Below are 288,358 nucleotides of genomic sequence, written 5' to 3'. Positions count from 1 at the left end.
ACCCTAAAGGTGTTCAAAAAATTATTTATTATAATTTATTACAGAATATTTATATTTGGGGTATTTATTTATTTGTTTATTTGTTGTTTATTAATTCGTTTGGTTCCTTGGTTTTTGGGAAGTACGTACAAGGGTTTTGTGAAAATGTTTTAAAAGGGGAACATTTCAAACAGAGTGCATAGTGAGGGTTTTGAGAGCAATTATTACTTAAAATATTTATTTATTTATTTATTTAATTGTTCGGTATTGCTTAATTAAATTCCCTTATTTTTATATTATTATTATTAAAGGTGTATAGTAGTTAGGGTCACTCACTGAGATGATTAGCATCTCACACTCTTAAATTCCGTTCCCCTAGGTCCAGGTTGGAGACGTTGATTGTCCGGGGTGAGCCCAACGTCTCAGTTCGTTGCCGAAGGTTCAAGAAGTTTTCTTCCCTTTTTCCTCTCTGTCTTGTATTGTTTCTTTATCCGTCATTTTATAAATTCCACATTTGTCGTATAATGCTCTGTATACTGTATTGGACGTGTAGTTGTTTTTATGCACTGGGTTGCTGCTGTTGTTTCTTTTGAAGTGCTGAAATTTGTGGAACCAATTTGTAGTTGTGGGAGGAATAAGGGGATGTTTATAGAAGTGTGTTTTCAGTGCAGGTAGTTTGTGGTAACAAATCCCTTAGGGGAGGCTCTGCCGGATTTTCCGTTGGAGGGTTCGGTAGGGTTTCCCTGGGATCAGGGCTGTCTAGGGTTCCGGGGAAGGAATTCTGGACGGGTCCTGACACCTAGTGTTCGGTCTGGTCTTCATCCATATCGGGTTAGCACCTTAGCGGGTTGTCCGTTATGCGAGCACGGGCGGATTCACATCATTCCCTTCCTCTTGAAAAGGATTTTCCCTCAAGTCAAAGTCATCACCTGTAGAAAAAGGAGATAAATCAGCAACATTAAATGTGGCACTAACATTATTCTCACCTGTTAAATCAAGTTTGTAGGCATTCTCATTAATCCGCTTCAAAACTTGAAAAGGTCCATCCACACGTGGCATGAGCTTTGCCTTTCTTTGTTGTGGAAACCTCTCCTTTCATAAGTGCAATCAAACCAAATCTCATGGGTCAAATACTATCACAACAAAATCTAGAAATACATGCTCATTATGGTAAAAATTACACTTTTTAAAGTTATCTCTTCCTAATTTTCAAATTTCCACAAAGTAAAGCTCTTAACAAGGCAGATAAAGTTCTATACAACAAAAACATTTTTAAATAAGCATCTTTATAATTCATGATTAGCAATGGTTTCTTACTCAAGATGGCTTTATTAACATCCCCAAAACTCAAATAATTTTTTTTTATTTTTCCTTTCTTTTCTTTCTTTTCCTTTCTCACTCACGGTTTCATTGAATTTTACATCACTCTCGGCTTTTTCTCCAAATTTCTCACTCTTGGGTTTGTTAAAATTTTTCTACTCACCCTGAGTTTTAGAGGACTTACCTTGGATAGCAAGCTTACCTTTCCCCTCTTGAATGGATGGTGGAACCGTTGGTGCCATACTAGCCTTCTCTTTGAGCCTCTCGACTTCCCTCCTTTTTTGTATTTGTAGTTGGTCTCTAAAAATCTCCTTCGGGGTCAATAGCTCCAGCTTGATCTTCTTACCTTTAAATCTAAAAATAATACAATTCTCTCGACCATAATGAGTAGCATCTTTATCAAATTGTCATGGTCTACATAGGCACAACATCACATAAAACAACATCTACATATTTATCTATGCTAAATTTTACCTTGACTTGTTTATTCACTTTTATCTTACCACTATCGTTAAGCCATTGTAATCTATAAGGTTCCTGGATGTTTAATGGTTGCTAACCCCAATTTATCAACTACCAAATTACTAATTACATTTGCACAACTCCCACTATCAACTATCATACTACAAATGTTATCTTGAATTTCACATCAGGTGTGGAAGATATTCTCTCTTTGAAATTGGTCTTCATCTTTGTATACGATTAGAATCCTCCTTGCTACTAAACTCAAATCAACCTTAGATGCCTTGAGAGTTTGGATTCATCATGCCCATCATCTCTAACTTCTCCATCTTCAATTTCAGTTTCAGCATCACTTTCTTCACTTTCGGATTCTAGTTTACCATTACCTTTCAGCACATTAATCCTCCTATTCGAGCATTGGCTAGCGATGTGTCCTCATCCCTGGCATTTAAAAAACACAATCTCATGAGTTTTAGAAGGTTGAGGATCAGATTTACCTTCACTTTTGTGTGCTTGGATAGATTCGGTTCTAGTCTCTCTCCTTGGCTGATTTGAACTTTCTTCTCCAACTTTTGGCTTTGGGTTGTTTTCAAAGGTAGGATTATTTCTCCAGCCACTTGGATTTGATCTCCCACTATTTGTAACTACTCCAAACCATGAGTTTTCCCTCCTCTTGAATTGGTTTTCAATTTTGATGGCCACATGAAGCATCTCCTCCAATTCTACATATTGTTGAAGCTCCACTTGGTTAGTTATATCACAATTCAAACCACCCAAAAACCTTGCCATGGTTGTTTCTCTATCTTCATTCATACTGAACCTCATCATAAGCATCTCCATCTCCTTGTAATAATCCTCCACAGATCTAGTTCCTTGAGATAAAGATTGAAGTCTTTGATGCAGCAACCTATGATAGTGTGATGGTACAAATCGCTTCCTCATGGCTCCTTTCATTTGTCGCCATGTAGTGATCAAGTCATCACCAACTCTCCTTCGGGTGTTTTGCTCATTAGTCCACCATTAGAATGCATAATGACCACATTCCATTGCTGCCAATTTCACCTTCTTAGCCTCCGAATAGTTGTGGCAATCGAAGACCATCTCCATACGCTCCTCCCATTCCAAGTAAGCCTCCAGATCACTTTTCCCCATGAAAGGTGGTATGTTTACCTTGATGTTGCCAAGATCATCATCTACCTCCTCTCTACTATTCTTCACATGGCCTAGCCTCTCTTGGACAGCAAGTATTTCATCCATTCCTTCCTCGAAATCATCTCCAAAATTTTCCTTTTCAAACTCCTCTCTAGGCCGTCCACGACCTCGACCTCCATGGAACTTTTGCCTCAAATTTGGCCCACCATGTGATGTTTCTATTCTGTCCATCCTTTGATTTATGTGGTCAAATTGAGCATTCATCTGCTGTAATTGTTCCAAGATAGCCCTCATGTCTGTTTGCTCACCATTCCCTGTAGCATGAGAATCACCATAGAATCCTACGAATCTTCTTCATTAATTCTTAGTGGTGGATCTACTCTTCTCAACCTTGAATCTGCCATGTTAGTATAAATAATGCAAAATAAAATAAATTCTCACCAAAAATCACTCCCTCACGTGTTTCACTCAATCAAGGTCTCAACATTCATGTTTTCACACTAGTTTCGACTTTTTTCCACTCAATGAATTATCTTAAAGTTTTAATTAAAACACCCACAAAATAGCAATTAGATCACAAATATGTTTTAATTTAACTTATCAACAAAACAGTAGCAAAAGCAAGCAATACCAAATGAATTGGCGAAATCTAGTTTTATGCTTTTCTAGGCAAAATAAGGCAAATTAACAAGGAAAATTTTGGAATCAATAAGAACTGGACCATATGGTAAGAAAGTAAAGACCCAAGAATAAAAATTTAGAAAAAGAATTCCAAACACGAACAAGAATCAATTCGAACAAAAATAAGGAATAATGTTGGTTGTTGTTCTTGTAATTCAAGTTTTTGTATCAAATCCTTTAACTAATTTTGATCCAAATAATTTAAGTACCCAAAATTCAAATATCCAGCAACAAAAATAATTCTCCAACAACTCCAAATATTGAATAAATAATCAACAAATAAGCAGCTCCAAGAAATTTCCAGCAACAAATTTTAGCACCAAATTCAAAAAAACCGAATTTTTTTTTATTATTCAGCTTTTCTTTTTCTTTTTTTTTTTTCACTGAATATCAAACAAAACTCTAGTAACAAAAATTAGCAACCAAATTGCAATTCCAACAGAAAAAAACTCACCAAACCTGTGGCCTCCAACAACAAGAATAAAAATGTTCAGTTTTTTTTTTAATATTTGTTCTTTTTTTTTTTTAACTCACAGATCATAAAACAACTGTAGTAGCAAGAATAAACACCAAAAATTGCAATTCTAAAGCCACAAATTCATGAAACCCGAGACCACTTTTTAAACAAAAAAACAAATTGCACAATTTTAGGTTTTTTATGCAATATGCTTTCAAAACTCTCTCTCTTTTTTTGAATATATGAATGCAAATAATTTAAGACTAAAACAGCAAATAAAAATCAACAATAAACTAAATTAACAAGAACAATGATGAAAGACAACCAGCAAACTATGAAATCAAAAATACGGTAAAACTAGGAAACCCTAATTTAACTAGGAATGAAATTTTTATTTTTTTTTAAAAGATGCAGAACGTGTATGATGAGAGAAGCAACCTTAACCTAATGCTAAAATTGCATATTAACACAAAAACAAATAAAGCAAATAAAGATAGATAAAACCTGAACAAAATTTGGCTCTAATACCAAATGATACGAATCTAGGACGACCTACTCCTAAACCTGTATTATATTAGTCCAGATCTAATTATGTTCAAATTCTAATGGTCACTTTGACCCCTAACCAACCTATGATTAGAAAACTTGGTATATAATGAAGACACCACAATAGGTGATGGATGTAACAGCCCAGTCCACCCGCATGAGGTATTGTCCGCTTTGGGCCCAGCCCACACGGTTTTAAAATGCCTCTTAAGGGAAAGGTATCCACACTCTCTTATAAGGAATGCTTCATTCCCCTTTCCAACCGATGTGGGATCTCACAATCCACCCCTCTTGGGGCCCAGAGTCCTTGCTGGCACACCGATCCGGGTCCGGCTCTGATACCAATTGTCAGGACCCGTCCAAAATTCCTCACCGGAACCCTAGACAAGCTCTGATCCCAGGGAAACCCTACCGGACTCTCCAATGGAAAATCCGGCAGAACCTCCCCTAAGGATTTGACTTACCACAAATTTCCTGCACTGAAAACACATTTCTATACACATCCCCTTATTCCTCCCACATTACTACAATTTGATTCCACAAATTTACAGCACTTCAAATGAATAACAATAATTCAGTGCATAATAACTAAATGTCCAATAGAGTATACAGAACATTATACAAATAAATGTGGAATTAATACAATGTCAGATGAAACAATACAAGATGGAGAGGAAAAAGGGAAGAAAATGCTCCTTGGACTTTCGGGAATGAACTGAGATGTCGGGCTCACCCCGGACAATCAACGTCTCCCAACCTGAACCTAGGGGAACGGAATTTAAAAAGATGAGATGCTAATCATCTCAGTGAGTGACCCTATCTACTGCACAAATATAATAGTAACGATAATCACAGTACGTTTGATTAATTAAGAATAAATAAATAAATAATAATCATTCATTGGAAGTAATACTTTCTCTCAAAACCCTCACTATTCACTCCGTTGGAAAGGTTCCCCTTTTAAAACATTTTCGCAAAACCCGTTATTCGTATTCTCTGAAAACCAAGGAATCAATTAATTTAATAAAAAATAATTAAATGATCCGAATATAAATAAAATGTAATAAATATAATAAATAATTTTAGAACAGTTTAGGGTTTGAAATTTCTATCTGAAAATTTATATTTGACGCACCACACCATATACCAGTGATGCCCTTCGATACCCAGCATCCTGAGCACCGACTGGCAGGGAGGTTAAAGAGAGAAACTTGCATACGGCGCTTCGGCGTCCCGACAGTGCCGTTGCTGAAACCGTCATCCCGGCCATGGAGGGGGGCGGCTATGGCCAATATCAAACTTGCCTAGCCTCGGTCCAATGGCAACTTACGGGAGACATAATAACTTGCGCGCTAATCCACATATACAGCCAGAACACCAATACTGTATGAGTGCGTCTAAAATAAGTAACCAAATTTTCCAAAAATTTACCGTGGGAATCATACCATTTTTCAAACTCAACCTCCCACGTTTTCTTTAACATTTTCGGTACAAAACCACCGATAACAATATACAAATATTTTTTTCTCGTGTCACAAAGTCCAACAAATAATGTTCCACGAGCATAATTGTGAAATTTGAAATCACCAATTTAAACCAATAATTTCCTTGAAATATTTAAACCAATCGTGCCAAAAAATAACATTAAAATCCAGATACAATTAATTAATGAAAATATCTTGCTCATGCGTAATAAATACAATTAAATCACAATAATAATAATAATCGAAAATTTCTTAATAACCCAAAATTTCCGTTTAGCATCAATGGGTATATATATATATATAAAATAATATTTTTTCACATTTATATTTAAATTCCACCACATGAGCATAATTCCAGATATCAAATTAACACAACATAAATATAATTAATCACCCCAAAATAGTTTTAAAGGTGGGTCACTCATCTCGAGCACGCAATTAATCCAAGATCCTCCATGGGATCAATTCCACGATGCACACGTGCTCCTAGAACACAATTCACACACAATCAAATAAATTAATATTTTATTCGGGTAAATAATACCCGGTACCCAGGGGGTTAAACACAAACGTTAACCAAAATTGACGAGTAATATACCGAGTCGAAACTTGAGTGACGAGGATTACGAATCCGGTTTTACTTCCCGGAGATCGGACCGGTGGTGGCCGGAATCTTGCTGGAAAGCTTTCGGGATTCAACTCTTCGATTCTCTCAAACCGTCGTGAATTGGAGGAAAAGGACATCGGATTTGGATTCAGGGGGTCGGAATTAGTGGGGAGGGATCGGCGGTGCAACTAGGTACTCCCCGGAACTGGATTTTCTAGCGAGCAGCCGAATCCCACCGGAAACCGTCGCCGCCGGTGGCACGTCCGGTGGCTGGTGGCCGAGATTTTTGAGGGTTTTGTAGATCGAGGGGAGAGGGTTCCAACGGGACCAGCGGTGAGGCAAACGGAGGTCGGACGGTGAAGAGATCTGGGTTTGAAGATTTTCGGCCCCTCGCCGGAAAAGACTCTGATCCCGGCACGTCAGAGGTCCGGTAGCCGTGAAATTTGGTGGGCTGGCCGGAAATGAGGAGGTGGTGAGGGGTGGCTGGCACGTGTGGCCTGAAAATGGTTGGAAATGGGTCAAACGGCGGTGGCCGGTGGTGGAGGGGAAAAATCGCCGCCACCGAAAAATGCTTCAACCCCGGCGCGTTACCGGTCGGTTGGCCGTGAGATTTGGGTGGCCGGTCGGAATTGAGGAGGCGGAGGCAGTGGGGTGGCGCATGTGGGGAAAGAGTGGCAGAAAACGGCTAAGTGGCGGTGGCCGGTCGTTTCTCTCTCTAGCTCTCTCTCTCTCTCTCTCTCTCTCCTTTCCCCGCCGGCCCGCCCATTTTACCAAAATTAAAGCCACCGTGGGTGACACTGTTCACCCACGTGGACCTCTCATATGTCAACACATGGCATCACTGTTTACTTAAGCAGATATATTAAAATATTACGGTATATTGAAAACTTTGCATGTCCATAACTTTTTAACCGTATGTCCAAATTAGGCGTGCCACTAGTCTGTGGACTCGTATCGATGAGTACTTTACAACCATATAGAGTCAAAGCTCATTTCCCCATAAATAAAAAGTCAACTCCGGCACCCTTGGACAGTTTGGACCCCAATCTTGTTTTGCTCATAACTTTCAAACCGTAGCTCCGTTTTCAACGTGCTACTAGTCTACGAACTCATGCCAACGTGTACTTTGTAATGGTACCTCAATCAGCCTAGAATTCCATCCGAGTCAAAAAATCAACTTTTGACACCTTGGTCAACGGTCAACAGTCAACCTCGGTCAAAGTTGGAAAATTTCCGCTATACTTTGGTGGGGTGTTACAATGGAAGGCCTGTTGATAAGTCAAACTAAAACACTCATTCATTAATAGTGTTTTAGGTGTTCAAAAGAACAAAGAGCATTCAATCTCACAAATAATTTTTTGTATAAAATTCAAGCTTGATTTCTCATTGAAAATAAGCCTTTAAATAGAATTTGAGTGAACAAAATAAAACCCTAAAAGGATTAGGAAATTTTGGCCAACATAGAATCCAATTAGGAAATTGCCTAATTTCACACTCTTTCCTAATCTAATTTGGATTAATAAATTCCCTTATTTTGAATTAGGAATTAATTAATTTACAATAAAAATAATAAAATAATAACTTTTCTAAACTTATTTTTTCAGCAAATAAATAAATAAAAACTAAAAGTAAAGGTAATTTCCTAAAACAAAAAGTAGAAATCAAATTAGGAAACTAGAATACTAGCTTTTTGACTAAGTTGACTTTGACCACTCTTTAGCCAATTTAAGCTCCAAATCAGCTTCTATATGCTTTTTAGGATGCCAAATAAGATTATTATGGAGTCCCACACGTTGCCCTTGCTTGGAGGACAGAGAAAGAGCCAAGCAGCAAACTAAAGTAAAGCCAGCGGAAAATACAGCAAAACCCGGCCAAGTTCTCTCTCGTGCGAACACCACTTAAATGACTAGCTTAGCTTCGACCTTGACTAGTTCCCATGATGTCTTAGTGATATCAAGTGAATTCAAGAAGATTTGACCCCATTTCCAACTTCTCGGAATCCATAAATGCACTAAAACTACTATCCGGGTCCGTATCAGCTTCCACCACTTGTATGCTCAAAACAGGCCTTGTATCTTTGGGTATAGACAAGCCCTCTTGAGAATGAGTTACTCGCTAGATAAAGGCAGCAAGGTTGTCCTTAAATCTCTTAGTTTGAGCCCTAGTAATCGGCTCGACCTTCATTCGTATCAGGTCAGCACCCTAGCAGGTTGTCGGTTTTGCGAGCACGGGCGGATTTGCATCACTTGTGATGAGGTGGCCTACTGGAAAGCCAACCAATCTCCACAGTATTACTCCAGTTCAAGTTAATGCCATATTGGACACCGTTTTAGGTTCTTAGCAAGAAAAATCAGCATTTCAGGACACAAAGATTTCACAGTAATATTTCACACAAAGAAGAAAGTTTTAACAATGAACAAGTTTGGAAAAGTATTTAAAGGCTAAGATTAAGACTAACAAGCGCTAACAAGTTCAAAAATGAGCAAAATATCCAAGGAGGTTGGGTTTTAGCTAATGAGTCGAAGCTACGACTACATTTTAAAAAGACAAAACCCCAATAAAAAGCATGGAAATGAGTAGAGAAAAAACACCTATAGTAGCATAGAGATGAACAGTAAACATAAAAATTCAAATTACATGGAGATGAATAAACACCTCTAAAACCAAAAGTGATATATGGAGATCAATAAAGAACTCAAAAACCCAAGGTAATATGGGCCTAAAACCATAAATGGAAAACTTAATGAGGCTACCAGTATGGCATTGGACAAAATGGCTCAAATGGTCTAGTTAGTATTTTTGGAAAAGATTTAGCAAAAGTTTTGGTAGGTTTTAGTGCATACCTATTGGAGCTCTCTAGGTCAATATTTATAAACCTAAAGCTCCCAAGAGTTGGGGAAGGAACTCTTCCATGTGCCTGCCCTTGATGGGGTTTGCATTTTACAGCTATCTCTAACTGAGGTTCCACCATGGCCTAACCTCTTCAGTGCATGAAATTTCATGTAGCTTGTGAGGTAAGGCAATGGTTTTGACCATATGTTGACTTTGATAGTGTATCAGAGATATATTGTGTCAGGATCCTTTCAAGATTCCTTACTAAAACCCTAGGCTAGCTTTGGCTAAGGGAAATCCCATCGGAAATTCCACAGAATATCTAATAACATCTCCTTTAGGATTGGACGTTTCCAAATTTTTCCTACATAGAAAACAAACTCTAAAATATGCATCTGCCTTATTGCTCTCTCTTGCTACAGGATTTCCACAAGATTGCAGCACTCCATGAATAAACGAACATAGGAAAAAAATAATTAATGAACACGAATAGTATTGTACAGGCCACTAAATCCAATATTCAGTACCAGTGCATGATAAGATTACTTAAAAAAACATATACATTAAAAAAAAGGAGAAATAATAATGATAGTAACACAAAGAGAGAGAGAAAGAATAGTTTCTACTTGAGTACAACAACGAAAGGATGCAGTCGAAAGGGTGGGCAACTTGGTGATTGGTCGGCTAACTACCTAAACTTGGGGGAATGTGTTTCAAAAATAAAGAAAACTAACAAGATGCTAATCATCCAAATAAGTGGTACCTATCTAATATTAACAGTAATATTACTAATGAATATAAAAAATATAATAATAATAATAATAATAGTAGTAGTAAAGATAAGTTAAGAAATTTAAGTAAATATTTAGGAAAATGATTTTTTTTCTCCCAAAACCTTTACTAATTCAATTAATTTGAAAACTTCCCCTATTTAAAAATATTTTTGACAAAACCCATAGTTTTATATCCACAAATATTTAAATATCATTTTGGAAAATTATATTAAATTAAATTAAATTAAAGTAAAACCAAATATTATTTGAATAAATATCCCATAGACAATATTCCTGTAAAATAAATAAATAAAATTTTAAAAAATGAAAGATAATATCACACATAATTAATATATTTAAAACAATTAATAAATTATTAAAAAATAAAAACCATAGATAATTTAAATCCATTAAAATATTTAAAAATTACACATGAATTATCATGTGAACATCTTATGCACCACACTATATATTAAGTGATACTAGATGGCACTTAGTGTCTCGACCACCACCTGACAAAAAAAGATGGAAAGAAATACCTGCAATCGGACACCTTAGCATTTCAAAGAGTTGATGATAATAGCATGTCATCCTACGACTAAGAGGAGGTCAGCTATTATTCATAGTGCAAGATACTTGCCACTATTCACAATGCATGATACTTATCGATCCTTTGTTACTTGGCTCCTATAGGATGGTTGAACAATACCTACGCACTAATCAACCATAGTAGCAGTACAAAATGTATTACATAGTTGCATCTAAAAACAAAACTAATGTACGGATTTACCACAATTATATTTTTATAAACTTTACTATGATGTCACAATATGTTAAATGCATATATAAATTACATAGTTGCATTTAAAAACAAAACCAATGTACGGATTTACCACAATTATATTTTTATAAACTTTACTATGATATCACAATATATTAAATGCACATAAATTATTTAATTTATTAAATTGCATTTATAAAAATCATCGAATAGAGTTGGCCATTTAATGCACTCGAATCTCGTTATCTAACTAGAAATAAACCAAAAGCACCTTGGATTTAGGTTTACAAGGGTAAAAAATGGTAGAGAAATGACAAGACCTATCCCGAAAACCCTCCCACTACTCCCATGTAGTTTCGCCTAGGAAAGTCCAACTAGGCAAGGAATTGACCCAACCATAGGCAAAAAACACATGCAAATATCAAATAATACCTCAGTATATGAAGTTAGAGTGACAATAGCATATAAATCCACCACTATAGTCAGTATCTAAAGTCTATCATACTTTAGGCCATTACTATACATATATAATAGGCTAACTACCATGCCCATAATTTAGGTCAAAGCATTCCAAGAGTATTTGAAAGATTAAGTAATATAACTAATGCAAATTAGTTTAGGGAAATAAAGATAAATAGGGAAAGATAAATACTGCTGCTGCTGTAGAAAACAAAAAACAAAATGACAATTTTTGGATTTGTTCACTATTCGACACGCTTGGACACTGATATAAGCATAAGAAAATTGGAGTCTAGTTTGGACACTGATATAATACTGATGTTTAAATGTTAGAAAGAGTCAACCACTTAATGCACTCTGATCTCACAATCTAACTAGAATTGAGCCAAAAGGATTTTGGATTTGCATTTAGAAAGGTCAAGAATAGTAGAAAAGTGACAAGACCCACCCTGGAAACCCTCCCACTACTCCCAAATAGTCTTGCCTAAAGAAGTTCCACCAGGCAAACCTTAGAGAAAACCCAATAGAACTTCACTGTAACACCCCGTCCCGAACCATGTCAGAATTTTTGCACGTTGACCGAGGTTGACTGTTGACTGTGACCGTTGACCGTTGACCGAAGGGGTCAAAAGTTGACTTTTTGACTCGGTTGGAATTCTAGATTGACTGAGGTACCGTTACAAAGTACACGTTGGCACGAATTCGTAGACTAGTAGCACGTTGAAAACGGAGCTACGGTTTAAAAGTTATGAGCAAAACAAGTTGAGGTCCAAATTGTTCAAGGAATGCCGGAGTTAGACTTTTTATTCATGCAAGGTTGAGCTTTGACTCATGCATGGTTGTAAAGTGTTCGTCGATACGAGTCCGTAGACTAGCGGCACGTCCAATTTGGACAGTTTGGAAGTTATGGACTTGTAGAGTTTTTCAAACACCGTATTATTTTAATATTATTTTTAAACGCGTAACGATGTGCCACGTGTGACTTAATGAAGGTGACCATGTGTTACCATGTTGAGAAGCCACATGTCAACCATGTGAAAAATCATATTATTTTATTATTATTATAAATAATAATATTATTATTAATATTATTTATTAATTTGAATTTAATTATTTTTATTTTCCTTTTTCCTTTTCTTTTTCTTTTCCTTTTTCTTTTCTTTTTCTTTTTCTTTTTCTTTTTCTTTTCCTTTTCTTCCCTTCTTCTTCCCCGAGCCAGTCAAAAAAAAAAAAAAAACCAGAGGAATTTTCTCCCTCTCTCTCTCTCCTTTGACTCTCTCACCCTCTCTCTTTGACCGACCGGTTGGCCAGATTTTAGTCGTCGGAATGCCACACCCGCCGGCCACCGGTGTAGCCCACCTCCTCACGACCTCAGCCACCAAATTTCCCGGCCAGTCTCCGCCGGACGCGCCCAGATCGGGCCGGTGAAGTCGGCAGCGGCCGGTTATGTTTTTCCGGCTATTCTCGCAGTTTCCGACCAACCCAGCCCGACCCATACCTCTATCCCACCATTTTCGACCCCTCTGAGTCCATTTCCGGGGTTAGATTGCCCAAAATCCCCATCGTTTGAAAGATCCCTCAAGTTTAAATCCGACCGAAGCTTTCCGGTCAAATTCCGGCCACCTCCGGCGGAATTGGGGTCGATGGAGACCGGTAATGCGATCCTCGTTCCACGACCTTCAATTCAGTATATTATTCGACCATTTTGGATAACGTTTGTGTTTGACCCCCCGGGTACTGGGTAATATTTACCCGATTAAAATATTAATTTATTTGTCTGTGTGTGAATTGTGTTCTAGGAGCACCGGTGAGTCGTGGAATTGATCCCATGGTGGATCATGGTTTAATTGCGTGCTCCAGGTGAGTGACCCACCTTTGAAAATGTTTTGGGGGTAATTAATTGTATTTATGTGGTATTAATTTGATATATGTAATTGGTGCTCATGTGGCGTATTTTAAATATAGTCGGAAAAAATATTATTTTATATATAAATTTACCCATTGGTGGTAAATGAAATTTTGGGGTCATTAGAAATTCCCGATTATTATTTTATTGTGATTAAATGGTATTTATTACACATGAGCAAGTATTTTCAGTAATTTCTTGTGTCTGGACTTTATATCATTTTTGGGCAATTAATTATGTTTAATTGGTATTTAAATTATGCTCATGTGGTACAATTTAGTTATGGTTTTATTGTGGTTTAATTTATTTATTATACATGAGCAAAGTATATTTCAGTAATAATCGTACGTGGTTCTACGTATTATTTTCGGGCATAATTGGGTTAAATAGTTTATGAAAATATTTGTTTAAATTTTATAAATTATGCCCGCGGTATTTTTATTGTTGAACCTCGTACTTCGAAAAAATTGTGGTTTATTTGTTATCGATGTTTCGTACCGGTTTGTTAAATAAAAATATGTGGGATGGTAAGTGTGAAATTTTAATATATTTCCCACGGTAATTTTGGAAAATGATACGATTGGTTTAATAATAATTATTTTAGACGCACTCACACAGTATTGGTGTTCTGGTGTATGGACACGTGGTAGCGCGCAAGTATTATGTGGTTTAGCGTGCAAGTATTATTTCTCCCGTGGTTGCCATTGGACTGGGCAGGCAAGTTTGATATTGGCCACAGCCGCCCCTCCCTTGGCCAGGATGATGGTTTCAGCAGCGGTACTGTCGGGACGCCGAAGTGCCGTTTGCAAGTTTCTCTCTTTAACCTCCCCGCCAGTCGGTTCTCGGGACGCTGGGTATCGGAGGGCATCACTGGTATATGGTGTGATGCGTCAAGTGTAATTTTTCGGATAGAAATTTCAAACCCCAAAGAATACAAAAATTATTTATTATAATTTATTACATTTTATTTATATTTGGGGTATTTATTTATTTATTTGTTGTTTATTAAATTATTTGGTCCCTTGGTTTTCGGGAAGTACGAATATCGGGTTTTGTGCAATTGTTTTAAAAGGGGAACATTTCCAACGGAGTGAATAGTGAGGGTTTTGAGAGAAAGTATTACTTCAAATGTTTATTTATTTATTTATTTAATTGTTGGTATTAATTAAATCCCTTTATTTGGTATATTATTAATATTAAAGGTGTTCAGTAGATAGGGTCACTCACTGAGATAATTAGCATCTCACACTCTTAAATTCCGTTCCCCTAGGTCGAGGTTGGAGACGTTGATTGTCCGGGGCGAGCCCAACGTCTCAGTCCGTTGCCGAAGGTTCAAGAAGTTTTTCTTCCCTTTTTCCTCTCGATCTTGTATTGCTTCTTTATTTGTCATTTTATAAATTCCCCATTTATCTGTATAATGCTCTGTATACTGTATTGGACGTGTAGTTATTATTTATGCACTGGGTTGCTACTGTTGTTCTTTGAAGTGCTGTAAATTTTGTGGAATCATTTTGTAGTATTGTGGGAGGAATAAGGGGAAGTTTATAGAAGTGTGTTTTCAGTGCAGGTAATTTTTGGTTAGTCCTACCCTTAGGGGAGGTGCTGCCGGATTTTTCGTTGGAAGGTTCGGTGGTATTTCCCTGGGATCAGGGCTTGTCTAGGGTTCCGGGGAGGAATTCTGGACGGGTCCTGACATTCACACTATACCATGGACAAACAACACATGTAAATATCAAATAACACCTTAATATATAAAGTTAAAATGACAACAGAGTACAAGTCCACAACTATAGTAAATATCTACAGCTCATCATACTATGGGCCATTAATACACATACATAATTGGCTAACTACCATGTCTATAATTTAGGTTAAAGCATTCTAAAAATATCTGCAAAATTAAATAATATAACAAATGCAAATAAGTCTAGAAAAATAAAGATGAAATAAAAAGGATAAATACTGCTACTATTGTAAAAAACACAAAACAAAATGGAAATTTTGGAATTTTTTTCAGTATTTGGCATGCTTTCTAACACTTATACATTGCCTTAGGTCATAAGTAGAAGAAAATCTAAAACTGGTTTGCATACTGATATAATATTGATTTTTAAAACTTTCCAAAATTATAACTTTTTATTCTTAACTTGAAATTTAGCATGATGTTAGTCTATAAACTCATATCGACAGCTCTATACAGTTATGCATTATTCAAAAAAAAACCTTAACCAAAGAAAAAGTCAACCTAGGACCAACATATGGTTCACTTGGTCAAAACCTGATCAAAAGTGTACAGAGGATATTTTGGTACGAGTTATTACAAAAAGGGTGATGGATCGCTTGATACTCGCTAAAAATGGAGATCAATGAGCCATTGTTATCGCTGGAAAAGACTTCAATCCCAGTACATTGATGGTCCACTAGCCATGAAAATTGGAGGGCTGGTTGGTTTTTAAGTGGGTAAGACAGTGGTAAGGGCGGTCAGAAAGAATGGCGGTTGAAAGCAGGTTGATTTGGTCGAAAAAGTAACTACCACTGCCACCAAAAAATTGCTCCAATTTTGTTACGTCGCCAACCTGCTCATAGTGAAATTTTGCAAGCCTATGCATCGTCAAATGGGCTTTCCAACAAGGTGGCACATGAGGTAGAAAGGCGACCAGAGTTGGGTGATTTGGCTAGAAAAATGTGGCTGCTCCCTGTAACACCCCGTCCCGAACCATGTCGGAAATTTTGCACGTTGACCGAGATGACCGTTGACTTTGACTTTGACCGTTGACCAAAGGGGTCAAAAGTTGACTTTTTGACCCGGTCAGAATTCTAGGTTGACTGAGGCAGCGTTACGAAGTACACATTGGCACGAGTTCGTAGACTGGTAGCACGTTGAAAACGGAGCTACGGTTTGAAAGTTATGGACGAAACAAGTTGCAGTCCAAACTGTCCAGGGGGTGCAGGAGTTGACTTTTTATTTTTGAGGAAATGAGCTTTGACTCGTACATGGTTGTGAAGTGCTCGTCGATACGAGTTCACAGACTAGCGGCACGCTCAAAACGGACATTCGGTTAAAAAGTTATGGACGTTTGAAGTTTACCGGATACCGTAATATTTTAATGTTTTTGGGTCGGTGAACAGTGAACACCACGTGTCAGCTTCTGATTGGTCCACGTGGTATGAACAGTGTCACACAGGGGTTTTTATTTGATAAAATTCCCGGGGAAGAGAGAGAAAGAGAGAGAGGAGAGAGAAAGAGAGAGAGGATCCGCCGGCCACCGGAATTTTTCCACTGTTCCGGCCGATCTACAGTACACGCGCCGGTCAGAAAGTTTCCTCTCCCCATTTCCGGCAAAACCTCCAAATTTCACGGCGAACGGCCGCCGGACGCGCCCGGATCGGACCTCCGAAGATCGGCGGTGACTTTTTTCCCTCCACCGCCGGTCACCGCAAATCGACCCACTTCCGGCCATTTTCCGGCCACACGCGCCGTACACCCTTGATCCTCTCCTCAAGTCCGGCCGACCTACCAAAAATCACGGCCATCGGACCACCGACGCGCCGGGATCGGAGCATTTTCCGGCAAGGGGTCGGAAATCTTCAAACGGTGATTTCTCCGCCGTCCGGCCTCCGTTTTGCTCACCGCCGGTCCCGTTGGGTTGCTCTCCTCACGATCTACAAATCTGCAAAATTTCACGACCAACGGCCACCGCACGCGCCGCCGCCGGCGACGGTTGCCCCCCGGGTACCGGGTATTATTTATCCGAATAAAATATTAATTTATTTGACTGTCTGTGAATTTTCTTCTAGGAGCACCGGTGAGTCGTAGAATTGATCCCGTAGTGGATCGTGGTTTAATTGCGTGCTGCAGGTGAGTGACCCACCTTCAAATTAATTTTGGGAAATTAATTGGTGAATATATTATGTGTGATTTAAATATTTGGAATTTAATTCCTATGTGCCAAATATTTATTGGATTTATTGTGGAATTATTTATGAATTTATTGGATTTAAGAAAATGTGCATTATATAAATTTATGCCATGTGAAATTATTTTATGGTTTTGAGGATTTTGAAATTGGTGTGGTTTTAATGGTAAATTGGGCACGATTTGATTTTCAAATATTTCAAGGAAAATATTTGGTTATGTTGGTGATTTCAATTTTTATAAAATATGCCCATGGAATATTATGAGATTTGATTATGATATTTCGAGAAATTATTTATGTTTGGAAAAAATGTGGATATTTGAATTGGTGGATTTGAAAATCATGGAATTTATGGTGTTGATTATAAAGAAATTACGGAGGATTTCCGGGTTCAAGCGGATGGATTATGCCCGCTATGCTTATGAAAAATGTGAAATTTGTTTTATAATTTAAATTTGTGGATTTTATGATTTTTAGATGCACCGTGCACGTACTGGTGTTCTGTTTATATGTGATATGGTTAGTGTGCACACGGTTGTGATTAGCGCGCAGGTGGGTGTGAGTAGCGTGCGGTTGTGATTAGCGTGCAGGTGGGTGTGAGTAGCACGCGGTTGATATTATGAGGGTGTCCTGTGGATGCCATCGGAGAGGGTGGCCACCCCCCATGGCCGGGACACCAGGTTAGCAGCGGCGCAGTGGGACGCCACGCGACCGTATGCCGGTTTCTCTCTATAACCTCCTGTCTGGCGGTACCTTGGGACGCTGGGTACTGTTGGCGCCACTGGTATATAGTGGGTGCATCAAATGATTTTCAGAACTGTGTTTTAAAAATAAAATGTTTAGAAACTGTATTGGAATTAAAATTTTAATTGTTACTGTTCTGGTATTTATTTGATGTCTTGGTTTTCGGGGAATACGAACAAAGGGTTTTGTGAAAAGATTTTAAAAGGGGAACTTTTCCAACTGAGAGAATTGTAAGGGATTTGAGAGAAATTATTATTTCCAATTAATTATTATTTATATACTTATTACTGTGATATTATATTGTATAGTAGATAGGGTCACTCACTGAGATGATTAGCATCTCACACTCTTAAATTCCGTTCCTCTAGGTACCAGGTTGTCGGTGTTCATCCGGAGCGGACTTGATCTTCATCGCTGTTTTACTGCGTGAAGTACCCTGTTCTTCTTTTATTGCAGTCGTACTATTTCTTTCACTCTTGTTGTATTTATTTTGCACTGGATTACTGTATTTTTTTTTATTTTTTTTATTGAAGTGCTGAAATTTGTGGAACCAACTTGTAGTACCGTGGGAGGAATAAGGGGATGTTTTTAGAAGTGTGTTTTCAGTGCAGGTAATTTGTGGTAAGTAAATCCCTTAGGGGAGGCTCTGTCGGATTTTCCGTTGGAGGGTTCGGTAGGGTTTCCCTGGGATCAGGGCTTGTCTAGGGTTCCGGGGAAGGAATTCTGGACGGGTCCTGACATCCCTCTCTATCTTTTCTTTCTCTTAAGTCTAAGTTGCCCACTAAAGTCTCTCCATGGTGCCACTAGGCACTAACAGGAGTCATTCCCATGCTAACACATGACACGTTTTAGTTGGTGTTTTTAATCCCACATTTTACATGTTTTTCAAAAGAAAATATCTGGTAAATTCAATCATAGAAAAATAATTACAACTTCCAAATCCAAAGCTTTTCAACCGTAGATCAAAATTAAGTACACTGTTCGTCTACAGGTTATATCGTCAGGCTCTATACAATTACGTAAGTCAAAACCATAATTTATACAAATAAAAAGTCAACCTCAACCTTGCTCAATCAAACCCGATCAAACTTAATCAAAATGCTAAAATTCCGATACACTTTCATACGAGATGTTACAATCTACCCCTTTATAAAAATTTCATCCATGAAATTTTGTACTTCACTGAAACAAGTAATGGTACTAGGTTTTTATATGCTCATCGAGTTCCCACATCACCTCCTCCACTAAAATGGTTCCTCCAGATGACCTTAACTATAGGTATCATTTTGTTATGAAGCACTCCCTACTCACGATCTAGAGTCTACACTTGTTATTCTATATAGGACAAGTCCTCCCTCAGCTTGATATTTGGTGCCTCCGACACATGCACTAAGTCAACTATATATTTACCTAGCATGGAACACAATGTGCACTTACGACAAGGCCAATTTGTCACCACTAGGCCTACCCTTTCAATTATCACATATGAACCTATGCAGCTAAAGCTTAGTTTCCATCATTTGCTAAACCATACAACTTCTTTTCATGGAGATAATTTTAGAAATACCTAATTGTCAACTTTTAAATTCGAGATTCTACCTTCATACATCCGCATGACTTTTCTTCTGATCCTATGCTACTTTTAATCTATCTTAAATGATTTTCACCTTGTCTACGATTATTAGCAAGTAATCAAACCTAATCAAATCTCCATATTTAATAAGCTTTTCTTCGCCCACCTCACTACAACATAGTGGGGTCCTACACTGCTTCCCATACAATGCCTTGTATGGAGACATTGTGATGCTTGATTGGTAAATGTTAATGTAGTCAAATTTTACCAATGGTAAGTGTTCATCCTATCTTCCTTTCAATTGCATGATGTAAGATCTTAGCATGTCTTCATTGTGAAGTACTCTCTTTTCACAATCTAGAATCTGCACTTGTTGTTCTATGTAGGACAAGTCCTCCCTCAACTCGATGTCTAGAGCCTTTAACACATGTGATGGGTCAGCTATATATTTACCGAACATTTATACATGGAATATGTTGTGCACTCATGATAACTCGTTCAACAATGCCCATTTGTACACCACCGGTCCCACCCTTTCAATATCGTGTATGAATGTATGTAGCAAGGGCTTAGTTACTCTCATTTGCTGAACCACATAACTCCTTTCCGTGGGGATAATTTGAGAAATACCAACTTTAAATTCAAGATCCTTCCTTCATACATTCACTTAACTTTTCTACCGACCTGTGCTGCTTTTAATCTGTCTTAAATGATTTTCACCTTGTCCATGGTTATTTGTAGGCTATCAAACCTACCAAATATCCATATTTAATAAGCTTTTCTTCACCCACCTCACTACAGCATAGTGGGGTCCTACGCTGCTTCCAATACAATGCCTCGTATGGACACATTCTGATGCTTGATTGGTAAATGTTGTTCTAGATAAATTTTACCAATGGTAAGGGCTCATCCCATCTTCCTTTGAACTGCATGATGTAGAATCTAGCACACCTTCCAAGATTTGAATTGTCTTTTAAGATTGTCCATCTGTCTGCCGATGGAAGGTAGTGCTAAAATTTTGTTTTTGCTCAAATGCATTCACCAAATTTTTCCATAACTTTAAGGTGAAATCAGGATCTTTGTCAAATGTGAACTCATTGGTAGCCCATATAGACTTACTATATGATTCACGAATAACTCGACCAAATGTTCTGGAGAAAACTGCTCTCGTACCCATAGGAAATGTGCTGACTTAGTGAGTTCGTAGATGATCACCCATATACCATCATATCTCTTTGTTGTGGGAGGGAGTTTATATACAGAATTCATAATGATGTGCTCTCATTTCGATACATGGATAGGTAAAGGTTGGAGTTGTCTTGAAGACTTTTGTCTTTATGCCTTTTTCTTGTTGACAAACTGGGCATTTCAATATAAATTCCATAACTTCTCTCTTCACGCCAATGTACCAATAACACTTTATCAACATCCAATACATTTTAGTACTTCATGGATGCATCGCGTATATTGAACTATGCATTTCCTCAAAAATTTCCTTTTTTACTTCCTTTGAGTACACAAAGTTAGCCCCTATATACTAGGGATCTCTCTTAACAGAAAAGTCTTGGATAAGCCCTTCTTCTACTTTGCTTTTGATTATCCTCAAGTTGGAATCTTCCATTTGGATTTCTAAAATGCAATCGATTAACACTAACCACATCTGGAAAATTGCTAGGAGTACCCCAGAAGGATGCATACACATTTCCACTCCTATCTTTTTTAATTCAACCATTAAAGGAAGTTGCACAAACTGCATATAGATTAAGGATCCAATAGCCTTCCTACTCAAAGCATCAGCTACTACATTAGCCTTACCTAGCTGATAGTCGATTGCACAGTCATAACCTTTTAATTAACTCTTTCCACCTCATTTACCTCACATTTAAATCATTCTATGTTAAAATATACTTAAGGCTTTTATGATCAGTGTAGATTTGGCATGTGGCTCCATACATGTAACTTCTTCAAGTCTTTAAAGTGAAGGCTATAGTAGCAAGCTCCAAATCATGAGTAAGGTAACTCAATTGAATTGCCTTAAAGTATTAGTAACTACCTTTTTGTTCTGCATCAAAACATAGCCTAAACCTTGATAGGATGCATCGTAGTAGACTTTGAAACCCTCATTTCATTTTGGTAAGGCTAGAATAGGAGCTGATGTCAACCTCTTCTTTAATTTAACTTCTTTAAAGGTTAGATAGTGGAGTGGTCCTGATATCTTTAAGAACCTTCCAACGAAATGGTGATAGTATCTTGTCAACCTAAGGAAACGTCATAGTTAGATAACCATAGTAGATTATTCCCAATGCAACACGGCCCTTATTTTCTCGAAGTCTACGTAAATACCATTTTTCCGACGCTATATACCAGAGGAATCCTACTCTGTCCTACCAAAACTCACATTTATTAAACTTGGCATATATATGATGTTGCCTTAGGGTTTGCAACATCCTTTTTAAATGCATTGCATGCTCTTCCCTACTTTTTGAGTAAACCAAGATGTCATGTATAAACACACGACAAAAATGATCTAAGTACAGGAAAAATACATGATTCATCAAATCCATGATAACCACTGAAGCATTTACAAGTTCAAACGACATCACTAGAAACTCATACTACTGCTATCAAGTTTTGAAGGCAATTTAGGGAAAATCTGAGTCTCTGATTCTCAACTGATGATATCCAGACCTCTAATCAATCTTTTAGAATGCTTTTGCACATTGAAGTTTGTCAAACAAGTCATCCACCTACGACAATAGATATCTATTCGGGATAGTAACTTTGTTAAGCGCCTATAGTTAATGCATAACCATAAGGTACCATCTTTCCTCTTTATAAATAGAATTAATGCCCCCCAAATACACTAGGCTATACAGATCCTTATCCACCAATGGTTGCAGCTGAACTTTTAATTCCTTTAATTCTGTTAGAGACATTCGATACAGTAGTAAAGAATTAGGAACAGTGTCCGAGACCAAACCAATTGCAAAATCAATTTTCCTTTCTAGAGGTAACCCTAGTAATTCTTTGGGTAATACATCTGAAAGCCCCTTACTATGGGCACATCCTCCGATCTTACCTCATCAACCTAAGTATCAACCACATGTGTAAGATACCCTTCATAACAATTTCTAAGCAAACGTGTAATGGCTAATACCATAAAAGAATTAAAGCTAACCAAACTTAGGGAATAAACTTTTAAAAGACAAAGGAATGTACGGCCCCTATGTCAATAAGAATAAACGTATCATTACCAAAAATATTCAAGTTACCTGTTATCACATCGAGTATAGGTAAGGCTTATTGTTGCATCATAAAGAACGCCAGGCCTGAATCTATTGGCTATGATCTCCGTCCTCTACCTCTACTAAGCTTGGCTTGCTTGTGAACTCTGACCTCTATAACTATTAGCCTATTGAGTTTTTGAGCCCGATCCCAATACTCTAGTATCGCCATGTAGATAAAGGCAATCCTTTTTCACGGCACATAATTTCCTGCACTAGAAGGATATGCCATCTTACTCACATGACCCATCATATGGCTTGCCACAATTTTACAAACTGGTCTAGAACTTCCTTCAAGGTTAGACATCTGGTAAGAATTGGTATCGCTGCTTACCAAATGTCATCTACCTGTGGAAAACGATGACCTCTTCGCATCAAACTACCTCAAGAACTTAGTCTACCATTCCCCATGCTCTCAATGTAAAGGATCTCGAGTTGTGGCTCCTCTTAAGTGATCTCTAGCTGGGGGCTTGTAATTAGGTACATTTGAAAAACCTCCATCTTGATCTGCACATTATAATCTACCTTTCAACTTCAAGTACGGCATCCCTCATAGTCTGATAGGTTGGATGCACCGCACCAGAAATATTCAATGCTTTACGCTCATTCAGCCATCTACAAAGCTCGTTTTCTTGCTCTCTTCATTCAGAATCAAGTGAATGCAAAACTCAAACAACTCCTAGAACTTCCTTTCATATTGGTAGACTATCATATTTCCTTGGTGCAACCTTTTGAATTCTGTCCTACTCAACTAAAAAAAAAGTTGGAGGGCAATATTCCATGGTGAACACATTCTTAAACTGCTCCTAAGTATGACATCTCCTTGTTTTCTCAGTCCTCCACCACTTTATGGCATCTCCCTCAAGCATAAAACCTATTATCCTGATTTGGTCCTCATCAAGATATTGTATCCTTTCTTTCAAGATTTTACTACAGCCGCTACTAGGTCTTCAGTTCCACCAAGGTTTGCGGCTCCAAAGCATTTGTATCACCCAATGCCTGAGTCAACTGTGCAACAAGAATTTTTGAAGGTTAACCCACTTCCAAAACTCTTAGCCGAATCCTCTCGATAATCGTATCTACTTAGCCTGGGCATCACAGTAAATTCTAAAGGAGCAAAATAGAGATTCAAAAAAAGAATTTTTAGCAATGTTTGGTAAATGAAACAATTGAAAGATGGGATGCACAACAATGTACAATGCCCTAAGAACACGAAAACATAGAGCTCTAATATCAAAATTGTTAGGACCCTCCTAGGATTCCTTACTAGAACCCTTACCTAGCTTTAACTACAGGAAACCCCATCGAAAATTTCACAGAAAATCTAACAGCATCTCATAAATTTTTTCTACATATACATCCACTTTATTCATCTCCCTTACTACAGTGTTTCCACAAGATTACAGCATTCCGTAAATAAAGGAACATAGCACAAAAATAGTTAATAAACATGAATAGTATTATACAGGCCACAAAATGCACAATTTAGTACCAGAACATTCTAAGATTCTAACATTATTTAAATAAACATTGATATTATAGAAACAGGAGAAATAATAATAATAATAATAATAATAATACAAAAACAAAGAAAGAAGAGCTTCTACTTTAATATAGCAATAGAAAGATGCAGCCGAAATCGTGCACAGCCTAGCGATAAGTCTGCTAATTACCTGGACCTAAAGGAATAGGTGTAAAACATAAAGAAAAATAATGAGATGATAATCATTCCAATATGTGATACTTATCTAATATTAACAATAATATTAATAATGAACATAATAAATATGACAATAATAATAGAAGGGAGGATAATTTATGAAATTTGGGCAAATATTTAGGAAAATATTTTTTTCTCTTGAAACCCTCACTAATTCATTCAATTTAAAAGCTTTCCCTATTTAAAAATCTTTTTTACAGAATCCATAATTTTGTATCCCTAAATATTTAAATATCATTGTGGGAAATAAAATAAAATTACATGAAAAAAATATTATTTAAATAAATATACCCACAAAAAATATTCCTATGAAATAAATAAGTATAATTAAAAGAAATGAAAGATAATATTGTACAGAATTACTATATTTAAAGCAATTAAATAAATTTCTTAATAATTTATTAAATAATAAAAACCATAAATAATTTAAATCCATTAAAATATTTAAAGGTCACACATGAAATATCAGGTGAAAACCTAAACCTATATACTAAGTGATGTTAGGTGGCAATTGACGTCCCAAACACCACCTGACAAAAAGAGATGTAAAGAGATACCTACAATCAAATACCTTGGCATCCTGAGATTCCGATGTTAACAATTTGCCATCCCACGGCTAAGAGAAGGGCGTCTACTGCTCATAGTGCAAGATACCTGCCAACACTCTCTCACTTAGCTCCTATAGGATGGTTAAAAATACTTACACACTAATCAAACATAGTAACAGTATAGAATACTAGTACTGCATGATGCATCTAAAAACAACACCAATGTATGGATTTACCACAATTACATTTTAATAAATTTTACTAGGATGTCGCAATATATTAAATACATATAAATTATTTAATTGATTAAGTTGTATGCATAAAAAATTACAACTTTTACAAAAATATGACCTCCCATAGAAATTTATTTTATAATACCCAACTAACAATTTTTTACAAAAACATGTATGGAAGTACATTCATAAAAAACACATATAATTAACAATATCCTTTTTATTTAAATGACACAATATTAACCAAAAATTCATAATGGCATTTTATGTAACTAAACCTAAAAATAAATCTAGAAAATGTACCATCAAATGGACTCTATTCCATATCCTCCATAAGATCCCTTCTTTGGTTCACACGGTGGTCTAAAATATCAACAAAAATGTAACACCTATTAAAATATTATTTTATCTAGTATTTTACACACAATTAATCTGGAGGTTTAAACATAAGTCTCAACCAAAACTAGCAATCTATATAATAAAATCAAGCTTAGAGTATGAGAGTCATGATTTCGGTCTTACCTGTCGAAGACTCAACCAATGGTGGTCAGAATGTCATCGGAAAGACTTGGTAACTTAATGCTCTCGGATCTCACATTCTAGCTTGAATTAGGCTAAAATGACCTCAAATTTGGGTTTAGAAGGGTCAAAAAATAGTTGAAAAGGGTGGTGGATTGGTCTGAAACTCGCCAAAAATGGGGGATCCACGAGCCGCTGCTATCGTTAGAAAAAGACTCCAATTCCAATGCATTGGTCCACCAGCCATGAAAATTTTGGGCCTAGTTGGTTTTTGAGTGGGTAAGACGATGGTAAGGGCAATGAAAAAGAATGGCAATCAAAGATAGGTTGATTTTACCTAAGAAGGAGTTGTCACCACCGTCAAAGAAATTACCCCAATCACAGTGCATTGCAAGCCTAGGATGTGGCTTATGAGGCAAAAAGGCAGCCAGAGGTAGGTGGTTTGGTTGAAAAAGACAGCTGCTCTCTCTTCTCTCTCACTCTCTCTCTCTCTTTCCCCCCTCCCCCCTCTCTCTCTCCTATCTCTCAAGTCCTAGTGGCCCAATAAGGGCTCTCCACGGTACCACTAAGCATTCATAAGAGTTATTCCCATGCTAACTTATTGCACATGAAAGTTTGTGCTTTCAATCCTACATTCTATATGTTTTACAAAAGAAAATCCCATTAAAGTCAATCCTAAAAAACTAATTGCAATTTTGTAGATCCGTAACTTTTCAACCATAGATCCAAATTACGTGTGCCACTAGTCTACATACTTATATCAACAAGCTCTATACAATGATACATATGTCAAACCCATAATTTACAAAATATAAAGTCAACATCGACCTTACTCAATCAATCCAAATCTCATCTTGATCAGAGCATAACTTTCCAATCTCAACTCTCAACTCTGATTTTGTTGTGGTGCTAATCTATGAACTCATGATGACGCATACTTCATAATGGTGCCTTGGTCATAACGAAATTCCATCTGTATCAAAAAGTCAACTATGGAACCTGCTCTATCAATCCTAGTGAACTCCAGGTCAAACTTTGTCAAAATGTGAAAATTCCTGTATACTTTTATACGGTGTGTTACACATTGTGTTAGTTGTATGCCTAGCTTACTCATAATGTGAATTGATACGAACCTATGACGACCTGCGCCTAAACCCGTATTATATTAGTACGGATATTAAGTTCAAATTCTAATGGTCACCTTCACCCCTAACCAATCTGTGATTAGAAACATTGGTATATAATGAAGACATCACAATAGGTGATGGATATCCTATTGATAAGTCAAAACTAAAACACTCATTCACTAATGGTGTTTTAGGTGTTCAAATAGAACAAAGGGAATTCAATCTCATAAATAATTTTCTGTATAAAATTCAAACTTGATTTCTCATTGAAAATAAGCCTTTAAATAGGCTTTGAATGAACGAAATAAAACCCTAAAAGGATTAGGAAATTTCAGCCAACATAGAATCCAATTAGGAAATTGCCTAATTTCACACTCTTTCCTAATCTAATTTGGATTAATTAATTTCCTTATTTTGACTAGGAATTAATTAATTTACAATGAAAATAATAAAATAATATCTTTCCTAAACTTATTTTTCCACCAAATAAAAAAATAAAAACCAAAAGTAAAGGTAATTTCCTAAAACAAAAAGTAGAAATCAAATTAGGAAACTAAAATACTAGCTTTTTTACTAAGTTGACTTTGACCAATTTGAGCTCCAAATCAGCTTCTATATGCTTTTTAGGATGCCAAATAAGATTATTATGGAGTCCCACACGCTGCCCTTGCTTGGAGGAAAAAGAAAAAGCCAACTCAGTAAAATACAGTAAAACCAGCAAGCAATACAACAATTTTTGGGCCAAATTTTGAAGCTGTCCGTACAAGTCCGTAAAAGTTGGTTTTACTTCTGGCTTGACTTATTTTCATGACCTCTTAGTGATATTTATTGAATCCATAAACAGTTGGAACCATTTCTTGCCGCCTGGCCTCCATAAATGCACCAAAATGGCTATCCGAGTCCATATCGGCTTCCACCACTTGCATGTCCAAAACAGGTCCTGGATCTTTGGGTATGGAAACATTCTCTTGAAAATGAATTACCTCCTGGATAAAGGCAGCAAAGTTATCCCTAAACCTCTTAGCTTGAGCCCTAGTGATTGGTCCATTCTTCAACCGTATCGGGTCAACAACCCAACGGGTTGTCGATTGTGCGGGCACGAACGGATTCGCATCATGAATGGTGCCTAAGCAAGCCTTAATTACTAAGCCCTAAGATGAGGTAGGATTTAATTCAGCCTTAAAATAGTTGTCATAAAATATTTTGACCTAATTATAATTGATCTAGTTATAAAATGGTTGGCCTAGTATAGGCTACGCTAGTAAAAATGGCTAGTCTAGACTAAAGGAGATGCTCTAGCCTAAAAGGGCTGGCCTAGCCTATAGTAACCAAATGATCCAAATGCATTCATAATTCACTCTAGCAAATTAGCAACAATACCTAAATTTTCCTAATACCATATTTCAAAGAGTCATTACATGTAAAGCTAAACACTTAAAAAGGGATATGCTGCAATACATGGTATGATTACATCTTTAAATAAAAGGCAAAATTCATTTAAAACCCTTTTAGTTTTGTCATAAATATACTTAGATGTTTTTGAAAAGTTATAATTAATTTCTCTTTTGGTTTTCTTTATATATATCAAAATAGTCATATTTATCAGTTTTCTCCAGTTATTGTTTTACAATTAAAGGCTAAAAAAAGGTTAAAAATCCATATTTTATGATTGAATAATATTGTAAAAATACAATTATGGCATTTAAATGTTAAAATTAACTACTAGTAACTGACGAATAGGGACTAAGTGATGATTTTCTTAAAATATGGTGTGTAACTTTAATTAAAACAAAACTAGGAAGGTCTAAACGAAATTTTCCCTCAAATAAACCTTGTCAAGATAATTTGTTACTTTCAAGTTCCCCTTTTGTAGTTTATTTTTTTATTTTCAATTTTCAATTTTAATTAAAATATATTTTAATTATATAGGATAGACCATTTTGTTTAAATTATAATTAGATATTATTCACCTAGCTAGCTAGTTAATAGGGTTTAAGGAAAAAAAAATAATGAAGATAAATTTCATTTAGACCTATTCAATTTTACTATAATTACACTTAGATATCATGCTTTCAGAAAATCATAATTAACATTCCCTTTTTTTTATATTTATCACAAAAAAACTAATTATATTAAATTAGTATTTTATGATTGAATAATATTATAAAAATACAATTATGATCTTTAACGGTTAAAATTAGCCATTAAAAACTAGAAGATGATATCTAAATGATAATTCAATAATATAGGGTTTAGCTATAATTAAGATAAAATGAAAAGGTCTAAATGAAGTTTTACCCAAATAATAATTAAACAATTGTGTATAACTTTAAATATTAAAAATAATTAAATAAGTCCCTCGTACCAATCCAACAACAGTGCTATAGAGCTACAAGCCTACCAATAATAATTTATTTCCAAGGCTATCTATTAGTAATCTTTTTTTCTTAAAAATGTTTATCACAGGGCACATCGAAAAAGAATAATAATAATAAAACACTAAATTTTGTGTCCAATTGGTCTGATAAATATTGCTGAGATACTTTTTGAATATGACGCCTTATCTATATTATAAATTTAATCTTGTTTTCTAGCATATGATTCCTCAACTTTTCATTAAAAATAAATAAATAAATGAAAATGAAATGTACTGGATGAATGTTTTATTCTGCAAGTTTTGACAAATAATTAGAAACGATATTTGAAAGTAATTTCAATCTGGCAACAAAAATGAGTGCTTTGGGAAACCTTGTAACAATTTTTCCAACCTTTCTGGGTCTCTGTTAACTCTCATCGAGATACTGCACAAACTATGGTGGACTCCTACACGCAAGTAGTACTTGATGTGTTCAAGATGAATCAAAGGTCCTTCTTACAGATTCATCCATGGAAATGCCAAAGAATTGTTGATCATAAAAGGCGAAGCCATGGAAAAACCAACATATTTCCTAAAGTTCATCCTCATATTGAATCCTGGGTTAAAACATATGGTAAGAAAGATCCAGAACTTGTTTTTTTCTATTTTTTTTCTTTTACCGTATATTTAGAAAAAAATTTAAGCTTAATAATTATCTAACAGTGATTTTTTGATAAGAAAGAATTATCTGTAATGATGTGGAGCTGAAGCTCAACTGGTTGTCACAAAACCGGATTTAATCAAAGAGATACTCAATAATAAAGACAGCTTTTCCAAAATTTGAGACCCAAGCCTTGGTCGATAAGCTATTAGGAGATGGACATGTGAATGGTGAAGGTGAAACATGGGCAAAATTGAGAAAACCTGCCAATCATGCCTTTCATAGAGAGCTTGGAAGTAACTCGTACACAGTGAAAATTAAAATAGGGTATGTAAGTAATTATATAGTAAAAATTATGATCTATATTTATAAAGAAAGGAGAAAATTAGTGTAAGTGAATATTTTACAAAAAACTTAGAAAAGAGTTTATCAAATGGGATAAGCCGATACAATAATTATTTAAGGGAAATTCAATTGTCAATTCATATAATTTCCATTTACATACAACATTAAATCATAGCTATATAATTGTTGGTATCCACTTAGAATACTGCAAGCTTTCTATAGGAAAAGAAAAACAAGGCTTTAATTGGACTATGGCTAAATGTATTGGGTGAAAGTCCTTAAAATTTACCTTGGTTTAGTGAAAAAGTCATTATGTTAAATTGTGAAAGGGAATTGTTATGCAGGGTATGACTCCAGAATGATATCTGGTGTTGAGACTATGTTGGTCAGGTGGAAATTATATGAAGGTCAAAAGATTGAGGTATTTGAAAAATTCAGATTGTTGACTCCCGAAATGATTTCCAGAGCAGCATTTAGGAATAATTACCTACAAGGGAATAACATTTTCGATATGCTTATGAGGTTGGCGTTGATAAAATTCAATAATGCTTTCAAACTTAAGTTTCCAATCTTTCTTCCTTATATATATATATATATATATATAGAGAGAGAGAGAGAGGTTCCTTATATATATATATATAGAGTCAGAATGATCACTTCTTTGTCATGCCAACTTATCTTTTATCACTTTTTTAAAAGGAACGATGAGATTGAATTAGACATGCTTGAGATAGAAATACACAAACACATTATAGAGATAATCAAGGAAAGAAAAGAGAAGGTGATAAATGGAAAAGAAGACAATTTTGGAAGCAATTTTCTTGGATCACTTTTAAAGGCTCATCATGATTCCAATGTCAACTAGAGAATTTCAGTGGATAATATGATTGACAAGCACCATACATTTTATTTTGCTGGACTAATTTTGACTGGCAATCCACACAGATTGACAAGAGAAAGTTAAAAAGGAGGTGCTCAATTTGTTTGATCACCAAAATCCAAATCTAGATGGCATTGCAAAACTAAAAGTAATAAGTCAAAATCTTAAATTAAATAACTTACGTATGGGTATGACAAGGTTTGAGGTCAAGAAATTCTACGGCAAGGGAGATTTCAATTTATGGGATCAGAATATGAGAGTTATTCTTAACTAGCAAAAGGCATGTAATACAACCCTACAAATGGACTTGTCACTTTATATTGATATTGTCCCTAATTTAGCCACTGCACTAGGTCTTGTAACTTTCTGCCGATATTATTCACAATTTAGCCTCCGCACTCCGTATGAAATTTTTTGTTATTTGCTAATATTGTTCACAATTTAGCCACCGTATTCGGTATGGACTTTTTGTTCAAAGTTTTCCAAGAAGTCACTCATCCTTGGACTACTATGCTTAACTTAGGAGTTCTTTTCAACTGCAAAGTCAATAGTTCTAAAAACGCATTGATGTTATAATAGTAACGATTATTATATTTAAATAATCTCCTATTCCACACTCAGACAATATGGGATTGGACACCACGTAGCCTACTGATGTCTCTTGCACCTGTCTACGCTAGTCATCATAATCCTTTCCCTTGGGGTCAAGCGTCCTCGATGGCACAATTCTGGCCAAGTATAGACCCTAATACTATTTGTAACACCTAGCCTCCCCTAGCAGACCTATGACTCTCTACCGATATTATCCCCAATTCAGCTACCACACTCCATATAGTTTTTTTTTTTTAATTCAAAACATCCTAGGAGGTTATCCATCTTTAGACTACTCTTGCTTGAGCACGTTTAACTTCGAAGTTCTTTTGAAACTTAAAGTCAACTGCCATAAAAAGGCATCGGCATTATGAGATATGACTATTATTACATTTGAATTATCCCCAATTTCACATATAAACGATATAGGATTGGACATTAGATAGCCTACCAATGTCTCTTGTTCCCGTGCACATACACTAATCACCACAAGGTAGTAAAAGACCTAAATAGTTTTGATGATCTACCTTCATTTATGATAGAGGAAGCAAACACCAAGATGTATGAGACTGCTTATTGCACCATTGCTCTGAATTTGGCAAATAACACTCTTCGGCAACTGAATGAAAAACAATTAGCTACAAGTGTATGGAGTAAGTTGGAAGTTCTTTATCTCAATAAAACTGTTTCTAACAAGATTCATCTTAAGAAAGGTTATTTAGGTTCAAGATGGATTCTTCAAAGAATCTTAAAGAGAACTTAGATTACTTTAAGAAAATTAGTATTAATTTGCCTAATATCAGAGAGGAAATTGGATATGAGAATGAGGTTACAATTCTCCTAAATTCACTTCCAGAATCCTATAGAAAGGTAAAGGCTACTATTTAATATGAAAGAACAAGTATTACTCTAGAGGATTGTTTGAGTGCTCTTCAATCAAAAAATTTAGAGATAAAAATAGAAAAAGAAAAATGGGAACAGTAGTGAGAATCAATATGTTCGAGGTAGAAATGACAAGAGAGATAGCAGGATCAAATCAAAAAAAATCAAGGTCTAGGTCACATGGTCCTCTGAGAAAATATAATTTCTATGGCAAAGAAAGACATTAAAGGATAAATTACTTTCAAAGACTCAAAAAATCAAAGGAAAATGTTTAGAAGAAGGTAATGCAGCCATAGCCAACAATAAATATAAAGTTTCAAATGTGTTTTCAATTCTGTAAGGGAAACAATGAAGAATGGATACTAGACTCAGTGTTCTTATCACATAAGCCCAAACAGGGAATGGTTTATGCCTTATCAAGATTTTGAAGGAGGCAATGTTCTCATGGGTAATAGTCAGTCTTCTAAGGTTGTGGAATTGGTTCGGTGGCTAGTCGAATGTTTGATGGAGTTCTTCGAACTCTCAAGGATGAATGATATGTTTCTGGTCTTAAAAGAAACTTGATATCCTTGGGTACACTTTGTGATTATGGTTACATTTACAAAGCAGAAAATGACCAAGTGAGCAAGTTGGAATTTTATGAGCATTGTATCATAGGCAAGCAGCATTGACAAGAACATATCTCTCCAAGAGTGCATTAGACTATGTACATTCCTATCTATGAGGACCAGCCAAGGTAACAACACATGGAGGCAATCTGTATTTTATTTCCATTGTTGATAAGTACTCACGCAAGGTATGGGTTTGCATATTTAAGTCCAAAATTGATGCTTTTATTAAGTTTAAATATTGGAAATCTCTTGTTGAAAATCTGTGTGGTAGAAACCTAAAGTTATTAGAACCAAAATGGCATAGAGTTTTGCAATGATGCTTTTAATGCTTATTGCAATGAGAATGGGATTCTTAGGCACAAAACTCTTCAGATGACACCTTAGCAAAACGGTGTTGCTGAGAGATTGAACAAGACCTTGTTGAATAAAGTCAAATGCATGTTAGTCTCTTCAGGTTTTTCTTAATAGTTTTGGGGTGAAGCAATGTCTACTGCTTGTCATTTAGCTAATAAAAGTCCTCTAGTGCTATTGACTTATAAACCCTAAAGAAATATGGAGTGGAAAGCTCCTGACCTTAGGAACTTAGAGTTGTGGTTGTGCTATCTATGTACACCAAAATGAAGGAAAGTTATAACCTAGATCTGCAAAAGGATCTACTTAGGTTATCCTGAAGGGGTTAAAGGCTTTAGAACACAGTTAAGAGATTCCAAAGGTTTCAAAGTGATAATAAGTAGATATTATTTTTAATGAAACTGACATGCCATATTTGAGAAGGAAAAAGCATGTGCAGGTGAAAAAGTTCATGGACAGAAAGCCATCGAAGGGAATGATAAAATGGGAGTTGAGTTTGAGGTGGAGCCACCTAAAAACACTTAACGATCACCTCAGCAAGCTAACATGACTGATTACGATGAGCCAAAAAGTGATGAAATTGCCATACTACCTAATGAACCAGAGCAGCAAAATGCACTATAAAACTATCAGCTACCGTGTGATAAAGCTATAAGGCAAGTAAACACAATCCAAAATTTTCCCGTGCTAACTTGGTTCCTTTTGCTTTGAATTCGCACAAGAAATTATAGAACCTGAACTGGAACCTATGAATTACAAAGAAGCAATGTGATGCAAGATCCAAGCCAATGGAGAAAAGAAAAAGAAGGAAATATCTTCACTTCGCAAGAACGGAATATGAGTGTTAATGCCAAAATAGGACCAAAGGCTAGTGGACTGCAAATGGATATTCAAAATGGATGAAGGAGGCACTTTAGAGGATAAGTGAGATTCAAGGCTTGGTTGATAGCAAAGAGGTTCACACAAAGAAAAGGTGTCGACTTCACTGAGATATTTTCACCGATTGTGAAATACACAACCATGAAAGACATGTTTCCATTGTTGGCACACTATGATTGGGAGCTTGAACAATTAAATTCAAGATGGGCCTTCTTCATGGAGAGCTTGAGGAGACTATTTATATAAAGCTTTGCCTATTAACATGTTCTGAAATTGTGTGAACTTACTGCATGTTGGAGCATGTTCAAGCTGGAGTTGGAGTTGAGAGTCAGAAGCTCTTTCACACTGTCCTTGAAAGCCAAAAGTTATGTTGCTCGTATCCTTGAAAGCCATTCATTACTTGGAAATTTTCTTCTATTCTTGATGTTATTTTGACCAATGCTAAATTTTTTTCATAGTATTTTATTTAGATTGGTGCCAAACCTGCTAATCTTATGGGTTTGTTCAAAAACAATGATGTCAATTATTTTGATATGGCTAGTTAATGAGTGGTTTCTCAGATGTACTTTATAGGTCTTTATTAGTTTTTATGTTTACAAAAAAATAAATAAATAAATAAATGTGTCATATGAAGAATGATTATGATGGCTACCAAATTAGCAACATGGTAGTGGCCCAATTCCTTAGCCCAAAAAAAATTTGATACGGAGAATGAGTATGATGGCAATCAAATCAAGGGTTATTTCGAAAAATAGCCACCCAGTAACATGATTGTTGAAGAATAGCAAAAAAAAATTTTTTTTTAAAAAGTAACTACCTTGGGACAAAAATACCCTTGATAAAATTGAAAATTACGCAAAAGGCTTTTTTTACCCTTTCCTTCTTCCTCTACACAGCCGTTCATGTAAGGGTTTCTCTAATAGGCCACTCTTTGCATCTCATCTCCTCTCACTCTCATTTTTTTATATTTTATCATATCTGAAACTAAACTTAGATAAAAAATTTATCTTTTTTCTTATTAGATGAAAGTAAGGAAATATGGGTTTTTTTTCTTTTTTCTCTTTCTCTTTTTTCTTGTTTTTTTTGTTAGTTTTGGAATTTTTAAGCTTTTTATTTAATATGGGTATGCAAGAAATTAATTTATGAGCTGTTATATGTGATTTTAAAGATACTTAGGTGGCATATGGTTTGAAAATGAGGGAAATTTTGTGTAAAACTGAAAAATTACGAAAAACAGTAAAAACGGAGGAAATTTGGCGAAAAAGATGAACTTCCGCCATTTTCCTCCAGTTTGTCAGTTTTTGCAAGTTTTCTGCTAATTTTTCGCCAATTTTCCGCCAATTTTCCTCCAAGTTTCTGCTAGTTTTCTACCAATTTTCCGCTAATTTTCCGCCAGTAGGAAAAAGCTATATTTGGCCCAAAAAAAAAAAAACAGAATCAACTTTTTTAATACAGTTAATATGTTTGTTTAGTATTATTTAAAATTTTATATATTGATTGATTTAGTTTAACGTTATTCATTTAATTTTGTAGTAAATGGAAGATGATGATATTATAATTGCGGTTTTATACAATGAAACATTTATACAAAATGATGGTGATAATTGGGAATATCAAAATGGTAAAAATTATAATGGTTTCCGTAGGTAAGAGATGCACAAAATCAGAGTTAGAGGATGAGATTTTCAATTCTATTGAGATAGATCGAAATGAATATTTGCTAAAGCTAAAAGGGATATATGGACGATGTGCAGAAAAGTTGGATCCTACAGAAATACGATGTGATAGGGATGTGAAATGCTTTCTTCAAGAAGTGCGGAATGGAAGGATGACAATTATGCGGCCTCCATTGTATGTTGAGGTGATTTCAAAAGTTGAACATGTATGTAGAAATGTTCATCAAACAGCATTTGCTTCGGATAGTGGAAGTAATCTTCATTCTTTTTCTTGTCCTCCAATTGGCGTTCGTCTACCACAAGTTTCCGGTACTGAACCTATTCAGGCTACATCTCAGGAAATTATGGTTCGCGAAACTCAGTTTAGAGATCAAGTTGATGTTCGTGGGGCCTGGACATCATTTAACATCCACGAAGGAGTTGATGTTGGAGGTGACTATGCTGAACGATTTCCTAAAGATAAGGAGTATGAGCAGTTGCATAATATTGATCATGATGAGAATTACAATGCAGCAGGGGATGATGTTGATCATAATGATGTAGATTTTGATCATGAGTTCCCCGACAATGATAATGATATGCATCCTGAAATGAACAATGAAAGAGTTGATGATGTTAAGGTTCATCGTGCTACAAGTGACCACGTATCATCGAGCAACAGAAGTGGTTCTATGGCCATATTTTCATCAAAATTCACTGGCTGTGAGAGCATAGTAGTTGGACAATTATTTCGCAACAAACGTGACTTACAGAATAAACTGAGTATCTATTGCATGCAAGAAAATAAGGAGTTCAAGGTGACACGGTCAACTACACAACGGTATGAGGTTGTATGCTTGGAAAATACTTGTAAATGGCGACTACGTGCAACCACATTTAAAAATGGAGAAATATTTGTTGGGAGTATTTTTGATAATGTACACAGTTGCTTGTTAGATATCGTGCATCGAGAATATAAGTAGGCCAGTAGCCGGGTTATCGGGCAATGTATCAAATCTAAAGATGAAGGTATTGCACGTGTTTACAAACCCAAAGAAATTCGACATGATTTTTTACAGAAATATGGGGTGAATATAAGCTACAACTAAGCATGGAGAGGTAAACAGTATGCACTTAACAGTGTTAGGGGATCTCCAGAGGAGAATTTTGCTAAGTTACCTACCTACTGTTATGAGTTAGTGTCGAAGAACCCTGGGACTATTACACGTATCAAAACAGATGACAATAACAATTTTGTATATTTCTTTATGGCGATTGGAGCAAGCATTAGGGGATTTAAATCCCACATAAGACCCATGTTGGCTGTTGATGCAACTACATTGAAAGGGAAATACAAAGGGTACATGTATATTGCATCGGGCATAGATGGCAATAAGCAAATATATCCTTTGGCTTTCGGCATTGGAGATGGAGAGAACGAGCAAGCATATACATGGTTTTCCCAAAACCTCAAGGATGCCATCGGAGATTTTCCGGATTTGGTGTTTGTGAGTGATAGACACCCCGCTATTGAAAGGGCATTACGCAAAGTTTTTTCCAATGCATACCATGCGTTGTGCACGTACCATATAAGCAGAAATATTAAAGCAAATGGACACGTGAAAGATGAATCAATAATACAATGTTTCATGCTCGCAGCTAGTGCATCTTTGGTTGAAGATTTTGAGTTTTATATGGGGCAAATTGAGGCAAAAAACAGTAGGGCTGCCCAGTACATTCGATCATGTGACCCTACAAGGTGGGCATGTTCTCTTTGTCTATGTAGAAGGTACACTATCATGACCACCAATATTGCAGAAAGCTTGAATGGCATTTTGCTAGATGCTAGAGAGATGCCAATAGTAGTGTTAATAGAGCACATACGGGATTTACTGCAAAGGTGGTTTTATGAGCAACGTACTGTAGGTGCAAAATTGACGAAGCCTGTGATTGACCATATGGAAGAGAAACTCAAACTACGAAATTTGGAGTCCATCGGAATACGTGTGAAAGCCATTGATATGCATGAATTTCTTGTGGAAGTGGGAGTTTGAGGGGTACAGTTAATCTCCAATAAAAAACATGCTCATGCAAAGTCTTTGATCTTGATTAATATCCTTGTGATCATTGTATTGTTGTCGCTTGCAGAGACCGCAAAATTGCTCCTTATGGCATGTGTTCTCATTACTACACTGCGGATGCATATCGTGAAGCTTATGCTGAGTCCATTTACCTTTTGTTAGATGAAAAACAGTGGCATACCCCGGATGACATGGCAAGTCGTATTGTTCTCCCACCAAGATGGACACGTAGGCGAGCCGGTAGGCAGAGGATGCAACGCATACCATCCGAAGGTGAAGATCTTATTAGACGTAGATGTAGCCGATGCGGTGGTGTTGGACATTATAGGCAGAGATGTATGAATCCATTATCTTATGCTTCGAATTAGAAAGTTTTAATTTAGTGTTATGGTTTAATATGTTTTGATAATTATTTCATATATTGGATATAATATTTTCTACTCCACGGTGGAAGATTTATTAGCAATTTTTTTTTTTTAATTTAATCCCAAATGAAAAGAGGCTTTCTGGAGTTGATTTTAAATCTTTAGTTTACATATCATTTTATGAAATGTTCAAATGATTTTGAAAAGAAAAACAAACATATATCATTTTTTCTTTTATTTAAAATGGTTATTGATTTTAAATATCAATACATTTTTTGTTAATTCCATCTTCATCTTATATAATATTGTCTCCACTCTCAATTTTTTTACCACACTATTAACTTAAATAATCTATTAGAAATTGATTTTCCAAGTGGAGGAAATTAGTTTCTGATAGGAGTAAAAATTATTCAACGATTTTCGCTTGGAGGAAATTTTTTCCAACAGGAGGAAAACTATTTCCGCTTAGAGGAAAAATTTTCCGCTTGGCAAAAATTTATCCAAAGGCTTCAATTGATCTCCATATGAGATTTCCGACTAGAGGAAATTTTTCCGCTTAGAGGAAATATTTTTCGACAAGCGGAAATTTTTTTAAAATTTTCAATTAAGCTCGTAAGACATTTGTGCATAACGGAATTCTAATAAATAAACATGGCACATTTCCTATAAGGTCAATTACTTATCCTTACATCAATACCACATCGTTATCTTTGTTAAATGAACATTATAAGCCACCATTATCTTTACAATTAAAAGTCTAATATAATAAAGAATATGCATCTATAAACATGACCAAAGGAAAGAAAAATGCATCACCACCCAGCTGATATGCTTAGTTCTTTGTTGTAAGCCTCATGAGCATACTTCCTCCTGAAGAACTCTATGTCATCTTGTGTGAAAATCAATAGTAATCTAGCATGTAAAAACTCCATGGACTTGAGCGTAAAAATGCCACAGTCACCACTGCAACAAAACAACTCATACAGAAATATATTAAGGATTACATTATGCTTTACAATGCAATTTTTTTAAAAACTCCATTTTTTAATGTCGGTCATTTATTTTCGAATGCTTAGATCACTTGCATTGCAGATCACTTATTCCCATAATGGCTTCATTCTGGGAGTGACTCTGTACCTTCAAATCATACCGTATTCAATATTAATGCATTAATGTAGCATCAACATGCATAACATTTTCTATTTTGTTCAAAATAGCAACTTACATTAATGGAAAACAAACCACCACCAATGCTTCTCTATCTCTTTATCTCTCCCTCTCTCTCTTTCTTTATCTTTGTGAGTATGTATGTGTGTGTGTGTGTGTGTGTGTTTGTGAGAGCTTCAAATCCTTATTTTTTTAATTTTCTCAGCAGTCATTTGCAACTATAAAATCTAAAATTTTGTGCTTCAATTTTCTGCTTGCTCCATCACTTGCTCCTTTAGTGCTAAAAAATTAAAAAATCAATATTAGTAAAAAACTTAAATATTTATGTATTTCTTAATTAAACTAAAATGAGTTAATTTTATTCTTGTATAATGGGTAGGTCTTGTAATGTAACTCGCCTATTCTCTCAATATATCTAACTTATCAATAATTCCTCTTTCAGTTTTGATATAAAAAAAAAAAAAAATTGCGAGCCCAAGTCATAGTAGGTCTAGCATAGGATTATCATTAATAGAGGATCACATGATTCATTAAAGGGGAAGCACTTATTTATCTCTAATCTTTAAACTCTAAGAATAATTTGCATGCTAACTTTGTTGAGATTGGTTTGCAAAGCCAACTAAGCATAAAATTGTTTGGAAAAGGATCATAACAAATATAAGACACTAGCATATGCATAAGACGACTAACAAATAACATTAGCCTAAATGCAGAAATATGTGCCACTAAATGCATCAATGGATTTCATTTTCTTTGCAATAAACATAAATACATAAATAATAGAAATATAAAACCATCCCCACCTCCAAACTATGGATCACAAATAAGCAATCATCATGATAAGTCACAAAATATTGTACATGTTAGAATTGTGTTTAAGCAAATATCATTTTCAAATTAAGTTTCCGAATTACCATATTATAAACGTGGTTAGAGAGGGAGAAGAAGAAGCATAAATAAAAGCGATAAATATAATTTGACATTTACCTGATTCTTTTGGGAACTAATGCTGGACTTTCTATCCTACAACTCTTTTTGAAACCAAGGCTGAGGGAAAAAAAGAAGCAATTCAATCTGATTCAATTGGTAAATGAGCTTTAATATTGTTTATGAAAAATATAAATCAAAAGATTTATATAAATCTAGAAAAAAAAAAAGTTCACTTCTTGCAATATAGCACCTAGTTGCTTACATAAAAATTAAAAAAAATAAATTGCAATGAAGTCAAGCCAATAATCTAAGCTTATATCAGTACTCAATAATTTAAGTATTTATGTAAATCATCCATCTTGTATTGAAATCCCATCTAGACTCTACAGCCAAAACCACCTCATAAAAGAAATGATGCTTCTTTTCATCATTTGGGATCTTGGAAGTAACTTCCGTGACCTGATGCAATCAATGCACCAACCAAAGTCCACTCCTTGTATAATTTGCTGCTCAAAGAACAATCCCTCTGTAAATCAATGCTTATGGGAGCTCGAGTTGCACCATTTTCACCAGTTGGCTGAAAGTAAATGAGAAATAAAACTTCAGAATAAAGAAGAAACTTCTACGCAGTCCTATCAGATAGAAAAAATAATCAAAAAGGATCCCACTCTTAAAATACAAATTCAACATACCAAAACAGGATGTCCAATTAGACTGTTCAAAACTACTAATTTACCGGCATCCTGAACATTATGAGCACCAAAAAATGTTCAAAGAAGATACATAAGGATTTCCAAACAGTTAAGAGAACAAAAAGTGTAATAAAATTGTCAAGATTTAACACTTTGCAATATAGACTAATCATCAAATAGCTCCTCACAATTCATAAGGAAAAATATATAAAAAACTTCAATGTTTCAGAGAACCACCAATGCGAGCATTGGTACTTATAAAAAGAGGGAAAAGATCACGATATAATGGTTGGACCCTTTTAATATCATTTTCCATGCAAAGACCAAGTCTACAATTCAATAGACAAAACAAGTTGCACTATCTGACTATCTCAGAAGGCAACAACATTTAATTCCTGAAAAATTGAAAATTAAAAAGAAAAAACAAAACAAAACATAAAAAAACAATACTAAAAAAGAACTCTGAAATCAAATGAGTAAGAGAAAATATAAGATGTCCTCAAGTTCGAAGCTATCTTCCGTTGCAATGACCCATTTCCTTTCTCAAGTCCTCAATTCCTCGCCAACAAGATAAATTTTGTATGAGGAACTGACCTCAAATCGAAGCAGTTATCAATCCTAACCACATGAACCAACATCGCCAAAGATCCAAACACAAACCAAATTTAAAGATCTATACATTAAAAAGAGAAAAGCAAATCCAACCAAATTCTAATGAATCAATCTGTGCTCTCTGAAAGTATAAAGACCCAACCACCCAAACTACTATACTAACACGAAAATGAATCAAAGCTAAGAGAGAAAAATAAAAATAAAAAATAGCATTGATAATTTATGGTATAGAAACCAGAAAAGCGGTGATAAGATAGAAAAGAAAAGCAGTGATAACGTAGAAAAGGATGAGGTTCACTCATAACATTGTCGAGAACGACAACATGTAGGAAAGTAGAGACACATCGAGAGGAACCGCTCAAACTGGAATTCTCATCAACTGTGGCGACAACGGTGGTGCGACGATGGTGGCAGCGACAAATGACAGATCGGAGTAAAGCCGACAATGGTGTGTTTCTCCTCTGTCTCTGGGTGGCAACAATGATTGAGTTTCCGAAAGGGAAAGAAAGGGAAAGTAGAAAGAAACCCTAGATGAGTCGATGGATTCGAAGGTAGAGGAAAGAAAAAAAAAAAAAAAAAAAAAAAACAAGATAAGAAAAAAAGAAGTGTTTTGATAAAGAGAGAAAAAAAAAAAAAAAAGAACAAAAACCATTATGAAAGGATACTTTTGTCCAGGCGAGTAAAAAGTGGGCTACTTTTTAAAAAAAAAAAAATTTGCCATTTTTCAAAAATGGGTTAGTGGGGTGGTTATTTTCAAAAAAACCCTCAAATCAATGGCGACATGGTAACGGGCCACATTATCCCTCAGCCCATAAAAACATACCCTCAATATATTAATATATTATTAGAGTCTTATTTTATGTTTCAATTTGTATATACACATATTTATTAGGGATAATTATACTTTACCCTCCAAAATCATATTATTTCGTTTAGGAACCTGTATAATTTTTTTAACACTCCAATACCCCTTATTTCAAAATTATTATAGATTGGCCCAAATTTATTAAAACTAACATAAACAATCCAAAAATTTCCCCTTAGTACCCTTCAAAAAAAAATTTATTTTTTTATTTTTTTCCAATTAAATTCAGTAAAATAGAATAATAAACTGAAAAAACTTAAAACCAAAATAAAATATAAAAACTCACCATTTAATCCAACTAAACAACACAGACATATTTTTTATAAAAAGAAAAATTACACTGTACATAAAAATTACATGATCACATTTTCTTGTTTTATTTTATTTTGAAATTCTATAATATGATCATATTTTTATTTTTATTTTTTGAAAAAATATATTTGTATTTTTTTAATATTTTACTAGTTTATTAAAAGAATAATAGTTCACTCTTAAATATATTTATAAAACCTTAGGTCTTTTTCAAAATTTTTAGTATGAGAAACATTTCATTTCCACCCTTTAAAGTTTGCGATAAACACAAAAACATCGGCTAGACTTTTAATAAATCATTCACAACATTGTTGGCAAACTAAATAAACCATGTACCCTTAGTAAAATTAAATTACCTCTAAATGCCTTGTTTTTCTTTTTCTTTATGCAAAAATTATTTTTCCTCAAAAAATTTGCAAATATTAATTTAAAAACTTGAAAGTTTTGTTAATCTATATTTTTAACTAATTTTATTTAAGCTATCTGATAGTTTTTAAAGTTAAATATATATATATATATATATATATATGTGTGTGTGTGTGTGATGATTTTACTGAGCGAAGCTTTTGTTTAACTTAGTGATAATTTTTCAAATATATTTAATTGAATGTATTAAAATGTATTATAATTTATCAAATATATTTAACTAAATATACTATAATTTTTCAAATATATTTAAATAAATATATTATATGTTTTGAAATGTAATTGTCAAATATATAGCTTACTTAAAAAAAAAAGGCCTTATGTCATTAAAATTATCATTTAATTTAGAAAAAGAAAAAGAAAATTATCAAATAATTCACAAAAAGTTTAAACTAGAAATAAATAAATAAAACTTTGAAATTTATAAGTTAATTATTGGAAAAGAGAGAGAGAGAGAGAGAGAGAGAGAGTTGAAAAGTATTTAACTTTAATAAAGGTATAAAGATAAATTTAAACTACTTTAGAGGGTATAAATGATTTATTTAAAACATAACGGATGTTTTTATATTTACCTTAAAACCTCAAGGGATGTAAATGAAATATTCTCTTTAAGTATAAAAAAATGTTATAAACTTTGGAAAAAAACTTAAAATTTTATGTATATTTTAAGAGGTTACTATTATTCTTTGAATAAATTAGTAAGGCATTAAAAAATAAAAATATACTTTTTTAAAAAATTCATATTATAGAGATTCAAAATTAAATAAAATAAAATAAATAAAAAACCAAAAAGAAAAAAAAAGTGATCAACTAATTTTTATGATATAATCTAATTTTCTTTTAGGAAAAGTAAAAATTTTATATTAACAAAATACATAGACGTTGTTTATTTGGATTAAATGGTGAGTTTTTCAATTTTATTTTGGTTTTAAATTTTTTTAGTTTACTAATCTATTTTACTGAATTTAATTGGAAAAAAATGAAAAATAACAAATTTGTAGAGTACTGAAGTAAATTCCTGACAATTTCTATTAATTTTAAGAGATTTGGACCAGTTTGTAATAATTTTGAAAACAGAAGGTACTGAAGAGTCAAAAAATATTGTAAAGCGCCTTAAACAAAATGATGTGATTTTAAAGGTACTAAAATGCAATTATCATTATTTATTAAACAGGTCGGGGGATTTACCAACAGAAAAATTAAATGGGTCGGGAATGGGTCAAGCATTCAACCTTATCAAACGTGCAAATGCTCAATTTTAATACTACTTTATTCCTATTCTTGATGGACTTGAATATATATAGGTTATTCTATGGTATGGACATCTACATCTTTTTTTTGTGAGGATGTCTAAAAGGGCAACAATTTTTTAAAAAACCAACATTAATATTATTGCACAAAGACTATAATTTTTTTTAGAAACTATCCTTTTTTCAAGACGTCCATACAATAAAAAAATATAGACTGCACCATAGAATTTCTATATATATTTATATATATTATTGGTGGGGTAAGTATTGAAACTCGAAATTTTTGCCACAAAAAGTAGTGGTTTTGTTTTTGGATTATTCACAAACGATATCTTAGTAAAAGATCGAAGAGTGCAACAATTCAAAATTAATAATCATATATGATTTCCCTAAATTAATTAACTCCCTTTCTGCCATATATATATATATATATATAACAGCTTTGATGATGTAGCTTTTAGGCCAAAACATAGAGGAGGATATAATAGAGGGACATTTAAATGTTTGTTAATTTTGTACCAGGACAGTGATTTGTTTCTTCTATCGTTTACTCAAACAGTAGCCAATAATTTTACAGCTTTCTTTCTTATCTTAGTTTCTACAGTTCCTTTAGGTTTTTAGGGTATTAATAACTACCACACCAAATCCAAATGGAAGCAAAATACTTATGAGATTTTTCTTTCTTTTTTTTTTTTTTTTGTTTTTTGGACAAATGCTTATGCTTTGATATGCCATAACCATCAATTCATAAAAATTTTGTTGGAGACCTACCCTTTCCTTTTTTTCTTTTGTTTGCTTTAAAACCTACCTATTTTCTAATGATCATGAGATGGGTTCTTCCCATAAATTCTTTATTGCACGATACCTTTAGTGTGATAAAGGCTGTGAGTTGGGATTTTCCCATATGTTCATATTTGTCCCGATGCCTTTATTATACTAAGGGTCATGAGTTGTGTTATTCCCATAAATTCTGTACTATTTAATGATGTTTTGTGACACCATGCAAAATTTGGAAGCTAGATATATCACACAGTATATTATTGGTTTTTTATACACTTATGATTTTGTGGCATTGTCCATTATTATTTTTAAGAATTTATGTTGATATTGCTTAATGCCCAATATTTAAATTATGTTGATTTGATTTATAATATTTAAACAGTTTATTGATTTATAATACTTAAGTACATGCTTTATAATATTGAATAGGTTACAGTTTGAGTTTTGTAAAATGGTTTTAAAAAAGAAAACTTTTCAAAATAGTGGAATGCGAGGTCTTGAGAAAAAGGCTTTTAAAAATAAATTTTATTTCCATATTGTACTATATCATTCACTGAGATATCTTTATCTCATATTTAATTTATTTTCAAAGACCAAGAAGTTATTGAATGGTTTAGTTGATGCATCACTTATCATCTCTTTGTTTTCCATAATAGTAGTGGTATTTATCCTCCCTTTTGAATTTCATTTTTTTATATAGACTCATTTGCATCAATTATCTAACATAAATCTACAAATACTTTTCAAGTGCCGTGAGCTTATGGATGTGTGGTAATAGTCTATTGTGTGATGGACTATAATGGTTGACAATGGTCAAGACCTTGCATGTTGTTATGTTTTTATCTATATCTATATATATATATATATATATATATATATATATATATATATATATATATATATATATACGGAAATTCTATGGTGAGGACGGTCTGCATGAGAACCGCAGTATTAGTGATGGTTTTTCATAGTATTAACGACGGTTTTTTAGAAAATCGTCACCAATACTATGAAAAACCGTCACCAATACTGTGGTTCGCATGAGGACCGTCCGCACCATAGACAGACTGTATATATATATATATATATACGTATATATATATAGATAGATATTGAGGTATTATTTTACATTGTGTGTATTCGAATGTCCATGGTTTGGCTGACTATCTATTGGGCTTTCTTTTAGGATTGCTCAATAGAACTTCATTAGGTGGAATCACCTGAGGTCCCTAGAAAGAATCCCAAAGTAGATCTTGTCATTGAAAAAAAAAAAAAAAAAAGACCATAGCATTTGGAAGTAGAAATTAATATTATTTAAACAGTCAATCTATCATCTAGATGTCCAGATAAATTTTCCATGAGAACCTTACTTATCAACTCTTGGATTGCTTCAAGAGCTGAGATTTAAAAATATATTTGTGATTTTAAATAAATTTAGTAAAATATTAAAAACCAAATAAGGCAAAGTGAACTCTATCAGAACTCAAATTAACCTCAAATACATATATGAATCTTAACCTTTAAAAATATTCGAACTAATAAGTGAAATCCTGGTGGAAATCCATCAAAATATCCTAATGAAAGACTCATCAATTATTTGAATATGTTTGTTTAAAATTAATATATGTACATGGTCAACACATTATGAAAAAGCAAAAGTTATTTTATAAAAAAAAATTATAATAATAAAAAAAAAAAAGCAATCCATTTAGGAAAAAAAAAAATTTGTCTCATTTAGTACTATCCCCAAGCCTAACCCTACCCCCCATGTAACAGGACTCATCCCAAGATCCTTTCCAATACTCTTAGCTGGTCTTGTCTAAAGAAAGTCCACTAGGCAATATTTAGAGAAAAATCATGAAACTTCACCTAAACCATGGACAAACATACAAAAGCAATATAAACTAATACCTTAATATTTAAAGAAAAAGTCACAACAGCATGCAAGTCCACAACTATAGTAAACATGTACAGCTTGTTATATTACAAGTCATTACTACGCATACATATCAAGATCATTAATGTGTTCATAATTTAAATTAGAGTATGCTAAGAGTATTTATAAAATTAAGTAATAAGCGAATAAGTCTAAGAATATAAACAGGAAAAGATAAATACCACTTTGTTGTGGAAAACACAGAATAACAAGTGATGCACAAGATAGATTGTCCGGTAACTGCCTAGACCTAACGAAACAAATTAAAAACAAATAAAATATGAGATAAAAATATGTCAATGAGTGACATATCACAATAGAAAAATAATATTTTATTTTTGTAAACATTTCTCTCAAGACCTTTCCTTCCACTTCTTCAAAATGGTCCCCGTTTAAAATCCATTTCACAAAACTCAACTTTTACCCTAAATCAATATATCATAAAATAGATAATGAATAATGAATTCATTTAAATATTACAATTTAAACCAACATGATATAAATGCTGAACATAAAATAATATCCATATAAATTTATAACATAATCATAAAAATTCACAAATATATTAGAAAATCAACAATATACCATATGATATACTTATTGTTGTCAAATGGTGTATGGCATCACATAACACCACTGAGTGTAATGAAAGAGAAATTGAAACCATAGGATAAATCCATCTCATGACCCTTAACATTCCAAAAGCATCTTGACTGGAAATAAACCATGGAAAAGCTCATTTCACGATCTTTAATTTCCTAAAGGCATTGTGGCAATAGAAAAATAATGAGAATAACTTATCTCATGACTCTTAAAGTACTAAAGGTAGTGTGACAATTCAGCGCACTAATAACATAATAACATAACCAAGATACTAGTACTATATAGTACATCAGTTAAAAACAATAGTACAATATTCATAAAAGATCATACTAATACTATATAGTACATCAGTTAAAAACAATAGTACAATATTCATAAAAGATCATACCTTTCTTTTTTTTCTAAAAAATATAGTACCATAAATCAAAATTTTATATTCAAACCCAACCATTTATTTAACCATTTCAAATATTCCAAATCATCATTTCATACCAAAATATAAATACCAAGTATGAAATATATATCACCATAAATCATTTTTAAGCACTTTGAAATATAAAATGCTTAAACATGCTTGAAAATGAACCATTTCCAATCCATTTTCTCAAAATCAAATATTTTTTACAAAAATTAAAACATCAATTCAAATACCAAGATTGATAAGTTCAATATAAACTCATTAGAATTGAAATCATTTAAAATCTTGTTAAAAATCATATAAAATGATCACACACACACTCACATAAAAATAACCATATATACATAAATAAACATTTTAATTATCAAATCATATAAAATGTTTGAACCACATAATTATTATTCTAGTATGCCCAACACCATATCAAATATAAAATACTCACAAATACCGCAAATAATCACTCCTACTCCTCCACGGGTGCAACATATATGCTTATAATATAATAAACTATTCCTTAGCCTCTAAAAATCAAACCAAAACCATTGGTGTATTTCAAATGTCTTAGATAATGTATACAACCATAAAATTTCATAAATTGAATACGAAGTGGTTTAATTATATCACAAACCTTAGGATCGGTACCCAAAATTATAGTTTTTCATCTAAAATCTAATTTTATAAAATTGAACCGTCCAATGGATCTTATTAACATCTAATACTAGAGGTGGTAATTTAGGTCATGATACGGTAACACGACTCGAAAACAACACGAAATTAATGGGTTTGGGTCAAATTCAGATTAACCCATTTAACACAATTAATAAACGTATCAATTTCAAATTGACCTACTTAACCCAAAACTGACCCATTTAACCCATTTAATTAAATATATCAATTTCGAGTTGACCACTTTTTTAACCCAAACCTAACACAATTATAACCCGTTTAAATCATAACTTTAATATATTAAATTTATTATTAATAAAACTTTAACTAATACTTTTTTATAACTAAATATCAAACTTATTTAAGATTATATTATTGATTCTCTTTTATTAATTAAAAATAAAAATAAAAATTATTGAAATAATATTTGGTTACTTAAATATAACATGTTTAATACATGTATGGATTTGTGGACATCAAAAAAATAAAATTAATATGTCTAAGAGTATTGGAGATGTAGAAAATTAAAAACATAATTACTAATAAAGTTTTTTATACTATTTTTAAATAAGTAGTATTAGGTTTATTTTATGTATATATATATATATGTAGCTATATTTAATTATTAAATGAGATTGTTATATTATCATATCATGTACTATATTATTGTAAATTTGTAACTATAATTATATGGTTTTACATATATTTTAATTTTGAATTAATTAATGAATAAATTATTTTGTATTTTATATAAAATAATAATTTTAAATAAGGTAATTTATTTAATAAGATAAATTTCGTGTAAACGGGTTAATTTCGTATAAATAGGTCAATTTCTTGTAAATAGTCAATTTAGTATAAACGGATCAATTTTGTGGAAATGGATCATGTTGATCCAAATTGACCCATTTAATAAATGGGTTAAATGGGTCGTGTTAGGTTACCTGTTTATTAAATGGATCGTGTTTCGGGCTAAAAATTTTTGATACATTAATAAACGGGTAGGTCTAAGTTGAGCAATTTCAACACGATAATAAATGGGTTGACACGAACACGACACGACAACACGAATTGCCACCTGTATCTAATACATCAAAACCAACTTCAATTTTCTCCCAGGTTGTCTAAACGTAGTCCAATTTTATCTGATATCAACTAATTGATCCAAAGATAGAAAAATTATCAAAAAGATGATTGAAATTCTTAAATTATATGTGAATGGAAAATTTGTGAAATGGGAAGTAAGATGGTAAGCTCACTTTGATCCAAAAATGTCGGTGGTGGCAAAAAAAATGCAAGGAAAGTTTAAGAAAAAATTAATATTAATAAATCTCTCAAACAGTAAAGAATATTGACAAATGGAGACCAGATTCAAGCTTAAAGGGTTCAAAATAAAGGGATAAGTGTGTGGGTTTTCCTAGAATGGGCAAAAAATGCTTGCTTTTTTAGTGAACCATTCAAACCACCACTATTAGCTTTGCCAATATAATTCAAACTCATTTAGCGGTTGATCAGCCTAAGATTTGGAGATTTTGGTCGTAGGACATGTGGCTACAAGGCTGGCCATCACTAATTGCTTTATGGTGATCGGATGGTGAAATATGGTTGACTTGGTTATGTGGGTCAACCTAGTTCAGGTTCTATCGGGTCTAAAGGTGTTTTTGGAACATTTTAGGTATTTTTCAAAATTTTTAATAAAGCACAGCAAACAAAAAGCTAGGATTAGTTTGAACACCAATATAATATTGATTTTCAAAATTTCCTAGGACCATAACTTTTTAATTGTAACTCAAAATTAGACATAACACTAATCAATGAACTCGTGTCAATGAGTTCTGAGCAATGGTATACCGGTCAAACTTAAAACTTATACATATAAAAATTAAACTTGGAGATCCATAAAAAAGTCTATTTTGGTCAAACCTAATCAAAATTTTAAAATTCAAGCATTTACTATGATTGGCTGTCAAACTCTACCCCCTTATGAAAATTTCATCCTCGAAATTTTGTACTTTAGGAACACAAAACATATCAATGATAAACTTGCCCTTACTACTCGAGCTCTCACGTAACTGCCATCTTTTGATTGTCATTGATGATTTCATACCACCTTTATAATTGAATCAACAACAACGGTTAAAATTCCTCTACTATATCATTCCACTGAGTTACATGATATAAAAGAATTTATTGTCTCAAAATGAATGCACTTGCAAATTCGCCTCAAGAATAAGAGTCATACTTATATGCTCATCTAAAATCACATAAGCATCCTGTCATGCCATAGCAAGTACTCTACCTTGACCTATTAGATGTCCTCTTTGACCTTTATCTCTAGTTGCAATTGCAGACTATTGCCTACTGCTAGTGGAACCATCTGCCATCTAGCCTAACTGTTTACTTTGTCTTCTGTAACCATCAGTTTGTTGAAAACCAATATACTATAACTAAACACCAAATTCAAAGGCTCTAGCCTCATTATGTACTCGATAGGAGCACTCTTTCCTAAAGTGTCATGACTGCCTATAATGAAAGAATATCTTATCCCACTAACATGATCCATCATTAAACTTGTCATAGAAGTTACATGTAGAATAGAAACTACCTCGACCTATGAATCTCTAGTAATGACTATTGTCATTGCTCACTATTTACTGTCTAGAGCGTTGAATCTGACCACCATTATAAGACATATTATCTCTAGTGCCATGGCTGCCCTCCTCTAATCCCTTTACTGCTTAATGTCAAACTACCCCTCTTAGAAGATCCTTGACTAGGAGTCCTTGAAGACATATCATCGAACGGTTAGTGCTTAAACCGACATATCATAGTTTGCCTCTCAACCTCTAAAGTAGCATCTTTCATAGACTAATATAAGGATGAATTGCACTTAAGATCCTTAAAGCTATAGGCTTGCTAAGACCATCAAAAAACCTCCTCATATTGCTGAACTCATCAAAGACCAAGTTGGGACAGAACTTTAATTACTCCCTAAATCTCCACTCATACTTGAAAATCATCATGCTACCTTGAGTGAGTGTCTCCAACTCTAGACTTTTTGTCATGACCCATCTAAGACCCTCACTAGAATCCTAGATAAGCCTTGATCTCAAGGAAACATTATCGAACCTTCCAATGAAAAACTTGACAGTATCTCCCCTAAAAGTTGGACTTACCACAAAATTTTCCGTACAGAAAATACATTTCTATATGCACCACCTTATTCCTCCCACCTTACAACAATTTAGATCCACAGTTTCCAGGACTTCCATGAAAATATAGGGATTTATAGCAATACAATATTTAATAATGTTCAATACAGTATACAAAGCATTTAAAGTTACAACACTAATATAAAAGTTATTATAACAGGGAATGAAAAGAAATATTACAGGATAGAAAATAAAGGACAGAAAGAGCTCCTCAAATTATCAATAATGGAAAAGATGCCAAACTCGCCCCGAACAATCAATGTCTACTAACCTGGGCCTACGGAAACGAATTTAAAAATATGAGATGCTAATCATTTCAATGAGTGACCCAATCTACTATACAATAGTAATAATAATAGTAATAATAAATAATAAATATTTAAAAATAACATTTGCTCTCAAAATTCTCACAACTCACTCAATTGGAAAGGTTCCTCTTTAAAACATTTTCACAAAACCCAACATTTATATACCCCGACAATTAAGGAAATCCATAAATGAATTAATGCAAATAGAATACAAATATTAAAAATTAAAAATTTATCTTGAGAATAATTTAATGACAATTAATTTAATTTATAATAGAATACCATAAGATAAATAAAGTCACAAATAGAAAAATAAATAATAGAATTCATATTAGAAGAATTTAGCACAAATCAAATTAACTCAATATATAACCTATAAAACTTATTAATTAAATCAATTAATTAATAAAAGAAATATTTAAATCAATTTAAAACAGCTATTTGGAATAAATGGTAAGAATATAATAAAGTCAACTTTAAGTCATCAAATCAATTTAAATAATAAAATGATAGTAAAATGCATTTTTAAAACATTAATTGAAATAAATGATAAAAACATCATTAAATACATTTTAATTTAAATACCCTTTTAAAACATTTTTATTTTGAAAATTCATGTCAATCCTAACGCACTATACTATATATCAGTAATGCCCGACGGTACCTAGCATCCCAAGTACCACCTGAGAGGGGAGTTAAGAAGAGAACATGCATCTGGTCACTGTGGCGTCCCAACAGCATCGATGCTATAATCTTCAATCCCGACCATAGAGAGGGGCGGCTATGGCCAATATCAATCTTGCATGCCCTCGTTTCATTGGCCACCACGGGAGAGTATAGAACCTGCACGCTCATCATATCCATATACACAGTACAGAACACCGGTACTATATGAGTGCGTTTAAAAACTAGTAAAATCATATATTTTCCAAATCTCATAATTTACCACTGGATTTAACTCATCTTTTCAATCCATAAATCCACATTTCCTTTAAACCATCATCATAATTCAATCACTTCAAATCCATCAATTCCAACACAGTTAAATCAATTCCATAAATAATCGAATACATAATTACTTTCTTCGGGCATCAAAATTTTAAAACAATATTTCCTCAAATCCTCAAAATTTAATATAAATAAAATAGCATAAAAACCCCCGAATACATAAATTCATATAAATGCATTTTTATTGATCATGAAAATCTGCAATTAAATTCAGCAATAATTTAATAAAATTAAATTCACAATTCCTTAAAAATCAAAATATGGGTTTCATGCACATATATTTATTTCAACAAAATTAAACATCAAATTTTTCAAATAAAAATTTGAGAATTAACCAACACATAAAATACCACAATTAAATATTTAACTAACATAAAACATATATAATTTAACATCCAAAAATAAATTTGAAGGTGGATCACTCACCTCGAGCACGCGTATAAATTAAGATTCTCCACAGGATCAGTCCCACAACTCATATGTGCTCCTCTTGGAGATTAGACCAGTGGTGGCCGGAATCTTGCTGGAAAGATTTCTGATTTAATGTCTTCGAATCTCACAAACCATCATAACTTTAATGAAACCGACCTTGTATTTGGATTCAAGGAGGTCGAATTAGTAGGAAATGGTAGGTGGGATCACTGGGAACTCGCTGGAATGAGATTTCATAGTGAGCCATCATGCCCATCGGAGAAACTCACTACCGGTGGCGCGTCCGATGGCCAATGGCCATGAAATTTGGTGGGGAGGTAGATTATAGGATGGGTGTCTCAATGGAATTGGCAGTGTCAAAATTGGGTGGCTAGTTTGGGAGTAATCAGCTTAAAAAAAGAATCGATACCGTCGACAAAAAATGGCCAATCTAGGCGCGTCGACGGTCGATTGGCCGTGGGTTTTGGCTGGTTGGCCAGAAATGGAAGGCCGATGATGGTGGTCAGGTGCATGTGGAAGAAAAATGGCCGGAGGTGGGTCAAACGGCGGTGGCTGGTGGTGGCTCTCTCTCCTCTCTCTCTCTCTCTCTCTCTCTCTCCCCTCTTTCTCTCTCTTCCTCTCCCCCACACTCGAATTTTGGCCAATTAAAAAAAACCCTATAGGTGCCACTGTACACTTAAGGGATTGGCTGGGGAGTCGAAATGTGGCACACACTGTGCACACATTTTACACATGCATAAAATAATATAAAATAATACAATATTATAAAAACTTTGTAGGTCCATAACTTTTCAACCAAATGTCCAAATTAGATGTGCCACTAGTCTATGGACTCGTATCGATGAGTGTTTTACAACCATAATAGAGTCAAAGCAAAATTCTACTAAAATGAAAAGTCAAACTTGGCACCCTCGGACACTTTGGACTGCAACTTGTCTTGCTCATAACTTCCAAATGGTAGCTCCGTTTTCAAATTGTTACTAGTCTACGAACTCTGGACGAAACATATTTCGTAACGGTGCCTTGGTCAACACAAAATTCCTTCCGAAACAAAAAGTCAAAATGGACCCCGCTTGGTCAACAGCGGTCAAACTTGGCCAATCTCGGTCAACGTGAAGAAAATTCCGATGTACTTTGGGATGGGGTCTTACACTTTTAGTCTCATTAAAAGTCTAGAAAGCATAACTCAGTGTAAAAAGCCATCTTAATTTGTGCCTAAATGTGATATCTCTTAGTCTTCTCATACGTCCACCACTTTCTCATATTTCCCTCTAGCATGACGCTAACTATCCTAACCTTATCCTCATCCAAGCATTGCATATCCTCATGTAAGATCTTTTCCGTGTCAGTTAGCCAAGATAAATCCATAATAAGATCCGTGGAGCCATCAAAACTCTAAATCTACGAGCCTAATCAACAAAATGTTTAATAAACTAGCTCCTTTCAAGTGATCAGGCCAGTGCTCAACAAGATGCTCCTAATAAGTGGACACATTTGTAACACCCCGTCCCAAATCGCACCGGAATCCGTGCATGTTGACCGAGGTTGACCATTGACCGAGCGGGTCAAAAGTTGACTTTTTGTCCCAGTTGGAATCTCCAGTTGACCAGGGTACCATGGCGAAGTGCATGATGCCCCGAGTTCGTAGACTAGTAGCACGTCGAAAACGGAACTACGGTTTGAAAGTTATGGGCAAAACAAGTTGAAGTGCAAACTGTCCAAGGGGTGCCGAAGTTGACTTTTTATTTATGGGGAAATGAGCTTTGACTCATGCATGGTTGTGAAGTGCTCGTCGATACGAGTTCATAGACTAACGGCACGCTTAAATCGGACGTTTGGTTAAAAAGTTATGGACGTTTGAAGTTCGCCGGATACCGCAATATTTTATTATATCTGGCTTAAGTGCACGGTGATGCCACGTGTCAGCTTCTGATTGGTCCACGTGGCATGAACAGTGTCACACAGTGGCATTTATTTGATAAAAATCTCGGGGAAGAGAGAGAGGAGAGAGAAAAAGAGAGAAAGTCCGACCGGCCACCGGAGATTTTCAAATTTTCCAGCCGATCTATTGTACACGCGCCGGCCAGAAAGTTTCCCCTCCCCATTTCCGGCAAAACCTCAAAGTTTCACGGTGATTGGCCGCCAGACGCGCCCGGATCGGACGTTCGAAGATCGGCGGCGACTTTTTCCCTCCACCGCCGGCCACCGTCGATTGGCCCATTTCCGGCCATTTTCCAGCCACACGCGCCAAACACCTTTGATCCCCTCCTCAAGTCCGGCTGACCCACCAAGTTTCACAGCCACCGGACCACCGACACGCCGGGATCGGAGCTTTTTCTGACGAGGGGCCGGAATTCTTCAAACCGTGATTTCTCCGCCGTCTGGCCTCCGTTTGCCTCACCGCCGGTCCCATTGGTGATGTGATTCCGCCCGAGCCCGCTCAACCGATAACCCGCTGGGGTGCTGACTCGACACGGATGAAGACTAGGCCAATCACAAGAGCTCAAATTAAGAGATTTAAGGACAACCTGGAAGTATTTATACAAGGGGTAATCAATCTCAACAGAGCTTGTCCATACTTGAAGATACAAAGCCTATTCTAAGCATCCAAGTGGTGGAAGCCGATACAAACCAGGGTGACGATTTTGGTACATTTTTGGAGTCCGAGAAGCATGAAATGGTTCCAATGCTTTATGGGTTCAATACATCTGCCTAAGAGGTCATGGAATCAAGTTAAAGCAGCCTCAAATGCAATCAAAAAGGGCTTGTACAGACAGCTTCAACAATTTGGCCGAATTTGCTGTATTGCTTGCTAGCTTTACTGTATTTTACTGTATTAGCCTTTTCTTATTTTTCCAAGCATGGGCAATGTGTGGGCCTTCATATTCAGTTTATTTGGCATCCTACAAAGCATCTAGAAGCTGATTTGGAGCTCAATTTGGTCAAAAATTGGTCAAAGTCAACTTAGTCAAAAAGCTAGTATTATAGTTTCCTAATTTGATTCTACTTTTTGTTTTAGGAAATTACCATTACTTTTTAGTTTTTATTTATTTATTTTCTGGAAAAATAAGTTTAGGAAAGTTATTATTTTATTATTTTCAGTGTAAATTAATTAATTCCTAATTCAAAATAAATGAATTAATTAATCCAAATTAAATTAGGAAAGGAGTGAGAATTTCGGCCACCATAGAACTCTTTATTGTGTGGCCTGTTTTACCTAGGGTTTTTAGGGTTTACTTTGTTTCTTTCAAAGCCTATTTAAAGGCTTATTTTTCAATATGAATACAACTTTGATTTGATTAAGAAAATACTTGTGAGATTAATTATCTCTTTGTTCTTTGAGAACACCTAAAACACCATTAGAGAATTGGTTGTTTTAGCTTGACTTATCAATAGGTTTTCCATCCCCTATTGTGGCGTCTACATTATACCAAGGTTTCTAACCACAGGTTGATTAGGGGTTGAAGTCCATTCCATTAGAACTTGAACTTAATTAAAGATCCGGGCTAATATAATACGGGTTTAGGAGCAGGTCGTCCTAGGTTCGTATCAATTGGATTGCTCTCCCCTCGATCTACAAATCTGCAAAAAATCTCAGCCAACGGCCACCGCACGCGCCGCCGCCGGCGACGGTTGCCGGTGACCGCGGCGGCTCGCAGGAAGTTATTGTTCCGGCGAGTACCCAGTTTCCCTTTCCACCAATTCACGATGGTTTGGGAGAATTGTGGAGCCGAAACCCAAAAGGCTTTCCGACGAGATTCTGACCCCGTCGGATCCGATCACCGGAAAGTAAGACCGAATCAGTGATCCTCATCACTCGAGCTTCGATTCGGTATATAATTCGTAACTTTTAGATATCGTTTGGTGTTCGCTCCCCGGGTACCCATTTGGGAATGACCCGAATAAAATATTAATATTTTTGGTTGGTACACTGTGGTTGTTTAGGTGCGCGTACGAGTGGTGGAGTTGATCCCGAGGAGGATCTTAGTTGATGTACGCGCTCAAGGTGAGTGACCCACCTTCAAAAATTATTTTTGGCAATTAATTATGTTTATTTGGTATTTAAATTGGCATTTAAATTATGCTCATGTGGTTTGATTTAATTATGAATTATATTGTGGTTTAATTTATTATGCATGAGCAAAGTGTATTTTGGTAGTATTTGTACGTGGTTTTAAATTTGATTTTCCAGGCATAATTGGGTTAAATATTTTACGAAAATATTTGTTTAAATTTTATAAACTATGCCCGCGGTATTTTTATGGTTGCATCTCGTATTTCGAGAAAATTGTGGTTTGTTGTTATCAATGGTTCGTACCGATGTGTTAAATAAAAATATGTGGGATGGTAAGTATGAGAATTTAATGTATTTCCCACGGTAATTTTTGGAAAACGGTACGGTTGGTTAATAATGTTATTTTTAGACGCACTCATACAGTATTGGTGTTCTAGTGTATGGACACGTGGTAGCGCGCAAGTATTATGTGGTTTAGCACGCAGGTATTATTTCTCCCGTTGTTGCCATTGGACCGTGGGCAGGCAAGTTTGTTATTGGCCACAGCCACCCCCCTCCTTGGCCGGGAGATGGTTTCAGCAGCGGTACTGTCGGGACGCCGAAGTGACATTTGCAGGTTTCTCTCTTTAACCGCCCCGCCAGTCGGTGCTCGGGACGCTGGGTATCGGAGGGCATCATCGGTATATGGTGTGGTGCGTCAGGTGTAATTTGCAAATAATGTTTTAATCCCCAAAAGGTGTTCAAAAAAAATTATTTACTATAAATTATTACATTTTAATTATATATTGGGGTATGTATTTATTTATTTATTGTTTATCAAATGGTTTAATCCCTTGGTTTTCGGAGAGTATGTACATCGGGTTTTGTGAAATTGTTTTAAAAAGGGAACATTTCAAACGGAGCGATTGGTGAGAGTTTTGAGGGAAATTATTATTTCCAACAGTTGTCATTATTTATTTATTTATTAATTGTTGGTATTTATTCAATTCCCTTAATTATTATTATTATTATTTTATTATCATTAAAAGTGTTCAGTAGTTAGGGTCACTCATTGAGATGATTAGCATCTCACGTTTTTAAGTTTCGTTCCCTTAGGTGCAAGTGGTGGTAGACGTTCTTCCGGAGCGAACCAATTTTCCGCTGCTGTTGTGTTTCGAGAAGTACTTCTGTACTCTTTCATTTCAGTGTATTATTCATTTCATCCTTGTTGTATTTCTGTTGATTAGCACTTCTTAAAGATCTGTATACTATTGGGACACTTATGTTTTATTTATGCACTGGACTGTTGTTATTGTTGAGAAGTGCTGAAATTTGTGGATCAATTTGTAGTTTGCGGGAGGAATAAGGGGATGAGTATAGAAGTGTGTTTTCAGTGCAGGTAATTTGTGGTAAGTCCATCCCTTAGGGGAGGCTCTGCCGGATTTTCCATTGGAGGGTCCGGTAGGGTTTCCCTGGGATCAGGGCTTGTCTAGGGTTTCGGAGAGGAATTCTGGACGGGTCCTGACACATTTGTACATCAAATGAAGTTCACTGGGAACCACATCTACCTCCCCACGGCATCAAGAAACAATTTAATACAAAAATAAACCAAAACATAATAAACACCAAGAAAAGGGTAGGCATTGAAGGCAAAATATAGGATGAGTTGTACAACATTGCACAACTCCCGAGAACTCAAAACGTAGAGCTCTAATGCCAAGCTAATAACACCCACCTCGAGATCCCTCCTAGGATTTCCAGATAGTCATGCCTAAGGAAGTCCCATTACACAAACCTTAGAGAAAATCCAATTGAACCTCACTTGAATTGTGGACAAACACACACAAGCAATATAAAGTAATTCCTCAATATATAAAAATAAAGCTACAATAGTATACAAGTCCATAACTACAGTCAACATCTATAACCCATTATACACAAGCCATTACTACACATTCATAGTAGGATCAGTAATGCGTCCATAATTCAAATTAGAGCATTATAAGAGTATTTATAAAATTAAATAATACAATTTATGCAAATAAGTTTAAAAAAATAAAGATAAATAAGAAAAATAAATATTATGCTACTATAAAAAATAAGTAATGCACGAGGTAGACTGTCCGCTAACGACCTGAACTGAGAGGAACAAATTAAAAAAATATATATAATATAATATAAAGATATCTCATTAATTGGGCATAGTACAATATAAAAATAATATTTATTTTGATAAACCTTTCTTTCAAGACCTCTCATTTCACTTTTTTGAAAAACTGCCCAATTAAATCTATTTTACAAGACCTAACTTTTACCTCAAATCAATATCATATAACAGGTAATGAATAATAATCCATTTAAATATTATAATTTAACCAACGTGCTATAAATACTGGGCATAAAATGATATCCATATGACTTTATAAAATAATCATTGAAATTCAATAACGATCCATAAATATATCAGAAAATCAACAATGTATCATACAATATATCAAGTACTGCTAAGTAGTGTACAGCATCTCAGAACACCATTGATAGTAATGAAAGAAAAGCTAAAACCATGGGTGAACTCATCTCAAGACCTTTAACATCCTAGGGGCATAATGGCAAGAAATAAACCATGGAAAAGCTCATTATAGATATCGTGGAAAGAAATAAACCATGGGAAAGTCTACTAGAGGTATCATAGCAATATAGAAACCATGGAAATAACCTATCTCATGAACCTTGGTGTACTAAGGGCATCGTGGTAACCAGTATGCTAATAATATAATAATAGAACTAAGACACTTGTACTATATAGTACATCAATTAAAAATAATAGTATAGTATTTATAAACAATATTTTGCAAGATCTTACCTTTCTATTTTTCCCAAATAAATGCAATAATATAAATCAGAATGCAAATTCAAACCCAACCAATTATTTAAAAATGTCAAATATTCCAAATCATCATTTCATACCAAAATTTAAATGCCAACATTGAAATACATGTTATCATAAACCATTTTTAAGCATTTTACAATATAAAACACTAAGATATGCTTAAAAATAAATAATTTTCAATCCGTTTTCTCAAAATTAAATATTTTCCAAAAGAATTAAAACATCAATTTAAATACCAAGATATTCAAACATCAAGATTCACAAGTTCACTATGAACCCACTAGAATTTAAAATCATTTAAAATCTTGTCAAAAATAACATAAAATGATAACACATATATAAATAATCATATATGCATAAATAAACATTTTAGTCCTCAAATAATATAAAATATTCAAACCATATTACTGTTATTATAGTATTGTATAAAACCATTTAAAAATATAACATAGATACTATTGATGATCACTTTTACTCCTTTGTAGGTTTGTCTCCAAGCACAATACAGGTGCCTATAAACATAGATATTATTGATGATCACTTTTACTCCTCTGTAGGGTCGCCTCCAGGCACAATATAGGTGCCTATAATATAATGAAATATTTTTTAAGCTCCAAACATTGGAATGTGCCAAATGTTTTAAATAATTTATACAATCATAAAATTTCATAAATTGAACACAGAATGCAATTAGATTGTGACCTTTAGGAACCAGCATCCAAAACTCGAGTTTTCATTTGATGGCCAATTTTATGAAACTAAACCTTTCAATGGACCTATTAACATCTAATTATGCAAAACCAACTCCAATTCGATTCTAGGTTATCCAAGTGCAGTCCAATTTATTCAATATTAAACTAATAGATCCAAAAATAGAAAAATTATCAAACAACGTCTAAAATTCATAAATTATATGTCAATAAAAGCTTGTAGAATGGGTAACAAAATGATAAGCTCACCTTGATCCAAAACGTTACCGATGATTGAAAAATGTAAGGAAAGTTTTGGCCAAGTTTCATGTTGATAGATCTTTCAAATGGTGAGAAATCTTGACAAATAGAGGTCGAATTTGAGCTCAAAGGGCCCAAACAAACTTTGTTTTCTGCTGACCTATTTGGCCACTATTACCGGCTTCACTGTCCTAATCCAAGCATGTTTGGTAGAGGATCAACCTAAGACTTACAAGCCTTGGTCATCAGATGACAAGCTACAAGGCTAGTCAGTGCATGTCCTTTAACAGTGGTTGGAGATGATGAAATCCAATTGACCTAATTAATGAGTTTGTTAAATGCGAATAGACTTAGTTCGGATCTATTAGGTCTGAATATTTTTTTGTGACTTTTTAAGTATTTTTTAAATTTGTTAATGAATACACAATTTGCCATATATATGTAAAGCCTTAGGTAACTAAAAAATAAAAATCTTGAACTGATTTTGGACATTGATATAATACTAATCTTCAAAACTTTTCAAGACCATAAATTTTTACTATAACTTAAAATTAGGCATGCCACAAATCTATGAACTCATATTAATAACCATCTAAGCAATGATATACTAATCAAATCCAAAACTTGATCATAAAAAAATTCAAATATGCGATCTACAAATAGTCCAACTGGTCAAACCCAGTCAAAATTTTAAAATTCAAGCACTTACTGGGATGGGTTGTTACACCATAGGTCTAATTGGCCTATTGACACAGCGTTAAAAGATGGGCCCACACACTAATAAAGGTGCATTGGTAAATGTGTCTAGTAGGCCAAACACTGTCAGTATTGATATAGTGATATGCAATCATAATGTTTCGCACTAAATAGCCTCTTTAAATTCAAGATGCTATCCTTGAGGATGCTCATCGCCTTTAAACATGCCACTTTGCGAGTGGAAAAGGAGGTGCATCATTTACAAGAGCTACAGGACCATGTGAACCCCATATTCTTGTATATTTTGATATACCATCTAATAATTAAATAGGATGAAAGCCTAGAGCAGTTTAAGTTCAACTCTCTTTCTAGTGCCAGATTTTGACATTTGCTCTGCCTCAATAAATTGGTCAAGAATCAGTTTGGTCTCTTTAATGCGGTAGTGAACCTGAAGTAAACTTTAAATAACAAATGGAAAACTAACTAAGGGTACAAATATTGTACTGGCCAAAGAAGCTTTGATGGTCAAATCAATGTTTCTTAACAAAGTTTAGCAAAATTTTGATATGATTTAAGTGCATACCTATAGGAGATCTCTAGGTGAATATTTATAAGGTTGAAGCTCCCTAGCGTTAAAGAAGCCTTGCCACATGCTTGACCTTTTCAATACACTGCTGTCATATAGCCTATGAGGTCAAGAAACAATTGACTCATATGTCAACTTGTATACTAGGAGATACATTACCTCAGCCATATATTTGCCTTATCCATAATGTGAAAAATGCCTAAGCAAGCCATAATTATGCTAAGGTAGGATTTAATTCAACCTTAACATAGCTGGTATAGTCATAAGAAGCTTAGCTAGTCTAGTCATAAAAAGGTTGGCCTGGCCATAGCCTAGTTTACATAAGAGGGTTTGCTAAGCCAAAATATATGGTCCAAGCTAAAGAAGTTGCCTATCCTCAAGGAGCTAGTATGGCCCAAGGGGGCTAGTCTATCCTTAAGACCTAGCCTAGCCTAAAGTAGCTCACTTGTCCTCAAGGAATTGGCCTACCCTAAATGGGCTAGCTTGTTCTTAAAAAGTTGCTCTAGCCAAAAAGGTTGGCCTTTCTTCAAAGAGCTAACTTAGCTAAAATGGACAATGCATGGAAAAAAAGAATTAGCATTACTTGAAAAGGTTAGTTTGTCTTTAAGGAGTTAACCTAGTCTAAAGGAATTGGTTTATCCTGAAAAGTTGGCCCAAAAATCTAATCTTGCCAAAAAGGTTAACCTAGCCATAAACGGGTCTACCTAGCCATCATAAGGTTGGTCTTGCTAAAATAAGGTTGTTCCTATTTTGGCATTATTAGCCTAAGAAGGTTGGTAAAGCACTTTTTGTTAAGATGCTTAAGGAGAAGTCTAAAACTTAAATTTTGTTTCTTTGTGACACCCGGTCCAGAATTACATCAGAATTTTTCACATGTTGACAGAGTTTATTGACATTGATCGAGTGAGGTACGCATTGAATGTTTGCTTTGGATGGAGTTTAGAGTTGACCAAGGCACCACTATGAAGTACGCATCGACCTGATTTCATGGACTATAGCATGCTGAAAATGGAACTGTGGTTCGAAAGTTATAAACGAAAAAAGTTATGATCTAAACTGTTCGAGTGGTGTCGTATTTGACTTTTTATTCTTGTAAAATTTAGTTTTAACTTATACATGGTTATAAAGTACTCATCGATATAAATTCATAGACTAGTGGCATGCTTAATTTCAACATTTAATTAAAATTTTATGAACCTGCGAAGTTTTTTCGAAATTACATTTACTATGTACTAATCTCTGTGTATGTGAAAAACATGTGCACAATGCTCACCGACACAGTGCCACATGTCAATCTATTAACCAATCCCTTGAGTGCACAGTAGTGTCCACAAGTGGTCTTTTTATTGGTTGATTAGGCGTATGAGAAGGGAGAAAAGAAGAGAGAGAAGAGAGGAAAAGGAGCAAGAAACCAGTCAGCGTTGGTTCACCATACTCCAGCCACCATCGGTGTGCATGCGTTAGACCACTAGGTTGTTCATCTTGAAACCGATCGGCCGATCAAGTTCCACAGGCAACACGCCGACAATGCATTGGAATCAGTGCATTTTTCAGCAGCAACACCGCCCACTTCACCAATCAATTTCTCTCAATTCGGCCACCCAATTATAATACCGCCCATACTGTTGTGGAGCCCACCCTCCAATCTACCTCCCTCTCAAATTTCATGGCCAATGGCTTCCAGACATGCTAGAGCTAGTGAAGTTTACCTGCAACAGTGGCAACTCATCGGAATCCTTAGTTTCGATGAGTTTTCGGCGTGACCACCGACCCCTTTCCCCTATTTCGACCTCTTTAAACCTAAATCCAAGATCTGTTTTGTCCAAATCTCAATGGATTGGGAGATTCGAAGGTAGTTAATCCCTAAGCTTCCCAGTTAAATCCTGGCCACCATCAGTCTGATCTCCAAGAGATAAGATCCAATCTGTAATCCTCATGTTATAAGTTTCATTTTGGTATATAATTTGTATATTTCGAACAACGTTTGTGTCAACTCCCTAGATAAACCTTATATATTATACCCGATTAAAATATTATTTTAATTGGTGTGGTGTGTTGTTGATATTTTTAGGCACTCGTGTGAACCGTGACACCAATCTTGTAGAGGATCTTAAATGATTCACGCATTTGAGGTGAGTGATCATTTCCAAAAACTATTTTGTACTGTTAAAAATATATAATGTGTTATTTAAATTTCTGAAAAAATATTATATGTGTTTAAAATTTGAGAAAAATTGTTATTTAATTTTATTGCTCAGATTTATATGATTTATGTAAAATTTGATGCATAAATTTATTTTACAAATTTCAAGAAAATATCGTGTTTAATTTATTGTTAAACTTTATTGTTGAATTTATTTTGCATAATGAAATATATTTATATGAATTTAATTATATGTGAATTTTATGTGTTTGATGTAATATTTGCATAAATTAATTTTAAATATTTAAGGAAAATATTTGTATTAAATTATTATGCTCAAAAATATATTTATGCATTTAAATATTTATGGATTTCGAATTATTGTGGTAAAATTGAATTATTTGAATTATTGGATTTATGATTATAGTTTAAAATGAAATATGGAATTTTATGGGTTTAGAAAAATATACTAAACCCGATGGCATTTTATGAAATTTTTTATATTCATAATATTTATGATTTTATGGTTTAGATGCACCATATAGTACTAATGTGTTATACTGTATCTGTTGATTAGTGCGCAAATATGTATGCTAATCTTGTGGGAGCTATAGATCTTAGGGTTGGCAAGTATTTTACACAGTGATCATCAGTTTTCTCATCCATGGCCAAGATGACTGGTTATTAGCATTAGCACCTTAGGACACCAAGGTGACCATTTGCAGATTTACATGGCACCACTTGGTATATAATGTGGTACATCAAGTTGATTTCTTAACTCGTTTTTCAAAACAAAATGTTTTGAAACGTATTTTATTATATTTTTATTTATTATTTTAAATTGAGATTTTAAATTAATTAAAATATTACTTTTACTATTTAACTAATTTATTTAATCAAAATTTTTTATATTATGTTAATTTTGTTTTTATGCTAAAGTTTTCTAATACAAATTTTGTTTATCATTTGTTTTATCCTATGATATTTTATTTTAATTTAATAATTTGTTATCAAATTATTTTCAATGTAAATTTTAATTTTCAGTTTTTTATATTTTATTTATTTAATTATTTTCTTGATTTTTAGGGATATAAAAATGATGAGTTTTGTGAAAATTAAAATGGGAGAACTTTTCCAACTAAGTGAAATTGTGAGGGTTTTGAAAGAAAATTCTTAATTTTACTTTATTTATTATTTTAATTATTTATTTATTATTTATTATTAATCACATTGATTTTATATTATTATATTTTGTATAATAGTTGGGTCATTTACTGAGATAATTAGTATTTCATTATTTTTCTGCTTTTAAAATTATTCTCTAAGTCTAGGTTAGTAGACATTGACTGTCCAGGGTTGACCTTAACATCTTTATTTGTTACTAAATTCCAAGAAGCCCTCTTCCTTTTCCTTTCTTTCTTATAATATTTCTTCCTTACATCTCCGTGTTGTGTTAAATTTTGTACTTATTGTAAACTTTAGTATGCTGTCTGTACACTATATTGGATGATTGTTATTTATTTAATATTATGTCTTTGTCTATATTTTATTTTGAAGTGTTGTCTGTGTGGGAATCTTAGTAGTAAGCTAAGAAGAGTAAGGTGATGCTTTATAAAAGTATGTTATTTGTACAGAAAATTTTATAGCATGTCCAACCTTAAAGAATATGCTACCAGATTTTTCCATATGAAGGTCCAGTAGGATTTTTTCAGTAGAGACTTATCTAAGGTTTTGATAAATAATCTTGGATAGATCCTGACATTCTTCTTCTGTTTTATTTTAGTTTTCAGGGTGATCTAAATTTTGCTATAACAAAACATACATCCTAAATTAAAATCCAAAACATAAATGCATAAAAGAAATTCTAATTTACCTAGTCTCCATGGGATGGTCTATATAGAGGTAAAAACATTGTTTAATCTATCAAAAATTCACAGTTTCTAATTCCCTACCGTCAATATGTATTTATATATTGTTATTAACATTGCTAGTCTCCAAACTATATCAAGATTTATAAGTTGGTTCCTAAATTTTATTTTATTTTTGGGCAATTTAATCCCCAAACTCATCACACCATTAGTCATTTTCCATTATTCCGCCCAATTTCTCTCTTATCTCTCTTATCAATCATAAATCAAACAGTCTACTTTTTACCCCAGAAAAATAAAAACAGGCTATCAACTAAACTGTTTGAGAACCCAATCCATTGACAATCAAAATGAAATAAAAACTTTTTGTAATTCAATTACTAAAAATCAAATGTGAGGACGAAAGATTGCTCTGCTTTTGGACAAGCCATGGGCTAACAATTGAACAGCTTTCTTCAAGCACAAAAAAGCAATTTAGTTATTGTACATTACCAATTCCAAAATCACACAAGAATCCAAATCTAATTCCAGCATTAATTAAACTCATAGATTACCAACTCAAGAACCATCAATAAATCAATAACTGATATAAAGAAAAGAGGAGACTTGCCTACCTCCCATCATAACGCATCAAAAACTGAAAAAATAATACTGCCAGCAGCTTAAATAATCAACGGGATTACTGCTAAAAGCAAGTGAGAAAGACGGATCAAATACCGTTAAAAGAAGAATCCTCTGCGTAATACAAACCCATGGAATTGCCAAAAATCAAAATACAGACCCTTGGTGTTGACGACCAAAACCAATTAATATGTAAGAGTCAGATTGTAGAAAATTTGGCTCCATTCACGAGTTCATAACAATGGTGTTTAGTCTACTAATTGAAGCTATGGAGACAATTATACCGTCTGTTTAGTGGTCAATTTAAGATTAAAATGTAGAAAGCCCAAATAACTTGACTTTTGAAATTGTAAAGCCAGCAAATTTTTGAAGAAGAATAAGATATAAAAGTATCCAAAAAAAGAAAAAATTCAGATTGCACACAAAGACAGAGAGCGAGTGTGCAAACTTGGCGACTTGATCTATGAATTGGATCAGGAAGCTTTTTACGATTCCGAATTTAACAGAAGCCAAACCTAGAAGAATCAGAAATGTAAACCTTCCTTTTTTTGCTGAGTATTCCGTTGGAATCGATGGACTTACCGCTGCGTCAGAAAACAGACCCTCTATTTTTGCCTCGTGAAGCTCAAGAATCCTCTGTGCTATCATCCCAACAATGCACACTAGCGCCCTTGCCTTTGGTGAGCACAATGATGGTCTCAATATTTGGGAGCCTATGGAATGCACATAGTGATGGAGAGAAGCAAGAGCTGTTTATTCATTTTCTGCCACACCGTGAAATTCGCAGACGGATGAGAGAGAAGGGCAATATGGTTATGTGGAAAGACAAAAATCACTCTTCCATTTAAAGGTCACTTTCATTTCACTTGCCTTCTACTACCTTTTACGGTTGAAATTGAAAGGAATAATGGAGAAAGCTTAATGGTGTAATATTTTAAGGAATTTGTGAACTAAATTGCCTTAAAAAATAAAAAATTTAAAAAATTTAAAATTTAAAAATTTAAAAAAAAAAAAAAAAAAAAAAAAAAAAAAAAAAGAGGACTTGTAAATCCCAAATATAGTTTAGGGACGAACAATGTTAATATCCCTGTCTGTATATAAGCTCTAAATCATTTGTTGAAATTTTGTTATTGGATTATTTTTTAAGTACCAAAGAAATTCGAGCAAAGGGATTGCTATATTTTGCAAGAAATAAAAGATTTTCTTGTAATTAGTCCATTAACGGCTCAAATTCTGATGTTTAATCTGTCCCGGCCAACAAGTCATATTGTTCCTTGAACAAATCAATAACAATCATAATAAATCGTAAAGCATCTCCTAATTTCCCACTTATAATTTCAATACCGATAATAGTCTAACAATTGCATCACATTATTGTAAAACAATTCTCTATAGCAAATTATCAATTACTATTCCACAAGTTTCCTAGTAGCTAGTAGCAGATTTCAGTGAGTCATTACCTGTAAAGCCAGATACTAAAAACGGATGTGCTGCAGTACATGGTGTGCTCACACCTTCAAATAAACGTTGTCAAGCTAGTTTGTTACGTTGAACTTTCAAATGCTCCTTTCGTAAAGAGTTTGTTTTTGGTTTTCAATTTTTCAGTTTGATTCAAAATATATTTTAATTGTGTAGGATTAGAATTTTATGTTATGGCCATCTTTCAGTGAAAAACATATTTCATCTTCTTCTAAAATATATTTCTTCTTCTAAACTATTTCTGTTCGTTACCTATATGTTATGGCCATCTTTCAGTGAAAAACAAAAAAATAAAAAATAAAATTGAAAACCATTTCAAGCAAATAAACAATTGTGTACAAGTTATGACTTTAAAAATAATTAAATAAATCCCTAACACCAATACCAACAACACTGATGCAAAGCTACGAGCCTAGATACCAATATTTTTTTTTTCCAAAACAATCAATTAATAATTTTTTTCTTGAAAATTTGTTTCACCAGTCATATAGAAAAAACAAAAACCAAATAAAATAACACTATATTTTGTGTCCAACTTCTTCAATAAATATTGCTGATACACATTTTGCATATGACCGCTTATCTATATTATAATGTTAACAATGCTTTCCAGCACATAATTCGACCACTTTTCAATTTTATAAATAAATAAAAAGAAATGAAAAAGATTCCTCCACTTTCATTAAAAAAGCAAATGAAAATGGCATTTCCTGGACACATGCTTTATTCTGCAAGTTTTGAGTCTTTGGACAAATAATTAGAAACCATATTTGAAAGTGGTTTCAATCCGGCAACAAAAATGAGTGCTTTGGAAAACCTTGTGATAATTTTCCCAAGCTTTCTGGGTCTGTTTTCTCTGTTAACTCTCATCAAAATACTTCACAAACTATGGTGGACTCCTACACGAATGCAGTACTTGATGGGTTCGCGAGGAATCAATGGCCCTCCTTACAGATTCATGCATGGAAACACCAAAAAAATATTAAGCATGAAAAGGGAAGCCATGGAAAAACCTATAAGTGTATCCCACAACATATTCCCTAAAGTTCTGCCTCATATCGAATCCTGGGTCAGAACATATGGTCAGCAATCTCCAGAGCTTTTTTTTTTTTTTTTTTTTTTATTAGCATATATTTTAGATAAAACTTTGAGTGAGGATTTTCCTTTTTGGTTTATGTAATAGGAAGGAACTATGTGCAATGGTATGGAGCTGAAGCTCAACTGGTTGTCACGGAACCAGATTTGATCAAGGAAATACTCAATAATAAAGATAAAGCTTTTCCTAAATTTGATACCAATCCCTTGGTGAAGAAGCTATTAGGAGATGGACTTGTGACGAGCGAAGGTGAAAGATGGGCAAAAGTGAGGAAACTTGCCAATCATGCCTTTCATGGAGAGAGCTTGAAAGTAAGTAACTCTTATAGCATTCCAATGGACTCTTTAAAATAAAAAGCACATTTTTTATAATATAGAATATTTTTTTAAATGAGAATAAAATTTTAAAACATTTTCCAATAAACTTTTTTATTTATATTCTTTATTTTTCTTCTATCAATAAGCATTTATTACTCTCTTTATATTTCTTTTTCTTTTTAATTAAATTATCTTTTAAATATTATCATATAGTCGAATTCATAATGCATTAAATTAAAATAATATAATATTAAAATAAAGAATGAATTTGATTCTTCATATTTGGAGAGTCCAACTCATTTTTTATATTAAAAAATAAATATAAAAAGCCAATTGGAATCATTTTTTAAAGTTTAGTTTTTTAAAATAAAAAGTATTGGATAAATAAAGAATTCCTTAGACATGCTCTTGCATGATGCAAATTAAAACAGGACATATAATGTGGAGTTTTTTGTTTTTTTCTGAGTCAATAATGTGCAGTTTGTTAACATGCTTGATTTTTCATTTTTATTTTAATTTCTACTAATTCAGTATAATTTGCTTACCTCAAATATATGTTAGTGATAGTAATAATTTAATAGACATATTAAACAACTATAAGCTTAAAAAAAAAAAAACAAACAAACAAATAAACAAAAACAAAAAACAAAAGAAAACCAAAAACCCATAATTTAAAATTATGTTTTTTTTTTTTTTCCTCCCTTGATTTTATGGTAGAATGCCTAACAAACTTTTAATTAACATTTGAAATAAATAAATAAATTATTGCAAAAAAAATAAAAGTAAAAAACTAATCATGTTAACAAATGGCACCTAATTAAATAGTTATGATCTAGTGGACTAGTAGCCTACAATTTATAGTGTATGATATAATAAGAATTGACAAATTATGGAAGGCAACATTAATTTATGATATCTATTTTGAATTAAATGAATCATTTAATGATAAGTAAATAAATTGTTATATGGCATCTGGATCCCACTACATTTTTAAAAAAAAGTACAATTATTTACACTCATTCAGTTTCGTCATTATATTACTTAGACCCCACATTTTAAAAAATATTGTTTACCTCCCTTTAGTTTTCAAAATCTATCAAAAGAAACTCATATATTGGTTTTTATTAATTTTTACTAATTAATTTTAACAGTTAAAGCCAAAAATTATATTTTTATGATGTTCTTCAATCATAAAATACTAATTTTTAACTTTCTTTGGCCTTTAATTATTAGGATTAATTAACAAATCTGACAAAAATCGAAAAATGTATTTGTTTTGATATATATATATATATAGAGAGAGAGAGAGAGAGAGTATCCTACATCATAAAAGTTGGTTATATTGTCTGGTAGATAAAATAAGTGATTATATAGTAAAAATTACCTAATATTATTTATAAAGAATGAAGAATATGAGTGAAATTTTTATAAATAGCTTAAAACAGAGTATATCAAATGGGATGAGTTGATATAATAGATATCTAATGGAAATTCAAGTGTCAAATTCATAAGCTTACTTTAGTGGTTTTACCACTAGATTACACCTCTAGGTCAAAGTTCAAACTTTGACTTGAGTACAAAATCCCCCCACCCTTATGTTGTAATTAAAAAAAAAATGTCAAATTCATACATAACATCAAATCATAGCTAATATAAAATAGTTGTATCGGCTTAGAGAAGTACAAGCTTTCAAAGGGAAAAGAAAAACAAGGCCTTAAAAAAGAGCATTAAATTTGTGTTGGTTTAGTGGAAAGGTTTTAGATTGTAAAAAGAAAGGTTGAGATTATGTTAGCTTGTAAAAAGGAATTATTCTACAGGGTATGATTCCTGCAATGATAGCTGGTGTTGAGATTATGCTGCAAAGGTGGAAATTACACGAAGGTCAAGAGATTGACGTATATGAAGAATTCAGATTGTTGACTTCCGAAGTGATTTCAAGAACAGCATTTGGGAACACTTACCAAAAAGGGAAGAACATTTTCGATATGCTTATGAGGTTGACCTTGTTAACATCAAATAATTCTTACAAACTTAGATTTCCTGGAATCGGGTATTTAATATTATTTATTCCTTCTTTTTTTCTTTTTCTTGTTTCTTTTGGTAGGCAAATATAGTGTTATAGAAAATGAGTACTTTATTTCATGACAATTTTGTCATTCATCCTTTCTTGCAGCAAATTGTTTAAAACGAAAGACGAGATTGAATCAGACATGCTTGAGATAGAAATATACAACAACATTATAGAGATGATCGAGGAAAGAAAGGAGAAGGTAATGAATGGAGACGAAGACAATTTTGGAAGCGATTTTCTTGGATTACTTTTAAAGGCTCATCATGATGCCAATGTCAACCAAAGGATTTCAGTGGACAATATAATTGATGAGTGCAAAACATTTTATTTTGCTGGGCAAGAAACCACTAGCACTTTACTCAGCTGGACTATCTTTCTTCTAGCAATCCACACAGATTGGCAAGAGGAAGTTAGAAAGGAAGTGCTCAATTTGTTTGGTCACCAAAATCCAAATCCTGATAGCTTAGCAAAACTTAAAATAGTAAGTAATATTAGCTTCTATATTTGTGTTCATTTCTTTTTTCTTAAATCCTTTTTTTTTTTTTTTTCCCTATTTTATACAGATGAGCATGGTTTTCAATGAAACTCTGAGATTATATCCTCCCGCCATTACAATGACAAGGAAAGTTGAAAGGGAAGTTAGAGTGGGAAATCATATTCTTCCTGCTAACCTGAATTTGTATATTTCAATTTTACCACTCCACCATGACCCTGAAATTTGGGGAGAAGATGTGCATAGCTTCAAACCAGAGAGATTCTCAGAAGGGGTTGCTCAAGCTACTAAGAATAACACAGCTGCATTTTTTCCCTTTGGAATGGGACCTCGAAATTGTGTAGGCTCAAACTTTGCCATCACTGAATCAAAGATCGCTCTTTGCATGATTCTTCAGCGCTACAGCTTCACTCTTTCCCCAACCTATGTCCATATGCCCTATCAGCTCATTACTCTTCGTCCACAGCATGGAGTTCAAGTCTTACTACAGCCATTGTGAAAACTATACTTTGCCTTAAACTTATGCAGTTGTGCTCTGATGTTAATGAAAACTCAACCACTGTTTGGAGCATGCTACTTCCGGGATCCTGATATGGTACTTTGGAAAGACTGGACTTTAAGCACGTTACAAGAACAATCCTTAGTCTATAATATAAGCGAGAAATGGTACGGAGTTTTGCTCTTTTTCACTGTTCAAAATGGTTCAAAAATGGCTGTTTGCTGTGCGTTTTGGCTTTGAATTTATTTTTTTTTTTTAATTAAATCCATAAAACGATGTTGTTGTTGTTGTTGTAGTGTAAAAGCCCAAATCTGTCCTTTGCTCCGTTTTCCATATTATGGTATACATTAAGATAAAATAGTAAATTTATATTTCATCATGGAGATTTTGGGAATCCCACGGATGACGAATATGGCTTCTTCTGTAACATTTCTTTGACATGAGCAAGAGCTACTCTCAAAGGCAACCTACCTCTTTTCATCTTCTTCTTGTATTTTAGTTCTTTTTATCATATATTCTAAACAATACAACGCTCTCCCAAATATGCATAGCAATACTTTGAGAACCACACCAAAAATCTCCTCTCCAATTGGGAAACTGCGCCAGTTTTTTTTTTTTTTTTTATTTAATCTATTATATGTTTGATCATAAGCATTAAAGGTTTTTTTATTTATATTTTTTTTGCTTTCTTCTCTAGGTTCATCCTTTCTCCTCCGAATTTGTGTTCTAATTAGTGGTCATACTTTTTTTTTTTTGATTAATTAGTGTTCATACTTAATTGGAATTCATTCTCTCTGCCTTCAAAATTAGATTAGCATACCTACTCCTTTTTTTTTTTTCTATATATATTTTTTTGAGGTAGATAAATACTAGAGCTTAATTGTGAATACATCCTTCTGCTTTTAAAGTTAGATTAATCAAACAAAAGCATTCTTCTTTTTCTTTTCTTTTTGTTTTTTTTTTTTTTTTTTTGTGGATTTTTTATTTATATGCACATAGTTACTAAAGTTTTGTAAATCCAACTATGTTTTCAAAAGAGAAGCATTTCTTTTGGTTATTACTTTTTTATGTCTTTTTTTTTTTTTTTTTAATCATATTCAAAGCTTGAACAACAAATCTGCACAATATTATTGATTTTGATTTTTTGTTAATATAAATTTGTGTTATTGAAGGAAACTAATGGAAAGTAGACCTATTGAAGGAAGAAGTGAAAGAAAGGTTTTCAAGAGAAGAACAAGAATTTTGCATTTCTAGAAGGATGAAGTTAAATATATATATATATATATATATATATATATATATATTTACGAAATCGTATATTAAAAATACTGTAACTCATGGTAATTGACATTATTTAATTGTAATGATGAAAAATTTATAGATATTCAATTTTATAATAGCTATTCATTATCCAAATTTATTTGAAAATTACTTAAATATTTTTTGTGATGTCACCGGTGTATAATTATATATATTTGGTGAACGTGTCTATTGTTTGATAAATCATTTTATTATATTATCATGTTTTCACAACATTATTAAATTTGGGGCACTTGCAAAACAGACAGAGAGAAACATGTGCATAGAAAAGTATTAAAAATAATTAAATAAGTCCCTAATAGCAATCCGACAGCAGTGCCACAGAGCTACAGGCCTACCTATAATAATTGTTGGCACAAAAGAAAAGAGCCTACTTATGATAATTTATTTCCAAACCCACTTCTTTTTGAGTACGACAGCTTATAATGTTAATCATGTTTTTTTTCTTTTTTTGGTAAATATAATGTTAATCATGTTTTCCAGCATATGATTCCTTCCCTTCTCATTAATAAACAAATGAAAAATGAAGTCTCCTGGACGAACCTTTTTTACCTGCGAGCTTTGACAAACAATTAGTAACAATATTTGAAAGTGTTTTCCATCCGGTGAGAAAAATGAGTGCTTTGGGAAACCTTGTACCAATTTTCTCAAGCTTTCTAGGTCTGTTTGCTCTGTTAACTCTAATCAAGATGCTTCACAAACTGTGGTGGATTCCTACCCGCATGCAGTACTTGATGAGTTTGAGAGGAATCAAAGGTCCTTCTTACAGATTCATCCATGGAAACACCAAACAAATTTTGACCATGAAAAAGGAAGCCATGGAAAAACCTATGAGTTTATCCCACAACATATTTCCTAAAGTTCAGCCTCATATCGAATCGTGGGTCAGAACATATGGTAAGCAAGATCCAGAACTTGGGTTTTTTCTTTTCCTTTTTTTTTTTTTAAGCACATATTTAGACAAAAATTTTAAGCTGAATAATTATCTAACATTAATTTTTTTGACAGGAAAGAATTACATGCAATGGTATGGAGCTGAAGCTCAACTGGTTGTCACAGATCCGGATTTGATCAAAGAGATACTCAATAATAAAGACAGAGCTTTTCCAAAATTTGAGACCCAAGCCTTGGTCAAGAAGCTATTAGGAGATGGACTTGTGAATAGTGAAGGTGAAAAATGGGCAAAATTGAGGAAACTTGCCAATCATGCCTTTCATGGAGAGAGCTTGAAAGTAAGTAACTCATACACAATGGAAACTAAAACAAACTACATAAGTAATGATATAGTAAAAGTTTTGTATTATTACTTTTCCCTGACTATATAAGTAATGATATGGTAAAAGTTATGTAATATTATTTATAAAGAAAGAAGCAAATTAGTGTAAGTGAATATTTTACAAAGAACTTGGAAAAGAGTACATCAAATGGGATATGTGGATTTAGTAGTTACCTAAGAGAAATTCAAGTGTCAAAATTCATATCATTTCCTTTCACATAACAGTAAATTTATAGCTAATGTAATAGTTGTATTTACCTAAGAGTAGTAAGTGCAAGCTTTATCATGGAAAAGGAAAAAGATGGCTTTAATGGAATATGCCCAGAAAGTATTCGGCAAAAATCACAAAAGTTATCTTGGTATACTGGAAGGGTGATTATGTTAAATTGTGAAAGGAAATTGTTACTGCAGGATATGACTCCTGCAATGATATCTGGTGTTGAGATTATGTTGGAGAGGTGGAAATTATACGAAGGTCAAGAGATTGAGGTATTTGAAGAATTCAGATTGTTGACTTCCGAAGTGATTTCCAGAACAGCATTTGGTAACAGTTACCAAAAAGGGAAGAAAATTTTTGATATGCTGATGAGGTTGGCCTTGTTAACTTCCAATAATGCTTACAAACTTAGGCTTCCTGGTACCAGGTAATATTTATTCCTTTTTACATAAATATGGAGATAAAGAAAGCAATTATTTCTTTCTCTTGCCAATTTGTCATTCATCCATTTTTGCAGCAATTTTTTCAAAACGAACGACCAGATTGAATCAGACATGCTTGAGATAGAAATACGCAATAACATTATCGAGATAATCAAGGAAAGAAAAGAGAAGGTGATGAATGGAAAAGAAGACAATTTTGGAGGCGATTTTCTTGGATTACTTTTAAAGGCTCATCATGATGCCAATGTCAACCAGAGGATTTCAGTGGACAATATGATTGATGAGTGCAAAACATTTTATTTTGCTGGCCAAGAAACCACTAACACTTTACTCGGCTGGACTATCTTTCTTCTAGCAATTTACGCAGACTGGCAAGAAGAAGTTAGAAAGGAGGTGGTCAGTTTGTTTGGTCACCAAAATCCGAATCCGGATAGCTTTGCAAAACTAAAAATAGTAAGTCAAAAACTCAAATTAAGTAACTTCTGTATGCTGACTTTTTGTTAAATCTTTAATTTGTATTTTTATTTTATTCAGATGGGCATGGTCTTCAATGAAACACTGAGATTATATCCTCCTGTGATTACAATGACAAGGAAAGTTGAAAGGGAAGTCAGAGTGGGAAACCATATTCTTCCTGCTAATCTGAATTTGTATATTTCAACTTTACCACCTCACCATGACCCTGACATTTGGGGAGAAGATGTGCATAGCTTCAAACCAGAGAGATTTTCAGAAGGGGTTGCTCAAGCTACTAAGAGTAACCCTGCTGCATTTTTTCCCTTTGGAATGGGACCTCGAAATTGTGTAGGCTCAAACTTTGCCATCACTGAATCAAAGATCGCTCTTTGCATGATTCTTCAACGCTACAGCTTCACTCTTTCCCCAACCTATGTCCATATGCCTTATCAGCTCATTACTCTTCGTCCGCAGCATGGAATTCAAGTCTTACTACAGCCACTGTAAAACGGTAATTTGACATAAACTTATGCAGTTTGTGCTCCCAAATTAATGAAAACCCAATCACTCTTTAGAGCATGCTACTTCCTGGATCGTGATAGTTTGCAAAGACTGGACTTTAAGCAATTTGCAAGAATAATATAAAATAAACAGATAGATAGAAACATGTTTTTTTAGCATAGAAAGGTATGCCATATCCTCTAAAGCCAAAAAAAGGCTATCTGAGTGCTGCTCATATCCTCGAAAACCATTTAGTACTTGGAATTTTCTTCTATTCTTGATGGTATTTTGACCAATTCTAAATTTTTTTCATAGTATTTTGTTTGGTTTGGCGTTAACCTTGCTAATCTTCTAGTTTTATTTGGAGGCAATGTTGTCCATTATTTTAACATGGCTGGTTGATATGCGGTTTCCTGATGTACTTTACATGTCTTTATTTATTAGTGTTTCTGTTTCAGAAAAAAAAAAAAGATAAAAAAAATTTTTAAAAAAAAATGTCATACGAAGAATGATTATGGGGCTACCCAATTAACGGCATTATGGTATTCAGTGGCCCAATTAACCCTTAGCCCAAAATAGACGGTCATTGATCTCAACAGGCAACCACACTGGGTGGATGGCAGAGCCTTTTCTTTCAGATATTAAAGTCTTGTTTTGTGTTTCTATTTGCATTCACACATTTATTAAATGGATCGGGTATTCACCAAAAAAAAAAATTAATTGGGTCGGGAATTCACACCCATCAAACGTACAAGTGCTCAATTTTAATACCACCTTAATCCTAATTTTTATGGGAACCTTTTTTTTTCATATTATCAGTGAGCAGGATATTCAAACTCAGAATTTTTGTCATTACAAGTAATGATTTTGTCATTCAGTGGCCCCAAAAGGGACATCTCGATGAAAGATCCGAGTGTAACAATTTGAAATTAATTATCATTTATAATTTCCATAAATTAATTAACACCTTTTCTGCCATGTAATATATATATATATACAGCAGCTTTAATGGTGCAGCTTTTAGGCCAAAAGCACAGAGGAGGATATGATAGAAGGACAATTAAATGTTTGTTATTTTTGTATGTAGGACAGAGATTTGTTTCTTCTAAAGTGTACTCAAACAGTAGCCAATAATTTTGCAACTTTCTTTCTTATTTTGGTTTTTGGTTTTGCTTTTATGTTTTCAGGTATTAATAACTGCCACAGCAACTCCAAATAGAAGCAAAAATGCTTTTGCTTTGACATACCACAACCACCAATTCATAAAAATTTCGTTGGAGACCTAACCAATTTTTATTTTTTTTTAATAATTTTTTAAATTTATTTGCTTTAAACTCTACCCTTATATTCTGCTGCTCTTTTCTGACCTGGTAACAAATTTAAAAAGCAAATTTTTGAAAAACTATGCAATTTCAATAAAGATGGGCATTCAATATTAGAGTAATCGTCATTCTAAGCAAACAATATGTATGAACCGGACAATGTTTGACTTATTCTTTAAGCCTCAAATTGCTGATCCTAATTGCTAACAAAGAACTACAAGAAATAAGAAAATTTCCACTACTATCTTACTATCATCATCCTTTGATCATCATTATTTTTATTTATTATAAATATTAAGAAAAATCATTATATTTGTTCAATAGCAGAGAATTCAATTTTTGGGAGAGAAAAAATATATATAAATAAACAAAACTTTTCCAATTATACAACTTCAAGGTAAATTAAAAGAAAAGTTAAAAACAATGAAAAAATAACTTAGCCTTTTAATTCCCTTTTTCTCCCCCTATTGAATCCTGTATGTTCTTTTTGTAATCTAATGCTATACACTATAAAAATACGTATAATTATATATTTTTTAGCCATCATTATCTGATCCACTAGAACTGCTTCTAGATCTATCCGACATGAAATTTTCCGGCAACATTGGAAACTTCACTGATACCCTCGATGATCCTGATCCTGATGAACTTGTATTATTCACTCTTTTTTTCTGAGAATTCCTAGCAATTTCAATACATGCTTGATCAACCATAATCAGAAAATCTTTTACTATGGCAAAAAGTTGTAATGGGTGCGCTTCTTTATGCCTAGAAGCACCTGCTTGATAATACTCTGTTGTTTTCTTCACAAGCTCCATTACCTTTCCTTGTTGTTCTTTCACCATTTTTAGTTCTTTTTCTGCTGCATCAAGAAATCCTATCATCTCTTTAACAAATCCTCCTCCTCCTCCTCCATTTTCAATGATAACTTGGTTCACAAGTCGACGGATTTCTGCTATGCCTTTCGTGAGATTCGAGCAAGAACCGGCAAAGTGGTCGTAGTCCATGGCTGCTGCTTTTTTCACATTCGAAAATTCAGAGCTTAGACCTCCAATTACCGGCAATCCCAGCATTATATACTCCTTCTCTCTATCATCTTTCGCAGGAGAATTCTCGGAGATCAAGCTGCTGCTATTGTTGCTATACAGGCTGTTATTGCGATTCAAGCTTCTGTTCCTGCTGAGAACACACCTCTTTCCTTCCGATCGAACCACTTCTTCAACGACAAAATGAAGAAGAGTGGTTCTTCCATCGGAGCTTCGTACATCGGAGAGTTTTCGAAGAGCGGTGAGGTTGAAAGCTTGTGCATTTCCACGCGAAGTTCCAGCATTCATTCGATTCCCAGCTTTAAGAACAGCTTCGAGCAGTTTCATAAAAAGCCCTCTTGTTCTAAGCTCATTGGAGGCAAGTTCAAGTGTTTGTATACACTCTTTGATATGTACAATCTCCGAATCATAATTTGATCTAAAAGCCATGGCGTTTAAACGAGTAAAAGCTGAAGGAACAGCTTTAAGGATATGATAATGGAAGCATTCAGCATCTGCTAGCTTTGTTGGGTCTCCATTGTATTCGAGGATTTTGGATTGTTCTTCTTCTGTTGGAGCAATTCTACAAAGCTTTTCGAGACTATCAGCGTTTAATCCCTTTCCTTCCATTAAAGCATGGAGAATTTCTTTGCGAGTGAGTGACAATGATTTGAGAACAATAGCAATGTTCTGTGATTTCCGAGTATCCAGTATAAATGTCTGTGCTGATGAACGAGAGTTTGATCCAGAATCCATGGTGTTATTGAATTTTTTAGGTGACCGATTGGTTGCAACTCTTCCAAACAGAGCTTCCATTAGATCACCATCAAAGCTGAAATTAAATTTTAAAAAAAGAAAAAAAAATTAAAAAAAAATACTTTGATCAGAATCTTTGGAAGAATTAACAAAATTAAAGAGATGAAGATTAAGAATATGTGATTAATTACCTAAAGGAACCGCCATCGTTAATTTTGTTCCACACCATGGAATGGTCAGCATTATCCATGTTGACCTTGTCCCAATGCAAAGGCTTCAATTTTATTACCTGACCGGTTCCCGATGAGTTCTCTTCTTGTTTTCCTTTCTTCTCCGGTGAGACCGGTTTTGGTAACGAGTTCAAACTACGTGCCTTGGGTGGCGGTGGTGGCGGCGGCGATGGTGAAGGTCCTTTCTTAGCTCCTCCAACCATAGGAGGAGGTGGGGGTGGAGGAGGTGCAGGTCCAGGTGTTGAGCTTTTATTGTTTGAAACTGCCAGAATAGGCTGCGGCGGAGGGGGAGGCGGAGGCGGTGGCCGTGTTGGTTGAGGAGGAGGAGGAGGAACATTTGATAATTGCCTTATCGGATTATCCACTTCCGGCATAACTTTTAGATGGGAAGTGGAAGATTTTCCTCGGAGAAGAGGAATCTCTTGAATGGGTCCATTTTCCGGGCGATCATCAACATCGTGGCCGCCGCGGCGACCACCTTCTTCTTTAACTTTTAAGTTTTTGGCTTCAAGATTTCGCCAGTAAAGAACATCGAGACCATTCTCGTCGACGATGATGTCTTTGAGATCCCCATCATCCATCGGAAACTGATCGCTGTGCGTGGCCACGGCCGACAGAGGAGCTGAAGAACCACTACCGTTGCCATCTTTCTCTCTCATCCTTCTTGCATACACGAATCTTCGGACCAATATAAATGCTACCGCAGTTACCACCAAAGTGCTAGCCGCCGTCGCAACCACCGCCTTCACTACGTCGTCGTTCGAAGAATCCGGTGGTGGCTGTGCCGGTGAGTTTGGAACTGACGGCGGCGAAGGTGTCACCGGCACCGGCGGAGAAGTGGATGTTTTAGGAGATGAAAGAACTGGATAGGGAAAGAAAGTTTCAATGTTTTGATTGGAAATGGATTGAGAGTAACAGCTAGGAAGAAGAACAAGAACAAGAACAAGAACGTGAAAAATCCATGGCCGGAGAATTACAGCCATGGATACTCAGATTGAGAACCAGAGAAGAGGAAGAAGAAATAAACTGAATCTGTTTGAAGTGTTTGTATGTTTAGGACATTGGAGGTTTTTGGGGTTTGTCATGTGCATTTGGTATTTAGTTGCTGACAGTTTCAAACACCGCAGTTTGTTTGTTTCTGATTAATTGACGATCGTTTCCCGGGCTTCTATATATGAAAAGACCAAAATACTCTTCTGCTAGTAATATCTAAATATTTCTTGCATGGGCTCCATAGTAATTTAAACTGGCTTTCCCACCTTCTCCTTCTGTATACGTCATATAAAATACAACAAGTAGGGTGGTGGTGGTGGAGGATAGAGTGGTTAACTCGGTCCAAAGTAAAAACTTTGGATAAAGTGTTTAAAATTACCTCCATCAGAAAATATTTTAGTTTTTTTTCTTTTCTTTTTCTTTTTTTTTTATTTTTTTTTTTTTTGGGTACATTATTTTTTCTAAGGAATTGATAATCTTAAAAGCAAAATTAGGTAGAATTACATATTGAAACTTGCAAGGATAACTAATTCTCTTTGCGTAATGTACAAAAGTCAGAATCATTACCATTTCAATCATATGGATTTTGAAAACTTCCTCCTTATTTTAATCATAAATACTAAATTTTAAAACATACTTGAGGTTTTGACAGCTTCAATCCAAAGAAGAAAACAAAGTCAATAATCCCCGTTGGTTTTGCCTGATTTTTTTAATTGAAGATAAATAAATAAATGAAAAGGTGATGGACCTGTTTGTGCCCAAGAATTTAGTGCAGAGCACAGAAAGTGGCTGAACGACCTATCTTTTGGCTATAAATTTTGGCGCATTCGATGACCACGAAGTGTCGTGTAGTGGGTGAACAAAACTTCTACTTCGGTTCATTATCAAAAATAGAATCATATTATAAAAAAAAAAATAAAAATTTATAGACTTTAAAATTTGGTCAACCTGCTACTGAAATCTCTATCGTTTGATAGTTTCCAATGCCTATCTTTGTTTTTTGACTTTAATTTTTTGTCCTTGTTGGGTGGGTGAGTATTAGAAACTTTCTAGAAAAATGTTTTACATTTATGAATGTCAATAATCTTTTTTTAAATATTTGGTCCTCAACTTGTTGTATAGATAGCTTGGATGGTAATTCACCATATATATATATATTGTTTAGATGGTAAAATGTCATTTTAAAAAGAAAATAAACCAAAAATATATATATTTAAATTCCAAAAAAGCATATGATAAGTTTAGCGTAATTTGTCTATTACCCAAAATAAAAATAAAAAAAGTTTAGTGTATTTTGTCCTTTTGGGACAACCATGGTTTTGATAAAAGTTAATTGCTTTATTTTTTTAGAATAATAATTCCCATTTTAAATTTTCCTGATAATAATAAATAAATAACAATGATAACTAAATAAATAAATAAAATAAGTTAGTTAAAGTGCCAATAATTAATACTATATATATTAAAATATTCATTAAATTTATTTACCAAATGAAATATATTACTCATATTCAGATAATTTAAATGTAAATCAATTAATTAATTAAAAATATAAATCAATTAAATATTATAATAAATAAATTGAATAAATAATTTTTTTAATTCTAGCATTATAGTTGCCTACATATTCCTTGTCCATTACCCTTTTTTTATCTTTTTCTTCTTCTTATTCTTCTTTTTTCTTTTTTCTTTTTTCTTTTTTCTTTTTTTTTTTTTTTGTCTTTTTTTCCTTTTCTTTTTTAATCTTCCTTAAAGCAATCCGTGACATGATCTATTCATTTTGCATACCAATATTGGGCCAAACTCAAGATTGACCAACTTCAAGTCTTCAACCACAATGGAGGCCCAATTCATGGAAAGGGTTTTTTAGGTGACAAATTCCACCTATGAAATGACGATCAAGATTTTCTTTCCTTCCCTTCCCTTTTTCTTTTTTTTTTGGTACCTTTCTTTTTGTGCTAGTAAGAGTGATAATCTGGATAAGACAGTGAGCTAGTATGCTTTGCAACAAATAATCTTAGTTTTGACTTTTTTATCCAATGTTACCATTAATTACTAAATCAGTTATTAAAAAAAAATAAGTTTTTGAAAGTTATACAATCCATTTAGTATAATATTTTATTTAATTATTAGATGAACCCCATTTAATGGTTAGGATTATTAACTAGAAATATTTATTAAATCGATTTGATATATACATATATATATATATATATATATATATATATATATATGCTACAACATATTTTAACCACAAATCACATACCTATGCTAAATAAAAAGACAATTGTTACATTTGTCACTATTGGTATTAAGGTTTGAACTCAGGATTTAAAGGTATATTTATTATTGGATTAAGCTTATGAATATAGTGGCATTAAATTATTGATAGATAAAATATATCATAATTCAAGTAGTAGCTATTGAAAAAAAAAAATCCAAAAAAACAGTTAGAATGCAAAATACAATATATGTTCCATATCCCCACATTGCGAAATGACAAATATATGTTAAACCAAAGGTTTTTTTTTCCCTAAAAATAGAATGATACCAAAATTAAAAAGAATATTCCTATAACAAAGCTGAGAAGATATATGACAGCCGGCTTTGATCCATTGAAACTATCATTTATTTTTTATTTTGTTTCCCCTTATTTTTTAAATCCAAATTTAAATTGCGTATAAAAATTTAATCGGTTCTATTAATACTATAAAAATTATTAATTACATTACAATTTTAATGATATTTTTATATTTAAAAAATACATATTAAGAGAAAGTCAAAAATATTCATGAACACTTAAACAAAATCAAATGTTACATACAATTCAATCTCCATTTCATGCTTTAGAAAAAAAATAAACCCTAAGTATGAAGTTTAATAATAAATATGGAAAGGCAGAAGAGGATTATTGGTATATGATCACTTTCAATACTGAAATTTTAAAATAAAAGATATTAGAGAGTATAACTTTTTAACCATAAACTATACTCAAAAGCCACAAATTAAAAGCCGCAAATTTTTTAGGCTCAAATTAAAATTATATATATATATATATATATATTATGTATCACATATCTATCTTTTCCATTTAGAGGACACTATATGTTCTTTGAGTACGTTGAATCACGGAGTGTAAGAGTCCTGATTGGTTGCTCTCCTTACGTCAAGAGGACTTGTGTAACTTTGCTTCTTAATGAAGTTTGATTGTTTTATTTGAAAGAATAATAATAATAATAATAATAATAAAATAAATAGAAAGATCAAAAAGCTACAATAGGATATTAGAAGCAGAAGATGTAGAGCACCTCCTTTTTTTTGTTTCCATCTGAGCAAATGATGAAATATGTTTGTTTCTTGAAAAATTTTAGTGTGTGGGACATTAAGAAAATATGTGGAGTATTTAAGGATATTAAAGATATAGAGTATTTAACTTTATTTTATTTTATTAAGACTAAAATAGAAATATTTTATAAGTGCAAAGGCAAAAACAAAATTTAATGTGGATATAGTTAAAATGTGATGCGGTCAATAATTTTTGTAGTGTGAATAAAATGATTTTATATGTATGCGAGTTCCATAACTCTCCTGAAAAAGTTTCAAACTTTAAATTTATAGCTTATAGAACTACATGTCTTTAACCACAATGAAGGCTTAAAATATTGAGTGGATTTTTCGATATGATAAATTCTACCTATGAAATGATGATCTAGATGAGAAAGTGGGATGCTATGCTTTATATGCTACTACATATTTTGACCGCATATTAGATATCTATTCTAAACAGAGTATTGATATATTTGTGTGTAATGGTATTCAATTATTTACCAAAAAAAGAGTATTGGTATTCGATAAAACCAATAGGAATTAAGATTTGAGTTATAAATATAAATTTAGATGAGTATTTATCATTGGACCAAACTTACAAATATAATGGCATCATTATCATTAATGAACAAAAAATTCATTTCCAACCAATAGCTGTTTGATTATAATTAATTGATTTTGTTTAAAACTAAAAATTTATATGATGTGAAACCATAACATGGCCCGATTAAATCACCACACCATATCAACGGTCAAGTCCATCAATAATAATCATAACAGTAACGAATAACATTAAAATAAAAAATCCTAGAATGCAAAATATAATTTATGTTGCTTATCCCCACAAAATGGCAAAGTGCTAATAAATTATGATCTCCCAAACTTTTTTTTTTTTTTTCTTTCCCCTAAAAAGAGAATGATACCCCAAATTAAAAAGAATGCTTCAATAACAAAGCCGAGAAGATACATGGCAGCCGGCTTTCCATTAAAACTATCATGTATTTGTTTTGGGCCTATAAAAAATTTTGTGCAAGTCCCACGACTATTTAAAAAGAAAAAAGTTAAAATTAAAATTTAAAAAAAAAAAAAAAAAAAAGTCTTCAATTTGTAGCTTATGGCAAAAGAACTTTCTTCCCTAAGCTAGAAATGTAATTATTTTTTGGAAGCATCTATTAGTCATTTCAAATCAACGATTGACCCAACTCCAAACGTATCTTCTTTTATCTCCAAAAATCAAACCTAAATTAGATTTTCAAATTACAATTCCTCTCCCCACATCCACAAGCGTCAAGATCTACTTCTCTCTCTCTTTCTCTCTCATCGTCAATGACAAGTAGGGCCCAATAATATTTCTGCCAAGAGAAAAAGCCTTGCCCACAAATTCTACGTGGGATTTTCTCCAAAAATTATTTAAAAAAAAAAAAAAGAATAAAGAAAATTATAATGGACTTGAAGGGTCTCTCATGAGCCCATTGACAGATGGGCAGAGCGCATCATGCTTAGCATACCACTCTTAAAGAGACATCCAGACAAGCACTGTGGTTTTAGCCCATTGGCCCCACCTAAGCCAGCCCCTCTGAGAGGGAACATTTCAAACATGTCCAATTCATATCCAATTCCTAATATTCTCTCTACCAGACAAGATCTTGCATACCTTCAGTCCCAATCCTCACCAAATCGATTCCACCTCCATACTACATCATTTACTTTCACCTTCCATTCCCTTTTCTTTTTTCTTTTTTTTTTATCTAAATATATTTACTCCAAGTAGTAATTTCCCAATCCCAATGATGTTAATGTCCTTACAATAAAAATTAAAATAAAAAATCCGGACACCGATGATCTCTGATGTGTTAATAATCGAATTCTATCATGCCCATTTTCAATTTAACATATGTTCCAAAATATAAGAATTAAAAGGATGTAAAAATAATAGACCAAAAGCAATGGGTCAACAAAGAAATTCAAAAAATAATAAAAGTAAAGACCCTTTCTAGACTGAAATTATTTTTTGATAGAAGACCTATTTTAATATTTTAATTGAAAATAAGTAGACAGACAATTTTTCTTCTTCTTCTTCTTCTTCTTTTTTTTTTTTTTTTTTTCCTTTGATTCAGAGACAAATTTGTCAATTTGAGATTCATTAAAAATGTAAGCATAAATCACAAAATCGGTTAATTAGTATTGAGCAAAAATGTGAGAATAAATCACATAAATCGGTTAATTAGTAGATCTTAATAATATTTATGTGTAAAATCATCGTCATATAAACAAACAAAATTAATAAACAAACACCAAAACAAAAACAAAAAAAAAACGCAACAAAAGCCGTTAAGCCTAACGGGCAATTGCAGTTTTGACCCAAAACGAAAATTATAAAAAAAAAAAATAAAAAAAAAAAAAGGTAGATTGCAGAGATTGTAGTATCGGTACAGGAAGCGCTTGATCTAATCAGTGATGGTGGTTTTGAGCCGTCTGATTGGAGAATCTAAGGAAATGGGAGAAGATGGTGCAGATAATGATGATGAAGGTAAAGTCGATCCAGATGATGATGGTGTTGGTGATGAAGGCGATGATAACGATGACGATGGTGATGATGATAATGAAGATGATGATGGAGAAATTGACTGTGGTGGTGACGAAGAAGATGAAAGATCCAAAGAATCTTGTAGTTTCCTCTTATTCATCATCATCATCCCACCACTCTCTTCTTCTTCTTCGTTTCCGAACCTGTACACTCTTGTCGTCATGAAATCTTTGATCCTTTTCACATCTGCTAATTTCACCGGTTTCACTATGAAATCCTCTGCTCCTTCTTCCAAACACCTAAAAAAATTTCAAATTCACAAACAAAATCAATTTACATACATATTTCTCAATCGCTATAACATTCTTTGTTTTTTTTTTTTTTTTTTTTCTGATGAAACACCTTGGAAGAAATTGAAATTTTACCTATCTATGCGCGCCAAAACGTTCTCCGATGACATTATCACCACCGGTATCTCTTTGAAAGTTGAAGATTCCTGTTCCAACATTCAAAATCACGTTAACGAAATTGTTCATTTTCTTGGTTTTGAGGAATTTGCTACTGAGAAAATGACTTATTGAATTATATTATGACCTTGATCTTCTTGAGAAGTTCATATCCAGTCATTCCAGGCATGCAATAATCGGTGATGATTAAATCCACTTTCAAACTCTAAAATTCACATATTCAAACATAAAAAAAAAAAAAAATTAAAAAAAAAAATCAGTGAAACACAGAGAGAGCGGACTGAATTTTCGAAAATGAATTTCAAAAACGAATTTAATTGTTTTTTGTTTTTTTTTTTAACTTACATGAAAATCAACAGGGGAGCTTTTCTCATCGTCCAAACCGAGGAATTGCAGAGCTCTCCTTCCACTATCCACTGCCGTCACTGCACGTTTCGTACAAATTCCCATTCAGAATTTACAACAAAAAAAAATAAATAAATAAAGGAAAAAACAAGTTATCTGAGCAAAACACACCTTTACAAGACGAAATTCTGAGCAAGCGTTCAATGACCTTGCGATCAACGAAACTATCATCGACGGCAAGAACATGAACCTCATCGGAAACATGTGGTGGTGAAACATCGCACGCCACCGCGGCGTTTACTCTCTCCGACGACCTCCTCCACCGCGAAACGAAGCCGTTCCTTGCCATATCCACAACGTGAAAAAAATAAATTCTTCAAATTACAGATACTTTTCTTCTTTTTTTCTTTTGTCTTTTTTTTCCCCCCCTCTTTCGGCTCCTAAGCGTATTTTTCTTGAACAAGAGGCAAAAGAAAACAACAGTTTTTTTTTTTTGTTTTTTTTTCTCCCCTCTCTCTGCTTCTGTGGCTAAATCATTTTATACGCTGTAATATATTTTATTTTATTATTTTGGTCTCTCTGTCACTTTGTGTGAGAGACTCTCCGTTTCTCTCTCTCTCTCTCTCTCTCTATCTTACATATATAATAAGTCACTTTCGCAAATCAAATCTTTCTCTCTCTAAGAAATCTCAAAATCTACTTTTTTTAAATTTAAGCCATAACGCTGAGATTCTGAAATCCACTTTGGTGCGATCTTCCAAATCAGAGACCAAACAAACAAAAAACCACCCCGATATCTTGCGCGGTCCGCATCGAATCGCGAGCGATTGAAAAAAACAGATCGTTTTTATTATATTTTTTGTTTTTTTTTTTTTAATTGGGGGCGATATTTTGGTCAATCTCGGAATTTGTGCACAGTAAATAAGAGTGTGGGAAGGAGTTGAGTTGACCGATAGTCAATGGAAGACCACGCCGTCAAATCCCCAATTTTAGAAATTACCGACACGAGTCCCGAACCGACGGCATTAAAAAGAGGAAAAAAAAAAAAAAAATTAACGCTTTTTTGCCGGTGACATTTACTGTTTTTGTTCGCACGAGCGTGAACGGTGAGTTTCACAAGGAAGGACGTGTCCACCCACCATGGTAAATAAAAGTTAAAATTATCAAAAGAAAATTTTTTTAAGTACTATGCACCTCAATTCTTAACTTTTTACATTTTGGTTTTTGAATTTATTTTTTTAACACTTTGACTTTTAAATTTTTATTTTTAATGCATTTGTATCTTTAAATATATTTTTTATTATGCATTTGATTTGATCCGACATTACGGAATCATATATAATTATTTAATTTTGTAATTTTATTGTTTCACTATTGCAATAAGCCCATCATATGTTTCAAATCAGGAACCACATTGTAAAAGTCTAATAATTGAAGGTCATATGTGGCGAAAAGAAAAAAAACCACCCCACTATTAATTTGAAAGAAAAAATGTCTTTTCATCTTTTTGTAATTCATTGAAAACGAAAAATTAAGGTTAATTGCTTCTTTAATATTTTAGTTTTAGAAAATTTGAATTTTTAACCATTAAAATTAAAAATGTCTCAAATTTAATTTTTAAGTTTTTATCCGTTTCATTTTTGTTTGATGAAATTATATTTTCTAACCTCAGTTAATGGTTAAAGATATTAAAATGTAAAATTTTTTAAACCAAAAGATCTTAATTATAACAAATTGAATTCTATTGTATTTTGATATTGGTTGCATAAGTCCCATAGGATGAAGTGTTAACCGCCATTGGCCAAAAATATCCAATTGGATAAAAAAAAGTGTAACAGTAAAATTTGAGATATTAAATTGCAATTAAAACTTTTTCCATTAAAAAAAAAAAGGAATTGCAATTAAAACTTTAAATCAAAAATATAATTTTGCCGAGCTAGAATACAATAAAAGTGCACGTATCCTAAAATTAATGTTTTGGGGAATCCAATTGTTTTTATTACAAAATTTATTCTTCAAAGATATCAAAAACAATGTTTATTAGCAACTTCTAGAAAATAATTTTAAGAAATATTCAAGGTAAATTATCTTGTAGGGTCAAGTTTTAGTTCAAATTAAGAACTTTGAAAATCTCGTTATTTCCACATTAAGACAACTTCAAAATGCCTAATCAAATCAGTAGGCAGTCAGATTCCCTTTTTGCCTTTTTTTTTTCTTCCCTATATTTGACATATATTTTTTATTTATTGAATTCCCTTTTCCAAATTCTTTATAATAAAAAAGATATGGTGCAGTATCCTGTGAGGTGAGCCATTCTAAAGTCCCCACCGCCTCTTCTTCCACGTGCTGCCTCGTGTTCCGTACTTTTTGTTCCTTTTTTCCTTATTTATTTTTATAATTTTATAAATAATAGTTTATTACAAAATAGTTTAGAGCACCTTAGCAATTAGTTAATTAAAATATAAATAACAATTTTATAGAATTTCTTGATCTTGATCACGATACCAATTAATAATTAAAAAAAAAAAAAAAAAAAAAAGAAAAACTTGACCAACACATGGATGGCTTGGGATTATTTTTTCTTTTCATGGCTTGATTTAAAATCGGCCGTCAATAATAGATTTACTGTGGTTATATATTTTAATAATATAAATTGTAAAAAGAACTTTTTACTCTCTCTGTATATATTTTGAAAGTTTTTTTGCTTAAAGTAAATATTTTGAAAGTTACTCTATATAAATATATTAAAATAAATTGTAACAATTTTTTTTTTTAAATTGTAATTGCTGCTATTATGAACAAGGCACATTATGGTTCTATAGAGCTGTACATTCTCAATCAAAAAAGTAGAGTCAGATTTGGTTTATATATCTAGCAAATGATAATTGTCATTTAAATTCAAAAAATGTTTTTAAATAAAAATGTGAAGTATTTAAATGTGAGAATTATGTAAGTATTTGCATTAGAACAACTATAATGCTTTATTACTCTTTATTACAATTAAAAATCATAAAGAGACAGGAAGTTGTAACTCTCTCACATTTATTACGTTTTATCACACTCCAAAAATCATAAAGAGACAGGTAGATAATAATCCTCTCACACAATTTCATTGCACTCCTACCTTATGACGTGGACACCCCACCACAATTATCAAGTCAAAGAAAAATGTAGTGCATAGCATACGCTTTTTCTTTGGCCAGAAAATTTGAAAAATTTGACATAAAGTTTTAAAATTTTGATACATAATCAAGAAAAGTAAAAATATATATGTAATATTATAATTTATGAAAACAATAATGTTAAATCTTAAATATATGAATTTATTTATTAAATGATATAGCAATATATTATTGAAAGGAAATTTTTATATAAATTAAACGTAGATAAATAAATCCTTACATACATAGATTAACCAAACTCAATACAAATTAATTAAATAAAAAAATATTACTTTTCACAATTAGTAATCATTATCAATGAAACCCACATATCTGTATAATTAGATAATTAGCTATTATTGTGGGTCCAATTTACCACCATCAAGTTTTTAATTTTGAAAAATAAAAAAATAAATGTCACCAATTAACAAAATTTTATATCATCAACTGGATTCTATTGATAATCATCAAAGGCAATCACAAATAGTAAAATTAAATTAAATATTATAAGATTATTTGATAAATAATTTAGCATCTATAATATTATTTTTATTTTCACACTTAGTTTATATATGCATATTTTTCAAATTTTAAAGAATTTAAATTAAAACTGAATCGGAAAAAGCAATAGAATAAATCATAATTGATTATTTTAAGAAAAATTCATGGTCACACTAAAAAAGCAAATGTATTGGAATTTTGATAATACAATAGGGAATGGGAAAGAATGGGTTGGGAAAGAAAGCCAAGACAAGAGAGAGAGAGAGAGAGAGAGAGAGCTGAAGAATAAATGGAATTGAGACTTTTGTTTTTACTAAAAAATGTAATTGGGATTCCCGAAGAAATCTTGTAGGGTGGGACCGGGAATTCCCTTATTCATGGTTGGACGTATGCAACCAAAATTCAAAACTTTCAGACCCTGCGTATCGAATCTGGGGTAGTCCTACTACTATACGACAATTGAATTGTCTTTCCAAACAATACAGCTCGGCAAAGTTTTGCTATTCTCACAAGCTATTTGATTTTTGATAGATGGATCTGATCTGACGTGTACTCTCCACCTGTTCACACGACTTCAACTTTTACCCACCCCTCCCACCTGGGTAATTTTCCGTACACCCTCCAGTCTAAACTTGGATAAAATTCCTTCTCTCTTTTTAACTTCAATTTTTTTTCTGTAATATAGCAGATAATAAATTATAGAGAATTTTTAAAATATAATAATAAGATTCAGTTTTTCAATTTCAACAACCCTGCCGTGCCGTTTATTTAATGGCTTCTTTTAGAAAAGTGTTTTATTCGTCCTTTTCACATTTTTGTCGCTTCTGTATAGACATTTTTCTCTGTTACATTTTCATATAAACCCATACGTGAATTACATGCCATAACAAAAATAAAATAAAATAAAATAAAAATTCTTCCTGTTATATAAAATGATATGTTAGAGGGTTTTTGGTCTGATTCTCATATATATTATACGGTAAAAGGTAGTAAAAAAATAATTATGTATAGAATATTTATTTAAAAATGAATCTGTTTAACCAAAATTAAAATAAGGAATTTCAGATATGTGTTGTTGACGCAATTTGATTTGGTGTTTTTTCTTTCTGTCATTTTAAGCATCCAACGCGGTAAAATGTGGACAATTTACTTCTTTACGATTTGCCCAAAAATTCATTTCGGTTAAGATTTCTTTTTCATCTTACTGTAAAAAGTAATTGGCAGCTTATATAAGAATATTTAAAAGAATTCCCTTTACCCAACTTATTTAATTCAAAGTTTATTAATTAGATTCATATGAAAACACTCGCTCCTAAATGTTCCCAACTCTCAGAGGAGTTTTCTATGCATCTTCCAACTCTTGATGGCACACCGACTTGTCTCTGTCTTCTTGTGATAGTTCCCAAGGATAAAAAAAGGTTCCCTGAGCCAAAATAACATTCTTTGTAATCTTTCTTGCTTTTAAAAAATTAAAAATATAAAAATTGGTAATAAATAAATAAATAAATAAATAAAAACTTTTTTTTTTTTAATAAACGACAATATTTCACTTCCTTTGTTTTTCTTTTTCTTCTCCAAATGTTTAAGATTTTAGTTCACTAGGATTTCTTCCTTTAATCGTACCAAAAACCCATTGCATGATTTCATTCTTAATTTCAACACATCGATCTATAAACATTTTTTATTTAGATATAGCTTGTTATTAGTTTTCTGAGGGTGCCAAATAGTTGGGATGTCCTGTGCTTTAATTTTTAAATTTTGATTTAGGCCATTAATTTTTAGAAATAGCTGTTTAGATTTTTAAAATAGTAATTTATTGCAAAAGTGATCCAATTCTCAATTTGGTCACGAGAATTTCTACTTACAATATTAAAAAAAAAAAAAAAAATTGTACATCTTCACATTTTAAATTGCCAAAACTACCATTTTAAATTATTACCAATGCCAGTTGGTTTAGATGGTTCGGCATTTGCTCCCTTTAAATAAGATTTGGGATTCCAGTTTTGTAAATGGGAAAAATTAACGCTGGAAGAGCTTTACATCATTGTGGTTCGATTCGACTCAATCTGGATTAGTCAAGGCTTAACCATCGAAAATATGAAATCCTATAACTTAGTCAACTCAAAAAACATGAAATCTATCATCGGGATCTAAGAACCCAAAAAAACTACCATTTTAAATTATTATTATTATTTTATAATTTTAGTTAAGAAAACAACAGCAACGCTCTCCCTTGTCAAGAGCCCACTAGAAATGGCCTGTCTAGAGATTGCCTGTGGAAAATTCCTTTTATATCGTTCCTATAGAAACAAAAAAAAAAAAAAAAAAAAAAAAAAAAAAAAATTCATAGAATCGTCCCTAAGATGCCAACGTTCATCTCTTAGAAAATGTTGGTTGCCTGAAATCGATATTATAATTTTTTTCTTAGAAAGAAAAAATAAAATGTTATAAAACAATGCTTGGTTAGGTATTGAGCTTTCATAGAAGAGTAGAGAGATTAAAGCAATGAGCTTCATAGGTAAAATCCTAATTCCAGTTCAAAAAGAAAAAAAAAAAAAAAGAGGATGATGAAAATAAAAGGTTTCTAGATAGTTTTGTTATTTTATGGCTATTTTGAAAAATATTTATAGAACTGCACCGACTCCTCTTTTAGTCAAATAAATTGCTAATGGTTTCATGCACATGGTTTTTTTTTTTTTTGTCCTTTACTTAAAGGCTATATTGCTTTCAATTATACTGTAGAAATAAGTTGTTGGTTGAAACAATTACCAATTTGTTTGGTTAAATTGGAAATTAAATATATTTATAATAAATTAAATTGCAAAACTCTCAAAATTAATAGTATTAAAATGTAATTAATCCTAATTTAATATACAAGATCAATTATTTTTCTAAAACATGTATATATATATGTTATATCGTGGGCAATTCACCAAATGCGCAATTATTATTATTATTATTAGTATTATTATTATTATTGTTATTATTATTATTATTATTATATTAAAAAGAAGGAAATATAAAGGAAACTGCAAATAGATTTCACGGGAGGACAGTCTTCCCATACATTCTAAGGCTACAAAATTATTCCTTTAGCCGTATCATAGGAGGAGAAGTTCCTACCACGATAATAAATTTTTATGTTCCAATAAAACCCTCTTTCCAAGACTACAACCTTTTCATAAATCCGTAAAAATTAAGAGGTGAAGAGCTTTTCTACTTAACTTTAATTTTTTTGATAAATTCTCTTTAAATAACAATAAACAAATAATTTTTGCAGTTAGCTTAAAAAATTAAAAGGAAAAGTACTTGGTATTTCTTTGATACAATGAAAACTAAAAAGTACAGACCTCTTACCTAATCCTATCTTTCAAAAATCCTACATCTTCAATATTAAGTGTCTTTCAACCGATATTTGATACCATTCTCTCCCTTCTCTCACACCATCATCTCCTTCCTAATCTAGTTGATCAAAATTAGGTTATTAAAACAAGTTCGGTAAGCTATGTGCAATGGCTTTATATTTGATTATGGTTGTTGCCATTTTTTGATAGGCTTTCAAAAATACCAAGCTGAAGTGGAAAGGTTTCTAGTTACCTTGCCTTCTTCCTTCTTCCTTTTTTTCCTCCTTGAGCGTTGCTATTAGATAACATTTGTCAATAGGGCGCTGGCTTGGTGACCACGCAACCTCTTAGACAGTCAAGTCAAATTGGAAACCCTCCATAGCTCTCACAAGACTCCAACTAATTTCAAAGAAAGAGAAACTAAAACAAAATGAAGGCTAGCCATCACAATGAGAAAATGAGAGAGATTTTCCCTTTTGCAAAAGAATTGCCTTCTATTTCTAAGAAAGAAGCTAGGTTTAACCTTGTTTCGAGACATCACGAGTCGAAATAACTAACACATCATATTGGATTGGAATCCAAATTGGAAATTTTGCACCTATCATATTCTAAATGTCACTGCTGATGACAAAGTCATTTTCATTTTCCTCAAAACTTCCTCATTCACATGCATTCCCACCAAATTAGGGGGATTCTAGATACGGAGAAAATCTTGAGCTGGTACAACTCCAAGCCAATTAGTGCCATGTGTTTGAAAATTTACCAGGTTAGCTCCTCATCCCAATTATTATTTATTTTTAATTTTTAATTTTTGAAATGTAAAACTTTTGCACGCGCTAATTCTATGGCTTTTTGCCTCTGCATCCCTAAGAGCCATAAACTACAGAGTACCTTTTCCGAGCCATTTGAAGCTCTTTCTCAGTTTGCCTTTCCATGGGATAAACTCCCTTCTTCTGTTTGGAATAATTTCCAATTTGAATTTGGATTAGACACACTTTAATGAAGTGAGTACCATAATAACTCTCCTTTTACATTCTTCTATATTCATATAATTTGAATTTGAAATCTTCCATGGTCATTTAACAATAAAAATTTGAAAGTTCATAAAATAAAATAAGATAAAATTTATTTAGAATTATGTGAGTGAAAAAGCAATTTTTAAACAATTTGAATTATTATTGATCCAAAATCTTAAACAATTGGAAAATAAATTTTTATTTTATTTATATTCTTTTTTAATATTCTTCTTCATATGTAGATCTATTTTTTTTAATTTATTTTATTTATATTTTTTTTAACCGAATTCAAATAAATATCAATAAATAATAACAATCTCAAAGAATTAATGGCGGGCACGGGGGAAAATTCTTTGAGTGTTATTGTTATTAACAAAGTTTTAATAGAAAATTTTTGTTCATTTTAGGGTGTGCTTTGCAAAAATTTTCACCCCCTTAAGAAAGATTTTGTTTGAAGCTCCAAAAAAGGAGTGGCCAAAAAAAGCATGAATTGAGAACCAGGCACCAGTGGCACTGAGTTTATTCACTACTTGCTTTATTTCGCTACTTCATCGCCTAATCTGAGTACCCTTTGGTCTCCGGCATCAATTACAGTGACTTTTCACCTGACGATGATCATCGCTCTCCACTTTCAATGCTTCAATATTTACTCTTTTTTTATAATAAAAAATCAAATTGGGATGATGAGTTGGCTTATGATGTGATAATTTTTTAACACATGTCAGCGAATCATTTGGAAGGAATAGTACAGCTGAGCTGGTACTACGTTGCACCCAAAATTTTCTCCTAGACACATAAATTTTCCGTTGCAGAGTATGTTTCACGAAGCCGCTGTTGTCTGTGCAATTATTTGAATTCAAATGTCACTTTCTTTGATTTTTTTTTTTAAATTAAAAAAAAAAAAAACTCCACACTTTCTTGTAGTGGGACATATAACCAAGTGCAAATTATATGTACCAATATTTTATATTAACAATTTTTTTTTTTAAAGTATTCCGTCCACTTTTTACCAATTATGTATATATAAGGACGAGTAATGGTACATGGATTATTAACTTTTTTTATTTTCTCAGTATCATCTGAGTTATTTATATCCTTTTATTCTATCTCTATGTTAATTAAAAGTATCATTTTAAAATATTTGTTAATTTAATAACAATTTTCAAAATTTGTACCAAATATAATTTTCAATTTACATAACACTAATCAATATTATTTTAAATAATTAATTATATGGAAAATTTTCTTCTGAATCATGAAGAATCAAAAGCATTTTAATTCCTAAACTTAAATGCACAACTATTGTCTATGTCTTTTTTGTTTAATTTTAAATGTAGAAATATTCGTATTCTAAACCTTTTGACCATTAGATACTTTTTTCTAAAAACATGTTTGGTTTCTAAATTACATATTACTTTAAAGACGCTTTCTTCCTTAAACTATTATACTCTTTATATTTTACTATCTAAACTTTAAAAGATGACATTACCACTTCGATTCTTTTTTTTTTTTTTTTGTCATTTCAGTACAATACATCAATTTTTTTTTAAAAACAAAATTTGGCAAAATTAAAAATATAAATATTAGTTAAAAAAAATGAAATAAAACACAATAAAATTATTTTCTAATAGTGTTACATTATTTTTGTGTATGATTAATTTTATAAAATTCATCTATTAAAATGCATATTTAGACTAAAGTTATAAAAAAAAAATTTTAACATAACACTTTTTATAGTTTAAATAGTAAAATGCAAACAATATAATAGTTTTAGAAGGTAAAGTGTATTTAACTCTTATTTATTTTTATCTTCAAAAGGTTAGGGCTGAGAGTATAAACAGCAAATTGCCAAATTCAACTGCATTTATAATTAATGTAATATTATATATATATATATATATATGTGTGTGTGTGTGTGCAGGAGCTTAATTAACGGAATCCACTTTGTGGTGTTCCAAACGATGCAATCCAATCTCCAAACAATAAAATACTCCAATCAAATACCGCCTAATAACTTTATGCACCCGAATCAGTGAAACCATAAGAAAGAATATATAACTTTTCAATAACAAAAAAAAATAAAATATATATATATATATATATATATATTAAAAAAAGGATAGTATTAAAGTTTGGTGAGGTCTTAAAGTGCATGGATTTGGTCTCCAACCCCTTGGGATACCCTACGTAGACTTGCCAAGCAAAAGTACTAGGTGTGTAGCTCCATCTGATAGGGGGGGCGCCCCTTTACAACTGTTGCCCAAAATCCTGCATGTTGCTTTTGGTGTCCCATTGTCTGTGTTTTTCCTTCTTTCTTTTTCTCTTCTGGGGGCTCTCAGAGCATCGTATTACTAGTATACTCCAACTTTGAATTTCTAATTATTGGAAACATATAAAAAAAAAAAAGAGAATACAATATATATATATATATATATATATATATAATAATTCAAATTTATTGATTTGCGAACAAATGATTAAGAATTGAAAGGGAAAAGAGATAAGCTCTATAATTTTTATTAATAAAAACTGAGAAGCCTATACTTTTCGATGCAAAAATATCCACTACTAGTAACACATAAGACAATTTTTTTTTTAATTTTTTTTTGCACATATGTATATTTATTTTAGAAATTTCACTATAATCCCCCATATTTAATTATTGTTTTATTTTAAACTATATGGGTCTGGGTGTATATGATTTATTTAAAATCTGAGGGATGTTTTTTTATTTCTCATAAATTTAAAATGGTGTAAATGAAATATTTTTTAAAATTAATATTACTATTTATCATAGGTGGTAAACATTATCAATGAGATTCATAACTTAGTAAATATTAATTGGTTGCATTTAATATATATATATATATATATATTTATTTATTTAAAATTAACAATATAATTTGAAAGAATAAATGATAAATAATAGCCTGTTAAATTGTTATGTTAATATATAGGATCTACTGATGATGGATTACCAATATGATAAATAACAATTTTCTTTTGTTAAACATACATTTTGTTAAAATTAACATGTAGCCAATAACTTTAAAAATAAAAATAAAAAATTGGTTAGGCATCGTAGATGGTTTTTTTTTTTTTTTTATGTGAATAATAAAAAAAGGTTAAAATTGTCATTTGATTAAAATATATCACTTGATTAAAGTTTGACTAGCAAAAGGGGGACTATAGTGAAATTTTCCAATATAGGATTGCATGTGCAAAAGATCCAAAACAAAGAGGCTAAAGTATAATTACGTATATCGCGCCACTTGCACCAGGCTGGTTTTATGTATTAAAATATTTGTAAAAGTTTTTCACAAATATTATTTTGTTTATTGAGTAAACAAATTTGATAATGTACAAATTATAAAAACAAATATTTACAAATTCTATATGTTTATCCATTTTTAAATTTATCCAATTAAAAACTAAAATGATTTATCAAATAACATTCCCTTTTGCCAATTATATATTCTCTTTAACCACCAACCATCCATAGAAAATTACTATAATTTTATGATGGAAATCTATCATCCATCAAGCAATATTTTTTTTCTTTAATTATTATTATTTTTTTATGTCTATTCACGTGTGCTAGGGTGTTAACCCCAAAAAAAAAAATTTAAATTAAATTAAAAAAAAAATTTGCAGAATACATATGCTGTCACATGATGGCCATGCCTATATTTATGATAGAGAACTCACGCTGTAAAATTTGTATACATATATATATATATATATATATATTTTTTTTTTTTTCAATTTTTCTTTTTGGTAAGTATATACATATTTTCTATACTTCTAGTATGAAGTGATACATGCATTTGCACTAAATATTGTGTTTTAATTTATGGTTTGAAATGTGGGAAGCAAAAAATAAAAAATAAAAAATTATGGTTTGAAATATTGTACCCAAAAATTGTTGTTGGCATATTTAAATGTTCACACGTTTGAAAAGAACTATTAAGAATTGGTTGACTTTGTAATTATGTAAAGTAAAGCTGAACGAACGAAAAGCTTACCTTTCAATCGGGTTTCTATTGAACATCACATGCGCACACGCACACACACACACACACACACACACCAACTCCCTTTTGGTCAAATGGAAAATTCTCAATTGGTGGCTATCATTGGGACCCACAGATTTTTATTGTCCAGGTCTTTGCTTTAATTCTTTTTCTTGTTTTTTTGTTTTTTTCTAAATTCTTTTAACTTTGCATGATGATCAAAATGACCATTGAGGGTGTGGGCTCACATATCGTACCAGACCATACCACTCAATTGGGTCTGGGGTACACATACTTGATTGCTATGTATGTATTATGGGTATTAATTAATTGGAAGTAGAAAAAATGGGTGTGGCTTTATGGTCTTCTTGTTATAAGTCGTGGCCGACCAACTGAACTAAACTGTATGGATCAGATCCGATATTGCATCCAAGGTTCAAAGAGAATCATAGAAACATAGACTCCAAGTTCCCACAGTGCCCTTCCCTTTATCTCCCAAAAAAGGACCCAAATCATTATTATTTTTTTTAAGGCTTGAAGATTAGAAAAAATAAAAAATAAAAAATAAAAAAAGACCGTGGTGAATGATCTTCTTTTTCCTTGGAAGATTTGGCATCATCTTTTTGAAAATTGTGTGTGATCTGGGGCATCTTTTATTATTATTATTATTATTTTTTGGTTTGTTTTTTGGGGCTGATTCACTGGCAAATTTCTAATAGGAGCTTTGGATCTCTCTTTTTCAAACACTTTTAATGGCTCTTCCATCTTTTCAAACACAACTACCCAAGTTTTGGAAGATTTGGGTTAATGACAAATTAATAGTGATATTTATTGGTATTCCTTGATTAAGATGCGGACAAAGAATCGAATCTCTAATTTTGGCATCCGGGTAAGATTTGTTATAATCTCAAATATATATATTATATACAATTTTGCGATATATGGACTCCACAAAAGTAACAATCCAAAACAAAAAAGGTAAAAGTTTTATTTGATGCCACTATAATGTAAAAAGCCTATGGTTTATTTTGTTAAAAATATTGGTGCAAACATAAACTATGTTTTTTATTGAGGAAAAATAAGTTGAAATTTGCATGACAAAGCTAATAAAAACAACCAGTTAAGCTTATTTGTTGGCGGTCTGATTCTTGAGAAAGCGATATGAAAAAAAATGAACAAAAAGCAAAATAGAATCTTGTAGAGAAGAAGTGGGATTCGATATAGATATACATATATATATATATATATATATCTATATTATCAATATAATTTTAGTTATGGGTCATCCACTCTCTACCAAGGAAAGAAGTACGGATATATATTTTTTATTTGCTTATCCAGTCACAGTCCACATAAAGTTTGTGATCCAAAAGAATCTTAAAGGTGAATTATGAGCAATTCAATACCCTTTCGATTATAGTATAAAATTCAATTGGTGATCAAAATTGGAAGCCAAAAAAAAAAAAAAAAAAAAGTGTTTATCAAAATTGGGTTCGAACTAGCAGATTTGGACATAAAATAATGGGCCAGATTAAATTTAAGGGTGTTTAGAAGTTGTGTTTCGGTAGCTTTGGAAGGCCCAGAAATATAATGGTCCGTTTCTTCAAAGGCTCTGAGTGGCATGTATATATATATATATATATATATATATTTTTTTTTTTTTTCCTTTTCGGGGGAGTACCAAGCAAAGCAAAACTACTGGGTTGTGAGGGAAGTAAGCTCGGGAACCATGGAGTGCGCATGGAAGGGGCGTGGGACTCGGTGCACGGGACCAGCCAAAAGACGTTGTGGTCGCTGTGGCGCTGTTGCTTATTGCTCTCTTTCTCACCAGGTGCCTACTACTTTGTCGTTTTTATTGATTGGTTGTTTCTTGGCAGATTTTAGTTGGCAATTTTGTACAAACCCATTTGAGTTATTGTTTTATTGAGGAGAACCCTCTGATTGGTTTTTGGATAGCTGCGTGTTTCTTCTAATTTGGGCTTATAAATTTTGATTACAGTTCTATTTAAGTCGCCAAAAACTGATTTTTGTTGTAGTTTGTGCCTTGTGGAAAATGGGTTTAAGGATTGTATCTCTTGGATTAACATGTAAAAAAGAGATATTTCAGTAAGGTAATTTGACTAAAGTATAGAACAAACTAGAATGAGAGATAGAAGAACGTAAAGGATATAATAGTAAAATGCTTCTAGGAGACATTTTTGAGTCGATAATCCCCAGAGCATAATATTATCTTAAGCTGAAAAGAGTTGTTGTCAAATAACAATGAACTGCTATGCCAGGAGGCTGCAAGAGCTGTAAAAATGAACTTTTTTGATGATTAGGAAAAGAGTTGGGCAAAAACCTTACAATAGCCAATATGTTCCACTTAGCTACTGTTGAATGTTGTTTACAAGGGGTGGCATTTAGTAATCTCTATTTGCAAAGTTGCTATATGGAGATGCTTCTTAAGTATTCTTGTTTGTCCCTAGATTTCGCATAGGAATGAGCATAAAGAAGAGTGTAAAAGATTAGAACAACAGATGAAGCACATAGATATCGTGAATGAATTTCCCTTTACTTTTTCTGAAGAAGCTACCGTCAAGGTAATTAATTTCCTTAAGATTAAATGTTGGTCTTAATTTTCATTTTCCTGCTGTGTTTTTTATAAGAACAATTTGATTCATGCAAATTGTTTTTGAGTTTTATTGTTAGATATGTGAAAAGCAGGAGACAAGGTGCTCATTCTTTATCAAAAAGGGCATCCACCAGTTGGGAATGTGGTTATATGAGTGCCCTTGTGGGACATCAGTTATTTCCCTAGATTGCTCAAGGTTGTTTTTACTATTACTATTATTTATGTTATCGTTTAGTCTTTTTTATTTTTTATTTTTATTTATTTATCTGCCTGCTGAATATGGAAATTCTATAGGTAATGTGGTTAGCCATGTTTAATAATCTAATTCTGGTCAAATTTATTTTTTGATTGTCAGGTCGACTAATGGTTGGGATCTCCCTGATGAATTGTGTCCATGTAAAGGTATGATCTTTCTGCATCTGGCTCTTTATTTTGAAGTAGAAGTTGATGCTTCTGTATTCATGACACAAAATTGCAGAGCCTGTATATCCAATATCAAAGCATTTATGTAGTTGGAAGGAGTACTATGAGTGGAGGTGCATCCCACTACATTCTCCTGTTGCTTTGCTTCTTCACTGGGTATGATGTGCATGCCAGTGATTGGTCAGTAGTTGGAATATGTATAATGTTCAATCATGTTTCTTACATGTTACAGAATCAGTCTTGACTTTTCTTATATGTGGATGATTTTGTTTGCATCTGGGATTTGATCTTCGTAATCCTTTGTGGCCTAAATTTGAAGCAATACCTCACAGCTACTATATGTGTTTTCTTTTGTAACAATGCATCTGGAAATTCAGAATCTACTTCATTTTTAACCATTTGAAGACTCATAAATCCAAATGTACTCTTACATAACTGCTATCTTTTGTACTTTAAAAAAAAAAAAAAAAACTGAAAAGCTGCTATCTTTTGTGGTGTATCACAGCTATACACATCTATTTTTATTTCAGCCACTTACAATTTACCATGCCACTAAAGTTGTGGGTCTGGGAAGCTGGGCTTCTCAAATTAGCAAACAACTGCAGATACACTATCTTGGTATGCTTTCTTCAACTTTCTTTCTGCATGTTATAGTGAAATTTAACTTCTGTTGAACTGTTATACTGCTTTATGGTTTCTACTTATGTATGTGAATTGGATTGCCTTTAATCATTTTTTATATCAATTCTTCTCAGTAGGTTACCAAGGGAATATCTTGTTAAATGATATGCAATCTGAAATTTGCATGTCAAATGGGACTAAAAAGTTTGCTGTAACAAAACATGTTCTGGACTATCATATGCTGTCTTGTGTCGTAGACTGGTAAAGCCATCTGCCTATTCTTTCCTCTAGGAGTTGAACTTGAAACTTTGTCCTCCTCCTGCCCTGAAAATTTTCCTATTGATATTGGTTGAAAAGTTCTAGGTTTTGGCTTCAGAAACTTTTATTACTAAATCCAAAGCTTTATTTTATTTTTTACAACATACATAAAATGTGGATAACATGATAATTAATCGATGCCTTCGTTGTTCATGATAAATGGTATTGTCATTTAGGTACTGAAAATTAAGTTGTACTTTATGAACTGAATAGGCCCTGAGAAAGAGCTTCAGCAGCTTGCTGTCTTTGCAGAGTTGCATGCACTTTTTCCTGATGTTCATGTGCATATGGAGCTTATTGGACCTGCCATTCCACAAAGTAGGTTAGTTATGCTTTTTGTTGGGCTTTCTCTTTTTCATATTTTTATAGGAGTATCATTTTGATCGGATATTTTTGTTATTTGGACAACGAATAAGGAATTGGTTAATGCTTGCTACATTGCTACTAGAAGAACAAGGATGAAATTCCCTCTTTTTTTCTCTGTGTATAAATAGGGACGGTGAGAAGATTGATTTATGCAAATATGCTCATTGCCTTAGAACAGATTGCTTTTGCAAATCATCAAGCAATACCTGGGGCTCAAACAGCAGTGAAAATTTGGCAATAACATTGCAGCTTCGAAGAGGATTTTATCATGACCGTTACAAAGATATAGCGAAGGTTGGAAACTTTCTATTGATGGACTTATACTTTTAGCCATCACTAGGGCACTTTTGCTTCATGTCCTGTATATCTTAGTTTCACATAACTTCTATTACTTGGACAGGAGTCATCTCCTCATTTTATCATTGCTCCCAATGCTGGCATTGCTGCTTACTCAAGTTGGTTGCCAACTATGGTAATTTTCTGATAGCTATCTCTCCCTTGTAAGCATGTCCGCCTTTGACTTTGATGAAGCCTTTAACCTTTGCGCTTCCTCTAAGATCTGCATTATAAGATTTGAACTCTTTATAAATACTTGATTTCCAAGAGTTTTAACATTTTATTTCTCTATTGTTTCATGAAATGCCAATTCAGGAGCTAATAAAAGAGCTTGGTGTCCCAGCTGTATTTTCTGATTATTGTGAAGAAGCATGTCATCTTGGAGCTGGTTGCATAAGCAGTGTAACTGGCAGTACTCTAAATCTTCCTGTGAGTTGAGATTACTAGCCTCTTCCATTCAAAAAGCAAAAGCCCTAATGCTTGTTCTAATTAGACACCAAAATTTACTGCTCTGTCATGTAGATTCAACTAAATCCATTCAGGCAGCCTATGGTGGTGGAGGATAGCGCTCTTCTTCTCCCCTGTTATTCTAATTGCTTCCTTTATGGAATATGAAAATGCCTGCTTCCAAATCAAACAATCTTTAGTAGCTTTCTTCATTGGCTTTTCCACCCCCGCCCCCACTTCCTTTTAATGTGTAAAAAGCAACTTAAATTTTGCTGACTAAATCTTTTTTTATTTTAGCATGTAATAATGGGCTTTTCGTTCTATGTATGGTAAAACATTAGCCTTGTTATTAGTATGATGATTATTATTATTATTATTTTCTTAAGTAAATAAAAATCTCTTCCAGATTTTTTTTTATAATTTTTTTATAGAGTGCAAAGTATATTTTATGAAATTAAAATTTTTGAAAGTTGAGAGAAAAAAAAAAGGGCAGTTTGAAGCGAAATAATAACATAAATAAGTTTTCTTTTTCTTTTTTTTTTTAATTAAAATTTTAAAAATGAAAAAAAAAATTATTTACTTATAGTGAATGAGCACAAATCTTCTCAACATGTTTTTTTAACTTAAAAATTTTAGAAGTTCAGAGAAAAGACAGCAATTTGAAGTGAAATAATAATAATAATAATAAGGAGAAGTGGCTTTTGTTTTATTTATTTATTTATTTTTTGATGAAAAAGAAGTAGTAGTTTTAATAACGGATAAATATGTTTTTGAATATTCAATATTTGCGAGATATTTTTTGCTTGAAAAGTTTTTTGAAATTTATAGATACCTTTTAATATAAAATAAAAGGGGTTATTACATTTTACTTCATTAATTATACTACTTTTTGTTTAGTTAAAAAAAAAAAAAAAACAACTATATTATTTGTTGTATTTTACCCTTCGAACTACAGAATTTAACAACAGGGGGTTGTTCTATGGTCTTAACAACGAGGGTTGCCTAAATAAGCATGTACTTGTAATTTGTTCCCAAAAAAAAAAAAAAAAAAAAAACAACGTAAATGCTTTTAATCATTCTATGTTGATCAATATAATCTAATTTCTCCTTTTGCTGGCCCATGGATGTAGATTAACCATATGATAATCGAATCACATTATATCATGGTGTTTTCTTTCTTGTTCTTTATTTTCATTTATATTATCTGGCGTTATTTTTCTGGTTTATATTAAATATATGCTTGCTGATTTGAATCTTGATCATTTGCTATATATTTATTTGTTTGGGATCGGTTAGCCAATTTACTCTACAAACTGGTATCAAAGCCTAGGTTAGATTTGAGTCGAATTTGGGGGTTGAGTAAATTGTCAGATATTAAGCTTTAGTAAGTAGAATATTTTGTTCCATTGGTGAAATTGATACCACACAAACAGATAGATATGGCTATCAAATTTGAGGTCGAAAAAGTCACTGGTTCAAATGATTTTAGCCTTTGGAAAATGAAGATAAATTCTATACTAGTTAAAGAAGGCTTGGTAGCAATGTTGGATTGAGAAGATAGTCGTCTAGAGTTGATCAAGGATGAGGAAAATAAAGATTTACTTGACAAGGCATATAGCTCTTTTGATTCTTGGCCTTGGACACAAGGTGTTAAGAGAATTAGCAAACAAGCCAACAGCAGCAAGAATTTGGAAGAAGCTTGAAGAACTGTATATGTCTAAAGCGAGGGCTTGTCTATTCTCTGCTTCACCTCCCCTATAGGGTACATTGGTTTTATCGCTTTATTTTCCTGTTACAGACTCTATTAAAGCTTAATAACCTTAACTTCATGTATTGGTGTTCCTGTAGAGCTCCTATTCCCCTGCTTTCACTCTAAGTAGAATATAGAAGATATCATTCGGGTCCCATCCTCCCATGGGTCCCTTCACTAACTGAGGAGTTAACTCTTCTATCACCTACCCCATTAATAAGAAAGATAGTAGCTATAACTCATAGAACCGGTACGTTACCCCCCTAAGTCCCCCTCGGGGGGATAGTAATGACCTGTGAACCTTCTCCCCCTACTTGTTTGGTAATTTTACTGTCCTTGAATATTACCTTCAGCAAAATACAAGCAAGAAAGATAGAATAAGGAAACATCTTCTCCTTCACCCCCATGTTTCCAAATTGCATCTACTTGAAGCAACGTTGCTTTGGCTTCAGGATGACAGAAGGTAAGCCTTTGAGTGATAATCTTGATGAATTTAGAAAATCAATTCCAAATTTAAAGGATGATGAAGTTTCAATATCTGATGAAGAATAAGCTATGATAATGTTAAATTCTTTAACAAGAGGAATTGTACACTTTGTAAACACTCTAAAATATGGTAGGCAAATCTTAGATTGAAAGAGGTGTTAGCTGCAACTACTACTAAGGATGTAGAGAAGAGAATAAATGATGAGTCATAAACTGATGGTGAATGTTTGATTGTCAGAGATAGGTCAAAAGCAAGAAAAGTAAAGAATCATGGCTAACATTAAAGTAGATCAAAGTCAAGAGGAAGAATAGATCAAAGTCAAGAGGAAGAATTCAATTCTATCTCTATAAAATAGAATGACATATTAGAAGAGAATATGTTGATGGGATTGGAAAGAAAGAGAAAAAGAATCTGAAATTGGTGATGCAAGTGTTGTTTCTGATGGATATGAAAGTGTAAATGTTCTTCTGGTATCAACCAACACAACCAACCATGAATTGATTCTTGAATTTGATTGTTCTTTTCATATGTGTCCTGACAAACATCTGCTCGAATCTTTCAATGAGTCTGAAGTTGGAAAGGTGCTCATGGGAAATAATGTTGTTTTGCCTGTGGTTGGTACTGGATCTGTGAGATTGAAACTAAATGATGATTTTATCAGAACTCTAACTAATGTGAGATATAATCCTGATTCAAAAAGGAATTTAATCTCACTTGTATTATTAGATTATAATGGATATTCATACAAGAGTGATAAATGAGTTCTTAAAGTTCTAAAGGGCTTTTGGTGGTGATGAAAGCAAAAAAGACAAACGGGGTTATATGTGCTAAAGGTACTGCAATTTCAGATGAAGCTTTAAGCACTGCAATTTCAGATGAAGCTTCGGTGTCCATTGCTAGAGATTTGACTAAAATCACATTATGGCATAGGAGCTTAGGCCATATTAGTGACAAAGATCCAATAGAGCCTAACAAACAGGGGCTGCTATATGGTGATAAAATTGAAAGTTTGGATTTCTACATCTATGGGAAGCAATCAGGAGTGAAGTTTAATAAAGCTGTCCATAAACCAAAGTAAACATTGGACTATATCCATTCAGATTTGTTGGGGCCAGCCAAAACTTAGTCTTTGGGAGGTTGTAGATACTTCATGACGTTAATTGATAATTTTTCAAGAAAACTATGGGCTTATTTTCTAAAGTTAAAGATGAGAATTCCAAAAATTTAAAAATTAGAAGACTATGATTGAAGTTCAAACAGGAAAAATGATTAAAACGATTAGAACTGACAATGGTTTAAAGTACTGAAATAATTGTTTAATTCATATTGTACTAAACATGTTATTGTAAGACACAAGACAGTTAGAATGACACCTAAATAGAATGGTCTTGCAAAAAGGATGAACATAACCATTTTGGAGACGGTATGAAGCATCTTGTCAAACTCAAGACTTGTTGTGTCTTTAGAAGTATGTTTTGAACATGCTTCTGGTTTAAGTAATCTTAGAAGCTTTGGATGCTTGGCATTTATGCATGTTAGAGAAGGAAAACTACAATCAAGGTCAGTAAAATGCATTTTCTTAGGATATCCAAATGTACTAAACGCTAGAAGCTTTTGAATCAACAAGGAAGTGTTTGATAAGCCGAGATGTAGTGTTTAAGGAGTCTGAGTTTTTAGGACTAGTTGATGAGCAAAATACTTCAGTTGATGGTGATAGTAGTAGGATTTAGAACACACAATTGAAACTACTGAAATAGTCGATGGTGAAGATCTATCTGATTACAATCTTGTTAAAAATAGAGCTCGCAAGTAAACAGCACATGTTAGATATGGTCATGTTGATTATATTGCTTATGCATTGGAAGTTGCAAAGAAGGTCGATATTAAAGAGCCAAGGTCATATCAAGAACGGATTCAAAACATTGGAGGCTGTAATGAATGATGAAATTAGCTTTTTAAACAAAAATCAAAACAAAAATCAAACCTAGAAGCTAGCTGATAAACCAAAGAGAGCAAAAGTTGTTGTTGCAAATGGGTATTCAAGAAGAAAGAAGGAATGCCAGGTGTTGAATTACCAAGGTTTAAAGTAAGTTTGGTAGCAAAAAGTTTCACACAGAAAGAAGGAACTAATTTTCATGAAATTTTCTTATCGGTTATAAGGAATACCTCTGTTAGAATCTTGTGTCTATTGTAGCACAAAAGCAATTGGAATTGGAGCAACTTGACATCAAAACAGCCTTTTACATGAAGATTTTGAGGAAAAAATATTCTTAGCTCAGCCGGAAGGCTATGAAAGTGGAAATAAAGATTCTCAGGTTTGTTTGCTTCAAAAGGTAATTTATGGTTTAAGACAATCACTTAGACAATGGTATAAAAGGTTTGACAACTTCATACTTCAAAGTAGTTATACTGCAAGTAAATTTGATAGTTGCATTTACTACATGAAATTGTCTAGTTATGATTATATTTATTGCTTGTTATATATGAATGACATGTTGATAGCTTGTAAACACAAAGCTGAAATTGATAAATTGAAGAAGCAGATGAAAGTACACTTTGAAAAAGGATCTTGGAGAAGTAAAGAAGACTTTGGGGATAAGTATTTTTAGAAATACAAAAAAGACAAGAAATTTTTATTACTCAAAGAGATTATGCAACCATAGTCTTGGAGAAGTTTAATATGAAGAATGCTAATTCTGTTTCAGCACCTTTAGCAACTCATTTCAAACTTTCAGCAAAACAATGCCTAAGAAATCAATAAGAGGTAGATAAAATAGCAAAGGTTCCAAATTCAAATGTTGTTGGCTGCAATATGTACTTAATGGTATATATAAGACCTGATATAGCATGTGCAGTAAGTGTTGTTAGTCCTTAGATAAGCAATCTAGGAGAAGCTCCATGGAAAGTATTGAAATGGATTCTAAGGAACTTAAAGGGTATTGATGTAGGCCTTTTGTATAAAAGAGGCAAATGAAATTTTGAATGTGTAATGGAATACGTGGATGCTAACCTTGCTGGTGATGGAGATAAGAGAAAGTCTTTATCTAGATACATATTCACGGCTTAGGGAAATGCAATTAGTTATAGAGTTTCTTTGTAATCAGGTGTTGCACTTTCAAGCACCGAGGTTGAGTATGTTGCTGCAACTGAAGATATTAGAGAAGCATTATGGTCGAATGGAATTGTCAATGAACTTGGAGTACCTTAAAGCCAAGTTATTGTCAATTGTGATAACCAAAGTGCAATCTTCTTGGTAAAAAATCAAGCTTTCTCAGATAGACAAAGCATATTAAGAAGAAGTATCACTTTATCAGAGATATAATTGATAAAGGTGAAGTTGATTCGAAGAATATTGCAGGCATAAAAATCCAGCAAACATGTTAACTAAACCTATTCCAACAAATAAGCTTAAGCTATATATGAGCATAACTTGATTGCTGAAATATTGATGAGATGACTGTAAGCAAAGGAGAGGGAAAGATTGTTAATGGTTTTAGTGCCAAGATGAAAATTCGTTGCTGATGTGGCACTAAAACCTTATATATGAGATAAGTAGGCATCGGTTTCTTTCTTGACTTAATAGCTGACCTGATGTATTTTTAAACATAATAGAAATGTGCGTGGGAGTGGAGCATGTGTGAGAATGGCAAAATATCTTATAGGTTAAGGTATCACTGGGGGTTTTACATGTATTCCTTCATATAGGAAAACAGGGTTGTTCTATGATCTTAAGAGCTTGGGCTGTCTAAATAAGTGTGTGCTTGTAATATTCCTCTCTTGATCAATATAATTTAATCTCCTCCTTTACTGGCCAATGGATGTAGACTATCCATCTGATAATTGAACCGAGTTATATCTTAGTATTCTTTTTCTTCTTTATTTTCATCTATATTCTCTAGTATTATTTTTCTGGTTTATATTCAGTATATGCTTGCAGGTTTGAGTCTTGATCATCTACTATATATTTGTTTGTTTAGGATCAGTTAGCCAATTTATTCTATAAGTTATTACCAACTGAATTATTTTAAAGAAGAAAAATTTTTAGTTGCACTACCAAACAACCTTTATATAGTTCCATTATAACTTTATATTTTTATCTCCATTTAAAATTATTATTAGCAATATTTACTAATTAAACATATTTATGTTCAGAAATATATGATTGAACATTTCAAATGGTATTCATAAATATATTTAGAAGTATGTTATCGAATATTTTTAGATATAAATCTCTCAAATATGTTTAAAAGTATACGACTGAACATTTTAATTGCATTTAGAAGTATATAACTGAACAACTTTAGATATAAACATCTCAAATATGTTCAGAAATATATAATTGAATATTTTAAATATATTCAAAGTATAAAACTGAACATTTTTGAAGATGTTTATAATTTTAAAATTGAACACTTTAATAAATATATCTTTTTATTGTTCAAAAGTGTTTTAACTAGATAAAAAATTTTGTGAAATTTTTATAATTATCAGTTTTGTTCAAAAGTATCGTGAAGAATTTTTATGAAGTGGTGTTAGATTGGTAAGTGATTTGTGAAGAAAAAAAAAAAAAACTAATTTTTGCCTTAGTTAAGATTTGTGGATACTTTATATATTCGAATTATTTTATAAAATTATTTAGTTAAGATTCGTGGATGCGTTATATAGTAATATATAAAAAATAATATTATAAATTTTTTTTTTTAATTATAAAAAGAACTTGTATCTAAAAAAGTAAAAAAAATTAAAATGTAACTTTTTTTTGGGGATAAAAAAATGTAATTATTTCTAAATAAATAAGAAAATGATATGATGTTACTTTTAAATTAAAAAATAAGTTTAAAAAGAATAAAAACTTTGGGCACCACGTAGACATCGTTCGGCTCCGGACGTACGACGTTGGGAATAATATAAACAACGGAAGGTTTGCGGTAATAAAGCGAAGCAAAAAGCCGAGTTATGGAAGTCGATTAATCCAACAATCCTCCAATAATCCCTCAACAGTCCAAAAATAAGCAAATTTCCAACATATGCCCCCATGGAATTATCAGAATAACCCACAAGCCAACCAGTTTCATTGACCAAGACCACCATCTCCAATTTTCCCCCAAATCCTACACCTTCTTTCTCAGGATTAGGGCTTTATGTATATCTATATATCTATATATCTATATATTTCTCACTGCAACTCTTGATTTGGGTTCCTCTAATTTTCAAAAAGAGTTGCAATCAGAAATATTATATATATTCCCTTTAAATCTCATGTCTCTGTTCTCTCCTACTCCATGGCTCTTGTTATTGTTACTCTGCTTTATCGGATTGGAGCCTGGTGGTCAAGCTCTGAAGATGCCCTTTAGGGTCAACGATGTCCTTCCTGTTCTTCCTCGTCAGATTTCATGGCCGGTGCTCAACAATCTCCACAGTGCCGTGGATTTGTTGCCTTCTTTTGTTGGATCGGTGACTCCAAATAATGGGTCGATTGAGTGGAAAGGAGCTTGCTTTTTCGGTAACGAGGCGAGGCTCGAGTTTACTGAAGGTGATCGGAAGGAACCGGGTTTGGGTGGTGGTGTTCTCTATCTCAAGGTTCGCTCTTTGCCCTCTTCATCATCATCATCATCATGATTATTGCGAACTTGAATTGAATTTGGAATGGTTATGAAGGTCAATTGAATGCATAATGATGATAACCGTCATGATACTGTTGCATTAGGAAATTATTAATGCTTTTATCTCTGCTTCTATTATGCGTTTGTGTGGAAATTGAACGCTTTGTCTCTGCTTCTGATATGTCTTTGTGTGGAAATTGTAGTGTGGATGCTCAACTTTATATAACATTAGTCAACCCACTTGGAACAATCACAAAGTAGCTTTTCTTGAACTCTTTTACTTGTTAGTTTGGTGTTACTTATCTAGATTAATATTGGTACCTGAATTATGCGAAAAATTTTCAACTGTAGCCAATGTTTAAGGTAACATGAAACTATTAGGCACATTGTTAAAACTGTAACTTGTGGTTTTATTAATTTGGATTTGATGAACATATGAAGACATTTTCAAATTCTTCCAGAAAAGTAGTAGATTGGGTCGGCAAATGGTCATAAACTTTTAAGATATGTTATATATTTACATAATGTGTTTTGAGATTTTTTTCAGGCTCGTTTTCTGATTCTTGTCTTTTGCAGACATCTGAGGCACACAGCTGGACCTGTATGGATCTCTATGTTTTTGCAACACCCTATCGGGTTACATGGGATTATTACTTCTCTGGTCGAGAGCATACATTGAAGTTTGATTCCTGGGAAGAGCCTGCAGAGCTGGAATATGTATGCTCAAATTATTCATAATTTGTTTGAATTCCATGCTAGACAATCTTCTTGCATAAAGATAACTGTTTAACTGACTATTGAGCAGGTAAAGCAGCATGGGATTTCCGTATTCCTCATGCCATCTGGGATGATGGGAACCCTTCTATCTTTAATAGATGTCTTGCCTCTGTTTTCTAACACCGCTTGGGGTCAGAGTGCAAACTTAGCTTTTTTGAGTAAGCACATGGGTGCCACGTTCGAAAAACGGCCACAGCCTTGGCGTGTGACTATAAATCCTGAAGATGTTCATTCTGGTGACTTTCTGGCAGTTTCAAAGATCCGTGGACGGTGGGGTGGATTTGAGACATTAGAAAAATGGGTTACAGGTGCATTTGCAGGTCATACATCTGTGTGCTTGAAGGATGAAATGGGCAATCTTTGGGTCGGTGAATCAGGACACGAGAATGAAAAGGTATGAAACCAATCACGTATTGCACCTGTCTTTTAAGGTAATATCGTAATGAATGTAGAATGAAACAAACGGCACATTGCACTGTCTTTAAGGTAAAATCATAATGAATGTAAAATATAAGTTCATCCTATATATTGTAGCAGTAGCTTGTTTAGATGCATTTTGATGTTTGATTTATGATTAATGAGTGCAACATCTTGTTCTTCTTTTATCGATTTATTTTCTTACATTTTGGTCAAGAGGAATGTCTGCAAAATTCGATCCTTTGATTACATGAGCAATTACCTTTTGCCAACTCAAATGGAGGAAGTCACTCTTTTCTCATGGCTTTGGTCCTGTATTGTATTAGATAACAGAAAATAAAGTCTGCTGAATCTTTTTACTTCTTCTAAGTCTGCAAGTTAGTTGAATCATACATAAATTAATTATGAATTCAAACAAATGAACGGAAATGGAGAACTAACTGATAATTGATACGAAATTGTTGTTCTGTTACTTATTTGGAATATTTATGTGTGATTTGAAACATTTTACTGAGATTATTCTCTTCACAGTTACCAGATTGAGTATTCTAATGTTCGACATAACTAAAACTTGTATGATTTTTCAGGGTGAAGAAATTATTGTGGTAATTCCTTGGGAGGAATGGTGGGAATTGGCACTGAAGGATAGTTCTAACCCACAAATAGCATTGCTTCCCTTGCACCCTGAGATGCGTGCGAAATTCAACAATACAGCCGCATGGGAATATGCTCGAAGTATGTCAGGAAAGCCATATGGATATCACAATATGATCTTTAGCTGGATTGACACCGTGGGTGACAACTATCCTCCTCCTCTTGATGCTCACTTGGTAAACATTTAATGTTTAGCATTTTGTAATAGTAAAATTACTATATAGATTTTAGTATGTCTGTTTGCATGGATTAATTGTGTATTTTTACAATGCCATTGTATGGTTAACAATTTTTCACAGAACTGCAAAACAGTAGTTTTCTTTTTCTTTTTCTTTTTCTTTTTTTATATAGTTTGCATATGTGTTGTAACAAAGCCAATGACTTCTCTAAGCGGAAGCTGTTGTTTACAGGTGGTTTCTGTCATGTCTATGTGGACGAGATTGCAGCCAGCTTATGCTGCAAATATGTGGAATGAAGCTCTAAATAAGCGACTGGGAACTGAGGTAGTTTTGCCTTCCTTAAGTTATCATTGAGAACTGTTATGCTGTATCCTTTGACTGCTTAATTGTTAGCTGTTTTCCTAGTACTGTTAACATCTATAATGTTAATAAAATTTTACTCTCCAAATCAGTTTTTTATTGGATTTGTATCTTTTATTTATTTATTTTTTTTTTTTGTAATTCAAATTTTCTCACGAACCAGCCTGTTGTTAACTGTAAATATATATTTATAGATATAAAATTTTCTTTTTAGGAACTGGACTTGCAGGAGATTCTAGTTGAGACTGAAAAGCGGGGCATCACATTTGATCAATTACTTACCATTCCAGAAAAGGATGAATGGGTATACAGCGATGGGAAGTCTACAACATGCGTTGCCTTCATCCTTTCCATGTACAAAGAGGCTGGACTTTTTGGGCCGATTGCTAACTTTATTCAAGTTACTGAATTTACTGTAAGTAAACCTGGATAAAACTCCACTCTCGTTCCAACCAATATCTGAGTCTGACATAGCTTTATATAACATGCAATGCAGATTCGTGATGCATATATGCTTAAGCTTTTTGAGGACAACCATACGCGTTTGCCAAGTTGGTGCAACACCGAGGATGGACGTGTTCCATTCTGCCAGATTCTTGGTGAATATCGTATGGAGCTGCCTGAATATAATACTATTCAGCCATATGCTAACATGAATGAGAACTGCCCTTCACTACCCCCTAATTATGAAAGGCCTGCTCAATGTTAAATCTAGGTTCCATCTTTTTGTTTTTTGTTGCTGCACATGTTCCTCAAAGTGTTATGTGTTTGATGCTAAATTCAGCATGCATAAATTGATGAACTAGGCCGTTGATGTCTAGCAAAACATATGTATTCACTCAGTTCTGCTATAGATGTTCAATCTGTATATACTGTTGAATCTAGTAAGATTAAAGACTTCTAGAATAAAAAAATTGTTAATGGAAATAAATAATGAAACATTGGACAAAGAATTATCAAAAGCGAATTAACTGAGTGGAACCACGACGGCGGAAAAACAACTGTAACTGCTCGATGGGGATTCATCTTGCTTATTTTGAGTTATAGTAGTTTGGCCACTGGAGCTTAACGGTCAACTTCTTCACCATGAAATGAACACATATTTGGTTGGATATTTTTGTCATGGGAAGACATTCTACTGTGACGATTATTGTAAATTCGCAGAACAGGGGCTTTGGTCTAATGTCTGATAATCTCCAGGTAGCATGATTGTTTGCATTTCACAAGGAAGATTGTCATGATTGTTTGCAGCAGAAGCAACACAGAATATTTCGTTTCCAGATGTGATGCAACGATCCTTACCAATCTTTTAATCTATAGTTGATCTCCTTAATTTTGTCGTAACATATTTCTGATAGCAGTTTAATGTGTTTGATTTTGATATGTGTTGAAATTATGTTTTAAGCTGAAAGCTACTTTGATTTAATTCAAAATTATTCGTTTGATTCAGGATTTTCAATAATTAAATAAGAAGAAAAAAATCAAATCAGAGAACTGCTTGGCATCATGCTCAAGCTCAAATCAACATATCCTTATCTGAATGAAAAAGCTTAATAATTATTAAGACCAATATATATATATATATATATATATATTAGCTAAATATTTAAGACCAATATATTTATGTACATATTATTCCATTTGCAAACTCCTAGTTTGAAAAAACATAAAGAGAAAATTTCTTGACACAGAGAGAGAATCAAGAACCTCAAATTGAAAATCGACCAGAACATGCATTTATGCTTATATAAATCACTTTTCAGATATCAAATAACCAACCTGATCATATACAGATATATAAATACCAGAAGTCCCATATAATAAATAACAAAACCCAAATCAAACAGAATATTAAAAAAGATTTTAAAGAATTCTTGATTACATCAATATTGGCACATAGCTTCAGATTGAGCTTAGTTTTTTTGGGTGTTCCTGTGGCATTTGTCTTTGATCCAACGAACACTCAAAACAGCTCCTGTCTTAACTTTTCTCATACCATTTGTAGCTGCAGTTTTGGTTTTATCCAAACCCTCTTCCATTTTCCTTGAATATTTTCCTTTTCCATCATCACCAAGAGTTTTCTTCCCTTTTGGAGGAATTGGCGGATCATTGTCTTGATGGGTGTCCCATTGATCTGCCCAAGAATTTGAATCCATTTTCAATTAACTTAAAAATTTTCTTGGTAACCAAACGCAAGATAGTGAATAATTTTCTTTCTTCCAAAGACTTTTTTGAGAGAATGGGTTTGTTTGTTTTTATATATAAAGAAGGTTGGATCTTTGAAACTGTTGTTGTGTTTTTCTCGATACGAATCTGGGTGTATTGGGTTCTGACTAACACGAACCCAATACGGTTTGTAGCTTCTTTCAAAATTTGACAGTAAAAAAAAAAACAAATTTTCTGTCAAATGGAAACTAATTCCTTATATAATAATAATAATTAAAATTTTCTGGAACTTTCTTGGAAAAAAGGGGGGGAAAAAAAAAATTCGTTGAACGAAATCGTGGATTGGCTGTTGTTAGTTGTCAAACGTGGTAGGTTACACTTTATGGGTCAAAAGTATTTAAACCTAACCACTAATTTAACGTATATTTAGCAAAATAAAATAAAATAGAAAAAGTATAAAATTAACATAATACATTATGACCATCGAAAATAAAAAATAAAAAATATAACGTAATGAATGATGTATTTCTTTGAACATAAAAATTGTTGTTTACCATTTATTTTAAGAAGGAACTATTTTGTGGCTGAAGTTTATATAATGACATGGTGGGAAATAATTCAATTGGGGAAAAGACTTTTCGACCTTTTGTGAAGAGGGTAAAAACATCGGCAAAATGTTGTTATTCCCTATGTTGATTTGTTTTCATTTGTTTTTATTAATTCTTTATTTACTTTCCTCTACTTATAGTTGTTGATCCCTAAGTTACATATACGTTATTATATTGTTAGTCAACTATACTGAAAGAAACTTTTAATTTTTTTAATGATTAATGTCATGTATATCAATGGTTTAATGGGTGACGGAAAGATCTGCTGCTGGAAAATAGAAGCTACCCTGAAGGATGTTAAAAGTCTTCATAGAGAATTTAGTAGCGGTAGTTTTCCTCTTATTCCTGTTTATTGTAATACAGTAGATTGGATTGCTGAAAGGGCCCTTTCTGGTAGACCACCAGTTCATTGGGACCTTCTTAACCAATCTGATTTGCTACCTCTCTTGCTTTCTGATTTCTTTTCTGAATAAATTTTAAAAAATCTAAGATAGAAGCTAACTATAAATGGCTAAGGTTAAAAGTACCAATTAAATCTACTAAAATAATATATTAAAATATTATATTAGGTGTTATATATCAATATTTTATTAATTAACATATAACTTAGTTATGTTTTTTTTTTTTTTTTTTTTGCTGAAATATAACTTAGTTATGTTAAAACATATAACATAGGATACAATTGATTTGTGGAATAGATAATACGTTTAACCATTCAACAGTTGGTACATTTTTAGGATATTTTAATATACAAAATGATTATTCTGCATAAAATAGAACTACCTATTCATAAGAATTAAAAAAAAAATAATGAATAATTATTCCTATTGATATATTTGATTGTTATATTGAATTAAATTCAACGTTTGATATTTATAAATATTCTTTTCTTTCAAAAATATCATATTTGGAATAAATTAAAAATCAAATTTTGTAACTATTAATATATTTTAGTATAAAACAATTAATCTAGCTTTAAATGTATCATGAATTGGGTAAGTATGTTTATGCTTGAAGTGAAAGAAATGTTTATGCTTGAAGTGAAAGAATACCAATTTCAAGCCTTTTAAAAGGAATGAATGGTCTTTGAAATGCGGGAGTATATATTCTCATAAAATAAATATTATTGAAATTAAAAATATATAAAATAAAAAATGGTTAAACCTATAAAATAGTTATTCTGTTCATAGTCTATTTTGCATACTACTCTTAAATTTACGGATTACTATTCCATATGAATAGAAACCCCGATTTGAAAGACTTACTATTCTTTTAAGAAATTTTATAATTGCCTGTATTTTAATCATATTTTGATAAATTTGGATTAAAAATATATAAATAAATATATTTAATTTGTAAAATAAGATTGATTACGAACCAGTCAGAATGGAGACAGAAAGAAGAGGCCAAATAAAGATTTCGAGCCTGAAGTATATTAATTTTTCCAAAAGCAAAAAAAAAAAAAAAAAAAAAAGAAAAACTCTATTATAATTAGTTTTAGTAATATATTTAAGGAAGTTTAGTACCAATACTCATGTAGTTTCAACAATTTTACATTTAACCCTATCGAATTAGAATCAATTCCCTTTGAAGTTAATACATAGTACAACATTAGTTAAAAATCTTTTTACCAGGACATCAATTGCTAAATTATATTAATCAAAATAAAAATTTTATTCTAATTATATGCTATCCGGAAAAAGGTAAATCCCTTTACATGCAATTGCACATGTATTTTATAGTTAAAAATCACAAAATGAAAATTTAGGACAATACTGAATCGTTTACAAACTTAAAAAAATATTGAATTCAATCGGATACTGCAAAAGTTAAAAGTGTAAAACAGTTGAAACTACAAATCAGTGCCAAAAATCCTAATTTTAATTAATGTACCAGTATCACCATATTTATAAATAAATAGAAATTAAAATAACTATTGGAGATATGACTGATACAAGCATCACAAATACAAGAATCATGTATGTGAATGAATGAAACTTCTAAAATACAGATAACCTAACATTTTCTTATGTAACATATTTCAACTTGACGTGTTTTCACTCAATATTCATAATTCTTGTGGGCCATTTACGCTACCCAATCTTTTTTTTTTTTTTTCTCCTTTATTTTTGTCATAGCCCTGCTTTAGTCTATATCTAGGGATTTGTTTATATACATGACAACAACACTATTTAAATTATATTTTGTGATCCAAATTTTGTAAATAATTAACAACTCTGCAAAACTCTTTATATACTATAAATAGTTAAAATTAACTATTAAGTTTGCTTTTACGTGGTATATCAGACTATGTCATAGATTTTATAAAAATTTAAGAGCAAATTAATTATATCAATATCGACATATAATATCCATTTGAAAAGAAGGATTTTGAACAAAATCACCAGTTGGGTGACGTAGCCAATCCAAAAACCATATTTTTCGTTCGATTCTTATTTTTTTCTTTCTAGATGACGCCCTCCAATAGAATAGAAAAGATGACGACTTGTTAAAAATAGAGAAAAATTAATAATATTTTTGAAATCATAGAAATTAAATCGTATTTGACTAAAAATCATGAAAAATGAATCATATTATCCTTTTTTTTTTTTTTTAAGAAAAAGACAAATCTAATGGTGTAAAAAATAAGCTTAGATTTCTAGAAGTTGAGAACCTAAAAGAAGCAAGAAGTATATTAATTTTTTGGATTGATTATAAACACTTTTATAATCAGTTTCATAAATAATAATTTTGATTAAGTTACCACCATATTGGTAAATAAAAGTAATTATTGGAGATATGACTCATACTAGCAATACAATTAATCACGCATGTGAACAAATGAAACTTTTTAAAATACCTGATACCTATCAATTTTTCCATGTGATATAATTCAACTTGATGTGTTTTCACTAACATTCACAATTCTTGTGGAGTTACATCATTATCTACCCCAACTCTAGTTTTTTTCTTTATTTTTATCATGGCCTTGCTTTAGTCAACATTCTAGAAATTTGTTTTGAGTCTTCCAAAAAAATATAAATAAACATCTAGAGATTTGCTCATGTACACGTCACCACTCTTTTAAATTATATTTTTGTTTAATAAATTAATAACTAAAAATAACTTACCAAAACTCTCCTATATAATATTGGTTTTTTCCCAAAAAATTCTCTATACACTGTAAATTAATAAATATAATTAACTATATAATATCTATTTGATTAAACAAAAAGCATTTGTCAAAATCACCCATCGGATGAAGTAGCCAAAACAAAAACCATATTTTCTTTGGATTTTTTTTTTCCCTCTTTTTCTGCTGAGGCCCTTTAATATGGTTACACGTGTTAGCGAAATTCAACGCCCATAAATATATGTTCATCATTATTAGAAATGAAAACCTTCCAAAAGTCAAAATATTTTCGTTTTGATATTAGAAAATATAACATATGGAAACTTCTTATGGTAAAGGAAAAGCCCCTAACGACGCCGTTTGAAAGGTCCGCGTTATATCAGCCACAACCACCATTACCGAAAAGTTCAAAGATCCCGAGTTTTCAACGCGCTTGACGAAGACCTCAAAAGACACAGGTTTCATGGACTTATCAACGCCACCACGCCATTGTTTGCTTGCCGGCCCCAGCAGCAAGCAACGACAACTTCCATTATTATCAATTTCTTCCTTAGACTTGTACTTTTTATTTTTTTTTCTTTTACCAATTCACATTCGTTCATTTTCCTTTCAACCAAACAGAATATTTATACCCTTTTATCCACACTAATACCCAAATCTAATCAATCAAGAAAACAGAGGGAGAAAAAAAAAAAAAAAAAAAACCGAAACGAAAATGAGATTCAGTTTATACCTTTTAACCATCGCTCTGTGTCTCTCATCATTTTCGTACACTCCAATTTCAGCTCGATTCTTCCCCAATATTACATCGATCCCTCCATGGCTACAACCGAATAGTACGGCCGTTCAAGGTGCTTGGGACTCCTTCAAGAAATTCGGCGGTTGTCGTCCCGGTGAGAAATCCGATGGCTTGTCCAAGCTCAAGAACTACTTCCACTACTTCGGCTATATCCCTAACTCTCCGCCGTCGTCGAATTTCACCGACGATTTCGACGACGAGCTCGAATCCGCCATCAAAACTTACCAGAAGAACTTCAATCTCAACGTCACCGGCGAACTCGACGAACAGACTTTAAACCACATCACTCGGCCAAGATGCGGCAACGCCGACATCGTCAACGGCACGACTTCCATGAATTCCGGCAAATCAACGTCGTTAAACAGCAAGCACTTCCACTCCGTACAGCACTACTCCTATTTCCCCGGCCAGCCGGTCTGGCCGGAGAGCAGGCGCGATTTGACCTATGCGTTCGATCCGTCGAATGGCCTAACCGACACCGTCAAGAGCGTGTTCACGAGCGCGTTCGCGCGTTGGTCGGAGGTAACGCCTTTAACTTTCACGCAGACGGATTCGTACAACGGCGCCGATATAAGGATCGGATTCTACAACGGCGATCACGGCGACGGCGAGCCGTTCGACGAAATTTTGGGAACGTTGGCTCACGCGTTCTCGCCGCCGAGTGGGCGATTCCACTTGGACGATGCGGAGGAGTGGGTTGTTTCCGGTGACGTAACGACGTCGTCGCTGACGTCAGCAATTGATATGGAATCGGTGGCCGTTCACGAAATTGGGCATTTGCTAGGGTTAGGTCACTCATCGGTTGAGGAAGCGATTATGTATCCGACTATACCGTCGAGGACGAAGAAGGTGCAGTTGGCCAGCGACGACGTACAGGGCATTCAGAGCCTTTACGGAGCCAATCCCAATTACAATCCTTCTTCTACTTCTACAGAGTCCACGCAGCAGAATGACACATCTGATGCTCACCAAATTTTGGGTTTTTGGTGGGATTTCAAGTTGTTGTTGGCCGTTGGATTTGTTCTGATATTATTGTAGATATTTCTTTTATGTTTCTCATTTATTACCGTTGCGTCTTATTATTTTTTTGATATTGTTAGCTTCGGGCATATTTTGTTGTCTTCGTCATTTACATTTATTTTTCATTTTACTATGTACATTTTAGGTGATTGAAAGACCCAAGTATGCCTGCAGTACTGCTTTTTTGTATTTGTTGGAATTCTTATAGTTAATACAGTGATACGTATAGATTCCACAGTTAAAATTTTATTTTTTCTTTCCTAGTTTTGTTTACAATCTCTTGTAAAATTAGTTATCAATAAAAAATTGAATCCTAATATAAAATAACAAAATAACAAAAACTTTACCAAAAGAAAATTACTTTACTTTCCCAACAAAAATTAGATCCAAAGTAAAAAAAAAAAAATGATCAAAATTATAAATTACTAAGTAAGATAACAAATTCATAGTATAATACATTTACAGTAGTGATACGAACCATCAACACTTCCTATACATATTTTATTTACATATTCCTATACATATTTATGGACATGGACACACCTGTACTCTACGGGTATAATGCTTTACACTTAGAAAAGAGCTTTTTATTTTTTTTATAGGTTTTTAATATTAAGAAAAAAGAAAGAAAGAAGAAGAATCAATCAATATACATCAATAATGCGATAATTAGTTTCTTTCAAAACAAGTGAATTCACTACTTTATTTATTCAAAAAAATAAAAGAAAAAAAAAATTCACTACTTCCTCTAGCAAATGTAGAGAGATCGAAATCTCATCCTCTAAGAAATAATAATAATAATTATAGTTCCAATTTTGTTTTTGTTTTCTATTCGTTTATTTATTTACTTTTGCAATAAATTATTGTTCTAGCTTGGATCGTGCACGTAGGAACGTGTGAGGTTAGGAAACCACTGGACTGGATTTTATCTGCTCCACAGGTTTAGACTAGAGTAGCAGAAGACAGTGATAGAAGTAATATATGGGCCTTTGGGTCCAAGAGGCTTCTAAATTGGGCCTTCTACCTTGATAAGTAAGGAAATTTTGGTCCAACACCCACCAAAATAGATGGGTGATGAAATATGGTCTTCTCTTTCAATTTTTTTTTTTTTTTTTTATCTACCTTCTATTTTATCCTTAATGAAAATAAAAAATTAATTTTTTCATCCCTCCTTCCCGAGAAGCACGATCACTGCACTGCTTTCCTTCCTTTTTTCTTTCCAGACCCACACACAATCCCATTGAACTTTGAAAATAAAAAATTGATGAAAAATGTAATTAATTTCTCTTGAAACCTAAGAAATAGTCGCATGGAATTTACCAATTTTTGGAACTGAGCACCACTTTTTTAATATGCTATGTTCAGATTCAAATTTAGACTGTATGTGAACATATAAATACATAAAATACCTGCCAAGTTCATTCACTCTTATTGCTTGGTTTGTAGTCAATTAAAAGGTTGCAAGGAAGGCCAATGCTAACGTTGAGAGCTGCAGCAACCCTGTGTAGAATATCAGTCCCTTCAGATGCTCCGTTAATGGCACTACATAGATTGCTGACTTTACTATTTGGAGGAGGATTGTCATTTTGATCCGAATAGGTATACAAGAATTCTCAGAAGTTCTTCAGCTGTTTTGATGAATTAAAAGACCTAATAAATGGGAACGTTCAAGGGGAAAAAAGGCATGACAGAAGTGCGTTTTCATTTTTCAACCAAAATTACAACAATGCATATTTGAATTTGGAGAAGGTTGATATAAAAGATTTATGATCACCCGCAAGTACTACAAATTCTGGTAAGATTCTGAAGCCCATTTGGTTGAGCTACAACTTTGTCAATTTCAGACCAAGATTGTCTTATTGCAATGTAGCAACTCTTACTGGTATCCTGTTTTCATTAGGCAACAAAAGAAATGCCAATCAATAAGACAGCTCGATTTAGCAAAAGGCAAGAGAGTTGTCTAGTTTATTACTCTAAAATCCTTGGTGGCAATGACATGATACCTTTTTGTGGTGTAATGTCATCAAAAGAGAGTACTGGAGCGGAAGAAGCCAAAGCACTAATGGTAATATGTGGGTATTTTAGACGAAACCATGATGCAAGCACTGAATATTACCAACAGAAACAAAATCATCGGTTTAAGCAAACCTTCAAATAATGATCATTAATCAAATTTTGTAACTTACTTCCACAATAAGACCCCCAGTGGTGATAACGGGGAACTTTCAGCAGATGGGTTCTTCTTAAGATCTATAATCAGCTGTGCATAATCTGCCAAAGCTTTTGTTGAGCTGAAGAACCCTAGTGCACTGGTATTTTGAAAAGCTTATTCTTTGGATCCAAATGGCACTGAATCTCCATAGTAGCGATGCTGCAATGGAATAAACATCTAGTTTTTATCTTCATTTACTTAATTGCTAGCCAACAAGAATCAACGAAAATGCCAATTTAATTTACAGTTTTTAAATGCCACACCCTTTTTGCCATGGTCGTTAATTAATTTAGCATATGTCTATGATCATGAAAGAAAATGATGTGGATCACATATTGGAATGATGAGTAGCAGCAGAGGCAATAGTAGCACTTGCATTGAAAATTTTTGTAGCATTTTTGTTCCCTTTGATTGCATGAACAAAATGGGAATCTAGGCAAATACTAGAAATTGCTATGAGATTTATATTTAAATTAATCAGTTTAGTTATGAGGTTTTAATTTGTTTTGAAAATTTTATATTATGTGAGAAATTCACAACGTAATAACCAGCTAAAACAATGACACCACGTAGAAAGTAACTGTATTTGATAAATTCCATATATTATCCAACAATTTTCTGCCACATTAGGCTTTGGAATCATACTAAAATAGTTTAGAGAAATGGCAAAGATAATAAAACAATTTACACAAAGCAACTGATCTTTATGCGATAGTCAACAAGAAACACCACAGAAAAAATGAAATAAAATAAAAGAACTAAAGCATCTTTTGGGGGGTTTTCGTTGGTCCTAAACTACGGTTTGGGCTCCCCTTTCCATTCGAAGAGAGATATTACATGTATGTTAGTTTTGGCTTATTAAGCTTTTTTATAGTTCAGCCTCTATTTTGTTTTGATATGTTTCAAGTAAATTAATTGATTTTTTATACCTAATTAATAAACAATCAGTGCGTCCATTCATTCATGTCTCATATAATATAAGGTTCACGTCATGCCCCAATGTTGATATTGTTGATGACGTCAGTATTTTTAATTTCTATCTTTGTTGAAGCACTATGAGCTATAAAGAGACACAGTAAAATTCTTGTACAATACATTTTGTCATAAAGGAAAAAAGATTAGAAATAAATCTAGCTCGTATGATTTAAAGGGTTTATCTCTTGTAATTTTATATAATAAATTTGACAAAATAAAGCATACAATTCAATCAAAAATGAAATAAAACATAATAAAACAATTTATTAATATAGTTAATTACATCAGTTGTGTAAAGTTAATCTTACCAAATTTGTTATTACAATTATTTTTGTATTATGTATGACACCATAGAAATTGTGGTAATAGATTATTGAATGCTACTGAAGTAATGATAAAAAACATAAGATAAAAAGAAAACAAATTAACCCATTAACAAAAAAAAAGAAAAAAAAATTGCAACCAAAATTACCAACAGCTTGATGGTCCCTGTCGATAATATTTCTAGAGATTAACATATTTGCTGGAAAAATTACCGACAACACCTATCAATATTCTCAATAGTTCTTTTGGTAATTTTTTATATATAACACTATATGTTATTACAATTATTTTTATATTATGTATAACACTATAGAAATGGTGTTAATACATTGTTAAATGCCACTTAAGTAATGACAAAAAAAAAAACAAAAAAAAAAAACAAATTAATCCATTAACAAAAAAAAAAATATATATATATATATATATATATATATTTATATATATATATATATATATATATATATATATTTATATATATATATATATATATATATATATTTGTTTTATACATTTGTGAAATTACCAATGATTTATCAGCAATAACGATGGTCCTTCTTAGTAATTTTTGCTTTTTGATAACATATTATTGTATTTTCTTTGCTTTCTTTTGTTTTTTTATCATTAAAGAGAAATTGAACTTAACATGGTTTATGGTGCAATACATAAAATATTTTATTGAGGGGTAATCGATATTACCGATGATAGCGGTCGGTAATTTTTCCAAAGTTTGAAAGGCTTGCTGGAAAAATTAAAATTACACTCCCAATTACGTATTCAATCCCGATTACAATCCTTCTTCATCTACAGAGTCCACGCAGCAGAGTGACACATCTGATGCTTACCAAACTTTGGGTTCTTGGTGGGATCTCAAGGTGTTGTTGGCCGTTGGATTTGTTCTGATATTATTGTAGATATTTCTTTTTTGTCACTGATTTATTACTGTTCGTCTTATTATTTTTAGATATTTTTAGCTTCCGGCATATTTTGTTGTCTTAGTCATTTACATTTGTTTTTTATTTTACTATTTACATTTTAGGTGATTGAAAGACCCAAGTATGCCTGCAGTACTGATTTTTTGTATTTGTTGGAATTCTTAAAGTTAATACAGTGATGCGTGTAGATTTCACAGTTCAAATTTTGTTTTTTCTACCTAATTTTGTTTACTACTTTACTTTCCCGACAAAAATTAGATCCAAAGTAAAAAAAAAGATCAAAATTATAAATTATTAACTAAGATAACAAATTCATGGTAGAATACATTTACAGTAGTGATACGAACCATCAACACTTCCTACACATATTTTATGTACATATACCTATACATATTTATGGACATGGACACGCCTGAACTCTTCGGACATGATGCTGTACACTTATAAAAATAGAACTAAGTGTAGAAATAGAAAGAAGATAATGACTCAAACATTACCATTAACAATATTTGTGTGTGTGTGTGTGTTTTTTTTTTTTTTTTTTTTTTGGTTAAAACAAATCCTTTTAATTTGAAAAAAAATTAAAAAGATTAAATTTTATAATCAATCCAAATGTTGATCCGTGGTATGAAATTTTAGAGCCTTTTATTTTTTTATTTTTATCATAGGTTTTTAATGTTAAAAAAATAAAAAAAGAAATCAATGAATATGCACATAAAATTGGATTTATAATGACCAATAATGCGATAATTAGTTTCTTTTGAAAGAAGTGAATTCACTACTTTATTTATTCAAAAAAAAAATGAATAAAAATAAAAATTCACTACTTCCTCTAGCAAATGTAGAGAGATCGAAACCTCATCCTCTAAGAAATAATAATAATAATTACAGTTCCAGTTTTGTTTTTGTTTTCTATTAGTTTATTTATTTATCTTTGCAACAAATCACTGTTCTAGCTTGGATTGTTCACATAGGAACGTGTGAAGATAGGAAACCGCGGGACTGGATTTAATTTGCTCCGTTGGTTTAGACTTTAGAAGCATAAGACAGTGGTAGAAGGACTACACGGGTCTGTGGGTCCAAAAGATTATGATTAGATGAAGAAATGTGTCTAAATGAAGTGATTTAGGAAGAACAGAACGTGCCTAAGGCGCAACCACCACACACCACACGCTCAGACGACCGACTACCATGGTCCTTCCTTCCTCTGCTTCAATTCTGAACCCAAGAAACCCAGCCCCATTAAATTGTTCAAAATTAGCTTCATGCCGATCTAGGTTTTCCTTTTGTTATCAAACATGGTGCAAAGATTGTTTTTTTGCAGACGTTAATCCTTGACCAGACAGTTTAATCCTCATCTCCATGGCATCGGACTTTTTTTTTTTTTTTTTTTTAAAAACAAATTAAAATCTTCTGAAATATATACAAAATAAAAAAAATAAAGTATATCAAGTTCCATGAAAGATTTAACATATTTATCTTAATATTAATGTATTTTTTTTTAAAAAAAATATTTTATTTATTTCATAATTATAACTCCATGGACGTTTTTAAGACCAAATAGTAATCATATCTAACATTTCTAATTCAACAAAAAATATTTAAAATTTCTAAAAATCTAGATTTATTGAGCCAAAAAAAAATGTCTAGATATATAACAAAAAGTGAAATATATCTATATATATTTAAAAGATGTGATAAAAATTTTAATGACAAAGTTATAAAGTTTATTTTTTTATTTCTAGAATAAAACATTTAAATTAGTACATATATTAATGAATATAAAGCAACAGTCACATTTTAAAATATTTCAGGCTTTTTAAGAGTTTTTACATAAGCTATTAAAAATATTTATGACCTTTTAATTCGCCGGCTTGGAAAAAAAATATTAATTAACAAAAAATTGTTAATGATAAAAAGTATTTATGAAATGTTTCAAATCATAAGATATAATTTAAAATAAAAATAAATTAAAGAGGATATATACGATATTAATCTTTTTAAAAAATATATTTTTTTCTGCACAATTAAAATAGATATGCGTAATGGATTTTTATTTTTGTTTTTATCTTTTTCAAATTTGCATACGTACGCCTATTATTTGTGAATTACTAACTAGAATTCATATAGAGACAAATAAAGAAGATGAATGGTTTATGAAACGATTTTTTATTTTTTATTTTTGTGGCATGTTGCACATTTCGAATAATTTATTGCTCATCTAGAAGGCTCATTTTCCCCTCTTTATTTCTTTTTCATTTTTTAATCTTACTTTTAAACTTTTCTTTTCAAACCGGTTTAGATTATATTATGTGTTAAAAAACTGATAATAACATGGGAAAACAAAAACTTTTATTAGGTAAATGGCCTTTACTGATTTGATTAGAAAATAGAAACTACATAATTGCAAAGACAGATAAATGGGAAGGATCAATATTCCCATGACTACTAGCAAAATACAAGTACTTGTTGAATATTAAGTTACAAATTTACAATCATAAACATAAAATGGGCATCTACTTCTTTATTTGAATTTTCTTCTTATTTCGTTTACTTCTGCGACAAAGAATACATTATTTCTTCGTTAGGCTTCTTGCAATCGTGTTTTTTGGTTCAATTTTGACTACTACAACAAGTATATTCCTTTTGACTAGAGGAGTTACGCTTGCTTACAATTTGGCAGCCATTTTTTTTTTTTTTTCTTGAGAAAACCTAACGATTCCATTTACACCATATCTTACTAGGAACTATCGTCCAATACTGGACCACATTTTCCAACTTGCTGAAATCAGTTCAATGGAAAAACAAGGATTTGTTTAGTTTTATCAATATTAGAAATGGAAGTATTCGAATGAATCACGGTAAGAAAAAACAGTGAAATTCCTTGGACTGTCATTTCAGAGACAAGGATCTGATTAATTGGAATTAATCACTCAATCTTGAATTTGCTTTTGTGTATTTTCTAATCAACCTAAAGTAATGGATTAAACTAGAATCAAGAGTGGTGGTTGGCATTATATGGTTAATATGGGCTTTGATTAGTAAGGGATGTATGTTGAGATGCGTGGAAAAAGTCAAAAAAAAAAAAAAAATTTGGCTGGTGGACCATGTCGGTGTCATATTGTAGCTTTATTACTGAAGCCAACAAGCAAATGGATAAGAAAAGCTAGAAAGCCCAATTTGATACAAACAGCTGTTTACCAAAACCCAAAAAGCAAAACTAGACAAGGGAAGCTTCCAATGCTCCAACTTGCAATTCAATCTACCAAGCTTTTGCCATTGCAAAATTAAATGAATAAAATAAAAATCTATCAAGCTTTTTTGGAAGCATCCGGTTTTGTCTCAATACCGCTCGTCGCTATGTTGCTTAAAGTTTGGCCGCTCGACATGTACTATAAACGCAAACCCAATTTTCTACTTCTCTTATATTATTAGATTTGAAAAAAATACTTTGACAATTATCTCTTTATGTCTGAACATCTAATGTTTGAAGATTCCAACAAGACAAACGTGAAATAAAAGTAAACATATTTTTAGAGAATATTTAAAATTTTTCTTTCAAAAAAAAAAAAAAAACAGTTTAGGCAATTTAAATCTTGTTTAGGATAACTTGTTTAATTAAAAACTCTTCAAAAAACCTAAAGTGTTTTTAGATAACTGTTTAAATACTTTCAAAATAAGGTTTGGAATGTTAAAAATCAGAAACATCCTTTTAACTTGTCTGGAGTAAGGAAAGGTGGTTTTATTTTTTATTTTTATTTTTTTTGTTGTTTAAGCACTAAAATACCCAAAATTAAAAAAAAAAGAAAAAAAAAGAAAAAAGAAAGACTTCAAAAAGTGTCTTGTTTTCTTTTTTACTTTCCACTGTACGACAATAAGTCTACGGTTGTACCTTGATCACTCTCCCTATTATCCTTCTTTTTTTATTTTTTATTTTTTTATTTTTTTTCCAATTAAAACTCCCTATTTTCCCATTTGCGAACACTTTAACCCCCTAATTACTTTATGTCCAAATTCATCATCCTATTGCTTTTCTAGGAACATCCTCTTGCTTTTCTAGGAACATACATGTATATGTGTGTGTGTGTGTGTGTGTGTGTGTGATATGATCCTTTATATAACATATACCTAACACCTTATATTTGAGTTTTTCTGTATCTTCTCCTTCCAGTTTGTAAAACAATGGCAATTCTAATTCCTTGTCGCTTGCCTTGTCGTTCAGAAGAAGATCAATCTCAGTCTCACTCCGATTATCTTGTTAACTCAGAATCATCAGCCTCATCATCACTCTCTTCCCAACCAAGTTTACCTTCTGTACATTCGCTAACCCCGTCACCAGACCAACAACATGGACAACAATCATCCCCATCAACCCACCACCACTGCCTTGCCACCTTCAAAGCTCACTCCTCCTATGTCTCCTCCCTCGTTGTCGCCGGAAAGTTTATATATACTGGTTCGTCCAACAGCGAGATTCGGGCATGGAGCCGAGACCCATCTCAGCTCAAAAACAATTCGGCGGTGGATAACTTGGTCGCCGTCAGCGAAAGCGCTGTTAAAAGTCTAGTCGTTTTGGGGGACACGCTTTTCAGTGCCCATCAAGATCACAAAATCCGAGTGTGGAATAAGATCGAACACCATGTAAGCAACCCAACACAACCCCAGAAATTCAAATGCATAGCCACTCTCCCAACGGTCAACGACCGAATCTCGAGATTCTTCTGGGCGAAAAACTATGTAGAGGTTCGGCGGCACAAGAAGATCACGTGGGTCCATCACGTGGACGCCGTGTCCGCTTTAGCCGTATCCAAAGACGGTTCGCTTCTCTATTCGGCCTCGTGGGACCGAACTTTCAAAGTCTGGCGAACATCCGATTTCAAGTGCTTGGAGTCAGTGAGCAAAGCCCATGATGACGCCATCAACGCAATCGAGTTATCCGAAGATGGATATGTTTATACCGGTTCAGCCGATAAGAAAATCAAAGTTTGGAAGAAGAAGTTCGATGGGGACAAAAAGCATTGTTTGGTTTCCACTTTGGAGAAGCACAAATCGGCTGTCAATGCTTTGGCTCTTAGCTCAGATGGGTCGGCGCTTTATTCCGGCGCATGCGACCGGTCGATCTTGGTTTGGGAAAAAGATGGTGAAAATGATAGCATGATGGTGGTGGTGGGTGCCCTTAGGGGCCACACCAAGGCAATACTGTGCTTGGCGGTGGTGGAGGATTTGTTGTTGAGTGGTTCGGCCGATTGCAGTGTCAGGATTTGGAGGAGAGGGATCGATAGGAGGTTCTGTTGTTTGGGTGTTTTGGAAGGCTATAGACGGCCCGTGAAGTGCTTAACTGTCACGGTGGATTGCAGTTACAGGCAAAGAAATGATGATTCTGCTGGCAGTTGTTATTTGCTTTACAGCGGCAGTTTGGATGGTGAGGTTAAGGTCTGGAAGATTTGGATTGCCAATAATTTTCTTTCATGTTTTTCTTCTTAAACTGATGTAATTTTATTTTATTTTTTTTGGTTGCAAATTTTTGTGCATAGTGGTCAGAAACTCATTGCCTTTTTTTTTTTTTTTTTTGGATATGAATTTTCATAGGGTATACATATTTTAGATCTTGCTGAGCTATATATATATATATATATATATGTATCGAAATACAGCCACTGTAGTGAGTTAGGATTTTGGGAAGAGTACTATGAAGTTATTTGGGTTAATTTTCTTTCTATGAAATTTTGCATATTGGTATGGAAAATTCCATTATATAACATAGAAAGGCTGTGTAGGCACGAATATTCTTTCAAATTCTATGACTTTGATGATCAGTAGGAACACCATGTCACCATATAACAGACCCTACAAATGTCTGACGGCCACATGGTGTGATATTTACGGACATGGTCAACTATTTTGAACTTTTATAAGATAATATTTTTTTGTCTTTGAGCATTAATTTCTATATTTTATAACTTTATATAAAAGAAGACCTAAAACTATCGTTATCTTGTTTTTTTGTGGCACATAATTGATAGTTTCCTACTCTTCATTATTAATTGAGTGTATGCGTCAACCAGCCAAAAATTTAAAAAAAATAATAATAATAATTATGTGTACGCGTTATGCTTTACTGCAATAGGTATTTTAAAATATTATCCTTTCAAACAATTATTGGAGTAAGAGTACTAATTATAGGATTAAATAATTTTCGGCCAAATCTCAGGCCATCTATGTTTGTAGTTTAGAATGCACAAAAGGAAAACGCAATATATATATATATATATATATATATATATATATATATATATATATATATATATATCTATTAGTTTTCAATTAATGCTTGATTATAAGAAAATTATGAAAATAAAAATTTTAATATAATGGGATGGTGATATCACAAATGTCTTAGTTTAGAGGGATAAAGTAAAAATAGTCAATATATAGGCTATTTGAAAAGTGATAAAATTATGAAGCAATCAATTTTATATATTTTATTAGAAGATAATTTTTATTTTCAATTTTTAAATCATAAATAAATTAATTATATGTAGATCCTAAATATTGATACTAGTCAAATACTAAAAAATAATTTATAAAGAATTAGTTCCAAAATACTAATGTTTTGGGTATTAGATTTTCCTCAAAATTATAAACACTTGAACTTATATTTTGATATCCATAACATTATTAAAAAATATGTAATTATATAAATATTCGAAAAAATTATTTTCATCAAAATATGTAACTTTTTGTTGGATAAAATCAAAATATGTAAATAGAGAGTTTTTTTTTTTTAAATTAAAATTTTATGTATTTTTTTTTTCTCCCTCTTGAAGGCAATAAAAATATGCAACCTCGGCATGTTATATGTGTTCAGGCCTGTTACAGCTATCATAATTACTTTATCATCTCAGAAAAGAAAGAAACTGATATTGTTTTGTGTTGTTTGATAACAGAGTTTTTAGTTTTAGTTTTAGTGTTTTTTTTTTTTTTAAATTTTTTTCTTATGTCAAATGTTAGCTAATTGTAATTATACAGTAAAATATCTGTACATGAATATTTATGTGATTACGAAAAATTATTCATTTAACAAATTGATTTATTTATTGATAAATAAATAATTTATTAATTTATCAATAAATAAATATTTATTAATTTAAAAAGAATTTTATATTATTTTTGAGAAATAATTTTATTAACTATAATATATATATATATATATATATATATATATATATATATATATATATATATAATTAATAAAGGAAAAGATCAATCTGGCTTGATCAAATCTGCAATCATGGGATTGATCAGCACTCATTCAACAAATAAAGAAAAAAAATCAATTGAGAATTTCACCATACAAAGAAATTAATGGAATGAATCCCACTAGTAAATGCAAAGAATATTGTTGTTGATTTGGTTAATTATAGTTGACCTCCACTTATGGAGAACTATCTCCGATTGTGGATCAGTTGATCAATTTTTATTTCATATTTTTTCTTATATATCCGGTAAAAACAAAAAACTTTAGATTACATTGGAAAAAACCTAAATTGAAAAAAATAAAAAAGATATAAAGTAACATTTTATTATTATGTTTGGTAAATGTTTATATATATTATTTTTTTTTACAAGTTTAATCAAAATATTAGTTTATATATTCAGTTGGTCCTAAAGGATTTATAAAAAAATTATTATCTTATACATTTAACAAATTTATTCATTTAATACACCAGCTCAATTTGAGACCTAACAATTTTATTATTTTAGCTAAATTATTTATTTAGTGAATATTTATTTATCGAGATATTACTGTAGTTTGTTAAACATTTTAAATAACTATTAAAATAACTATTAATTTGAATCAGAAAAAAAAAAAAAAAACACATAATCCGAAGTGGTGTTTAATTTTGTGTTTTTTTTTTTTTTTCCTTTCTTTAACTTTATATTTAACTTAGATACTTAATAAACACTAAGTACTTTGCACTAACATTTGACATAAGCAAACGACACATAACTAGGTAAAAAAAATAAACAACAAAAGTTAAAAACCAACCATATTATCAAAAGACATCAAGTTTGTTGTTTATATTTAGTTAGATTGAAAGAAAGAAATCACTTGGACACCATGCCAATAAATATAAATTAATAGATATTAATAATGAAAATGATAACAGACCCTTTCCCAAACTTTAAAAAAAAAAAAAAAAAAACAAACAAACAAGAGGTGCTGATGGGCTATATAGGCCCATGTACTGGGGTTATATATGCGGTTGTAACAAGCAAATATGGAGGATCAAATTGCATACAATAATGAACCAAACGAGTAGCCTATATATTTAGCCTTTTTCTTATTCTAGATAAATTTTATTCATAATTTATTTTTATCATCGGTAGTAAAATATTTTTATAGTCATATTATTAATAATAGGATAAATTCTGAATAAATTTTGTTGAAAATTTACAAGGAGAAAAGTTACTTATAGATACATACTCAATCCTATAAAGATATTAACTAAAATTAGAATGACCAAGATGAACCTTTGGGTTAAAATCCAAAATAAAAAATAAATTAGGAAATTAAAAGGATATTTTTTACTTTTCGCAAAAACCATCTTGTACGTTTTCTTGACAAAACTGGTTATTGGTTTAGACACCATTAAATTAAGGCGAAATTATATCTGATGAGGCCATGTGTCTGACCATCCCCTTAACCTTCTTCTTTATTTTGGCCTTGATATGTTTCTCTAAAATGAAAGTTATAAACCCATAAAACATTCCTGCAAGCATCCGTGGTCATAGGTCGGACCCATGACCAGATTATCCAATTGCTATTAACTTTAGTCATTTCTAGAATCTTGTGGTCTTGAACCCAATTATCAAAAATCTTTGATCTTTTGCCAACTGCATGAGTAATTTCTTACCTAATAATCAGAATTCCAACAGGAAGCAATAGATCCGCTTGAGTTTATATTTTCTCGAATATCCGGTAAACGTTTACGCGGCCTGGTCACACAATTCATATATAAGCTAAAAGACTGATCTGACTCGAGAAAAACTTGTAATAAAAATCAAACTACAGGAAAAAAAAAAAAATACTTGTAATAAAAATATTTCACAATAAGGTCATTTTACAAATGACTGCTTGTCCAATTGAAGATAAATTTCTAGGGTTCAGTAAAATCTCAACACTTGGTACCTAATAATATTCTCTAGAAAGGAAGATCTATAATTAATATAAAGAGACACCCCAATGTATGCATAAAAAAGCAAGCCTCCACCAGAATGCTGCTTTGTACCACATGGATGGATGGAGATTTTGCGTCTCAGTTACTGTCAAATAAATCGTTTTTCTTTTGAGTTAATATTATTTTTTATTTATTATGATAAGGCATTATATCAATAACAGAAAGAGACGAAGATAAAAAAAAAAAAATTCAGATTCTATATCCATCATCTCCTTCGTAACTATGAAATCTTTGAAAATTACTCTTCTAAAAACAGCGGTTAGCCATTTCTTATTGTGATGAGAAGAACAAGAGACTTAGGCCATTATGTTGGACTATGACCAATATGGAAGCCATGAGCATTATAAGGGTTTATGGATTCATTCACCGAAAAGATCAATATAGACGCTAGAACCATATTTTTAAGGACATTCACCGAAAGGGGTGGACCGGGACCATTTTTTGACCTACCTTTAGCAAAACTAGTTTGGTCATGCCACCACTAAGCCAACTTGTATGTGTCATTGGTTAATTAGTTTCACACTTCTAACTTTATCACTCTTTTTCTGGAACATTTTTTTTTTTTTTCAGAGTGGAAATTGGCAAATAGTTAATAAGAATGCATTCTCTTTCTCCACATATACGTGTATATTTGATCATCTACCTTACTTTCAATTCTTGATGTTTCCATATCAACCACTAATGCTAATAATGAAATCTTTTTCCAACTCAATCACTAAAAAGATATTGACATCTATAAAGTCTGTACCCCCAAAAAGAAAATAACAAAAAACCCCTCAATTTTTACACATGTTTTAATTTGCTAGCTCCTGATTTTTTTAATATTATACAATAGTTTAGCTAAATTATTACTTGCTTAAAATCCAAATAGTTAAATATTGAACAATAACACGGAAAAAATATCTTGGTTTTATTATTATCAATTTTGTTCAAGAAAAAGTTATACTAAAACTAATATTATTTATATTAATTTGAATATTTTAAGGTCAGTTTTGTCAAATTCTAAGGGGAAAATTTTTTAAAGAGATGGCATTTTGACAGTATAATTGAGTTTAGGAGTGAAATTGCTTCCCAAAAAAAAAAAAAAAAAGTTCTGGGGTAAATTGAAACATATGTGAAATATGTAAGGGTATTGTTTAATTTTCCCCCAAAAAAGAAAAAAAAAAATCTGAAATTCCCAAACATCTTCCTCCACAATTTGGTGCTCCAAATTAACTAACATTTATATAAGGTGGATTTTATAAGACTTAATTTATTCATATTCTTTTGGTTTGCCTCCCTTTAAAATAAAGAATTTCAAATCGTGGTCAAAAAACTTGGTAAAGAACTTTGACTAGATTGGGAAGTTGCCGACAAATGTAGGACTTTGATTCTATATACGTTTGGCATGACCTAGAAGCTTAAGACAAATAATGTTCCTTGAGTTAATGAAAGGTCAGTATATATATGTACAGCTTTATCCATATTAATAAAGTCTTATATGACATAATTTTTGAAAAGTTAAAAGCAAATTTTAAATTTTGAAAATTACTTTTTAAAAATATTTGGATAATTTTAAAAAGTATTTTATATTTTTTGAAAACATTTCTAATCAAAATCAGTGATGAATGATTTTCTTAAAAATCACTTTTGAAAAAATAGAAGTAACAGTAGAAATTATGTTAAATAAAACTTTAGTATTTTTTTATTTTTAAATTTGAGAGTGTGTATATATATATATATATTTTACAGATTCATGTCGGATAAATAAAAAATACCTAATGTAAGAGCATTTCATAATCAACACTAAGGGATTATTTATAAGCATAGCGTGTAATATGGCATATATAGGTCGAATTAGGATTAATCATGAACTTTCTGTCTACTTCTTTTGAGACATACACACATATGCAGGCATTTAGTTTCAGCCTTCTTTATATTTTTCAATGATTCATATAAATATAAATATAAATATATATATATATATATATATATATAGTCAAGGATTATTAATTTAGATAAAAAAAAAAGACTATTAAATTTTCCTTTTAAAAGTTAGACTATAGTTTAAAAATATTTGAATGTAGGCCTTTTAAATTATAAATACTGGGGCGAGAGAGTTAGGTTAAAAGTCATGTTCCATATTCTACTTGATTAATTCTAACTATTTTGTTACTAAATTGTGAGGATGGTGGAGATGGGAATTTGGGAGTAGGAGTAGAGCTACTGCGTAATTCTATCCCCATCTGATAACTAATTATCTCCCTTTTAAGAATTTATTATGAAGAAACAGTTTAGAAGCATAATTTTTTTATTGATAAACCTACTTCCTCCTAACTTGCAGCTTCTTGCGCATCATATTTGGCCACCTACGTCCAAAAGCATTAGTAATAAATAACTTGGAAAAAATTGTTATTATAAAAAACTTCCGTTAAAACTAATATATATAACTTTAATACTATGTTGAACTATATATTATCTATCCTATAGAAAATGAGTTAACTTTATATTTATACATATTATCTTACCGGCTGATGTTAATTGTTGGTTTTTTTCTTTTTAATATGAAAGTTTGAATGCTGTTTCAGGGAAAAAAATAATAATAACAAATAAATAAAAATTTGTTGGTGATTTATTTTGATCGAAAATAATAACACGAACCTGCATGTCATTAACATAATGATCTGACATTTTAATTTACATATACGTACATAATTCATGAGTACAAGTTACGAAAATTGGAAGACAAAAACTTTCAGAAGATTAAAAATGGCTTGTTGCATAACATCCTACTGCATTATATACAATATCAGATGTTACAATTGGTAGCTTTTTTTTATTTTTTTTTTATTATTTTTTTGTCCTTTTTCAGTGAATATCAATTATCTAGGCCATCTGAGTAATTGGCGCATTACATAAAACATTAATCTGCAATATGAAAATTAGCCAGAGCCTATTTATCACCCCCAATTAAAAAAATAAAAATAAAAAAAATTTGCCAGAGCCTCCCAATGCTAGTAATAATCTTACCTCAGGAAATGCCTAAAAATTTTTCGTAGCGTGTCTGTATGAGCAAATGGGCCGAACCCAATAGGCCCATGATTTTGTAAAAAAATAAATTTCACATACAGACAAAAAAACAAAAGTAGTAGAAAAGTCAACTATGAGTTTGACTTAATTAATTTTCACGGTTGATAACTTGATACTTCCTACGTTATCCTCCAATCTTAAAAGAAACATCAATAATTTTTCTTCCTTTAACCGAACATTCTCATAGCACCGCAAATTCCTCGCTTTGCCATATGTTTGGGACCCATGCATGTTCCCAACCCTTCAAGAAAAAGCTGGTTTATATGATGTACATTTCAATCCTGTTAATATGTTTATTTTATATAGTCATAATTTCTTGATGCAACAATTATTTTATATATACATATTATATTATCATATACTCTTTTACTGTACGACATCATATTTGTTATGCTTATCCGACAATTGATTAATTATATAATTCATGACCTAAATTATAAATAGGTTATCATGCAACATAAGGTATTTAACATCACCTAATAAAATATAGCTCTCTTTCCATATATATATGTATATATATAATCATAATCAAATTAGATTTTTAATATCAAAATTTATGTTAAAATTTTCTATTTTAGTTGTTGAATTATATAAATAGTCAAAATTTAAAATTATATTATTAATTATCAGTTTTGACGGATTTATTTTTTTAAATAACATTTTGACATATTTTTTAATTTTATATTTTATATATTATAATTTTAAATTTTAATTTTTAATATAAATAAAATTATAATAAAAAATTTAATATTAAAACCATTATCTAGTCTTGATTTGATCATAATTCTATATATAACAAAGGACAGGACAGCCTGCCATTGTCACTGCGAGGTTAATTCCCCTTTTGTCATTACCTAATTGGCAACCTGTCACAGGGACAGAATGAAATCACTAAAAATATTTACATTGGGTTTTGAAAAAACAAAAAAATAAAACATAAAACAAAAAAACAAAATAAAAGAGTCGGAAGTAAATTTGATGTGGAGTCCAAGACGATGGTTGGTGGCTGTTGGGACTACCTACGGTTTTCACCTTCACATGCAAAAGCTTAAAGATGATACCAAGGATTGGGACTTTATGGTTTGCCCCAGAAAATGGAATCATAATCATTACCATCTCACTTTTTTTTTTTTTTTAAATGATGAATTGACATCAACTACATGCTATACCTATAATATGTATTAGATAGGTTTATTAGTCTCACATACTTAGCTGCTTTCGCCTGCAGGGATAACCATTAATTGAATCTTACATATTGACATTCTAAATTGCAACTTCAAAGCGAAAAAGAAAATTGAAAAAATTCTCAAATTAGGTTTTTTTCTTTTAATATTTTATTTTAGAGAGATTGTATGTATTAATCATTAATGATTAACTATGATAGACATTTGTAATAGAAAAAAAAAAAAAGGAACTCATTTTATAAACAGTTTTCAATTTAATATTTTTGTTAATTAGTCATTTTTTTTTTTCAACGGATTTGCAAATATTAGATAAGGTCTATGCTGCTGATTAGGTGGTGCAGTAAGCAAAGTGAATTTGGATCTGATCCGGGTATATAAGTGTCACGTCAAGAGGACATTTTTATCTTTCAGTACTGTCTTTTTACCCTCCTTTTTAATTTGGATTGGTACGAATCGTTTACCGTCGTGATCAACTCCCTATTTCGCTTCCAGCAGGACTTATTTACTGCCTTCCATAGTGAAATTAAAATGGAAATTAAATCAATCTTCTTCACCACATGTTTTTTGAATTATTAATGTTAAAAAAAATATAAATGTAACAAAAATATATCTTCTAATAATTTAGACTTTTGAAAACGATGAAATTATTTAATTTAATGTTAGAATCATAGATTTAAAATTTTGTGATCAAAATAATTTGGCCTACATATATATTTACATAAGTGCTTTTTAATAACTTAAGTTTTGGGATAAATTGGTAGTTCAACTATTAATCCTTGTCATTTCTTGATGAAAAAGTTACATTCATATTTGCAAATTGAAATTTGGATAGACAACCTAAGCCAAAAGCTTTGGGGGAGTCTTAAGAAGGTAGAAGTCCTATCTAGGCTAGATGCAATAAAGTTGGAACCTCACAAAAACAAAAAGATAAGACAAACAAACTTTTGACATCCTTTAATTTGAAAGTTGAGACATACGATATATACTTTTACAGCAGCTTCAACTTTGTGGCCATCAATTTGTGAATTATCCCACTCAACACAGTGAAGGAAAGGACATCTTGCAGGGGGGCAAATTGCCTCCACTCAGCTGAAAAGCATATAGAGCTTAATTGGTTTTCTCAAGTTCTTTTGTTGGATCGCTTTTTATTGATGAAATGACAGAACCAAGCATTCCTTCTCCGGTTAGTAAAAATTATGTGCCTTGTAATTCGACATGACTGGGCCAACCACCCCTCGCAGCTAGGTTTTATGAATACAGAAGTTGATCAATACTGAAAAAAAGTTGAAAAAGAAAGTCCACTAGAGGTACTAGTGTCTTTTATGAGGGTCAAACATATAGATAATATTTTATATATATATATATATATATAATTTTATCTCAGTCGGAGCTTATGCTAGGCATAGCCAATTTTCCCCCGAAAGGTTAATAATTTTCACATAGCATCACAGATGTCCAATATTGTCCAATAAAAAATTAAATATATAAATATATTTAATTTTTTCTATTGAATGTCCTAATAGTAACCTTTAAAATTTTTATTTTTAACTTTTATATTCTTTCAATGATTGAGAATTAACAATATATTTGACATTTATATAAATGTAGTAAAATACTAAAACTTAGTTAAAAAAGTAAGTGGAATATATTTTTAAATTTTAATTCTTTAAAATAATTCAAGAATTAATAAATAAGGTCATGATCAATGGAAACCATAAACTAAAACTACTCTATATATATATAACAATTATTACATCATAATATAGTTTAAATAAGATATGATATAATATTCTAACTAATTTGTATTATATTCTGACTTTATATATATACATTCAGTATTTTATTAGAACATTCTAATGGTTTTTTCAAGGTCAGAGATTTTAAAATGTTTTGATGGACTATATGAGCTAGATGAAATACTAAAATTTTAAGAGAGCAAAAACAACTCTCTATTTGGGATCATTTAAATCCTAACTATATCTTTATATTTCAAATTTTAAAGTAATGGAAAAAAAAAATATATATATATATATATATATATATGTGTGTGTGTGTGAGTGAGAGAGAGAGAGAAAGAGAGAGAGTAGAGTACGACTCTTATGTAGAATTTTGGATTAAAGTTAAAGTCTACACATCCTACTAGTGCTCATATGACAAACAAATCTTAATGCTCACATGAAAATCGTATTAGCACCAACAGGATGTTTTGGACTTTAATTTTAGTCCAATTCTACATAAGAGAATTTTCATATATTTATATATATAATAAAGGTTAAATAGATCCAAGTATAATATAAGGTCCTTATTTTTCAATTTTTAAATTGTATCAAAAGCTGAGATTTAAAATTATACTTATTATTTATTGGATTCCGATATATTTTACTTTTTTCAAATAGAATTTTAATATGTCATTATATATATATATATATATATATATATATTTAATTACTATTTAAATTTTAAATTTTAATTTTTTGTGTGATTCATTAGTTATTAAAAACAAATATTATTTTATTCAAATCAAATGGATGTTACTTGAGTTTAACTATTTATATATATATATATATATATATATTTTACCCTAATGCATTTATCATATTAGGATGTTAAGATATGTGGTTCCAACATAAAATGGGAAAATGTTGCCAGAAGCAAAAATCTTTATATATAAAAATTAGAAAGAGAGATATATAATTCGGTGTGACCCCATGATTAGTTTTCCTGCTAACATTGAAATAATACAACAAAAAGGCATTTGCAATTTGCGGAAGAATCTTGCATTTTATATACCCCATGAAAAACTAGTCTTGGGACGTTGTACCAATTAAGTGGGGTTGACAGGAAAAAAAAAAGTTTAGTTCTTTTTTTAACCAAAACAAAAAGTGAGCCGTATCACTCATAAATCCAAAGTTCTACTTTCCAACAAAACCAAAGAGAATGTCTCTCTGGAAATGTCTTAAATATTCTACTTTAACTACGATTTAATTGCTTGTTGATTAACATCATTTAAAATATTATATATTAATTGTTAGTTAACATTGACTAATTCATCAGATTAATTACTTTGTACAAATTAGAATCTCAACTCCTGTTTGATGGTTTCCATAATTCTCTAATCTCTGGAGTCTGATAAAACCTGTCGCTTTATTATGGAGCTAGCTTGCTGAAATTAAAATGTTTCAATGAGTCGATCAATTATATATGCTAACTTCATCCTTAACTAATTAATTAATTGGTTCTTTAACTACACGCCTTCAAATATATGACTGCATATATGAGGACAAATTTATTCGTGACAAATTCCAAAACGTACACAGTCATGAGAATCCAATGCCACCAAAAAATTAATTATATTATAGTTCATCAATTAATTTGTCTTACAGTTACAGGTAAAAATTAAATAAGCTTATGATCAGGCTGAATATATAATTAACAGATACTTCATTTCTTTCTTGAGGGATAAAATGGTTAAATTATTTAGCTAATTACCTTAAAATTAACTTAATTATGGTTTATCTGCATACATATGGATAAAGATTTAAAAAAGTTTAACGGCAAATTTTGAGTACCTGGTATGTTGATGAATATGAATAAGAATAATGTTAAAACATACTGATTAAAAATTACATACAGATCATAGTTTCAACGGAAATCATCATTATCTTTAGTTGAATCATTTTGGTAATCATGGTCTTAAGCTTGCTTTGTTCCCATATATACACAAACATATATTTATATATATATATATATATATATATATTCAGCTTCATCATCATTATCATTTTATAAATGTCACCAATATATATTCATCATCACTACCATCAACATGTCATGATGGGGAGCAAACATAAACGGAAAACAAATTTTTGGATTGAAATTTAGACCCTGATTTTGACATTTTGTTGAAAATTGGTTATACAAGCACAGCTGCAAAGTTTTATTGCTGTACATTATGGTATAAATTACTATTTGAATCTCCGTAAAATCTGTATTTTTTTTTTTTAGCCAAACATTAAAGGTCAAAATATTTTTATTCTGTTAATGATTATAAGGTTCTAGGAATCACTCCCAAATGTACCATGAGTCTATTTTTTAATGGTTATACAACAAATCCACTTTTTAAAACTCTCTAATATAATACTATTTAAGGAATATTTCATTTACACCTTTCTTCTAAAATTTAGGATAAATGCAAATGCATCCTTTATATTTTCAATAAATCATTTACTCCTTTTGGAGTAATGTAAATTTACCTTATGTCGTTATTATAGATAAAATGTTTTTAAATTCTTTAGTTTATTTTTTAGCAATAATTAATTTGAAAATTCTAAAGTTTTTTTCTTTATTTTCAATTAAAATTTCTTTAAAATATATGATAATTTTTTTATTTTTTATTTCTAGAAAAAACCATATGATAATTTTAATTACATAAGCTTTTTTAAATAAGTCATATTATGACAAAATACATTTAGTTAAATATATTTGATAAATTACAATGCATTTTAATATATTTGTTTAAATATATTTGACAAATTATCATTTAATTATAAAAACTTATCTAATTAATCATCACGTAACCTTTTTTAATTAATTGAAAAACTATCATATATCTTAAATAAAATTGATTAAAATGTAGATTAACAAATTTTTTCAAGTTTTCAAATTAATTTTTGGAAAATAATAAAAAAAATTAATTTTTCACCAAAAAAAAAAAAAAAAAAAGAAGAAGAATAAGACATCTAAAGGTGATGAGAAAAAAAGAAGAATAAGATATTGAAAGGTGATTTAATTTTATTAAAGGTATAATGGTAATTTAGATTATTACCAGGAACTGTGAATGATTTATTAAAAACCTGAGAAATGTTTTTATATATATTCCAAATCTTAAAAGATGTATATAAAATATTCCCTATTATTTAATTGTGCTTCATCAATTACACTATCAAATTTGCAAGTCATATGCTTTCACAAAATGCTTGCGTCTTTCGTCTTACATGTCCGTGGGTTTGGGAACAGTGAATATATGCTTTGTTTAACGAGTTCATCGCTAGATGCTTCCCAGCCGAAAAAATGAAAAAAAATAAATAAATAAACTGAGTGGTACTTTTCTTGTTGAACTATACATGCGAAAGCAAGAATAATACTTTTCTTGATGACATTTTGCAATTAGTAAGATTCAACATTGAAAATTGAAGCATATTTCGCGCAATCAATCATAATAAAACAATCAATATATATTACGCGCAATGACTAATAATAAAAAAATCAATATATATATATATATATATATGTCTGGTTAATTTTTATGACAGAAAAACTAATAAATTGGGATAAAAAGCTGTATATTTTTCAGCACTAGTTTAATATATCCAAAAAATTATGGTCATGATAAAAAAAAAAAAAAAACAAAAGAATTGGTAAATGACCAGCATAGTGATAATTAAAGAGAGAAAAAAAATCCAAAAGTAAAATAGGGGATTTTAGCATTTGTAGGCTTGAAATCCCCCTCCCTTTTAATGGGGTTTTAGGTTTTAACAACTTCATTAATAGGTTATATATAAAAGGTGGTTAAAAGATAATCTTTTACTGTTTTAATAATTATTTCTTTCTCGAGAAGTGGATTTGATTATTTTATCTTCTTTTTTTTTTGTTTTTTTTTTTTTTAATCCTTGTCCATTATCAATATATTGTGAATAAAAATAGAAAATGTCCATCAGCTTTATCACTGCGCCTGTGGAAGATTGAAAAAGGAAAAGTTTTAGGAGTAGCTTTTTTTCCTTTCTGGCTATGAGATATAGTCAAACACACACCTTCTTTTTTATGATTATCAGAACAAATGGCTTAGATTATTATTATTATCATTATTTGGCTTTAAAGGCCGGGGGGGGCGGGGGGAGGGTAGGGAAGGACACTCTCTATCATGGTTTGTGACCTTCATGATGATAATTATCTCCATGTGAAACGATCAAGTATTTATAGATCATCAAACCCTTTTCTCTCTCTTTCTCTCTAAGAATTACAACCCCCAACACTTCGGAAATTCTCTCTCTCTCTCTCTCTCTCTCTCTCAAACTCATCAGAAAACACACAGCGTCCCTCGCACAATCATGGTGTCCTCTTCCCTCTTCCTCTCATCATTATTAGTCTATCGCTTTCATCATCACCATCTCTTCTTTTACGATCCACCAACCGCACCCGAACCACCACCACCATCATCAAACTCCAAAACCAGAACTAAAAGAAAGAGGAAGAAGAGCAGCAACAAGGCTTTTAGAAGTTGAAGAAATATTATTATGGCTTCGCTCAAGAAGAAGAAACCCTACCTACTGTTTCCCTCCTAATAATATTACATATTATTTCTTATGAGTTAAAAAAAAGAAAAAAAGAAAAAAAAAAGGGGTAGTCTTCTTTTTGAACAGGCTATTTTTTCTAAATGTTTAGAAATTTCTTCACTTCTCTAGGGGAATTGAAGCTTCGTGGTCCGATTTGTTTGCTAGATCAAGCATTTTTTCTTCATGGTTACAAGGCTGTGTGAGCACTGTGTGACAGAGCTTTCTATCTATATATACATATATATGATGGGGTTTCTTTGTGTTTCCAAATTTCTTAATCCTAAGGATTTCAGGTATATATTAATATATATTTGTTGTTTGAGTTTTTCTTTCCTTTTTTTGGGAAGTTTTTCAAGATGTTATGAATTTGAGTATACCATGTTGTATGGGTATGTGTGCTAGCTTTCTGCTGTAAGAGAATCGATAATGAACAGGTCTCTCTTTCCTCTCTATGTTTGTTGTTCTGAATATATATACATGTGGTTGTTTGGAAAGTGAGAATATATGGTTGAGAAATTCACCAAAAAAAGAAAAAAAAAAAAAAAAAAAAGAGAGAGAGGGGGAGAGAATTTATGGTTGAGAAGTTTAAAGACGGCAGAAGGTAGATTAGATATATACAGAGATCTGGATTTCATATAAATGTAATCACATAAAGATGAGCAGGTGAAATTATATGCTAGTACTTTATTTCTATCTGGATGAAAATTTACTTTAATTTCATTAAATATATGCCAAATGCATCACAGTCTATATATCTTCTACATCCTTTGTGTTAGGGTTTATTCCTTTTCTGGTTTTGATCATGTGTATGTATATGCATGACAATTAACATTTATGAATAAATGTCCACTCATGCATATAATGTTATGTACATGTTCTGAATATACTAACACGATAATGGAAATATAAGACCTCAGAAGTTTGAATTGTTCATTCTTATTTCCACGTTAATATAAGGAATTATAAAAAAACAGATATATATATATATATATATATATATATATGTAGATATAAAATATTTATTTTTTGAAACTATTTATATCTTTTGGGGATGGCTTATTATGCTCTACATTTAATTTGAGGATGTTAATATGTAATTAATAATTTTCACTTCCTCTTTTGCTCATACCTGAAATTTTAATCCTAAATTTAGATATTGATCATAGGCATATAGTTAATTTATGTAATTTTATTAGATCCTAATACATACAGAACTTTTCTGTTAAGCAGCATGGCTAAACTTATGGGCTTTTTGCTCCTAATTACATGAAGTCATGAATATATTACCCCTAATTATGTCTAACATAAGCTGATGGGAAAGTACAATAAAATTTTAGATTTATGATAAAATATCATATTTTATATTTTATATCGTTAACCAAATATTAAATTTCACTTCCAAATTTGTAATTTTTAGATCTCTCTTCTCTCTACCAAGCTGCTTCTTCGAACTCATATGCTCTCTGCTCCAGACTTCTTCGATTCTTTTTTTATTTTTTAGTTTTATTATTACAATATTTTTTTCCTCTTTTGGTGTTTTGAACCAATAACTTTTTAAATATAAATAGTTTATCAACTAAATTAAATTTCAAAGATACAAATTACCACTAAATATACTATTTGTTGTTTATTAAATATAAATAATTAATGAGCAGTGTTTAATTTCATCAGTTGTAATTTGGTTCTAAATATATTCAAATATAGTTCACGATCACCAAGTTTGGGCAGGATTATTGCTTGCTTTTAGAATCAAATAATGTAGCTAATGGAGTCAATGCTTGGTACTTTCATATCCTTGACTCTGATAACCACCGCATCCTCGAAGAAAATGTCATGAGCTGTTATACACGCAATTAGCTGTTAGATTGTTAATTGGAACCATGTCAGATTTGTTTACCTTTAATTATGGTGGTTTAATTTCTTCTCATATACCTACTCTCATGGCTACATTTGAATTTAAAGATGCATGCATATATGTATAGAAAATGACATTCATTTCAGTACTTAATCTTTCTTTTTTTAAAATAGATTCAGTAAATCATATTAGTATTTTTTTTTTACTAATATATATATATATATATTTGTATTTATATATGATAGTATGTTAGTAGATGGCATTGGTCAAGATTGATAAAAACACATACCTATTAATATAGGAATGGACTTAAATAAGGTACATTTTAATTTTTAAAAGTAAAATCTATCCTTTTCTGATCGTATATATGTATAAGATGAATTTTTATTCAATAATTTATATATGTTGTCAAAACCATTAATTACTAATAGACGGCTTTTTATTTTTTTCTTCATAATATTTATTGGGTTGTCTCCATGGGACAAACAGTAGGTTCTATAAACCAAACTGTTTTTTTTTTTTTTTTTCAGTTTTTTATACATTAATATTATCATCCTATAATATAAAATGCTAAGAAGTATGAAAATGGAGAAATTACTACTTAATTGCCAATTTCTCATTTCTAAATGACCATAAAATCAATTTTTTGCTTTTTGTGGTGTACATATATGAAACTCCATATGCTATACGTTTTTCTGGTACGTATGTATGTATTTATAGCTGGAAAATTGCAAGAATACAATTTTCTATTCACACGTGGGATCTGGGAATGCTGGCTGTGCAATGCACAATAATCTGGTTAGAGATTAAAATTATTATAAAAACACATGCAAACTAGGCAGAGAATAAGCATGCAATAGTGATTGTCCCGTGACAATAAGAAGAATCAGTTATATATATATATATATATATATATATAAATATATAACATTCCCATCTTTGTATCACGAATCTTTTTCTTCTTTTTTTTTCTTTTTTTTCTTTTTTTTCAGCAAAAAGGAATCAAACATCCGATTCCATATACGTTTGTTATGGTTGCAGAAGTACAGGCCAGCCAACTCAGTTCTCTGGTTTTGTGTTGGCTATTTCTTTTTGATCCATTTTACAATCAATATTCATTACATGATGAATTTGTTGTTTCTTATAACATAAATTAAGCGTACATGATGAAATATACATAATATATATATATATATATATATATATATATATATATGTGTGTGTGTGTGTGTGTGGTTCTCCTATTTAAGAATTGAGACATTAAGTATTGTCATAATTGTCACATGGGACAACCTAGTGATAAATATATTATTAATTTTTTTTTTTTTATAATAAAGATTCAGAATTTGAATTACTTATGTGCCTCCAATGTTAAAAAACAAAATAAAGTATTGTCATAGCTAAATTGTTACAATTTAATAAATGAGAAAACGACATTTTAGCTTATGGTATAGGATAGATACGCACGTATGGAAAAATGATTATTTTTTTTTTAGATATTCGTGTACTGATTTGGAATTTTACCTGGTACACATGACTAGTTATAAAATGTATAACAATTTTTTAAGTTTTAATAAAGAAAGTTAATGAAAATAGTTTTTCTTCCCCCAAAATTTACATAAATGATGTATTTAATTTTTCATTGCTAATTTAAAACGGAACGAGAGCAGATAAAATGAAAAATGGAGAAATGTATAAATTTCATTCATCGGATCTTGCGTGGGCATTGGGCATTTCAAGCTAACCCAACATCGTCTATACTGTGCTGGGCCGAATCGATTTTATATTCCACTTTTCTGTTTTTTATTTTTTTTGGGCTTAAACGTTATATTGCAATTCATAAATAGAAAAATTGAGGATTAATTACCTTTTACATTCTCTAAATGTGATATTTTGCAATTTTCATTTTTGTCTTAGCATAAATTTTAAGGATAAGAATTTTTTTATATTAAAGTATGGGGAATTGAATTCATGGTTATGAATTGAGAAAACAATAACTTTTACCATGAATTAGCATAAAATAAAAAAACTATGGTCTAAGTATCCAATTGATTTTTGAGTGGAAAACTTTGTTATATCTTTCAGCATACAATTTGCCATTGCATTATAAGCTCCTTTTGGCGATGGATTTCGTTTTGCAAATAGAATATTCAAAATTGGATGTCGGATGTAAAGTAACAAAATCCATTTTCTTTTTTTTTTCTTTTTTTCTTTTTTTAGTTGTAATTAAATCCATTTGAAGCTTGAAAAAGTAAAAATAAAAATAACAATAATAATAAATTATGATGACTATCCCAATTTTATTTTATTTTAATAATTTTTCTTTTCTTTTTTCTTTTTAATATATATTGACAGTTAAATGATGTGACTTGTAATGTAAATATATATTCTTATTTAGCGATATTGACATTGATACACCTTAAATTATATGGCCAGTTGCGCTGTACATGTTAAACTAGTTTTCTGACATTTACACCCTAAACACTCTAAATTATGGAAGAACTTGAACGGTTAGACCTTCTAGCATTTTTAGCTAAAATAGAGCAATCACGTGCAATGCATATGAGAGGGCAATTTGTGTCTTTTTCTTTTTCTTTTTATTTATTTGTTTGTTTTATTAAATTAAAAAGGAAAATTTGACATTGTTGCGCCCTTACTTTTGTCATATACTTAATAGAAATGAAAGTGCAAAGTGTAATTTTATATAGTTTATAATATAAATAAAAAGTAAGTAAAAAATAAAAATATAATTGAAAAAGAATTATTATTTTCTTTAATAAGTTGGTAAAAAACTTTAAAAAATGACAAATGTAATTTTTCAAAAATAAAAATAAAAATATTTACATATAATAAATATTCTAGGTAAAAATAAATATTCTGTATAATATAAATATTCTTGGTAAAATAAATAGAATATACAATAAATATTCAATGTAAAAATAAAAATCTTTACATATAATAAATATTCTAGGTACCAAAAAAAAAATTATTGTTTTTATTTTTTTATTTTTAGAATATTTATTATATGCAAATATTTTTTTTATTTTTGAAAAATTATATTTGTAAGTTTTGAAAAGTTTTTTAACTAACTTATTAAAAAAATAATAATCCTTCCTTTAGTTATTTGTTTTATTTTTCATTATTTTTTATTTGAAATTTTTTGCAATTTACATTCTAAAGTACATAAAATTGCAATTTCAAAATTTGTTTTCGGTAATTATTTGACAAAAAAGGTTAACATTGTTAGAATTTTGTGATTTCAAAATGCAAATGCCAAAATTTTTTTTTAAGGTGTAAAGCGTACAAACTAATCAAGTTGAAGATGGAATAGTATTAATTTTCCATTTGAAAAAAAAAAAAGGAAAAAAAAAGCAGCAAATACCAAAAGCAAAATTATTTATTTATAATTTCATATGCAAAATAATTGGAGAAAGTTAGTCATATGATTAAACGATCCATATTGAAGGAGATAGTATGATCATTTTGTGAAAAGCCTGGACCATATTTGAATGTCCAAATTCTTCTTTTGACCTTTTGATAATCGCTACGCCCAAACAGCATTGCCTCCGACTTTTTGACTTGAACTTTTTTTTTTTTTCTTCATTTTCAAATTATAACTTTTTAAAAAAAATTTTGAATTGTCTCTTTCTCGATAAAATTTTCTTTCAGAATCAGGGAACCATAGACGTCTCGATTTTCCCAAGAAAATTAGCAAAGGAAATGAAAGCGAAGACTGTAGCTTTTTTACGTAGTAGTTGTCCTTCCGTCTCTATGCTTTTAATTTTTTTTTTCCTTTTTTCTTTTTGTGCTTTGGCCTTTCGCAATAAGATTAGGGTTCCTCTAATTGGGTCATAGATGATGATTCATTGTTATTTAGTTGGTTGCAATAGTTGGTGGAGCTAGATTTGGTGATTGATTTTAGTTAGGGTTTTTTGGATTTTGGACATGGTAGAGACTTCGAGAAACTAAGTCACAATTACTCTTGGGTGAAGTGGCCATGTATGTGATTCTTAACCGGGATTGCATTTTTTTAGTTGGAAGATTTTTCCTTTTGAACTGATATTTTTTGCATGCTTTATATCATTTGATTTTCCTATTTGGTTGCCGAGAAAATGAGGTAAAATGAACAAGGAATTTATATTTTGAACATTAATTTTTATGTTCGAATTTGCTTGTTGTTTAACTTTAATATGCATAAGTAACTACATGGCCTTATTCATTGCCTTAGTTATTTTTCCTACAAGGAAAAAGTAAAGAAGTTAGATTTTTTAATGGTTTGAGTTGTAGTTTGGATTGCTGTTGTTTAAGTACATTAATTTTTATTAGCAGCATCTTGATATCATCAGGAACGATAAAAATAGAAAATTTAAGGAATCAAAAAATTGAAAAATTGGATTTATAAGTAGTAGACCTATATCTGAACTGGATTTTTCTTTCAATGAAGCTATGCCTGCAGCAAGGAAGAAGCGGTTTGTAAGAGATATGTTAAAAGGCAATGCAAAGAATAATGGAAGTTTATTTAACGATAGCGGTAAAAGATTCCCTTCTATACTTTGAGTTTTATCCAGCTATAGTAGTTACTATAGTTAAATCCCAAGTTTGATTGAATGAGATTATGAGCATTATCTATTTCTCAGTGAAAAGGTTATTCTGGAATCGATGCATGCATTGCATCCCCAGGAAAATGGCAATTGGAATCCTCTTTTCATTTTTTTGGTTCATCTTTTGAAATTCTTCACCAGAGTTAGTTTATTATATTATTTTTTTTACTTTTCAAATGAAATACTATTTTACCTTCTACAGACATTAAGGAGATACCGATATTTTGAGGTTGGGTCCTAACAGTTTGGATGGTAATAAGCATACTTTGAAGTATTTTGATGCCAATGCATTACAATATTTCTTAGTTAATTTTCCAATTTCTAACCTTTCTTCCGTTAAATCACTACGATGTGCGAATTGGTAAAAATGACCTCCAACTTAAACTCATGCAAAAGAATGCATCAAGGAGAGCATATAGTAATGATTATCATAAGCTTGGTGATCTCAGTGAAAAACTCTCAAAGGCAGTAAAGCTTTTGGTACCTAGTATGATTCATGATAATGCTTGCCTTAACCAAAAGACACAGGTATGTCAGGTCAGATTCCTCTATCAAGAAGTGCAGATAATATGCCCCAAGTGGATTCGTTTAGAAGTTCATATTCTTCTTAGATATTGAACCATTTAAAGTGAAGATCCCTCGACAAAGTTAGAGGTAATTCTAGGGGTCTTTCCCCACAAAGAAGCACTAGGTTTCTTTCTCCCCATAAGAGCTCCAAGGTTTTTCTAGGAGTCTTATCCCATAACGGAATGTGAAAGAACTTCAGAAAAGGCCATTAAATAGGGCATTTAATAATGTCAGACCCATTTCTATATGATTATAAATCTCATTGATGCAACCCTCGTGAATAGAGTAAATTTTGGATCAAATGCTATGTTGCCTCTTGGATCTACAAAGCCTATGGTACCACCACCACCTCTGCACTAGCTTCCTCCACCAAATGGCATTGTGCCAAAAAGTTGATTCATGGTAGATACTACTTGCCTAGCTATTTGCAAATGTCTTTTGGTATATGATATTATAGCAGAATATTAACTTAAAGTGCTACCAAAGGATATTTGCTGCATGCATTTAATTGGATTTGTTTATTAATGGTCATAAATCCTTATTTGCTTTCTAGTAATAGCTATTCTATCTTTAAAAGAATCTCCTATCGTAATGCCAATGCCTGGTTTGGTCTTTAAACTCCAATGCAATACCATATTATAGCAATGCCAAATCAAGTATTGAAAATGGCATCGATATGATTTGGTACAACAGCCTACAGAGTTGCCAAATATTATCTTCCATTGAAATAGATGTGTCAAAATTGGCAATTCCATTTAAACATTTGCATTGGAAAACTTCTACCAATGCCAAAATTGAAATGGCATTGCCATTTTAGTATTTCCCATTGGAGATATTTTAATGGGATAGAATATGACTTTTGTCTAAATTTGTACGAAGAAATTATCTTCCCATAGCATAACCCCCCGAATAACAAATAAAAAACCAGCCCCTCCTTATTTTCTTCTTCTTTTAGATTAAACTATCTTGAAGCTAAAAATTCAAACGGGCCAGTTTTTAACTAATAAAAGGCAAGGGATTATGATTTAAGCTAGTAATATAAGGAGCTATTTTATGGCTTAAATTAGGTGATTTCTAATTTATTTATGGTATAGTTAACATGGTTTGAAATATGATAACCTCTAAAGTATAATCGATGATCCATTAATTAAATTGTCTAGTAATAAGGTGCACTAGACGACATGCAATGTTGTGCATACTTATTTCATACTCTGAATAGTTAGATATTTATCTCTTATATAAGTTAGTTCTATTTTTTATCAATTTTGGTAGCCTTGTAATCTTATAAGCTTCATATTTTAGTTTACAAAGTTACAAATACTTTAACTCTCCCAAAGAAAAAAAAAAAAAAAGATAACTTAATTGTTTTGTCCTTGTATACTGCCTATATATCAAGATTGAGTACCTATTTTTAAACTCTAAAAGACAAATTCAAAATTAAAGAATTTTGTATATTGACTTTTTTAATAGTGCTTTGAATGGGGATCCTCTTATAGAGAATATTATAACAAAAAAACAAATCAAGAAAATATTCCTATAATAGTTGGTTTATTACTAACTTTTCTACTTTACATTATCGATCAAATCATACTATTATACCTAATCAAATCTCCTAACATTCTGTGTATTATAACCAAATCCTTATTTTCTAGCATTCCCTTTCAAGTTGGTCTAAAGATATCTTCCATAGACAGCTTGCCAATTAAGTTGTCAAACTTCTTCTTCGATACTCCCTTAATAAGTACATCTACAGTTTGTTCTGCTATAAGAATGTATGGCATGCAAATCAGTGCAATTTATAGCTTTTCTTTAGTAAAGTGCTTATCCATTTCTAGATGTTTTATTCTATCATGGAGGACAAGATTATGGACAATGGAGATTGTTGCTTTGTTAGCATAAAAAATATTCATAGGCATAGGATTAGAGATTTTCAGATTTTTTAATAATATCTTAGTCCATAAAACTTCACAAATTCCATGTGCAACTGCTTTAAATTCTGCTTCAGCATTGCTCTGAACACCAACTTGTGGTTTCTTGCTTCACCTAGTAACGAAGTTGCTTTCAATAAAAGTACAATAGCTAGATGTTGATCATATGTCAATAACACTCCTTGTCCAATATGCATCAATGTATGCTTCATCTTGTAGATGGCCACATTTCTTAAATATCAAACCTTTTCTAGGAGTTCCTTTTAAGTATTCTAGAATCCAATAGATTGTAATGAAGTGTTATGGTCCTGGTGGATGAATAAACTAGCTAACCATACTAATAGCAAATGCTATATTAGAACGTGAATAAGATAGATAAATTAGTCTTTGAGCTAGCCTTTGATATTACTCTCTATTTTGCACTTCCTCGGCCTTAGCAATATGCAACTTTAAGTTAGGTTTAATAGAAGTTTCAGCTAGTTTGCATCCAAGTATGCCCGAATCATCAAGTAAATCAAACACATACTTTTGTTGGTTAACTTCCTTGGACCTAACAAATTCCATTCCAAGAAAGTATTTCAATGTTCCCAAGTCTTTGATCTCAAAAGCAGCTACCAACTTCTTTTTCAGTTTCTTTAGTTCTTCAATATCATCACCAGATAAAATTATATTATCCACATAAACAATTAAAATTGCAACATTACCTTCTTCATTGTGCTTATAGAGCATTGTATGATCGGCCTGACTTTGACAATAGCCTCAATTTTTCACAAGTTTCCTAAATTGCTTAAACTAGTCTCTTGAAGATTGTTTCAAGCTATATAGGGATTTTCTCAATTAAGAAACCTTATTATAACCAAATCTCTTCTCAAAACTAGGTGATAGGCTCATGAAGACTTCCTCTTCTAGATCTCCATTGAGGAAGGAATTCTTCATATCCAACTGGTGTAAAGGCCAGTTAAAGTTCACAGCTAAAAACAACAAAACTTGAATTGAATTTATCTTAGAAGCAGAAGCAAAAGTTTTTTCGTAATCAATCCTATTAGTATGGATAAAGCTCTTAGTAACTAATCTCGCTTTGTATCTTTCTATGCTACCATTAGCTTTGCATTTCATAGTGAAAACCCATTTACAACCTACTATCTTCTTCTCTTTAAGTAGGTCTACTATCTCCCAAGTACCACTTCTTCTCAGAGCATTCATCTTTTCCATAATTGTTAATTTCTAATTTGGGTTATTTAAGGCTTCCTGAATATTTATAAGGACAAAAAAGTATAAATTTTTTAAGAGAAAAGCCTTATAGTGGTGAGAAATCTTTTCATAAGATAAGTATTTGACAATGGGGTACTTTATGTAGGTTTGGGCTCCTTTTCTAAGGGCTATAGGAATATCCAGGTTTGATGGTATATTAGAAATAGGAATTGAATTTAAGTTAGGAGTAGGAATACATATAGTATTTTTAGTACTAATATCCAAAGTTAAATATTGATTCGATTCTAGAATCATAGGAGGACCTTGACTCTTTTGATGGGGTTTCCTCCGATATAAACTGAAGCTCACTATTTTGATTTTTTTAATCTATTTGTCGTGTTTTTCCCCTTATTGAAGGTACAAAATGCTTTGTAATTTTCGACTAGGATTTTCAATGTTTTATGAAAACTTTCCTACATTTAAAAAAAAAATAATAATAATCATAGGATTCGAAGAGGAATAAATAGGACTAGCATTCAAAATAATGTTTGATAATAAAACAGGAGATAAATCCTAAAAATTGTCTTCTACTCCCTCTTTCTCCCCCTGAAGATAATTTTTTTGAAAGTATGGTTTGTTTTCCAATAAATAAACATCCATACTCACATGAAATTTGGTTTTTGGATTAAAACACTTATAACCCTTTTTAGTCAAAGCATACACAATGAAAATACATTTCTTAGCCCGTGGATCAAGTTGGACCAGGAATGGCTCGAAATATGGTAAAAACAATGCAATCAAAAACTTTTTGTCGTAAATCCGTGACATAGGAAAATTTTTTTTGAAACAATCTAAAGTTGTACTATATTTCAAAACATATAGGCATCCTATTTGTCAAATATGAAGCTGTTAAAATAGCTTCTTCCTAAAGATAATTTTGAACATTCTTTGAAAACACTATAGCACGAGCCACTTCAAGCAAATGTTTATCTTTTCTTTAGCAATATAGTTTTGTTGATGGGTATCTACACACATAGATTGATGTTGAGTATTATTTTCGATTAAGAAAGCTCTAAACTATTCATTAAAATACTCAATTCCATTATCAATATGAAGAATACTGATTTTAGTATGAAACTGAGTATCGATCATTTTATAAAAATTATTAAATATTTTTCCCACTTCAGATTTCTCACCCATCAGATATGTCCAGCATGATCGTTAATAAAGATATTAAAAATTAGGATGTCCTAATATAAAATGCCAAAGCATTATTTGTTCATAAAATAGAGATAGAAATAATACTAGAAAAACCTTGAGCTTTTTTATTACTGGAGGAGTCACCATCAAAGTCATAAAGTCCATTTATCATTTTAGCATTGCCAATCTTCTTTCCCAAACTTTGGTCTCGGAGTTCACAATGGGAATCATGAAAAATAGCACAATAATTGGACTCTTTTTGAAAGTTTACTCATCAATAAAAGATTACAGGTTAGTTTAGAGATATGGAGAATATATTTAAAGTCAATATTATCAAAGATTTTTATTAAACCTTTCCCTACAATAGATGAGAAACTACCATTTGCAAATAATTTTTTCTATGCTAGAATAAGGTGAGTAGGTATTGAACAATTTAGAAAGACTGGTCGTATGATTAGAAACTCCAGAATCAATAATCTATGGAGTAAAGTTTGAATAAGAAAGTGCACTAGGTTCATTATCTATATGAGTAAGAGAAACACTATGACTAGATGATGAATTGGATTTCAACATTTTAAGAAGATGATCCATTTGCTCCTTGCTGAAGAGACTTGCTTTAGCTTCATTGGCAATGAGTGTTACATGGTTGGTTTTGTCACCAACCTTATTGCTCTTCCAATTTGCAGGCTTGCCAGATTTTCCAACAAGTCTCACCGGTATGGCAAAAAATCACACTACACTCGTGGCTTTTCTTCAGCTTTCGTTGGATAATTTGATGCTTTGTTAATAACAAATTCAAAGGCATTTAATAGTGATGTCTCTATAGACTTATTGGTGGTCTTCTTGCCTAACACTATGTTTCTACGACTTTCTTCTCTTCAGACTTCTACAAATACTTCACCAATTTTAGGAAGAGGTAATCTGCCAATGATTTTTCCACTTACTTCATCAAACTCCACATTGAGCACAACAATAAACTTGTATATTCGATGAGCATCCATGGTCCACTTGTTATGGATGACATCTTTAGTAGATTTCATTCCTAGTCATTGAACAAATCCAAATCTTGCCATAGCCATTTCAACAAATTAAAGTACTTGGTGAATGTGTCATCCCTTTGTCAAATTTCACTAAGTTTCAAAGTTAACTCATAATCTTGGGACTGGTATCCCAAATCAGCATACGTTTGGTTAACATTATCCCATAATTTCTTGGTCATGGAATAGCACATCTAGTTCGAACCAACATCTTCCTCCATGGAATTGATAAGCCACGTCATAACCATTGAATTTTCTACATCTAGGGTCATCTCATCTCCTGGTGTTGGTGCCTTCTTTTCTCCAATTAGGTAGCCAATTTTCCCACGACCTTAAATATACATTGAACGGATTGAGACCACCATAATAAATTATCACCTTTGAAGTGAATTGTGGTGATCTAAATAGAAAGATGAGTAGTGTTTGGGGCTTAAGAAGTATTGTTGTTGGAGAGATTAATGGAAGGAATGGATACATACGAAACTTCAGACATGGTTGGTAATGAGTTATGCAAAGGAATGGCTAGTTTTTTTCTAAGTAGAATCATGAAGTAAGTTTAGGCTCTGATACCATATAAACTCTGAAAAGAGAAACTTAGAATAAAAGGATTCTATATATTGACTCTTTTTATAGTGCTTGACATGGAGATCTTCTTATAGAGGAGATTATAACCAAAAAACAAATCAAGAAAATATTCTTTACACTGGCTGGCTAATTACTAACTTTCATATTTTATATTATTGACCAAATTATACTATTTATAACTAATCAAATCTCCTAATATTTTGTGTATTACAACCAAATCCCTATTTTCCAACACTATTACACCTGTTTTATAGGGGTAATGGCTGTTATGGCTCATATTGTAGATCTTACTTTGGATTACAAGGGAGATAATTCATTTAGAAGCTTAAGGTAGCCTTGGCAAGTCATGAAAATAATGATGGGTAGCATGTATCAGAAAAAGTATTTGGAGGGTGTCCTACCAAGTCAGGGAAGAGCAATATGATGCCTTATGCCATGCTTGGCACCATTTTACGCTTTTAGACTTTGAAAGATATGAGAAATTAGGTAGGTGCCACTAAAAAAATTACATGCATATTTTTATATCTACTCTCTTAAATTTATGACACTCTTTTGAGGAATCACACAATTTTTACCTTTTTCCCCTTCTTGTTTAGAACTACTACAACTATGATGATACTTAATAGCAAAGATTAAGTGTCCATGATTTGTTATTTGACTGTTTTGTTATCATCTTCTTTTTAATTATTATGTGACAAGTGGTGGAATTATGAATTGGCTTTTTTTTTTTTTTTGGAGATAAATTGTTAGTCAATGTTATTTTTTGAAATTATTTGCATCTTCGGACCTTTTATAAATTTATTTATTATTTATTTATGTATTTATTAATCTTTTTTTCTGGGGTATTGCTGGGTGTTGGCAGGTTGATGAACAGAAAACTGTTGATGGCTTGCTACATTCAGTGGGGCTCGGAAAATATTCCATTATTTTTAAGGCTGAGGAAGTATGTCTCTTACTTTCCAATATTCTTTATTTTACATGCTAAGTATGTGTTTGAACTTATGTTGACAATATCTCACTATACTCTAGGAAACGTGTTACACTGAATGTCGTTTTTTATTTTTATTTTTTTACTAATGCATGCCATTGGATCATGAAATGTGTAGTTATGAAATGTAAATTGTTAAAATCCTTATGTTGTACCTTCTATTTTGATTTGTTTGTATTTACTTTTCAATTCCATGCCACCATCTTTCCTTTGAGTCTTGTAAGTGATACAGTTGATGTGACTGCACTGAGGCAGATGGGAGAAAATGACCTGAAAGAGCTGGGAGTACCGACGGTATTTTTCTCCTTTCTTGCTTTTCTATTGTTCCATGTTCCTGTTAGTTTCCTTTGTCCATTGAGTGAATACAGAATTCCACATACAGTGTCTCCATTTCATCTCTATCTCTCTCTCTTTTTGACCCGTGTGTATGTGATTGCATGTGGTTAATTAATGTACTCTAGTTTACTCTTGCCCGAGCATATTGTCTTCTTAACCATCAGAATCACTGTGTTGTACGATTCTAATAAGATTTTTGTCTAATTGCAGGGTCCTAGAAAAAAGGATTCTTCTTGCTCTTGCGCCTCGAACAAGAAGGCAACCATGACATTTTATACTTAGGCTTGCCTCTGTCAACTATTACTTGGATCATGTATTTGGAAATCTTAACCTTTTATAGGAACATTGTTACTTTGTAATTCTCAAAATTGGGTTGTAAACCGGTTCTTCAACCAGCGGTCACACATTTTTCCATCAGAAAATAGCTTTATTCATCAATAGTTTTAACAGTTAGTAGCAAGAAAATTTTGAAATCTAGATTTGTTCATCATTCACTTGAATGAATTTTATTTTACTGCGTATCATTTATGACTTGAAGTGGATTCTGCATATAGTTTTGTGCGATAAACTCATAGTTCATTTGAACACCGTATGTGTAGAAGAGTCCTACATATTACTCCGGCGAGAGACTAAGCAGGCAGTGCCGAGGCCATAATGGTTTGTTGAGAGCGGTTTTTTAAAGACCTGCTTAAGAATGCCCTCTGTGTGTATGAAAAACAATGGACTCTCTTTTAGTTTTGTTGTGTGCTGCCAGCAAGCCGGTCCTCATCACAAGATTAGCAAATAAGCTGAGAACAAAGATTACAAAAACAAGTATTTCCTATTTTGTTTACCTTCTTATTGGCCTCTAAATTTGTTTATCAAAATAATGTGGTAGTACATATCCAAATTACATGTAATTGGGTACCCTCCTAATGCCCATCGATTAGATACAGATGTTCCAAAAAGTGTTGTTGTATATCCTTATTGTAGACTAATAAAATAAATAAGCATTTCCTATTTTGAATAAAATAAATAGGTCTCTGTAGCCACTAATAATAGAGCTGTTTGGTTTGAGGAAGCCTGTAAAGCAAAAGGTTTCAAAAGAAGAATGAGAAGTGAGGGCAATATTTGTATATTAGTTTGTTCGGTTCAGAACAATTATAGGTATGTGCTTCGGTCCACCGAACCAACATTTTGATGTGATTCTTTGTTTCCTTTACACATATCATGTATGAATCATGTGCATCTTTATTTATTCAATTTTTTTTTTCTCCAAAAAAATCATAGATGATAGCTTACGAAAGCTTTTATTTTATTTTATTTTTATTTTAAATACACAGTTGAAAGAAAGTTTTTAGTTAATGATGGCTATTAGGTGCTTGTTTAAATGTTCATGTGTAACATGAGGACTCAGTAAGTGCTTTTCTTTTTCCTTTTTTTTTTTTTTTTAGAAAATTAAATAATAGACAAACTGTATTGGTAAAAAGTCGATGTGAAAGAGAGGACTAAATAAATTTTACTGAGATTAGACTTAATTCAAGAATCGGATTCCAACTTGCTTACGTGACTTACCCCTTGGATTGAAGCTTGATTTCTGCCAAGAGGAAAAGTGAAAAGGGTCAAGAATTTCTTACGTAATTGACAATTCTATGGAAAAAGTTATATTTTATTGAAAAATTTAGAAAGAGATAATGAACTTTCACATTAGATATAAAGTTTTAGCATCAGATATTTTTTTTAATCTTTTTTAGATATCTTTAAATATTGAATATTTAAAAATTAATTAATAGTTTAATATAAATTTGGTGACATTTTAAAATTTTATTTGGAAAAAATAAATTTTATAAGAATTTAATAAATCATAAACATTATATGTAAAATATCATCTTAATATGATTTAAATTGTAAAGAAAATTTCACTTTTATCATAAATGAATTAAGGAATTCTTTTCCTTTTTCTTAACTTCAAACCTACCGTTAATGTTTATTCCGTAATTTTTTTTTTTTCAAACTGAAATGACAGACCGAACTGGATTGAAGTGGAGTCGTAAGCCTAGAATATGTCGTAAGCCTAGAATATGGCAGGAGGATATATGAATTGATATGCTTTATTTATCTCAATCCTGATTCTTTATACTGAGGCCCAACAAAAACATTCTTAGTTCCTTTTTCATTCAAAAACAGTATCATAAGCATAAGTCCACAGTTTTAGGAATCGGATTTTTACTGCCAACTATGCTAGGCTTACCGTTCAATTACCCACTTCTTTGTTTCAAAAATCACATGTTTGAGTTCTTCCTGTACTCGTGGTGATATTACACATCTGGTTCTCCAATTGTTCCTATTAATTATATTCTAAAGTTCTTAGAGTGAGTCTTCAAAAAAACAGCACTAATACAAAATATGTTTGCAAAAATAATGTGCTCCTAATAAAGGCCATATCTTCCTTCTTTCTGCGAAATGGTGCATATATCCTGTTCAATATCGTTTAGTCAACCCTGGACTGCTCCGTATAGACAGATTTGTCTTTGCCACATCAGTTGGTATACATGTTAAAGAAGTAAAGGCCACTTATTTTCAATAATTTATTTCGAAATTTTCTTGCACATTTCTTATCATTACAGTAGAGGTCTTTAATTTTCCTTGTCTTACTCTTTGATGCATAATAATCTTCCTAGGAGATTGGTGGAAAAATGATTGAGGTGTTTGCCCCCTTTCGTGTTTCTGTTGTTCCACTAGCAATTGGATGAGTTCCAAAGTGCCTTTTTTAGTCTTCTTTTACCAATCTGACATGACTAGTAGTGGGCATCATTAAGGACTAATTTCCCATGCTTCTCTCTTTTTTCTCTTCCCAAAACGATGTCTAGCTAACAGTTGAAGGAATAAATGTTCACCAGCTAATTTACTTTAATGATATCTAGAAAATCTTCCTAGATTCACCCAGATAGGTTCTATATGGTTTTTTTTTTTTTTTTGTTTTTTGTTTTTTAATGTTATAGTTTGGAAAACCATGCAGTTTTTATTTTTTTTTTTATGTTTTTTTGGGGCTATACAGAATGCCTTAGATGGAAAGGCTAGCTAGGAAGGAAATATCTGAGTACTGTTTCTGTTGTGTACATCAATCTCTGCGGCAGGTGCGCTATGATTGGTACGATTGATAAACATCAAAGAAAAAAATTCCATATCAACCTTTCTTTTATCTACATGAACTTTTGTTACTATGTACATTATTGCTAAATAAAATATTACTTGTGATTGATTTGCTGCTGGCCTGAGTCAATTTTGGCATTCTTCGTGGGTTTAGTAAAATAATTGAATTTCATTTTGGGATTAGTCCAGAAGGGAAGGAAGATTAGAGAGGGATGAGAACATGGTTTTGGGGTGGCTGATGGTAGGGACCGCCATTTGATCCCCCTCCATCAAACCCATGGATAAAATGAAATGAAAATCAGCTGAATTTATCAATCAATCAAACCAACCCACCACCAAGCCAACCATAGTCCAATTTGCCCTATTATGGTTTTTTTTTTTTTTTTTCATTTTATTCCACATGTTATGTATATATATATATATATGTATATTATATATATATATATTTTGAAATGCTTGGTGACAGCATGCCTACCTGGAATTATTTACCTTAAGCAAGAAAGCAATTTGAATAGAAAGGAAAAGAGGGGAATTAAAGGAGTGGGAATTGATGAGCATGAGAGATTATTGGTGGAAGAAGTCCACCCATGGAAGATCTAGGTCGAGACAATGGAATAACAACACAATCTAATAGTTTCTAAAATGTCCCAAAAGAAACAAAAAAGTGGGGTCCAAATAGAACAACTGTCCAAACCCATATGCTTTTGCTTATATATAATAATATCAGATGATGACTTGATTCAGCTGAAAATATATGCTTTTGGGTATAAAATATAGGCTTTTCATGCTCTAAGAAGATATGCCCAGATCTCATTGAAGACCCTTATTAGATATATATGCTTACATCATTGCCCACTTCTTATATTCCTTTGTTTAGCAACTACTCTCCCTTACTATTCTAAGTGCATTCACAAAAACATGGTCAACATTACACATATTTTAATGTGTGTGGGTTGAGGGATAATTACAAAGAAGCTTCATCCAAGTGCTGAGTAATCACATTTCTACAGATCTCCGATACACTTTTTTTTTTTTTTTTTAATATACATTTTCTTTAGGAGTACTGTAGTGGATGGGACCTTGCACCAGCACGTTATAAAATATAGTGTTATTCATTCATTTTGTATTATATTTACATGACAGACCTTGGTAGAGGACAATGCATGAATCCGCTCACTCATTGGCTTTGTCTTTTTAAAATATACTTAGATAAGCATTTAAGTACAGTGCAGATTTGTTGCAAAGTTAAGAGCTCCCCTTCCTACCAGGTGATTACATCCCCATCTTTCATTGACTTTTGCTATTATATTGTATAGTTTGTTATTATTTTAGTTTAACTTTTATGATCATCTCTTTAAGCATGGAATATCTTTTTTTGTTATTGCACAAGTGGTAGTATAATTGCATTTTTATATTCATGGTTTCTTTTTTTTTAATTTTTAAAGTGCTTATGGACCCTGATATTCCTCATTTAAAAAACACATTGAATCCTTTTTGATGGGGAAAGTTTCAAGTGTATCTACGACAATATATGGAAAAAATAAAAATTCTTTTTTTGAAAAAAAGAAAACCCAATATTTGCATGAGACGGCTTCTCTGATCTGACTTTTCTTTTCTGTCTTTTTTTATATTGACCCTTATGAGAGTAATCTTATGCCTTTGAAGAATATAAAATACATTTCCTGAATGAGATGCAATGCATCGTTGTAAACCACATAGCTTACTATAAAAAGGAAGAGAACCAACAACTAGTAGGTGCAATTTGTACTACCCATCATCTTGATTTTTCTTTCTCATTTCAGAAGGCTATGGAAAACGATGCCTTGAATCGTCTCTCTCCACCTTGTGATGGAGAAAACGGTCACTCTGCCGGATCCTCTGCTGAGAAGAAGCTGAAATTGTTTGGTTTTGAACTAAACCCATGTAACAGAATCGATGAAAGCTCTCTCAAAGGCTCAGCAGAAGGAGATGAAAGTGTGAATTCTTCGAATTCAGTTTCTTATGCAAAAGATATTCAGAAACTTTCTTCCAAGGAGAAAAGCTCTAATAACAATACTACTGAACCAGAGGACAAGAAGTTCGAGTGCCAATATTGTTTCAAAGAATTTGCAAACTCACAGGCATTGGGAGGCCATCAAAATGCTCACAAGAAGGAGAGAATGAAGAAGAAAAGGTTGCAGCTTCAAGCCAGGAAAGCCAGCATCAATTACTATCTTCAACCTTTCCAAAACAACCTCGGTTTTGCATATCATGCAGGTTCAGGTACTAATACTACTACTACTCCATGGTTTTATGATCCATCATCATATGGATCAGAGTTCAAATTCTATGAAGAATCCCAGCAGATTAGCTTTGATACATTTGATCATCCAGATGCCCATCTACAAGGATCAAAGTGGTATTCTTTACCACCAAACAACAATCCCGTCCAACATGATTCATGTAACAGGTTCACTCTAACCCATATTGAAAGGTCACAACATGAAAACAGACCTGTCCTGTTTAAGCCTTCACCTTTGTCTGTTTCAAAGCAGAGCTGTAAATCTTTGGATCTTCAATTAGGTCTTAGCTTTCAGTCGAATATAAGAAGCTCCTCTAGAAGTGAGGTATAAATATATATATATATATATATATATATATATTTATAGTGAGGTAATAGTTCCCAGGAGAACAGTTCTACATATATAAAAGGTCCATATAGAATGTCATTTTCTTTTACAGGCAATGATGATTATTTCAGTTTTTCCAGCTTCCAAAAACATGAAAAAAAAAAAAAAAAAAAAAGGTAAAAAAAGGAAAAAAAAGGATATGAAACTGAAGTATATAACTGATGGTTGGATCAAAAGCTCAAGCCGTGAATTCAATATTTCTATACAAAAACCAGTAGCAGATTCTGAAGCAGGAAATGGCAGATTGGGAAACTTGATGCCTGAATTTCAGGTTGAGGGAAAAACAAGGTTGGTGAGGCAGCCAGTGAAAACTACGTTGAATTTTTTAATTTTCTGATTGGTTTCAAACCAAAGATTTTCATGTCCTCTGCTGACAATTATTTATTTGTGTTGTATCGGCAAATTAAACACTGATTGATGAAAATATTATACATCTTTAACTGTTCCCTTTTGAGAAGAATCAATGCTCTTCATTATTATCTTTGTTGAATATGTATATAGATATATATATAGTTGCAAAATGGGATCTAGCCAGTCTACCAAAGTTGACATATATATGGGTGTGATATATTAGTACGAATTAAATGTAATTCATGCAATTTTATATTGACGTATATAAATAAATATATATACATGTAACTTATACAGCCTGAATATCTTCCTTCTTAATCTTTTGGAGAAAAACTTACATTCAGCAAGAAGATTCAAGGGGTTTTCTTGTCCTTGAAATAAAATATTTAATATGGATAGGAAAGATAAGTAAAACATGCTTTAGTTGCTTATCTATACTTGAATTATTCATGTCACAGGGTATATTCTAGAAGTTGAGACTTTTTTCATATCCATTAATTTTTTTGAAAATTATTGGGGAAAAAAAAAAGAATAGGAAATAAGAAATTGCTATGAATTCAGACCAATTGCGTATGAGGTTAAGCTATTGGTTTTCGTAGGTTTATTTTATATATGGGGTTGGTATTGACATTTTATAGAACGTCTATTAAAAAAATCAAATTTTCAAGTCTTAAATAAACGGGTTATATATATCCCTGGAAATGTGTATAGTTTAATTCTACATGTGAGTTAGTGTCTAACAGCCTGCATATATTTAAATCAAATATAATAAACAGCTTATATATATGCATATATAAATATATATATATTCGTGCCTAATTAGCCCATAAGTGTCGAGTACTAAACTATCGAATTAATTAATGTCGCACTATTTAAAAATATTAAATATCAACGATTATATTGTCCATGTATAAAATAATAACTTATAAAATTCAAATATTTTTCTATTCTTTATACAATCCATATTTGATTTTTCATTAATTAATAAAAGAAAACTGGCTTTTGATTTTTTCACCACGTGGTTATGTCTCCTAATCATCAAACTCCTCTCCTTTAAAAATATATATAAAAAAAAAAGAATTAAAAACAATAAGCTCGATTTAGACCCATTCATAACAATGTGCAAAGTTTTTAATAACCCTAGACCTAATCCTAGTTTTATATTATTTGATCACTAAATAAAATATATATATAATCAGGAAGATCGATGTCGTTATATTTGGGTCACGGTTCTCATTAATTATGTATTTATATACTTAGGATATTGCTTTTCCCTAACTCTATCTTCTACCATATATATAAAAATATGTAATTTCCAGAGAATTATCTACTTGTTTGAATAGGACTACTTCTTGGTATTTAAATATTAGTTTGAATTATTCTTCTTATAGCTAGCTAGAAAGCACTAATAAAAAAGATTATGACATTTCAAAATATGGGTTTCATTGGTTTTTTTTATTTTATTTTTTTGAATTTTTCCCATATTACATTTTTTTTATTGGACAAGGATATATTAATTAGGGTCCAGGCTTTTGCAGAGGCATTGACTAGCTAGCTATCTATATTGATCTTCCTATATATTAAATTAGCCTTAGGTAGATGCTACAAATTTAAATTTTGGCATTGGCATTTCTTAAATGACTTATGTATTGCCTTTGGCTTTACCTTTGAATTGTTACAAATATATATATATATATATATAGTCCAACTCAAATAAACTTTTGAAGAGGTTAGGACATCTAAGTTTTTTGATTACATAAAAGATTAACATTTAAAATTATAATTATCGGTTGTTAATCCCAACAGGTTCACTTTCTTTAAATAATATTGTAATATATTATTAAATCTATACTTGATATTTTTTTAAATTTTAAATATTAGTCTTTAATGTGACTAATTAATAAAGGAAGACCTGATGTTAAAATTATTAAATCATTTTTAGTATATCACTAGATTCATATTTGAGCATTTTTAAAATTTTAAATTTTAGCCTTTAATGTCATCCAAGACTAATTAGTAAAGGAAAAAACCCAATGTTAAAATTATCAAATTATCCTTATATGAATCTAACTTTATATATATATATATATATATATATATTTTAAATCTTAATCTTTAATATGATCCAAGACTAATTAATAAAGGAAAACTTAATGTTAAAACTATCAAATTATTTTTAGTATGTCATTAGATCTATATTTGACAACTTTTTAAATTTTAAATCTTAATATTTAATGTGAATCAAAACTAATTAATAAAAAAAAATCTAATAGTAAAAGTATCAGTTCATCCTTATATGATTATAACTATATATATATATATATATAATTATTACACAGGAAATGTAGTATAATAAGTAACTTACAATCAAATATCCAATAATTATTTTATAAAATTCGCATGCTTTATTTTAGTGATGCACAAATTTAAATGGTACACTTATGTAGTATTGACTATTATGTGAATGATAGAGTGTATCCGTTGTGTATAAATTGTATTCATTCCGAGTAGGCAACTCACCATGTAGCAATTGTCAATTTTAATATTTGAGAAAAGATTGGAAAGAGAATGTTTAGATTATAAGTTTCTTATATAATAATAAGTTATATTTTTGTCTAAAAAATAATAATTATCTTATCAATGTCGATCTGTCATGCATGTGTAACATTAATTGTTAATTAATATGCTTAATTTGTTGGCCCTTGACCCACTCACCTAATTCAGCTTAATCATAAAGCTATTTTAATAATGTTGTTTACAAACCAAGCCATATATATATTTTATTGCACATAAAAACCTTAAATGATGTCCAGAGTTACGTACCATAAAAGACTAAAGATTAATTAACCCTCCATACATGCGAATTCCATATATACATAAATTAATAACAACATCATTTTCCCTTCAACGCCCAATCTTGTGTATATAATTTTTTACTAAAAAATGAATTAAAATATGCTTGTGCATAGTTTAAAGTAACTAATTTGTTGGTCTTTTTATTAGGTAAATCTTTTGTCTTCTTATTTCCTCATTAGTTAATGCTTTTGACACCGCCAAAATAATAGTATATAATCAAATAATAATATTATTATGAATCTAGATATTAATGAAAAAATTAGTACCTGCCGGGTTAGTGTATATGCAGTGAATATTTAGTCTGGTAGGTAATACCTATTCCATATAAATGCTAGCTGTTTTAATTTATAATTGAATCTGATTTTTGGACATCTAATTATATTAGATGTTTAAACATTAATAATAATACTAATTATAATAATAGTGATTGAATTTTTATTTTGATTCCATACAGTGTATCTCATTTGGATATTCTTTTTTTTTTTTTTTCTTAAGAATCATTTGGATATTCCTTTTTTTTTTTAAAGGATATTTTTTGACTTTCTTAGCCAAAAAAAAAAAAAAAAAAGGGAATATTTTTGACTTTGATAGGTTTAGCGTCCTTAACAAGGGAATGGGCGAGGACGAAGGGAAATTAATAATAAACTGGGCCACCTACTTCCCACTTCCTCATGTCCATGATTTAGGTTTGGATTGATGGGACCCACCTTCAGGCCCATAACAAAATGTGGATTTGAAATCCACTGCAGCAATCGGTTAATGCCCGTTGTTGCCACAAAAACAGTAAACTCTTTGCTTTAACCGGTTAATTTTCAGTTTGATTTTTTTAATTCTTTTTAGTTAATTATGTGTAATTTATTGACCTCAAATATTGGTTAGCATCCTTTCAAAATATATATATATATATATATACATTGGTTAACATTAATCGTGATATATTAAAAAATTTTAATAATTATAAACTTGGAGAAAAAAATAAAAACAAAAATGAAAATAAAAAAGCAACATAATTTAAAATTATGTTTAATTTGGTGTTTATTTTTCTTTTCTTTTTAATTTATAATTAATTTAAATGACTAATAGACTCTAAATACTACTAATTAACATTTTAAATAAGCAAACTACACACAATATATAAACAATAAATGATTGACAAGTGACAACTAATTTTATTCTTTTTTACTTTTTTATTTTTTATTATTGTTATGTGGTGGAGGACTCCAAATCCATAACCATTCTTAAACTACAAGTGAAGTTGGCTCAATGTTGAAAAATTTACTCTCCTTCTTGGAGTACAATTTTTAAAAATATCATAAATATAGCATTTATATCTATACTTTTGAAGTTATGAATTTGAATCGATGCTCCCCTGGTCTACATTAGAATAAGACAGTAACAATAAATGAAAAAAAGTAGCATTTACTGTTTAATATAAAAAAAATTAATATTTATTATATTTGAGTCATTGGAAATAGCAAAGTAGAAATAAATCCTCATCAAAATAAGAAAAGTAAAAGAAAAAAGAGAAACCCTTCCTCGGTTAAGGATGGTACAAGGGGAGGTCTAGGTGTTTTCATAATCAATCTTTCATCCATTTTACTTTTGACATATGATGTTAAAGTTTTAGAACTGAATTTTTTTTAGTGCTTTAATTAGGTATAGGGTCTCCCTCTTGACGCTCATATCTTTAAATCATAAACATTTCTACATTAATTTCATTCCTCACCATCAACTCAAAACCTAAACCACAAATTTGACTGTCATCATATTATAAGATGGAATTTTCTTTCTTCACCTACCAAATGGAGAAAAAAGATTAAAAAAAAAAAAAAAAAAAAACAAATTAAACGAAAGGCTTTTCATAAGTTCATGCTATTTACCTTATGTTTTTGTTAGATTCCTCTTGTATCTCTTTTTAACTGTTTTTAGATCATGTGTTTGAGAAGTTTCCAAACACTTGAAATTAATTTGAACGCCATCAATGCTGCTACCAGCCCTCATCAGCCAATGGGAGATTCTTCCTCCTAGAGAGGGACATTTTACTTGGTTTGAAAGATAATTACCATCTAGAAAGTTACAAAAACCCTGAGGATAGTGATTAAATAAGATTTTGCAAATGTGTATATCAATATAATAATATTATACTAAATATCTATTAGATTAACTTTTTAAATTTAATTTTAAAAGATAAATTAAATTCAATTAAATAAATTATAGAAATTCAAGGACTTTAATAATAAACCTTAGTAGAATATTATCATATCAAATATCAATCTAATAAAAATTTAATTGTATCTATATAATTATAGATCCCACTAGTAATTAGGTTTTATATGGAAAATTTTCTTCATATGATCAAAAAAGATAAAAGTCCTCATAGAGTCTTTACCATGCATGCCTAATGACAGGCAGCGAGCCAAAGAATCACAACCCATAAACAAAGATCAGAGAGTTAGCTTGATACCCAGATATATGAATCATCATGTTAGATTAGGCCAATTTTGAAAAGTTATACAAATTGTTGATAACCTTCTTGCATGTCTTAGTCTTTGCAAGTTTTGTTGCTCAAAATGCTGTTAGATGGGCTTGCGTCGTCAATTTTTAGAACCTTTACGTGTTTCTTCTTTGCCGAATGGCGTTTTAAACAATGAAAATGAATGATTCCCAATCTCTAATATTTCTTGTTAGGAGAGACTGTCCTTTTTTCTTTTTTGGACATATGGTAGTAGGAGAGGCTGACCTTTTTTTTCTTTTTTTGTTAAAAGAAAATCTTATCAGCAAAAATTAAAATATTTATGCTAATAAAAATCTATATTATCATAGCTATTTTGTAACCCAATATTTTATTATTGACTTGTATTTTGGTAAACCACCCGAAAGTTAGGTAATCATATACATCATCTTAAAATACTGTTAAAAACTATACAAAGGGAAAGAGGTGCAGTTAAACCTGTGCTCTGTTTTCTATGTCTTGTTTAAGAAAACTTTCTGAAGTCAAATTATTATACTATTATTATTATTTTTATTATTCCTTTTTGTTTTTCTTTAGCTATGGAATTGAATTGGGATAATTATAATCAAATAAATTATTTTCACACATGGTCCAATTCAAATTCAAATTTGAAGATGATCATGCAGCATGCAGACCATGAATCACACCGACATGATGAGCTAAATTTTAATACGAAATTAGTGAAACTTAACCTTTTTCTCTGCTTGTTCCATTAAAATGCTTGTGCCCAGCCATATTTAATAAGCAAATTCAAAATTTGAAGAGACTGACCATGCATTTAGACGTCTGATTTTTTACTCTTCTGTCAAAAAATTTTGGTCCCCAACAAATACATTTGTAAAGCCAGTACCTATAAATATTATCCGAATACTGCGTTTGGCAAGAATGAATTTATTTCAAACGCCACATTCTTCCTCTTCCTCTTGGAGTTCCTCCTCCTTCCATCAATGTCAGCCAGCACACAGCCAAATCTCTATCCAATCCCAAGCTATCAATTATATCAATTATACATTCTTATCCTCTTCAAGTGATATTCAGTCATTTTATATTTACATATATATATATATATATATATATATGTTCATTGAACAATGTGAAATTTTTTGAATATATATATATATATATATATGTGTGTGTGTGTACATTGAACATATGAAAATTCAATTTCAAAATTATTATTGGAGAAAATATTGGACAAAAACACCATTAGATATATGTACAATAATCTTTTCAATCATATATCCTTGTGTGTAATTATTATAAATAAGGTTTTAATTATAGGCCAACCAAATCCAACAATATGGTGCGGATCTCTAATCAAAGATTGAACAACAAGGTAGATGGGCCATGCAAGTTGTTTCCTTCACTTGTATATTAAAACAAAATGATTGCTATTAGCCCATTTGCATGATCTATACTTTATTTATTTTATTTCCTACTTATCGAGCACGCCTATGGCATACCTGCTCCACATTGTCCAACTAAAAGTAAAACTAAATAAATTAAATTTTCTATTATCAAAAAAATTAATTAATTAAACCTTACTAAACCTTGATTACGTGATTCTCATCATTTTGCCACACCAAAAAGTTTTCTAGGGTGCACTAACATCTAAGACGTTGGGTTTTTTTTTTTTTTTTTTTTTCAAGCCACATAATTAGAATGTTCAATAGACCCTTTAGATCCAGTTGAAATTGTGTCAAAATTAGTAGAAATTTGAGATTTTACTGGAAAATAAACTTTTTTAGTGTTTGGGAAGCTTTTTAAAAATGGAAAATGTAGGTTCATAGAAATCAAATTTATAAGAAACATGGAAAATAGGACTGAAAGTGACTTGCAACAAAAATTTATCATCAATTTTAAAACATAAAATAAAATTACTTGTATGTCCTAGATTTTTCATTACCAACTAAATGCTAACAAAATAAATAAATTTCCAGAAAAATGATTTTCATGAATTAGCTTTTTAAAAAATTTTGACATTCCCGAAATAAAGGCTTATATGAAAGATTTTTATTCAAATTTGTAGCCCAACTCCTCAATTTAGGGTCATTTAGAAATTCCTTTTTTGGATACTTTATGATAATTATTATTGATGATGATTTCAAATTCTAAATTCGATCAATTTGATGTTAAAAATATTTCCAATGATAAATGTAGATTACCATTTATGTGATATGAAAATTGATATTATCTAAATTTTAAGTTACATATATGTACATTTAATTTAATTTTTCTTCAATGATAATGTATAGAAAAATTATTTATGACTATTAATTAATTAAATATTTTACTAGTTTTGTACTATTTATTTTGAAAATTTGATTTTTTTTAAGAAAAATTTTATTTTCAAAAAAAATTTGAGAATGTTTAACAAACCCTCTTAAAGTAAAGGGTAGCCTTGATATTATTTATTTTTCTTCTTATTGTATCGGCTTTATTAGAGTTTAAATAGGCCAAATAAAAATGCTTTCTTTGAATGGCTATTTATATTCTGGCATGGCGAAAAGAATTTAACAATAGACAAAGCTACTGAATATATCCTAAAATCCTACTCTCTAATTTATTAAAAAAAAACATAAAAATCAAAATAGAGCCATTTCTTTCCCTAAAAAAAAAAAAAGAAAAAAATCAACAAAAACAATTATTAACCTAAATCATTCTATATTTTAGGTGAAACATATATTAAAAGTGTTTTTATCTTATTAAAAGCCATTTTAGAGATTAGAAAACCGTTCTCTCTCTCTTTTTTTATTTTTTTAAACAAATTAGAAAATCATTCTAAAATGTATGATTTTTTTCATTTTATTTATTTTGTCAGAAACCCATAATGTCCATTAAGTCGTTATTAGATTATTATTATCTTAACATCTATCACAATTAAAACAAAATTTTTTTTTTTTAAATCCGTAAATATGATAGAGTGATATGTTTTAAGAAAGAAACCAATTAATTAATTATTTTTTTGCATAAAGCACGAAAAAAAATAGAAAGTAATTTTTTATTTAAAGGAAAATATATTAAAACAAAATTTTGTGAAAAAATGACAAAGTTTTTTATCTGTCTATCTAAATAAAATCCATAAGTGTATCTCATTGGTGCTTATAATGTCTCGCCCGCAATAATTTCAAGCTTTTATCTAATCCGGGTCCATAAAATCACAATCATTTTCCTAAAAGGAAAAGCAATAATTTTTGTTAAAAAAAAAAATTTGTAATATTTGTATATTAGTTATAAAAATTATTAATATAATATATATATATATATATATATGTATATAGATTTTGAGGTCAAGTTTCTCTCTCAGTCTCCAACCCACTGATTGCGATATTAATACATTAGCTTTTTGGCATTGATTATGGCTAAAGGATCCAACCCAACTCCGACTCATTTTAAACCAAAACCCCTCCTTTTTTTAAATCCCCCAATCGATGGAATCTAACATGTGCCCCTGTGCGCAGTACGCACCCAGTCGGTAACCGTGTCGGTACAAAAGCTTCCCTTTTACACAACACAGCCATTTATGTATTAATATTAGCCCAAAAAAACAAGAAAAAAAGAAGAAGGCATTTATCTATTAAACCCAACAATTTATCTTATTCAATTTATTTATAGTATGTTTGGATAAAATTAAAATTAGTAGAAATTTAATTTTTTTTATAAAAATGATAATTTTTTTTATTTAGATATTTACTGTGAAGTAGAAAAGTATAGATTTAGAAAATTAAATTTCTACAAATATAGAAAAATATGTGTAAAAGTTATTCACATCTATATATATTTCATTTTGAGAATTCAAAAAAAAAATAATTTTAATTTTTTTTAAATACATATTTATCCTTAATTTATTATACAATATTAAATTTAATTATTTATCAATCCCAACTTTCCCATTATACACCAAACAGATCAAAAGAAAAAATAATTCTCAAAAAATTAAATTTTAAAAATCGATTTACCTCTCAACTTTCATATTTCCCAAACATCCAATTAGGATAAATTTGTTTGGAATGTTTTTGTTTTAATTACATTTAAATTCTACAATTTCAAAAATTATTATTAACTTCCTTTTAATTTCATATATCTATCATAAAAATTATCCAACCATATTTTCACCAATTAATATTTTTATAGTTGAAAGGTCGAAATTATATTTTTTTTGAATTTTTTTCATGAATGTATTTTTACAGAAGTATTTAATCATAAAGCACATAAAATTGAAGTCAAATTAAATTTGTTTTATTTTTATTCAAAATTTTAAAAGCAACGCAACACCCATAAAATAATTGTTAAATATTCCTTTTTGTTGAACTTTGCACCAGCATCATCCGTACAACTTTACTCCAATGAAAGACCTTTGAATCCTATCTCATTCCCTCTCGGTAGCTTGCGAGTGCCACGTGTGCAAAATGCGACTTTTTGCGTGCGTAATACGCACCCCTGCGCATTTTATCGCCAATTTGATTCGTTTTCAAAAAAATATATAATATAAATATATATATATATTTTTTTTTTAAAGAAATAATATAATAAGAATATACAGCACCCAATTTCCCCAGCATCCAATTTCCCCTCCAATTTCTCGTCACTCTCTCTGTCTCATTCTCTCTCTCTCTCTCTCTCTCTCTCTCTCTCTCTCTCTCTCTCTTCTTTCTTTTGTTATTCTCTTCCTAAGCTCTCCAGCTCACAACGGCGAGAGGGCTGGGGTTCGCATGGAATTTCTCTCTTTCCGTCTGGTTTTCTAGGTTTTTTGCTTTTATTTTTTTTCTATTTTTGTCAAAATGCTCTTCAGGCGAACAAGTATTTCCGACGGACTTCGTCGAATATGGTAGAGAATTTTAGTTTGGAGTTTGTGAATTGTTACCCAAAGTTTTAGGGGGCTTCCGGAGGGATTTCTAGGGTTTTAGTTTAGACCCCAAAAAAAAAAAAAAAAAAAAAATCCATTCGAATTTTAAAAAAAAAAAGAAAAGAAAAATGCCGGCGCACCGTTCGAAATCGGAGAAGCAAGATTCTGCGAAGCCGCTTCGGCGAGACCCCTATGAGGTGCTCGGAGTTTCTAGGAACTCCAATGACCAGGAAATCAAAAGCGCTTACCGGAGAATGGCGCTCAAGTATGTCTGATTTTCTATTGCATTTGTTTTATTTGCGTTTAGTTTAGCATTTTCGATTGAGTTTGTTCTGATGAGGTTTAAATTTCGAGCTTTTCTCTTTTTGTTTTATTTTATTTTTGTCTGTCGAGTATGTAGCTGTTTTAATTTAATAGATCCGTGCTTGAAATTGAGAGCTTTGAAATTTCAATAAAGTTTAATACTTGGCCTTTCACTTGGAAATATAAGGATACTATAAAGTCTGAAATTGTTCTTTAATTTGCATTTCATACATAATTTTGTAAAATGTTAAGGTAGAGCGCATGAGTATAGTTTTCCGGATTTAGTGACTAGCTTGAATAAGGTGGTTTTCTTGCCGTGAGGGACAATTGCTGTAAAAGAGAAGAGATACCTGGTGAAGGTAACTGGAATATCAAAAAGGAAATGATTTCAAAATATAGCTAGGTAGGTAAAAGACATTAAGGGATGGCAGGTCTTGTCTTTTTTCTCATAGTTTGTAGACAGCTAGAGTGTCCTTTTGGCACTACTTACAAGTAACTGGAAAATTTACCTATTGAGAAAGGATAAAGCACAAGCATCTATGTATGGTGATATGGTCTTTCGTGTACTTGAGTATATGCACGTGTAAAACTCGCACAGATTGCCATATGCATTAATGGGATAAGTGCTGCTAAGCTTTTTAAGCTAATTGGTTGTCAGTGCCAGTTTTCTTTAGTAAGTTTGCCAAGTTGTACAGGACGGTTGGACATGTATCTTAAGTCTTTAAGGCAATTGGCGATTAAAATGTTATGTGTCAGACTGTGCGGCACTTGTTCTGAGTTTGAATTTTTAAGTAGAGCCTAAGCATTTTTGTTGGGCACCTTGTTTGTTCAAAGTCAATAAGCATTTGCATTACCCAAATAAAATAAATAAATAAATAAATAAATAAAATTCAATGACCATTTGAGCTGGAATGCCACTGTAATCTGAATCTGATGATGGAACAGGTTTGCGCATCAGATATTCATACAACCTTTCTGTAACCAAGGTTTCTTGATTTATTTCCCCTCTACAATCTTGAGGTTGTTAAATGGCCCATAGGTCTTAAATCCAGTTTGATAAAGTGGGTGGAGTGGGGTGGGTAGATTCAAGTCTATTAACCCTTGAAATGTAATAGAAATGTGTTTTGTATTATTAAAATTGTTAACAATTTACCATTGCAGGTACCATCCTGACAAGAATGCAAATGACCCTAAAGCAGCTGATATGTTTAAGGAGGTCACATTCTCCTATAATATCTTGTCTGATCCAGACAAACGACGGCAGTATGACACAGCTGGCTTCGAGGTGAGATATTATTTCTTCACTTTTGTTTTCAAAAGTACAGTCACCAATATTATAACGAAAATCATCATTTTCATTTTGCACTTTGGGTTCTGTTGACATTCTTGTTGTTGCATATGTTAATAATAATTGATTATGGATATAATTCATTAAGTGTGCAACAGTCCATTTTTGAGTTTGGCTTAATGTAGACATTTGGTGTCAAATCCCCTTTTTATGTCGCCTAGGCTGTTGAATCAGAAAGCCAAGATTTGGAGCTAGATCTTTCAAGTCTGGGAGCTGTCAACACCATGTTTGCTGCTCTGTTCAGGTATGATTTGTTCATATGATGTGCTTCTTCGTCAGATGTTCTGTCCTTTTAAAATAGCAGTGATTTTTATATGTGTTCTATGCACTTATGTGATGCATAATAGTAAGCTTGGAGTTCCAATTAAGACTACTGTATCAGCAACGGTCTTGGAGGAGGCACTTAACGGCATGGTCTCTGTTAGACCACTTCTACTGGGGCAGCCTTTATCTAAAAAGGTGAGGTTTCCTGTTTCTTATTCTGTAGACCACTATTTCAGCAACTGACTTTAAATTTTGTTTTATTTTTCAATTTTAACAGGTTGAGAAGCAATGTGCTCACTTCTATTCTGTTACAATAACTGAAGAGCAAGCACGAGCTGGATTTGTCTGTCGAGTACATTCATCTGACAAAAGCAAGTTTAAGGTTATAATAAATTATTATTTTCATTCCTTTTCCCCTTTTTTTGAAGCTTTGATTTTTTGAAGCACACATAAACGTTATGTTGGTTTCTAAACTATTATTTAATATGTTAAGTTTAACAGGTATTTGAATTTTTGGTCAAAAGTGTAGGCACAACAAGATATACAATTCTGCTCTATGTACTTTTGTGCTGTCTATTTGTGGCTGCAAGTTTATTTAAAGGCCTAATAGTGTAGGATACCTGATAACTAGACCTTTGGTGGTTCTGAATGACACTATGTTGGGAAATGATATGACCTCCGAGATTTACATGGGGAATTTTTGCCATGGTGATAAAGTTGTTATTATTGCATTATTGTTTGGAGTGATTTTGAAGTTTTAAATAAAAACTAGTAACCATTTTGAGCTCAATTTTATGTATGTTCCATATTCTTTTTTCTTTTTGACTAAATTTTACAAATAATTCCTGCATGGTTATAAAGCTGATGTATATTAACCATGGTAATTAATTGGATTTTTGCAGTTGTTGTATTTTGATCAGGAAGGGAGTGGTGGATTAAGCCTCGCCTTACAGGTATACAATTTTTTTAATAAAATTTTGTTTGGTCATGGATCATTGGTGTAGCTTAGAATTTCTCTTAGTTAGTATCAGGTAAGAAGAATTTATTATTACCAAAAAGAAAAAAAGGTAAGAAGTATTAATTGTTGAATGGAATTTCTCACGACTTGACATGACTTACATTTCCGTGCTTATAAGAGCAAGCTCATGTAGCTTTGTGTCTAATGTTAGCATTGTGTAACAATTCAAGACCTCTTACAATTACAGATGCTAATTTCCCTCCAAAATTTGTTTGGTGTGTAATTACATTTTATGAGCATTATATTGCCTTTCCCTTAATAGAAGAACTGGTCATACTGCAAGCTAGTAGCTTTTTTTGCACTTATTTCTCTTGGGAGAGATGTGTGGTTTCTGTATAAATGTTATGTGTATGAGAATCTGATTGCAACAATGACATAATTAAGGATCTTGGAAGTTGCTTCATTTAGAAAAGATCCCACACTATTCTTATTTTTCGTTCTGTACCTCAGTGTTCTAATTAGAACTTCTCCTCTTTTTGGATGTAGCATTTACTGATATATTTTGTTTGCTTAAGCCAACTCATTCATAATTTACTTTTTACCAGGAAGACAGTGCAAAGACAGGAAAGGTTACATCTGCTGGAATGTATTTTCTTTGTTTCCCTGTATACCGGTTGGATCAAACAATGAACTCAGTGAGTGTGGTGTCTGTTGACTTTTTAAATATACATATAGATATATATGTGTGTGTGTGTGTTCATCTGTCTCTGTGTGTGTGTGTGTGTGTTTATCTGTAGTTTTATATATATCTATATAACTGATTCCCTTTAGTTTGGTTTTTGTAAATTTTGTGGCACCAGGTTGCAGCTGTTAAGGATCCTGATGCTGCCTTCTTCAAAAAGCTAGATGGTTTTCAACCATGTGAAATAACTGAACTAAAGGCTGGCACCCATGTCTTTGCTGTTTATGGTTTGTACATAGTTTCCTGCGTTCCAGTTTAATTTATAATGCTTTTTGATGTTGCAGTGATTTAACAGGACAACAACTTGGGTGTTTGGAACAATTTATTGTAGGTGACAATTTTTTTAAAAGTGCAAGCTACACAATTGAAGCTCTTTGTGCTGGACCTTTTATGGATGAAAAGGAAAGCCTAAGGACTGTAGAAACACAGATACTTGCAAAAAGGGTGGAGTTGTCAAAATTTGAAACTGAATACAGAGAGGTCTGGACATGACGTGAACACTGTGTGCGCCTGTATAAATTGTAAATATATTTTCTTTCTACATTTTTTCATCTGGTGTATTGACAGGTTCTGGTGCAATTTACCGAGATGACTAGTAGATATGCACAAGAAATGCAAGAGGTGAATTTAGCTTCTGAAAACCTTTTCTTTGTTTCCCGTTTAAGAAATATGATTTACTCCGTTGGTGTTTTGGAACTGTAATCAAGTAGAGTTTGCTTTTTCTCTGTTTGACTTTAATGCAGATTGATGAGCTTCTCAAGCAGAGGAATGAAATACATGCCTCGTATACAACTGCTCCTCCAATGAAACGGAGTTCAAGCAGAAGCAGGAATAAGGGTCTGGCCAAGGAGGTTAAGGAAGATGGCCAAGTGAGAGACAAGAAATCCTCAGTAAGAGATCGGCTTAAGAAGAAAAAATGGTATAACATTCATTTAAAGGTTGACAAGAGCAAGCCTTGCTAAAGACGGTATAAATCATGACATAACATCTTATGATCGATGTTATGTCTCTTGTCATCTTTGTGATATATTTACATTAGGATTTTGCTTGGGTTGCTGCATGGAATCTGATCAACTAGTTTCCTATTAAGTTTTCCTTTGGGTTTTTGGGTTTCCATGCAATCGGAGTACAGGGCTAAGCCACATCTGCAAGTCCCAAGTTTGTTAGATCGGTTACATGGAGATTATGGTTCCGAAGAAATGGCCCCACTACCCATGGCATGTCAAGACGACAACTCATTGTTATTGTAAAATTCTTTCCCTTATTAATGTTACTCTTTTATGCCATCATCATTCTCATGTTCAAGCTCTTCGGCATTTTTCCATCCCATATGTAAAATTTGTAATTTATTCATGAAGGTCCTTGAATCGCCTCCTTGCATGGGTTATATTTTTGGGTTAAAGAAATGGAAAATTTGTTGAACTATGTGTTTCCGTACTATAGCTGCATCTGGTTCCTCTATTGTCGCATTTATCTTCTTCCATGAATGTATCCTGTTAATAGGCTGTAAGAATGATAGACCACCACCAGCATTCTTTTTGCTGTAAGAATGATAGACCACCACCAGCATTCTTTTTTTTTTTTTTTTTTTTTTTTTTTTTTTTTTTTTTTTTTTCCTTTCTATAGGCGCCATACTTGTCCGTGCAACATAAAGCTGCTATTTAAAAAATTTTGCAGTTTGAGCAGCCATAACTAAAGGCCCAAAATGCATTTACTTCTCCATGATAAAAAGTGCAAATAGCCCCTAACTTTGAAAAATTATCATTTAACTGTCAAGATTTGAAAAATCATCGAAGTTAATCATATAAAAAAAAAAAAAAAAATTTCTTCCCCTCCCCAATTTATAAAAATAAAATAAAATCATTTATAATTATGTTGACTTAGGGAAAAAATTATTTGCTAGTGTCTCCCGATGGACATTAAATGTATCTAACGTGTAACAAATAATGTTTTTTAAAAATATTATTATTGTTTTGGAGGGTAAAGAATAAAATCATGATTTGATATTTTGTTTGGTAATTAATTTAATATTTATTTTGATGAGAAGGGTATGGTTCTCGCGAAGTCAATTTTTTTTTTTTGGTTTTGTATTTTTGGAGAATGACAATATTTCATTAGCCAAAACAAGCAGGCAGATACACCATCTCTAAGCAAGTAACAAACTCATTTTATGAGCAATTTTATTCGGCAACAAGGAGAAAAAGACAGATAAGTAAAACCTAGGGATTTTTGAAGCTTTGCATGGTTAGAGCAACCAACCGAAGGTGTAGTTTGGCAACGATTTATTATTATTATTTTTTTAATAATTTTTTCTACTTGATTGTATGCAATTTCACTCACTTAGAATGTTTGATGGTGATTGTCAAACTTTATTAAGCATGTCAAATAACTTTTAAAAACCCCCAAAAAAAAAATCAAAAAAACAAAAACAAAACCAAAGGGAACACAATTTCAAATAAATTGAGAAACATTTTTAAGCCCCATAAGAGAAAAAAATAAAATAAAGCATGGAACGACTTAAATGGCGCATGCATGGTAGTAATTGGGAAGATATATGCATCTTTGTTAATTTTTTGCAATTCCCATCAACAAACATTTTACAAAAGCCATATCCACGCCCATACTGTATTATATGAAATCTGAAAATATAAAAAAAAGAATAATAATAATAACAATAATTCTCAAGTGTTGAGAGCATTGAAAGCATCGCATCTGCGTCTAACCTCACCTTTCCTACCAGTCTTAACATTATAAACGCTAAGCTTCTCAGCGGCATGAGCAAAATCTTGGAAAAACTTAGTCTGATTCGCCGCATACATATCCACGTACGGCCTTGTCCTCTTGTCTGTAGCCAATGCATTATCCGAAGCCAACAAACCCAGTCCTTTCTGCAAGTTCCTGTAATACATATTATCAAACTTGTTGGGCGTCAACACGTCGTTGTAAGCCGACATGGCGGGGTCTTTGGTGTAGTTCTCGCACAGCTTTCTCAATCCCTCCGCGTACTTGGGATAGTAAGCCGGATCGTACTCCGACTTCTTGCTGAAGTTGAATATCCTCTTGCTGAATTCTTTGCAATGCGAGAACCCTATTGTGTGAGCTCCCGCCAACGCCACCATTTCTTGCACCGTAAGCTTCTTCGAGGCGAAGATGGAGATTATTTGAGATATAGGCATTGTTGATCTGGCGATATTGCCTTCTACATTCTCGGCTTTGGAGACGAGTCCGTCTTTGCGGCCGAGACGTATAGGGTAATAAGGACCGCCGACCATGGTGACGAGGTCTCGAGCAGCGGTGGCAAGGATGTCGGAGCAGGAGACGACGCCGGGGCATTCGAGCTCCAGGGCGGTTTTCGCCCTCGTTACGAGGTCGAAACCGTCGCCGGGAAGGGAGAGATTGATGTCTGCTTCCCGTTCGGCGCGGTTGAAAGCGTTGGAGGAGATGAGGATGGAAGCATCGCATCCTCCTACCATGCAGTCGTGGAAGAAGAGACGAAGGGTTGCGGCAGCGGTGGAAGGAGTCGCGAGTTGTTTGGCGGTGATGACCTGTCGCATGATTTGTGGGAACTTAGGACATGTTTTTTGGTAGTAGTCGGCGTTGAGCTTGGAATGTGCAATGGATGGAAGGTGTATGAGGAAGAAGAGAGAGAGAAGAAGGTGAAGGAAATGGAATGCCATGGCTTTGTGGGGGAGGAGAGGAAGAAAGAGAGAAGTGAATGGAAAGTCTTCTTTTGTTGATGGTTTCTGGGGTGGAATGGTGGAGAGAAATTGTTGTGGGGAACAGTGGAAGAGAGGAATTAAAGGAGAGGGAAGTGGATAGTTTTGGAGGGAGAGAGAGAGAGGAAAAAGGAGTTTCATTGGTGGACTTCACATTGGACTTCATATATTCTTGAATCCTACCGGAATCAGTTTATGTTCTTACCTAATTTCATACTAATATATTCTGTCCAAAAAAACACATTTTTGTTTTAAATTTTAACAAACACGTTTTAATTGTTAAAAACAAAAACACACACACACAAACAAATTAACAAACACGTTAAAAAAAAAAAAAACTGTAAATTTTAGGCTAATGATGCTATGTTAATTATAGATAAGTAAAAAAACTAAAATCAAATTTTCAAAGCTTATGTTTTGTTGCTTCTCAAAAACAAGCCCAAGAGAATATTGATTCTTATAACATCAAAAATTTAAATTATAGAAACATTCAAAGTAACTTTAGATCTTTTGATAATAAGTTTTAGAGCTTCAAAATCAATTTTAAACGGAGCCTAAGAGGAGAAATTATTTGGTAGGATGGGTTTACTGCCTTAGGTATGGACCTGTTCAATAAAAAATTACCAACCCACTAACATTTAACACATCATCTCTGTACATCCACATAATCAATCTGAAATTAATAATTTTTTACGAACAAATCAATTTGCTTAATTCTAACATGCTTAACATATTCAATTTCCTTTTAAAAATACTCTTGTTTTAATTTAAATATTTTTGAAAAACAATTACCTTAACAGCATAAAGATGTCAAAAAACTTGTTAAACACAAAAATAAAAATAAAAAACAGATAAACATATATTTAGAAACTTTATTATATTTTCCATAACAGAAACTAGTATACATATGTATTTTGTATAATACCCGCTTATGCAAAATAAAATTAACTTGGGCACTATATATATATATATATATATATATATATATATATATATATATATCTATTACATGTAGGTATTGTATGATCATACACAAGTATTATAATTTTAAAAAAAAAGTATTTTACACATGCAAATTACAATTTGATTTTTATTTTTTTTTTCCTTTTGGACAGCAAAATATTTAGATCAAAATAAAAATATTCCTTATAAGAAAATATTTTTTTTGGGTGAAAATTCTTTACAAGGAAACTGAATATGTTAGACATGGTAGAATTAAGCAAATTGATTTGTTAGTAAACAAAATTATCAATTTTAAATTGATTAAGTGGATGTATATAGATGATGTGTTAAATTTTAATAAGTTGGCAATTTTTAATAGGACAGGTCTACCACCTCTACTATAGGCCTATCTTATTGAATAATTTTTCACCTAAGAGTTGCCATATCTTTTAGATTTGAATTCAAATATTAATTGTTCCTATATCCAATAATTAAACTTTACCACATAAGCATTCCAATTAAGACAAAAATTCCTTGATAAGAGACTTTTTGTTAAACAAGGATTTTTGCAGTTTGTTAATTATGTTATTTTCCAATAGAAACATTATTATTATTATTACTATTTTACATTAAAGGTGGAGGATTTGAATTCGAGTCATTGTTCAAGAAATAATGACTTTTATTATTGGATTGTCCACATTTAACTTTTAATACATAGCATATATTTTATAGATAGTCCTTTTGGAACAATCTAGTTAACAATAGAAATGGGTATTGATGCTGAACTCTCATCATCCTTCTTAACAACTTCCTTTTCTCCCATAAAATTTAATAATCGAATAAGAGAGAGGAATATTTCATCATTTGGACTAGTGAGGTTTGCACTTAGTTACAATTTAATATTTTAAATTTTAAAAATTATAACTAATTATGTAGGAGATGTGGATGATATTAATCTAAGAGACGTGGATTTTTTTAAACCTACAAGGGGATTATATGATATTTTAAAACTAAAAAGATTATTTATATCTAACCTGAAGACATGGATGAAATTAAGCCAGAAGGATAACACTATGATTGGATTGATGGGATGGAAAAAAAAAAAGAAAAAGAAAAAGAAAATATTAACTTAATGAGGAAAGAAAATGAAAAGAAAATATTAAAAAATAATTAGTGAATAGAAAGGAAATGAGATGATATAAAAGACAACAAATATTTTCATAGAGTAATAATAAAAATAGTTTTTGTATATTAAAATAATTCATTGAAACTTAGATATGTATTAGTTGCACTGCAAAAATAGCTTTATACAATTTTATAATTTTTAAATTCCTATAATATTTTTATTAAATATTTTTTACTTTGTATCATGACCTATTTAGGGTTACATATTGAAACCCTAATATAGTCCTAATTAGAGGAATACTATTGGAATTTTTATTAAAATCCGACAGCATCTTTTATATAAAATTGATTTTTTCAAATATTTTCTACACATAAAACTTAATCTGAAAATATACATCTATTTTATTTCTCCCCACTTCACTATAAGTTTTTTCAAATTTGCAAGACTTTGATAACAATAATTTAAGAATATAAATATAAGCAATAAATAAAAATTGTTAGTACATTTTTATGTGTCAAGACCCCTTTCAGAGTTTCCTACCTGAACTCCAAGGATGGCCCTGACCAACCAGAAAGATGATGATGATGATGATGATGATGATGATAATAATAATAATAGATAAAGACAATCTTGGTTCTAGACCCTAAATGATGCAGTCTACCTTTTAACATCGAGAAAATATATAGATACAATTTGTGCCACTAATAACCGATAAATTATAAGATAATTTTCAATAAAATAATTTACATTTAAAGTGCACATAAAAAAACAATATTTTAAATTGAACGGTTGAGCTTTTAATGATGAACTCGATAACATCACCATGATCCAGAACCAACATATATATATATATATATTCTACATAAATATAAATATGTATAAAGTCTCTTGAAGGATTTGGATAACCTGCCCGTAGCTTAATGCACTTGTCCAAAAGCTAACACTTCTATCCGAAAGTTGCAATATCTATCCAAAGACTGAAGTACCTGCTCAAAAGTTAGTACTACTATCTAAAGGCTGGGATACCTACCTTAGGGTTGAAATATCTACACGAAGGCTAGTAATCTTGCCCTAACTGTGCAATACCTATGCTAAGGCTAATACACTTGCTTGAAGGCTACAATACTTGTTCGAAGGCTAATACATCTATTTAAAAAGCTATGATACCTGTCCGAAGGCTAGTACTTCGGTCCAAAGACTATAATACTTGTCCGAAAACTAATACACTTGATGTACCATATGATATACCAAAACACAATCCCATAGCGTCGACCGATCATAAATATACTACTACTAGTATGGTCAGGGGTGATTGCCGATGATGGCTATCCACATTACTAGTTTCGTAGGCAATTGAAATACGATACTAAGCCGTTAATGAGTCGAACCGGGTAATTATCTTGGTATAATGTGGTACATCTGTGTCAGGACCCGTTCAAAATTCCTCACCGGAACCCTAGACAAGCCCTGATCCCAGGAAACCCTACCGGACTCTCCAATGGAAAATCCGGCAGAACCTCCCCTAAGGGATGGACTTACCACAAATTTCCTGCACTGAAAACACACTTCTATTAGCATCCCTTTATTCCTGCCACATTACTACAAGTTGATTCCATAAATTTACAGCACTTCAAATGAACAACAGTAATCCAGTGCATAATTAATACATAAGTGTCTAATACAGTATACAGAGCATTATACAAATAAATATAAAATTAATACAATGACCGACAAAGAAGTAATACAGGATGGAGAGGAAAAAGGAAAGGAGATGCTCCTTGGACTTTCGGCAATGAACTAAGACGTCGGGCTCGCCCCGGATGATTGACGTCACCCAACCTGGACCTAGGGGAACGGAATTTAAAAATATGAGATGTTAATCATCTCAGTAAGTGACCCTATCTACTGTACAATTATAATACCACGATAATTAAGTAGATAAATAAAAATTAATTGGAAATGATATTTTCTCTCAAAACCCTTACGATTCTCTCGGTTGGAAAAGTTTCCCTTTTAAAACATTTTCACAAAACCCTTTATTCATAATCCCCGAAAACCAAGAAATCAATTTATTCAACTAAATATCAAATAAAATATAATAAATCAAGCATTCCAAATTTATAATTAAAAAGAAATTAATTTATTAAATAATTAAGTAAAGGGAAAATTAAATCAATCTAAAATCCCCATTCAATTAAATAATAAAAACAGCATTAATCATATTCTTAATTCCAATGCAATTTCAAAATATTTATTTTAAAATCTTAATTCTGAAAATCACTTGATGCACCCACTATATACCAGTGAGACCAACAGTACTCAGCGTCCCAAAGTACCGCCAGACAGGAGGTTATAAAGAGAAACCGGCATACGGTCGCGTGGTGTCCCACCGCGCCGCTGCAAACATGCGTCCCGGCCATGGAGGGGCGGCCTACCCTCATCCGATAGCAAACACAGGATAACCCCATAAAATCACCTGCGCGCTACTCATACCCACCCACGCGCTAATCACATCCGTGTGCACACTAACCATATCACATATAAACAGAACACCAGTACGTGTACGGTGCATCTAAAAATCATAAATCAATACATCTCAAAATTCCAAATTTTTCATAAATATACCGGGTTTATCCCATCCAATTAAACCCGAAATTTTTCCACAATTCCTTTATAATAATCGTCATAAATTCATCGCATGAATTCCATAATTTTCAAATCCACCAGCTCTCAAATCCACCAATTTAAATATTTAATTTTTTCCAATGGCATAAATATTTCTGAAATATAATAAATTAATTCACATAACATTCCATGGGCATACTTATAAAAATTGAAGTCACCAACATAAACAAATATTTTCCTTGAAATATTTGAAAATCAAATCATGCCCAAAATAATGTTTAAACCACAAGAATTTCATATATAATTGAATTCCACAATCCTCAATACCATAAAATAATTTTCACATGGCATAAATTTATAGAATGCATATTTTCTTTAATCAAAATAAATCCACCCATAATTTCCACAATAAATCAATTAAATATTTGACACATAGAATATAAATTTCAAATATTCAATTCACACAAAATATTCACAAATTTAATTCTCGAAATTAATTTGAAGGTGGGTCACTCACCTGGAGTACGCAATTAATCCAAGATCCACCATGGGATCAATTCCACGACTCATCCGTGCTCCTAGAACACAATTCACACACAGTCAAATAAATTAATATTTTATTCGGGTAAATAATACCCGGTACCCGGGGGCCTAACACAAACGTTATCCAAAATACGCAAATTATATGTCTATGGAAAGCTTACGAGATGAGGAACGTGAAACCAACCTTCGTCGGACCCATTTTGATTGGCGGTGGCCGAAATTTGGCCGGAAAGATTCGGCCAAGATTCAATTCCTCGTATCTCGCAAACCGCTTTGAATTTTGGAAATTGGAGGCCATATTTGGGATCAGAAGACCTAAAATAGGGGGAGAGGGGTGGCAATTTGGACTGGGCTGGCTGAAAACGGTGAGAATTGCTGGAAAAATTCAACCCACCGCCGCCGACTTCACCGGTCCGATCTGGACACATCGCCGGCCGGGCAGCAGCCAAATTTGGCTGGTGAGCTCGCCAGGGTGTGGTCTTGGACGGTGGCCGGTGCGTGGATCCTTCCGGTGGCCGGTGAGAACAAAAACGGTGAGACCGAAAGGGAGGAAGGAAAGGAAAAGAAGAAGAAAGAAGAAGAAGGAAGAAGAAGAAGAAGAAGAAGAAGAAGGGCCCGTGCCCTTTTTTCCCACATGGGGAAAAGAAAAAAAAAAGAAAAAAAGAAAAGAAATAAAAATAAAATAAAATAATGAAATAATATTATTATATAAATAACAATAATAAAATAATATGGTATTAAGCATGGTTGACATGTGGCATCTCATCATGGTGACACATGGTCACATTTATTAAGTCACACGTGGCACATCATTATACTTTTTAAAAATAATATTAAAATAAAACAGTATTTGAAAAACTTTACAGGTCCATAACTTTCAACCCACATGTCCAAATCGACGTGCCGCTAGTCTACGGACTCATATCGACGAGCACTTCACAACCATGTATGAGTCAAAGCTCAACTTTGCATGAATAAAAAGTCAACTTTGGCACTCCTTGGACAGTTTGGACCTCAACTTGTTTTGCTCATAACTTTCAAACCGTAGCTCTGTTTTCAACGTGCTACTAGTCTACGAACTCGTGCCAATGTGTACTTCATAACGGTACCTCAGTCAACCTAGAATTCCAATCGTAACAAAAAGTCAACTTTTGACCGTTTCGATCAACGGTCAACGGTCACCCTTGGTCAAATTTGAAAAAATTCCGGTGTAGTTCGGGACGAGGTGTTACATCTGACACATAACATAACATTTATGAATATATATATATATATATATATATGTTGAAATGACATCTGATGCACCATATAATATATCAATACCGTCAAGTGATATTTGACATCCTAAATACCACTTGATATATTAAGGAGGGAGGCAGAAGAGAACCTACATGTGGCTCCATTAGTGTCCTAATGGTAATAGTGCTAAATAAACTGTCATCCTATAATTAAAAGAGGGTGGTTAATATTATCATAATAAAACTACTTGCTTATCGTCGATCATCTTAGCGCTTAGAGGAATGGTCAAAATTGCCATCCTTCGGCCATGAAGAGGGCAGTTAATACCGTTATTAAAATTTACCTGCCTATTCTTACTCACCACTGCTCACAAAGGACGACTAAATATAACCTGCATGCTAAAATTAATCACATGCATATCAAGAATATTGGTACTAAATGGTATATATATAGACTAACCAGTCACATAAGAATATATAATTACGAAAACGTTTACTTTTCATAATTATATTTTAAAACCGTAATTAAATGTTTTAAACAAATAAATAAATATTTTTGAAGCCCAAAAATATAATTTTAAGGAAACATACTACGGTAACATCATTTTAATATTAAGTATTTTTACAACTTTTAATTCTCTTAGATTAGCATAGATACATAAATAAAGAAATCGACAATTTATAATAAATAGCCTTACAAAAATCATATGAATGTATTCATTTATACACACATATATAAATATATAAATATATGTGAATATATTTTAATAACATATTCACTTTATCAAAGTTCTAATTTATGATAAACCATTTCGCAGTTTAAATATAGGTTGTAGTCAAAATTAAAGCACGGGAGCATTTAAAATGAACCATATAAACTAATATCTTTTTAATTTTACAACGAAGCCAATAATTTAAGGTTCATAAGAACCATAGATTGGCAATTAAAACAATAAAACAATTAATGAAGTTATTTTAAATTAAAGGTAAGTATCTAAACCTTTTTGAAATTTTATAAAATACTTAATTAATAATAATTTGTTAAATAATCCCTTTAAACCTATATTTTAATAATAACTAAATAAATGAATAAATACATATATATTTATATATATAATTATATGTATACACAAACAATTAATTTTCTACAAAATAAAACTTAGAAAAAAAAAATGTCAGTGTCCATCATTGCTCTACTGCAAGTTCACCATAACTTCCACCGGATGCCTAACATATACTAGAAATATTATTTAGATAATAGATACATTCTCCAATGATGCCAAAATATACTAAATATTTGAAAATTCACTTTCACTACTTTGGGTTCCCAAAGTTTAAGAGAATCCAACTATAAAGTAACCCCGATTAGCCTACTTCCCAAAATTTGGAGTTTCTCTTAATAAGGCTTAATTTTATGAAATTAAATATTTCATTAATCCCTATTTGCCACCATGAACCTATATACGATAATTTTCTCAAAAGGACTTCCAACACATTCTAATTTTTACAACAATTTCTAATTAGCTTAAAAATTGTAAAGTTTTAAATACTCAACCAAAATTTGCAAATTATATACCAAATAAAAGCTTATATGATAGGGATTAAGGATACTTAGTTTAAATAATCCATTCTTGTTGCCGGTGGTCAGAAAATGACCAGAAAATCTTAGCCAAATTTCAAACCATTATATCTCATAAACAACTTGAAATTTGAAAAAATTGAAGCTATCTTTGGAATTGTGGGGTTCAAAATAGGAAGAATAGGGATATAGATCGGGTTGGATTTGCCGAAAAATAGTTGATTTGTCGGAAAGAGAGATGGCCACCGACGATGCCTGATCTGGGCGCATCGCTAGTTGGTTGACCACGAAATTTAGTGGTCAAGCTTAGAGTTGACTGGACTTTGCTGGTGGCCGTCACGTGTCACCGTGAGTGGTCGAAAATTGATCAATTTTGGCTAACTTAAAGGGGAGAGAGGGAGGGGGAGAGAGAGAAAAAGGGGGGGGGGGGGGGGAGAGAGAGAGAGAGGAAAGAAAAAGAAAAAGAGAGAAATATGTCATGTGGCACCCATAGATTGGTGACACATCGCACTCTTTGGGATATTTTTCAAAATCCCATCACAGACTTTTAATAAAAACTACCCAATAGATTCAGTTTCTGAAGAATAAATGTAATTTTATAGATCCATAAATTTCAATTATAGGTCCAAATTAAGCGTGCTATTAGTTTACAAAATTATATCAATGAGCACTATCACATGATGCATAAATCAAAATCAAAATCCATACAAATAAAAAGTCAACCTTAGGCGTACTCGATCAGTATGGACCATACCTTGTTATGACCATAACTTTCTAATATTAACTTCGATTTTGGTTTACTACTAATCTATGAACTCGGGTTGATGCATATTTTGTCATGGTGCCTTGGTTATAGCAAAATTCTTCTTACAGCAAAAAGTCAATTGTAGAGTCCACTTGGTTAATCTTAGTCATCCCTGATTAAACTGGTTCAAAAGTTCAAATTCTGAATGTTTTCTTGGGTTAGGGTGTTACACTTTGAATTTCATGGCTCCCCAAGCCTTCTTGGACCATTGGAGCTTTACAACCCATGTCTCCAACCTCAAAATTCAGGGTTTGATGTTGTAGGAGAGATTACTACTTCATTTGTTACAGCTTCAATTGTGTTCAAAAGCTCTTATCCTTCTTATTCTTTAGAATTGCTTCATATGGCCATTAAAGTATAAACCCATAAAAGATTGTATTCATTGTCTACTGGTCCTACATTTTGACTGCTTCCATTTATAATATATCCCATTGTGATTATCATAAGTCATCCATTTCGCAGATAGGTGCACAAGTTCTTATAGTGATGCTTTTAGTTTAGTTGTCTATCCATTTTAAGGTTAATGTTCTTCCCAAAGCCATCTCTTGATAATCCATAAAATCTCAAAATCTAAGGTCTGGTGCATAATAAATTTAAACTGTTTGAGAAATTAAAAGACCAAGAGAGGTTGATGTTCACCTTCTACAGGTGGTTAGCATTCCTTCAATGCCAATGTGGTTTATTGGATTAAGAGGATTAGGAAGAAGAAGACATAAATTTCAAAAATAAAAAAGAAAATAATTTTGGTCATTATGGTTATTTTGGTCATTCAAGTGTTTATGAGATTGTACAAAGTTCTTTTTGCATTGTAAAAAGAACTACTCTAAAACTTATTTTCCCTTTCCATTTGTTTCATGTCAATTTTAGAAGGAAAAACAAAGTTGATTAAAATAAAAGAACCAATTAATTCTCTATCCTTTCGTTTCCACTTCATTTTAACCATACAAACAAGGGATTTAAATCATTTTGTTCCCATTCTCTTCTATTACATCATCCAAACATAGTGTAAGATATTTAACTACTTTAAAAATCATTTAACTGTACTTTCATATCATTGATTTGTAGAATTTTACAATTTAAATCCATAATTTTTAAATAGCGATTTAAGCTATACAATGTAAATCTAAAGGTTAATTACCCTTTGGTATCATTTATTTGTAAAATTTTGTAATTTAGACCTATAACTTTTAAAAGTAATAATTTAAACTTTTGGTTTTTTATTTATTATAGATTGATCCAATTCTTAATTTTGGCAAACAAGTTGATAATAATTTTGTCCAAACATTTGTTTTTATAATAAATTAAAAGTAACATATAGAAACAAATTAGGTTGTTAATCGTGATCAAATTTGTTATCAATTTGTTTAATCAAATTAGGGATTTGATCAATCTACAACAAACTTACAAATTAAGGATTTTAATCATTACTTTTAAAAATTGAGGGCTTAACCACAAAACTCTTAAAGTGGAAGATATCTAATTACAATTAATGCTAAATCTAATCATATATAGTTACTATTATAAATAATAATAATAATAATAATAATAATAATAATAATAAGATAATCCACAATTACAAATAAAACATGAAAATCTTACAGAATATTTATTGAATAGAGAGTGCAACTCCTATAATATATTTGCTAAATGTTCAATAGTACTCCAGTAGATAAAATATTTATTTAGTGTAATTGTATAGGAGTTTTTCTTATTTTCCTTACGTGGACGGCTTGTCTAGCAACAGTGATGAAAAGTGAAATTCACCATCAGACGGTTCATAACTAGTTGGATTTTCAAAGGATTATAGCTAGGTGTTCAACCATTAATCATGTGGTGTAATATCCAGAATACTCACCGACTGTGGATAGCGTGATTTTTAATCCACTTACTCAACACTAAAAAAGTATAAACGCAATGTGATAGGATGAACCACATTTCACAGGTTCCATGTGTGTTTGTGAGGTTGGCTTATGCTACTTCCGTGACAACCGGGAACATTCCCGTCATCCGGAGAGTCATGTAAAAATCCCCAAATCCCATATTGACATTTTCTCAAATCACGTGGTAGAAAAATGACCAAGTCAATATCGTGATTGAAACTCCAAAAGTACAGTGTCATGGCTGACAAATATGTTTTGCATTCCTTTTCCACTTGCCTAACCTAATTTCAGCACGTTTATGCGTACCACCATTTCAGTCCTCCGACCTCCTCATTCATCAAGTTGTTGTGACAAGTGAGTCTTTGCAGCTTTGCGGCTTTGCTGTTTCAATCTCCTCCACACATAATCGGTTTTGGCTCCTCCATACTTCAATTATTGGTCTTCCATCAATCGTACTATTTTATACACACCCCACATAACAATTAAATTAGTATCCCTACTCTCTACTCTAAATGGATATATGTAAAAAATATATATATAATAATAATAATAATAAATAAATATATATAAAAAATGGATATATGTGCTTAGTTAATTGTTTGACTAAAGCCATGATTTTTATCACATCATTTATTTATCACGCTTTGAAAAAAAAAAAAAAAAATCACATGTAAAATATGATTCTTTAGCTAAATCCGCATTTTTGACTTTTTTACTAAATTGATCAACACGATGAAGAATTTAACAAAAAAGTTAATAATTATCATATTATTATTATTATTTTATACAATTTCCCTATAAATAAACGAAGCCATGAACCTGCCCCCGCATCCTATTTTTTTGTGTCACATCCAAATTACCAGTTGGCCGCATGGAGTTTCGGCGACTAATATTCCTCTTGTTCTTCTTTTTGTTCTCTTTCACTTCCATAGTGCCCACACCCTTTTGCTTATCTCTGGGCCTGCAAATTCCTATCCATGAAAAATGCTTGAATTTCTCAACAGAACATGGAAAATTTTCAATGAGAGAACAGATTGTTGGGTTGGCTAATGACCCAGAAACAGTGAAATGGATGAAGAAAATAAGGAGAAAACTTCACGAATACCCAGAGCTTGCATATGAAGAATTCCAAACCAGTGAGCTTATCAGGCATGAGCTTGACCAACTTGGTGTTCCATATCGGTGGCCGGTGGCACATACCGGCGTTGTAGCTACTATTGGGTCCGGTTCTCCACCTTTTGTTGCTCTCAGAGCAGATATGGATGCTCTGCCTATTCAGGTAAAAACCCTTTTTTGTTTATTTTCAACGTTTTAATTAATTGTTTTAGTTTTTTTTGCTTTTCTTGAAAAAAAAAAAAAAATTCTGGGTTTTGTCCGAAAATGAGTCCCTTTGAATAGTTAATTCTTAATTGCCTCTTTGAATTTTATGCATGAGAGAATTATGAAGAAATGACTGAATGTAAATGGTCTTTGGGATACATAAATGTGGACCCACATGGCATAGTCATCGAATACTAGTGCTGAAGTTGGCGGTGATTAGACACAAACCATCTGATTTTGAAAATCTTGTAACAGTTCCACAAACATGCTCTTTAGCCGTTGCCAAAAATTGTAACTGTCGGAGATATACAAATCTGGGGAATCCAATGGTAGTTGAACACTTAAAGCAATATTTTTTATCTTATAATATTCGAAATATATTGTTTGCATGTTTCTGATAATCTTTTGGTCTGGTTTAAAATAATCAAAAGTAGTAAGGAGAATCTTGAGTATTGGATGGTACTATTGATTGAGGATCAGGAAAGGAATTTCTTATAAACAAGCAGACAAATGTCTTCAAAAGGATTATCTTTTCTCCCTCCATTTTGGTTTTGTCACTTAATATTCAGTACTTTTGCTAACTGAATAAAGATTTTATGCTTTTCTAAATATTTAATACTTTTGTTAACTGACTAAAGATTTTATGCTTTTCTAATCTTTCTTTTTGCTTCTGCATTTTTTTTTTCTGCTATGTATGGTAGATCCTCTTTACAGTACTAGAATATGCAAAACAACGGTTGGTCAATTTTTTTTCACAGTAATATATAAATAAAATTGAGAACAAATTCACTTGTTGGCCCAAGTCTCTGTTTTGTTTTTGACAGCATGTCAGATAACATAGAACCGGGCTAGTGACTTTTGGATTAATTCCTTGAAAAATATGTTTGAGTACTGCAAACTTTGTTCTCTTCAACTTCCTTCTCAGCGAATTCATGAAATTATAGGGCTGGAATCTTTCAAACTATAGTATGGCAACATTATAGGCTTATTGAACTCTGCTTCAATGCCTTCTTGAACTGTAGACATTTTTTATATCATTCACTACGGCAAATTGATCAAAATGGGTCTTTGTCTTTCTCTCCTCTGCCTAATCTAGCTTAGGTTTTAACTAAATTATACAAATGATTGAGAGTACTGTAAATTTGTTCTCTTTAATTTCCTGCTCTAAAAATTCATGAAATTATACACTGGCATCTTTCAAACTATCCTAGTATGGTAAAGTTTTTGGGCTTATTGAACTCTGCTTTAATGCCGTGTTGAGCTGTAGCCATTTTATATTATTCACTACTTCAATTCATCAAAAAGTGTCTTTTGTCTTTCTCTTCTCTGCTCAATCTAGCTGAGATATTAACTAAAATTAATACATATGATTTAGAGTACAACTACTATTGCATTTTTCTAGGAATTGGTGGAATGGGAGCACAAAAGCAAAGTGGACGGCAAAATGCATGCTTGCGGCCATGACGCGCACGTCACTATGCTACTTGGTGCTGCCAAGATACTTCAACAACTTCAGGACAAAATAGAGGTGAATTAGTGAAATTATATATGCTTTGAGATTGATCCGTTTAAATCTTCATATTAACATCGATTAAAACTTGTATTTTTGGATCAAAGCAGGGAACAGTTGTTCTTATATTCCAACCCGCTGAGGAGCGCGGTACAGGAGCAGAGAACATGATCAAAGAAGGTGTGCTTGATAATGTTGAGGCCATTTTGGGACTGCACGTAGTGAGTAGGTACCCTATAGGTGTTGTTGCATCAAGGCCAGGGGAGTTTCTAGCTGGTTGTGGGAGCTTCAAAGCAAAGATCAGTGGAAAAGGTGGTCATGCAGCTATTCCACAGCAATCCATTGATCCTATTTTGGCAGCTTCAACATCTGTAATTAGTTTGCAAAACATTGTTTCCAGGGAGATAGATCCTTTAGATTCCCAGGTACGTACCCCTTATGTTACCTTTCTTTGATAGCAATATAGAAATATGTCTGAATTTTTCATCTCTCAATAGTATTTTGACTATTGAGCATCATCCAATGCAGGTTGTTACTGTGGCTATGATTCAAGCAGGGACTACATTTAATGTCATCCCCGACTCGGCCACTATTGCCGGTACTTTCAGAGCATTCAGCAGGAAAAGCTTTGTCGCATTGAGGGAAAGAATAGAAGAGGTAACAAATTCATGAAGTATTAACAAAAAATGTGGGCCATGATCACTTCAAGATATCATTTGGGGAAAATGAGCATTACTCTTATTGAAAAACAGATCGTTAGCTTAGAAAAAGTTAAAGAGTTTCTTGGATGAAATTTAATTCTGTTTTCTTTTGTTTGTGCTAGGTTGTTAAAAGGCAAGCTGCTGTACACCGGTGCTCTGCCGAGATTGATTTCGTTGGAGGAGAACATCCCAATATTCCTCCAACCGTGAATGATGAGAAAATTTATGAACAAGTAAGACAGATCTCGAACGGAATAGTTGGAGAAGAAAATGCAGTGTTAGCCCCAAGCTTCATGGGGAGTGAGGATTTTGCTTTCTACTTGGATAAAGTACCGGGAACATTCCTGTTTTTAGGGGTACAAAATGACAAGATTGGAGCTATACATCAACATCATAGCCCTTACTACAGTATAGATGAGGATGTATTACCCACTGGAGCTGCAATACATGCAGCTTTTGCAATTTCTTACCTTTCTGATTCAAACTGCAGAAACTTAAATTCTCATAGCCATAGCTAGACTGATGTTTATATAAGTTTTCTCACTTCTTCTCCAAATTGCTCCATTGAATGCTAAAAAATTTCATCTTTTAGTACTCCATTTGTTTCTTGTTAATCTTTGAGGAGGATAAGCTTTTAGAGAACTACAGATTTTAGGTACAAAATTGTGTATGGTATATTAGCATTAATTTTGTGCATCAGGACAACATGTGAACTCAGTAAATCATACCCATTTTGGGAGGTTTTCAGTTCAATTACAAAATATTCTTTATCTTAATTAACCTACCATTAATAACCCATTTTGGGGGACGGACAAGAGTCACAGAATGTTTTTCTTGTCTCCAGACCCAGATGGCTAAAGAGGGGATTTGAACAGTTTTATTACTGTAGAAAAGTTCATTATATTAGAAACCAAAAGGTTTTTCATCAATCATGGATAGATAAACAAGAATCCCAAGATTTCTCAATAGCCGGATGCTATTATTATAAAGATGATTCAGAAACAATATCAACAAATCCGAATCATAATATTATTCCAAATGATCATCACCCATGGACAGCAAAATCCACACAACCAAATAAGAAAAAAAGAAAAAGAAAAAAAAAAAGGGACAACATATAATTTGTCAATATGCAAGAATGATAGGACGCTCAGAGCCTGTTCCTAAAAGCAAGAGAAGAAACAAGAAGACCAAGAAGTCCAAGCACCATGGAGGGATTGGTGAAGCTGCTTGACCCAACCGGTTCAGGTGCCATAACCATCCCTGGTGTGTGTTCATGCGCAGCAGCAACAGCTAAAAACAAAGCCAAACAAGCAGCAAACACCGCATATATAATATTGGAAGCCATTTTTTCTCTCAATATATGAGATTGACTCAATTTGCTTGGAATATATTTACTTTCTTTCTTAATTTCAATCAGTCGGTTCTGGTTTTTAACTGATTAAGCACACTTTATATAGAGTACAGAGGGGACGATAAGAAATTCTTTTTAAGACTAAGAGGCGTACAAATGTTTGAAGGTAGCTATCAGGAATATGTACTATCAATTGGCGTTGAAATCTATTATTCCATCTATGTTTAAAGTTTGTATAAGATTAAATTAATTAAAGAGAAAGTATAAATTATAGTTTTTAATGTCAGCGAGAAATGTCAAACTTGTACTAACATGTGTTTGTGCAATGGTGGTATTTGTACTACACTGCTGCCTTGACGGGTTTAACAATGAGAGGATCTATTGTTGCAGTCTATGCATTGCGAGTAAATTGAGGATTTTTGAAAGGGATTGCTTTGTCATGTAATAATCAGTTCTTATTGAGATTGATTAGTGTTTTTGTCTGCAAAATTTAAAAAAAAGAAAAAGAAAAAAAGTTTTCTAATGACATTTTACTTTCAACTAAAAAATTACTCCCTTTTTTTTTTTTCACCAATAAAACAAAATCCTTTTGGAAAATTGGTAATAGTTTTGAAAAGTAATAATTGTTTTTCCTTTTAATTAATTCCCGATTATTTATTTATTTTTTTTTTGAATCCAGTTGATTCATATAATTATGATAGTGGGTTCCATGCCACCATTATCAAGAACATGACATGTGAGGCACCAATGAAGTTTATTTATTCATTTTTAAATATATATGTTAATATGGAAATTTTGTCACTGAACCGGATATATTAGTTTTCTTTTGAATTGTCTTCTTCTTCTTCTTCTTCTTCTTTTTATATATATATTTTTATGTCTACTTAATAATAGCATTTCGTGTAAATTTGTCTCTCCTATGACTTAGTTTTTTTTTTTTTTTTTTTTCGTCAGAAAAAAATTAAAAAAAAAGAAGGTAAAAATAAACTAGTATGCATTGACTTTTTTTTTTTTTTCTTTTTTTGGTTTTCTGCATTGACTTTACATTGCCTTATAGTTAACAAAATTTGTTTTGCTATTTTTCCTTTTCCCCCAAATAGAAGGAAGGATATATAGCATATGAATTATTGTCATTTATTATGCATTTAGTCCTTATTTATTTATATATGATTTAACATATTTCTTATTATGGTTAATTAAAATAAAATTAGACATACATGTTAGCTCTATTCCTTTATTATTATTTTTTTTTCATTTATAAGAATCGATTTCGAAATTTTTTTGGTAATAGATATTTTTGTGTACAAATATCTTTAATTTGATTTGTTTTGTGTTTCTTATTATTAAAACATCATCTTCTTCAAAATGAAAAAATAAATTCAAATGATAAGATGTGAGTAACAAATAGTTTTTGTCATTTCTAATGTCTATAGGTAAATAGATTCACAAGCTCATTTTTCGTTTCTGTTTTATGTTTTTGGGAAAAAAATGAACCTTTTTTTTTTTTCCCTGTTTTATTATTTATATTCAATTAGGAGATAAATAAATTGAGTGGAGCCGAGTATTAGACTTGACTCATATGATTTTAATATTGTTTAAGTTCGATTTAAACTTTGCAAAATTTTGAAATATTTTGCTCAAGATTAGTTCAACTTATTTATGAAAATCTTGAGCCTATTTCAGCTCACTTCGTTATGATACATATGATGCAAAGACGTAAAAACTTGAAACATTTGATTTTTTTTTAATTTATTTTTAACAATAATTATTAATAAATTTCATTAATTTTATTATAAATTAGAGTTTTTGAAAAACAAGTTTATAAATTAAAATTTAAAATGTGAAAGTATTGTTTGTATGTTATAAATATTTAATGTATTTAAATGAATTTGTATAACTTTTATACAAATATGTAAATAACAAATCAAATTATTTATGAACTGCTCATAAAACTTCGATTAACTGGGGATCGTTTCTTGCTCAATATTAAACTCTTTTTTTTTTTTCTTTTTTTTTAAAATGAAGTTCGAACAAAGCTTATTTAGAGCTTTACTTCCCATAAATAACTAACTTTTTTAGATTTTGGCAAATTACAACGTATATAGGGCCCAAAAAAGAGTGGACTGAAAAATTGGCAGAAACGGACTCAAATTACTAATTTCAAAGAAAAGCCCAATTTGTTATATTTGGGATAAAAAATTATATATGAGCCCAAAAGAGGTTGGGCTGAAAAATTGATCCAAACGAATCCAAAAATGGGATTGATGACTTAAGTTGAGAAACTGTTAATAAATAAAACAGATTAAAAAAAGGAAAAAAAAACAGAAACGAAAACGAAAAGACGAGAAACGCAGAGTCTGGTTTTTGAGAAACAATCCTGAAAACCCGCCGCTCTATCCCCTGAAACGGCTAATACTCGTTCTCCGTCACTGCGCCTGGCCGGAGCAGAAAGCTTTTTGGGTGCGCAGGTTAAGACTCTATGCGCCTCTAACTCACACACCCACACACACACACACACCTATGGGCTCCACTTCCGCCATCTCCTTCTTCTCCAATCCCAAGGTATACACACAAAAAAACAGAAAAAAAAAAAAAACTCATACTGTGTCCTTCTCTTTCTCCCTGGTTTTCTATTCAATGGAGGTTTTGGTTCTCAGATTTTGCTGCGGTCCAATCAGCACAGCCAGAGAGTGCAACTTAAAGTGTTACGCGGTGCTTGCTTGGGCTATTCTGGACATGGTGCCGTATTGAATGCTAATTTCTTGCTGAGAAGAAAATGCCTGAGATTTAGAGCTTTCGAGGTGAAAGCAGCTGCTTCTTCTGGTGGTTCCAGGAGGTCTAGTACTGGTCGGAGAGTTTATAGGCAGTCTCAAAGCGAGAGCTCATTGTCTCTTGCTCCGGTGAAGCAGTTTGCTTCTTCTGTTTTGCCCGCCGGCTTGTTGTTGGTGGTCACTTTTGGTATAAATTTTTTTTGGGCTTAATTCCTTTTTGCTTTCTATTTTTACTATTTTGTTATGAAAATTAGTAATAAAAGTTAATATTTAGTTTGATTAAATTGAATTATTAAAAAATTTCCTGGTAATTGGGAATATAAACATTAGATACTTTTATATGCAAGCATTGCTTTGATTAAAATATAGTCATTCAAAAAGTCCAAAGAAACAATGATCTAATAATTCAAAAAGAAAAAAAAAAAAAAAAGAAGGGTGTAGTCAATACCCTTTGGTGTTGAGATGCTAAGGGTGCTTTCTAGTATTGCCATACCGTTAACCGTTGATTTTTGTTATAATATTTGGATGCAATTGCATTTTCTGGTAATGTTTCTCTATAAATGTACTTATTTATGTCTTCAGCTGACAGATTTGTGGAAATTGGTGGAGAAACTCCTGCTTTCTAGTATTGCCATATCGTTAAGCCGTTGATTTTTGTTATAATATTTGGATGTAATTGCATTTTCTTGTAATGTTTCTCTATAGATGTACTTATTTATGTCTTCAGCTGACAGTTTTGTGGAAATTGGTGGACAAACTCCTTGTTCCGAAGCCGCAGAGGTCTTCGACTGTAGAAAATAAAACTCCTGTGGAAGGAGCAAAATGGTCTTTCGCTGTGGGTACGAATTTGCTATCAGGTATTGGTGCAAAGGTTGAAAGAGAGTCCAAGCAGAAGCTCAACGAATTTGCCAAGGAATTAAGGTCATTCAGAAGTGTTGACATGTCAGGTATGCTGGCTTGATACATGTTGGTAATAGCCATGAAAATTTGTTGCTGTTGATGATTTTAATATGTACGAATGAGGTTGCTTCTCTGCATGTTTGAAGCTTCTGAGAAACGTTAGTGAAAACATGTAAGTTTAATAGCATAGCACTTGATAACCTTATTCATATGCATTACCCATGGACACCAAGTTAAACCTTACTAGGTCATTTGTCCTTTATGTTGATTCTGAAACTGCTGTTTGAAATTATCTGAACGAATTTTTATTTTCCATCTGACTGTAAATTTCTTTGTTTTTCCTCTTAAGTTAATTCATATATCTTTCAATATTGTCTATAACATACATCTAAAATAAAAAGTAAGTAAATTTTGGCAGGACGCAATTTTGGTGATGAGGGACTATTTTTTCTGGCTGAGAGTTTAGGATACAATCAGGTCAGTATTTTTATTCATTTTAATTTAAAATTCTCTTATTTTGTTATGTATGTTTCTATGCTTATTGTTATAACTTCTTAGTGCTACTTTGTTGTTAATCTATGAAGTCTTTTACCTCCAAATGTGCTTTTTACATGAAATATTGGAAGAGAAGGTATTATTCTGCTTTTCTTTTATGAACTTCATCATATAATTTATCCCGTGTCAGACCCTTGAAGAAGTAAGTTTTGCTTCAAACGGAATAACAGCAACTGGCCTGAAGGCATTTGATGGTATTCTTCAATCAAACTTCATGTTAAAGACTCTTGATCTTTCTGGAAACCCTATTGGAGATGAAGGAGTTAAGGTCAGCCTCTAGTCCCACTTTTATTAGATTAGTTTCTGAAAAAAAGTTGTTAAGAGCTGACATTAGTGATCTTTCTAGATGAATTTTTTTTGGGTTGTGAGAAATAAGGTTTTTCATTGCTTAAATCTGTATTTATTATTGCTGGTTACTATTGCACTCAGGTTTAATTTGTAATTGATGTGTTCTTGTTCACAGTGCCTATGTGATATATTGGTAAATAATACTGGTATTCAACAGCTTCGGCTGAACAGTACCGATTTGGGAGATGAGGTTGGTTTACTTCTAGCATCGAAGCTACTGTCCTTAGTTCAATCATGTTTCTTTAAAAGTTCACATTTGTGAAAAGCCTATCTAGCAAGTAGTAAAAATGTCTAAAGTGATGCTCATTTTTGTAATGCAGGGTGCAAAGGCTATTGCAGAAATGTTGAAGCAAAATTCAAGCTTACTTGGCCTTGAACTTAACAACAATAGCATTGACTATTCTGTATGGAATTCCCTCACATATTCTAAGGTTTTAGCCTTCCTTGAAATTAGCCAAAATTGATTCTGTTTGTGATTTTGTTTTCCACAATGGAGGTAGGGATTTACAAGTCTTGCTGGAGCCCTTCTCGAGAATAAAATATTACAAAGATTGTATCTCGTGTGAGTGATGTTTATTCTCCTTTCTTCTGTCGTTTCATATTATAAACTGTCTAGTTTTCATAAGCTGTTTCTTTGTGTTTGTTAAGGGGTATGCTTCTGTTCTTGAACAATTAATATAGTCTTTTTATACTGCATTTACCTTTGTATTTCTTTTTTAGATTCTGTTAACATTTTTAGATTCTGTTGTTGTTGTTGTTGTTTAAGTAACAATTATGGAGGTGCTCTGGGAGCTAATGCTTTGGCTAAGGGGCTTGAAGGGAACAAATCTTTAAGGGTACATGTCTCATTTCTTTTCTGGTCAAAATTGGGAGAAATCGTCAATTTCTTTTGATGGCTCGGATTATTTATTTACTTTGGAGATATATTTAGTATATATTTAATATTTTAGTGACTTTATCTATGGATGACAAACATGGAAATGCCATGCATTGACAACATATAATTAATTTCCATATGCATGAATAAGACATGATTCTCAATGAATGGAATGCTGTTACTTCAGGGCTTAATTTTATTTTATTCTATTTTTTCCTCATCCAGTCCTTGATTCCTTTGTTGGGAATGGAGCAAAGTTTCAGAATACACCACACAGGATTGAAATTTCATGATGAAATCAAAATCTATCTAAGGAGTTACCGGTTTTTCTGATTACAGTTTACTGTACAGTACGGAAGATCCTTGATGCTGTACATTTATTTTCACTTCACCTTTGCATTATCTTATATAAGCTTCAATTTAGATATTGCTGTTCTCTATCCAGAGAGCATTAATTTTCACAATTAACTTAAAAGAAGATAAAGCTAAGTTGAAAAAAAAAAAAAAAATACATATACATATATATATATATATATATAAATATATGTATAGAAAGAGGGAGAAGATAGTATGGTAAAATTTTCAAATCCCACAGAGGAATGGGAAATTTTTGGTTCTTTTGGGTTCACACACATGCATGAGATTCCTACCAAGAATTGCTGAACTTTTTTCTTCTTAAGAGTGTTTCTACATATAAGTAAGCTATCTATGGAAACACAGACTTTTCCCTTTCAGAGGCTCTAGGATTTATAGTTTTGTTTTGCTTCCAGGTACTTAATTTGCAAGGTAATTCTATTGGAGATGAAGGAGTTCGTGCATTGATTTCTGGTTTATCTCCACGTAAAGGTTTGCAAGCTATATCAGTCATTAATTATGAACTCTCTTTTTCGATCATCACAAATGTGTATTTGATTTATTGCTGCATGTCTGTATTGTAAATGACATGGCATGCATTTTTCCTTAGATAGCCTTACACAGCTAGATATTGGCAACAACTTGATTAGTGCAAAAGGTGCCTTTCATGTTGCTGAGTATATCAAGAAGGCTAAGAACATGTTATTATTCAACATCTCCATGAATGACATAGGTGATGAGGTAAAGATATTTTAAGTGAGCTAATTCTTTGTACAATTTAAATGTATTTCTTTCCATGAATGACATAGGTGATGAAGTAAAGATATTTTAAGTAAACTAATTCTATGTACAATTTAAATGTATTTCTTTTTGCCGATGTTATGTTCTAGGATTAATTTGAATGACACAATTATCACTTTTAAGTCCATTTTTAATAATTTTCCTGACAATAATAAAGGTCAGAAATTATTCAATCAACTTTTCAAATTTTTCTTGCTTTTATTATTATTATTATTATTATTATTATTATGTCATATGAGGTAGATAACAATCAAGCAATATTGTGATTTTTAGCTTGGTTAACCAAACAACAAACTCAATTTTGATCTGGTTGAAAAATGTAGGAAAACTCAGTAGCTTAGTTGCTTGTTTTAAATGCAACCTAAAGTATTAATTATGCTGCTATAGTGATGTTTGAATCCTGTAATTATTTATCAGGGAGCTGAAAAAATTGGAGATGCATTGAAGGAAAACCGGAGCATCACAAACATAGAACTGGTGAGACGATTTTGTTTTTAGCTGTGCTTCATCTCTCTATCTCTCTCTCTCTCTCATGTGCTCGCACGCACGCACTTACATGTGTGTGTCGATGAAAAGTTCATTAACTATTCATTTTGTAAATGTGGGACTTTTTCATATAGGTAGGAATTAACATCAAGGTTAAGGGAGTCACTGCTATAGCTGAAGCATTGAAAGATAACTCTGTCATTACATATGTATGTCTACAGTCCTTTTTTTTTTTTTTTTTTTTTTTTTTTTTTTTTAATAATATTTTCCAGTTTCTATTTTTATTTTGCAATGACATTCTTCTCTCTCTCTCTCTCTCTCTCAGTTGGATCTTAACTATAATGCTTTTGGACCAGATGGAGCAAAGGCTTTATCTGAAGTTCTTAAGTTCCATGGAAAGATAGAAACCCTTAAGCTTGGCTGGTGCCAGGTAATGAACAGATTTTTTGAACCATGTGTAATCCTTCTTCTAGATGATTTTTTAAAAATTGTATGGTTATTTCTTGCAGATAGGGCCAAAGGGTGCAGAGTTCTTTGCTGATATGCTGAAATATAATACCACCATATCCTTTCTGGATTTGAAGGGAAACGGACTAAGAGATGAAGTTGGTTCCTATCAATAGTAATATCTTTTATAATGCCAGTTGGGTCGGTCTGAAATCACTCTTATTTTACTCTTTATTGCATAACAGGGTGCAGTCTGCTTGGCTCGCAGCTTAAAAATAGTTAATGAAGCTTTAACTTCATTGGATCTGGGATACAATGAGATAAGGGTATGCATTGACTTTTTTACTTTTTGTATTTGGAATTAGTATAAGCAGTGCTGTTACATTCTGGCTTCCATTCAGGATGATGGGGCTTTTGCCATTGCTCAAGCACTAAAGGCTAACGAAGATGTAAAAATCACGGCTCTCAACCTTTCCAATAACTTCCTGACGAAATTTGGACAGGTAAAAGTCTCCACGTACCCCTCTTTTGATCTTTTACTTGTCATTTTGTCATACATTTTTTTTTTCTTTAATTGTTGTTACATTTATGAATTTTCATATCATGCAGAGTGCTTTGATAGATGCAAGAGATCATGTATATGAGATGAGTGAAAAGGAAGTCGAGATTTTTGTCTAAAAAGCTTCTCTTTGTGGAGAAGAGTTGTAGGTAATATGCTACAAAAATACCTTGTTAATCTCTAATTATTCTTTCCCGGCTAAGGTGTTGCTAAGAACTCCAAACTTCTGATTCTGAATTTTGAGTTTCTTATCAACATCAACTTTGTGAGAGTGGAAATATCTGAAAATTTTGATATGGAGGGATCATCGTTAGTCTCATGAGTGATAATCATTCATTTGTTATTAAGGTCTTTTTACAATCTTAATTGATTCTGCAAATCTGCTTATGATACTAGTTTTCAATTAAAAATTCCCTCGAAATTATCAGGGTGTTGCTGTAAACTTGAGTAGATAACTCTAGCAGGTGGAGAGATTAGCGTCTTTGGAAATAGCATTTGGTGTCGTTGCTGGTAGGTGAGATGGTATGGAGTTTAGGCAGCCAGCTAGCCTGTCTTGGTGCTGGTATGACAGTCTCTTGGAAATACAAAGTGTGGGGTATCAACTTCGATGCCTGTCCGTGGACATACATATATTAATTTCATTTTTCTCTTAATATTAAATAGAAAAGGACACAAATGGATTGGTAAGACATTTGGAGTAAAGGCAGATTTAAGTGCCACCATTATTTGGATCGGACATTTGGTCAATGTGAAATTAAAAACAAAATGCGTATAGATTGCTCGGTTTACTACTCGGTGTAAAGAACATTAGAGTAGGTGGGACGGAAACTGATATTGCAAGGAGGCGCGTTATGGGGTTGACATGTGGTCCGTACAGGTTTAGAGGAAGCATTACGTGGGTATGTGTCTCATGCGGGACCATTGGGGCTAAGTAATGTGACGTCTCAGTCTCTCACTTTCTTTTCTCTCTATGAATCAAATCCATGCTATGAGCTGTAGTGTTTCATGCCATGTCTTAAAGATAAACATGAAATGGAGAATCTTCACTCTTAATTTGCGTTTCCCTTTGTCCCATTTGCTGGTTTTGGCTTATTGCCATCCAGCTTTGGGGATGGACATGGGCAGCTGCCTTTTTTTTTTTTTCAGCCTCTATTCAATTCCCTGCCCATGCCCATTGTTCCTATTTATCCACTCTCTTATACTGGATGTATTCAATCCAATCTTTTCTTAATTTTTATATGGATTACATGTAACTGGGTATTGCTGTTGTCCGATATCATCCAGTTGAAAGTGTTTTCAAATCTTTAATCTTGAAGCCTTTTTAGAAACATAATCACCGTTGGGTCATGTAGTTAAAAAAGAACAAATCTTCTTCCTCTAGATAATATTAAAGGCACCAAATAATCTACTAAATTATTTAGCAAATTTATATGTCATTATATGCTTTGATTTATATTTAACAATATTTATTTTTTAAAAATTGATTTATTCAAATTTAAATTATATTAATATATTAACCAATTTGGTAAGATTAGTTGACTGTGTACAAAAGTGAAAATATACATATAGAACCTATTAATCTTGAAACTATGTATTTAGCTGACAACATGAAATCTTCAGAGTGCCTCATGTCATTGTATATGGAGGCAATATAAATAATTGAAGCAATTATTATTGCAAAATATAAATAAATAATTGAAGCAATTACTTGTGAGGCAAAAGCTCCCACCTAAAAAAACAAAAAAAGAAAAAGGCAAAAAAAACAGTGGAAATGTGTCACGTGATAAATTTTTGGCAAGTGCAGAATGTGTTTATATTATTACCTATTATACGACAATTACACTTGAAGAAGCGGAAACAAGACAGAGAAATATTCCTACAATCTACTAGTTAAATCTAGAACCATTTTTTTTTTTTTATATATATAATTTTTTGGGCTAAGAATTAATAAGAGTGTGAGAAAGCACATGACAGCTTTTTTTCTCGTAGATCTATATATATATATATAAATATATATGTCCAAACCGTGTACGTAATTTGTTTTGATCAGCAAAAAAACTCCAATCTGGGAAAGGACGCAAAGTTGCAGCAGAAATTCAGTGTCCATATTCGAAAGCCAAAAACAGAAGAGTGATGAGAGTGAGTGAATGAATGAGTGGTGGATAATATTGTAATTCCAAATAGGGACGAAAAAGCTCTATAAATAAAGGGGCCTCTGTACCCATTCTGCAGCCACCTGTAGAAGACGTCCTCTGTCCTAGCTCCTTCTGTTCCATCTCTCTCCGCTATTACCTTCCTTCTCTCATTCCTCTAATGGCTATACGCTTGCTTCTTCTAATGGCACTTCTTCTCATTTGCCTAGCCCAGGTAAAGATATTATTATTCATATATAATAATATATATATATATATATATATACACACACACACGTTACTCTTCCAAAATGAAAACCCTGTTCTTGAACTTAACCCCTGTTCTTCTTCTTCTTTTATTCATGTCTATGATCTGCAGGTTTCACCAGACTCCAAGATTGAAGACCAAGAAACCCATGTCAGTTTAATTACCCATCACCACCATATCTATATATATATATATATATATATGTTTCTTATAAGTTTTTCTAACCATTTATAACAAACAATGTAAAACACATTCTTTTTTTCAGGTGGTAGTCAGAGGAACAAACAGAAGGCTTTTTCCATTCTTGGGTATGGATTTATTTGCTTATTTATTTATTTTTTAAAATTTTTAGGAAAATCTTGGCGTAATAATTGTGATATTTGAATTGGCATGCAAATGATGATGCAGACTGTGGAGGATTATGCAAGAGGAGGTGTAGTTTGCATTCAAGGCCAAACGTGTGCATCAGAGCATGTGGAACTTGCTGTATTAGATGCAAGTGTGTTCCTCCAGGAACGGCTGGCAACAGAGAAATGTGTGGGAGGTGTTACACTGATATGACCACCCATGGCAACAGGACCAAATGCCCTTAAAGTTGAACCATATCCAACCAAACCCTCACATCACATGGCCTCCCACATCACTTGAAACTAGATTCTCTTTTTCTACATCTACATTAAGGAGAGAAACTATATATAAAATGTAAAAAACACCCAAGTGTGTCTAGGCTGTGATTATTTTGTTTTATTATATATGTATGTGCTTGTGTGTTTTGAACTTTTTGATGTTGAAGATGGTGTAACTTCGGAAAAGAGCATTCTGAGTTTCTATATATTTCAACTGTTTTGATGAACAAGATCATATCTATTTTCTTTTTTTCTTTTTTTCTTTTTTTCTTTTTTTTTTTTTTTTTTGGGGGGGGTAAGTTGATGAACAAAATAAATGCAAAATTGTCTTTTTCATGTCTTGGATCCATAAATTAATCATCTGCGATATATTATGCATAAAAGTTTGTCAATGCAATTTTCCTATCCATAAATGACGTTGAAGATTTTATCTGTGGGCTTCAAAAGATCAGCACAGCTGCACAAGCTCATGTGTCGCCCCAGTGTTGTTGTTAAGGGTTAATATAGTTTATCAAGTTATCTACAAATATAGAAATGTCATTGTTTAACTGGTTTATATTTAATTATATTTATATTTTTAAAAGTTGATTTATTTAAATTTAAATTATATTAATATATTAATTAATTAAATAATAACTTATATATACTTGACAGATAACTCAAATTAGATGGTATTTATAGCATTATTGAAACGTCAATATCAATGTCAATGTAAATCTTAATTTGTGTACTTTAATAACATGTGCTAAAAAATAGCATTGCCAAATTGAAAACTTATATTTGTCACTGATAAGATCTATACTTATAGATTAATTAGTTACATGTTAATGTTTTTCTTTTTTATTAAATATTGTTAAGATCCATTTTTCACCTTCAAAAAGTAAAATAATAATTTTTAATTCAATAAAAAGTTATAAGGTCTATATAATTTATTGATGCCGAATTCAATGCTAAAAAAATAAAAATGCAAAATTTGGTTTCAAATTTGTTGTCAACACTTGGCATCCTCCATTGGAGATACCAATTGGAAGAGCAATTTTGCTACATTATAGCAATGGCTTGCCAACCGCAGTCTTTAGAATATGTTAGGAGTCTATTGATGGGAAGGGATTGGGAAAAGCTTGAATCTAATTCTGCAATGATGAATATCAGGAGTCTATCGTGGAGTTATATATGTGTATTAATAAGATTATTAATTATTTCTTAAAGCTCGATCTTTTCCTTGGATGAACCATATAATCATGAACCATAATAGAAGAGCTTGCCCCATTTTTGAATAAACCTCATTAAATCATATAATTTAGGAGTATAAACTGAAACATTCTAGATCTATAAAGAGCTATAAAGATAGTTATTAAATCATAGAACTGCATAAAAACGTTCCTCCTGAAATAGCTGTTAATCAGAATAACAAAAAATTATTTTAGCCATTTTCGTATATTAGATGTACTTTACGAATTGAGTAATACAAAAGGTTAAATATAATAAAATAAAAAATTAAAAGATTTGATAAAAAATTTTCGTTTGAAAATTTCCCAAAAAGCTAATCATAAATTCTTCTCTCCATTATAACAATAAAGAGTGTTATGCTCGGAGATAAAATATAACTAAGGTGTATTTTTTTATGAAAGGTTGAATGGATCATCTGAAGAATAATTAGGCCAAAAGGCCCAAATACATCCCAAAAAAAAAAAAAAAAAAAAAAAAAAAAACTTACATCAAAGAAAAGCAAATGAAAAGTTTCATAAAAATTATGGTAGATCCTCGAAGAGGAATTTCTTAATAAATAGGGGCTTAAATTTCTTTTTTTTTTCTAATTTTTGTTACTTTTGACTTTTCATAAAAATGTCCCTGATAGGTAACAGAGAGGAAGTTTGGTTCATGAAATGTATCTCGGTTATTGGGTTTATAATGTTGAAGGCCTCACAGACACCATGTTCGGATTGGGCTTATTGTTTTTGGTCCTGTCCTTAAGTCTAAACAGTTTGGTCCTATTACAATAACCCACATTAGCAGTTCAGTTGGTCGTTTTTTTAGCCATAATTTAGTTTTTTAAATATATTTTCTCTCAACCTATATTTTAATTTTTTACCAAGACATTTAATGATTTTTATATTTATAATCCAGATTTTTCTTCCTTGTTGTATCTGTACTCTTTTTTTTTTTTTTTTCCACCTTCTTTTTTTTTTTTTTTTTTTTTTTGAAAGATAAATAAAGGAAGAAGCAAATCACATCACAATCACAAAAACTCATGAAATTTTTGTTTTTTACTCTGGAACATTGCCCTCCTATCGTCCTGATATTAAGATTTGGTATTTTACCGTTTGATTTTAAAAAATGTATTCTCAACACTCTAACTAGGAAGATAAAAGAAAAAATTGAAAATAAAATTTCAAAAAAAGATCAGAAGTCCAGAAAATAAGATCAGGTCCGAACACATCATGTTAACATAGCAATGAAAGCCTCCATCCTTTCCGTATGCTCTGGTTTGTACTTGTATTCATATCAGACATTAATTATGTGTTTTTTTTTTCTTTGTTTTTTTTTTTTTTCGGGATCTATTTTGATTCAAGTGAGTCATTAATCAGAACATACTTAATTGATTAAATCTTATTATTCTTTTATATAAGCATTAAGTTACTTCATTTTTTTCAAACACAAAAAGTCTAGAAATTAAATTGTACCTAATATAGATAATTATTTGACTTATAGGGGAAAAAAAATATTGGTACCAATCTGCTCTGAACTATATATAGTTTGACACTTCATATTTTGATTTTGATTTTTTTTGGGTATTATGCACCTTGAAATTTATTTATTTATTTTTGCACTTTGTATCCTTTTTTGAATTTTTTGAGTGACTCGTAAGATGGTTAACATATGGGTTAAAAATTGAAGGTGCAAGTGCAATTTTTTATAATTTAGGATACAAAATGCAAAAGTTTTCAAATAAAAAATTTAATAAAAAATTAATAAACTTTTTTGATTAATGCAAATTATTATTTTTTTAATAAATTAGTGCTGTTATAAAGGAATGCAAATGTAATTTTTGAAAATTTATAAAAAAATATAATATTTAAATATTATAGAGATTCCAAAAAAAAAAAAAAGAATTATAAAAAAGAAATAATCAAGTATATATATATATATATATATAAAGGTTAAAATAAAACTTTGGAAGATTATTTTTATAAAATATATTATTTTATTTATCAAATATATTTTTTATATTTATATTTATTATTTAAAAAAATAATTTTATGATTTTCTAATGTGTATTTTTATTTATAAAATTTTACTTTTCCCTTAAAAAATGATTTTTTAATGCTTGCTCAAATTTCTATTGATCTTTATGTTTTCTTGGATATTTACTTTGTTTTTATAAAATTTAAATATTAATTTGTACATATTATACATATTCTAACTAGTAATAAACAAAACCACATAAAGACGCTTAAAAAAAATGATGAGGTTTTTATAGAATCTACAAAAATGGAAAATTATTATAATGAAATATATTATTTTCATTTATTTTACAGTTATATTTATTATTTAGGAAAAAGATACTTATAAAATTTTATAATATGTAATTTTTTTAATAAAATTTTTTCTTTTCAAAAAAAAATAAAATAAAATAATGAATGTGCAAATTTTTTCATTTGTCTTTATTTATCTATTTTTTTAGGATATCTAATATATGTAAAGATTTTTATTTTTACTTTTGAAAAATTACATTTTTAATTTTGTTTTACTTCTTTTACAAACTTCTTTAAAAAAATAATAGTATTACTTAATAATTTTTTATATTTAAATTAATTTTTTATTCGAAAATTTTTGGAAGGTGTAAAACAGAAATAAAAGTGAAATTTAACATGCACAATGCTATAAAAAATGGTTTAGGATGCAAAATGTCAAATAAAGTACATTTGTGCTGCTATCCCAAAATAAGTTGCAATAAAACTCCATCAAATCTCATAAAAATCCCATTAGATTTTGATAATAATCAGATTTTTTGTAGTTACTTTTTTTTTTTTGGGGTTAAATTTAGCTTGGGTTTTAATATTAGGATTACTTTTGTTATCTTCCTTAATCATCATCAATACTTCGATGAGCCAAACAAAATAAAAATTTTAAAAATAATTAAATAAAATTGAGAAATCCTAAACCAAAAGCAAATATTTACGATCCCCTAAGGAAGAAAAAAGAAGCCAAAACTTTGTGCAACTCTGAGATCTTATTTAGCCAAATTAATTAAAAAAAAAAAATACAAGATCAATTTGAAACCCATCTACAAGTAAGGTTTAAAATTTCAATATTTATTGAAATATCAAATGTTCAAAATATAAAAATTTTCATATAAATATTAAAAAATATTAAATATCGATAAAAATTAACAAAAAATAATAAATATTTATTTTAAAAAATGTTCAAACTTTAGCATTACCTTATTAATCAATCAATTATCAAATTAATTATAAAAATCATAAAAATATTGAATAGATGTTATATTTTTCTTATATATTTAATTTATAGTAAGAGGTAATGATCATAAATAAATTATTATTAATAAAAATATGGCAAAAAAAGTATATATTTGATAAAAAAATTTTATTAATTAAGATAAAACAATTATTACAATTACATTATATTTCATAAATATTATCTTAATACTTACAAAATTCTTAGGTAGTTGAAAATTGTTGGTCTCTTCCTTGTTCTCATTTTAAGATATGAAATGTAAAAAATTATTATTAAAAGATATATCTTCTTGATAATTTGAAATTATTAATATGTCAACCATAAAATTTTTTTATTAAATTTAGTTGTTCTTGATGTTTAGTATAATATATATATTCTATTATCTTTTTTTATTTTTATTTGTTTAATGTTATTAATTTAAATACTATCAATATCAATTCTATATAATATTATATTTCCATGTTATTGTTTTATGCTATTATTTTTCATTCTTATAAAATTAACTATTAACTTGCAATTATAAAATTCTAATGAATTTATCTTATACAAAATGTATAGCAAGTATACATATACTTTATCAATAAATAGAACTTATTAATGTTATTCAATTTAATTCATTTTATTTTATGTATATCATTAAATATTTGAAGGTAATTAAAAGGTTAGAAAAAATCATTAAAGTTAATTTAGTAAAATAATCTACTAAATATCAATAATATTTGTGAATTTTTTTATAAATTTTTTTTATAATATTTGTGAATTTTTTATCCGTTTCCATTTGAGATTTAAATTTATTTTCGATCCCTTAAAAAAAGATAAATTTTGAAAAATTTTTGGAAGAAGTTTAAATATTTAAAACCTTAGACTGTAAGTATAAATTTGAAATTTTATATTATTTGGCTCAAGAGTGCTTTTTGAACTTTCTTCCATGTGGTAGCTTTTAGCTTTGGGCTTTTTCAATATGTGGCTCTCATATTTTGATTCCCCTCATCTATTGTCAGTTTTTATTTGCTATGCCCCCAGCCATCCCTTGCTTCCCGTAGACTCGAACCCCGATCAATAACCTTTGGATGGTGGTGTTTATACCAACTGAGTTACCACATTCGTTTTCATATATATTGTCAGTTTACGATTACCTTTTTGTAGAGTAAATATAGAAATGTAAATAAAATATTTATTTAATAGAATCAACAATTTATTTGTTTCAAATAGTTTCAATTTTAATAATATCTATTTTACAGGGATATAAATTCTTCCATTTCTAAAAATTATTATTCCTCTTAGAAAATATAGAATTGGTATTCATTTATTTCAAAGATAAATATACTTATTATATTTAAAATATATTTAAATCTAGATTGATTGTCTCATATTAAAAATTCATAAATAGCTATAAAATTTGATTTTTAATTAATGTTTAACAAATTTGATATTTTTGAAAAGGAAAAATCGATATAAAGATTAATATTAAATCTAGTTTAAAAAAATAATTATACATATCAGTAGTGATGACTATTTCTTTCCCTTTTTAGTTCTTATAAATAGGTATTTTTATTTAATAAAGAAAAATCATGCCTTAGGTTTTTAGCCATAGAGAGTGTGAATGTGAGAGTAAAAGTAAATGAAACATTGAACTTTGCGTTTGAATGAAGGTAATTTCGGAAAGAAATTTGCTCAGGCTGTTTTCTACCCATACATAAGCTACCAAAAATAGCTTTTCTATTAAGCAAAAACATCTTAGACTTAATTTCCATTGCCTATAATAAAAAAACTGATAATTTTAAACTACTAATACCTTTGATTGTAGATAGTGAGTTTGAGATATTAAAAAAGGAAAAAATTAGTATAAATGATAGAAAAAAGTGCAATTTCAAATAAAACTTTAGTATGGAATTTTTTAAGAGTATTAATGTCTTTAAAATAATTACTTTTTATGGGATCTTTGAGTAATGACAAAATTAGTGGAAATTTAAAATTTTCTAAAAAAATAAAATTTTTTTAATTTTTAAAAGGAGGAATTTATGGATCCCAATAGAAAATAAATCTGGAAAACTGAGATGGAAAATGAATTTTTAAGGTGTCATTTTAAAATTCTCTGATAAATTAGTTTTATATTTTTTTAATGCACAAATATATTTAATTACTTATAAGTTTTATTTTCTTCTATAATCAATCAAATAATATAAAAAGAATATAAAACAATTCATTCACGAAAAACTGACGCCTTAAAGATTCATTTTCTTCTATATTTTCCTTTTTATCAAACAAGGTCATTAATAATAAAGATATTTGTTAGACTTATCATTGCTATTTTATTTTTTTGAAGATTTATCAAAGTTTTGTCACACATGACAAATTTGATATTCATTATAAGATTTGTAAAAATTTCTCTCTCGTCTGCACTTGGGATGATTACTATATATACAGATATATAAGATTTTCAGCCATTAAAATTCTTATTTTTCTTATCTTTTCCACCAAGATATTTGATGATTTTTATGTTTGCATTATGTTTTTCCTTTGTTCTTATATCTTCACTCTCTGTTTTCGTCCTTCCGTCCATTTTCCTTTCCATATATAAATGAGTTGATCACAAGAACCAATAAACAAATTGGAGGAGGCTCTCTCTTTTTCTCTCTCTCATTTTCTTAATTTTTTTTTTTTTGGGGTTAATCTCTCTCTCTCTCTCTCTCTCTCTCTCACACACACACACATTTTTTTTTTTTTTGGTTAGCTTTGTCTTTTTCTTCAGGGGTGGGGTTATTGTTCTTCCATGGTTTGCCTTGCATTGCAGCCCTTCTAGCACCCTCCATGCAAAGGTATCCACCGAGTCAAAATAAAAATTTAGAAAAGCCTTTTTTGATATTTATAAATAAAACATTAATGCAAAACAATATGGATAAGTTAACAAGTAAAAAGGACACTTAAAGGACTGCATCCATAAATATGAATAAATCTACAATTTGAGAAAATAAAATAAAATAAAATTTAATAGCATTAATATATATATATATATATATATATATATATATATATAATATAATAATGAGTCATAATTTCGAGCTAATTATATATATTATTTATATTTATATGATGATTCTATCATTGTATTTATAACTTAAAATGTTGTTCATGTTATGCTATTCTTATTTATTTGAAGATATATTATGTCATGCTTTTTGCTTCTTTATAACTAAAAATGTTGTTCATGTTATGCTATTCTTATTTATTTGAAGATACATTATGTTATGCTTTTTGCTTCTTTTTTTTTTTTTCTTTTTTCTTTTTTTTTCACTGAAAGATTTTTTTTTTTTTTTTGGCCTTCAAATAATATGGCAATCTTTATCCCTTTGTGATTATAATTTATGGTAACTTATTTTTGTTTGTGTCTATGTTATGGATTGTTATTTGTTTGGATTTATATTAATGGTATAATTTTCCTTTTATTTTAGAGGTGCATTTTGTTGGTGTTTTATTTATTTATTTTCTTTTTATTTCTAATGATAATGATTTGATGACATTTTGGTGTTTACTGTATTTCCCCTTTTTAAACATATTCATGCTCATTGACCAAGGCAACCATATTTCTTTTTCCTTTTATTTATTTCACACGTACTCCCCAATTGCTTCAATTACATTTAAGTTTTTTTTTTTTTTTTTTTTTTGGCCCTTATTTTAGGTCTCAAACAGAAAATTAAATCAAACACAAAACAAGTAAAAGAAGAGAGCTATCTCACTTATCCAAAAATATAATAATAAATTTGAAGAGTTATCCCACTAATATAACAATATCTAAATTTTGTTAAACAAAAACTAAAACAAAATTTAGCGGGTTTTTTTGTTTTGGGCACCTTGGTAACAAATAAAAAACAAATAAAAAAGGGGGGAAAAAAAAAACTGTTCCATTTAATATATAAACAACTTTTCTTCTAATCATTCGGATTCCCTGAATCTTGGTCAGCAAAGGATATCCATATTGATTGCTCGCTTTGCTTCAAGAGGATTTGTGTAATTTTGTTTTCTTCTTAATAAAGTTCGGCTATTTTGTTTAAATAGTCATATATATCCACATTTATTAAGCCTTAAGTTGAAAAAAATTAATTCTATTAAGAATTCATATTAAGTCATATTAAAATTATTAAATTAAAAAAGAAAACAAGAGCAAGTCCTTCAAAAATATTTTTCAATATAATCTTGTACTATTTTAGTTCAATAATTATAAATATATGCTCCTTTAAAAAAATTATAAGTATATGTTTTGCATTTATCATATGTAATTCAATGGGAACTTAATGGGTCAATCTACCTGCACACTTTTATTGCTATTTATGAGAAGTTATTCCACTTATTGCTTGATGCAAAATAGATAATAAATTTATTTGTATCTTTTGTTGAATCTTTTTCATAGTTTGATAATTTGATAAATTAATGATTTTTTTTTTTTGAAGTGTTTCATGATACGGTTAATCAACATGTTAACTAATCGATTATGATAAATGTGGTTATATTTTATAGTTTTTTCTTCTACAGTAATTTAAAGTGAGGTTCAAAAACCAGGTTTTTTTTTTAATTTTTTTTTTAATTTTTTTATAAGGACTCAAATTATTTATTTTGGTTTTTTGACCCATATTGTAAAATGACTCATTAAAGATGTGAAAGATCTCCCTCCGAGCCGTATTATAACTAATATAACAAAACAACTACAAATTTATGTATATTTTTTTTTAAATATATAGATCAATTTGAAAACTCTATTGACTTAAATGCTTTTAATTTGATTTTATACAACATCATTATCACTCGATACCTTTTTAATATAATTCTAATAATCTAATGTAATATATATTTATGTATAAAATAATATATAATAAGAAGGCAATATCAAATATTTAACGATCCCCCAAGGACGAGGTTGAACCATTTTTATTTTTTTAAAAGAATAAATAAAATATTAATCAAGTTACCTGCCAGCTAGGACTCCATGGCCCAATGGATAAGGCGCTGGTCTACGGAACCAGAGATTCTGGGTTCGATCCCCAGTGGAGTCGTTTTCCCTTTTTTAATTACAATGGCACCACCCTATTTTTCCAGCTGGTTCAATTGGAAATACTAGCTTCCTTTTTTTAATAAATGGAAATACCAACTTGCTGATTGATGGGATAGTTTTCTCTTTTTTTTTTTGTTTTTTGCTTTTTATTTTTTATTTTTATCTTTTTAATGGCACCATCCCATTTTGCCCAGCTTGCTGATTGATGGGATAGTCTGCGCTGCGCATGACACTTTTGCTGCACAAAAGCCAATATCGTTGGCCAAAATAATATAGAATGAGACTTTATAAAATGCACTTTCCTTTGCCTTATGCCCTATGTTTCCCCAATTAATGACATGCATCAACCAAATGATTGCACGATTTCTCAACTTTCTGTGTTTTTTCCAAGTTTTGGATTTTGAATGATATCATAAACGCAAAAATACATAAATATATACCTATATATAAAAGTATATGTATATATAAAAGTATATGTATATATTTGTTTTCTAGTAGCTGATGATCCACTGTCCCCCGCCTCACCCTAAGGGCTCGTTTGGTACGCAGGATAGGTCCGGATCGGACATGATAGGTTCGGATCGGACAGGATCGAATAGTACAGTACTGTGTTTGGTATAGTTCTGGACTGAATGTTGGACTAGTTGACCTATGTTTGGTGCAGGATCGGACTGGATTGGATTATTTTATAATTATAGTATTTATTTTGTTATATATGAAAAGATTTAAAATTATATTTATATTTACAAAAAAATTAAATATTATATTTAATTAAAGTTTTATTATTACTTATATTTAATATGTTTTGTATAGATATTTATATGTTCAATTAATTAATAATAATAATAATTTAATGATATTTATAATACATTTGTAATTTTTTTTTAACACCCATAAACTACTTAAAATATTGTTTTCAAAACCGATTAAAATAAAATTACTAATCATGAATAACAATTAAATACAAATAAAAAAATTGACATAATATTTAATTAAGAACTTGTTAATGGCATAAATATATCCATCTTCAATTCATACATATAGATATATAGATATATAAATAAATGTCACATGTAGTTACACTTTTAACAAGTATGACATCCGTATATATATATTGGATTTTACAAGGATAATCTAATTATATAAGAAATAAGTAAATAAACCCATTGATAGTAAGCCAAATAAACAACCTAATACAAAACCATTACCCCACTCGTTGTGAAATTGAGCACGTGTATGTACGGTGGTGGTATTTTGTATTGGATTTGCTTCATTACGATTCCTCATTGTTTGTTCTACAAACTCAACATATGCAATTTCAGCTTCTTCAATTGTATTATAGGCTTGATATAAATTATTTGTAAATCCGTGCACTTGTTGATGACATTCAGACCAAGAATTATATATCCCTGGTTGTCTACCTTTAAACACAACATAAACCCTTCTCTTTGCCATTCAATATTCCTGCATATAATAATAAATGACAATATAATATAGTAAATTATTAAACAAAATAACAACTAACCAAATCAATAAATTGCATGTTAATATTCTAAAACATAACACATAATAATAAAATTATCCATACATGCATAATTAGAAACCAACATTCAATACGTTACAATATATGTCCATAAGTTTCAATTCCAACTGTTCATAGTTGTCATCTTCTCATACATATCTATAAATATATAATCCACAACAATACTAATTTAGTTATCCAAAAATCCACGAGCAAATTCAATCTTCTGCGCATCGATTTTAATAATCTTGAAAACCTCAACGTTCGATGGATCCGATCTCATTGCCTTAGAGATTTTGAGATTGTCAGTAATAGGGAATCCTAACCTGTTAAGGTCCATAGCTAAGTATTGTGGATAGTTGATATCAGACTTCTCCAACTTGTCTAACTGTGTAGCCAATTTATCTATAAACTTATCTGCTACATTATTTAACCCGCTAACGATGTCAACATCCTTCGATTGAGCTTTCCTCTTACCTCTTAATTGGGATTGTGTGGGCAGTTGACTATGTGTTTGATTCATAGACATTGGAGAACCCACATCATCAAATTGGTCATTGTCAGGCTCCATATTTATATCATTAACTAAATCAATTGGAGTTTGTGCTCCATGTCCTGTTGCCCGATCCTTCCCAAAAATATTAGCAAGCCTCTCATATATTGGAAAATGTTTATCTCTCCAACTTTTTGCACTTGGATTACTCTAAAATAAAAAAAAGCCATCATTTAGTAAAAACATTATATATTTTAGATAAAAAACACAAAATTCAATAAAGGTATTTTTCCTAACAAAGTCAAAACCTGCACATATACTTTCCAAGCATCGTCACTGTCAATCTCCACACATTTAAGAGTGTCATTCCATCCAAATCCACTTTTGTTCAGTATGTCGTATATGATGCCATATTGCTTCTTCCACTTTTTTAGCTTCGATTCAATATGTGGAGTTGCTCGCAATCCCGAGTTAGGACACATTTCAGCCAGTTGCCGCTCAATCATATTAAGTGTACCAGGTTTAAATGCTCCCGTGTCACAACGTTGCCCACTAGCTACAGCTTCATCTAAAAGAACCAGCAAAGCTTCTTCCTCACCTCTACTCCATGTACGCCTAGATTCACCCCACCTATTATCGTTACTGCTACCTCCAGCTTCCATTGCTATTCAAGTAAACATTTCATGATTCCAACATTATCAAAACAAGATGCAAACAAAATAACAATAAATCTCAAATGTTACACTTAATATAATATAAGTTTGCCTTCATACATATTATTCAAAAGATTTAACAAACAATATTAAATAAGCAGTGAGAACATAATTTTTTACATAACCATCAACTAGTAATCATGATGAAAATAACCATCAACTAGTAATCATGATGACCTCTCCACTCACCAAACATTTGCTTAGCTAACTCATCTCTCCAATTTGTCCATTGATCTGAGGAAGCAATTGATCCTATAATGTCCTCCTCTTCATTAATGTCCACATTTTCCATCCTATCATATTCGACTTCTCCAGGATCGAGTGTCATTTCTCTTCTAATCAGATTATGTATCAGACAACATGCAGTAATGGTTTTGATTTGTGTTGCAATTGGGTAGAAAAATGGACTTCTTAAAATTGCCCATCGCATTTTAAGAACCCCAAAGCATCTTTCTATGATATTCCTAGCTGATGCATGCTTCATGTTGAAATACTCTTGATGATTTATGGGTGCACAACCATCTCTCCATTCGGAAAGGTGATATCTTGTTCCCCTATATGGTGCAAGAAATCCTTCACCATTTGTGTAACCAGCATCCACTAAGTAATAACAACCTAACACAGAAAAATTTCTCCTATTAGTTTATGCAATGTTAATCCACTCGATGAAATATTTAAGGATTGGTCTTACCGGTTGGTACTTTTAGTCCATTTGGCCTACTTATTGCATCTTTAAGTACTCTGGAATCTGAAGCGGAGCCTTCCCAACCCAGTAATACAAATATAAATTCCATATTCGGGTTACATACACCTAAGACATTTGTTGCGATCTCACCCTTTCTTGTTCGATATCTTGGCTTATCGATTTCAGGTACTTTCAGCTTAATATAAGTTCCATCTAATGCTCCCAAACAATTCTACGACACAAACAATTTTACTAACGTCAGATAATGCTACAAGTCATCTAACTATAAAATTAATAACCAAACTAGTCCACATACGTACCTTAAACATTTTCCATCTATCATCCGAGCAATTATCCGACACAGGTTCAGGATGCCTCAACAAAATGGAATGTAAGCGCAACACCCCATTCAATACTGAATTGAAATATCTACTAATTGTCTCCCCTGATCTATAGAATCGATTGATAATTGTACGGTTTTTTGTATGATGAGCAATTATGTGCAAAAATATGCACACTTGCTCTTCCAATGTAACAGTACCATCTCTTTTCACATATCCATCCTGGCGTAATAACCGACATAAAATAACAAATGTTCTCCTATCCATCCTCAATTGACTAATACAAGTGACATCATTGTCCAACAAACTATCTATAAAAGATGTACGCAATTCGGTATTCCTAGTTATTCTATTCCTAACACGTCTTTCATTTCTCCTTTGGCACGCTACATACATGTACATAAAAAAGATAAACATAAAGTCCCAACAAAAAGATTGAATCACAACTAATTTTCTTCCATCCATCTCTACAAAAAAGAAAAAAAAACAACAAATAAAAAAAAATTATCAGAAATACAATAAATTGAGCTGCTATTGCCAATACAATTGAATAAATACAGAAAACAAAAATCTTCCATAAATAATATATTTATATATTAGCATTCACAATAAACATTATATATATATTTGGAAGGTCAAAATAAAAGGTGGATTTAAGTATTTTTAATATATATTCAATAATGTTTATTCATACTATTCTATAATAATATATATTATAAGAACAAGTTTGTAGGCGAAAACAAAACATTAATTAAAAGTGTTGTTCAATAAGTAGTTTGGTTTTTAATTTTTATTAGTTTTACCTTATTACATGCGATGTGTTTGCTATAAATTTTTATTGGTGCAGTTCTTAATCAAAGTTTGTTAAGCATTTCAAATAATAATAAATTTAAATATAAAGGTTAAAAACACTAAATTAAAAACTATTTTAAATTCAGTTTAATGTTGTGATTTTATTTCTTGTTTTTCTTAATTTTTTTATAAAAATTATAATTAATTTAAATGAATAATAAATTGTAACTACCATTAACTCTAATAAATATATATTTTTAGACAACATCCCTAACAAACATTTTCAATGAAGAAAGGATACAAAATCAAAACCCGAAAAGCAGCCATTTAAAAAGTGATTAAACTACATTATGGTTTTCAAACAAAGAGAAGGAATCCAATCAATGAAGCCCACAAGATTGGCCTTGACACTTTCGGCTAATTTGGGCTTATCTCAATGATCCAATTCCCATGGCCTATTCACTAACCTGGATGAAAGAACAGAGATATATGATTGACTGGAATTGGAATAATCATATTTAAGTAACCAAACATAAGAAACCAATTGAAGTATGACATGAATGCAAGCTACTCCAAATTTCAAGTTATCAAAATTCGTCTGCAAATTCTAATTCCCTTTTTCTCAGAATAGGTAACACCTTCGAAACAAACACCAATAAAAACAAACACCTATAAACAGCACTGCCATTATTTCTACATGGAGAATTAATATTTTATCTATTCTGTCTAGAAATTATTGGTTTAAAAGGTTTTTTTTTTCTTTTTTCAGATATGTTAGCCTACAAACATTATTGAATATCTATTTTTTATTAGAGAAGACAAAACCCATGTTTCATATTTAGTCTCCTAATCTGGGTTTCTTTCTTTGCTTTCTAAACCTTGCAACTAGGAATGCCATCTGTTTCAATCTATCTATCTATCTATCTATCTACTTGGCGTAACACACCCAATTATTACAAACCAACAACCTCAAACCGATTCAAAACAACCACCAATGACAATCCAAAACAAAAACCAATATGGTATTGATCTCTAACATTTCTAAACTTGTGCAGTTGACAAGAGAAGAAACAAATTCCAAGTCACCAGCCTCACCATATCCTAGATTATTTCCTTGACAATATTTAACAGGTTGGAATAAAAGAAACTAAGGAAAAGATACTGATAAAATAGGAGGTACAAAAACTAAATACACGGTAAAAGGAATTGAATAAGGATTAGGAAGTGAAAAACAATTTTAAATAGCAATATATATATATACACATTAACAGATTATACCCTGAGCTCAAAACAGAAGCTCAAACCAAGATCTAGTGCACCAAAGATGATGAGTTCAATATACCCCTGAGTAAACTTCTTCGAAGACCATTATAGAAAAATAACTACCTGCACTAGCACTAGATGAGAGTAACAAAACAGATTATATAGCTGGTTTAATTTGACGATGGGGAACAGATTTTACATATTTAACTTTGTTGAAAAGTACTGGATCTGCGAGTGTTATAAGGGTTATCACTTTTGAGAAGTTTACGAAAGTGATTCAGATCTTTGTGGTATAATGATAACACAAAAACATATGATCATTATAAATATAATGGATAAGAAGAAAGGGCCAGTTGAGAAAGCTAAACATCACTTTGCATCAGAAATACAGGTAGAGAGAGCTTGAATCCCCTTTGGTTTTAGTATAGTATGTAACAAGTAAGATGTTGTTTGTTAACATGTTTAGTTTTTGTTCTTTTTTTTTTTTTAAATTTTTTTCCCCCCTTGTGAATTGTATGTAGTTTGTTTAGTTTAATTGTTTGCTAATGTTACTTCATGGTAGTTAGAGCTTATTAGGCATATCAATTAACTGCAAATGTGAAAGAAGGAAAAGAAAAAACCTGAGGTCCATGCATGCCTGCAATCACATGCTATTTCAAATAATATTATCATCCAATTCAAAAACCATGAGTGCACTTAAACCATAAACAAGTCCTCTTTCTCCCACGCCAAAACCAATTCTTTTGGTCTCCTGGCTAAGGCCTAAAATCCAACTAGATAGAGAGAAGTCACAGTCTCAAAAATCTCGAGTCAGAACCCTCTCCATCCAAATCTTGAAGAATAGCATTTCTTTCATAGCAAATCATGAATTAATGACTTCCTAGACCCCCTCTTTTTTTTTTTTTTTTTTGGCTGAACCTAGACCTTATATAGCTAGAAGTTGTTCTAACTGGACTACAGCTTAAAAGTGGTTTGTATTGTGCATATAAATTATAGGCCAAATTAAAAAGTCTAATGACTCACCTATAATTAAAAAGAGAGATTGTATATGGAAGGGGGCAGAGTACCGCTCAGATTACATGAACCAAGCCCAAGATGTGCTAAACTCTTCAACTGACCAAAGCTATCCGGAATACTACCAAGAAAATAATTATGTCCTGCAGACAATACCTCAGAAGAAAGGTTTCCATAAGAAGATGGTATTTTTCCAATCAAACTGTTTGAGCTTAAATAAAGTACCTCAAGCTTGGATAATAAGGATAAATATTCTGGAAGTTTACCAGTAAGCTTGTTATGTCCAAGACTTAGATCTTAAAGACAAGCAATGACATCCTATCCGTTTCATTATTTCCTCCAAGTACTAGGAAGAGTGAAGTCATGAAGATAAGGATTTGTACAGAAAATGACCTAAGTTTGCTTATATTTATCATGCTAGGCAGCTTTATAATTCAAAATTTTGTGAAAAATTTTGATTCATTGGCTATGAATCTGTGATGGGTGTGTTAAGCAAAAGAATGAGTGATTTATGACGTTATGTACAGAAAAATACAACGTTATGTATGGAAACGTGAATGGTGAGTGCGTACATTCAGCGGAAGGCTAGCAAGAAACAAGCAAAAGACAGAGAGAGTATTGGGAATGAAGAATTACCTGTTAGATACGGTCACTGGCCTTGGGGATCAGCAGGGTGGAAGAGTGGGCAATGAGGGATTGGGGAAAGGCAAGGGAAAAAGAAATGAAATGCTGGAATTTCGGAGTTGGGAGAGAAGGCCGGTTGCTGAAATGCTGAAATGCTGAAATACGATTACAAATTTAATAATTCAAAACTAAATAAAAAAATAAACCACAAATTAAGCAAAGATATCGGCCACTCACAGAGACAACAAAAACCCAGTTTTCTGGTCGACGTTTGGGTTGAGATTCGAGCGAGGAGTCTTGGCGACGATAGAAAGGGCGTGGAGTCCAGATTGGAGCTCGTCGATCTATCCTGCGTACCAAACGATGCCGTTTCACGAGGTTCAGGCCTTCGAATTTTGGGGAGACAATCTGGTTGAAATGGGTTTCGCCGGTGGCAGAGTTAGGGTTAGCTTTGACAGCTGCGTGGCTGGCGTGCTGGTAGTAATGGCTTCAAACGTCTTCGAGGTCAAGAATTATGGCTTCAAATCGAAAAGAAGTGGCGAACGGGTGTGAGAGGCTGAGAGGTTGAAAGCATCGAAAGAGGGCAGGACAAAAGTGACCCAGGTGTTTTGGTGGGTCAGTTTTGTCCCCCTCGTTTCGGATAATTCAACTAACGGGACACATTTATCCCGTCCTTCATTTTCCTTCCCAAACACCAGATTGGGACTCAAACCCATCCAGTCCTGGCCAGTCCCATGTAACAAACACCACCTAAGGATTTTCAAACATTGGTAGCCAAAAAATTGTTAACTATCTTATAATTTTAAAGATATTTTTATATTCTTAAAATTCTAAGTAATAAAATGTCGAAAATGTTCTAAATATTTAAACAAAATAAAAATCAGAGATTTACTGTCCCTTTTCTCCTACCCACCAATTAAATTGTGACATCGCATTTAAATTTTATTTTTTATTTTTCTTTTATCTCACCCCGTCAACACCAAGTAGATTGCAATTCATGATTTGTAGAACCTAAAATCCAGAGTTCAGAGAGTACCATGGTGAGTATGGTGAGTGAGATTGAAACTTGACTATCAATTTCCTTCCCGCAGAAGCTTAAAGTCTCACAAACTACCTAATACAGCTCCTCAATTTTTTTTTTCATATTCTGCCTTTTCCTTTCCCACAAAAGCTTCTATGGATCAAACTCTCTTCTCAAAATTGGTCAATTACATCTTTGTCCCCTCCCTACCCTTTTTTTCTTCTATCCTTTATCTTCTTCATTTGGAATCAATTTACCTCACAATCTGTCAAAACGCTACCAAGTTTAAAACCATGGCCAATTGTTGGATTTTCCCCAAATGTATGAAAACAGGGCCATATTTGCATTTCCCACTTGGCCAAAATCGACGGACCTTTGATTTCTCTCATTTGGGATGTACAATTTGGTAGCACGATTTGCAAAACCTAGAATCCAGGATTTGTTTCCTCCCTATAAACAATATAAAAATAATTATCTTCAAATCATAGAAGAACGGATCATGCATTCATGCATAAACAACTTTCTGGATAAAAAATTTTCTTAAAAAAAGAAAGAAAAAAAAAAGAAGCAGAAAAAAAAAAGAAATAAAATAAATAAAGCAGACGATATAGAGATCTGCTAGTTCTTTGTTTTGGGAAATTAGAGATCTAGTGTATTTAAATATATTTTATTTTATTAAAGGCAAATATATATAAAATAAAAATAAAATATAAATAACAGTTTGTATAGTTTGAATAGAACTTTTCTAAATAGAATTTATTTTGTTTGTGGTTTGCCTTTATTATTGTATTCCCATTTCATGCAAACAAATTTCAACCTAAAAAGTTATTATCATTCAATGTTACATTAGACATCCCCATCATCAAGAAAGAAAATATGTTATAGCTAAAAAAGTCCATTTTAAATTTATTTTATTTTATTAAAGGCAAATATATATACAAATAAAAATAAAATATAACTAACAGTTTGTATAGTTTGAATAGAACTTTTATAAATAGAATTTATTTTGTTTATGGTTTGCCTTTATTATTGTATTCCCATTTCATGCAAACAAATTTCAACCTAAAAAGTTATTATCATTTAATGTTACATTAGACATCCCCATCATCAAGAAAGAAAGTATGTTACAGCTAAAAAAGCCCATTTTAAATTTATTTTATTTTATTAAAGGCAAATATATATACAAATAAAAATAAAATATAACTAACAGTTTGTATAGTTTGAACAGAACTTTTCTAAATAGAATTTATTTTGTTTGTGGTTTGCCTTTATTATTGTATTCCCATTTCATGCAAACAAATTTCAACCTAAAAAAGTTATTATCATTCAATGTTACATTAGACATCCCCATCATCAAGAAAGAAAGTATGTTACAGCTAAAAAAGCCCATTTCAAACCATTCCTTTATTTTAATTTGTGTCGAACTTACCTAAGCCATCGCTAGCTAGCTATTGCTATAGTTATTTTTAGAGGTGACAATTCTTGTTATCATGTTGTGTTTGTGTCAATTCGTTTATTAATCGTGTTGAAATTGCTTAACTCGAATCCGACCCATTTATTAATCGTATCAGAAATTTTCAACCCAAACATAACCCATTTAATAAACAGATAACCTAATATGACCCTTATAACTTGTTTATTAAATGGGTCAATTTGAATCAACAGAATCCGTTTATACGAAATTAACCCCTTTATACAAAATTGATTCATTTACACGAAATTGACCCATTTATATGAAATTAACCCGTTTACATGAAATTTATCTAATTAAATAAATTACCATATTTAAATTAATTATTTCATAAAAAACAAAAATAATTTAGTTATTAATTAATTCAAAATTAAAATATATATGTAAAACCATATAATTATACTTACAAATTTATAATAATATAATATATGATATGATTAATTGATTAATAATATAACCTTAAATAAGCTTGATATTTAGTAATAAAAAAGTATTAGTTAAAGTTTTATTAATAGTAAATTTAACATATTAAAGTTATAATTTAAACGCGTATCGGGTTCAGGTTAAATGGATTAACCTGAAATTGATACGTTTAATTTAATGAGTCAATTTGGATCAATTTCAGATTAAGCAGATTAATCCGAAATTGACACATTTATTAATTATGTTAAACGAGTTGATCTGAAAGTGATTCGATCTATTTATAATAAACTCAAACCAGTTAACTTCGTATCATTTTCGAATCATATCACCGTATCATAACCTAAACTGCCACCTCTAACTATTTTCATATTCACCACTAAACAACCTGATTGACAATGAAGTGAGAAAGAAGCATCAAACTTTGATTGACAATGAAGTGAGAAAGAAGCATCAAACTAATGGGCATGCCTTTGAGGCATTTTATGATACTGTGGTAACCAGGGAAGCAAAAATCGTCGAGACGGTGGAAATGTCGGCGACAGTTTCTGTTGTTGACCCCGTCCGACACCGACACGGGGGGGGGGGGGGGGGGGGGAAGTTTCTTGCACGCGTGTCGTTGATTTGTCGCCGGAATCGATAGAAGTCGACAGAATCGTCCATTGTCAGTGAAGATTTCGGGTTTTGGTTGGATAAGATGGAAAGATCGGCCGGTTGTCGACAGGAAAAGGTGGAAATTTCTGGGATATATCGGCCGGACTGGTTGGGTGTGTTTGTGTTGATTTGTGTGTGTGTTTGGTTTGTGGTAATCGGTCGGAGAAAAATTGAAGGGGGAAAAGATGGGGATACACAGAGAGAAGAGAAGAGAAGAGAAGAGAAAAGAGAGGGTCGAAATTGGAAATTTTGGTTTTTTTTGTTTTTGGTTGTTAACTGATCTGGCACAGAAGAGAGGGAGGAAGAAGACGAAGGGAAGAGAGGAAGAAGAAGAAAGGATAAGAAAGAAATCTTTCTTTCACGTGGGGGAAGGGAAAGAGAAAGAAGAAAAGAAAAAAAGATAAGAAAGAAATCTTTCTTTCACGTGGGGGAAGGAAAGAGAAAGAATAAAATAAAAAAATAAATAAAAATCTATGTGATGGTGATTTGTCGTGGTGGTATGAAAAAGTGAGAAGCAACTAATTCAATTATATTCTTAACTTTTACCTCATCTAATTCATGATATTGCTTTTAGTTATCATTTTTAATATGCTTGATTTTTACTATGATAATATTTTAATATACATCTTTTTATTTTTTTATTTTAGTGTTTAATTTAATTTAATTTATTTTTTAATAAATTTAATTTTATCTATTTAAAAATAAATAAATAATATTGTTAGATTTTTTGTTATATAATATATAAGATTTTAGTATATATATTTAATTGGATGAGTATTTTATTATATTTTATTATTATTGTACTCTAATTATTGAATTTTTATATTATTTTATTATATTAATTATTTTATATCTCAAAATTTGTATTTTAAATTAAAAATTTACAGTTTCCATAATCTTATCGATATTTCCATCGATATCGATATTTCCATCGATATTTCTGTAAATTTATATCTTCGATATTTTCATCGACATCGATATTTTCTTCACTGATGGTAACAATGTTATGCGGGTGTCTCTAATATCATGATATGTAAAAGTTGTAATATTAAGAAAGCCAAATTGATTGTCCACCCTTGCTTTTGACATGTCCTTTTCTTTTATATGTATATATATATATATGGTGGGATATTATGCTTCTTTTTATATATATATATATATATACGAAAAAGAGTTTTAGTTTTCATCATTGACATCAAATTAATGGTTCTGTGCCATGGAGCACTGCATTAATTATGAGACTTTCTGTGATAATAATTAAACATATTCAGATTCGAATTATAGCTTTCAAATTTGCAGGTATGATAGTTAGATCAATTTTCTTTTACTAAAGCATCTTCAATAATTTTGTTTATTGCTAATTTGTTTTTGTTACATTAGAAAATTAGATAATTATTTAAAAAAATCTCTCCAATTGATCTGTATAAATACTTTGTCAAATTAATATGATCTTCCCCCCCTCCCCAAAAAACAAACACACTATCAAAAGCTCTTCAACTTCTTAAGGCTCTGTCAAACACTGTAAAGTTTTATTAAAAATAATTTTTTTAAAAAGAATTATTATTTTTTTCATAGAAGAACAATACTTGACAAAATATATATAATTAATTAATAATTATAAATAATTTTCTGCATATTATTATTAAATAATAATTTTAAAATTAATTATATATTTATGTTATCTAAATTTAAATATAGATAGCAATTACATTCACTATTGAACATATTCTAAGCTACCACCTTGAAAATATAGTGTTAGACATTGTGTTAACCGACAATCTAACATGCAATTTAATTATAGAGGCGCCAAAAATAAAGGAAAAAAAAAAAAAGTAAACAGAAAAGGCAGAATCTTTATGTTGGTTTTCACATGATTTTCAAGTTGTGGTTAGAAGTTGTGCATTTAGGCAGTGGAGCCCTTGTCAACTAATTCCACATGGTTCTGGGTAGCTAGATCTATCGCAATCATCCAATATATTCTACCAGTACAAGAATAAAAAGTCTGAGTTTTGAGTCTATAGTTTCTAGGTCGGTCTTAAGAGCCCTACGGTATTCTTTATTTATTTTTTAATTTTATTTTTTGTATTATAACTCATCTGCAATTCTGCATACATTCTAGATTAGAGGCGAATTCATAAATTTTGTTTAGATGGGCACTATTGAATTAGCTAGAAATACATTTTTGAAAGTTAGGAAAGGTAAATTGTTGTATTAAACTAACAATTATATGAAAAATTTAAATATAAATAAATTTAAATTTAAAAATATGATTCATTTCCTACAAATTTGAGTCAAACTAAATTAAAAAGGAAAATTTAACATATTAGAGACCAATAACTAGATAAAGAGAAATGATAGAAATCATTATATTTACTTGGTTTCCATATAAAAGGGTAGCTATACAAAGAAAATATATAATAACAATTTATTAAAATATATATATTTGTAAATATAACGAATATTGTTTTTCTTTTGTTGATAAGTTGGGGGGAGGGGGAATTTTAAACCAGGTGTTTTGAACCCAGGTTTTAGGGCTTATTACTATACTAGCAATAATTGCCGGCTAGGCTATCTCAAGGAACCCAAAATATAATGAATAATTTCTTAACCAGGTGTTTTGAACCCAGGTTTTAGGGCTTATTACTATACTAGCAATAATTGCCGGCTAGGCTATCTCAAGGAACCCAAAATATAATGAATAATTTCTTTCTTTAATGTTAATATGAATATAATTCATATTTGTTTATTTATCTAGAGGAGAAACACTTTTTATTATTAATAAAAATTCATTTTAAAAAATTAAATAAATTATGCAGATTTTAAAAAGTCATCGTTCTAGAATGTGCCATATCTATTATACCATAATGAATTAACATTATTAACACTTTTAGTAATTTGCATCAAAGAGGATTTCTTTATCTTAAAGATAACCATACATAAAAAAACACAGGCAGGGAGTCGGCCGGTAAAATTTCAAAGGAAGCAAAAAAAAGAAAAAAAAAAAAAATTGAAGGTCGGCCAGCACGTGTCAAATATATATTTATGCGAACCAAATAGATGAAGTAGGCTCGTTTTTAATTTGCGCCGTGTCAAACTCAAACTATCAAAAAAACCAACAAAATGTCATGTCACAAACCTACTTACAAAGAGGCTGGTTTTTTCCAGTTCGGGTCCGTGTTAGTTTGAGACATCCCAAACATATCTTTCATGAAACGTGGAGGTTTTAAGAATTAGGATTGCTCAGTTTTATTTTATTTTATTTTTCAAAAAAAGAAAAAAATTATTTTGTTCTCTTCAATTTTGTTAGTTTTTATTATTAATTCTAACAATTAAAGATTAAAATCATATTTTTATAATATTATTTAATCATTAATAAAATTTTTTAATTTCTTTTTAATTTTTAATTTAGAAGAATAAATAAATAAACCTATTCTGATATATGCATAATCTAAAAAGAAATTAAACGATTATTTTTCAAAAGTATAAAATCTATGTGAAAAAACAAAACTAAAATCTGGAAATGAAATTTGTCCGAGAAAAATAAGAACAAAAAACAACCGAATTAATCAACTGTATTGTGTATTTTGACTTAGGTAACTCGATGGGTCATTTAGTGTAATTGTTTTTTTGTCATGGCCAAATTAAATAATTTGTCTTTTCTTCTTCTCTACCTTTCCAGGGTTCCAGTCAAAATATTTAATAGGTAAAAATTCATCTACATTCTAATGTTTGAAAAATAATTACTTACCCTCTTGAGGCTTGGATGATTATTATTTACTATTTTTGGAGTTCACTTTTGATAAAATTGATTAATAGAATGTTTTTTTTTTTTTTTACCTTTATGTATCAAATAAATAATACATTATTATTCTATCATTTATTTCACAATAATGTATATTTAAAAATATAGTTTACCATAAATTTCATTTATATAATCATCTATAATAGTTTTTCCCCTTTAAAAGAACCATAACATAATTGAACTTTTGATATTTATTTTGAAATTAAAGGGTAAATCTAGTTTTCATAAATCTATTTTCCCAAAAATCAACTCCAAATATAATAATTGATGATTTTTGTAGAAACTTCAAAAGTATAAATGATGATTCGTCTATATCAAACATGTCAATGAATTTTCATTTGGAAGTGTATGAAATTTTCCCACATTCATTATATACATATCATGCATCCAGCAAATTATAAGCAGATGAAAATGAAAACGTTACCGACTAAAAAATTATGATATCATGGTATACGTAATTTTGCTAACATCATGATTACGTTATTTGCCTAACAAATTAGTTATGATATCATGGTACATGTAATTTTCCTCACATCATTATTAGCCTACAACTTTCTTAAAACCCGTCTCTTCCTTTTCTCGGTTGTTTTAGGTGATTCTCTTCAATTTTATCACGTTAATTCCACTTATAATTAATTGGTTTTTATTTGGATTACAATCATTTTAATAGCTGTGATTGGAATACAACAACTTTATCACCATACTTGATAAAAGAAAAAGACATTAGTGGTACTACTAGCCAGCTAGATTTTTATGATTAAAGCGTTCACGAACAACATTTTCATCCTTTTTAGGTCGGCCGACTATATTAACATCTAACATGGCTACCTCTTAATCTTCAATATTTGTAATAAACATATAAAATTTAATAGAGATTTTAACTTTATGAGTAATTTTGATATTTGGACAATAAATAAAGATATATATAGAGAATCCGATCAGGCACAACCAGCAGTATTCCATTTTCTCTTCCCATAAACTAAACAATCTTTTCGTGTGTCAAAAGTGTGATTGGACTTGGGATAGTTTTCTGAATTAATTGAGGAAAAAAAAAAAAAAATGGGGCACAAAGAGCATAGAACTATCCATGTTGTAGTGCTTCCATATCCAGGCCAAGGCCATATTAACCCTCTCCTTCAATTTGCAAAGCGTTTAGCCTCTAAAGGTGTCAAGGCCACCATAGCCACAACCCATTACACTGTCAACTCAATATCTGCACCCAACGTCGGTGTCGAAGCCATCTCCGATGGGTTCGACACTGGGGGCTTTGCCGAGGCAAAGAGCGAGGACTTGTTCCTCAAGTCCTTCAAAACCAATGGCTCAAGCACACTGTCTCAACTCATTCAAAAATACCAAAACTCTGACTACCCTGTGAATTGTGTAGTGTATGATTCATTTTTTCCGTGGGCTCTCGATGTGGCCAAGCAGCATTCTATACCGGGAGCTGCATTCTTCACCAATTCCGCCACAGTGACTGGAATATTCGCTCACATACACCGCGGCTTTCTTTCGCTTCCGTTCAAACCTGAAAACATGCCCTTGCTCATTCCTGGCTTCCCTCCACTCAATTTTGATGACTTGCCAAGCTTTCTCAAATTCCCAGATGGATATCCTGTTTACTTGGCCATGAAATTGAGTCAGTTTTCTAACTTGGAATTCGCGGACTGGGTTTTCGGAAACACTTTTGAAGAACTAGAACACGAGGTATTTATACACATACATATATATATATATATATATATATCTATTCTCTTATTTGTGAATCTGGACAAATTTTTGTTTAGAATTCAGCCTGTTATGGTAAAAGATGTCCCATATTTTGTTATAGGATGAATTCTGAACAAAAATTTATCAAAGATTATAGTACAAGTATATATACTTCATTTAATATGATTTGTAAAGTATATTCTACAATTACATATAATTTATGAGACATTATTTGGAGATTATATGTAATCAGGTCCGTACGTCTACTAAAGCAAAACTTTATATATAACACTCCCACCAGTAATTATATATGGTCAAATACTTGTCTTGTCAATTATATTGCTAAATATATTTATGTTTATATGTTAAATAATAAGGAGGCAAAAGGAATATCGAATCTCTGGCCGGGAAAGTTGATAGGTCCGATGGTTCCGTCAGCTTACTTGGATGGCAAAATCAAGAATGACAAAGGGTACGGAGCAAGCCTATGGAAGCCGCTCGGTGAAGAATGCCTCAAATGGCTCGAAACCAAGCCCCAAAACTCAGTTATCTATGTCTCTTTTGGAAGCATGGTGTCCTTGACACAGAAACAAATGGAAGAAATTGCGTTTGGCTTACAAGAAAGTAATTTACATTTTCTTTGGGTGGTAAAAGAATCCGAGAGAGACAAGTTGCCCAACGGGTTTATAGACTCGGCGAAAGAAAAGGGTCTGATTGTGGGTTGGTGCAACCAGCTAGAAATACTAGCTCATGAAGCTGTAGGCTGTTTTGTTACACACTGTGGTTGGAACTCGACGCTCGAAGGGCTTAGCCTCGGCTTGCCTATGGTTGGTGTGCCACAGTGGGCAGACCAGTTAACTGATGCTAAATTTGTGGAGGAGATTTGGGAAGTTGGGGTTAGAGCCAAGGAAGATGAGAAAGGGATAGTGACGAAAGAAGAGCTCGTGTTGTGTTTGAAGACTGTCATGGAAGGAAAGAGAAGCCAAGAGATCAAGAAGAACTCCATCAAATGGAGAGAGAAGGCTAAGGCAGCTGTTAGTGAAGGAGGAAGCTCTGAGAAGTGCATCAATGAATTTGTAGAGTTTCTGAGGTGTTGTGATCATAAGAAGATGTTAAATGGTCACCACTAGTAGCTAGAGTTTTTTCCTTTCTTAATATTTTAGAGTTTTAATTAATTTGTTCTGTGTGTTTTATATGTGTATATATTTTTCTTTTATTTGATTCTGAATCTTGTGGTTAGCAGTGCACCTGTAGATTAATTTATTAAATTAACTTCATTTGATAACCTTTTGTTTTTTATTTTTCATTTTTTCTTTTTTGATAGAGAGATTAATACACATGATAAATAATTAATATAATAGATAAATCATAACAAGAAACATATGATGATGATGATGATGATCATAATAATAATAATTATTATTATTATTATTATTTTGAAAATGTAACCACATATAATATGAAAAGTGATTTTATGCAAAAGGAATAGAATCATTTAAGGTGATTAGTAAAATATATATATAATATAATAACTAATTTCCTAACTGTTTAAGCTTTTAAAAGAACTAGTAATTCTATTATACATTTAGGGTAATTGACTTTCGGGAATGGAAATTTTATTGTAGCATCAAGACAGTAAAATATTTTTCCCAACATCTTGCGATGAAAGCCCTTTTCAATCCATTCAGAAAAACAAGATCAAACCAAAGCTTGTTAGATTTAAAAAAGATTACGGGACAGAAGGATTACTGGGTTAGGCTTTATTTTTCTTTATCTTATTGCTAAGGATCTTTTATTTCTAGCTGCATTTTCTTTCGGTCTGAGAAAATTCATTCTATAACTAATCTGTTTTGTTTGCCACAACTGTGTAGTTTGTTGCAATTGAAGAAGTTAGATGATCATAATTTGACACTAATTTTATCAGATTTATGCGTGTGAACAATCTAATAATGCTCTTAAAGACTACATGTAAGGGAAGTATAAAGATTTTATCTATTTATAAAAATAAAAAATGAAGGATCTCAGTTTGGTCAACCAAATTGTTGTGACAAATCAACGAAATTGGATTCAATATCAAGTGATATTGGATCGGTTGATAACTTATTTTACTACTACAAATTGTAGTATGAGACACGGAATGGAGATGTTATGGCAAATGATAAAAAGATTGCTAAATTTGGGTTATGTTATTATTATTATTAAATAGGAAATAATATTGTTAATTTCCTTTTATCATAATGAATTTTGTTTAATAACCAATTTGAAATGGTTACTAGACCAAAACTGGAGCAAATTTTCAATGCTTTTGAGAATATTCTTTTCTCTTACAAATCAATTGTATCCACGTGGGATCCACGTTTATGGGATTGGGGCCCATTGTTTAGTGAGAGAAGGAAACAATACTCCCAGGAGCATTTGAAATTTCTTATGCCAGTCCTTAAGGGGGTGTTTGTTACATGGGACTGGCCAGGACCGGATAGGTTATAGTCCCAATCTGGTGTTTGGGAAGCAAAATGGAGGACGGGACACACTTATCCCGTTAACCAATTTATCCGCTTGGAAGGGGACAAAGTTGACCCACCAAAACACCTGGGTCACTTTTGTCCTGTCCTCTCTCGAAGCTTTCGTGAATAACCTCTCGTCCTCTCACACGAAGTTGCTTCTGCTAGACCGTTCGCCGCCTTTGTTCAAGATCTCGCCGGATCGTTGGCCGCTTCTTTTCGGTTTGAAACCCTCGGTGAGTCTTCTTCTTTGCTCTGTTCATTTTTGTGTTCTTCATCTTTGATCTGGTTAGAGACTTCTTCTTCTTCTTCATCGATTTAATCTCTGCTTCTGCTTCTTCTTCTTCGTTCTCCTCTGCTTCTTCTTCTCCGTTTGATTTGTTTAGGGATTTGGTTCACAACATTTTAGGGCTTCCATTCCGCGCCAATTAGGCCAAAGATTTGCAAAATTAGGGCTTGGATTCGTGAGGAAAAGGCTTAAAATTGGGATCTACCTACGTCTACAGTGCTCTTCTACGAATTTGAACGGTAAAGATTGTCAAGTTTTGCCGTTAGACATTTCTGATGGTTTTTGTTTTAGGTATTTTTGGCGGTTGTTGTGTATATGATTGAATGTGGAAAATTACCCGTATGTATGAGACTTGTTTAATTTTTGTTCAAATAAAAAAAAGCTTATATACTGTTAGTTTGAACTAATTAGAAATATGTTAGTGTATTGTACAATTTAAGTACATTAATCTTTTTGATATCTTCATTTCTACTTGTGCGGTACCTCTCTGCTTGCGGTACATTCTATGATATATATATATATATATGATCTGATGTTCTTAAGAAAGCTTAACTTTTGAGTTTGGTCTCTTCAGATTTCTTTAGTTGGGTGCAACTTTGTGTTCACTTCTGAATTATGTTGGTTTTTGACACATCCTTTCATATTCAAATTTCTATGCAAGAATGGCGTCTACAAATTTCAGAATTAGGAAATCGAATTTAATCTTCACCTGAAATTGTAGAATGTAATAGGTAGATATTTTAAGCTTCCTGTGTTTCTATATGTATGACTTTTTAGGATACCCAAGAATTGTCGAGTTTGATATTTTGTGGAATGGTCGTGGTTTGAACCTCTTATATTCTGTTTTTGTACTATGTGTTGCAGAAATTACATTGTTTTAGTTCAATAGCCAAAAGTATCAGATATGAAAATTTTATCCATATATACTGTATTGTTTATTATTCGGAATTGCATTTTTTCTTAGAAAGGAATCTATATCTCATCCAACCATGCAAATTGGTTTGCATTTTTCTCAGTGGAAATTGTGACCACCGTGGGGATATATTTATTACACTTGTTACTTTATTAGAAAATTTTATAGCTTTAAACTTATCAGAAAAGTAAAAATTTGAATGACTTAAGCACAAATGTATTTGATATGCATACCTATTAGCATAGACCAGATGAATAGGAGTGCGTGAAATATTTTTCTTTTGGTACCACAGCTAGCTTTTACTTCTTGGAAACTACATTCATAACTAAGGTTATCTCATTACCAAGCCATGTAATTTTTTTCATTGGGTTTTATGATGACCTAGCAGGATGTAGCTCTTGTTTATTTATTATACCCCGAATTCTTTATAACCTTAATGTAGAACACCATATCGCTGCCATTACCTTGCATATACTAGAGGGTTGCATTACATATTGGCAAATGTACTTGTTATCAGGAAGATGGATGCTGCCATCTGACACTACTAATCCTTAGGCATAGCCTATGCATGGGATTTATATTAACTGAAGCTTTCTAAGTTTCCACTTTGCAGATAACCTTTAATTGATTTTGAATGAGTCTTTGGTGTTTGACAATTGACATCCAAGATTTTTCCAACAGGCATGATGCACTTTAGTTGTTAATGACATAAAAAAGTCTTAAAAAGTGCTTACTGCAATCCAGAAATATGAATTATAATCTATAAACACTTTTTGTTAACTGAGAGAGCTGAATTATTTTATTATCTCCCTTTTTATTTAGTTATTTATGGGAATTGAATCAGATCCATGTTTTTGCACCCTTAATGAGTCGCTATGGTACTGTGCTATATGCAGATTTGGATAACCTACATTGATTGAAAGTGATAAAGAGCTTTAATATTAATCAACTGAGCTCCTTGTCTACGTGTGATTCACTATGTCAATGTCATACATGTGCATCGTAAAACGTATGGTGACCATTTATAAAGGGGTCGTGGGGGTATCTTCATGTTGTTGGTGATGGTTCTTCGATATATATATATATATATATATATAATTTATATTCAGCTTCTTGTCCTGTGGCCATGTGATTGGCTAATTCCTCTAATAAGATTTTTCACTTGATCATAGAACATCAAAGCTTATTCCCATTTTTATATAAGGTGCCTCTGTTGCGATATGCACCGGCATCATGAAGTTTGTTAGCATTTGTTTGATGGAACCACTAACAGAGGAATTATATTTTTTCAGTTGGTTAAGCATAAAAGCACCAATGAAGTGTTCATAGAAGTAATTGTCATGGAATACTTTTTGATTCAGGATTGCTTCAATTTAAGAAATGTTCATATCAATCTAACTATCTGTTATATTAGTGTTAGAAAGGGAAAAGTGGAAATACTACAATTCATTGACATTGTATGGCCCGTTATGAGGTTGTAGAGGAATGTGATTTATGGAATGGTAAGGATCTAACTATCATAGGCAGTATATATATATATATATATATATATATATATGCGTGTGTGTATGTGTTTCACATTCATACAAACCCCTTCCCCTTATGAGATAATAATCTGTAATCCATTTAGTCACTTCCTTTGAAAAGTAATTTGAAGAGAAAATCAAGGAAATGGGAAAAAGAAAAAGAATTTAGATTGTTTTTCTAGCTGATATCTTTAAGATGGGAACACCAAGGTGTTAGATCTAGTGACAAGCCATGCTTGGGTAACTGCACAGGCTGAGAGTTTGAAAGCTATACTTGCTGAATGGCCTCCTTTTCACCTTGAGAGTTGTTTAGTTTTTGTTCAAATAAAAAAAAAGCTTATATACTGTTAGTTTGAACTACATAGAAATATGTTGCTCGGTTGTTTTGATTCCCCTTGCAATCATCAGAATATGCCAAAACTTAGGTACATTGCAACTAGATACTGGTTTTTTGTTTTTAGTAGCATTTATATGAAGAAACAAACCACAAAAAAAAAAAAAAAAAAAAAAAACAGAGAAAATGGTGAAAATGGAAAAGATGTTTAGCACGTTTTAATATCATATGGGACGGCACTTGCCTTATCTTGCTTCCCAGAAGAGACTTTGTTTAGCTGCTATTCTTTTATCAAAGTTTTCATCCGTTGTCTTATTGAAATTGTACTCTTATTTCATCCCTTTTAAAAAACCTATTTTTTTTTTTGTCCCAGTATCATCGTATGATTAATATTTCCTCAACAATTTTCAAAAGTTTTGCATACAGATGGTGATTGGTGGATAATAATCTTCCTTCAGTTTGGGAATTTAAAGCATAATATCAAAAGCATTTGCCTTTTAACATAGTTTTTACCCAATTTTCTTTGCCTTTTAACATAGCTATTCTTCACCACCACAATATATGTACAGACCATGTAGAAAGTTTGATATTCTTCGATCTAAATGACATAATAAATAACTGATCATAAGCTGTTTTGGAATATATGCTACAGAGCCACCATACCATCTATACTTTTTAGCTTCTTCTGGTTGTCATGCCTGCACCTTAGTTTGATTATTTATGCCTTCATTATTTAGATGCATATATATGAATTGCAGCTTAGATGGGCTTGCAGGTTTTTTTTTTTTTTTTTTGGGGGGGGGGGGGGTGTTGAAGTTTTGATTTTGGTAGGGCTAGACTGATTTCGGGGTTGTTGTTATGATGTCATTGTGGAATTTTTATCAGGCACCAGATAGTTGAGAATTTTGTAGGCTTGTTGTGAGGGATGATAATAACTATCCCTGTAATGAGAAATTGGAAACACCATTTTTCTTATCCCATGGACTTGGTCTATCCAAGTGCGTTTTGTCACTAAGCCATACTAAAAGAGTAATTACTAATATTTATAATCATACTAAGAGTTTGGGAATTTAAACTAGAAACTATTGCCAAAATATATATATATATATATATATTCTTCTAATTATTAATGTTTGATCTTTTGCTTTATCATATTATGGTCTGAGTGTTAACATTAATGTTGAGTTTTTCATATTATATTTTGACTTTATATAAAATCATAATATTTTAGTTGGATAATTATAATATATATATATATATATATATACATTCTAGTTATATAATTCTGTTAATGTGGCTGTCCATCTATAAAGCCACAATATATGTGATTTCTTTGTTCAATTAGAAGATTATTGACATTCGAGAAAATAATTTTTTTTATTTAGTTTTGATTTTTCTTTTTTTTTTTGGTTTATGATGATTACGAAAATGTTGACATCTTTCCTTTGATGTTTGAGATGAGTCCAATAAGATTTTGAAGAGACCAAATGTTGAGAGTGAATAATGCATCAACTACAAATTATGTTACTTAACAATTTATTGATTTATTTTTGTTTATGTTATGGGATGATTTGAACTAAAAAGACTCAAAAAAATAACTATGCTTTTTAAACATTTCATTACCTAAAGTAGATTATTATGTAATTCTGGTACCAGATGCAAATATTTTGGGGTAATAAATGTTTCACAATACCGTTTCACATTTTGAAGTAAATGCACGTTTCTGAAGACGGAGAAAGGAAAGAAGAGAGAAACGCAAATACATTGATTTATGATATAATCATTTGTAACATAAAAATATTCTTTACATGAGACCAAAAAATATTCATGAAAAAATTAATCACAGTATATGTGCCGTTTTTGAATCCATGACCATCCTTCAACCATAACTAATATATTTTAAGGATACAATTATTCATTCGGCTCCATCATTAATAATAATAAAAAAAATTTGATGATATATATATATATATATATTGAGTTTGAAGAGTTTAAAAAAACAATTAAATCCACCTTTTACTTTGACCTTCCAAATATATATAATGTTTATTGTGAATGCTAATATATAAATATATTATTTATGGAAGATTTTTGTTTGTTGTGTATATTCAATTGTATTGGCAATAGCAGCTCAATTTATTGTGTTTCTAATATTTTTTTTATTTGTTTTTTTTTTCTCTTTGTAGAGATGGATGGAAGAAAATTAGTTGTAATTTAATCTTTTTGTTGGGGCTTTATGTTTATCTTCTTTATGTACATGTATATAGCGTGGCAAAGGAGAAATGAGAGAGGTGTTAGGAATAGAATAACTAGAAATACCGAATTGCGTACATCTTTTATAAAGAGTTTGTTGGACAATAATGTCACTTGTATTAGTCAATTAAGGATGGATAGGAGAACATTTGTTATTTTATGTCGGTTATTACGCTAGGATGGATATGTGAAAAGAGATGGTACTGTTACATTGGAAGAGCAAGTGTGCATATTTTTGCACATAATTGCTCATCATACAAAAAACCGTACAATTATCAGTTGATTCTATAGATCAGGGGAGACAATTAGTAGATATTTCAATCAGTATTGAATGGAGTGTTGCGCTTACATTCCATTTTGTTGAGGCATCCTGAACCTGTGTGGGATAATTGCTCGGATGATAGATGGAAAATGTTTAAGGTACATTTGTGGACTAGTTTGGTTATTAATTTTATAGTTAGATGACTTGTAGCATTATCTGACGTTAGTAAAATTGTTTGTGTCATAGAATTGTTTGGGAGCATTAGATGGAACTTATATTAAAATGAAAGTACCTAAAATCGATAAGCTAAGATATCGAACAAGAAAGGGTGAGATAGCAACAAATGCCTTAGGTGTATGTAACCTGAATATGGAATTCATATTTGTATTACCGGATCGGGAAGGCTCCGCTTCAGATTCCAGAGTACTTCGAGATGCAATAAGTAGGCCAAATGGATTAAAAGTACCAACCGGTAAGACCAATCCTTAAATATTTCATCGAGTGGATTAATATTGCATAAACTAATAGGAGATATTTTTCTGTGTTAGGTTGTTATTACTTAGTGGATGCTGGTTACACCAATGGTGAAGGATTTCTTGCACCATATAGGGGAACAAGATATCACCTTTCCAAATGGAGAGATGGTTGTGCACCCATAAATCATCAAGAGTATTTCAACATAAAGCATGCATCAGCTAGGAATATCATAGAAAGATGCTTTGGGGTTCTTAAAATGCTATGGGTAATTTTAAGAAATCCATCTTTCTACCCAATTGCAACACAAATTAAAACCATTACTACATGTTGTTTGATACATAATCTGATTAGAAGAGAAATGACACTCGATCTTGGAGAAGTTGAATATGATAGGATGGAAAATGTGGACATTAATGAAGAGGAGGACATTATAGGATCAATTGCTTCCTCGGATCAATGGACGAATTGGAGAGATGAGTTAGCTAAGCAAATGTTTGTGAGTGGAGAGGTCATCATGATTACTAGTTGGTGGTTATGTAAAAAATTATGCTCTAACTGCTTATTTAATATTGTTTGTTAAATCTTTTGGATAATATGTATGAAGACAAACTTATATTATATTAAGTGCAACATTTGAGATTTATTGTTATTTTGTTTGCATCTTGTTTTGATAATGTTAGAATCATCAAATGTTTACTTGAATAGCAATGGAAGCTAGAGGTAGCAGTAACGATAATAGGGGGGTGAATCTAGGCGTACATGGAGTAGAGGTGAGGAAGAAGTTTTGCTGGTTCTTTTAGATGAAGTTGTAGCTAGTGGGTAACGTTGTGACATGAGAGCATTTAAACCTGGTACACTTAATATGATTGAGCAGCAACTGGTTGAAATGTGTCCTAACTCGGGATTGCGAGGAACTCCACATATTGAATCGAAGCTGAAAAGTAGAAGAAGCAATATGGTATCATATGCAACATGCTGAATAAAAGTGGATTTGGATGGAATGACACTCTTAAATGTGTGGAGATTGACAGTGACGATGCTTGAAAAGCATATGTGCAGGTTTTGAATTTGTTAGGAAAAATACATTTATTGAATTTTGTGTTTATTATCTTAAATCTATAATGTTTTTACTAAATGATGACTTTTTTTATTTTAGAGTAATCCAAGTGCAAAAAGTTGGAGAAGTAAACTTTTTCCGATATATGAGAGGCTTGCTAATATTTTTAGAAAGGATCGGGCAACAGGACATGGAGCACAAACTCCAATTGATTTAGTTAATGATATAAATATGGAGCCTAACAATGACCAATTTGATGATGTGTGTTCTCCAATGTCTATAAATCAAACACATAGTCAACTGCCCACACAATCCCAATTAAGAGGTAAGAGGAAAGCTAAATCGAAGGATGTTGACATCGTTAGCGGGTTAAACAATGTAGCAGATAAGTTTATTGATAAATTGGCTACACAGTTAGACAAGTTGGAGAAGTCTGATATCAACTATCCACAATACTTAGCTATGGAGCTTGACAGGTTAGGATTCCCTATTACTGACAATCTCAAAATTTCTAAGACAATAAGATCGGATCCATCGAACTTTGAGGTTTTCAAGATTATTAAAACCGATGCACAGAAGATTAAATTTGCTTATGGATTTTTGGATAACTAAATTAGTATTTTTGTGGATTATATATTTATGGATATGTCTGAGAGGATGACAACTATGAACAATTGGAATTGAAACTTATGGACATATATTGTAACGTATTGGATGTTGGTTTCTAATTATGCATGTACGGATAATTTTATTATTATGTGTTATGTTTTAGAATATTAACATGCACTTTATTGATTTGGTTAGTTGTTATTTTGTTTAATAATATTACTATATTATATTGTCATTTATTATTATATGCAGGAATATTGAATGGCAAAGAGAAGGGTTTATGTTATGTTTAAAGGTAGACAAGCAGGGATATATAATTCTTGGTCTGAATGTCATTAACAAGTGCAAGGATTTACGAATAATTTATATCAAGCCTATAATACAATTGAAGAAGCTGAAATTGCATATATTGAGTTTGTAGAACAAACAATGAGGAATCGTAATGAAGTAAATCCAATACAAAATACCACTACCGTACATACACGTGCTCAATTTCACAACGAGTGGGGTAATGGTTTTGTATTTGGTTGTTTATTTGGCTTACTATCAATGGGTTTATTTAATTATTTCTTATATAATTAGATTATCCTTGTAAAATCCAATATATATATATGGATGCCATACTTGTTAAAAGTGCAACTACATGTGACATTTATTTATATATCAATATATCTATATGTATGAATTGAAGATGGATATTTTTATGCTATCAACAAGTTCTTAATTAAATATTATGTCAATTTTTTTTATTTGTATTTAATTGTTATTCATGATTAGTAATTTTATTTTAATTGGTTTTGAAAACAATATTTTAAGTAGTTTATGGGTGTTAAAAAAAAATTACAAATGTATTATAAATATCATTAAATTATTTTTATTATTAATTAATTGAACATATAAATATCTATACAAAAAATATTAAATATAATTAATAATAAAACTTTAATTAAATATAATATTTAATTTTTTTGTAAATATAAATATAATTTTAAATCTTTTCATATTTAACAAAATAAAAATTATAATTACAAAATAGTCCAATCCAGTCCGATCCTGCACCAAACATGGGACAACTAGTCCACCATTCAGTCCAAAACTATGCCAAACACAGTACTGTACTATTTGATCCTGTCCGATCCGAACCTATCCTGTCCGATTCCGTCTGATCTGGATCTATCCTGCGTACCAAACACCCCCTAAAAGACATTAGGCAATAGTTGAGAAACACACGTTAGGCATCATCATGAAAAATCTGAGTCTAAGACCGCGTGTATATTCCCCTTGTCGAAAGGATTTGAGTTGTCTACCTTTTTTTTTCTTTTTTCCTTTTTTTTTAAAATTTTTATTTATCCTTTTCTATGCTTGAGTTCTCATTCTAATACTTCATTTCATAATCATTTAATCAAATGGTTAAATAAAAAACATGTTATTTGATATAGCACATAATAATTACATGACCACTTCAATTCATTTTTCATACGATTACTAAAGTCTTTTTTTTTTCCTTTTTTTTTTCCTGTTAAAAACACACACACACACACACACACATGAGTTTGAGTTTAAACATATAAAAATAATATGTTGAACAAAAATTTATTAATATATCGTTCAAAAATATTTTTTAATAATATCTTGATTAATGAAAATTAATTATTGTTTTTAATAAATAATATATATATATATATATATATATATATATATTTATCATCTACAATAATTTCATTGCACATCAATGTTTTGAACCCACAGTTTTTTAATTGTGGCTTACAAACTGAGTTTTTCTCACTTGACAAACAATTTTATATAAATGGTCAATTTTTTACATCACTATAAATTTTTATTAAAAATTAATTTTGTTTTTATTTAGTTATTTTTATTTATCTCCATAGGCCCACTTGGTTTTACATAGTAATCCATTAAAATTTTTTAACTTTTCAAAACTAAAACTCTAATATGGGAAGGTAAACCTTTAGGTGGTGTTTGATACACAGGATAGATTCGGATCGGACAGGATAGGTTTGGATCGGACAAGATCGGAAAGGATAGAAAAGTGCAGTCCTGTGTTTGATATAGCTCCGGACTAAATGGTAGACTAGTTGTCCTATATTTGGTGTATGATCGAACTGGATTGGACTATTTTGTAATTATTTAAAATAATTATTTTTAAAAATGAAAAAATAAATCGTATATTTATATTTATAAAAAAATATTATATTTAGTTGAGGTTGTAAATTTGTATAATTATATTTACATACGGAATTTTAATTTTTTTTTTACACTCGCAAATTATATTAATATATTCAATGTACTCAAGTTCTTTTTATTAAAAAAATAAAATATTTCATTGTTTTACTTAATTAATTTCTAAATAATATTATGATCAATCCTTTCAATTCTTTTTGTTTTTCTTAATATTATTTCTTTTGATGATGGAAGACTCGTGACAAGTATAGAAAACAGGAAAAAAAAACAAAAAATAGAAAAGTTGCTAGTTTTTCAGCCTTTTTTTTTTTTTTTTTGGGTATACACATCTTAATTTGGTTTAACGAAAATTCTTTTATTTTATTTTTTTATTTTCTGATCATCAAGTATGGACCATTTTTGTAAATGTGGGAAAGCCAAAACGATTCCAAAATTAAAAATACATATATTGCATTTTGCACAAACTTTAAATGCACCAGTAAAACAAATCTTGCATCTTATTGTACATTAAGTTCACATTACAAAGTATCTACACTAATGTTTTTGCATTGTAAAGGAAACAGAAAGTGGAAAACTCAATAATTAGATATCTGTACAACTTTCTTTTCAATTTTCTTTATGTTTTATGTTTGCTTTTCTCCATCTCATGGCAACAGACCCTCTGTGACTCAAGTCAATGATCTTCTCCAAAAGGAAGTGCCTTTTCTATTCCACAGAAGTCTCTTGTTAGATATCAATACTCATTCTCACATAAACAAATTTAGGGGCTATAAATTAATATACTCAAAAGTCAAAGACAAAGAAATGTGGTCAGCTACAATATATACATAGAAATGCTTTATAAGAGGAGGAATCAAAATGATAAATGATTGGAAAAAAGATTATGCGAAATGCAAATTGGCCAAAACAAGACTAGCTAGTGTCATGTCAACTATCTGCTCTTTCAAAGTCTCTGCTCTCTTCAAAGTTTGAGACACATGAAGAAAGCACACTAAGTTTTCCATGATCCTAAGCATGCAAGTGGTAAAAATACTGAGCAATAAGAACAACATAAAAATACAAACTTCTTGATTTTCTAGCCCAAAAACTAAAACCACAAAACACTAAAACTAGAGATTAATTATCTTAGAAGACAATGAGCAGTACAATCACTAGATTGATTATCTTAGAAAACAATGAGCAATACCACACAGAAAATTACCCATCATTTTGAAATTAACAACTAATTTGGCAGCCTCTGTATTTGTTGATTTGCACAATACATTGAAAGATGCTGAAACTGGTTTTGAAAAAGCCATTGAAGAAAGGCATCTGAAACAAAATAGGATTTCTAAGTTGGATGCTAATGTAAAAGTGTTACAAAATTCACGTAGTGAGCTGAGGCTCAAGCTAGAGAATTACCAAGCTAAAGAGGATAAGCTAAAGGAAAGAGAGAAAGAAGTTTCATCATTTCTCAATTCCATAACTAGGAAAGAACAAGGTCAGCCTTCCTTTCTTATATGGTTTTTAATCTTCCATTTTGTTTATCTGTGTGTAGGGGTTCTGATGAGTTTTTATTTATTTTTATTTTTAAATTTTTGTTACTTCAGAAGCAGAACTCCCTCTCTTATCAGCATCCCAACTCAAAGCCCTTTTTCACAAGATCAATGGGATGCAGATCTCCAAAGCAAACACATGACTATCACCTGACTATCACCATCATCTAATTCTAATTCTTTGCACACAAACATTACCCAAATTAGTTCTAATTCTTAAACCAACATCACAAACAGAATTAATCTACCCAATGCATGATAAGCATCACATCAATGATAGGCAAAAACAGAACACTTACCTTCCACACCCGATGCTTTAGCTCTAGTTTAAGCCTCCAAAATCAAGCCTTCTTCCTCTTAAATATCAAATCAAGCCTTCACTTTATAGATCGAAGCTTGTTTTGTAGATTAACAAATGACATTTCCCAAAAAACTTTCATAATTTTTCACCTAAAAAAATGACATAAAAAAACAAAAAAGAAGAAGAAGATGATGATGATGGAAGATCGATCAATGAAGCAGAAGAAGAAGAGGAATGCAAAAGAAGAAGAAGAACTCATCGGCCAGAGATGCTTTGAAGGGGATGGTCAGCTTGGAGATGCGAGATTGGAGATGCTTCGAAGGGGACGGCCAGAGATGCTTCGAAGAGAGCTCATTCAGAAAAAGTGACCCAGTCTCTAGATGGGTCAGATCTATCTCCTTCATTTGGGATAAAATAACCAATGGGACAAATCTGTCCCCCTCCCATTTTTGCTTTCCAAACACCGGACTGGGACTGTGTCCTGTCCTAACCTGCGCAATCCTGCTCAACAAACATGGCCTTAAGGGTAACCAATTAATTTACCATATAAGCATGTAGGTCCCATTTTTAATTTCCACATCAATTTGTCTCTCAAGATATATTGGGTGATATCACACGAGAGATCATTTTTGTATATATAAATACATATATATATATATATATAAATATATATAATTAGGATCAAATAAGGTTCTTAATATGATGAATAAAATAAGATCTTCTTTTTTTAAGTCTTAAAATTGCATAAAGAATTGAAATTTTAAATTATATTTATTAATTATTGGGACTCGATAGGATTCATTTTTTTCTAAATTGGATTTTAATATGTTACTAAATCTATATTTAAATTTTAAATTCTAACTTTTGACATAATGCAATAATTATAAAAAGTGGGCTTTACTTTATTAAAATAAAGTGGATTTGACTTGAGTCTAACTATATATATATATGTAATGTTATAAGCATCAAATTATTTACCAAATAATATGTATCAATATATATTATTAATGAAATATTGATATATCTTATAAATAAGTGAACGTTTAAATGGATAAATTATAAAAATAATTAAATATTATTAAATTATTTATTAAATAAATATGATAACAATTTTAATGATTATAATATTATTGTATATATACAATAGTTTTATATGAAGGATGTTTACAATATGGTGGACGATTATGATTGCATTCAAACTCCATTCTAATATGGATATTGATGTCAATTTATAATGGAAGACTCGAAAATTTGGTAAAAGTAAGAAATTATCACAACTTTATTTAAGATTTTAGTTTTGAATTGTGAATTGAAACTTTACAATAGGATGACGGACATGATAACGTGGTAGTTAAACACATGGCATGATTGATGGATCAGGTGTATCAGATGTAATCCTTTTCCCACCTTTTCCATGACCAAAGTAGTATTGAGTACCAAAACCCACCATTGAAGGTTTAATTATTTATTTATGAATCCAACATAAATACAAAAAGCTTAATTTTATATGTGCCATGCCTTGCAGCCAATATATATAGCTCAGGATTCTGGCTTGCGAATTTTGGATATGTGCGATTCCTAGTTACTTTCAAATATTCTTAACGTGCATTAATGTAACTTTCAATGAATTATTTATGAAGAATTAGAGAATAATTTAATAAAATTTGTAATTCTGATTGATACTTTTCATTAAGGAATATTGTGGTATTTGTACAGAGGAGTTAGACCACTCATAAGGTAGGATATAAAGGACCTTTAAGAAGTTTCTATATATAGATGTAAATACAAAAGTAAACCTTTGTTAGAAGTCAAATAATCCTAATGGGTATAAGTTGCCTTGCACAGCAAGTCAACTAGCAAATCTTTGAAGAATATTCCCTTTCAGATAGAAACTTCCTTATTGTACTTTTGCAATATTATTTCTTTCCTTTTCTGTTGATTTGACTGCTTGTATACTTCCTTCCTTCTTTGGAAGCTGATTTGGCATTGATGGCATGAATGTTAGCTTATCTGGTGTAAGCTGTGTGTATGACAGCTTCTCATCTGGTGTTGGTGTAAGCTGCTCTTTATCTGGTTTAAGCTGTGTGTATGACAACTTCGTATCTGGTGTTGGTGTAAGTTGCTACTTATCTGCATTCTTATCATGCCCCCTCAAGCTTCTGATTGCTTGGAAAGAAAGCATTCCAAGCTTGGAACAAAAAAATGAAACTTATCACTTGGTAAAGGTTTGGTCTGAATATTAGCAATTTGACAAGAAGTGGGAATGTATTTGGTAACCGAATGTCCAATAGCAACTTTCTCATAAACAAAGTGGTAATAAATTTGGATATGCTTAGTGCAACTGTGAATGAGAGGATTTATTATCATGTGTAAGGCACTTATGTTATCATAAAGCAATTATCGTGGTTTGTGTAGAGGAATGCCAATGTCACAACGAAGAAGACTAAGGCAAATCCGTTCAGCTGTAGCAGTAGCCAGGGCCCTATATTCTGCTTCAGTGCTTATTTGAGCTAGGTTTGGCTATATCTTGGAAGACCAGGTGATGCAATTGGCATCAAGGAAGATGCAGTAGCCATTGGTGCTGTGATGAGTAATTAGACAACCACCCCAATCTGCATCACAGAAGCTAGCCAGGTTTAGGGAGCTTTGCTGAAGGAATCGAAGCCCGTAGTCCATTGATCCTTTAAGATATCAAAGGATTCTTTTAACTTCTCTTAGATGGAGCATATTTGGATTTTGAAAATGCTGACACACTTTGTTGACTGCTTGTATGATATCTGGCCATGTGAAAGTCAGGTATTGCAAGTTGCCTACCAATCAACGGTAATCAGTGGGTTAATAGAAGTGAGATCATCTGATTGTGGAGTATGTTTTGTGGCCATTAGAGTCTTGATGTGAGCTGCTTGGATCATCTTAGCTTGAGTGAGAAGGTTGTGGGTGTATTTGGTTTGAGTGAGAAACATGCCCCCTGAGAAATACCGTGCTTTGATTCTAAGGAAGAAATGAAGCTGACCAAAGGTCTTTGATGGCAAACTCCTGACTGAGAGTTAGAATGAGATGATGAACCAGTCTCAGATTGTTGCCTGTCAAGAGCAAGTCATCAACGTAGACAAGAAGTAAAATAATGGAGTTGTTTTTATGGAGTACAAAAAGAGAAGGATTTGGCTTACTACATAAGAAACCAAGAAGAATTAGAATTTGGGATAATTTGTCAAACCAGGCTCTAGGGGCCTATTTGAGTCCATACAAAGATCGCTTTAAAAGACAAACATGACGTAGATGAGTTTGAGAAACAAAACCTGGAGGTTGTTCCATGTAGACTGTCTCCTTTAGGTGTCCATGCAAAAATGCATTATTTATATCTAATTGCCTAATCTTCCAATTACAGGTTACAGCAATAGAAATAATCAATCTTACCGTTGTGTGTTTTATAACTGGACTATAAGTTTCGTCAAATTCTTGACCTTCTATTTGAGTGAACCCCTTAGCTACCAAATGTGCCTTATGTCAGTCTATGGTTCCATCTTCCTTATATTTAGTTTTGAACACCTATTTTGAGCTAATGATGTTAATGTACTGTGGTCGTGGAATAAGTGTCTAGGTGTCATTTTTGTGTAAGGCATCTAGCTCTTCATGCATTGTTGCAAGCCAATGAGGACTTTTCAAGGTTGTTCTGATGGACCGAGCTTCCATATCTGTTGTTAATAAGGCCATTTGAGACACCAAATCAGGATTGGTTTGAAGCTTATGCCTTGTGATCATGGGATGTGTGTTTGCTGTTGACTGAACTTGGGTGGCAGGTATCTGCAGATCAACATAGATGTTATTTTGTATACCTTTGGAATTTTGAATAGAGAAAGCATTATCTGATTTGTTTTCTTCACTGGAAAATTATTCTGAAGTTGGTGTGCTATCTAAATTGTTTTGCAAAGTGTTCTCATGCTCGATAGGAGGATTGGAAATTAAAGTATTTGCTGAATTGCCTTGGTGAATATGCCCATGCCCGACAGTAGGACTGATGGATACACCTGTATAATTCATGGCAATGGTAGGTGAGTTGGGTCCTGTCATATTTATCTATTGAGGCCCAATAGATTCTGCACAAACACATTTATTAGAAACTGAAGGAATTTTTGTTTCTACTGCATTTGTTGTAGTAACTTAAACTCTTGATCCTACAACTGCTCCTCATTTTCAAGAAAATTGATTAGTTCAATTTGTTGAGGCATATTTTTGTTAGAAAAATGATAAGGTAGAATGGTCCCATCGAAAACAACATGTCTAGAAATATAAATGCAATTTGTGGGAGGGTGTAGACACCTAAAACCTTTATGTTAAGAACTGTAACCAACAAACACACAGGGCAATGTTTTTCTTGAAAATTTGTTCCTACCATAACCTATTAAATAAGGATAGTATCTGCAACCAAAAATTCTTAAATATGTATAGTCAAGAAGTTTGTTAAAAAGACGAAAGTAAGGAATTTCATGTTCCAACGCATTAGTAGGCAAACGATATAAAAGATATGCTGCTGTAAGAAAAGCTTCAACTTATAGTTTCATTGGTAAATTTTCATGAAACATCATAGTATGTCCCATCTCAACAATGCTTCTATGTTTCCTTTCTGCAATGCCATTTTGTTCAGGTGTACTTGGATAAGACATTTGGTGCAAAATTCCACATTTACTCAAGTGTTGTTGAAAAGCTTTTGATTTGAACTCACCACCTCCATCACTTTGGTAAATTTTTATCTTGTGATCAAGTTGGTTGTCTACTAATCTTTGAAATTTGAGAAAACACTCAAAAAGGTCAGATTTTCTCCTTAAAGGGTATAGCCATGTGCAAAGGAAAAATCATTAACAAAGACAGCATAGAATTGAATATCTTGTGAAGAAATTATTGGGGCAGGTCCCCATCAATCTCAGTGAAGCTTTTCCAAGGAAAGCTTGGAAATTTTATTAGATAAACCAAAAGAAAGTTTGTAACTTTTTCCTAATTGATAACTTTCACAGATTCTAAGTTTATTTGTCTAACTAGAAATATTAATAATGTCATCTGACTGAAGAATTTTTAAAAACTGTTGATTTGAATGCTCCATTCTTTGATGCCAAGTCTCCGAAGAAGCCTTTATTATACTTAAAGCTTGATGTTCTTCACCATCAATGACATAGAGCTTCCCTTTCTTATGGCCCATGGCTAGAATTTTCTTGCTTTAATCCTTTATAACAAAACCATCAGAAGAAAACTCAAAAACACAATCATTATCTTTGGTCATTTGGCTAACAGATATCAGATTTTTTTTTTCAATTTAGGAACTACCAAAATATTTTTGAGTTTTAAATCTCCTTTATTTGTTTTAATGGTTGTATGCCCTATATGAGTTATTGAGAGACCATGTCCATTTCCAACATATATATTATCTTTACCTGTGTAAGGAAGAGGGTTATGAATCTTACCAGCATCGTTGGTCATGTGTGTTGTTGCACCTGAGTCTATATAAAATTTTTCATCATTCTCTATGATTTTAGAGCTGCTAGTGCCTTTGGAACCTCCTTTTCAGTGTAGGAGTGATCAAATCTGTGCTAGCAGTCTATAGCAATATGGTTTGGTTTGTCACAAATTTGGTAGAAAACTTTACCTTTAGGTTTTAGATTCAAACCATGACCACTGAATGATTGTTGTTCTGGCTTCTTCTTATTTGTGTTCCCAGTGAACCAACATGCTCGTGTGAAGCCTTTTCCTCTCGAATTGAATCTCCCACATTGGTTTCCATGTCCTTTTCCTCTGCCACGTTGTCTAAAGTAGGCTTGATGTTGATCAAACTCTACGTTGCTTGTCTTGTTTTCATTTTCAGTCATTTGATCATGGCTTTCTAAAGCTAAAACAAATTGGTTAAATGAGGGATAAAGTGGTTTTGTGATCATGGCTACCTTGAAATTCTTATACTTTGGGCCAAGACCTCTAGCAAAGGAAAACACCTTGCCCACATTTGAAACAGGTGCATTAATAGCACTCAAATTATCACAAATTGTTTGAACTTACGTAGGTATTCATTTGTAGAATAAGATCCCCTTTTTATAAATGCAAGCCTGTCCTTGAGAAGATACTCCTGCTCCTTCGTTATAGGTAGCAGCTGATCTTCCATGGATTTCTAGAGGGAAAAAGCATTGTCGATTCCCACATGCAAGCTGAGAATGTCGTTGGACATAGCATTGAGTAACCAGGTTGTGAGTAGTCCACCATTATTAATCCAATTGCTGGGATTTGAATTAAATACCAGAACCTCTTTTTCATCGAGACAAAATTCACATGATGGCTCAGGGCTAGTAAGATGATGTGAGATTCCAAGACTACAAACCAAAGATAGTATTTGTGAATGTCAAGGAGGAAATTAGAATTGTTTAGTTTCAGAGAAACTAAACTGGAATATTGATGGAAGGCTTGGATTGTAGAACTGGTTCTATTTTGGGAGGAAGTTTCATTCTGAGCATCCATGATAAAAAGAGTCTTGCGGAAGTCAAATGCTCTGATACCATGAAGAATTAGAGAATAATTTAATAAAATTTGTAATTTTGATTGATACTTTTCGTTAAGGAATATTGTGGTATTTGTACAGAGGAGTTAGACCACTCATAAGGTAGGATATAAAGGACCTTTCAGAAGTTTCTATATACAGATGTAAATACAAAAATAAACCTTTGTTAGAAGTCAAATAATCCTAACGCGTATAAGTTTCCTTGTACAGCAAGTCAACCAGCAAATCTTTGAAGAATATTCCCTTTCAGATAGAAACTTCCTTATTGTACTTTTGCAATATTATTTCTTTCCTTTTCTGTTGATTTGAGTGCTTGTATACTTCCCTCCTTCTCTGGAAGCTGATTTGGCATTATGGCATGAATGTTAGATTGTCTGGTGTAAGCTGTGTATATGACAGCTTCTTGTCTCATTTTGGTGTAAGCTGCACTTTATCTGGCGTAAGCTGTGTGTACGACAGCTTCTTATCTGGTGTTGGTGTAAGCTGCAACTTATCTGCATTCTTTTCATAGATGTCTTTTGATAATATGAGTAGGCTTGAGATTCTATTTGTTTGTTTGTGTATATATATATATATATACACACAGAGAGAAGGCTCTTATCCAAGACTTATGGATTTTACTAGCATTCAGTATTATAATATTGATCGTTAGATTTCACTAACGGTCAAGATTTGATTGGGTTTTAAAATATCACATAAGGCTTATTTTCCCTTCCTCTCACTCCACCTTAACCATTTCCATCTTTTTTTTCTCCTCTTCCTGGACTTGCAAATATCAATGGCTTCCTCCATAAATTGGGGATGTATATATATATATATATATATTTACTTGTATGCATTTTACTTATTTTAATTGTTAATTGATGATAATTATAGTAATAAGCAATTTTTTTAATAATTAATAAAATGACAAACCGTGTCATGTGACCTCCATTAAAAATATCTCCTTTTTTAATTATTATGTAATTTTTATATAAATAATAAAGTGTTAACAGTTATAGGATTTACATTTTATTGTAACATTGAACATGATTATAAATTGTTCGGTTTATATTGCAAACATATATATATATATATATATATATAAATTTATGTGGCCTATATATTATATTATTTTGGATTATTTATTTATTAATTATAAATAATAAAAGGACTGTCCATATTCTATTAAAACTTTGATAATTGAGTGTTTGTAACTATCCATTATCTGTTGGTGGTAGAGATTGATGAGGATTGATTATCCATCAAGTTCATGATCATTTTTAGTGAGGGAGTATGCTAGAAATTCTTATCAAAATATTATTGTGTGTTTAATCTTAATACTGGGCAATTGTTATTAAAGGTATCTGTTTAGGATATAATAATAATTTTCCAAATTAATATTTTTTTGATTTATTGAAATATTATTTTTGTCAATTAATTAATTGATATTAGTCCCACATTGATTGGAGATGACAAAGGCACGTGACTTACATATGAATAAATTGTAACAACCCATATAAAAAATACACATATTTTAACAAGTTTGACCAAGTTAATAATATGTGGGTCTAAGTTGACTTTTCAATGGTCAATATTTTTAGTTTGACTGAGATACCATTGTGTAGATCTTATCGACACGAGTTCGTAGACCGGCGGCATGTCAAATTCCGAGTTATGGATAAAAAGTTATGGTTCTGAGAAATTTTAAGCATAAATTTTATATCAGTGTCCAAACCAATTCCCAGTTTTTATCCGTTAGTGATTCAAGGCTCTATATAACCTTTAGTAAGCGTGCCAAATAGGAAACCAATTTCCAAGATACCCATTTCATCTCCAAAACTAGAGAGATTCCTCCTCCAAACCCGTGGGTCCGAACTAGATCGTTTTGACCCGTTTAACGGCTAACCGGGTCATTATCATTTTTACCCATTTCGGCCACTAACCTTGTACACGCGCTAGGCAGGGAGGAAGCCCATGTCGATGGAGCTTGGCCGTGAAATATCACGATGAATGGAGGCCGGACGCGCCTGGATTTGGCTGGCGAAGGCGGCGGCTGTCGGTGAGGCGGGTCGCAGGATTTTCCCATTTTTCGACCATTTTAGGCCAACCCATAGACCTTTCCGACCATTTTAGGCCAACGCATAGACCATTTTTGGACCCTCTAAGCTCATTTCAGTGGTCATTTTGCCCAGATTCCTCACCGTTTAAGAGATACAACAATGGGAAGTTCTACCAAAGCTTCAACCGAGTTTTCCGACCACCAGAGGAATCTTTGGACTGAGGTGAGCATACTGATGGGTTCCTTGTCTCTTGGACTTTCCGTTGATATAAAGTTTGTAAATTTTGGAGGTCGTTTGATAATTTTTCTATTTTTAGGTTAATTACTTAATTTTCGGACAAATTGGGACTGTGTTTGGACAGAATTAGTCAAATTGGTTAAAATTGGAGTTGGATTAGTGAAATTGGATAGTATTAAGACCCATTAGAACATTCAATTTCAAAAGATTAAGCTTCGAGTAAAAATCCCCAATTTTGGATGCCAGGTCCTAAGGGTACTAAAAATTAATCTAAGACATTTGGGTCATACAAATGTCTTTGGTTTAGTTATTTGGAGCCTGAAGAATATTTTATTATATTATAGGCACTCGAGTTGAACCTGTAGGAGATCCTGTAGAGAAGTAGAAGTGAGCATCTGCAGTATTGTGAGTGGTTTTAATTTTTAAAATGTTTTGGGTATATGGAATAATATATACATGTGTTTTGGATATTTTACATATATATAAATTGATTGAAATAGTTACTTTATGTATATAAAATATCTACTTTCACTTAAACGAGTTATCATTTTATGCAGATTTTAATAAGGTTTTTAATGATTCTAATTTTGATGAGTTCATAGTGAACTTGAAAATTATGTTAATTAAGTATTCTGATATTTGAATTGAGAATTTTAGAGCATTTTGGAAAATATTTGATCTGAGGAGCAGATTTAAAATTTATATGATTTTAAGCATGTTTGAATATTTTATAATTTTTAAGTGCTTAAAATTGATTTATTGGTGAATATATTTCACTGTGGTATTTCTGATTTTCGCATGAAATGATGATTTGAATTTTTTTGAAATATTTCAATAAGCGGTGGAATTTAGATATTAAATTATGATTTATGATACAGTATCGTTTGAGAAAAGTATGTATGATCTTACAAGATTGTTTTAAGGATACTGTATTGGTTATTTTTAAATTTATGTACCATTTAGTGCCAATATCTTGGATCAGTATTATATTATATTATATTACAGCATGCTGAGTTTTGTCACGGTATCGTGAGGTTGGATTCAGCCCACATGATATTATTGCCACAGACCGTGAGGTTGAGTTTATCCCACAGGTTTACAGATTGGTGCATCAAATGGTACACGGTATACATTTGAATATGTTGTTGGTTTCAAATATTGTAGTTATTATTGCATTTTCATATTTATTTTGTGGAAATATATTTATAAGATTTTATGCTTAGAATTTATAATTTGTTTAAGATATTTTGTGATATTATATTGATCGTTTATTATTATTATTTTTTTTATACTTTTGAGCATCGATTTTATGATATTAAATTGGGATACAAGATCGGGTTTTATGAAATGTTTTTTAAACAGAAAACTTTTCAAACAAGCGGAACGAGAGGTCTTGAGAGAAATATTTTTCCAGAAATAAATTAATATTTTTCTATTATATTATTCTACTTACTGAGATTTTTTTATCTCACATTTTATTTGTTTTAAATTTGCTCCCTTAGGCTCAGGCAGCTAATAGCAGTCTACCTCGCGCATAGCTTGTCACTTTGCTTCTTCCACTACAGCAGCAATATTTATCTCTTCTTATCTTACCTTTATCTTTCTAGACTTGCTCATTACTTAGTTGTACTTTTAAACTTTGTTAACACTCTTAGAATGCTATGATCTATGTTTAAGACGCAGTAGAGACCATATTACTTATGTATATAGTTATGGCCTATGGTAGTATAGGCCGGTTGTGGACTTGTGCTGTTGTGAATTTATTTTATATATATATAATGAGGTATTATTGATGTTGCTTGTGTTCGGTTGTCCACATTTTATGGTGAGGTTCCATTGGATATTCTCTAGGGATTGTTCGGTGGAACTTCAGTAGATGAGACCATCCGAGAGATCTTAGGAGGGTTCCCGGGGCGGGTCCTATCATAAATTGAATTATTGAAGTTGGAATTGGTAAACATTCCTATATTGACAGCGCATGAAGCAATTGAAATTTTTCTGCATATATAAATTGAAGCTCAATTGGCTTTGAAAATACACACAGCTCTAATACAACTACAAGACTCTTTACTATTTAATTTATTCTCATTAGTATTTACTTTTAATTGAATTTACTTTTGATTAGGAAATGGTTCCTAATCGTTCTTAGTTGAAATTATAAAACAGGTTATAATTTTTTGTTTACTTTTTCCACTTAACACTTGTAGGAAGATATTTTATCTTATTCTAAAAAGTGAAAATTTTTCACTTAAGTCTTAAATATACAACCCCTTATTGTGTTTTTCAAATTTGTTTCCCAAAATTACCCACATCAAAATGCTAAATATTACCCCGTAATTGTTATACTAAATACTAAATACTAATTGTTATACTAAATACTAAATACTAAATATTACGTATTATATTAATGATGAATAATTCAATCTTTTCAATATTAACACTACTAATATCTCAAAAAGAAAAAACTAACAAAATGTATTATGACTTGAGGCAAAATTCTATTTAGATATTACCAGTGAAGAAAATATCGATGTCGATGAAAATGTCGAAGGTATAAATTTATGGAAATATCGATAGAAATGTCGATATCGATGGAAATATCGATAAGATTATGAAAACTGTAAATTTTTAATTTAGAATAGAAATTTTGATATATGAGATAATTAATATAATAAAATAATATAAAAATACAATAATTATAATACAGATAAAATTATAAATTATTATAAGTGAATAAATTATAATATTACTTAGTACCAAAATAGAGAATAATTTAACAAATAATACTAAGATACAAAAAATTCTTAAATATAATATTCTCAATATTTGATGATATTTACTATTATTTTTTTTTATTCTAATTTCATTTCAAATTTTTTTTTCTTTCAATGTACTACTCGATTAACACTTTAAAAATCCATAAACATTGAATCGAAAGAAATCAAAATAATAAACAATTTCGACACTTCTATCCACTTTTTGTACTTTAATTAACAGGCCCGTCTTTAGAGTAAAGCCACCAAGACCATTGCCTTAGGACCCCAAATTATTATGGACCCTAGTTTTATAATATATATATATATATATATATATATGTAAAACCAAGGTTTTCAATTAAACCTAATGATTATTACAAGTATTTTAAAATAAAGAAATGAAAGTAATAATATATATGCAAGTTTTTTAATATTAATTTATTTTTTGATTTTTTTAATAAGATTAGTATTTATATGAGTTGATGAAATAAATTTATAGATGATACATTGATGAATTAATTTCAACAAATCTTGAAAAAATAAAATTGCAATAAATACTTTAATGGTTTGACCAACCTAATTTGTTGGCAAATAATTGTTAATTACTTTAATGCATTTTTCAGTTTTTCCTTTAATAATTAAGAATATATATTTTCATACCAATTTGTTTTTTTTATGTAACATGACAAATACTTCTAAAAATTAAAAGAAAAAAACCTTCATTATATTAAAAAAAACATTATATTCACAATAAATTGAGAATTTAATATATTGCATCATAGTTTTTTTTTTTTAATTTCTTAAAATTATAATTTTATTTTATATATTTTATAATATATTTAATGTATAATTAAGTTTTTTAAAAAATAGACCCTATCTTTTTTTTCGGCCAAGGCCCAAATGTAAGCTTGAGCCGGCCCTACTCATTAAACAATTAAATTATTAAATAAAAAAATTAATATATTTTTTTAAACATTAAAAAATCAATAAAAAAAATTTCTTCCAGATTCTTCCTCTTCTTCTTTTCCCTACCCGATCTCTTTTAGTCTTTCCCTTCCTACTACCCGGCCGGCCGATCTCTGAAGCCTGGACTTCCTCTTTTCTCTTTCCCTTTCCCTTCCCTGCTCTCTTTTTCTTCTCTCTAGGCTCTGGCAGATCGTAGGAAGAAGTAGATCGTAGGTATTCTTCTTCTTCTTCTTATTCTTCTTCTGCTTCTTGAGACAGAGGCCAGCCGATATTTCCATCTAAGATCTCCACCGACAACCGGCTTTTCCTCTGTGTTTCCACCATTGTCCATCAAAAATCCAACACTCCCATCGATTTTGGACGACTCCGCCGACATTTGTCGACTCCGGCGATATTTCTCCGGCATCCCTGACAGAAACTTCTTCCACCCCCCTATCGGTGTCGCCGGTGTCCAACACACGACATTGTCGCCGATATTCCCACTGTGTCGTCGATTTTTGCTTCACTGTTTAATGCATTTTTCAGTTTTTCCTTTAATAATTAAGAATATATATTTTCATACCAATTTGTTTTTTTTTATGTAACATAACAAATACTTCTAAAAATTAAAAGAAAAAAACCTTTATTATATTAAAAAAAACATTATATTCACAATAAATTGAGAATTTAATATATTGCATCATAGTTTTTTTTTTTAATTTCTTAAAATTATAATTTTATTTTATATATTTTATAATATATTTAATGTATAATTATTTTTTTAATAAATAGACCCTATCTTTCTTTTCGGCCAAGGCCCAAATGTAAGCTTGAGCCGGCCCTACTCATTAAACAATTAAATTATTAAATAAAAAAATTAATATATTTTTTTAAACATTAAAAAATCAATAAAAAAAATTTCTTCCAGATTTTTCCTCTTCTTCTTTCCCCTACCCGATCTCTTTCAATCTTTCCCTTCCTACTACCCGGCCGGCCGATCTCTGAAGCCTGGACTTCCTCTTTTCTCTTTCCCTTTCCCTTCCTTGCTCTCTTTTTCTTTTCTCTGGGCTCTGGCAGATCGTGGGAAGAAGCAGATCGCAGGTATTCTTCTTCTTCTGCTTCTTGAGACAGAGGCCAGCCGATATTTCCATCCAAGATCTCCACCGAAAACCGGCTTTTCCTCTGTGTTTCCACCATTGTCCATCAAAAATCCAACACTCCCATCGATTTTGGACGACTCCGCCGACATTTGTCGACTCCGGCGATATTTCTCCGGCATCCCTGACAGAAACTTCTTCCACCCCCCTGTCGGTGTCGCCGGTGTCCGACACACGACATTGTCGCCGATATTCCCACTGTGTCGTCGATTTTTGCTTCACTGGATATTACACACACTTTTTGTTTATTAAGACATAAGTGGACAAAAACGAATAGGGCTATGAGAAGAAAGACGTGGCTGGGTTGGTGTAGAGCTGGGCGAGGGGTCACTATCACTATAGCGCCCATAATTAGCTATCTTTTTAGGTGGAAACACTAGGCCCTTAAGTTTATAAAGTTTTAGTATTAGTATGCTTTATATTTAAGAAATAAAAAAAATAATTTCATTGAATTAGGGGTAAATAAGTAAATTTCAAAATTTAGTCTTAAGAGTATAAAAAACAGGTGCCATATTAAAATAAAAGTTAAATACATGGATGTTGTCCTAATTTTTATTACTATTATTTTTTTTTAATCATAATCGTGATGTAATATTGAAAAAATAGCAAAGGGTAAACCTAAAAGACGTGAACAATGACAAGGCTAGGCGGGTGCGATTAGAGCAAGGCAGGATTGGGCAAATATTACCCTAAACCAATTAGTGTAACCTGCCAAATTGGGCGGGCTTGCATGTATTAGACAACCCAAAAAAACGAATAGTTAGGCTTAAGAGGGACGGGGTGCAAGCATCATAATGCTAGATGAAATGAAAGGTTTTGTTTTTTTTTTTTTTTTTTTTTTTTTTTTGGTTTTATTCCATTCATGTAATTATTTGTTTTCCAGTTTTCATGGATTGTTGTTGGTATTTATGTTAGTAATGTCACTCAAATACAAGCATACTAAATAAATTGTACAAACAAGCGTCCGCAAATCCTAACATAGGTGCTATTTCATATGTGACAAAATTTACATCCAAAAACAATTTACACAAGAACTTTAATTTACAGATGGCATGTAGTTTACAAACTAAAATTACAATTGTATGGCTTTACATCATATTTTTTCCTGGTGAAATAAATACTTTTTTGTTTAATCTTTATCGATAGGCCTGCTTCCTTCTTTTTAATCCATCTCAAAGCGTAGATGCCACAGTCCCCACTTACATGAAACCACATGATCATTAGTTTAATACAACAGATAATATATTGAGCAGCAAAGCCGCATAATAGCTACAAGTATATACTGGGAGAACGTGAATGAGTATGATACGCACATGTATTTATGGAGTACAATAAATACTGAATTTTTAAGATTAAATAAATAACCAAATAGGATGCATAACGAGGCATGATACAATCTGACTAGCTAGGCATACATAATATGAATTGTTAAGAATTTAGTTCGTAACATTAAAGCAAAACAACAGCAGGAGAAAAGATGTTATATATAATGTTCACACACATAAATGATGGCTAAGCATCATGCTGCCCATCCAGCGGCAGTTTAAACTCATTATAAAATATCCGAATTGTGCTATCCAAATACATAAAACGATCAATATGATGATGCATTGAATGGAAGTTTATGTGTGCGTCTCCTAAGCAGCTGCAGCATATGTATATAGTCCCCCAAACATATTGCTTTTAGGGAAGTTTGGCTTTTACACGTAAACGAACTTAACTATTCATATGTGCCAACCACATGGCTTTTGCTAAATGAAGAAATCAAAATTTGTCTTTTTGATTTATGTAATCGTAGGTTGATGCTTACACTGATGAATACAATGGTATTTATAAAAATAAAAGATATTCAAAGAAAGAAAGTTAATATATAGTACTAATCCCTTTAAAAAGTTTCTTCGTATAAGTAAATTTTCTTGTGTAGCAAGTCAACTATTGGTCCTCTCGAGATCTTTTCCTTTTGGAAGAATTCTCTTTTTATTTGAAATTTTCTTTATTTCTTCCTTCCTTTTTCTATTGATTAGTTCCTTGAATGCTTCTTTTCTTTTTAGTTGATCGATTCTTTATTGATTCTTTGATTGGCAGTCCACTTGTATCTTTATCATGCCCCCTCAAGCTTATGATTGCTGTTGAAGATGGTACCCCGAGCTTGGATTTGAATTGTTAAAATTTATCACCTAATAATAGTTTGGTCTATATATCAACAATTTGACGATAGTTTAGAATATATCTAGTAATTAAGTGTTCAACTACAACCTTCTGTCTAAGAAAGTGATAATCAAACTGTATGTGCTTTATGTGTCCATGAATAATTATTATCGTGTGTAATGCATGATGTTATCACAAAGTAAATGAGGTGGTTTGTGTAAAGTGACCCCAATCTCATGTAGTAGAAAAGTAATCCACGTTATTTTAGCTGCAGTAGTAACCATTGCCATGTACTCTGCTTCTATGCTTGATTTAGCCAAGAAACTGACCATGAGGTGCAATTTGCTCTAAGAAATATACAATATCCAGTGAAGATGCGATGTGTAATTGTACAACCTCCCCAATCAGCATCACAGAAACCTGATAAATTTAATGAGCTTTATTGAAGAAATCGAAGGTCGTAATCCATTATTCTTTTGAGATATCAAAGTATCCTTTTAACCTTTTGAATATGTAACATTGTTGGATCCTGGAAGTTTTGACGCACCTTGCTTACTGCTTATGTAATATATGGACGTGTAAAGGTTAGATATTGTAAGTTTCCTACCAAACATTTGTATTTAGTTGGATTGACTAGATTTTGTTCGCTCATTTGTGCATTGCTTTTTGTTGCCATTTGAGTTTTGATATGTGTTGCTTCAATCATCCTAGCTCGAGTGAGTAGATCTTATGTGTATTTGGCTTATGTAAGAACCATGCCCCCTAGAAAATAGAGAACCTCTATGCCAGGAAAATAATGAAGCTTTCCAAGGTCTTTAATGGCAAACTCCTTGCTTAAACTGAGTATTAGTTGATTAACAAGTTCATGATTGTTACTTATCAAGAGCAAATCATCAACGTAGACAAGAAGTAACACAATAGAATCATTTTTATGAAGCACAAATAGTGATGGACTTGCTTTACTACACATAAAAACAAAGAGAAATTAAAAATTATGATAATCTATTAAACTAAGCTCTAGGAGCTTTTTTGAGCGCATATAGGGATCATTTTAAGAGACAAACATGATGAGTATGAGTTGGAGAGATAAAACATGGAGGCCATTCCATATAAATTAAAACTTGGAGGATGTTCTATATAAATTTGTCTCTTTAAGTTGTCCATGTAAAAGGGCATTTTTAGTATCTAATTACCTAATGTTCCACTTGCAAATTACAGCAATAAATGATTAATTTGAATGTGGTATGCCTTATGACTAGGCTATAAGTTTCTTTAAAATCTTGGCCTTCTATTTGAATGAATCATCTTGCTACCAAATGTGCCTAAAGTGATCTACAACTTCCTTATATTTTGTTTTATACACCCATTTTAATCCAATGATTGGTATGCTCTGGTTGTGGAACAAGTATACAGGTGTTATTTTTGTGTAGTGCATTGATCTCTTCTTGCATAGCTTCGAACCAATAAGATCTATTTAAAGCTGTCTTTAGTAAATGAGGTTATGCTTTTGTTGCCAGTAATGACATTTGAGATGCCAATTCTAGATTAGTTTGCAATTTTTGCCTTGTTATCATATGATGAGTGTTTAGTATAAACCGAGTGTTCTTTAGTATAGTAGCAGGTAACAAGTATACAGGTGTTATTTTTGTGTAGTGCATTGATCTCTTCTTGCATAGCTTCGAACCAATAAGGTCTATTTAGAGCTGTCTTTAGTAAACGAGGTTATGCTTTTGTTGCCAGTAATGACATTTGAGATGCCAATTCTAGATTGGTTTGCAATTTTTGCTTTGTTATCATATGATGAGTGTTTAGTATAAACCGAGTGTTCTTTAGTATAGTAGCAGGTATCTGCAAATGAACAAAAATATTATTTTGGATACCTTCAGGGCTGTGAATGGAGATTTTGTTTTCTGTTGCACTTTCATCATTTGAGATTTCTACTAAATTTCCCATAGATGATGATTGTTCAAGCATGATTGTATGACTATTATTGGCTATCGTAGGACTATTCTAATCAACTACTGGTTCAATAGAAGTTGTAATTGAAGCAAAACTTGTTGTACTCATTTTTGGATGCTCAGTTGGTTCTGTACAAGCACACTTGTCAATTTTTAAACAATCATTCATACCTGATGACGTTTGTGTCGTTGCAATGGCTTTGAGATCTTGGTGCTGCAATTGGTTTTCATGCTCAGGAAAATTTATTAGTTTTATCTATTTATGCAATTTTTTCTCAGAAGATTGATAAGGTAAATTTGTTTCATCAAAAACTACATGTCTAGAAATATAAATGTGCTTTGTAGAAAGATGCAGACATCAAAAACATTTATGTTGAGAACTGTAACCAACAAACACACAAGATAAAATTTTCTTTGAAAATTTGTTTTTATCATAATCTTGCAGGTATGGATAATATTTGCAACGGAAGTTTCTCAAGTATGCATAATCAAGCTATTCATTAAAATGACAAAAATAAGGAGTTTTAGTTTTTAAGTAGTTATAGGTAAAAGATTTAAAAGATAAGTTGTAGTTAGAAAGGTTTCAACCATAGCTTCAATGGAACATTAGCATGGAACTTCATAGTAAGTCTCATTTCATCTATGCTTCTATATTTCCTTCCTTCAACTCCATTTTGTTCAGGTGTACCTGGGCAAAATATTTCATGCAAAATTCCACATTTATGTAAATGTTGTCGAAAAACAGCTGATTTATACCTACCACCTCCATCACTTTGAAAAACCTTTATTTGATGATCAAATTGATTTTCTATTAGCCTCTAAAATTTGATGAAACACTCAAAGAAATCAAACTCCTTCCTTAAAGGATACAACCATGTATACATGGAAAAATCATCATCAAATACAACATGGAATCGAAAATTTTGAGAAGAAATTGTTTCCCCATAAATCATAGTGAACTTTTTTCCAATGGAAACTTAGAAATTTTATTTGATAAACCAAAAGAGAGTCTACAACTTTTGCCTAATTGGCAACTTTCACAAATTATAAATTTGTTTAACCAACTAGAAACATTAGTAATGTCTTTTGACTATAAAATTCTTAAAAACTTGTAATTTGGGTGCCCTATTCCTTGATGCCAAGTCTCTGAGAATGCCTCTATTGCATTTAGAGCTTGATGTTCTTCCCCAATGTAGAGCTTTCCGTTTTTATGTCTAGTTGCTATGTTTTTACTGCTGCAATCTTTTATAATGAAGCCATTAAAGGAAAACTTAAAAATGCAGTCATTATCTTTGGTCAATTGATTAATAGATAAAAGATTCGTTTTCAATTTAGGAACCATTAAAACATTTTTGAGTTTTAAATGTTCTTTGTTTGTTTTGATCTTTGTGTTATCAATATGAGTTATTGAAATTCCATTTCTTTTTCCAACATATATGTTATCATTACTTGTACAAATGATGAATTGTAAATCATACCAACATCATTAATCATGTGGTTGTTGCACCTGAGTCTGTATAAAAATTTTCATCATTGTTTGTGATTTTGAAGGTTGCCAATGCTTTTGGAATCTAGGAGTGATCAAATCTGTGCTGGAAATCTATAGTAATATGATTTGGCTTATCACAGATTTGACAGAAAATTTTACCTTCAGATTTTTGGTTTATGTCGTGATTATATATGGTTGTTGTTCTAGTTTCCTTTTATTTGTATTTCTACTATGCCTTCCTGCTGGTGTAAAACCCTTTCCTCTCAAATTAGATTTGCCACCTTGGTTTCCATGTCACTTCCCTATGCCTCATTGTCCAAAGAAAGCTTGATTTTGATCCAACTCTAGTTTGTTTGCTTTAGTTTCATTTTCAATAATTTGTTCATGACTTTGGAATGCCAGAACAAATTGATTAATTGAAGGATGGGGTGGTTTTATGAGCATAGCTATTTTAAAGTCTTTATAACTTGGTTTAAGTCCTCTAGCAATTGAAAACACCTTGTCCACATCTAAAACATGAAAATTAAAAGCAGTAAGATTATCACAAATTTGTTTAGGCTTTCGTTGATATTCATCAATTAAAGAAGATCCCTTTTTCAGGTAGGTAAGTCGATCCTTAAGGAGATGCCCTTGCTCCTTTGTTGTAGGTAGCAATTGATCTTCTACTAATTTCCAGAGAGAATAGGCATTGTCTATTCCCACATTCAAACTCAAAATGTCATTTTACATTGCACTGAGTAACCATGTTGTGAATAACCCATCTTTGTTAATCTAGTTGTTGTAATTTGGATTTAAACACCAAAATCTCCTTTTTAATCTAACAAAAATTCACACGGTGGTTCAAGACTGGTGAGATGATGAGGAATGCCAAGACTTTGAACCAATAGGAGGTTTTTGATTGCCAGAGGAGAAAATTTGAGTTATTGAGTTTCACAAAGACCAAACTAGATCCCTGATGAAACATTTGAATTGTGAGAATTGGTTCTTTTTGAAGGTTTGCATATGATTTTGAAGAAATTTTGGTTTGAGATGTTATTTCATTTTGGACATCCATGACAATAGAGATCTTTACAGAATTTGAATGCTCTGATACCATGAAGAAATCAAAAATAGTCTTTTTGATTTATGTAATCAGGGGTTGATGCTTACGTTAATGAATATAACGGTATTTATAAGAGTAATAGATATTCAAAGAAAGAAAGTTAATAAATAGTATTAATCCTTTTAAAAAGTTTCTTTGTACAAGCAAATTTTCTTATTTAGCAAGTCAACTATCAGTCCTGTTAAGATCTTTTCATTTTGGAAGATTTCTTTTCTTATTTGAATTCTTCTTTAATGCTTCCTTCCTTTTTTTGTTGATTGATTCTTTGAATGCTTCTTTCCTTTTCTGTTGATTGATTCTCCATTGATTCTTTGATTAGTAGTCCACATATATCCTTATCACTAAACATTACAAACTATGAGTTGCATAACTGATAACCTCATAAACTATCATATGCTTGAAGTTCCTGAGACTTATCCAATTACCTGAATCGGAAAAATAACAAACCTAATTATAATTTAGCCTTCTATTGATATGAAGCACATAGCAATATTGTATTCTAACTAATGGCTGCAGATATACTATGAAGTTTATAGTAGTTAGGCCCCATTGTATCACAAGCATTAAGTAAAAATATATATGTCTTACATAACTTCCTATGAATACCAAAGAATAAGAATTGAGTTGTGTTAAGCGTACAGACAGTAAGTAATATGTAAAGTAGAAGAGCATAAAGGATTTTTTTTTTTTTAGCCCCACATCATATCAAAGTGTGCAACACCGTAAACAATAAGTATGTGATATGAACAATAAGATCTATCAAGGTAATTAGGTAGTTTGTACCAAACTAATTGCTATGCCAAGGTGTCATCAAGCCTTTTCAATGTGAATAGGGTGAAAGAGCCCATCAATTTAGGTTTTCTATTGGCACCCTATACGAATGACTCCCAGTGGCATCAATGCCACATTCTCAATATCAAATGCAATCAAAATGTCTATTCCCCTCAGAGACTGCTTAAGAGGATCCGTCTTTCAAGAACTAAATAACAGTGATTGTATTGATCTATACATCTTAATACATAACATTGTACTTATAGAATAATGAAAAATACATGATGAGGATATAAAAATAACTAACAAAATGATGATAGAGAGTATTTATCTACATAACAGTAAGTGTTTATCTATGTCTACTTATCAAGATATATCAACAATATGCTATCATGCCCCTTTAAGTGAAATGGGGAATTGACAATGATGAGCTTGGACCGTTGTTAGAATATCAACAACTTGTCACATGTGGGAATGTATCGAAATTCCAGCTTCTATTGAATTACTTTATCTCTAACAAAATGAACATCAATCTCAATGTGTTTGGTGGGTTGATGAGCAACCGGATTCTAAGCAAGATAGCTAGCACCTACATTGTTCAACCATAGAATCAGAGATCTTATAATTGATATTTTTAGCTCACTTAGCAGTAATTTAATACATGTGACTTCTAAAAATCCGTTGGGAAGTGATTCGTATTTTAACTTGGTACTTGATCTAGTAACCACCTGTTTCTTTTCGGAAGATTAGGATATAAGGTTATGATAAAAATAAACACAACAGCTACTAACGGAGTGATTGTTATCAACATTTACAGCACAGTCAGCATCAATATAGACATAAAGTGAATCAAATGGGGATATTCTTAATTGAAGCCCATGATGATGTGTTCCCTTCAAGTATCTAAGTACACATTTACAATCTGCCCAATGCAAGTCAGTTGGTGCATGCATATATTAGTTTAGCATGTTGGCTCTAAATGCCAACTCAAGTCTTGTAATAGTAATTTATTATAAAGCACAAATGGTGCAACCATAGATGAATACATAATGAAAGGATGATCCAGTAGTTTTGTTGAGTTGGACTCCAGTATTTGCAGGAGAGGGACTTGTACTACATTCAATGATCTTTGTTTTATATAAAATATCATTTAGATATTTGGTTTGAGACAAATGAAGATCATATTTTTTTCGAATGACTTCTATAGCAAGAAAGAAAGAGACTTGCCTAGAAAATTTCTTATGGTGCTGGTGAATGAATTTTTCAATAAGGGAGAGAGAGGTACCTTTCAACAATATATTATCTACATAGATTACCACCCAAATAAAAGCAATATTGTTGTAGAGTGTGAATAAAAAGGAATCCATTTTTAGAATTCTTGAAACCCCATTGAAGCAATGTTGATTTTAATTAATCAAACCAAGTATGAGGTTCTTGTTTTGATCCATATAAAGACTTGTGAAGCTTGCGAACATGGTCCAATTTTGTGGTATCTTTGAATCCATCAGGTTGTCTTATGTAGACCGTCTCATGAAGAACTCCATTAAGAAAGGTGTTGTTAATATCTATTTACCAAATACGCCAACCTTTTGAAATCATAATTGACAGAACGAGTCTAACGATGGTGGGCTTTATTATCGAATTGAATGAGTCCATATAATCTATCCGGATTGTTTGGTGCGATTCCTTAGCCATAAGTCTTACTTTATACTTCTAAAGGGACCCATATAACATCGCTTTATCCTGAAAGCCCATTTATTATTGAGAACACTCATTTAAGGATGAAAAGGAACTAGTATCCAAGTTTTATTTGTAGAAAGAGCATTGAGTTCCTCCTGCATAGTTGACTTCCAATGAGGTCAGTGATAGCTTGAGAGATCGAGACAGGTTTGTTATCTCCATACATTTCATTGGAGCATATAAAAACTTTCTTTTTAGATATTCCAGATTTTGAACTTGTCACCATGGGATGGGTGGACTTTCGCTCAAGTGGAGGAAGATCAGAAGCTTTCGAAGAAATCTGTTGGACAGGTTGCTGACGTTTAAGAGAATCTGAATTCCTTGAAAAGATGGTATGCGAGTCGAAGGAGCTGTTTTGAGGATGATGGAGTTGTACGATGAGGAGGGTGTAGTGTCATGATTATCCAAGAACTAATGTGTAGAAAAATTATCCCATTGTGGATTATGTTGATCTGGAGAAGTTACATCACGTGATGTACTTAAAATTAGACTAGTGTTGTTGGTTTGCTAGAAAATTCTAAAGGGAGGAAACATAAGATTAGGAGGAGAGGTATCGGCCCCGATTTTTTAATCACCAAAGGGAAAAGAGTTTTCATTAAAAATGATATTGGGACTAATATATATTTTCTGGACTAATATATGACTTAAACTCTAGCATAAAAAAATATATTTTTTAGAGTAAAAAGATAATTTTTTGTTTTGATAAGGTTTGATAAAGGGATAACATTCACAACTTTGAGAAAAGAAAAATCAAAAGATTTTTGAAAAATTATTTTATATGATGATTTAAAATTCAACACTTTTGTGGGAATTTTATTAATTAAAAAAGTAGTAGCAGAAACTACATTCCACCAATATGAATGAGGTATTTATTGTGTGCGATTAAAGAGAGAGCAGTTTCAATTATGTGATGATGTTTTCTTTCCACTTTACCATTTTGTTTATGAGTATGTGGACAAGAGTATTGAAACTTTATTCCAAAATTAGAAAATAAAATTTGTAATGGGCTATACTCTCTACCCTACTCAGATTGAAAATTTTTTATTTAAATTGTAAAAATATTTTAGATACTTCAAATTTTAATTTTATGGGATAAACCTAAGAAAATCGTGAAAATTCATCCTCAAAAATTACATAATATATATAGCCCTCATTTGATAATTCAGGTGTCGGGCCGCATTCATTAGAAAATATTAGATTAAGTGGAGCAAGACTTTTGAAAGCTAATAAGGGTGCAAATAAATGATGTGATTTTCCTAGTTGACATGGGGAACAAAATTCAATTTTATTATTGGATAAATAGAAATTTTTATATTGAGATGCAATAATCTTAATAATAGATGAAGATGGATGTCCTAAGTGATAATGCCACTTTTTATTTTCAGATAAAGATAAAGAGAAACAATTAAAATCAACACTACTTCCTAATAGGGCTAGAGATGCCAAACATGGCTCATTGAACTCATTAGGAAGAACAACTTGATATAATCAATCTTTCAGTACCCCTCGCAATAGTACTTTTTTCATAATTTGATCCTTAATGAACATAAAATGAAAGTCAAATTCAATTACATTATTATCGGTAGTTAAACATGCAAACTTAATAAATTCTTTGTAATTTTAGGAACATGGAGAATATCTTTCAACAAAATATTATTTGATGTTTTAAAAAGGTAGAACCAGTACTAATAATGGGCAAACCTTTTCCATTGCCAACAGCCAGCTTCGTTGAACCGCCATAGTCTGATTTGTGATGAATGTTGGATTGATCTGCTGCACATGGTTAGTGGCTTCACTATCTAATAACCACTCAGAGTTGGCTGAAATCTTAGAAGAAGAATGATAAACAGAATTATTATTATTTGTATTGGTATTAGGTTGAAAATCTCAATAAAACCTATGCCAACACTTGGAAGCTATATGTTCCTTCATGCCACACAACTACCAAATAACATGACTTCCTCCTAAATAATTACCAAATCCATGATTTCAACCTCTACCACCAAGGACTCTATGATCTATGATTCCTCCACCATGATCACCACTGTTTTCTGTCCAGTTTCTTCTGTTTTGTGAAGATTGATCCTTCTTACTTTGGTTTGCAAATGAGTGGTTGATGTAACATCTATGGTGTTTTGTTGAATCCTGATTTCTTGACTTAAAAGCTTTCCTGGAACTCTTCTATCTCAATAGATCCACAGCTTGAATTTATGTTTGCTATCACAAAATCATATTCAATTGGTAAGCTTTAAAGTAAATACATCACAAATTTATCATTACTAACCGTGTGTCGTTGCATGGCCAAATTATATGAAATTTCTTTCATTTTTGCAAAGTAAGCATTCAAGGTTAGTCCTCCTTTCTTTGTAGATGCAATTGAAGCTTTAACTGCATCAACTTTACCTTGGATTGACTTCCAAAAGGATTTGTAAGAGAATTTCAAACTTGAAAAGTTGTTTGAGGTTTAGTAATTTGTACGGTTAGCTATTTGAAAATTGAGGATAGCATCTATCATAGGAAAGCTGAATCTAGATGCCTCCATAGTAAGTAATCTGGATTGATTTGAACTTCAGTGTTGCTATCTTCCTTGACTAATATCTCCATGGGTGGCTCTTTGATTGCAACTGTGACAAACCTTTGAAGGTTGCTTCCTATGACTGTAGGCAGCATCTTTGTCTTCCAAAAAACATAATTATAATTTTGCAATTTACTTCACTTTGTGAAGGAAGCTTGGATGAAGAAAGAACTAATTAAGACATGTTTGGTGATTTCAATGTCTCTAATACAATGAAGGAATGAATAATAAAGTGATTGTATTGATCTATACATCTATGATAACTAGGGAAATATAGTGATGAAAACTACATGATGAGGATATAAAACTAACTAACAAAGTGATGACAGTAAATATTTATCTACATGACAGTGAGTATTTATCTATATCTACTTATCAAGATATAAAACAATATGTACTTATCTTAACAACTATTTTATTATGTTGTTAATCTCTCTATGATCTGTAAACACTATCCAATCAACATCATCCTCGATGTCCATTGGCAAGAATGTTTGAGTAGTTGTGCGCATGCTTGCTTGCAAGTCTAGAATGGTAATTAGCTACATAGAAGGAAGATTGGAATAACAATTTTCATGGTCAAAAGGGAGTTGAAAATAGGATTCTTCTCCTTCGTCCTTAGCAAGTTGTTTTATTGTGAACCAAACAATTTATACGAACCTAGGTCAACTCGCGCCTAAACCCGTATTATATTATCCCGGATCAAAAAATTAAGTTCAAGTTCTTATGGTCACATCAACCCCTAATCAACCTATGACTAAAAGCCTTGGTATATGATGAAGACGCCACAATAGGTGATGGACGTCCTATTGATAAGTCAAACCAAAACACTCACTCTATGATAGTGTTTTAGGTGTTCAAAGAGAACAAAGAGAATTCTTTCTCTCAAATAATTTTTTGAATAATATATAAGTTGATTTCTCATTTAAAATAAGCTTTTAAGTAGGATTTGAATGAACAAAATAAAACCCTAAAAGAATAGTCAAAACCGATCATAGAGATTAGGAAACCAAGCTTGGCCGATTGTCCCCTTTATTTCCTAAACTACTTTGTATTAATTAATTCCTTTATTTTGAATTAGGAATTAATTAATTTACAATCAAAATAATAAAATTCTAACTTTCCTAAGTTGATTTTCCCAAAAAATAAACAAATAAAAACCAAAATAAAAGATGATTTCCTAAAACAAATAGTCAAATTCAAATTAGGAAACTAGTTGACTAGTTTGACAACTAAGGTATGTTTGACCAATTTCCAGCTTGCAAAGACTTCAAATCAGCTCCCATATGCCATGTAGGATGCCAAATAGGATTAATAACGATTCCCATACATTACCCTTGATTGGAACAATGAGAAAATGCTTGATCACCAAAATACAGCAAAGTTAGCGGCAAATACAGCAAATTTGGCAAACAATCCCTTCCATGCACAAATGGCTTCTTCGGTTGCTTTTACTTCTGCCTTGACTTGATTTCATGACCTCTTAGTAATATCAATTGAGTTCAAGAAGTGCTGATCCCATTCCTTGCTACCCAAAGTCCACAAATGTACTAAAACAACTACTCAGATCTATATCGGCCTTCACCACTTGGATGCTCAAAACAGGCTTTGAATTTTCGGGTATTGATAAACCCTCTTGAGAATTGATAACTCATTGTATGAAACCAGCCATGTTGTCCTTAAATCTCTTGGATTATGCTCTAGTGATTGGCCCGGTCTTCAACTGTATCAGATCAGCACCTTAGTGGGTTGTCAATTATACGGGTACGGGTGGATTCTCATCATTCCCCTCCTCTTGAAAAGGATTTGTCCTCAAATCAAAATCATCACCTACAAAAAAAAGGGATAAATCAACAATATTGAATGTAACACTAACATTATACTCACCCGATAAGTTAAGTTTATAAGCATTCTCATTAATCTCCTCTAAAACTTGAAAAGGTCCATTTCCACTCAGCATAAGCTTCGACTTTCTTTGTTCGGAAAACCTTTCCTTTCTTAAAGGCAACAAAACCCAATCTCCATATTCAAATTCAACCTTTATTCGGCCTTGATTACCATTCTTTGCATATTGTTTCGTCCTTTTCTCATTGTTTGCTTTTGTCTTCCCATGAATCTCCTTCACAAAATCAGATTTTTACTTTCCATCTAGATTAGCACGTTCACTTAGTAAAGGTGTCAAATCTAATGGAGTCAAAAGATTAAAACCATAAACAATCTCAAATGGTGTGTATTTAGTAGCTGAATGCAAAGATCTATTATAAGCAAATTTAACATGTGGCAAACATTCTTCCCATGTTCTTAAATTTCTACTAATTAAAGCCCTTAACAATGCAGACAAAGTCTTATTTACTACTTCAATTTGTGGATGATAAGTAGTTAAAAATAAAAATTTAGTTCCTAACTTAGCCCACAAAGTTTTCCAAAAATAAATAAAAGACTTAGCATTCTTATCTGACACAATAGTTCTAGGCATACCATGCAACCTCATAATTTCCTTAAAGAATAAGTTAGAAACATTAGATGCATTATCAGTTTTATTACATGCAATAAAATGTGTCATCTTAGAAAATCTATCCATAATAACAAAAATTGAATCCTTACCTATTTTAGACCTAGGTAAACCAAGAACAAAATCCATTGACAAATTGACCCAAGGAAAGGATGGAATCGGCAATGGGAGGTACAAACCATGCAGCTTCAACTTTGACTTGAACTTTCGGCATTTCAAGTATCTTTCACATATTTGTTCCACATCTCTCTTCATATTAGGTTAATAAAAATGTTCTTGTAGCAAGAATAAAGTTTTTAAAACATGAAAATGACCTATTAAACCACTACCATGACCTTCCCTCACTAACAATCCTACAATACTACAATTAAGCACATAAAGTTGATTTTCCCTAAACAAGTATGGATCTTAAAAATTTATTAAAACCATGTTTTGTACAGTTCTTAAATATTTCTCCAAAGTCACTATCATGCTCATAAAGTTCTTTCAATTGTTCAAATTCAAACAATCTTGCATCTAAGGTAGAAAACAATATATACTTTCGAGATAATGCATCGGCAACCACATTTTCCTTACCTTTCTTATAGTGGATGACATAAGGAAAAGTTTAAATGAGCTCAATCCACTTAGCATGCCGTCGGTTAAGCTTCCCTCGGCCTTTAATGTGCTTTAATGATTTATGATCCGTGTGAATCACAAACTCCTTCGACATTAAGTAATGCTGCCATGTCTCCAAAGCCCTCACCAAAGCATACATCTCCTTGTCATAGGTCAAGTACTTCAATGCAGCTTCATTTAGCTTCTCACTAAAGTATTCTATGGGTCTTCCTTCTTGCATTAAATTAGCTCCAATACCTACATCCGAAGCATCACATTCAATTTCAAAAGTTTTAGAAAAATTAAGCAAAACTAGTAAAGGGGTATTATTAATTTTTCTTTCAACAAATTAAATGATTTTTCTTGGCCTTCCCCCCATTTGAATCCAACATTCTTCTTTACAAATTCAGTCAAAGGTGCTGCGATGGTGCTAAAATCCTTGATAAATCTTTGGTAGAAACTAGTCAAACCATGAAAGCTCCTCACTTGGGTGATAGATGTAGGTTTCGACCACTCTTGGATTGCTTTCACCTTGGATTGATCAACTTTGATTCCTGCAGCACTTACAACAAATCCTAGGAAAACCAATTCATCTTTACAAAAATCACATTTTTTGGGGTTAGCAAATAATCTTTCCTTTCTAAGTACTCCTAAAACTAACCTAAGATGTTCTATATACTCATCTAAATGCCTACTATATACAAGAATATCATCAAAATAAACAACCATAAATTTTCCAATGAATGGGCACATAACATGGTTCATTAATCTCATGAAAATGCCAGGTGCATTAGTTAATCCAAAATGCATTACTAACCACTCATACAATTCATCCTTAGTTTTAAATGCGATTTTCCATCCATCCCCCTTTTTTATCATAATTTGATGATACCCACTCCTAAGATCAATTTTAGTAAATATGTATGCACCATATAATTCATCTAACATATCATCTAACCTTGGAATTGGATGTCTATATTTAATAGTAATATTATTTATAGTCCTACAATCCACACACATACGCCATGAACCATCTTTTTTAGGTAATAACAAAATAGCAACAACACATGGACTCATTCTCTCACGAATATATCATTTGTCAAGCAACTCACTTACCTGGCTTTGTAGCAACTTTGTCTCCTCGGGATTACTTCTATATATAGGCTTATTAGGAATTGTAGCTCCCGGTACAAAATCAATTTGATGTTCAATCCCTTAGATAGGTGGTAAACCATTAGGAATTTTCTCCGGAAAGACATCTTCAAAATCCTGTAAAAGAGAATATAGAACTTGGCAATTCAAGTTCTTCGGGGTTAGCTTGATTATTTAAATAAACATCTTTATAAATCATGACTAACAAGGGCTTATCACTCAAAAATGCTTTTCTAATTTTCCCAAAACTAAGATAAAAATTCTTCTTTTTCTTCTCTTTCCTCTCTCTTTCTTTCCCACTCACGAATTCCATTTTCTACCCCCACTCTCGGCCTTAACTTGAATTTTCTCACTCTCGGCTTTCTCTTTTATTTTCACCTCACAATTCGGATTGGAATACTTACCTTGGATAGCAAGCTTGGTTTTGTCCCCATAGATAGGTGGTGAAACCATGGGTGCCACACTAAACCTTTCCTTTAGGTTTTTGGCCTCTCTTTTTTGTTGCATTTGTAATTGGTCTCTAAATACCTCCTTTAGAGTTAATGGCTCTAGTTTAACCTTTTTACCCTTAAATTTAAAAATAATGGCATTCTCTCTTCCATAGTGTATGGCATCCTTATCAAATTGCCATGGCCTCCTCAATAAAATATGACTAGCATGCATGGAAACAACATCACACAATACAACATCCACATACTTATCATGATGAATTTACTTTGACTTGTTTGTTTACTTTCATCTCACCATTATCATTAAGCCATTGTAATCTATATGGTTCTGGATGTTTAATGGTTGCTAACCCCAATTTATCAACTACCAAATTGCTAATTACATTTGCATAACTTCCACCATCAACTATCATACTACATATGTTACCTTGAATTTCACATCGAGTATGGAAGATGTTCGCTCTTTGAATTTGATCCTCATCTTTGTACATGGTTAGAACCCTTCTTGCCACTAAAAACTCAATTCAACCTTGAAGCCTTGAGTGTTTCAGATTCCCTATGTTCTTCACCTCCAATTTCTTCAACATCAAATTCAGTTTTAGCTTCATTTTCGGATTCCAAGTCTCTATTACCTTTGAACACCATCATCCTCCTATTCGAGCATTAACTAGCAATGTATCCTCATCCCTAGCACTTAGAACACACAATGTCACAAGTTGTAGATGGTTTAGGATTAGATTTATCTTCAATTCTTGGTGCTTGGACATATTCGATTTTGACTTCTCTTTTTGGCTGATTTGAACTTTCTTCCCCAAGTTTTGGTTTTTGTCTTGAATCAAAGGTGGGATTGCTTCTCCAAACACTTGGATTAGACCTTCCACTATTGAGAATGCCTCCAAACCATAAGCTTGTACCCCTCCTCTTGAATTGATTTTCAATCTTCATGGTCATATGAAGCATCTCCTCCAATTCTACATATTGTTGAAGCTCAATGTAGTTGGCTATCTCGAGATTCAAACCACCCAAAAACCTTTCCATGGTTGCCTCACTGTCCTCATTCATACTTAACCTCATCATGAGCATCTCCATCTCTTTGTAGTAATCCTCCATGATCTTACTTTCTTGAGTTAATGATTGAAGCCTTTGATGCAGTAATCTACGATAATGACTTCAAACAAACCTCTTTCTCATGTCTCCTTTCATTTGTCACCAAGTAGTAATAGGTTCATCTCCAACTCTCCTTCGGGTACCTTGCTCATTAGTTCACCATTGGAATGCATAATGTCCAAACTCCAAAGCTACCAATTTAACTTTCTTAGCCTCCGAATAGTTATGACAATAAAAAATCATCTCCATTTGCTCCTCCCACTCTAGCTAGGCTTCCGGATCACTCTTTCCCATAAATGGTGGAATGTTGACCTTAATGTTTCCAAGATCATCATCTTCTTGACCATGCCTCCCACGGGTTGGCCTTCCTTGAGGAGAAAAAATATCATCAACCCCTTCTTCGAAATCATCTCCAAAATCACCTCATTCAAATTCTTCCCTAGGCCGTCCACTACCTCCTCGTCCTCGGCTTCCATGGAGTTCTTGCCTTGCATTCAGCCCACCTTGAGATATTTCTGACCTTATAGTATAAATAATGAAAAAATCCTTACCAAAATCACTCCCTCATGTGTTTCACTCAAACAAAGTCTTGACACTCGTGTTTGCACACTAGTTTCGACTTTTAACCCTTTTTTAAGCTCACAATCTCTTGCATTTTTTCACTAAAAGAATTATCTCAAAGTTCTAATTAAAACACACACAAACTGTAACTAGATCACAAGTATGCCTTAACTTAACTTATCAACAAAGCAGCAACTAAAACGAACAAATACCGAGTGAATTGACAAAACATAGTCTCGGCCTAACTAACCAAAATAAGATAAATCAACAAGCAATTTTCAAAATTCAATAAGGAACTGACCAGAATATTAAGAAATTAATAATTCAAGGATAAACTTTATAAAAAAAGATTCAAACAACAAACAAGAAACAATTCAAATAAATATGAAGTAGTTGTTAGTTGTTGTTCTTGTAATTTAAGTCTTTGTATCAGATTCTTTACCATTTTAATCCAAATAATTTTAGCACTCAAAATTCAAATTTCCAGCAACAAATATTGAATTTCCAGCAACTCCAAATTTCACAATTCGAATTTCCAACTCAAACAAATTCAAACTCCAAATTGTAACAACAATTGGCCTTTTACAATTTTTTTTTTTAATCACAATATATATATATATATATATGCAAACACAATTTCCAGTAGCACAATTCACCACCAAAAATGGAATTCCAACACCTAAAAAACCAACAAACCCAATCCAACTCCAAACAAAAACAAATTGCACAATTTTTAGGATTTATGCAATATGCTTTCAAATCTCTTCATTTTTTTTTAATATATGAATGCAACTAATTAAGATTAAAACAGAAAAAAAAATCAACAATAAACTAAATTAACAAGAACAATGATGAAAAGTAACCCACAAACTAGGAAACAAAAATATGGCCAAACAAGCAAACCTACTTCAGCTATGAATGATTTTTTTTTTTAAGCTGCAAAACGTTTATGAGCTAAGAACAATCTTAACCTAATGCTAACATTGTAAATTAACACAAAACAAAATAAAGCAAATAAGATAGATCAAACTTGAACAAAATTCATCTCTAATACCAAATTATACGAAGCTAAGTCAACTCGCGCCTAAACTCATATTATATTAGCTCGAATAGAAAAATTAAGTTCAAGTTCTTATGGTCACTTGAATCTCTAATCAACCTGCGACTAGAAACTTTGGTATATGATGAAGACGTCACAATAGGTGATGGATGTCCTATTGATAAGTCAAACTGAAACACTTATTCTCTAATGGTGTTTTAGATGTTCAAAGAGAACAAAGAGAATTTTTTCTCTCAACTAATTTTCTAAATAATTTGTAAGCTGCTTTCTCATTAAAAATAAGCCTTTAAATAGGCTTTGAATAAACAAAATAAAACCCTAAAAGAATAGTCAAAACTGGTTGTAGAGATTAGGAAACCAAGCTTGGCCGATTGTCACCTTCTTTTCCTAAACTAATTTGTATCAATTAATTCCTTTATTTTGAATTAGAAATTAACTAATTTACAATCAAAATAATAAAATTCTAACTTTTCTAAGTTGATTTTCCCAACAAATAAACAAATAAAAACCAAAATAAAAGATAGTTTCCTAAAACAAAAAGTCAAATTCAAATTAAAAAACTAGTTGACTAGTTTGACCACTATGCTATCTTTGACCAATTTCCAGCTTGTAAAGACTCCAAATCAGCTCCCATATGCCGTGTAGGATGCCAGATAGGATTAATAATGATTCACATACATTGCCCTTGATTGGAACAAAGAGAAAATGCTTAATCACCAAAATATAGCAAAGCCAACGGCAAATATAGCAAATTAGGCCAACAATCCCTTCCATGCGCAAATGGCTTCTTTGGTTGCTTTTACTTCTACCTTGACTTGATTCCATGACCTCCTAGTGATATAAATTGAGTTCAAGAATTGTTGAACCCATTCCTTGCTACTCAGAGTCCACAAATGTACCAAAACAGCTACCCAGGTCCATATCGATCTCCACCACTTGGATGCTTAAAACAGACTTTGAATCTTCGGGTATTAATAAGCCCTCTTAAGAATTGATAACTCCTTAAATGAAACCAGCTAGGTTATTCTTAAATCTCTTAGCTTGTGCCCTAGTGATTGGCCTGGTTTTCAACTATATCGGATCAGCACCCCAGTAGGTTGTCGGTTGTATGGGTACAGGTGGATTTTCATCAACAATAGTGGACCATTTGTAGCACACAACAGTGATTGATCATGAGTAAAACATAAAGCGAGTGGTGATCCATCACGTGTCAGTGGTGGTGATCAATCATATGGTGGGAGTGGTGATCCATCACATGCTATTACTAGTGATAGAGGACTTAGTGACTGTGATTTGTTGGTGGATTAGGCAGTGGTGGTTGTGATTCGTCATATGCTGTTACTGATGATAAAAGACTTGGTGGCTGTGTATGATCTATTGGTGGATTAGACGGTGATGGTGGTGGTGGTGGTGGTGATCCCTCATGTGATGTTGCTAGTGATGGATGACTTGAGGGCTATGTACTATGATCTATCAGTGGATTTGGTGGTGATGGTGGTGGTGGTGATCCATCACGTGATGTTGCTGGTTATGGATGTGTTGGTGGCTCTGTATCATGCTTCCTTGGTGGCTCTATATCATATTTTCGATATTTTCATCAATATCGATATTTTTTCACTGGTCTTGCTAGTGATCATCAAAAGTTGATGACTAGGTCACATCTTCATTGATCGTGGGGTTTGTATCTATGTCTGGTTAGTAAAGAATTAATAGGCTGATCTAGATATATGGAATCTTAAAAGTCGCCTATAAAAGGT

At 31.6% G+C, this 288,358-nt stretch overlaps 15 protein-coding genes, 1 non-coding gene and 1 pseudogene across 31 annotated transcripts; 13 read left to right on the top strand and 4 right to left on the bottom strand.

Moving 5' to 3' along the window:
• The first annotated feature begins 70,280 nt into the window (after positions 1 to 70,280).
• On the top strand, positions 70,281 to 74,549 carry LOC107419862 (cytochrome P450 CYP749A22). Its single transcript, XM_025075165.3, has 5 exons — positions 70,281 to 70,687; positions 70,789 to 71,012; positions 72,836 to 73,068; positions 73,192 to 73,570; positions 73,653 to 74,549. Exons 1-5 carry the CDS (start codon positions 70,405 to 70,407, stop codon positions 74,079 to 74,081), a joined length of 1,548 nt encoding a protein of 515 aa, XP_024930933.3. The 5' UTR covers positions 70,281 to 70,404; the 3' UTR covers positions 74,082 to 74,549.
• A 1,317-nt stretch (positions 74,550 to 75,866) lies between these two features.
• On the top strand, positions 75,867 to 79,291 carry LOC107435271 (cytochrome P450 CYP749A22). Of its 2 annotated transcripts, none has more exons than XM_025067885.3 (5): positions 75,867 to 76,298; positions 76,410 to 76,633; positions 77,089 to 77,321; positions 77,412 to 77,790; positions 77,872 to 79,271. In XM_025067885.3, the coding sequence occupies exons 1-5, from the start codon at positions 76,016 to 76,018 to the stop codon at positions 78,298 to 78,300; spliced, it is 1,548 nt and encodes a 515-aa protein (XP_024923653.3). In that variant the 5' UTR covers positions 75,867 to 76,015; the 3' UTR covers positions 78,301 to 79,271. The 2 variants fall into 2 exon arrangements, with proteins under 2 accessions (XP_024923653.3, XP_048318769.2); XM_048462812.2 differs by having other exon boundaries at positions 76,160 to 76,298; positions 76,415 to 76,633; positions 77,872 to 79,291.
• Positions 79,292 to 79,972: 681 nt separating this feature from the next.
• On the bottom strand, positions 79,973 to 82,848 carry LOC107419881 (formin-like protein 4). The gene is made up of 2 exons (XM_016028709.4): positions 81,589 to 82,848; positions 79,973 to 81,473 (listed from the first exon to the last, which is right to left on the bottom strand). The coding sequence occupies exons 1-2, from the start codon at positions 82,608 to 82,610 to the stop codon at positions 80,153 to 80,155; spliced, it is 2,343 nt and encodes a 780-aa protein (XP_015884195.3). The 5' UTR covers positions 82,611 to 82,848; the 3' UTR covers positions 79,973 to 80,152.
• Positions 82,849 to 88,150: 5,302 nt separating this feature from the next.
• LOC107419907 (two-component response regulator ARR5) lies at positions 88,151 to 89,878 on the bottom strand. Of its 2 annotated transcripts, XM_016028740.4 has the most exons (5): positions 89,458 to 89,866; positions 89,287 to 89,366; positions 89,069 to 89,146; positions 88,900 to 88,970; positions 88,151 to 88,773 (listed from the first exon to the last, which is right to left on the bottom strand). In XM_016028740.4, exons 1-5 carry the CDS (start codon positions 89,633 to 89,635, stop codon positions 88,395 to 88,397), a joined length of 786 nt encoding a protein of 261 aa, XP_015884226.1. In that variant the 5' UTR covers positions 89,636 to 89,866; the 3' UTR covers positions 88,151 to 88,394. The 2 variants fall into 2 exon arrangements, with proteins under 2 accessions (XP_015884226.1, XP_015884227.1); XM_016028741.4 differs by lacking the exon at positions 89,069 to 89,146 and having other exon boundaries at positions 89,458 to 89,878.
• A 13,090-nt stretch (positions 89,879 to 102,968) lies between these two features.
• Positions 102,969 to 106,822, top strand: LOC107435276 (uncharacterized). Of its 9 annotated transcripts, none has more exons than XM_016046837.4 (11): positions 102,970 to 103,152; positions 103,790 to 103,903; positions 104,028 to 104,131; positions 104,291 to 104,337; positions 104,414 to 104,514; positions 104,889 to 104,976; positions 105,511 to 105,619; positions 105,792 to 105,957; positions 106,064 to 106,135; positions 106,315 to 106,428; positions 106,522 to 106,822. In XM_016046837.4, the coding sequence occupies exons 1-11, from the start codon at positions 103,051 to 103,053 to the stop codon at positions 106,612 to 106,614; spliced, it is 1,110 nt and encodes a 369-aa protein (XP_015902323.3). In that variant the 5' UTR covers positions 102,970 to 103,050; the 3' UTR covers positions 106,615 to 106,822. The 9 variants fall into 9 exon arrangements, with proteins under 9 accessions (XP_048318969.2, XP_048318968.2, XP_015902323.3 ...); XM_025067880.3 differs by having other exon boundaries at positions 104,013 to 104,131; positions 104,414 to 104,471; positions 104,864 to 104,976; positions 105,550 to 105,619; XM_025067878.3 differs by having other exon boundaries at positions 104,013 to 104,131; positions 104,414 to 104,471; positions 104,864 to 104,976.
• A 6,767-nt stretch (positions 106,823 to 113,589) lies between these two features.
• LOC107435277 (uncharacterized) lies at positions 113,590 to 117,543 on the top strand. 2 transcript variants are annotated; one of them, XM_025067883.3, is made up of 8 exons: positions 113,590 to 114,263; positions 114,490 to 114,543; positions 114,863 to 115,003; positions 115,092 to 115,457; positions 116,068 to 116,310; positions 116,545 to 116,637; positions 116,888 to 117,088; positions 117,170 to 117,543. In XM_025067883.3, exons 1-8 carry the CDS (start codon positions 113,943 to 113,945, stop codon positions 117,380 to 117,382), a joined length of 1,632 nt encoding a protein of 543 aa, XP_024923651.3. In that variant the 5' UTR covers positions 113,590 to 113,942; the 3' UTR covers positions 117,383 to 117,543. The 2 variants fall into 2 exon arrangements, with proteins under 2 accessions (XP_024923651.3, XP_015902327.2); XM_016046841.4 differs by lacking the exon at positions 114,490 to 114,543 and having other exon boundaries at positions 113,596 to 114,263.
• Positions 117,544 to 122,772: 5,229 nt separating this feature from the next.
• On the top strand, positions 122,773 to 124,648 carry LOC107419892 (metalloendoproteinase 3-MMP). The gene has a single exon (XM_016028720.4). It carries the CDS (start codon positions 123,296 to 123,298, stop codon positions 124,415 to 124,417), a length of 1,122 nt encoding a protein of 373 aa, XP_015884206.3. The 5' UTR covers positions 122,773 to 123,295; the 3' UTR covers positions 124,418 to 124,648.
• Positions 124,649 to 132,650: 8,002 nt separating this feature from the next.
• Positions 132,651 to 134,782, top strand: LOC107419890 (protein JINGUBANG). The gene has a single exon (XM_016028718.4). It carries the CDS (start codon positions 133,025 to 133,027, stop codon positions 134,324 to 134,326), a length of 1,302 nt encoding a protein of 433 aa, XP_015884204.3. The 5' UTR covers positions 132,651 to 133,024; the 3' UTR covers positions 134,327 to 134,782.
• A 19,854-nt stretch (positions 134,783 to 154,636) lies between these two features.
• On the top strand, positions 154,637 to 163,461 carry LOC125418446 (uncharacterized; annotated as a pseudogene).
• A 4,289-nt stretch (positions 163,462 to 167,750) lies between these two features.
• Positions 167,751 to 169,234, top strand: LOC107419920 (zinc finger protein 5). The gene has a single exon (XM_025075034.3). The coding sequence runs from the start codon at positions 167,781 to 167,783 to the stop codon at positions 168,699 to 168,701; it is 921 nt and encodes a 306-aa protein (XP_024930802.1). The 5' UTR covers positions 167,751 to 167,780; the 3' UTR covers positions 168,702 to 169,234.
• A 9,794-nt stretch (positions 169,235 to 179,028) lies between these two features.
• On the top strand, positions 179,029 to 184,378 carry LOC107419935 (chaperone protein dnaJ 16). The gene is made up of 11 exons (XM_048462936.2): positions 179,029 to 179,588; positions 180,788 to 180,911; positions 181,136 to 181,218; positions 181,322 to 181,433; positions 181,516 to 181,620; positions 182,141 to 182,191; positions 182,802 to 182,891; positions 183,057 to 183,165; positions 183,270 to 183,418; positions 183,506 to 183,559; positions 183,682 to 184,378. The coding sequence occupies exons 1-11, from the start codon at positions 179,452 to 179,454 to the stop codon at positions 183,898 to 183,900; spliced, it is 1,233 nt and encodes a 410-aa protein (XP_048318893.1). The 5' UTR covers positions 179,029 to 179,451; the 3' UTR covers positions 183,901 to 184,378.
• Positions 184,379 to 185,477: 1,099 nt separating this feature from the next.
• On the bottom strand, positions 185,478 to 186,785 carry LOC107419921 (peroxidase 31). The gene has a single exon (XM_016028761.3). The coding sequence runs from the start codon at positions 186,613 to 186,615 to the stop codon at positions 185,620 to 185,622; it is 996 nt and encodes a 331-aa protein (XP_015884247.1). The 5' UTR covers positions 186,616 to 186,785; the 3' UTR covers positions 185,478 to 185,619.
• Positions 186,786 to 198,209: 11,424 nt separating this feature from the next.
• LOC107419938 (IAA-amino acid hydrolase ILR1-like 4) lies at positions 198,210 to 201,699 on the top strand. Its single transcript, XM_048463048.2, has 5 exons — positions 198,210 to 198,671; positions 200,115 to 200,240; positions 200,333 to 200,647; positions 200,751 to 200,879; positions 201,046 to 201,699. The coding sequence occupies exons 1-5, from the start codon at positions 198,264 to 198,266 to the stop codon at positions 201,439 to 201,441; spliced, it is 1,374 nt and encodes a 457-aa protein (XP_048319005.2). The 5' UTR covers positions 198,210 to 198,263; the 3' UTR covers positions 201,442 to 201,699.
• A 2,881-nt stretch (positions 201,700 to 204,580) lies between these two features.
• LOC107419883 (uncharacterized) lies at positions 204,581 to 213,631 on the top strand. 4 transcript variants are annotated; one of them, XM_048462728.2, is made up of 22 exons: positions 204,581 to 204,839; positions 204,935 to 205,235; positions 205,783 to 205,995; positions 206,367 to 206,425; positions 206,634 to 206,771; positions 206,967 to 207,041; positions 207,172 to 207,255; positions 207,352 to 207,413; positions 207,591 to 207,687; positions 208,499 to 208,574; positions 208,693 to 208,823; positions 209,301 to 209,360; positions 209,504 to 209,578; positions 209,695 to 209,799; positions 209,879 to 209,974; positions 210,062 to 210,142; positions 210,218 to 210,319; positions 210,426 to 210,524; positions 212,426 to 212,742; positions 212,887 to 212,925; positions 213,041 to 213,083; positions 213,184 to 213,631. In XM_048462728.2, the coding sequence occupies exons 1-18, from the start codon at positions 204,798 to 204,800 to the stop codon at positions 210,492 to 210,494; spliced, it is 1,866 nt and encodes a 621-aa protein (XP_048318685.2). In that variant the 5' UTR covers positions 204,581 to 204,797; the 3' UTR covers positions 210,495 to 210,524; positions 212,426 to 212,742; positions 212,887 to 212,925; positions 213,041 to 213,083; positions 213,184 to 213,631. The 4 variants fall into 4 exon arrangements, with proteins under 4 accessions (XP_048318685.2, XP_048318687.2, XP_048318688.2 ...); XM_048462731.2 differs by having other exon boundaries at positions 204,582 to 204,839; positions 207,618 to 207,687; XM_048462730.2 differs by lacking the exons at positions 212,426 to 212,742; positions 212,887 to 212,925; positions 213,041 to 213,083; positions 213,184 to 213,631 and adding an exon at positions 210,804 to 211,149.
• A 9,224-nt stretch (positions 213,632 to 222,855) lies between these two features.
• On the top strand, positions 222,856 to 222,928 carry TRNAR-ACG (transfer RNA arginine (anticodon ACG)). The gene has a single exon. It is a non-coding gene; the product is annotated as a tRNA-Arg (tRNA).
• A 1,595-nt stretch (positions 222,929 to 224,523) lies between these two features.
• On the bottom strand, positions 224,524 to 231,906 carry LOC112491995 (uncharacterized). 2 transcript variants are annotated; one of them, XM_060813306.1, is made up of 8 exons: positions 231,411 to 231,906; positions 230,612 to 231,124; positions 230,387 to 230,529; positions 226,661 to 227,148; positions 226,347 to 226,572; positions 225,845 to 226,270; positions 225,251 to 225,606; positions 224,524 to 225,152 (listed from the first exon to the last, which is right to left on the bottom strand). In XM_060813306.1, the coding sequence occupies exons 4-8, from the start codon at positions 227,144 to 227,146 to the stop codon at positions 224,640 to 224,642; spliced, it is 2,007 nt and encodes a 668-aa protein (XP_060669289.1). In that variant the 5' UTR covers positions 227,147 to 227,148; positions 230,387 to 230,529; positions 230,612 to 231,124; positions 231,411 to 231,906; the 3' UTR covers positions 224,524 to 224,639. The 2 variants fall into 2 exon arrangements, with proteins under 2 accessions (XP_060669289.1, XP_060669290.1); XM_060813307.1 differs by having other exon boundaries at positions 230,387 to 230,521.
• Positions 231,907 to 238,578: 6,672 nt separating this feature from the next.
• LOC107419884 (UDP-glycosyltransferase 74B1) lies at positions 238,579 to 240,734 on the top strand. The gene is made up of 2 exons (XM_048462879.2): positions 238,579 to 239,446; positions 239,827 to 240,734. Exons 1-2 carry the CDS (start codon positions 238,802 to 238,804, stop codon positions 240,577 to 240,579), a joined length of 1,398 nt encoding a protein of 465 aa, XP_048318836.2. The 5' UTR covers positions 238,579 to 238,801; the 3' UTR covers positions 240,580 to 240,734.
• The last annotated feature ends 47,624 nt before the right edge of the window (positions 240,735 to 288,358 follow it).

The sequence above is a fragment of the Ziziphus jujuba genome, chromosome 12 (genome assembly GCF_031755915.1).
Source record: "Ziziphus jujuba cultivar Dongzao chromosome 12, ASM3175591v1".
NCBI classification, from domain to species: domain Eukaryota; kingdom Viridiplantae; phylum Streptophyta; class Magnoliopsida; order Rosales; family Rhamnaceae; genus Ziziphus; species Ziziphus jujuba.
Note: the sequence above shows the minus strand (reverse complement) of the source record. Positions and strands in the feature narration are given on the sequence as shown.

Excerpts from the sequence above, each read along its gene's own strand:
- LOC107419862 (XM_025075165.3), top strand. The coding sequence starts at position 70,405 with ATGAGTGCTTTGGAAAACCTTGTGATAATTTTCCCAAGCTTTCTGGGT. Across the intron at positions 71,013-72,835 it reads TTCATGGAGAGAGCTTGAAA|GGTATGATTCCTGCAATGAT; the intron begins GTAAGTAACTCT and ends ATTATTCTACAG. Across the intron at positions 73,069-73,191 it reads CTTAGATTTCCTGGAATCGG|CAAATTGTTTAAAACGAAAG; the intron begins GTATTTAATATT and ends CCTTTCTTGCAG.
- LOC107435271 (XM_025067885.3), top strand. The coding sequence starts at position 76,016 with ATGAGTGCTTTGGGAAACCTTGTACCAATTTTCTCAAGCTTTCTAGGT. Across the intron at positions 77,322-77,411 it reads CTTAGGCTTCCTGGTACCAG|CAATTTTTTCAAAACGAACG; the intron begins GTAATATTTATT and ends CCATTTTTGCAG. Across the intron at positions 77,791-77,871 it reads GCTTTGCAAAACTAAAAATA|ATGGGCATGGTCTTCAATGA; the intron begins GTAAGTCAAAAA and ends TATTTTATTCAG.
- LOC107419881 (XM_016028709.4), bottom strand. The coding sequence starts at position 82,610 with ATGGCTGTAATTCTCCGGCCATGGATTTTTCACGTTCTTGTTCTTGTT. Across the intron at positions 81,474-81,588 it reads AACGATGGCGGTTCCTTTAG|CTTTGATGGTGATCTAATGG; the intron begins GTAATTAATCAC and ends ATTTAATTTCAG.
- LOC107419907 (XM_016028740.4), bottom strand. The coding sequence starts at position 89,635 with ATGGCAAGGAACGGCTTCGTTTCGCGGTGGAGGAGGTCGTCGGAGAGA. Across the intron at positions 89,367-89,457 it reads CAGAATTTCGTCTTGTAAAG|TGACGGCAGTGGATAGTGGA; the intron begins GTGTGTTTTGCT and ends CGAAACGTGCAG. Across the intron at positions 88,774-88,899 it reads GTTTTGGCGCGCATAGATAG|GTGTTTGGAAGAAGGAGCAG; the intron begins GTAAAATTTCAA and ends AAATTTTTTTAG.
- LOC107435276 (XM_016046836.4), top strand. The coding sequence starts at position 103,051 with ATGGAGTGCGCATGGAAGGGGCGTGGGACTCGGTGCACGGGACCAGCC. Across the intron at positions 103,904-104,012 it reads CTGAAGAAGCTACCGTCAAG|ATATGTGAAAAGCAGGAGAC; the intron begins GTAATTAATTTC and ends TTTTATTGTTAG. Across the intron at positions 104,515-104,888 it reads TTGCTTTGCTTCTTCACTGG|CCACTTACAATTTACCATGC; the intron begins GTATGATGTGCA and ends TTTTTATTTCAG.
- LOC107435277 (XM_025067883.3), top strand. The coding sequence starts at position 113,943 with ATGTCTCTGTTCTCTCCTACTCCATGGCTCTTGTTATTGTTACTCTGC. Across the intron at positions 115,458-116,067 it reads CAGGACACGAGAATGAAAAG|GGTGAAGAAATTATTGTGGT; the intron begins GTATGAAACCAA and ends ATGATTTTTCAG. Across the intron at positions 117,089-117,169 it reads TTCAAGTTACTGAATTTACT|ATTCGTGATGCATATATGCT; the intron begins GTAAGTAAACCT and ends CATGCAATGCAG.
- LOC107419892 (XM_016028720.4), top strand. The coding sequence starts at position 123,296 with ATGAGATTCAGTTTATACCTTTTAACCATCGCTCTGTGTCTCTCATCA.
- LOC107419890 (XM_016028718.4), top strand. The coding sequence starts at position 133,025 with ATGGCAATTCTAATTCCTTGTCGCTTGCCTTGTCGTTCAGAAGAAGAT.
- LOC107419920 (XM_025075034.3), top strand. The coding sequence starts at position 167,781 with ATGCAATGCATCGTTGTAAACCACATAGCTTACTATAAAAAGGAAGAG.
- LOC107419935 (XM_048462936.2), top strand. The coding sequence starts at position 179,452 with ATGCCGGCGCACCGTTCGAAATCGGAGAAGCAAGATTCTGCGAAGCCG. Across the intron at positions 181,621-182,140 it reads CTGACAAAAGCAAGTTTAAG|TTGTTGTATTTTGATCAGGA; the intron begins GTTATAATAAAT and ends GGATTTTTGCAG. Across the intron at positions 183,166-183,269 it reads CCATGTCTTTGCTGTTTATG|GTGACAATTTTTTTAAAAGT; the intron begins GTTTGTACATAG and ends AATTTATTGTAG.
- LOC107419921 (XM_016028761.3), bottom strand. The coding sequence starts at position 186,615 with ATGGCATTCCATTTCCTTCACCTTCTTCTCTCTCTCTTCTTCCTCATA.
- LOC107419938 (XM_048463048.2), top strand. The coding sequence starts at position 198,264 with ATGGAGTTTCGGCGACTAATATTCCTCTTGTTCTTCTTTTTGTTCTCT. Across the intron at positions 198,672-200,114 it reads TGGATGCTCTGCCTATTCAG|GAATTGGTGGAATGGGAGCA; the intron begins GTAAAAACCCTT and ends GCATTTTTCTAG. Across the intron at positions 200,241-200,332 it reads AACTTCAGGACAAAATAGAG|GGAACAGTTGTTCTTATATT; the intron begins GTGAATTAGTGA and ends GGATCAAAGCAG.
- LOC107419883 (XM_048462728.2), top strand. The coding sequence starts at position 204,798 with ATGGGCTCCACTTCCGCCATCTCCTTCTTCTCCAATCCCAAG. Across the intron at positions 205,236-205,782 it reads GTTGTTGGTGGTCACTTTTG|TTTTGTGGAAATTGGTGGAC; the intron begins GTATAAATTTTT and ends TTCAGCTGACAG. Across the intron at positions 207,414-207,590 it reads TTACAAAGATTGTATCTCGT|ATTCTGTTGTTGTTGTTGTT; the intron begins GTGAGTGATGTT and ends TAACATTTTTAG.
- LOC112491995 (XM_060813306.1), bottom strand. The coding sequence starts at position 227,146 with ATGGATGGAAGAAAATTAGTTGTGATTCAATCTTTTTGTTGGGACTTT. Across the intron at positions 225,607-225,844 it reads GTTAGCTAAGCAAATGTTTG|CAATGGAAGCTGGAGGTAGC; the intron begins GTGAGTGGAGAG and ends TTACTTGAATAG. Across the intron at positions 225,153-225,250 it reads CTTGGAAAGTATATGTGCAG|AGTAATCCAAGTGCAAAAAG; the intron begins GTTTTGACTTTG and ends TTTTTATTTTAG.
- LOC107419884 (XM_048462879.2), top strand. The coding sequence starts at position 238,802 with ATGGGGCACAAAGAGCATAGAACTATCCATGTTGTAGTGCTTCCATAT. Across the intron at positions 239,447-239,826 it reads TTGAAGAACTAGAACACGAG|GAGGCAAAAGGAATATCGAA; the intron begins GTATTTATACAC and ends TTAAATAATAAG.